The 243,793-nt window shown below is 39.0% G+C and overlaps 9 protein-coding genes and 1 long non-coding RNA gene across 11 annotated transcripts; 8 read left to right on the plus strand and 2 right to left on the minus strand.

Annotated features, from left to right (window-relative positions):
- Positions 1–28,977: 28,977 nt before the first annotated feature.
- LOC122994303 lies at positions 28,978–30,419 on the minus strand. Its single transcript, XR_006406564.1, has 2 exons — positions 29,615–30,419; positions 28,978–29,278 (listed from the first exon to the last, which is right to left on the minus strand). It is a non-coding gene; the product is annotated as an uncharacterized LOC122994303 (long non-coding RNA).
- A 6,591-nt stretch (positions 30,420–37,010) lies between these two features.
- LOC122993430 lies at positions 37,011–43,982 on the plus strand. Its single transcript, XM_044367581.1, has 2 exons — positions 37,011–38,789; positions 41,709–43,982. The coding sequence occupies exons 1-2, from the start codon at positions 37,119–37,121 to the stop codon at positions 43,449–43,451; spliced, it is 3,414 nt and encodes a 1,137-aa protein (XP_044223516.1). The 5' UTR covers positions 37,011–37,118; the 3' UTR covers positions 43,452–43,982.
- Positions 43,983–46,262: 2,280 nt separating this feature from the next.
- Positions 46,263–48,160, plus strand: LOC122994657 (tripartite motif-containing protein 16-like). The gene has a single exon (XM_044369471.1). It carries the CDS (start codon positions 46,416–46,418, stop codon positions 48,090–48,092), a length of 1,677 nt encoding a protein of 558 aa, XP_044225406.1. The 5' UTR covers positions 46,263–46,415; the 3' UTR covers positions 48,093–48,160.
- Positions 48,161–57,666: 9,506 nt separating this feature from the next.
- On the plus strand, positions 57,667–59,715 carry LOC122994655 (tripartite motif-containing protein 16-like). The gene has a single exon (XM_044369468.1). The coding sequence runs from the start codon at positions 57,819–57,821 to the stop codon at positions 59,499–59,501; it is 1,683 nt and encodes a 560-aa protein (XP_044225403.1). The 5' UTR covers positions 57,667–57,818; the 3' UTR covers positions 59,502–59,715.
- A 2,501-nt stretch (positions 59,716–62,216) lies between these two features.
- On the plus strand, positions 62,217–64,797 carry LOC122994658 (tripartite motif-containing protein 16-like). The gene has a single exon (XM_044369472.1). The coding sequence runs from the start codon at positions 62,461–62,463 to the stop codon at positions 64,135–64,137; it is 1,677 nt and encodes a 558-aa protein (XP_044225407.1). The 5' UTR covers positions 62,217–62,460; the 3' UTR covers positions 64,138–64,797.
- A 5,111-nt stretch (positions 64,798–69,908) lies between these two features.
- On the plus strand, positions 69,909–72,181 carry LOC122994652 (tripartite motif-containing protein 16-like). Its single transcript, XM_044369466.1, has one exon. It carries the CDS (start codon positions 70,025–70,027, stop codon positions 71,708–71,710), a length of 1,686 nt encoding a protein of 561 aa, XP_044225401.1. The 5' UTR covers positions 69,909–70,024; the 3' UTR covers positions 71,711–72,181.
- A 5,054-nt stretch (positions 72,182–77,235) lies between these two features.
- LOC122994654 (tripartite motif-containing protein 16-like) lies at positions 77,236–79,449 on the plus strand. The gene has a single exon (XM_044369467.1). It carries the CDS (start codon positions 77,388–77,390, stop codon positions 79,068–79,070), a length of 1,683 nt encoding a protein of 560 aa, XP_044225402.1. The 5' UTR covers positions 77,236–77,387; the 3' UTR covers positions 79,071–79,449.
- A 4,848-nt stretch (positions 79,450–84,297) lies between these two features.
- Positions 84,298–91,614, plus strand: LOC122993431. The gene is made up of 2 exons (XM_044367582.1): positions 84,298–86,452; positions 89,386–91,614. The coding sequence occupies exons 1-2, from the start codon at positions 84,779–84,781 to the stop codon at positions 91,081–91,083; spliced, it is 3,372 nt and encodes a 1,123-aa protein (XP_044223517.1). The 5' UTR covers positions 84,298–84,778; the 3' UTR covers positions 91,084–91,614.
- Positions 91,615–96,830: 5,216 nt separating this feature from the next.
- On the plus strand, positions 96,831–98,964 carry LOC122994656 (tripartite motif-containing protein 16-like). Its single transcript, XM_044369469.1, has one exon. The coding sequence runs from the start codon at positions 96,983–96,985 to the stop codon at positions 98,657–98,659; it is 1,677 nt and encodes a 558-aa protein (XP_044225404.1). The 5' UTR covers positions 96,831–96,982; the 3' UTR covers positions 98,660–98,964.
- A 21,037-nt stretch (positions 98,965–120,001) lies between these two features.
- Positions 120,002–239,925, minus strand: adcy8 (adenylate cyclase 8 (brain)). Of its 2 annotated transcripts, XM_044368095.1 has the most exons (18): positions 237,230–239,925; positions 195,327–195,476; positions 184,461–184,591; positions 182,158–182,269; positions 180,153–180,280; positions 173,747–173,905; positions 170,848–171,118; positions 153,600–153,797; positions 148,972–149,072; positions 146,820–147,021; positions 144,468–144,557; positions 141,552–141,724; positions 139,357–139,435; positions 128,994–129,152; positions 123,651–123,797; positions 121,884–121,976; positions 121,049–121,163; positions 120,002–120,882 (listed from the first exon to the last, which is right to left on the minus strand). In XM_044368095.1, the coding sequence occupies exons 1-18, from the start codon at positions 238,136–238,138 to the stop codon at positions 120,383–120,385; spliced, it is 3,717 nt and encodes a 1,238-aa protein (XP_044224030.1). In that variant the 5' UTR covers positions 238,139–239,925; the 3' UTR covers positions 120,002–120,382. The 2 variants fall into 2 exon arrangements, with proteins under 2 accessions (XP_044224030.1, XP_044224031.1); XM_044368096.1 differs by lacking the exon at positions 153,600–153,797.
- Positions 239,926–243,793: the final 3,868 nt, after the last annotated feature.

Consider the following 243,793-nt stretch of genomic DNA (forward strand, 5'->3'; position numbering starts at 1 on the left):
TTGGTTTCTGAAGAGCGGTTTTGGAGCTCAAAGCGAGCCATTCCAGCCGTCGCCATCTTGGCAGTGCCTGATGCTGTCTAACTCCCAGCCAATCAAAAATGGGCGAAGAGGTGGGCCGAATGGCTGAAACAAGCCACCTAGCGGCTGGCGGACCTGTCACTCAAAGCAGCCATGTCCTTCATTATGCATAACTTTACGGCTTAATAAAATTTAAACGGGTGAGTTATATAAAAACTCACCCCCCCGTACAGTTGTCATAAACGAGGAAATTAGCTTTAGAGACCAAAACCGTTGTTTGTACCAGGCTGTAAACATGTTTATTTCTGCTGTAAAGTTGGGCATTTTAACATGGGGGTCTATGGGGATTGACTCGCTTTTGGTGCCTCAAGTGGCCATTCAAGGAACTGCAGTTTTTTCCGCATTGGCTTCATTTTACAGCCCCGGCTCCTCTTACTAAGACATGAGCTCCTATGATGACATGATTTGTGAAATTTTGGGAGGATCTCTAAAATATTGACAATATGCAATTTTTTTCCATGCATTTCTATTTTTTTTCTTTATCTTCATCATCATGGATCATCCACTCAGTCTGCGCATTACTCCAAATCAACATCACCCATTTCTCTGTTTTGTAGTCAGCATACGGATGTGTCAAAAAGAAAACAAGGAAGCTTACTTGCAAATTTACCCAAAAATCCCCCCTCCATTCTAAAAAAAGTGAGCTCTCCCCTGAAGGCCATGGCATAGTTCACACACTGTCTACATGCGCCCTTTAGCACAACAATATGTTGTGTTTTGATTTTGTCCCTGTAAATGTAAATTAATCTCAGCAGGTGGTGAGAGATGGAATGGAAATAGAGCTATTGTCATGCCTTGATAGAAACTTTTATGACTTTACTGAATGATAGTTTTTATTGGATTCATTTCACTTGAGTTAAATGTCAAACAACTGTTGTTTTTATAGTTTTAAAAGGAGATATATTGTGCACATTTATTCTGCGGTTGCAATAAAATATCTTTGCATGATTTACAGTCAAACAAAACTCTTTATTTATACTTATACTGAGCCTTTATGCAGCCTCTCAAAGAGTCAGTACAAGTATGAAATATAGACATGGAAATGTGAGGATTAGCAGCTCTTCTCTATTTTATAACTGTAATAGAATAGTTTTAGAATAGACTTTTTCACTGTATTTGGGCATTTTATAAGCTAAATCATCAACTGATTAAATGAAAAAACAATCAATAATGACAATAATACAACATATACATTCAAAAAAGAATAGCAGCTGTTTCTTTTTTTCCTGGTCATGGCCACACATACATGATGCTGTGAGTTAGCATCTGATACATGATGCGTTACTCTACAGGTCGACATACTGTATGTGTCAGAATCACCGGGTTCGAACAGATAACACACACGGAGCACCAAAGACCTCTGAAGTCTTGGCGTTCCAGCTGAGCAATAATTTCACTCCTCCTTATCGCATAAAGAAGAATAATATTTACGGGGGACACCAGAAAGAAGACAAATATAAAAAGGAACGAAGCCTTACCAAGAGGTAATGATTGATGTCTTTATCTCTCCTTCTTTTTCCTCGCCCTCCCTCTCTCACAGGGAGGGAAGTGAGGGGACAGTGAATCATAGACTTAATCTCACCGCTGTGATTTACACCTGTTCAAACGCCGTTTCTCACCCGCTAATACCTTCCCCCCCGTGCTTTTACTCAGACCACAACAAGGCTAGATAAGTTGTGAGGCTGTGACTTGTTGAAACAGTTCAGGAGGTCGACTCGTGAATTTGATTATTTTACGGCAGGTCTGAAAAGAGCACTGGAATATTTTTACTGAACCAAAGATACTGGTAGAGTGCTTTACTGCCAATGTAATTATGTAAAAGTATCAATTACTTGTGGAAAAAAATAAAAGTGGCCCTTTTTTCTCTCTTACTCAGTTTTTTTTTTTATATGTTTGATGGGGATTTAGTCAGATTTAGGTCTGCAGTTAGTTTCCTAGCTCTAATAAAAAAAGTAAAATTACTGGGTTTTAAGTGTGCAAAACTGCCTTCATTACGGTAAAGAGACTTTAATTGATTGGTTGCTTTCCCTCCCTGTTTATAAGTGCAGTGGAAACCGAGAGAAAAGCATGACAAACAATACAGGTATGCAGGATTTCTACATTAAAACACACACACACACACACACACACACACACACAGTGGCTCTATCTGCAGTGTGGTGGCACCAGTGATGCATCCTGACATTTCTATTTTTGTTTATGTTTGAGGACACTTGCAAGGCGAAGTTTGTCTGTCTGTCAGAAATATTAAAAATGCTCAGAAGCAGAAGCTCTGACCTTTTAGTACGTGAAGCGAATCTGAAGCTTCCCCAACACACACACACACACACTCCCGATAGCATTACAGGCTGCAGGGCTTCACATCAGCAGGCTTCATGCAGAGACAGAAAAAAAAAAAACTGAAGACAGATGGTGAACAATGAAGGAAAAATAAGACTTTTGTCATGGCTGCTATTTTTCTCTCAGAATCCAATCCATCAATCCCTGTCAAAGATAACGTCTGAGATAAAAAGAGTCAAGACATGCAGTAATTACAGATATACAATGCTGTCAGACTGAGGGCTTATCATTTTATGTCAGAATGACTGTAAAGTGTCAGATAGTGACTGTGCGATGAGATGAATGCAGCAGGTGTTTGAGTAGAGTAGCGTCAAACATCTCAACTCAACTTATTGTTGAGTTTTATGTATTTTAAAGGGGCCGCTCTAGGGATGATGCTTGCAAATTAGTTTAAATGATATGGCTGGTGATTTTCCAAAGCAATATTAAAAAAACATATCAATGAGCCACACAGCTGCACTCGGTGACATGTTCCTTCATCATGAAATCACGTTAGTGACTAATAACAGTGATCATGTTTTCAGTCTCCGGAGAGTAGTTCTGTGTAACGCAGACACCACTGAGCATGTGCAGGAATGTAGCTCTGTTCGTAGTGATTCACGATTCTGCTCTTATTGGACCACTTAGTATAAATGAAGGTTTTGTCACAAAGGTGGGTGAATGGAGCAGGTAGACCCAAACGCAGAGACGGCAGGCAGGTTGGATACCATGCTGAATATTTAATGAAAGAACTCAAAAATCACATGAGACACTGGGAACAGGAACAAAGGCCATAAACGCAAGAAAGCAAGAAAAAAACAACTCAGTGCATACACAGTGCGAAGGCAGAACAAAAGCAGATAACTCGACAACTGAAAACTGGACTATAAATACACAGGGAGTGATTGCAAATGAAACACAGGTGAGGGAAACGAGACACAGGTGAGACACATGAAATAATCAAACACAGGAAGTAAAGTTGACCAGACACAAGGAGGTATTATTTCAAAATAAAACAGGAACTAAAGTAAACACACACAGGAAGAACACACAAGGGAGCATAGAAAACCAAAACCAGGAAACAAATGCAACACAGATGAAAGAGCCCCTCAAAAAGTCCAACTAAAAACAGAAAAAGTCTGAAGGCATCAGAAGGATAACAAAAACCAAGGAAGTCCTATAATATGATGTTCTAGCTTATTGCTGCCGAATGAGACGTGGATTCTGACAAAATATCCTAAAACGGATCTCAGTCAAAGGTTTAAAACATGACAATCATAATGTGTGTGTGTCTCAGTTTAGTGAAGATGAAGGCCAGAGAAACCTGTTTTTAATGGGACATGATCTGACACCAGCAGTCTACAGCAGCTGTAAATCTCCCATCAGGCCTAACCGGAGGTCACAGTACGTGAGGAAGCTGCAGATATTTCTGCTTTCATACCAAGAGGCTCTTCATTTGTCCCTTTCCGTTGCTCACCTGGCTCTCCCCCCTTTTTATTTTTTTTTCCTTTCTCTCCGATGCGACAGTCCTTTGAAGACAGTGTGAGGAACTGTATGAGCACTGGTTTCAAAGCATCCGTGTCATTTAGCTTGCTGACTGTGAGCAGGTCCTTACCCAGCCTCCATGTCTTTCCATTTTCAAAGCCAGGCGATGTGGGGGAGGATCAGAGAGATAGAGAGAGAGAGAGAGAGAGAGAGAGAGAGAGAGAGAGAGTTAGACGGAGGCGAGGCTTTGTGGAAGATCAGTCAGATCCTTCTGACGCGTGGTTACTCTCGATTGAGGGGGGGGGGGGGCCTTCGGGCCAAATGTGCAGAATCTGCCGGCATCTCTGCTCGGCTGCTGTCATGGACGATCTGTTAGGATGTTTGTCAGCAGACATTCGTGTGATGGTAATCAGACATGTTTCAGGCTCAGGGGACTGAGAAGGGGGATCTAATGTAACACTTTAGAAATGAGAACTTGATGTATTTCAGCGGTGTTGCTTTTAGGTTGCACATGGAGGGCTCTGGTGTATTACAGGTCCTAAGGTACAGTACGTAATGTGACAAAATCTAAACAGATGTAAAGAAAACCTCAGAGACAGCTTCTGGTTCACTGGAATATTTTTAAATATTATATATAATAGTATAAAACACTCAGTAAATTGTAAATTAGGGGGGAAAAGTCAGGATATCGTTCAAAAATACATTATGATTCTGTTTTAGACTCTAAATACTTCAATACATTTCAGTATATTTCTTGAATAATTGTGAAAAAACAAACAAACCCCATAACAGGAAACAGAGGGACACAATACTGACCTTAAAATAGCTGTCATGTCATATCTGAGTTTCTGTAATTAGGAGTTTCCCATTTGTAAATAGCATTCATGTCAACCTACAAGTCGTAATTATGACTGGGATTTTTTTTTTTTTTTAAAGCTCTGATATCTGACTTGACTATCTGACTGAAAACCAAACAAACATGGACGCCCGTTCAATCTAATTAAACCCAAATTTAATGGATATAATGTAATTTTGCAGTGTTATAAACCCTCATACGACCAACTCAGTTATCATACAACTTTACTGAATTGTGAACGTTCGCACGACCTTATCATGGTCATCTTTCCGACAATTCCTATCTATCCAACATGACATGAATGCAGCAAGCATTGTGTGTGTGTGTATGCAAAGCTTGATTCATCTTATTCCTCTGTGCCGTAGACCTTTGTTTTTGTACGACAACTATTAAAAACGCATCAGTGAGAGAGTTTGGACACGTTAATTTGTTTAGAAATGGCCCCAAAGACTTATAACAATGACCACCTTTTCAGTCTCAGGAGAGCAGTTTTGTTTACAGATTGGTTAGTTTGTTGTGCAGGGATCCCCGGGCGTGCCCCCTCGAGCCTTCATTATAAAATATTGCTAGAATGTTAAACAAATGTGCCCAAAAAAATGAAAAATATTGAAGAAATACATTAAAATTACCTCATTTAAATAAAGGCTTGTTTTATACAGTATTCTTTTGTTCATAGAATTATCCAGTTTATCCTTAAGGCCGCCCAATCAAAGCACAGATTTCTGGATTTAAAGTTATATTATTATATATTATTATTATTAAGAGCGGCAGCCTCATGGCTCCCTCTCTGCTGTGAGGGTAGGAGGCAAAGTTGACATTGTGTGTACACTGAAAAAAATACAGGCAACACATTGCCACCTGTTGGTGTGCAGGCACTTTTAAGAGCATGATACATATTTTCTGTTTTTGTATTCTCAGGACAAGGTTTGCTGAGGCTTATTGCAGAGGATCACAGCCATCGTTCTGAAAGGAAGTGGGTGGCTTTCAATCTGCCAGATGAACTTGAGACTTTTTTTAGCATGCAGATTCACATCTGTATGTTAATACTGATCATATATTAGCTTATTTGTTTGTTTCTGGAAGGTAGATTTTCCATTTGGCGAGTAAATATACCAAAGTAGTCATGTGTTGCAGACAGACACTCAGGCGGTAGTATAACTTATACTATATTTTTGCTGCTGTTAAAACCCACTAGCTTTGTGCTAACTACTGCAACTGGAGGAAGTTCCTCTTCTTCTACTACTTCTGCTTCAAAACTCTCACCTTACTCAAAGGCACAACCGGGTCATACAACATTCACACACATTAATACTGCATAAAATACAAAATTATGAACCCTAGATCCTGGAAAACATGTTAGATCAGATTATTTATTTTTGTTCAGATATTCTTTAGTTTTATGTTGACATTCCAAATTGTAGTTGATTAAATACCCCCCCCCCCCCCCAACAAAAAACAAGGTATGAACCGAACCATGGATTTGGATTCATACATCAATGGGAAATGTATGTAGATGTATTGGCTAGTTGCTTTTAAATACTATCAAATAATGTTTATATAAAGTAAACCCCATACATTTATGGAAAAAGCCTGTAAATATATTGGAGAGTTGCTCATAATTACTGTCAAATAATGTTTATATAAAGTAATAATTATTAAAATTATGTTTTTGTAAACTATTATCATATGATCTTATTTTTTGTATAGTATAAAACCAACATTTACCAGGGATCTACTGTAAATAGATTGGATAATCACATAAAATAAAAGCTTAAAGCTCTCAAGATACCATTAATGGGTGTTAAAGGAGGGTAATTTGAATGTAATTTTACATAATTTTTCTGTGTTTTACATCCAGAAATCTGTACTTTGATGGGGAGTTCTTGTGGATGGATTGAATAATCCTATGAATTTACCAAAGATTACTGTATGAAAACCAGAGTCTTCATTTAAATTAGATAATTTTAAGGTAGTTCTGCAATCTTTTCCATTTTTTGTGCAGATTTATACATTTGCTTAATATTCTAGCAATGTTTTGTAATGAGGTTTTCTTTTTATTCTACAATGGTTTACTGTAAAAATGCAGACAATGTCCAAAGTAAATATCTGTATTTTTAAAATGAATCTCTGTAGAATAACTAAAGGTTTAAAGGTTATTTGACGGTAAGTGTTTGGCAACTTTTGCTGCCAGACTTTTTACTGGTTTTTCTACAATTTTTTTTTTTACAGTGTTCATTGTTGGTTTGGCTCTGCACATGAGATTTGTTCACAATTAGAAAAATATAGGAAATTGTCAGCCATATCCTTTAACTACTCTAAGCTGCCTTACAGTATGTGCCTTTAATTTATATTTCTTTAATACCTGCTGTCACTTTTCCCAGTGGTAGCCGTCTCATTTTAGTACAAAGCCATTACACCCAAACTTTATTTTATATGATTGAATGTCTCCGATTTTTAGTGCTACTTTTTTTTTCTTTTTTTTTTGGAAAAGTAAACAGTTAAATTCTAAATTTAATACCTCTGAAAATAAAAGTATTCATGCTGTAAAGTGTTCTCATTTTACAAACCACAGATTTAAGCTTCCAACTGTTTAGTCCTTTTATAAAGTGCTGTAATTAGATTTACTTCCATGCTGTCAGTCATTCTGCAATAGTCGATGTCACTATATGGTGGCAATCTCATTTTAGACTGAAGCTCTTCATCTCTCATTAATGCGCACTCTTTCCTTACAGCTAAAGGGCACTTTATGAAATTAAAGAGTTCATTTCCATAATGTTATGTATCCATTTTAGGAATGACTCCTGCAGGTAATGGCTCAGTAGCTTTAAAATATATGTGATCCAAGCTGTAAAGTGCTGTCATTTTGTCTTAAATACAGGTACCTGCTGTCTTTTAAAGTCATTTTATTCTGCCTTCCAGTCACCAGTAACAGCTGGCAACAATGTATAAAGTGATTGCAATCACATTTCAGCACAAATGATCGTATATTCAATACGCATTTACCACAGTTTGAATATTTCAACCAGATGAGGCTTTATGCAACTTCAGAGTTCCACACCACCATTGACAACACTGAACACTGTAAACATCTTTATTTCTGTTGTAAAGTTGGGCATTTTAACATGGGGGTCTGTGGGGATTGACTTGCTTTTGGAGCCTCAAGTGGCCATTCAAGGAACTGCAGTTTTTGGCACTTCTGCATTGGCTTCATTTTTCAGCCCCGCAGGTTGCAGCTTGGGCTTTATGTAACTTCAGAGTTGGGCTCGGTCACACCACCAGTGACAACATTGAGATTTCTGTCTGAAATTAATTCATTTCAGTGCAATCAGTCGATTCCCTTGTTTAAGTGAAGAGGTTTAGTTTTAAAGTTCAACTTTGCTAAACTTTGACATGCATGTTTACATGTTTGTTACATGAAAATCATTTGCATCTTCCAAGATTTATAGCAACTGTTTTGTGGAATAAGTATTAGCATAGTCCAACACAATCTTCCCCTCACAAACTTTAAATTTACAGCATATTTGGCGAGACAAACTAAACTTTGTGATGTTGTGGCCTTCTTTTAATCTCTTAGTATGTTTTCTTGCAGTTGCATAATATGCTTTGCTTATTAGTAACTGGCATATGTATGTATGTATCCTGTGTTTATTTTATTGTTTGTGCATATAATTAGATACTGTATCTTTATCATATATATACTGTATGCAAACATTGCTTTTCTGAAGTTTTACTGCTGGACACAAGATGTCTCTTACTTCACTGTAAAGTTCTCACACAAACACCGGTAGATTACTTTGGAACAGTGTAATTCTGCTGTTTTACTTAATCATTAAGACAGAGGACAAAATGAGTGTCACCATCATAACTTTTCTTTTTTTTTCTAACACAGTGCTGTTTTCAGTGCTGTTAAGAAGAGTAAGTGAAAACATTGTTGAGGAAATGTGCATTTTGCAATAATTTTTAGCCACTTCTTGGAACAAGCGAAGCATGAGGGCATTCTTAAAATATTCAGCGTTTCCCATGATCTCCCTCATGTTTCCCCGGTCTCCCTCGTTCTTGCGTAATCTTACATAATGTGTTGAATATTTAAAGCGGTTTTAGCTCAAGCGCTTGTTTGCCGCTGAAGGAACGAGGACAAGCGTCAGGGTGAACGCGAGAGGAAACAAGCAGCGATGTGGGGGGGAAAAAATACAAGGAGAGATGGCTGTTGGAAATAATTAAAGGATGTGTTCGCCTGTCTGTGAGGAAGCACTGACACCAGAAACACAAACACTCAGAAAACCTTCCTGGTGTTGAAATATAATTGATGTGCACAACCTGCTACAGCTGTAAACATGTTCACATTTAAGAGTGTTCCACCCTCACATCCTTTTTACACAAAAACTGTTAGATCTGTGTTGTTCAACTTACTCCAGCAGTTCTTTTGTGATGGAGTGTTTTATATGTATTTTTAATTGTATATAAGTTTTTTTCTATATTTCCTAGAATCCCTTTTAAAAAGCCTCTGGACTTCCTGTTTGTTTCAAATGTAAGTGGAGATAGAAATGTTAAGAGCAAAAAAGAGTTACTGTGAAAGAAAACTGACATGATTCATCTTTAGATTACATTAGATTGAACTTTACCGCCATTGTGTCGGCTGCTACAGTTAACATTTAACCAGAAGTGCAAAAATAGCACCGTTCACAGATAAGTGCAGCAGAAAATATAAGTTAAATATACAGTGGATTTCAGATAACTGACGGTATATAAACATTAGTGATGAACTGAGCAATAGCATGGTACATATATGTATAATGTGCAAAAACATATTACTGTGCATGAGCCTCCTTTGTGTGAGAGATGAGACAATTTTTCAATTGTGTTGCGATCAATTAGCAAAAAAAAAGCAAAAAAAAACCAAAAACACGTTATGCTTTTGTGATTTTCTGTTATTTATATACTGTTATGATGTTGGAAGTTAAACATGTCACGCTTCGTTTCTTTCTACCTCGCTGAGCAGCTGACGTCGGCTCGTCCATAGCTTTGGTTGCTAAGGTTGTTGCTAAGGTTTTTCCCCAAGTGGTGTTTGTCCACTCTCATGTTTCAGATCAGATTTCAGCTCATATATATACAGATGTATTTGAGAAGCTGACATCTTGAGTAAAGAACGAGAAAAAGTAGTGAAATCCTACGACTATAGTTTGTTTCATGGTTTGTTGTCATAGCAGCAGAGTGTTGGCCCTATAGCAACAGGAGGTAAAACAGCCTGTTTCAGACAGAGGCTGAACTGAGGATCTGCATAAAGGGCCAGTATAAGAAACATTTTTTTCACTGTAAATCATGCAAACATGCTCCTGTAAAGCCTCAGAATATAAATCTGGACCTGGAAATGTGCATATGTCTCCTTTAAATGTGATTATTTGCGGGTTTTCCTATTATTATATGACAGTAATCTAAATATTTCAGGGCTTTGACTGTTGCTTGGACAAAATAAGCTATTTGAATATGTGAAATTTTGTTAACTGTCAGATGCCAGAGCTCAGAGATTAATCTGCAGATTAAAAAGAGAAAAAATATAATCATTAGTTGCAGCCCTGTGACATTTATCTTCTGTGGGTGCAGAATCTGGTCATTTTGCCATATTACATATGGCTAAACACATTTCTTCCAGTATGATTGTTCAATTGTTGGAAAAAATAAAAGATAAACAAGTTATTGTGTGCTTCGCTATGATCTGTGAGTCTCTTTATCTTAAATACATATCATATATTATTTAATCCCTTAAATATTCAAGGGAATTATTAAGGGAGGAAGAGAAAACATTAGTTTTATAGTCTTATCAAAACCACCTTTAACACCCCTCGGTGTTTGACTTTCTAATGCATGGAGATAGATTCTTTTTTTTTTCAATCCAATTTATTTATATAGCGCTAAATCATTATAGAAGTTATCTGAAGGCACTTTTCACATAGAGCAGGTCTAAACCGTACACTTTAATTTACAGAGACCCAACAATTCCCCCTGTGAGCAACACTTGGAGACAGCGACAAGGAAAAACTCCCCTTTAATGGGAAGAAACCTCAAGATAGAAGATGATGTAATCATAGAAAACATGCCATTAAAATCTATTTTATTTCTTACTTTATGGGTATAATAAGAGGTCAATGGTCCATGCCAAATGAAGTACTTTTAATTTAACAACTCTGGCTTACCTCACAAGAATTAATTGACTTTTAATTTTCACATTAATAAGGTTGTAAAAGATGCGAAAAAATGCATCAAAAGAATACATTTGTAAAGCTTCCACGTATGAACCCATTAACATCTTCCTTTAAAAAAAAAACATGTGATGCTAACCTTTACTTTTAAGCTTTGACTTTTAAAATCAATAATTAATTTTCACTTAATGGAAAAATTTAAAACATTTATCGGAAAAAAAATAATGTGTTTTTACTTGAAGCTGGACGGAGGTCAGAGTTTACGTTCCTTTTTAATTGAACCAAATCAGACACACAGATACACAGAAAACTGACACTTTTTTCAGGATGTGCCAAACAGGAAGATGACAAGAGCAATGTCTAGAATTAACGATCACTTTAATTACTCCCAAGAAGCTTCCTTGTGACGAGGCGTCACCGTTAACAGCCTACGACAAAAGAACCCAATGACACCGCTACTAAAACAAAAACCAAGGGGGCTGAAAATAACTCCAGATACCTGCTTTGATGTCCGACATATAACAACCCCATTGAGAAATCAGTCGAAAAAACCCCATGAAGAACCTGAGCGTCGGCCCACCACCTCGCCGAGCCGCCTCATTGGTCCGGGAGCTTCCTGCATCATCATGATTGGCTGTGTAGGCGGCCACAGTGCCGACTCTCGCCTAGCAACAGGCACAAGTGCAGCCACTGCAGAGCACCCCAACTCCCCCCCTCCAAACCCCCCCCCCCTCCACTCCTGCCTCGTGTGGGGGAGCAGCTGATAGATGGAGCATGTGAGAGAGAGAGAGAGAGAGAGAGAGAGAGGGAGGAACATAGGACGGCATATGTACATGAACACACAAACACATAATCACAAGGCTGAAGATGCATGCAGTGTGAAGCCACTCTTCCATGTGCACACACACACACACACACACACACACACACACATACAGTAAGTACATCTTGTACTGTCTTGTTTAACCCCTTACATAACCAAGCAAACATAGGATGCTTCAGCCTAGAGGAGCAGCTGAACACTAATCACGGGTCACATTTCACCCAAAGCCTTGTCTCCTGAAAATTGCCCTCATATATATATATATATATATATATATATACATCTAATCTGATGCAGCAATTATGCTTTGAAACATAATGTTGCTCTGATTTTAGCAAAATAAAAAAATTGAGTGCATTTCCATCCAGCAGTTTTTATGCAAAATTTCAATTTGTGCATAAATGAATGCTAGAAATTCAGAAAAATAGTTGGGATATTGCAAAAACGTTTTTAAACCTGACTGAGGTGATAATGCGACAAAGTGTAAATGGAAAAAAAAGATGATGAAAACATCACATCTGTGTGTAGCCATGAGGAGACTGTGAGGTTACTCAAATGAATACATGAAACTAACTAGAAATGTCATATTTCCATCACATTTTCCATCGTTTGAGCTTTGCGCTCTTTTAATGACTCATTGCGTCCTCTTCTTCTGCGATGGTTTAATGGCACCGACTGGAGGATTAGCGCCACCTGCTGTTTATCTCCTAATATTCACATAACAGTAGTGGATGGAAACATGCAATGATTTGTATTTTCGTCTGCATTTTTTTCTGGAAATTCTGCTAAAATTCGTGCAGGTGTAAATGAAAATGTTTACCCACTAATCTATTAGTGGCTTTTTCTTCCTTCTCACGTTATTAAAGCAAGGCGCTCTTTAAATGTAGTTTCGGTGAGTTCACTTAAAAGTCAGACACACATTTTCTTGAATAAATGAAGCTTGAAGTGCTAAAGAACAAAAGGCCATTAAACACTAAATTTTCAGGGGGAAAAAAAAAAAAAAGCTGTGTGGATGAAGGAGCAGTCTGATCTCTGTTAATTTGGTGTTACAGCATGTGCATTTTCTTTTATTCATCAAGGTGAAGAGAGAAGAGATTTTTAAAGCCGCTCATCAAATGGTGATGAGGAACACGCTGCGAGTATAGTCTAACGGTCCCTTTAAGCTGTCATTTTTCAAAGCCAATGAACTCGTTGTCCTCTCGCTGTTTTCCAAATTTAGATATCACAAGTTTGGCAGACGATTACAAAGACTGACAGGTCTGAAAGAGCATTAGCCGTCATGCAATGCAGGTCTGAAGAAGAGGGAGTCAGTCTTAACGTCAAGGTAAAAACAGTTTCATGGCTTTTAATATGATTTCACCACTGACTGCTCACTCTCTCAATACTCAGTGTTTATTGTCATATCCTACTCAGACTCTGCAGTACGCCAATGCTATTATTTTGCTGTATTGGAGATACTTACATTAGTCTTGTGCTCTATTTTCTCTATTTTTTTTTATCACAAATTCAGTCATTCTTTAGGTCTACAAACACTTCTCTGAGACTAAAATATTCTTTTTGGCAGGCTCAAGTTGACAGAAGCTATTTTCAGGAGATATTGGATGTTTTTAGGAAGATTTGTGCTACTCCAGCAAGCTTAATTTCCACCACAATTTAATGAGAATACAACATTTAAAAACCCTTTCAGGCGTGGATGTGCATTCTTGACTATAGGGAGCTTTGAACCGCATCTCATTCAGCCTGGTGGCCCATAATAAAGGGGGAGATGGTGACTCCTGTCTCTGTTCAAGACAGGTGTTTAGGTCTAGGTCTGATGTCGACAAAGCGGCCTCTCTATAAGGAGGTGAATAGGGGTTTGTGGCAAGTCCTGACTATCGTAAGATGTTCCTGTGAGCTCAGTCACGTTAAGATTAAGCGCTCCATTGTTTCAAATGGACTCCGAGCAGTCCATTTTCTGCCAGATCAGTTGTCATCCAGTCTGAGGGAGGTCATGAAGTCTGATTAATTGCCTGAACCATCAACGATCTAGCTGTCAGCTGATCGGTTGGTTTTCTGGCATGTCAGAATTTTTTGGTCAGCCGTCTGCGGTTTGAGCAGTTCCACAGTCCAGATTCCCCAACATGGCTGCTGTCAAAAATCAAAACTGTATTGAGCTTATTTCAATGTTATTGGGGCATATTTTACAAGTTGTAGCTGAAAGTGCCGAAATAAAACTGCAGAACTGACAAAACACGCTACAAAAACTTCTCCTGCTCCATATTTACTTACTTTCTGGTCATATTATTGAGCTGCACAAAGCTTTTTGTGAACATTGTTAAAGATGCAGGCGTCTTGTTTGACCACTGAAACGTGTAGTGTCAGTTAACACAACATACAAGGTAAATAGGGTCTGCAAAGCTTTAGTGAGTCCCACTGGGATATCTGTTTTTGCTTCCAGTTGTGTTGGTATTGTCTGTAATGGTCTTAAGATTTTACTCCATGTACCAGATTCGACTCCTCGCACCAGACGTTCTGCACCTTCCACTTTCTATGCTCCCCACTGATAAGACATCCTGCCCTGGGTAATAGGTTCCTCACCACTGGTCTCTTATGTTGCTACTAGGGATGTGCAGAGAGCCCAGTATTTGTATTTGTATCTGTATTTGTTGAGGCAGCAAAATTATTTGTATTTGTAATTTTGAACCCGTTTCTCCTTAAATGAAAATTATGGGGAATATAAAACAGATCAAATGGACCACAAGGAACACATTTCTGATTTTTTTTTTTTTTAAATTCTACCTTCAGTGTCAAAGATCTGTAATGTAACATATATGTCACAACGATATTTCCCTAACTTGTTTTATATCAATTTGTTCAATAAATGTGGTCAGAACAGGTTAAATGTAATACAGGACGTCTTATTAAAGCAAACCTACCTTTAGTAACAAAAAAACAAGCTTTTTAAAATTAGCTAGTTCTGTCACATTTGCTGACCAGGTACGCCGCCATTTTGGAAGTGATGTCATGGGTACACAGTAGGGATGTGCAGAGGGTCCAGTATTTGTATCTGTATTTGTTGAGGCAGCAAAATTATTTGTATTTGTATTCGAATAAAAGTGTAAAGAGGCTTAAAAATCCTGTTTTTGTTTTTATTACGCTTTTAATTTTAGAAAATTAAAGTGTTACAATAAGTGTTCATGAAGCTTGTGTCAGTAGTTCAGCTTTATCTCTGAGGAACACCCCCAACTCCGAGAGTGATGTCCAAATAAGGAAATGTGCGTCATGTAGCAGGTGGATGTGACTCCCCTGGTTGAGACCTGCTGATAGACGTCACAGCGGAGCAGAGGAGAGACACTGAGATAGCGATGTAACTGACCTGCACGCTGGTATTTGACATGGTTTATTTTTCTTCTTGAAAACAAATAATTTGTATGAAACAAATATTTGTATAAAACTCACTATTTGTGCTTTGCCGAATAATGTATTTGTATTTGGGCACACCCCTAGTTGCTAGGTAGGTAGGTATGTTATTAAGGTATTTATCTGTATGAATTTGTTACTTGCACACAATGGTCTTTATACTCATTATCACCCAGCAATCAGCCATTTTGATGTTTAAAAGCACAGAGGACACTTTTAGCCGGTGCGACAGAAATGGTTCCAACTAGTCGGCTCCATATTCAGACTTTCTCCGCAGAATAATTAAAATCACTTCATTCGCCAAGTACAACAAATGATGTGCAGGAATTTGTTATGTTGGCACAGCTGCAAGTAAAGTCAATAAATAAAAAAAATAAAAAAAAGCTAACACAGCATTGATACATGCGGTACAACAGGAAGAAATTCAAGAGAGTAATTTATTCATATCGGTTTATACACATCATGTGATTTAGCTGCACTTGCTGTCTCGGTATAACACTGTTGTACCTGCTTAGAAAAATAATGTGTGCCTTCTAAATGATGTTGCCTGTGTTCCTCGGGCTGACTGTAAATGATGGTGATAATATTGTTCCTGTATTAAATCTCATACATCAGTGCCATTTGCACTTGGATGCTCTTCAAGTGCACAGTCTTCACCTCCTTAACAGTTCAGCCGACTCATTTCTCTCTGTGCTAAACGACTCAAGTACACCAGCAGCTTTCAGCTCAGCGGACTGCAGCACACATGAAGATTCATGACAGTGTGATGAGTAAAATTCTACTCTTCATTCTTTATCGTTAATTTAAAAGGGTAGGTTCATAATAATTTGAGTGTGTCTTAAAACAACAGTATGAACAGTGAAAGAGGTTTTCCTCGCTGTAATCATTCCTCCTCTTCATACTGGTTGTTAAAAGATCCTTCAAATGTGCTTTCAATGTAAGTGATGGAGGCCAAAATCCACATTCGTTTTGTGCAAAAATGCATTTAAAAGTCATATCAAGTGGATATCTGACACATTTACAGTCTTTTTAGCATCAAATTCTCTCTTTGTGTTTCCTCGGACAGTGTTTCCCTGTTGAGCTGCAGGTGGAAGTATAGTAACAAAAAGAGGAACTTTGGCACTAAAAAGACTGTAACGTTGAAAGATATCTACTTGATATCTACTTGAGTTTGAGTTAAAGATATCTACTTGAGTTTATCTGAAGCTTCATATTAGCTTCAGATCAACTTTTAAATACATTTTTGCACAGAAGGAGGACTGTGGATTTTGTCCCCCATCACTTCCATTGTAAGGTCATTATGAAGGGATCTTCTAATGGTCAGTATGAACAGGAGGAGAATCTTCCTTTAATGCCTTTAGGTTACATTTAAATTCAAAACAGGAAACTGGATGTCTTACAAAATATGTTTATATACAACTAATTTGCTTTGGAGGAAATGTCCGTCTAATGTTATGTACTGTATTTGGTAAAAAAAAAAAAAGTGTTATTTCATTTTCATTTTTAAATCCAATGACAAATGAGCAAAAAATATGTTTTTTTTGTTTCAATAGTCAAGATAAGATATAGCTTAAAATTTAATTTGATTTTCTAAACTATAAGAACTCCAAAACTAAAAAAAACAGGCGTTTTTTTTTTTTTTGTTCTCTGAAACTAGCAGTACTTCTTCTTCCATTTGTAGCGACATGCATATGCAAAATTGACGTTACCACACTCAAACTGGCAGCAAACCACAGACCAGTACGTCGATAATAAACAAGCAGGGTTGAAAAATATGAAGGTAGTAAAGACAAACAAACACCACATTCATGCAGAAACATCAGTACTAATGTTCTGTTTGTATGTAGGAAAAATAAATAAAGGACGTTTTCCAATTTGGTTTTCTTGCAGGTGTTCTTATTAGATGTACAAATGGGAAAAGAAAATTACTATTACTTTTTTATTTAAAAGAAAGGCACTTTTTTGTCTTCTCTGTGAAAGACAAAATATATCCATTTACTCTGAAGAGGGAAAAGAATTTTTTCTCCGTCATCATTCAGTAACCAACTGGTCCAACAAGTGCTCCTGCAGTTAATGTGCATTTTATCAAACTGCAGGACAAATTCAACACAACAGCAGGAATGCTTTGACACGTTCACTCTGTCAGAGATGCTCATCAGCTGATCCTCCTCCTCCAGCTCTCTCTGTCTTTTTTTATCCACTTCTCCGTCCTGCTCGGCAGGAGGTCCGTGCATCCGTCAGGCGCTGTGTGGGAAACAGTGGGACTGAAGCTTTGTGATTGTTATAATTTTCATCTCACCCCCCCCCCCCCACCCCCCCCCCCACCCCCCCTTCAAGTCTCTCTTCCGTGGCCACCTGCCTTTTTTCTTTTTTTTTCAGCTGCTGATGCCGCTCGCCTCTCAGGGGAGTCAATGGGTTTCATTGGCTCGCCGGATTGTCATGGCAACCGTATACTTGGCAATTTGCTGTACTCCAATGAGACTCACTTTTGTGAAGACACAAGTGTGAGTCATATTTGTCAGAGGTATATATGTGTGTGTATGTGTGTGTATGTATGTGTATATATATATATATATGTTTACATGATGAATGTGCTGTGGCACCTTGGTGATGCTGCTGCAGAGACAAACTGAAACTGAAAATATGAAAACAACATGATCACATTTGTTGCCTTAGGCCAGAGTACCAGCATGTGTTTATAACCAGTAATGTAGTCAATGAAAAAGGAGGGTAAAGAATCTTTTAATGTAAAAATGAATTAAGTTTTTACATTAAACAGGTGACTAATGTAAATAAATCAACTTGGGGGGAAAAAAAGGAAAATTGTGTGAGTGAGAGAAATTTAAAATATTGGTTTTCTAAACAAGTAATTTAACTCTTGTGCGCTCATTATGCACAACGCTAATGTGTAGGTGTGCAGTTGTGTAGCAAGAGAAACACTTCCAATAAAGGCTGAAGACAGGAGATAGTCTTTAGAGGGAATGCAACTGGAAAATTGTGAAAACGGTACATAAAGTGCACCAAATTCACCAATAGTGGATCAGAAAAAGACTGAGGATTAACTAAAGGCATTGTTAAAATGAATTAGTACTGTAAAAAGATGACAGGATTACATTGGACTGCCAGTTTAATTACATTTATCCTCATGCCAGCATCGCCGGTAATGAATCTAGCAAACATAAAGTGAAGGATAAAAGGTAAAGTAAAAGTAAAAGGAGTAAAAGTAGCCTACATAACTTCAGCAGTTAGCACAACGCTAATTTAACAGCAACTTAGAATATTGTATTAGCAACAAATTTAGCCACGGGCAGCTAGCGCAGTGGCTAGGTTAGCAATTAAGTGATCACAAAAAAACTCAATTAAAATGATAATAAATAGCTGTGTACCTAACACATGAACAAAAGCATTTGTTAGTGAGTGGACTAAGCTAACGAGCTAACGAGCTAACTAGTTTGCTAAATAACATTAAAAAGTTCATCTACTTACATTCCTATTGAATGAAATGGTGTACAACTAAATGCCAGTGAGTGTTAAATAGAACAATAGAGAGAAAATAAAGAGAAGTACATGCTGTGTATACTGTTTAGACTGCTTGTTACTTAATTGGTACTTTTCAGTACTGCACAGGTTCTGCTGCTGCATTGCACATCTGAGTTATTGTACTACTTTCTACTGCTGGTGACTGTTCATACTGTTCATCACTTTATGGCCTCTTCATTGCCATTTTATCTCATTTGTTGTACTATTTTTACCTTATTTATTTTATGAAAGCATATGGAAGTTGCAAACTTAATCTTGTTGTACAGTGACAATAAAGATATTCTATTCTATTTTCAAAATAAATTCAAAATGGCTGACTTCCTGTTGGACTTAGGGTATGGCTCCAAGGGGCTTTGAAATTTTCCAGGGGGCGCCCTCGAGCCATTTTGCCACACCCAAGCCCAAGACCCATATCAGATATTTTGCCTCCTCGGATGCATATGCAAATAAAAAATGCTAAAAGTAATTAGGGGGCGCTATAGAGCCCAATTGCAGTATCTGATTGGAATATTTACTAGTTGAAACATAGGAGCAAAGTTTTGTGAGTTTTTGCACATCCTAAAGGCCTCAAACGTGTTTGTTAAAATGAAAATTGACACATGTATGTATATGTATTCTGTCCAGAATGATGAGAGCAATAATCCCACCAAATTTCATGAACATCCATGCAAATTTTATCCCAACATGGCCTTATGTTTGGGGTCACTATGGAGCCCACTGGCCACCCCCGAGCCCAGTCACTACAGATCTTTGCAATTTTCGCCAGTTCTGACATCTGTGCCAATTTTCGTGAGTTTTCGAGCATCCCAAGCCCCTCAATGTAATAATAATCAATAGATTCCTCACACTAATGGTCCCTGGCTCTTTCATGCCCAGACCTAATGAGTTTTTAACTGTAAATCATACAAAGATTGAGCCCCAGATTATAAATATAGACCTGCAAATGTGCATGATACGTCCCCTTTAAGTTTCAAAAACTGCTTGTCCACTGATTTATATTTCACAGTTTGTTAGAAGAAGGAAGAATTACACACAATTTGTGGCACTGTGACAGTTTCACATCAGTCGATTAAACTGTGTTCTGTGTGTGGATGAAGTTTTCACATCCAACTAAAGAAGCCTTGTATCAGTCTCCATCGCTGACTTAAATATGGCTCCATTAGGGTTTATGGTTCTGTTTATGTGAATGTGTTTACTCACATACACATGCCAGAGTTTACAGATGAACATTTAAGACGCAGTAAATGCAACTGCTTTTCTGCTCTGGTGGCTTTAGCTGGCACACAGTACAGTCTCCCCGCTGAGGACGCCCATCACAACATTTTTAGAACAAGCAAAAGAGAGAGAGAGAGAGAGAGAGAGAGAGAGAAAGCATTCATTTTTGGCTTGTTCGGCTCAACAAGCTTCAATTTGTCTCCCACTTAGAGACCAATCGACTCACTCAGCCCTTCGCCCTTGAGACCTGCGAGCAGTTTGGATTAGAAAATGGAGCTCTGCTAAACAGTACTCAGCAGTGTGTGTGAGGTCCTCGGCTGGACGTCCACTACAGTTACACAACGCAGAGACGAGGATGATGGCGCACAAACACCCAGACAGGCTTGAAACCCCAAATTACCGACCTGAAAATTGCTGTGGTCAGTAATGTTAATTCGTGTAGGGAGGTTAATGTTCTTCTGTACCTGATATAGATCATTCAAGTATGAAAAATGACTGTTTACTCAAAACTAAATCATCATCATCATCATTGCACATTATCATTTCATACACAGTTATTAAAAAAATATTGATTATAGGCAGAGGTTTTCCTCGCTGTAATCATTCCTGATGTTCATACTGGCTGTTAAAAGATCCCCTTCAATGTAAGCAATGGGGGCCTGAGTTAGTCATATCAAGTGGATATCTGACACATTTACAGTCTTTTTAGCATCAAATTCCCTCTTTGTGTTTCCCTGTTGAGCTGCAGGTGGAAGTATAGTAACAAAAAGAGGAACTTTGGCACTAAAAAGACTGTAACGTTAAAAGATATCTACTTGATTTGACTCATTTTTATATTAGCTTCAGATAAACTTTTAAGACTAGAACCTCCATGGGGTAAAATTTACCCATGATGGGTTTTCAACTGTATGTTATGTTTTAATAAAATATTCATGTCCCCCAGACTTTTCTTAAAATAACGTTGTAAAACACCCCCTATTGATAAAAATAGTGAAGCTAAATCCAGATGAACATTTATACTTATAACTACCACCAGATAAAATTTACCTGTATATGAAATGCATTTATTTCCCTGCTGTTTATGTTTAATCCTTCTAAGTAGGCAACGGCATTCACCGGAGTGTCTGATCTGACAACTATGTCAAGTCATAACTAAATTATAAAAAGAGCAGAAGAGATCGACCTGCAATAAAACCTTCACCGAGTGCCTGAAGTGCAGGAAAGCTGTCTGTAGAAAATGCACAGTGACGGTGTTGAATGTTTGCTCAAAGTGTGTTTGAGGGACACGTCGTGTTCAAATGACAAAGATTTATTCTACTGACAAATGTTCATTGTGTGTAAAACTTATTTTTAGTTCATTGATTATTCATTCATTTTTGTTTTGCCATGTTACCGTTTATTGTTTATAGGTTTTTTCATGAATGACACATCAAAAGAGAAATATAGGCCTATTTGTGTTATGAAAACAGCTTCAACGGTTACCTCAACTTTCTTGGTGATGTTCTCTTACCCACGTTGCAACGTCAAGTGCGAACGTTGTTTATTGTTATTATTATGGCTCATTATTGTCCATTTTAGGATATTTAGGCTAATTTGGTCATTTTAAATAACACGGGTTATCGCATTATGTGATGAATGTTGCTTTATAATAATATCACACCACTCAAATATGCAAATATTTCCTTCTAACAGCTGAAATACAACAAGCACGGATGCGATGCGTCACATAGGCGGGGTGGAGCGGGGTTTTCTAACTGCTACGCAGACGCCGTCTCCGTCACTGCCTCCATATTGAGTTTTGCCATATTGAGATAATCCAGTTGATTATGCAGAGTTTGGAAGCCTATGCTATAATAACTGATACTGAATTAATTAACTAGATCGTTTTAACTATACACATTGACTTGATTTATTTTAATGTGAAATGTAAAAAAAACTCACATGATTGCACTGCTTTGTCGCATTGTCTCTGGTACAATTTATTTTAATCATTTTTAAACAGTTTGCCCTCATTTTTCACACAGTTCTATATAGTTTTTATGTGTTGGAGGGCTGCATAGCTGCATGTAGAGAAAAAAAAAAATAGACCAGCTGCATAAAAATAGAGATGAGCGGCGTGATGCCCACATGTCTTCTGTGGTCAGTGTAGCAGCTTCAGCTGATTATAATGTATGCACTCTGCTGCGGCCATGCTGCGCCCTGAGTCCGTGACTGGCGTATTTTGGCCGTGATACCCATTCTCAGTGTCATTTAAGACTGATTTATACTGACCAAGATTTAAACTGACAGCCATGCAAAGCGATTAGGGCTCTTAAAGATACTGAGATTATAAAACAACAGGACCAAAACACAAGTGATGATTAAACAAACTGATTGTGTGACTTTAGACATTCCTTAGTGAAGACAATGAATTAATACAATGATAGAGAACATTGTTTAGTATTAGAAACATGGTAGCCAGGAGTGGGTTAATTTCATCCCCTGGCAGTCTTAGGTATATAGCGACCCCTGGCGGTTGCAGTGTTAAATACATTTTTGCACTGTGGATTTTTGCCCCCATCACTTACATTAGAAGTGCATTATGAAGGGATCCTCTAATAGCCAGTATGAACAGGAGGAATGATTACAGCAAGAAAAACTTATTTCAGTGTTCATTTGTGCACCTGATTGTTCTTTTAAGACAGACTTGAAAAATTGTGAACCCGTCCTTTAAGTCAAGGAATTAATCCAATATTCAATGTGAGTAAAGTGTCAGGGGTTCAGCTTATTCCAAGACTGACATTGATCCACTCCTGTATGGACATAAAATACTAATGAAAATATTGAAGTAAAGCGTTTTTTTTTTATGTGAATCAGCAAAAACCAAACCATGAACCTTCTGTGAGAAAATACAAGGTCTGACTGGGATTTAAGGAACAGAGGCCAGCTGGGAAAAGGTGCAGAGTTGCAGCTATCTATTGTCACCCCCCAGAGCTACGTTGCTAGTGTGGCTAAAAACATAGACGAATACTGAGACATTCTCTGTTCGGGGCAGCGTTCAGAGGCAGGCTTGTCACATTCAGTTAAGTGTGTATGAGACAGCGGCTGCGTGTGTGTGTGTGTGTGTGTGTGTGTGTGTGTGTGTGTGTGTGTGTGTGTGTGTGTGTGTGTTTGTGTGTGTGTAGGGGGTGACATTTGAGACTGTTCCTTGGATGTGGGTTGAGCCCCGATAAGCCAAACACCATCACCCCCTCCTCCAGCCAGTCTAGCAGCTTGTCCTTCCCCAGGGCCCCGTGTCTGCCATGTCAATCCAAGTCTGGGTACACATTGGATCATCCCCCCCCCCCCACCCACACACATATACACACACACACACACACACACACACACACACATACACCCCAACAGTATATAGAGCCGTTCAGACAAGCACTCAGTGGATACTACAAGATTTTACTAATAAGAACTTAATCAGAAACAACACCAAAATGTTTCATCTCCATCAGAGTCGACCGGCCTCGTTCATAGAAGTGGGTTAAACTTTCATAAGCAGTTCAATGGATGATGTGTCATGTAAACACTTTGTGATTACTTTCTATTTTTGAGAATATCTATCCTCATCCAGCACATGCTCGTCCGCTTGAGTTAAGACAAAATCGCAGCTGCAGTTCCGCTGCAAAATCAAAGATGACTGTGCACGTTCAAAATGAAGATATCCAGTGCTGAACATGCAGGAAGAATCAGACCGAACCTGAGGTAAGTGGGAAAATATTAACCATGAAACCAGAACATTGCTCTTATTTTTCTTCAGTTCTTCTTGTAATGACAAGCTTGCAAAGTATTTGTGCTAATACGCTCGGAAAAAATGATGAAAATCATAGAAAAACAGAAATGTAAAAACAGTAAGCTGCTGTTTTACTAGGAGTTATATGTTGGATCTATATCTTCAGTTTAGTGTTTCTGGCTACAGCTGAAGTTACCACAGATGGTGGATGAGCACAGGTTTTGATCTCTGTAGTTAGTTTGACTGAAATATCACAATTAAAATATATAAATAATATTTCACTCACTACTTACAAGCGCAGTGACTTCAAACCTGGCAACCTCACTTTGATGACAGGACTTAGATTCAAGAAACAACAAATCGCTTTTTACATTTCTATGTACAAACTGACCAAATAACATACACATGTGTTAATTAGTGAGCTTTAGAGGTGTCAGTAGGTGTGTTTTTCACTTTGGACGGAGCTAAGCTAGGTGTTTTCCTCTGCTTCCAGTCTTTATGCTAAGCTAGGCTAACCACATCCTGACTCCTGCTCTTTACTAAAAAGGAAACAACCACTAATTACAATTTGGATTTTATTTTTGCAGTTCTGTCAATAATGAAAACACTGAACTCATCAGAGTCACTGAGATTCCTGAACGAAGTGACTGACTGACTGGCTGAAAACAGGTTCAACATGTCACTGAACAGGCAACATGATGAGACTGATATATATCTACTCATATCAAGCTTACAAAGAATTCATTTATATTTACAGATGAGAAACTATTCCTTTAAAATGACCTACTTAAAAATGATGAGCACATTTGAGCACCACTGAAAGCATTGTGATGTACTAGTGCACAAGTTGAAAAAGCCTGCTTTAGTAGTTTTAGTTCAGTAGCTGCTTGGAAATTTAAGAAAGTAATCCTCACCTCTGCTAGTTTAGCAATACCGGTATTCATATTGTATATACAGCTGTGTTTAATAGCTAATTGTCAACATTTAATTGCTCTACAAAGCCATGATGAACCCACACAGGTGTTCTCTCTGACATGATTAGACTTCACAGCACCGTGTTGTCCTGTATAGACTACGCTTGATTGACATCCACACAACCTTCCTATTGACTCGTTGCACCTGTTACACCTGGAGGACCTCATGTAATATCCAGGAATCTGTTCCAGAAAGCAGGTTTAAGCTCCACTGAGATGAGAATTAAAATATTCAGCAAGCCGAAAGAGAAAAAGCCAAAAGTCTCCCCAGGAGGATGCTGGGGAGTTGAAGGTGATGCAAAGATACTGCGTGAGCTGAATCTGATTCAAAAATCCTCCTCGGAGTCATAACTCAGTCAAACCTGAACACACAGACATGAGACACATATTGATATCATTCAGTGTGACTTACACTTCCCGAGGATATCATTATCTCTGATGTACATCACCAGTAAACCTCCATAAATCCACTTAGAAACCAGAGAGAAAAGAAGCTGCAGAACTTACCTGAGAATCATCAGATTTTTAAGTTCTTTTCAGTATCCAAGTAATTGTCGTCTGTCCAGTGATAGTCATCTGTACGTCCATGACTACACTGCAAACAGGAGCTGCTAACAGCTAATTTAGCATACTTTTAATGGGGCTAATTTGTAAACAAAATATAGGCTAAAATGGGGCTGAAAGAGAACAGCAGTACCTACCTGTAGCATCACAACAACCCGTTTGATGAGCTTTTATGCTCTCCTGATGCTTTTAATTTTTTTTTTCTTTTGTCATATTGGTTCCCAAATAGGCCGATATGTTGGTGCTAGCATGTTTCCATCTGTCAGATCAGCAGAAACCTTTTTTTTTATAGTAGAAGGAAAAGCAGCTCAAAACTTAGAGATCCACTTTAAAATACAAGGACTCATAGTTTGTTTCCTGCTTTCTGTAACAGGCCCCACAGTTGCTTCCAATTATAATTCCAGTATGATAAATGTGGATTTTTCTAACCGAGATGCTCACCTGACTCTCTGAACATTGTTGGTTGTTAAAAAGTGTTGAGGGATTCATTCCAAAACCTTAACTTGTGGATTGAGTCAGTAAAATAAGAGTTATTTTCAATCGCCCCTTGTTGCAGTAGGCAGAAAGATTACAGCGTCCTCTCGCTTTTGTTCATTATATTTTCATGGGTGTAATGGTTGCTTAGCAACAACAGCAGTATTTCTGTGTCTGAGGAACACAGAGAGAAACTACAGACACGCTGAGTGGGTTTTGATTAGAAAAGAATAAATCTTTGATCTACTCTGCTCTACTGCTTAAAAAAAAACAAAAAAAACATAGGACCCTTAGTTTGCAATGTGAAATTTGTTTTTATTAGCAGACGTGAACTTCCTGCTTCATACAAGTTAAACTAATAATAGAGGCGGCTCATATCACCATGTTGGAAGAGTGACAGCAAAACTAACAGACTGGCTGACTGAGCTTTTATTCTGTTTCATGATACTTTCTAGTTTTGGCGTAATGTTTTGCCTGTAGAGATGTGTGTTGGTCACTTTACAGAGTGAAAGAGACAGTTGAACTGGTTTGTTTGTTAATTGTGTTTTTTCTTAAGTTGCAGTGTGTTGAGTTTTCTTTACATGCATCATACACTAATACAGAAATCTTAGCAAATCATGTAGGACAAAGACAAAAAAGCTAAGGATTATTATAAAGATTATTACAGTATGTACAGGTATTAAAATATAGTTTTATACAGAATATTATGAATAATTTCAGGTTTGTAAATAATGTTAAGCATGTGCAGGCCTGGATGTTAAAGTTTAAAGTAGAAAAAGAGATTTAACTCTAGGGGAGAAGAAATTCAATGTGAGTGGAGTAAAGAGTTGTTAGAGACAAACAATGGGAAGAAGGAATATCTGTAGAAAACTTTATTTAATTTCAGCGGTCAACAATTAGGTTCAATTCAATAGAATCGAATAGAAAAGAATGTGTGGGTGGCTAATAGCTAACAGCAGCTCATGTTAAAAAGATAATTCTAGTGATTTTCTATATTTTCTTCTTGTCAACAAATCTCATGTTTGGATCCAAACCAACAATGAACTGATCTACTTACAAGTATTGTGTGTGTATCTAAAAGCCTGATATATCTTATTCCTCTGTGCCGTAGACCTCCTTTGTTGTCCAAAAACTATTAAAAACAGATCATTGAGCCACACCGCTGAATTGGGTTGCATCGTCCCCGAAAACAGCGGCTACTGTAGTTTAGAAATGTAAAAACATCGATAAGATAGTAACCCTAAGGAGTGAGGTTCCTAGAACGGCAGACACCAATGTGCATGCGTGTAAACGTGGCTCCAGAGCTTTGCTAGCTTGCTGTGCTACATAATACGACCTTTTGACTTTGTACTACACACTACACTACTTACAGAAGTTCAGTGTGCAGTGGCGTCATCCTGTGGGTGAATATCTTATCGCTGGTTTTACTCTTTGGAGCCGTTTTTTAAACAAACTACAGTAACCACCATCTTCAGGGTGAAGGAACATGTCACTCACTGCAGCGGTGCGGCTCATTGAGTTTTTTTTAATAGTTTTTGGACAACAACAGAGGTCTACGGCACAGAGGAATAAGATATATCTGACTTTGGATACATACACAATACTTGTAAGTAGACCAAGTCATTGGTTTGGCTCCAAACATGAGATTTGATGACAGTAAAAAAAATATAGAAAATCACCAGACATATCCTTTAATACTCATCTGGTATAAAATGACTCATAAACATGAACATGTGTTACACTACAAGAATAGAAATAGTAATTCATGACTTATCCACACAACAGTAGAACGCTTCATGACTTCAAAGTGCTGTAATTGACACAAATTTGTTCTGCTGAAATCAGCCAAGTTATTCATCTGGTAAATATATAAGAGGTTATGAGGTCATATCCATTGGGATTTATGCGAGCCTTGTGTTTACATCATTATCTACTGTAGATTTATGAAGAGTCATCGAAAAGATATGATGTCATCTATGAGGGGGAAACATTTTTGTTTTTTGTTGGTAGGCCAGATTTGGTCCATGGGCCACTATTTGCCTACCACTGCCTTTGACAACATGTTGGCTTGAGCTGACAAACTATTATTTGTCCTAGAATGGCTGCTGTAAAGAGGACTTTTTTTTCCTTCAAGTGGTAATACTATAAGAATAGAATTTTTCATCCAACACTTTTGATTTTCTGGTGTTCATTGAGCATCAGTGTCGCTAGCATAACTGTAGACTTTTGGTCTACAGCTACGCCTCCATTTGATTGCAATCTTATTTATATCCTTTGCTTCATGTCTGCTGCACTGACCCATTTTCTCCTCAGGGATCAATAAAGTTCATTTTATTGTATCTTATCTTAGATCAGAGAGAGTATCAGCGGTGCTGTGAGTGCTGTGTATTTAAGGAGGGTGGATCGATGTCGGGCTAAGTGGCGTCTGATTTGTGTCGTAAAAGACATGTTGGACAGATCAGACAAGCAGAACCTGTTTCCTCAGATGCCAGACTGTTAGAAGATTCGGGGCTTGGATCGCTGTCTTTAAATGAAAGCTGACCAAAGTAGTTTTCTGACTCTTTTTATCTGTGAACCTGAAGAGGATTTAATCTTTTCAATGTCACAGCTGCAGTAAGTTGCTGTGAAGCATTACCTGAATGCCAGGATGAACATACGTCTTATCTGTCATATGTAAACTCAACCAGCTGTGCAGCAACAGACTGTTGTATAAGCTGATACTGTGATCTAGCTGCTCACAATAAATGCATTTTTAAATTGAAAAACCAAATGGTAACAACATGAAGGAGCAGAGGTCACTGTAATTAATGGAATAAATATTTCTGTGATGCTGCAATGATGGACAATGGAGAAGTGCTGGGTTGAAAATGTTTGCCACTGTGAAGCATTTTTCAAACAAAAATGTCTCATTTACATTAACACCATGCAAAAGATTCAGAAAGAAGCTGTAACGCAACAATAATAGAAACATTATCCAGTTTATAAAAGCTCTTCTATCAGCTGCTTTAAACGCTCGCTGTCCGTTGGCTCCTTCCTGCCACACAGAAAGTGACTTTTTTGGGAGACACAAACGTGTGACATGTAACATTTACAGTAACACTTTATAATACTGTATAAGGGTAAATAACATATACTTTAGTAATGCTAATGCGTGACTCATGACAATTTAGTGCAGGATGTTCCTTGTGCTCACCATTAACAAATGATCAAGTCACTATGACGTAATGGATTCATGGATGTTGTTACAAGTTGGCTCCTGCTTGCAACAAAAGAGGAAACTCACACAGTCATCAACTGGGAGGTTTTTATTTGGCCAAACTATAAATTAACATAACCATCAAGCAAACATGGAAATCAGTTATATCAGTGGTGCCGGGAGTGTGTGGATGAGTGTATCATGTGGTATGTGTAAAGTAAGAATCAAAAAATAAAGGAAAAATGGCGTGCTGGAGTGTCCCCAGGGTGAAGCATGGGGATAGAGAGGGAACCAGAGCAGGTCTGGCAGCCATCTTAGATAGAGGTAAGCCAGGCTGTACAAGGTGTGCCCCATCTCCTCTGACGATCCTGCCCTTCACTCCACCTCCAAGCAACCTGTAACACAAGCCAACATAAGTAACAGACACAGACCAAACAGAGGGTAACCTCAGGGTCGTCGGATCCCCCCCCCCGCATCAGCCATTACATTTTCAGAACCTTTAAGGTGCCGAATATCCAGATGGAACGGCTGTAAGAACAGGCACCATCTCATCAAATGCTGATTTGGGTTCTGTAAGGAATGTAGAAATGTAAGAGGATTGTGATCTGTGTACACCACTAAAGGCCTACACCCACTACCTATGTATACCTCAAAGTGCTGCAATGCCCAAATTGATGCAAGTGCCTCCTTCTCTACAATTGAATAGTTCAACTGGTAGGAGTTAAACTTACGAGAGAAGTAACTGACTGGCCTCTCAATACCAGATGCATCCTGTTGCAGCAGCACAGCATCGGCACCTGTATTGCTGGCATCCACCTTGAGCTAAAATGGCTCCTCCAGATGTGGGACAGCAAGCACTGGAGCACATGTCAGAAGAGCTTTAACATCATCAAAAGCTTTCTGGCAACGGTCGGACCAATGGAACTTTACCTCTGGGCTCACCAGATCGGTCAAAGGAGCAACTACTGTTGAGAAATTTTCACAAAATGCTCGGTAATAACCCACCATTCCAAGAAATCGGGTGAGCTCCGTCTTTGTAGAGGGAGGAGGAAACTTCTCAATAGCCTCTACTTTTGCCCTTACTGGATGCACTGTTCCCTGCCCAACCACCTTGCCCAGGTATGTCACAGTGGCCTTAGCAAACTCACACTTAACAAGTTCACCGTTAAGTTCGCCCAGGCTAGACGATCAAACAGGGCCTGAATGCGTTGCAAATGTTCTATCCATGTGTCACTATAGACCACTACATCGTCTAAATACATAGCACACCCTAGCAGCCCAGAAACCACCCTATTCATTAGGTGCTGGAAAGTGGTAGGCGCGTTCCTCAAGCCAAATGGCATGACCGTGTACGAGTACAACCCTGAAGGTGTAATAAAGGATGCAATGTCTCTAGCCCGTGGTGTCAGGAGTACCTGCCAGTAACCTTTAAGGAGATCAAATTTACTTACAAACTTTGCAGAACCAACCTGATCCACGCAATCCTCCATACAAGGAAGGGGATACCTGTCTGGCTTGGTTATGGCATTCACTTTGCGAAAGTCAGTACAAGGTCTAAATGTACTATCTGGCTTTGCAACTAACAAACACGGGGAGGCCCAGCTAGAATGTGAAGGTTCTGCAATACCATTTTGTAACAGGTACTTAACCTCTACCTCTAACTGCTCGCGTTTTCCAGGTGAAGTTCTATAGAAACGCTGCCTTATAGGCGCAGCATCCCCCACATCAATATCATGTTCCACCAGATGTGTCCGTGTGGGAACATCTGAAAAGAGGATGGGTGGGTACGACCTGATCAAAAAACACAACTCAACTAATTTAAACTGCGGCAAATGTCCCAGCAACAGTTCAAGTTTATCCAAAGACTGAATTTCAACCGACCCTGTGTCATAACGTCAGTGACCTCAAGTTCATAAACTTTGGTTTACACTAGGGACTGGACCGTTCCCTCTGCCACAGCCGCCGGTTTAACCCCTTCTCCAATTCCTGAAGGAGAAGCACGAGAAAAATAAGGCTTTAACAGGTTTATATGATACAACTGGGTAGACTTCCTCCTATCAGGGGTAGAGATTACAAACTGCCACCAATGGCAATGGGGCTAACACTTGATCACCAGGGCTAAAAATGCATGATTCTGTTCACCTGTCATATAACCTTTTCATTTTTTTTTGATTAGCCTCCAAGTTTTTCCTGGCCACACTCACAGCTTCAAAAAGTCACCTCTTAAAACCATTAACATGATCCAGCAAGTTGGTTGGGGGGTCTGGTAACTCCCAGTCCTCCTGTAGTACTGCCAGCAGGCCTCTGACATGGTGTCCAAAAACCAAATCATTTGGACTGAAACCTGTACTAGACTGGACCACTTCCCTGGCAGCCAACAACCAGGATGACCTTTCTTCCCAGTCATGACTCAACTCAATACAGTATGACCATAATAGGGATTTGAGGGTTTGATGGAACCTCTCAAGAGCCCCCTGGCTTTGTGGATGGTAAGCGCTAGAGGTGGCATGTTTCACATGGAGTTGCTTAAGAATCTCCCCAAATATCTGTGAGGTAAAAATTTATACCACGGTCAGTTTGAATGACCTTAGAAATACCAAAGATGGAAATAAACTGACTCAAAGCCTTCTCCACAGATTTAGCTGTGATGTTCCGCAGAGGATATGCGGCAGGATACCGTGTTGACTGACACATCACTGTCAGCAGATGAGAGCTTCCAGCCTCGGACTTGAGCAACGGGCCGACACAGTCGATCAGCAAATGCTCAAAAGGGGAGGACACTGTAAGAATAGGAGACAAAGGAACAGGTTTAATGGTTTGATTAGGTTGACCCGTTAACTGACATGTGTGACAAGTTTTAAGTTTCAACCGAGGCCAGTAAAAATACCGCAGTACTCAGTTGTAAGTCTTCTGCACTCCCACGTGACCTGCAACACCATCACGGGCTGTTTGCAACACTTTCTCTAAGCTTGGCTGGTATCACAATTTGAAATATTGCTTCTCCAGCAAAGTTTTCACCTTGAGGCAACCATTTTCTTACCAACACCCCTTCTTGTAGGAAATACCCATGGGCTGCACTGGTCATTTCACAGGCAGGATGAACCTGAGAGAGGAGTTCCCACGAGGCAGGATCTTCTTGCTGCTGCTGCTTCGCCAAGTCACTACGAGAGACAGACAAGGGAAAAGCAGACAGCGAAATCGCTACATCCCCCAAATTAACTTCAGCCTCCTGTAAAACTGGGGCTCTAAAGGTCTGGGCAAAACCTGGGCTCTAAAGTTCTGGGCACGTGTTACAGAACAGGCTGGAAATACCTCTGTTAAATTCTGCTCTAGGTCAGCAAGGTTCTTCACTAATTGTTTAGAGGAAACCACTGGTAAGGGAGGCACATCAGGCCATACTTTGGCCCCGGCTAGATCGTTCCCCAAAATAACTGCCACTCCTGGGACAGGCAGCGAAGGCCGCACTCCCATGGCCACCACCCCCTGCACCAAGTCAGAAAAAAAAAACAGCCGATGCAAAGGAGCAGACAACAGTTGCATGCCCATTCCCCTAAACAGCACACACTTCCCGGTGTCAGTTACTGAAGAAAAGGGAAGAGCAGACTCAACAATGTAAGACTCTAAAGCACCTGTGTCTCTCAGAATCTAAACAGAGACTTTCTTGTCACTTCCTGGTAAAGGCACACAACCCTCACGTATGTAAGGTAAGTAACCTGGATCACATTCTTCTGAACCCAAAGAAGGCTATGGCTGCAACTCTGGCTGATCTGGACTTAAACCAGGAAATGCAGCAGCAACTGGTTTTGGGTTAGTATGGAATTTGACAGCAGCTATAACCTCATCTCTACCAACCTGATGGGCAGGAGCAGCTAGAGTGGTAGACTCAGGTCTTGTTTTTTGCTTTAAGTACTGGACATTCATTTTTCCATTGACCTCTACCCAGACAAAAGTTACAAGTTCAGTTCAAATCACCTCCACCCCTCTAGCCATTTGAGGGCCCTGGCACTGGATGCTGCACCTCACCTCCCACTTTCTCAGGCCGGCCAATAAAGTTTTCCCTGTGCCCCCTGTCATTCCTTGCCCCTGCATATACCTTATGAGTCAAGGTGTACTCATCAGCTAACACCGCAGACTCTGTCACCCTCTTAACCTGCTGCTCATTCAGGTATGTGGTAACACATTCAGGAAGGATATCTTTGAATTGCTCTAACAAAACCAATTCCTTCAGATCATCCATACTCGCTACATCAGAAGCTGTAACCCATCCATTGAACTGTGAGGTCATCTCACGAACAAGTTATACATATGTCTGCCCATCTGCCTTCCTTAACTTCCTGAACTGCTGACGATAAGCCTCAGGCACTCGTTCATAAGCTTTTAACACTGCAGACTTAATCTTCATATAGTCCTCATCGTCAGCTATGCTTAGTGCAGAGAAGGCTTCTTGAGCCCTACCCATAAGCACACACTATAAGAGCAGTGTCTTCTCTAAATCAGACCACTGTCGCTTGGCTAAACTGCTCAAAGAGCCCAAAAAAAGTATCCACATCCCTCTCATTAAATTTTGGTAACAACTTCAAATTGTAAGCTACGTCAAATTTTGCTGGGGAAACCTCAGGAGAAAGGGGGGTCAACTTACCCTCTCTAATCAGATCCAATCTGTAACGCTCCTGTTGCAATTTAGCTTCAAGCAACTTTGCAGTTACCTTGAGCCTCTCAATCTCCAATTCCTGCTCCTGGACACAAGCAGGCTCCTCGTGAGCATGTGTTCGTTCCTCCCGTTCACTCTCTTGTTGATATTGCAGCAGCAGGATTTCTTTTTTCTGCTCAAATGTTACCTCACCCAAGTCAGACAAAGGAACATTTAGCCTCCCCTGCAACAGGGGACCAGTAGCTGCCTCTTCAGTGTCCAACACATCACCTTTTGAACAAACAGGGACTGCTAAGGCTGGCAAAACTTCAAGCTTTACTAAGTGGGCCCTTAACATGGTTTGCAAAGCCTCCTTACGACCCTGCTTAGGAAGGTCTACTTCATAATATTCTGCAATCTTAAACAACTGTTCTTTAGTACACTCTTTAGTACTAAATCTAGTACCAAAATGACCACACTACAAACCTGCTGTTCAACCCAAACAGACCCAATATGGTATGCAGCCATCAACAGCCACTCAGTCACCATAAATAAGTCCTTTAACCTCTGGAGTACCTCTCCCCTAGTTATCTGCCTACCCAACATTACCTTCCCTTTCTCAACCCTGGTCTTCATGCATGCCACGACAGGTGTTTTAAACACAAAACCCGATGACCCGGTAAAGCCACAGCTATGCTGTTACTCACCCAGACGGCCATGGACGTGTACCCAAGACAAAATGTCAAATCATGTTATGCACAAAAATAACAAACTAAAATAATAAACCAACAAGCCCCCATGGGGACAATGTTACTTATTCCCAAGGTAACTCCCAAGGTATCAGCCCTCTATGCCCTATACCAGGCTCAATGGTTTACTTAACCCAGCTTCCACAGATTTCCACACATCCCTGGCTTGTACACCCCAAGGCACTACAATTCTTTACCAACCAACACCCAATTGTTTTGTGGAATTTCCTCTTGGTAGTGCCTAATTAACTAGTCCAATTACAACAACTAACAGCCAATGCCCCTACTAGAGATATGATTACAGAAAATACCCCTTTAAACCACACACACACAGCCATCTTAAAAGGGGTAGGGGCAGGTAGGCACCAAAACCAACACTAACTAGTCCAGGAATACCATACTTACTCCAAGAAGAAGAGAGCAAAAAATAACCCTCCCCAAATCCTGGACGAGCCCCCATTTGTTACAAGTTGGCTCCTGCTTGCAACAAAAGAGGAAACTCACACAAACATCAACTGGGAGGTTTTTATTTGGCCAAACTATAAATTAACATAACTGTCAAGCAAACATGGAAACCAGTTATATCAGTGGTGCCAGGAGTGTGTTGATGAATGTATCATGTGGTATTTGTAAAGTAAGAATCAAAAAATAAAGGAAAAATGGCGAGCTGGAGTATCCCCAGGGTGAAGCATGGGGATAGAGAGAGAACCAGAGGAGGTCTGGCAGCCATCTTAGATAGAGGTAAGTTGTACAAGGTGTGCCCCGTCTCCTCTGATGATCCTGCCCTTCACTCCACCTCCAAGTAACCTGTAACACAAGCCAACATAAGTAACAGACACAGACCAAACAGAGGGTAACCCCAGGGTCGTCACAATGTTAATTCACAGTTGCCACATATGTTAACTGATATACCACCAAATCAGCTGGATTCCAGTTTCATACTAAAAGGCATTTCAGACCCATTAATTTGATCTTTATAGGTGTGTTTCCATCCACCTGTTTTATTCGCATTTTCAATTTGCACTTGAAAAAAAAAACCTGATTGGAAATGCAGAAAATAAAAATAAAATCTCACCATATTGTTGAAAAAGTTTTCATGCTGAGGTGGAAATGTTGGTGTATCAATAAAAGAAAAATGTGACAAAGTGCAATAGAAACAGACTTCTGACGCAGAAAAATAACAACATACATGAAGCATGTGACTTAAATGTCCACAAAAACATCAGATCTGTGTGGAGCGATGAGGAAACTATAATGCTTTTTAAATAATTACATAAAATAAACATAAACATGGGAAGACTAAAAAGGCACTATAGTAGCGATGTGCAGAGAGCCCAGTATTTGTATTTAAATCTGTATTTGTTGAGGCAGCAAAATTATTTGTATTTGTATTTGTATTTAAATAAAAGTGGAAAGAAGCTTAAAAATCCTATTTTTGTTTTTATTACACTTTTAATTTTAGAAAATTAAAGTGTTACAATAAGTGTTTGTGAATCAACTACTTTACAAAGGAGGTCCCCACACTGGGCCTCGAACTGGAGTCTCCCAGATCATAGACGACTGCGCTGACCTGTGTGCTGGTATTTGACATGTTTTGTTTTTTTTTTCTTCCCAAAAACAAATACTTTTTAAAATATTTGTATGAAACAAATATTTGTAAAAAAAAAAAACACTATTTGTGCTTTGCCAAATAATGTATTTGTGTTCAGGCACACCCCTACACTACATAGATGCAGCCCATTAATAACATCCAGCCATCTTCATCCATCAGGGCTTCCTGAAGCCACTTCAGTATCTCAAACACTCGGTGGAAGTATCTGGTGGGTCTCAGCTCACTCCAGAGCTCCAGTGTTCCGATTTATTTTACACTAATTTTTGTTTGTTCTACCAGCTACTGCAATTCAGTTTACCATGGTGTGTTTGTGTTGTTTTCATGAGAAAGTTTCTCTTTGCGAAGATGCTTTTGTGTGAAAAATTGTCTTGACACTGATCAATAAAAGATCCTTTACTGATGTGATAAGAAGTCATTACAGTCTCCAGTTTAATTGCAGAACCAAATAATCTGATGAATTCATGTCCTATGGGATTCAGAGCTGCAACAACATTATTTACTTTTCATATTTTTTGTAAATCTAACATTAGAATATAGCTTCTGGTTAATTCTTTAAAGAGTTCATAATTTAAAATACTATAAAGACTTATGCTGAACATTATTTGATTACATTTTGGAAAACAGCAATATTTTACAACATTGTTGTGTTCATTCTTTATCTCCTGTTTTTGAAATGTTGTATTTAAGAAAAAGTTGAACTGAGCCAGATTTTATAATACATGAAAAAAGCAGCAACACACATGCGAGAGAAAACTATCACGTTATGTCAGAACAACAATATTATACAGTTAAGGGGCTTGATGGAAAAACTCAGCTGGATTTTAGGAGAATACAAGAATTCAGAGAAACAGGGAGTCATCTGTAGATCTCTCCTAAATTCCCAAGATTACTTTGACACCAGAAAGCAGGTGATCAGTGTTTTCAAATGAGACGTGAGCTTCATTGCATAAAAAAGGGTTAAACACACAGTATCTCTCTCAAACTGCTCCTCTTGCTGGAATGAATCATAGCTTGATAACTCCTCCCTCTTCTTCCTGCTCTCAAACACAACAAGCTCCAGTCTGTCCACATATTTCCTTGTTCCCTCCCCTTCAGATCTACAGTTTGAAGATGGGTGTAACCAACATGTAAAAGCGCTGCAGCCTCCATTCACTGCAGAAACACATGCTGTTTAGATCAGAGCTCAAACTAGTTCAACTTCTCAGAGAGTGAAACTCGGACAGTCGTTGCCACTGAGAGGTGAAATGGCGCAGCAAGGAGCTCAGCTGGACGGAGCAAAATTCTGCTGTTCGATCTGTCTGGATCTACTGAAGGATCCGGTGACTATTCCCTGTGGACACAGCTACTGCATGAGCTGTATTAAAGGTTTCTGGAATGAAGAGGATGAGAAGAAAATCTGCAGCTGCCCTCAGTGCAGACAGGCCTTCACACCGAGGCCTGTCCTGGTGAAAAACACCATGTTAGCAGATATAGTGGAGGAGCTGAAGAAGACTGGACTCCAAGCTGCTCCTGCTGATCACTGCTATGCTGGACCTGAAGATGTGGCCTGTGATGTCTGCACTGGGAGGAAGCTGAAAGCTCTCAAGTCCTGTCTGGTGTGTCTCGCCTCTTATTGTGAGAAACACCTTCAGCGTCACTATGATGTAGCTCCATTAAAGAAACACAAGCTGGTCGACCCCTCCAAGAAGCTCCAGGAGAACATCTGCTCTCGTCATGATGAGGTGATGAAGATGTTCTGCCGGACTGATCAGCAGAGTATCTGTTATCTCTGCTCTGTGGATGAACATAAAGGCCATGACACAGTCTCAGCTGCAGCAGAAAGGACTGAGAGGCAGACAGAGCTCGAGGTGAGTCGACAAAACATCCAGCAGAGCATCCAGGACAGAGAGAAAGATGTGAAGCTGCTTCAACAGGAGGTGGAGGCCGTCAGTCGCTCTGCTGATAAAGCAGTGGAGGACAGTGAGAAGATCTTCACTGAGCTGATCCGTCTCATCCAGAAAAGAAGCTCTGATGTGAAGCAGCAGATCAGATCCCAGCAGGAAACTGAAGTGAGTCGAGTCAAAGATCTTCAGGAGAAGCTGGAGCAGGAGATCACTGAGCTGAAGAGGAAAGACGCTGAACTGAAGCAGCTCTCACACACAGAGGATCACAACCAGTTTCTACACAACTACCCCTCACTCAGTGAACCTACAGACTCATCCAGCATCAATATCCGTCCTCTGAGCTACTTTGAGGATGTGACAGCAGCTGTGTCAGAGCTCAGAGATCAACTACAGGACATCCTGAGGGAGAAATGGACAAACATCTCACTGACAGTGACTGAAGTGGACGTTTTACTGTCAGAACCAGAACCCAAGACCAGAGCTGAGTTCTTAAAATATTCACGTGAAATCACACTGGATCCAAACACAGCAAATACACGTCTGTTATTATCTGAGGGGAACAGAAAAGCAACATTAAAGAAAGAAGAACAGTATTATTCTAGTCATCCAGAAAGATTCACTGGATGGAGTCAGGTCCTGAGTAGAGAGAGTCTGACTGAACGTTGTTACTGGGAGGTGGAGTGGAGAGGAATAGGAGTTTATGTAGCAGTCGCATACAAGAATATCAGCAGAGCAGAAGACTCGAAGGAATGTGGATTTGGACACAATGACAAATCTTGGGCTTTAATATGTAACACTAACAGTTATACATTTTTGTTCAATGATGTCAAATCTCCCGTCTCAGGTCCTGGTTCCTCCAGAGTAGGAGTGTACCTGGATCACAGAGCAGGTATTCTGTCCTTCTACAGCGTCTCTGAAACCATGACTCTCCTCCACAGAGTCCAGACCACATTCACTCAGCCTCTCTATGCTGGTCTACGTTTTTATTCTTTATTCTCTTTCGGGAACACTGCTGAGTTCTGCAAACTCAAATAGACAGAAGTCATTTAAGGGACAGTCGGTTAAATTCTGAGTTAATTCTTAAAATGATTTTGTCTCTGTCATTGTTGCTGAGAGCTCGTTGCTGCAGTGTTTCTGCACAGAGATCAGCTGTCAATCAAACATTATGGTCAACTTTGACATCTTCTCATCTGTTGTTATGTAAATATTTGAGTTTCTTTAGTTGCTGCTCTTTCTTGTGTCTGTTTCACCATGGAGGCTTTCACTGATCATGATGATTTTGTTTTATACACAAACTTGCATTTCTCAACTCTGCTCTTGTTTCTCTTCCACTTCATCAGTCTGAACAGAGAAAGAACCACAACTTCCTTTATCAATAGATATTTTACTCTCACCACTTTGTAAATCTGTCAAGAAATTTACATTCAAATTGATGCATTTGGTCATGTACAAATCAGGTATTATAAAGTATTATAATACGTGAATTATTGTGATAATAATCAATAAGGAGATCATTTATTATGTTGTTGTACATAGCTGACATTCTGGGTTAAACTAACTGATTGTGTGGATGAAGTGAATCTGAACATGAAATCATTGAACAAGAGTCATTTAACAGACTTTACTGATTGGATGTGTGAACAATCTGAAGCTTTATATCATCAATAAAGTTGTTTTATTTCAAGATTGAACAAAGTATTTTCTTCTGTCTTCATCTCAGGATCTCATTCAAAGCTTCTGGAGAAAATGTGAAACTAATATGAGAGTTTATTTGAGGCAGTTTTCCTCCTGAAACACCACAAAGTACAGAGTTCATGTTCAGAGCAGAAGAACGTTTGTCAGTCAGTCTCTGTACTTTCAGCTTTCTTCACTAAAACAGCTTCATCACAGAGAAATGAGCAGAGTTTTCTATCACTTGTTGCTTTTAACAAACTGAGATTTTATTTGTGCATTTAGTCAATAAAGAGGATTTGTTACACAGGCCTAAAAAAAAACTGGAAAAAATAGTTTTAAAAATCAATTTGGTCAAATTTGGGTGTGAAGATGTTTTGTTGAGTCGTGACGAACATAAAACAACATCTATGTGTAATTGTGAACTTGAGGTCATTTCATTAATGTTGAAGTTGATTTTCATGTAGATGAAAGTTCAGAATGAGGCTGTCATGTTGGTTCAGTGTTTAGCTCTGTCACCTCACAGTCAGACGCTTCTGGGTTGTAAAGTTTGAATCCAGACTTGATTCAAACTTCTTGTGACTCATTTTGTTCGGGGTTTAATCTCTCAATCCACAAAACTGCCTGCTGTGCTGAAGACTTTCTGTTATTGATGCTTAACTGACAACAAAGAAATGCATCTAAAACTGTCATGATTAGTGTTTCTGACAACTGTGATTGATTTATTGCACCATCACAGGTAAAGTTACTCCACCTTTTCTAGTCCAGAAGTAATTTAGGAATCATTTCATCATAATGATAATTACATTAAAAACTGCTTTTAATCTCATCAGAATCAACATCAAGAGAACTTGATTCTCTTCATGTTCATTCTAGTTTTAAGCCGTTAAGAGTTCAGAAAAGCGAATATTTGAACAACAGCAGATGAAACATGTTTAAACTCTATCAGGTCCAGTCATGAAATAATTAAATCATAAAATAAATAAATCATTCTTTACATCTGGTTTCAAGTTTTTCCATGTCAGTCAATCAGATTTCATGAAGTCTAAAGTCTCAAATCTCAAAGTTTTATTTACAACCTGAAGACTCATGTGAACAATATTTGTAAACTGGAAAATCTTCCGTCTACATTTGGATGTTCTCACAGAACAGATGTTATATAGAAGCTTTTTTTAAAAATGATATCAAACTTGTAGTCAGATGCAAACATCAGCATGTTAACATATAACTCGTCTTCATGCTACATTTACAAGCTGGCAACACCAGACGAATGTATAACACATGATCACGTTGCATCATACATTCATTTTATACCCACAGTAACTGAGTTTAAATTCAATTCTGTAAATAGATTTTAAATTGTTCATTTAATTTTAGTCCTACTTTGTTTATTTCATTATTATTATAATAACCTTACTCTTGTTATATTTTTATAACATTATAACATTTTTATAACTTCTGTGTTGCGTTTGTGGGAGCAACAATCTTTGTATTTTTACATTCTTGGCTAATAAACAGATTCTGATTCTGATTTATATTCTTTCATATTTGCTGGTAAATCAGTTCATGTATGAAGTAACTGTGATTTAACAGTTATCATTAATAGATGATCCTTTAAGTATTAACTAATCACATAAAGCCATAGAGACTCATAGAAATACTTCAATCATCATGAGTTGTGTATTAGTTAAACAATACTTAAGTATGTGATTTGTTCCCTAAAGTACATAAATATTAGAAAAAATAAAGTGTCACCACATTTACTCTTGTAGCTGCACTCATGAGTGAAACTTTTTTTTTTTTGCAGTGATCAGTGGAAAACGAGAGGAAGCAGCAACACACATGCGAGAGAAAACTATCACGTTATGTCAAAACAACAATATTATACAGTTAAGGGGCTTGATGGAAAAACTCAGCTGGATTTTAGGAGAATACAAGAATTCAGAGAAACAGGGAGTCATCTGTAGATCTCTCCTAAATTCCCAAGATTACTTTGACACCAGAAAGCAGGTGACCAGTGTTTTCAAATGAGACGTGAGCTTCATTGTAAGAAAAAAAAGGGTTAGACACACAGTATCTCTCTCAAACTGCTCCTCTTGCTGGAATGAATCATAGCTTGATAACTCCTCCCTCTTCTTCCTGCTCTCAAACACAACAAGCTCCAGTCTGTCCACATATTTCCTTGTTCCCTCCCCTTCAGATCTACAGTTTGAAGATGGGTGTAACCAACATGTAAAAGAGCTGCAGCCTCCATTCACTGCAGAAACACATGCTGTTTAGATCAGAGCGCAAACTAGTTTCACTTCTCAGAAAGTGAAACTCAGACAGTCGTTGTCACTGAGAGGTGAAATGGCGCAGCAAGGAGCTCAGCTGGACGGAGCAAAATTCTGCTGTTCAATCTGTCTGGATCTACTGAAGGATCCGGTTACTATTCCCTGTGGACACAGCTACTGCATGAGCTGTATTAAAGGTTTCTGGAATGAAGAGGATGAGAAGAAAATCTACAGCTGCCCTCAGTGCAGACAGACCTTCACACCGAGGCCTGTCCTGGTGAAAAGCACCATGTTTGCAGACTTAATGGAGGAGTTGAAGAAGACTGGACTCCAAGCTGCTCCTGCTGATCACTGCTATGCTGGACCTGAAGATGTGGCCTGTGATTTCTGCACTGGGAGGAAGATGAAAGCTCTTAAGTCCTGTCTGGTGTGTCTGATCTCTTACTGTGAAAAACACCTTCAGCTTCATTATGAATCCGCTGCATTTGAGAAACACAAGCTGGTCGACCCCTCCAAGAAGCTCCAGGAGAACATCTGCTCTCGTCATGATGAGGTGATGAAGATGTTCTGCCGTACTGATCAGCAGAATATCTGTTATCTCTGCTCTGTGGATGAACATAAAGGCCACGACACAGTCTCAGCTGCAGCAGAAAGGACTGAGAGGCAGAGAGAGCTCGAGGTGAGTCGACAAAACATCCAGCAGAGAATCCAGGACAGAGAGAAAGATATGAAGCTGCTTCAACAGGAGGTGGAGGCCGTCAATCGCTCTGCTGATAAAGCAGTGGAGGACAGTGAGAAGATCTTCACTGAGCTGATCTGTCTCATCCAGAAAAGAAGCTCTGATGTGAAGCAGCAGATCAGATCCCAGCAGGAAACTGAAGTGAGTCGAGTCAAAGAGCTTCAGGAGAAGCTGGAGCAGGAGATCACTGAGCTGAAGAGGAAAGATGCTGAACTGAAGAAGCTCTCACAAACAGAGGATCACAACCAGTTTCTACACAACTACCCCTCACTGTCACAACTCAGTGAACCTACAGACTCATCCAGCATCAATATCCGTCCTCTGAGATACTTTGAGGATGTGACAGCAGCTGTGTCAGAGCTCATAGATCAACTACAGGACATCCTGAGGGAGAAATGGACAAACATCTCACTGACAGTGACTGAAGTGGACGTTTTACTGTCAGAACCAGAACCCAAGACCAGAGCTGAGTTCTTAAAATATTCACGTGAAATCACACTGGATCCAAACACAGCAAACACACGTCTGTTATTATCTGAGGAGAACAGAAAAGCAACATTAAAGGAAGAAAAACAGTCTTATCCTCGTCACCCAGACAGATTCACTGATTATTGGCAGGTCCTGAGTAGAGAGAGTCTGACTGGACGTTGTTACTGGGAGGTGGAGTGGAGAGGAGGAGTTTGTGTAGCAGTCGCATACAAGAATATCAGCAGAGCAGGAGACTCAAATGAATGTATATTTGGACGCAATGACAAATCTTGGTCTTTAAATTGTGACACTAACAGTTGTACATTTTGGTTCAAGAATGTCTCAACTCCCGTCTCAGGTCCTGGTTCCTCCAGAGTAGGAGTGTACCTGGATCACAGAGCAGGTATTCTGTCCTTCTACAGCGTCTCTGAAACCATGACTCTCCTCCACAGAGTCCAGACCACATTCACTCAGCCTCTCTATGCTGGACTTTGGCTTTACTACTCTTTCGGGGTCACAGCTGAGTTCTGCAAACTCAAATAGACAGAAGTCATTTAAGGGACAGTCGGTTAAATTCTGTGTTAATTCTTAAAATGATTTTGTCTCTGTCATTGTTGCTGAGAGCTCGCTGCTGCAGTGTTTCTACACAGAGATCAGCTGTCAATCAAACATTATGGTCAACTTTGACATCTTCTCATCTGTTGTTATGTAAATATTTGAGTTTCTTTAGTTGCTGCTCTTTCTTGTGTCTGTTTCACCATGGAGGCTTTCACTGATCATGATGATTTTGTTTTATACACAAACTTGCATTTCTCAACTCTGCTCTTGTTTCTCTTCCACTTCATCAGTCTGAACAGAGAAAGAACCACAACTTCCTTTATCAATAGATATTTTACTCTCACCACTTTGTAAATCTGTCAAGAAATTTACATTCAAATTGATGCATTTGGTCATGTACAAATCAGGTATTATAAAGTATTATAATACGTGAATTATTGTGATAATAATCAATAAGGAGATCATTTATTATGTTGTTGTACATAGCTGACATTCTGGGTTAAACTAACTGATTGTGTGGATGAAGTGAATCTGAACATGAAATCATTGAACAAGAGTCATTTAACAGACTTTACTGATTGGATGTGTGAACAATCTGAAGCTTTATATCATCAATAAAGTTGTTTTATTTCAAGATTGAACAAAGTATTTTCTTTTGTCTTCATCTCAGGATCTCATTCAAAGCTTGTGGAGAAAATGTGAAACTAATATGAGAGTTTATTTGAGGCAGTTTTCCTCCTGAAACACCACAAAGTACAGAGTTCATGTTCAGAGCAGAAGAACGTTTGTCAGTCAGTCTCTGTACTTTCAGCTTTCTTCACTAAAACAGCTTCATCACAGAGAAATGAGCAGAGTTTTCTATCACTTGTTGCTTTTAACAAACTGAGATTTTATTTGTGCATTTAGTCAATAAAGAGGATTTGTTACACAGGCCTAAAAAAAAACTGGAAAAAATAGTTTTAAAAAATCAATTTGGTCAAATTTGGGTGTGAAGATGTTTTGTTGAGTCATGACGAACATAAAACAACATCTATGTGTAATTGTGAACTTGAGGTCATTTCATTAATGTTGAAGTTGATTTTCATGAAGATGAAAGTTCAGAATGAGGCTGTCATGTTGGTTCAGTGTTTAGCTCTGTCACCTCACAGTCAGACGCTTCTGGGTTGTAAAGTTTGAATCCAGACTTGATTCAAACTTCTTGTGACTCATTTTGTTCGGGGTTTAATCTCTCAATCCACAAAACTGCCTGCTGTGCTGAAGACTTTCTGTTATTGATGCTTAACTGACAACAAAGAAATGCATCTAAAACTGTCATGATTAGTGTTTCTGACAACTGTGATTGATTTATTGCACCATCACAGGTAAAGTTACTCCACCTTTTCTAGTCCAGAAGTCATTTAGGAATCATTTCATCATAATGATAATTACATTAAAAACTGCTTTCAATCTCATCAGAATCAACATCAAGAGAACTTGACATGTTCATTCTAGTTTTAAGCCGTTAAGAGTTCAGAAAAGCGAATATTTGAACAACAGCAGATGAAACATGTTTAAACTCTATCAGGTCCAGTCATGAAATAATTAAATCATAAAATAAATAAATCATTCTTTACATCTGGTTTCAAGTTTTTCCATGTTGGTCAATCAGATTTCATGAAGTCTAAAGTCTCAAATCTCAAAGTTTTATTTACAACCTGAAGACGCATGTGAACAATATTTGTAAACTGGAAAATCTTCCGTCTACATTTGGATGTTCTCACAGAACAGATGTTATATAGAAGCTTTTTTTAAAAATGATATCAAACTTGTAGTCAGATGCAAACATCAGCATGTTAACATATAACTCGTCTTCATGCTACATTTACAAGCTGGCAACACCAGACGAATGTATAACACATGATCACGTTGCATCATACGTTCATTTTATACCCACAGTAACTGAGTTTAAATTCAATTCTGTTAACAGAATTTAAATTGTTCATTTAATTTTAGTACTACTTTGTTTATTTCATTATTGTTATTATAACCTTACTCTTGTTATATTTTTATTCTTCTGTGTTGCGTTTGTGGGAGCAACAATCTTTGTATTTTTACATTCTTGGTCAATAAACAGATTCTTATTCTGATTTATATTCTTTCATATTTGCTGGTAAATCAGTTCATGTATGAAGTAACTGTGATTTAACAGTTATCATTAATAGATGATCCTTTAAGTGTTAACTAATCACATAAAGCCATAGAGACTCATAGAAATACTTCAATCATCATGAGTTGTGTATTAGTTAAACAATACTTAAGTATGTGATTTGTTCCCTAAAGTACATAAATATTAGAAAAAATAAAGTGTCACCACATTTACTCTTGTAGCTGCACTCATGACTGAAACATTTTTTTTTTTGCAGTGATCAGTGGAAAACGAGAGGAAGCAGCAACACACATGCGAGAGAAAACTATCACGTTATGTCAAAACAACAATATTATACAGTTAAGGGGCTTGATGGAAAAACTCAGCTGGATTTTAGGAGAATACAAGAATTCAGAGAAACAGGGAGTCATCTGTAGATCTCTCCTAAATTCCCAAGATTACTTTGACACCAGAAAGCAGGTGACCAGTGTTTTCAAATGAGACGTGAGCTTCGTTGTAAGAAAAAAAAAAAAAGGGTTAAACACACAGTATCTATCTCAAACTGCTCCTCCTCCTGGAATGAATCATAGCTTGATAACTCCTCCCTCTTCTTCCTGCTCTCAAACACAACAAGCTCCAGTCTGTCCACATATTTCCTTGTTCCCTCCCCTTCAGATCTACAGTTTGAAGATGGGTGTAACCAACATGTAAAAGAGCTGCAGCCTCCATTCACTGCAGAAACACATGCTGTTTAGATCAGAGCTCAAACTAGTTTCACTTCTCAGAAAGTGAAACTCAGACAGTCGTTGTCACTGAGAGGTGAAATGGCGCAGCAAGGAGCTCAGCTGGACGGAGCAAAATTCTGCTGTTCGATCTGTTTGGATCTACTGAAGGATCCGGTGACTATTCCCTGTGGACACAGCTACTGCATGAGCTGTATTAAAGGTTTCTGGGATGAAGAGGATGAGAAGAAAATCTACAGCTGCCCTCAGTGCAGACAGACCTTCACACCGAAGCCTGTCCTGGTGAAAAACACCATGTTAGCAGATTTAGTGGAGGAGCTGAAGAAGACTGGACTCCAAGCTGCTCCTGCTGATCACTGCTATGCTGGACCTGAAGATGTGGCCTGTGATTTCTGCACTGGGAGGAAGATGAAAGCTCTCAAGTCCTGTCTGGTGTGTCTCGCCTCTTATTGTGAAAAACACCTTCAGCCTCACTATGAAGTTGCTCCATTAAAGAAACACAAGCTGGTCGACCCCTCCAAGAAGCTCCAGGAGAACATCTGCTCTCGTCATGATGAGGTGATGAAGATGTTCTGTCGTACTGATCAGCAGAGTATCTGTTATCTCTGCTCTGTGGATGAACATAAAGGCCACGACACAGTCTCAGCTGCAGCAGAAAGGACTGAGAGGCAGACAGAGCTCGAGGTGAGTCGACAAAACATCCAGCAGAGCATCCAGGACAGAGAGAAAGATGTGAAGCTGCTTCAACAAGAGGTGGAGGCCGTCAGTCGCTCTGCTGATAAAGCAGTGGAGGACAGTGAGAAGATCTTCACTGAGCTGATCCGTCTCATCCAGAAAAGAAGCTCTGATGTGAAGCAGCAGATCAGATCCCAGCAGGAAACTGAAGTGAGTCGAGTCAAAGAGCTTCAGGAGAAGCTGGAGCAGGAGATCACTGAGCTGAAGAGGAAAGACGCTGAACTGAAGCAGCTCTCACACACAGAGGATCACAACCAGTTTCTACACAACTACCCCTCACTGTCACAACTCAGTGAACCTACAGACTCATCCAGCATCAATATCCGTCCTCTGAGATACTTTGAGGCTGTGACAGCAGCTGTGTCAGAGCTCAGAGATCAACTACAGGACATCCTGAGGGAGAAATGGACAAACATCTCACTGACAGTGACTGAAGTGGACGTTTTACTGTCAGAACCAGATCCCAAGACCAGAGCTGAGTTCTTAAAATATTCACGTGAAATCACACTGGATCCAAACACAGCAAACACATGGCTGTTATTATCTGAGGGGAACAGAAAAGCAACATTCAAGAAAGAAAAACAGTCTTATTCTAGTCACCCAGACAGATTCACTGGATATCGTCAGGTCCTGAGTAGAGAGAGTCTGACTGGACGTTGTTACTGGGAGGTGGAGTGGAGAGGAGGAGGAGTTTATGTAGCAGTCGCATACAAGAATATCAGCAGAGCAGGAAACTCAAATGAATGTATATTTGGATACAATGACAAATCTTGGGCTTTAGATTGTATCACTAACAGTTATAAATTTTGGTTCAACGATGTCTCAACTCCCGTCTCAGGTCCTGGTTCCTCCAGAGTAGGAGTGTACCTGGATCACAGAGCAGGTATTCTGTCCTTCTACAGCGTCTCTGAAACCATGACTCTCCTCCACAGAGTCCAGACCACATTCACTCAGCCTCTCTATGCTGGACTTTTGCTTTACTACTCTTTCGGGGACACTGCTGAGTTCTGCAAACTCAAATAGACAGAAGTCATTTAAGGGACAGTCGGTTAAATTCTGAGTTAATTCTTAAAATGATTTTGTCTCTGTCATTGTTGCCGAGAGCTCGTTGCTGCAGTGTTTCTGCACAGAGATCAGCTGTCAATCAAACATTATGGTCAACTTTGACATCTTCTCATCTGTTGTTATGTAAATATTTGAGTTTCTTTAGTTGCTGCTCTTTCTTGTGTCTGTTTCACCATGGAGGCTTTCACTGATCATGATGATTTTGTTTTAACTTGAATTATTGTGATAATAATCAATAAGGAGATCATTTATTATGTTGTTGTACATAGCTGACATTCTGGGTTAAACTAACTGATTGTGTGGATGAAGTGAATCTGAACATGAAATCATTGAACAAGAGTCATTTAACAGACTTTACTGATTGGATGTGTGAACAATCTGAAGCTTTATATCATCAATAAAGTTGTTTTATTTCAAGATTGAACAAAGTATTTTCTTCTGTCTTCATCTCAGGATCTCATTCAAAGCTTCTGGAGAAAATGTGAAACTAATATGAGAGTTTATTTGAGGCAGTTTTCCTCCTGAAACACCACAAAGTACAGAGTTCATGTTCAGAGCAGAAGAACGTTTGTCAGTCAGTCTCTGTACTTTCAGCTTTCTTCACTAAAACAGCTTCATCACAGAGAAATGAGCAGAGTTTTCTATCACTTGTTGCTTTAAACAAACTGAGATTTTATTTGTGCATTTAGTCAATAAAGAGGATTTGTTACACAGGCCTAAAAAAACTGGAAAAAATAGTTTTAAAAAATCAATTTGGTCAAATTTGGGTGTGAAGATGTTTTGTTGAGTCGTGATGAACATAAAACAACATCTATGTGTAATTGTGAACTTGAGGTCATTTCATTAATGTTGAAGTTGATTTTCATGAAGATGAAAGTTCAGAATGAGGCTGTCATGTTGGTTCAGTGTTTAGCTCTGTCACCTCACAGTCAGACGCTTCTGGGTTGTAAAGTTTGAATCCAGACTTGATTCAAACTTCTTGTGACTCATTTTGTTCGGGGTTTAATCTCTCAATCCACAAAACTGCCTGCTGTGCTGAAGACTTTCTGTTATTGATGCTTAACTGACAACAAAGAAATGCATCTAAAACTGTCATGATTAGTGTTTCTGACAACTGTGATTGATTTATTGCACCATCACAGGTAAAGTTACTCCACCTTTTCTAGTCCAGAAGTCATTTAGGAATCATTTCATCATAATGATAATTACATTAAAAACTGCTTTCAATCTCATCAGAATCAACATCAAGAGAACTTGACATGTTCATTCTAGTTTTAAGCCGTTAAGAGTTCAGAAAAGCGAATATTTGAACAACAGCAGATGAAACATGTTTAAACTCTATCTAATTATGAAATAATTAAATCATAAAATAAATAAATCATTCTTTACATCTGGTTTCAAGTTTTTCCATGTTGGTCAATCGGATTTCATAAAGTCTAAAGTCTCAAATCTCAAAGTTTTATTTACAACCTGAAGACTCATGTGAACAATATTCGTAAACTGGAAAATCTTCCGTCTACATTTGGATGTTCTCACAGAACAGATGTTATATAGAAACTTTTTTAAAAAATGATATCAAACTTGTAGTCAGATGCAAACATCAGCATGTTAACATATAACTCGTCTTCATGCTACATTTACAAGCTGGCAACACCAGACGAATGTATAACACATGATCACGTTGCATCATACGTTCATTTTATACCCACAGTAACTGAGTTTAAATTCAATTCTGTAAATAGATTTTAAATCGTTCATTTAATTTTAGTACTACTTTGTTTTAGGGATGCACGATATTATCGGCACGTCATCGGCATCGGCCGATAAAAGCTCTAAAAATAAATATCGGCATCGGCGAATTCTGCCGATTATGAGAGGCCGATATGTCACCATCTCCTCCGCCGCCTGACTGTGCTTCCCTTGATGGACTGTGTCACACTGACGGTCCCGGCGCTTCCTCTGCAGGCTCCACTTCACTCACGCTGCCCGTCAGACCAGCTGCTTCTGCCCACTTTAACCAGAATAACAAACCGGGGCTCGGTGCTCCACATTTCTTGCCATACTTGTCATTTGTTTGTTTAGCCAGTCACATCGCTGTCATTTATGCTTCAATCAAGGCAGAAAAGTATTGAAGTTCATTATTTATTGTTTCTGGAGTTATAGATTAACTTAGGTTGTAACCTACCATACTCACCCACCATGCGGCCAGGAGACAAAATGGAGGCACTGAACCACTTCCTGATTTTAAGATCTTGCTGACATCACCAGTGATGTCATGGGTTAGACCAAGTGTGAGGGGGCATTTATTTTATTAAGTTAAATGTTTGGTTTTGTATTTATGTTATTTGTACTTATTTTGGTTTACGATAAGGAACAATGCTGTTGTTGATGTTTGTGTAAACAATGTTAACTGATACAAGTGACATTGTCATTCACCAGTTGTTGGTCTAAGGGAAAGGACACCCCTGATAGAAATATGGTTCTGCCTAGACAGATTTCCGGGCCAATTTAAAGGGAGAGAGGTTAGTTTGGGAGAGAGCAGAAACCAAAGAGGATGTCAGTGTAGCTGTGTGAAGGTAAGTTTGATTTTGCTTGTTTTCATTTGGTCGTCTCTGAGTCTGTCCCTTATCACCGTCCTTGACACTCTGGCAAAGCTTCCTCACAGGTAAAACTTTATTTCACAGTAAAACAGCAAATAATTGTACAAAACTGAGAGACAGACAGTGATCAGTAGATGCTGAGTAAAAGGGAACAGGCAGCTTTACATTACGGTGCTGTAATATCTCTTAACTTCTGGGGTTGTACTAAACAGTCCTTTCATCCTCATGTCCAAACTGTGTGAGTGTCAGCATGTGTGTATGTAATACTGTAGGTCAAGGCTGATAATTAGTGTGATTACTGCAAGCGATCACACTATTGTAGCAGCAGCCGGCAGCAGCTCTCATTAGAGTTGGCACATGTGCACCTGGACAGCGGCGTATGACTTTTATTTATTTATTTTCTCACCCATCTTCATCCAGCAAATCACCAGGTGAGTTCCTTTTTGCTTTGCTTGGTACCATTGTCAAAATACATTACATTTCCAGTCAGTTTGAATTGTGCTATATGCCCTTACTTTTGTCATGATAACGATTTGGTACCGTGTCATCCAATCACAACATCAAACAAAAAGCTATTTTACTGGTATATATTTTTTTTCATTAAGCCTGTGATCTATTCTTTGAGATTCTTTCCGACTTACTGACCAATCTTGACGATTTGGAGTTTTTGCTCAAATTGTTTTCCTGAAGTGAATTTAATTCCGTTGAAATGTAAAAGGCATAGGACTGAAGATGCAGGAGTTAAGTTTTGAAATCAGTCTTGCTAACTACTACATCTGTACTGTTGCTAAAATGTCTTGTTTCAGCAGCAAGTCAACATTTCTGAGAGCGGAGCTGGACTTGTGATTCTGATGCTCCAAATTACACAGTGAGTTTCATTTTACTTTGTTTTATATGACAACATGCCCAAATAACTTCATTTTTTTAAGTGAAGATAATGTCCCATTACTGTCTGTGTAGTGTTGTGTACTTGAAGATTTATTACTCTAGTGGCCTATATGAAACACATCAGCAATTTGCAGCAATATCCCAGTCCTTCAGTGTTGCATTCCTGGATGGATGCAACACTGAAGTGTGCATTTATACTACTACTACAGTTTATGATACACACTGTTTTTGTTTTTCAGGTGGTTCACAGAGATAAACACTGAGAGGCACCCCGTCCTTTCACTGAAGATGGAGAAAGATGACATCAGTCAACCCTTGTGTGTTCAGTCTCCTAAAGAAACTAACGGACTCTTGAATGGGACAGCGAACCCTCTCACCCACCCATACAATCAGTCTGTTAGCCACACTTTTCAGTTACTCACTGAGTTAGCCTTGGTTACTCATAGTGACTCAGTCACTTTCTCAGTCAGTCATTCGCTCATTACAAACTTTTATAAACACACACTTGGACAGTCTGGTTACAACTTGCATTAGAGGGACATTAATTAGGGGTTTTTAATGGGAAATACCAATTTTAAAAAACAAACAGGCACTGATATTAGATGCAGTTATTTGGTTACAATAATGTGGTGAGCATTAGTACATGGTAACAATTACAGATGTACTGCACCAAACCATCAGATTCTTAGGCTACAGACATACACCCACTAAAGCTGTCCCATTGATCTTTAACCATATCATTTTTCCAGTTCAGTCTTCTTAGCATTTTTTGACATGCAACAGTTAGAGGAGCATGTTGATATATTTTGTCTTTGTGTACAATGTTCAGACAGACTACACTACTTGTTTGAATATTTACATTTTAAATGACTTTTGAATGTTTAGCTACCTGAATAAACTCCATGCTTTGTTCTATTACTTTATAATTGTGTACAAATGTTTAGCATCATTCATTTATAATGTTAATAAAGTGAGACATGGTTTGAAAGAAACACTTTGAAGTTGTATAATTTGTCTTAACATTTGAAGTCACAATTCAAATGGCTGTTTATTCACTGTTGTAAATACTGTCTGAGTAATTATGTCAAGTAACAAGGTTTGTGGAAAAAATATTGAAAATTTGAACTCACTGTTAGCAGTCAGTTAGATAAACACAGTGGTCCCAACTGACGTTTCTGCTGCGCTTATTTTATTGCTCTACTAGTGTCTTTGACAAACCAAATCTACTCAACAGTGACATGTTCCATCTTTGGTTAAAGCATGTCTCAGGTTAAATGAATATATTCCTGCACTACCTTTGTATCCAGGCAGGCACGTGGCAGAATTGCTTGATTAGCTATCTAACCAACCCCAACTTAACATTCACCTCCCTCCTACCTTAATACTTAACCCTAATATTTACCTTAATAATTTAGTTAGTTTGGGACCTGCCTTAACCTACAGTAATACCTACCTCACTTACCTTATTCTAAGACTTACCGCTATGCAAATACTTACCTCCAATACTGACCTTAATAGCTACCCTATTTACCATTATCCTAATGCTTACCTCAATATTTACCGCGATAGAAATACCTACCTAAAAGATACCTACTTACCTTAAATACTTACTGTAGGAACAATTAGCACCTCAACAACTAATACCTATCTTCATAATACCTAACTTAAATACCGACCGATCTTAGCAACTCCTTATACTTACCTGGACCTACTTACCGGAAGAACTACGGTTACAACTCCAATCAATTGGCTACGGGACACACTCCGGGGGCTCGACCAACCTCGGCAGGGCCTCCCTCGGTTGACGATGTCTAGCGATAATGGCCGAAACTTCCGGTGACCCTGAGGTCCACTGCTGAAGATGTGTCCTAAAAAAATAAACAGAAAATAAATACAAAAGAATAAATACTATCAGTTACAAGATCGATCTGAAACCGGAATCCAAATAGTACTTAAACACTTGATATAAAACTAGATCAACTAATTACAAAGTAACCAAATCCGCCCAGATCTTAAACCATTAATAACTAAGATTCTTACCAGGGAGATTCTAAGTCAGACCTTTTACAAAGTCCTGATAGGAAGAAAATAGTGTTATTCTCCTTTTACAGAAAAATACTGCTGAAAGCAGTTAGCAGCCAAGCTCCTCACTAACACAGGTACCACACAAACATTTGTTTCTGCCAGTAGACTGTAGACTTACATGCAAGTGATTTGACTTTAGAGAGTATTCAGTAGTTGTTAATTGAAACTCACTGTAGTCCTCACTGTTAGTAGTCAGTTACACAATTGTGTGTTGAGTTGTACATTTTGCTCTTTATGGTACAAATCTGTAAGTATGTCACTTGTGAAAAGTTCACATTAACAGTAATACACAAGTTACTGTTCATTTACACTGCTTTTAGCAGAACTTTCACAAGTGGCATATTTACAGATTTTTATTGTAAAATGCAAAATGGATGACATACTACTCAACACTACTACTGACTACTAACAGTGAGGACTACAGTGAGTTTCAATTAACAGCTATTGAATACCCTTGAAAGTCAAATCACTTGCATGTAAGTCTACAGACGGCCGAAGAAATGACGACGACGACGACAACGCAGGGCAACCCTGTGCAGGTCCACCGGCCGTGGCCCCTTCGAGCCTTTCGCTATAAAATATTGCTAGAATGTTAAAGAAATGTGTAAATCTGCACAAACAAATTAAAAACATTGAAGAAATACTTTAAAATTATCTCATTTAATTCTGCAGTTGCTGTGAGGGTCGGAGGCAAAGTTGCCGTTGTGTGTACATTGAAAAAAGTACAGGCAACAACGTTGACACCTGTTGGTGTGCAGGTACTTTTAAGAGCATGATACATATTTTCTGCTTGTGTATTCTCAGGACAAGGCTTGCTGAGGCTCATTGCAGAGGATCACAGCCATCGTTAGAGTTCTGAAAGGAAGTGAGTGACTTTCAATCTGTCCTATGAACTTGAGGCTTTTTTTAGCATGCAGATTCACTTATTTCCATGGCCAAGGACAGTCAAGTCACATGACTTGACGCGAGTTGCAATTTTGAGGACTCGCGACTTGGTTGACTAACACTTATAAGACTCGACTTGACTTTGACTTGAGGCAGATGACTCGAAAAGACTTGACAGTTTTTATTTAGCTGAATCGCCTGTTTGCATTATTGTAGATATTGAGTATGAACAGTTAATGTTTTGAGACATGAAAGGGTGTCTTCTAGTGAAGTGTGTGCAACCCAGGCTTTGAAGACAGTGTCTAGCAAGACCTAGAAAACAATGCAAGACAGGATTGAGCTCAATTTCAGTGTTCTAAATTAATGGATGTATTAGTCTACACAATCCACAGCAGAAAAAAGTAATCATCAGATAGAATACTATGTTTTGTTTTGCAAGAGCCAAATGTGGGTAGATTTTCCATTTGGTGAGTAAATATACCAAAGTAGTCATGTGTTGCAGACAGAGACTCAGGCTGTAGTATAACTTGCAGTTACTTTTATCTGCACACTTTACAACCACAACAAAGCAGAATGTGTAGCTTACAGTCCGTCAGCATATTTTTGCTGCCGTTAAAACCCACTAGCTTTGTGCTAACTCCTGCAACTGGAGGAAGTTCCTCTTCTTCTACTACTTCTGCTTCAAAACTCTCACCTTATTCAAAGGCACAACCGGGTGGCAGAATGGCAGAAGTCATACAACATATCCACACACATTAATACTGCATAAAATACAAAATTATGAACCCTAGATCCTGGAAAACATGTTAGATCAGATTATTTATTTTTGTTCAAATAGTTAATTAATTAATCAAAACACCAACAACAACAAAACAAGGTATGAACCAAAACCATAAATAGTTGTATTTATGAATCCTAACCATAGCCATCCCTAGTTGTAGAGACTAACTAACATGTGCAGTTTTCTCATGACACGGCTCGCCATTGTACCCTTTTCTCTCGTGTTTTACGTGCTTCTTTCATGGTGACTGACTTGTGACTTTTCTTGCTTGACGTTTAGCATTGACTTGACTTGGCTTACTTGAGTCTAAGTCACAGTGAGAGTCACAGTGATTTAAGACTTGCTTGAGCCTTTAAGGTTAAGACTTGAGACTTGCTTGTGACTTGCACATGTGTAACTTACTCCCACTTCTGATATTTGTGAACATGAACTACTTTCTCCCAAAGACACAAACCAGAGACTTAAGACTCAAATTTGTGATGCCGTCCAGAGTAAAGTCTGGAGCTGCTTCATATACAATGAATGTGAAACTAATTTTGTAGTAATTTTTTAATACCCAAATAAGCTTTATTCTATAGTAAACTTTCATATCTGAAATATAAAATGTACCTGTATACTAGGCTTGGGCAATGTCTACAGAATTACTTTGTAAAGCGAGCAGTAAAAGGTAATTTTATGACATATTCTGGTTATTAAACACCTTGAAATCTCATACATCTCAAATGGGGATCTGTATTGAATGGATTGCACAATATTGTAAAATGTCAGTAGAAAAATGTGTATATTTATTCAGTGTCAAAGTTGATATAAAGGTATTTTTACATAGACCTTCTGGTTTTTGTACATTCAGAACTCCATATATTAATGTGAAATGTCTGTAGATATTTTGGGGAGTTGCTTGCAATTACTGTCACATAATGTTTATATAAAGTAAACCCTATACATTAATGGGAAAAACTTGAAAATATATTGGAGAGCTGCTTGTAATTACTGTTAAATAATGTTTATATAAAGTTAACCTCATACATTAATGGGGAAATGTATGTAGATATATTTGATAGTTGATTTTAAATACTATCAAATAATGTTAGTAAACTGATGATTATTAAAATTATGTTTTTGTAAACTATTATCACATGATGTTATTTTTTTGTACATTATAAAACCAACATTTACCAGGGATCTACTGTAAATAGATTGGATAATCACATAAAATAAAAGCTTAAAGCTCTCAAGATACCATTAATGGGTGTTAAAGGAGGGTAATTTGAATGTAATTTTACATAATTTTTCTGTGTTTTACATCCAGAAATCTGTACTTTGATGGGGAGTTCTTGTGGATGGATTGAATAATCCTATGAATTTACCAAAGATTACTGTATGAAAACCAGAGTCTTCGTTTAAATTAGATAATTTTAAGTTAGTTCTGCAATCTTTTTAATTTTTTGTGCAGATTTATACATTTGTTTTAGCAATGTTTTATGACAATTTTTATAATATAATAACATTTTCTTTTTATTTTATAATGGTTGGACTGTAAAAATGTAGACAATGTCCAAAATAAATATCCGTATTATTAAAATGAATCTCTGTAGAATAACTAAAGGTTTTTTACTGTTATTTGACGGTAAGTGTTTGGCAACTTTTGCTGCCAGACTTTTTACCATTTTTTTACACTGTGTGATTTAACAGTTATCATTAATAGATGATCCTTTAAGTGTTAACTAATCACATAAAGCCATAGAGACTCATAGAAATACTTCAATCATCATGAGTTGTGTATTAGTTAAACAATACTTAAGTATGTGATTTGTTCCCTAAACTACATAAATATTAGAAAAAATAAAGTGTCACCACATTTACTCTTGTACATGCACTCATGAGTGAAACATTTTTTTTGCAGTGATCAGTGGAAAACGAGAGGAAGCAGCAACACACATGCGAGAGAAAACTATCATGTTATGTCAGAACAACAATATTATACAGTTAAGGGGCTTGATGGAAAAATTCAGCTGGATTTTAGGAGAATACAAGAATTCAGAGAAACAGGGAGTCATCTGTAGATCTCTCCTAAATTCCCAAGATTACTTTGACACCAGAAAGCAGGTGACCAGTGTTTTCAAATGAGACGTGAGCTTCGTTGTAAGAAAAAAAAGGGTTAAACACACAGTATCTCTCTCAAACTGCTCCTCCTCCTGGAATGAATCATAGCTTGATAACTCCTCCCTCTTCTTCCTGCTCTCAAACACAACAAGCTCCAGTCTGTCCACATATTTCCTTGTTCCCTCCCCTTCAGATCTACAGTTTGAAGATGGGTGTAACCAACATGTAAAAGAGCTGCAGCCTCCATTCACTGCAGAAACACATGCTGTTTAGATCAGAGCGCAAACTAGTTTCACTTCTCAGAAAGTGAAACTCAGACAGTCGTTGTCACTGAGAGGTGAAATGGCGCAGCAAGGAGCTCAGCTGGACGGAGCAAAATTCTGCTGTTCGATCTGTTTGGATCTACTGAAGGATCCGGTGGCTATTCCCTGTGGACACAGCTACTGCATGAACTGTATTAAAGGTTTCTGGGATGAAGAGGATGAGAAGAAAATCTACAGCTGCCCTCAGTGCAGACAGACCTTCGCACCGAGGCCTGTCCTGGTGAAAAACACCATGTTAGCAGATTTAATGGAGGAGCTGAAGAAGACTGGACTCCAAGATGCTCCTGTTGATCACTGTTATGCTGGACCTGAAGATGCGGCCTGTGATGTCTGCACTGGGAGGAAGATGAAAGCCATCAAGTCCTGTCTGGTGTGTCTGGCTTCTTACTGTGAAAAACACCTCCAACCTCACTATGAATCACCTACATTCAAAAAACACAAGCTAGTGGACCCCTCCAAGAAGCTCCAGGAGAACATCTGCTCTCGTCATGATGAGGTGATGAAGATGTTCTGCCGTACTGATCAGCAGAGTATCTGTTATCTCTGCTCTGTGGATGAACATAAAGGCCACGACACAGTCTCAGCTGCAGCAGAAAGGACTGAGAGGCAGAGAGAGCTCGAGGTGAGTCGACAAAACATCCAGCAGAGCATCCAGGACAGAGAGAAAGATGTGAAGCTGCTTCAACAGGAGGTGGAGGCCGTCAGTCGCTCTGCTGATAAAGCAGTGGAGTACAGTGAGAAGATCTTCACTGAGCTGATCCGTCTCATCCAGAAAAGAAGCTCTGATGTGAAGCAGCAGATCAGATCCCAGCAGGAAACTGAAGTGAGTCGAGTCAAAGAGCTTCAGGAGAAGCTGGAGCAGGAGATCACTGAGCTGAAGAGGAAAGACGCTGAACTGAAGCAGCTCTCACACACAGAGGATCACAACCAGTTTCTACACAACTACCCCTCACTGTCACAACTCAGTGAACCTACAGACTCATCCAGCATCGATATCCGTCCTCTGAGATACTTTGAGGATGTGACAGCAGCTGTGTCAGGGCTCAGAGATCAACTACAGGACATCCTGAGGGAGAAATGGACAAACATCTCACTGACAGGGACTGATGTGGACATTTTACTGTCAGAACCAGAACCCAAGACCAGAGCTGAGTTCTTAAAATATTCACGTGAAATCACACTGGATCCAAACACAGCAAACACACAGCTGTTATTATCTGAGGGGAACAGAAAAGCAACACACAAGAAAGAAAAACAGTCTTATTCTAGTCATCCAGACAGATTCACTGGATGGAGTCAGGTCCTGAGTAGAGAGAGTCTGACTGGACGTTGTTACTGGGAGGTGGAGTGGACAGGGAGAGGAGTTTCTGTAGCAGTCGCATACAAGAATATCAGCAGAGCAGGAAACTCAGATGAATGTGTATTTGGATTCAATGACAAATCTTGGGCTTTAGATTGTGACACTAACAGTTATAAATTTTGGTTCAACAAAGTCTCAACTCCCGTCTCAGGTCCTGGTTCCTCCAGAGTAGGAGTGTACCTGGATCACAGAGCAGGTATTCTGTCCTTCTACAGCGTCTCTGAAACCATGACTCTCCTCCACAGAGTCCAGACCACATTCACTCAGCCTCTCTATGCTGGACTACATTTTTATTATTTATTCTCTTTCGGGGTCACTGCTGAGTTCTGCAAACTCAAATAGACAGAAGTCATTTAAGGGACAGTCGGTTAAATTCTGAGTTAATTCTTAAAATGATTTTGTCTCTGTCATTGTTACTGAGAGCTCGTTGCTGCAGTGTTTCTGCACAGAGATCAGCTGTCAATCAAACATTATGGTCAACTTTGACATCTTCTCATCTGTTGTTATGTAAATATTTCAGTTTCTTTAGTTGCTGCTCTTTCTTGTGTCTGTTTCATCATGGAGGCTTTCACTGATCATGATGATTTGGTTTTATACACAAACTTGCATTTCTCAACTCTGCTCTTGTTTCTCTTCTACTTCATCAGTCTGAACAGAGAAAGAACCAGAACTTCCTTTATCAATAGATATTTTACTCTCACCACTTTGTAAATCTGTCAAGAAATTTACATTCACATTGATGCATTTGGTCATGTACAAATCAGGTATTATAAAGTCTTATAAAACATGAATTATTGTGATAATAATCAATAAGGAGATCATTTATTATGTTGTTGTACATAGCTGACATTCTGGGTTAAACTAACTGATTGTGTGGATGAAGTGAATCTGAACATGAAATCATTGAACAAGAGTCATTTAACAGACTTTACTGATTGGATGTGTGAACAATCTGAAGCTTTATATCATCAATAAAGTTGTTTTATTTCAAGATTGAACAAAGTATTTTCTTCTGTCTTCATCTCAGGATCTCATTCAAAGCTTCTGGAGAAAATGTGAAACTAATATGAGAGTTTATTTGAGGCAGTTTTCCTCCTGAAACACCACAAAGTACAGAGTTCATGTTCAGAGCAGAAGAACGTTTGTCAGTCAGTCTCTGTACTTTCAGCTTTCTTCACTAAAACAGCTTCATCACAGAGAAATGAGCAGAGTTTTCTATCACTTGTTGCTTTAAACAAACTGAGATTTTATTTGTGCATTTAGTCAATAAAGAGGATTTGTTACACAGGCCTAAAAAAAACTGGAAAAAAATAGTTTAAAAAAATGAATTTGGTCAAATTTGGGTGTGAAGATGTTTTGTTGAGTCGTGACGAACATAAAACAACATCTATGTGTAATTGTGAACTTGAGGTCATTTCATTAATGTTGAAGTTGATTTTCATGAAGATGAAAGTTCAGAATGAGGCTGTCATGTTGGTTCAGTGTTTAGCTCTGTCACCTCACAGTCAGACGCTTCTGGGTTGTAAAGTTTGAATCCAGACTTGATTCAAACTTCTTGTGACTCATTTTGTTCGGGGTTTAATCTCTCAATCCACAAAACTGCCTGCTGTGCTGAAGACTTTCTGTTATTGATGCTTAACTGACAACAAAGAAATGCATCTAAAACTGTCATGATTAGTGTTTCTGACAACTGTGATTGATTTATTGCACCATCACAGGTAAAGTTACTCCACCTTTTCTAGTCCAGAAGTCATTTAGGAATCATTTCATCATAATGATAATTACATTAAAAACTGCTTTCAATCTCATCAGAATCAACATCAAGAGAACTTGACATGTTCATTCTAGTTTTAAGCCATTAAGAGTTCAGAAAAGCGAATATTTGAACAACAGCAGATGAAACATGTTTAAACTCTATCAGGTCCAGTCATGAAATAATTAAATCATAAAATACATAAATCATTCTTTACATCTGGTTTCAAGTTTTTCCATGTTGGTCAATCAGATTTCATGAAGTCTAAAGTCTCAAATCTCAAAGTTTTATTTACAACCTGAAGACTCATGTGAACAATATTTGTAAACTGGAAAATCTTCCGTCTACATTTGGATGTTCTCACAGAACAGATGTTATATAGAAGCTTTTTTAAAAAATGATATCAAACTTGTAGTCAGATGCAAACATCAGCATGTTAACATATAACTCGTCTTCATGCTACATTTACAAGCTGGCAACACCAGACGAATGTATAACACATGATCACGTTGCATCATACGTTCATTTTATACCCACAGTAACTGAGTTTAAATTCAATTCTGTAAATAGATTTTAAATTGTTCGTTTAATTTTAGTCCTACTTTGTTTATTTCATTATTGTTATTATAACCTTACTCTTGTTATATTTTTATTCTTCTGTGTTGTGTTTGTGGGAGCAACAATCTTTGTATTTTTACATTCTTGGCTAATAAACAGATTCTGATTCTGATTTATATTCTTTCATATTTGCTGGTAAATCAGTTCATGTATGAAGTAACTGTGATTTAACAGTTATCATTAATAGATGATCCTTTAAGTGTTAACTAATCACATAAAGCCATAGAGACTCATAGAAATACTTCAATCATCATGAGTTGTGTATTAGTTAAACAATACTTAAGTATGTGATTTGTTCCCTAAAGTACATAAATATTAGAAAAAATAAAGTGTCACCACATTTACTCTTGTAGCTGCACTCATGAGTGAAACCTTTTTTTTTTTGCAGTGATCAGTGGAAAACAAGAGGAAGCAGCAACACACATGCGAGAGAAAACTATCACGTTATGTCAAAACAACAATATTATACAGTTAAGGGGCTTGATGGAAAAACTCAGCTGGATTTTAGGAGAATACAAGAATTCAGAGAAACAGGGAGTCATCTGTAGATCTCTCCTAAATTCCCAAGATTACTTTGACACCAGAAAGCAGGTGACCAGTGTTTTCAAATGAGACGTGAGCTTCATTGTAAGAAAAAAAGGGGTTGAACACACAGTATCTCTCTCAAACTGCTCGTCTTCCTGGAATGAATCATAGCTTGATAACTCCTCCCTCTTCTTCCTGCTCTCAAACACAACAAGCTCCAGTCTGTCCACGTATTTCCTTGTTCCCTCCCCTTCAGATCTACAGTTTGAAGATGGGTGTAACCAACCTGTAAAAGAGCTGCAGCCTCCATTCACTGCAGAAACACATGCTGTTTAGATCAGAGCGCAAACTAGTTTCACTTCTCAGAAAGTGAAACTCAGACAGTCGTTGTCACTGAGAGGTGAAATGGCGCAGCAAGGAGCTCAGCTGGACGGAGCAAAATTCTGCTGTTCGATCTGTCTGGATCTACTGAAGGATCCGGTGGCTATTCCCTGTGGACACAGCTACTGCATGAGCTGTATTAAAGGTTTCTGGGATGAAGAGGATGAGAAGAAAATCTACAGCTGCCCTCAGTGCAGACAGACCTTCACACCGAGGCCTGTCCTGGTGAAAAACACCATGTTAGCAGATTTAGTGGAGGAGCTGAAGAAGACTGGACTCCAAGCTGCTCCTGCTGATCACTGCTATGCTGGACCTGAAGATGTGGCCTGTGATGTCTGCACTGGGAGGAAGCTGAAAGCTCTCAAGTCCTGTCTGGTGTGTCTCGCCTCTTATTGTGAAAAACACCTCCAGCCTCATTATGCATCACCTACATTCAAAAAACACAAGCTGGTCGACCCCTCCAAGAAGCTCCAGGAGAACATCTGCTCTCGTCATGATGAGGTGATGAAGATATTCTGCCGTACTGATCAGCAGAGTATCTGTTATCTCTGCTCTCTGGATAAACATAAAGGTCACGACACAGTCTCAGCTGCAGCAGAAAGGACTGAGAGGCAGAGAGAGCTCGAGGTGAGTCGACAAAACATCCAGCAGAGCATCCAGGACAGAGAGAAAGATGTGAAGCTGCTTCAACAGGAGGTGGAGGCCGTCAGTCGCTCTGCTGATAAAGCAGTGGAGGACAGTGAGAAGATCTTCACTGAGCTGATCCGTCTCATCCAGAAAAGAAGCTCTGATGTGAAGCAGCAGATCAGATCCCAGCAGGAAACTGAAGTGAGTCGAGTCAAAGAGCTTCAGGAGAAGCTGGAGCAGGAGATCACTGAGCTGAAGAGGAAAGACGCTGAACTGAAGCAGCTCTCACACACAGAGGATCACAACCAGTTTCTACACAACTACCCCTCACTGTCACAACTCAGTGAACCTACAGACTCATCCAGCATCAATATCCGTCCTCTGAGCTACTTTGAGGATGTGACAGCAGCTGTGTCAGAGCTCAGAGATCAACTACAGGACATCCTGAGGGAGAAATGGACAAACATCTCACTGACAGTGGCTGAAGTGGACGTTTTACTGTCAGAACCAGAACCCAAGACCAGAGCTGAGTTCTTAAAATATTCACGTGAAATCACACTGGATCCAAACACAGCAAACACACAGCTGTTATTATCTGATGGGAACAGAAAAGCAACATTAGAGGAAGAAAAACAGTCTTATTCTAGTCACCCAGACAGATTCTTTGAAAGATTTCAGGTCCTGAGTAGAGAGAGTCTGACTGGACGTTGTTACTGGGAGGTGGAGTGGAGAGGAGGAGGAGTTGAAGTAGCAGTCGCATACAAGAATATCAGCACAGAAGGAAACTCAAAGGAAAGTGTATTTGGACTCAATGACAAATCTTGGTCTTTAGATTGTTACACTGACAGTTATACATTTTGGTTCAACAAAGTCTCAACTCCCGTCTCAGGTCCTGGTTCCTCCAGAGTAGGAGTGTACCTGGATTACAGAGCAGGTATTCTGTCCTTCTACAACGTCTCTGAAACCATGACTCTCCTCCACAGAGTCCAGACCACATTCACTCAGCCTCTCTATGCTGGACTTAGTCTTTACAACTCTTTCGGGGACACTGCTGAGTTCTGCAAACTCAAATAGACAGAAGTCATTTAAGGGACAGTCGGTTAAATTCTGAGTTAATTCTTAAAATGATTTTGTCTCTGTCATTGTTACTGAGAGCTCGTTGCTGCAGTGTTTCTGCACAGAGATCAGCTGTCAATCAAACATGATGGTCAACTTTGACATCTTCTCATCTGTTGTTATGTAAATATTTGAGTTTCTTTAGTTGCTGCTCTTTCTTGTGTCTGTTTCACCATGGAGGCTTTCACTGATCATGATGATTTTGTTTTATACACAAACTTGCATTTCTCAACTCTGCTCTTGTTTCTCTTCCACTTCATCAGTCTGAACAGAGAAAGAACCACAACTTCCTTTATCAATAGATATTTTACTCTCACGACTTTGGAAATCTGTCAAGAAATTTACATTCACATTGATGCATTTGGTCATGTACAAATCAGGTATTATAAAGTATTATAATACTTGAATTATTGTGATAATAATCAATAAGGAGATCATTTATGATGTTGTTGTACATAGCTGACATTCTGGGTTAAACTAACTGATTGTGTGGATGAAGTGAATCTGAACATGAAATCATTGAACAAGAGTCATTTAACAGACTTTACTGATTGGATGTGTGAACAATCTGAAGCTTTATATCATCAATAAAGTTGTTTTATTTCAAGATTGAACAAAGTATTTTCTTCTGTCTTCATCTCAGGATCTCATTCAAAGCTTCTGGAGAAAATGTGAAACTAATATGAGAGTTTATTTGAGGCAGTTTTCCTCCTGAAACACCACAAAGTACAGAGTTCATGTTCAGAGCAGAAGAACGTTTGTCAGTCAGTCTCTGTACTTTCAGCTTTCTTCACTAAAACAGCTTCATCACAGAGAAATGAGCAGAGTTTTCTATCACTTGTTGCTTTTAACAAACTGAGATTTTATTTGTGCATTTAGTCAATAAAGAGGATTTGTTGCACAGGCCTAAAAAAAACTCGAAAAAAATAGTTTTAAAAAATCAATTTGGTCAAATTTGGGTGTGAAGATGTTTTGTTGAGTCGTGACGAACATAAAACAACATCTATGTGTAATTGTGAACTTGAGGTCATTTCATTAATGTTGACGTTGATTTTCATAAAGATGAAAGTTCAGAATGAGGCTGTCATGTTGGTTCAGTGTTTAGCTCTGTCACCTCACAGTCAGACGCTTCTGGGTTGTAAAGTTTGAATCCAGACTTGATTCAAACTTCTTGTGACTCATTTTGTTCGGGGTTTAATCTCTCAATCCACAAAACTGCCTGCTGTGCTGAAGACTTTCTGTTATTGATGCTTAACTGACAACAAAGAAATGCATCTAAAACTGTCATGATTAGTGTTTCTGACAACTGTGATTGATTAATTGCACCATCACAGGTAAAGTTACTCCACCTTTTCTAGTCCAGAAGTCATTTAGGAATCATTTCATCATAATGATAATTACATTAAAAACTGCTTTCAATCTCATCAGAATCAACATCAAGAGAACTTGACATGTTCATTCTAGTTTTAAGCCATTAAGAGTTCAGAAAAGCGAATATTTGAACAACAGCAGATGAAACATGTTTAAACTCTATCAGGTCCAGTCATGAAATAATTAAATCATAAAATAAATAAATCATTCTTTACATCTGGTTTCAAGTTTTTCCATGTTGGTCAATCAGATTTCATGAAGTCTAAAGTCTCAAATCTCAAAGTTTTATTTACAACCTGAAGACTCATGTGAACAATATTTGTAAACTGGAAAATCTTCCGTCTACATTTGGATGTTCTCACAGAACAGATGTTATATAGAAGCTTTTTTTAAAAATGATATCAAACTTGTAGTCAGATGCAAACATCAGCATGTTAACATATAACTCGTCTTCATGCTACATTTACAAGCTGGCAACACCAGACGAATGTATAACACATGATCACGTTGCATCATACGTTCATTTTATACCCACAGTAACTGAGTTTAAATTCAATTCTGTAAATAGATTTTAAATTGTTCGTTTAATTTTAGTCCTACTTTGTTTTAGGGATGCACGATATTATCGGCACGTCATCGGTATCGGCCGATAAAAGCTCTAAAAATAAATATCGGCATCGGCGAATTCTGCCGATTATGAGAGGCCGATATGTCACCATCTCCTCCGCCGCCTGACTGTGCTTCCCTTGATGGACTGTGTCACACTGACGGTCCCGGTGCTTCCTCTGCAGGCTCCACTTCACTCAAGCTGCCCGTCAGACCAGCTGCTTCTGCCCACTTTAACCAGAATAACAAACCGGGGCTCGGTGCTCCACATTTCCTGCCATACTTGTCATTTGTTTGTTTAGCCGGTGACATCGCTGACATTTATGGTTCAATCAAGACAGAAAAGTATTGAAGTTCATTATTTATTGTTTCTGGAGTTATAGATTAACTTAAGTTGTAACCTACCATACTCACCCACCATGCAGCCAGGAGACAAAATGGAGGCACTGAACCACTTCCTGATTTTAAGATCTTGCTGACATCACCAGTGATGTCATGGGTTACACCAAGTGTGAGGGAATTTATTTTATTAAGTTAAATGTTTGGTTTTGTAATTATGTTATTTGTACTTAATTTGGTTTACGATAAGGAACAATGCTGTTGTTGATGTTTGTGTAAACAATGTTAACTGATACAAGTGACATTGTCATTCACCAGTTGTTGGTCTAAGGGAAAGGACACCCCTGATAGAAATATGGTTCTGCCTACACAGATTTCAGGGCCTATTTAAAGGGAGAGATGTTAGTTTAGAAGAGAGCAGAAACCAAAGAGGATGTCAGTGTAGCTGTGTGAAGGTAAGTTTGATTTTGATTGTTTTCATTTGGTCGTCTCTGAGTCTGTCCCTTATCACCTTCCTTGACACTCTGGCAAAGCTTCCTCACAGGTAAAACTTTATTTCACAGTAAAACAGCAAATAATTGTACAAAATTGAGAGACAGACAGTGATCAGTAGATGCTGAGTAAAAGGGAACAGGCAGCTTTACATTACGGTGCTGTAATATCTCTTAACTTTTGGAGTTGTACTAAACAGTCCTTTCATCCTCATGTCCAAACTGTGTGAGTGTCAGCATGTGTGTATGTAATACTGTAGGTCAAGGCTGATAATTAGTGTGATTACTGCAAGCGATCACACTATTGTAGCAGCAGCCGGCAGCAGCTCTCAGTAGAGTTGGCACATGTGCACCTGGACAGCGGCGTATGACTTTTATTTATTTATTTTCTCACCCATCTTCATCCAGCAAATCACCAGGTGAGTTCCTTTTTGCTTTGCTTGGTAGCATTGTCTAAATACATTACATTTCCAGTCAGTTTGAATTGTGCTATATGCCCTTGCTTTTGTCATGATAACGATTTGGTACCGTGTCATCTGATCACAACATCAAACAAAAAGCTATTTTACTGGTATATATTTTTTTCCTTAAGCCTGTGATCTATTCTTTGAGATTCTTTCCGACTTACTGACCAATCTTGACGATTTGGAGTTTTTGCTCAAATTGTTTTCCTGAAGTGAATTTAATTCCGTTGAAATGTAAAAGGCATAGGACTGAAGATGCAGGAGTTAAGTTTTGAAATCAGTCTTGCTAACTACTACATCTGTACTGTTGCTAAAATAATGTCTTGTTTCAGCAGCAAGTCAACATTTCTGAGAGCGGAGCTGGACTTGTGATTCTGATGCTCCAAATTACACAGTGAGTTTCATTTTACTTTGTTTTATATGACAACATGCCCAAATAACTTCATTTTTTTAAGTGAAGATAATGTCCCATTGCTGTCTGTGTAGTGTTGTGTACTTGAAGATTTATTACTCTAGTGGCCTATATGAAACACATCAGCAATTTGCAGCAATATCCCAGTCCTTCAGTGTTGCATTCCTGGATGGATGCAACACTGAAGTATGAGTATGGAATCCACACAAGTCTGGAGCTGCTTCATATACAATGAATGTGAAACTAATTTTGTTGTAATTTTTTAATACCCAAATAAGCTTCATTCTATAGTAAACTTTCATATCTGAAACATAAAATGTACCTGTATACTAGGCTTGGGCAATGTCTACAGAATTACTTTGTAAAGCGAGCAGTAAAAGGTAATTTTATGACATATTCTGGTTATTAAACACCTTGAAATCTCATACATCTCAAATGGGGATCTGTATTGAATGGATTGCACAATATTGTAAAATGTCAGTAGAAAAATGTATATATTTATTCAGTGTCAAAGTTGATATAAAGGTATTTTTACATAGACCTTCTGGTTTTTGTACATTCAGAACTCCATATATTAATGTGAAATGTCTGTAGATATTTTGGGGAGTTGCTTGCAAGTACTGTCACATAATGTTTATATAAAGTAAACCCTATACATTAATGGGAAAGGCCTGTAAATATATTGGAGAGCTGCTTGTAATTACTGTTAAATAATGTTTATATAAAGTTAACCTCATACATTAATGGGGAAATGTATGTAGATATATTTGATAATTGATTTTAAATACTATCGAATAATGTTAGTAAAGTAATGATTATTAAAATTATGTTTTTCTAAACTATTATCACATGATCTTATTTTTTTGTACGGTATAAAACCAACATTTACCAGGGATCTACTGTAAATAGATTGGATAATCACATAAAATAAAAGCTTAAAGCTCTCAAGATACCATTAATGGGTGTTAAAGGAGGGTAATTTGAATGTAATTTTACATAATTTTTCTGTATTTTACATCCAGAAATCTGTACTTTGATGGGGAGTTCTTGTGGATGGATTGAATAATCCTATGAATTTACCAGAGATTACTGTATGAAAACCAGAGTCTTCATTTAAATTAGATAATTTTAAGGTAGTTTTGCAATCTTTTCCATTTTTTGTGCAGATTTATACATTTGTTCTAGCAATGTTTTATGACAATTTTTATAATATAATAACATTTTCTTTTTATTTTATAATGGTTGGACTGTAAAAATGTAGACAATGTCCAAAGTAAATATCCATATTTTTAAAATAAATCTCTGTAGAATAACTAAAGGTTTTTTACTGTTATTTGACGGTAAGTGTTTGGCAACTTTTGCTGCCAGACTTTTTACCATTTTTTTACAGTGTGTGATTTAACAGTTATCATTAATAGATGATCCTATAAGTGTTAACTAATCACATAAAGCCATAGAGACTCATAGAAATACTTCAATCATCATGAGTTGTGTATTAGTTAAACAATACTTAAGTATGTGATTTGTTCCCTAAAGTACATAAATATTAGAAAAAATAAAGTGTCACCACATTTACTCTTGTAGCTGCACTCATGAGTGAAATTTTTTTTTTTTTTGCAGTGATCAGTGGAAAACGAGAGGAAGCAGCAACACACATGCGAGAGAAAACTATCACGTTATGTCAAAACAAAAATATTATACAGTTAAGGGGCTTGATGGAAAAACTCAGCTGGATTTTAGGAGAATACAAGAATTCAGAGAAACAGGGAGTCATCTGTAGATCTCTCCTAAATTCCCAAGATTACTTTGACACCAGAAAGCAGGTGACCAGTGTTTTCAAATGAGACGTGAGCTTCGTTGTAAGAAAAAAAAGGGTTAAACACACAGTATCTCTCTCAAACTGCTCCTCCTCCTGGAATGAATCATAGCTTGATAACTCCTCCCTCTTCTTCCTGCTCTCAAACACAACAAGCTCCAGTCTGTCCACGTATTTCCTTGTTCCCTCCCCTTCAGATCTACAGTTTGAAGATGGGTGTAACCAACATGTAAAAGCGCTGCAGCCTCCATTCACTGCAGAAACACATGCTGTTTAGATCAGAGCGCAAACTAGTTTCACTTCTCAGAAAGTGAAACTCAGACAGTCGTTGTCACTGAGAGGTGAAATGGCGCAGCAAGGAGCTCAGCTGGACGGAGCAAAATTCTGCTGTTCGATCTGTTTGGATCTACTGAAGGATCCGGTGACTATTCCCTGTGGACACAGCTACTGCATGAGCTGTATTAAAGGTTTCTGGGATGAAGAGGATGAGAAGAAAATCTACAGCTGCCCTCAGTGCAGACAGACCTTCACACCGAGGCCTGTCCTGGTGAAAAACACCATGTTAGCAGATTTAATGGAGGAGCTGAAGAAGACTGGACTCCAAGCTTCTCCTGCTGATCACTGCTATGCTGGACCTGAAGATGTGGCCTGTGATGTCTGCACTGGGAGGAAGATGAAAGCCCTCAAGTCCTGTCTGGTGTGTCTCGCCTCTTATTGTGAGAAACACCTTCAGCCTCACTATGATGTAGCTCCACTAAAGAAACACAAGCTGGTCGACCCCTCCAAGAAGCTCCAGGAGAACATCTGCTCTCGTCATGATGAGGTGATGAAGATGTTCTGCCGTACTGATCAGCAGAGTATCTGTTATCTCTGCCCTGTGGATGAACATAAAGGCCACGACACAGTCTCAGCTGCAGCAGAAAGGACTGAGAGGCAGAGAGAGCTCGAGGTGAGTCGACAAAACATCCAGCAGAGAATCCAGGACAGAGAGAAAGATGTGAAGCTGCTTCAACAGGAGGTGGAGGCCGTCAGTCACTCTGCTGATAAAGCAGTGGAGGACAGTGAGAAGATCTTCACTGAGCTGATCCGTCTCATCCAGAAAAGAAGCTCTGATGTGAAGCAGCAGATCAGATCCCAGCAGGAAACTGAAGTGAGTCGAGTCAAAGAGCTTCAGGAGAAGCTGGAGCAGGAGATCACTGAGCTGAAGAGGAAAGACGCTGAACTGAAGAAGCTCTCACACACAGAGGATCACAACCAGTTTCTACACAACTACCCCTCACTGTCACAACTCAGTGAACCTACAGACTCATCCAGCATCAATATCCGTCCTCTGAGATACTTTGAGGATGTGACAGCAGCTGTGTCAGAGCTCAGAGATCAACTACAGGACATCCTGAGGGAGAAATGGACAAACATCTCACTGACAGTGACTGAAGTGGACGTTTTACTGTCAGAACCAGAACCCAAGACCAGAGCTGAGTTCTTAAAATATTCATGTGAAATCACACTGGATCCAAACACAGCAAACACACATCTGTTATTATCTGAGGGGAACAGAAAAGCAACACTAACGACCCAACAACAGTCTTATTCTAGTCACCCAGACAGATTCACTGATTATTGGTATCAGGTCCTGAGTAGAGAGAGTCTGACTGGACGTTGTTACTGGGAGGTGGAGTGGAGAGGGGGAGGAGTTGATGTAGCAGTCGCATACAAGAATATCAGCAGAGCAGGAAACTCAAATGAATGTGGATTTGGACGCAATGACAAATCTTGGGCTTTAGATTGTTACACTAACAGTTATACATTTTGGTTCAACAATGTCAAAACTCCCGTCTCAGGTCCTGGTTCCTCCAGAATAGGAGTGTACCTGGATCACAGAGCAGGTATTCTGTCCTTCTACAGCGTCTCTGAAACCATGACGCTCCTCCACAGAGTCCAGACCACATTCACTCAGCCTCTCTATGCTGGACTATGTTTTTATTCTTTATTCTCTTATTGGGACACTGCTGAGTTCTGCAAACTCAAATAGACAGAAGTCATTTAAGGGACAGTCGGTTAAATTCTGAGTTAATTCTTAAAATGATTTTGTCTCTGTCATTGTTGCTGAGAGCTCGTTGCTGCAGTGTTTCTGCACAGAGATCAGCTGTCAATCAAACATGATGGTCAACTTTGACATCTTCTCATCTGTTGTTATGTAAATATTTGAGTTTCTTTAGTTGCTGCTCTTTCTTGTGTCTGTTTCACCATGGAGGCTTTCACTGATCATGATGATTTTTGTTTTAACTTGAATTATTGTGATAATAATCAATAAGGAGATCATTTATGATGTTGTTGTACATAGCTGACATTCTGGGTTAAACTAACTGATTGTGTGGATGAAGTGAATCTGAACATGAAATCATTGAACAAGAGTCATTTAACAGACTTTACTGATTGGATGTGTGAACAATCTGAAGCTTTATATCATCAATAAAGTTGTTTTATTTCAAGATTGAACAAAGTATTTTCTTCTGTCTTCATCTCAGGATCTCATTCAAAGCTTCTGGAGAAAATGTGAAACTAATATGAGAGTTTATTTGAGGCAGTTTTCCTCCTGAAACACCACAAAGTACAGAGTTCATGTTCAGAGCAGAAGAACGTTTGTCAGTCAGTCTCTGTACTCTCAGCTTTCTTCACTAAAACAGCTTCATCACAGAGAAATGAGCAGAGTTTTCTATCACTTGTTGCTTTAAACAAACTGAGATTTTATTTGTGCATTTAGTCAATAAAGAGGATTTGTTACACAGGCCTAAAAAAAACTGGAAAAAAATAGTTTTAAAAAATCAATTTGGTCAAATTTGGGTGTGAAGATGTTTTGTTGAGTCGTGACGAACATAAAACAACATCTATGTGTAATTGTGAACTTGAGGTCATTTCATTAATGTTGAAGTTGATTTTCATGAAGATGAAAGTTCAGAATGAGGCTGTCATGTTGGTTCAGTGTTTAGCTCTGTCACCTCACAGTCAGACGCTTCTGGGTTGTAAAGTTTGAATCCAGACTTGATTCAAACTTCTTGTGACTCATTTTGTTCGGGGTTTAATCTCTCAATCCACAAAACTGCCTGCTGTGCTGAAGACTTTCTGTTATTGATGCTTAACTGACAACAAAGAAATGCGTCTAAAACTGTCATGATTAGTGTTTCTGACAACTGTGATTGATTTATTGCACCATCACAGGTAAAGTTACTCCACCTTTTCTAGTCCAGAAGTCATTTAGGAATCATTTCATCATAATGATAATTACATTAAAAACTGCTTTCAATCTCATCAGAATCAACATCAAGAGAACTTGACATGTTCATTCTAGTTTTAAGCCGTTAAGAGTTCAGAAAAGCGAATATTTGAACAACAGCAGATGAAACATGTTTAAACTCTATCTAATTATGAAATAATTAAATCATAAAATAAATAAATCATTCTTTACATCTGGTTTCAAGTTTTTCCATGTTGGTCAATCGGATTTCATAAAGTCTAAAGTCTCAAATCTCAAAGTTTTATTTACAACCTGAAGACTCATGTGAACAATATTTGTAAACTGGAAAATCTTCCGTCTACATTTGGATGTTCTCACAGAACAGATGTTATATAGAAACTTTTTTAAAAAATGATATCAAACTTGTAGTCAGATGCAAACATCAGCATGTTAACATATAACTCGTCTTCATGCTACATTTACAAGCTGGCAACACCAGACGAATGTATAACACATGATCACGTTGCATCATACGTTCATTTTATACCCACAGTAACTGAGTTTAAATTCAATTCTGTAAATAGATTTTAAATCGTTCATTTAATTTTAGTACTACTTTGTTTTAGGGATGCACGATATTATCGGCACGTCATCGGTATCGGCCGATAAAAGCTCTAAAAATAAATATCGGCATCGGCGAATTCTGCCGATTATGAGAGGCCGATATGTCACCATCTCCTCCGCCGCCTGACTGTGCTTCCCTTGATGGACTGTGTCACACTGACGGTCCCGGCGCTTCCTCTGCAGGCTCCACTTCACTCAAGCTGCCCGTCAGACCAGCTGCTTCTGCCCACTTTAACCAGAATAACAAACCGGGGCTCGGTGCTCCACATTTCTTGCCATACTTGTCATTTGTTTGTTTAGCCAGTCACATCGCTGTCATTTATGGTTCAATCAAGACAGAAAAGTATTGAAGTTTATTATTTATTGTTTCTGGAGTTATAGATTAACTTAGGTTGTAACCTACCATACTCACCCACCATGCGGCCAGGAGACAAAATGGAGGCACTGAACCACTTCCTGATTTTAAGATCTTGCTGACATCACCAGTGATGTCATGGGTTAGACCAAGTGTGAGGGGCATTTATTTTACTAAGTTAAATGTTTGGTTTTGTATTTATGTTATTTGTACTTAATTTGGTTTACGATAAGGAACAATGCTGTTGTTGATGTTTGTGTAAACAATGTTAACTGATACAAGTGACATTGTCATTCACCAGTTGTTGGTCTAAGGGAAAGGACACCCCTGATAGAAATATGGTTCTGCCTACACAGATTTCAGGGCCTATTTAAAGGGAGAGATGTTAGTTTGATAGAGAGCAGAAACCAAAGAGGATGTCAGTGTAGCTGTGTGAAGGTAAGTTTGATTTTGCTTGTTTTCATTTGGTCGTCTCTGAGTCTGTCCCTTATCACCTTCCTTGACACTCTGGCAAAGCTTCCTCACAGGTAAAACTTTATTTCACAGTAAAACAGCAAATAATTGTACAAAATTGAGAGACAGACAGTGATCAGTAGATGCTGAGTAAAAGGGAACAGGCAGCTTTACATTACGGTGCTGTAATATCTCTTAACTTCTGGGGTTGTACTAAACAGTCCTTTCATCCTCATGTCCAAACTGTGTGAGTGTCAGCATGTGTGTATGTAATACTGTAGGTCAAGGCTGATAATTAGTGTGATTACTGCAAGCGATCACACTATTGTAGCAGCAGCCGGCAGCAGCTCTCAGTAGAGTTGGCACATGTGCACCTGGACAGCAGCGTATGACTTTTATTTATTTATTTTTTCACCCATCTTCATCCAGCAAATCACCAGGTGAGTTCCTTTTTGCTTTGCTTGGTAACATTGTCAAAATACATTACATTTCCAATCAGTTTTGGAATTGTGCTATATGCCCTTGCTTTTGTCATGATTTGGTACCGTGTCATCCGATCACAACATCAAACAAAAAGATATTTTACTGATATATATTTTTTTTTCCTTAAGCCTGTGATCTATTCTTTGAGATTCTTTCCGACTTACTGACCAATCTTTACGATTTGGAGTTTTTGCTCAAATTGTTTTCCTGAAGTGAATAGGACTGAAGATGCAGGAGTTAAGTTTTGAAATCAGTCTTGCTAACTACTACATCTGTACTGTTGCTAAAATAATGTCTTGTTTCAGCAGCAAGTCAACATTTCTGAGAGCGGAGCTGGACTTGTGATTCTGATGCTCTAAATTACACAGTGAGTTTCATTTTACTTTGTTTTATATGACAACATGCCCAAATAACTTCATTTTTTTAAGTGAAGATAATGTCCCATTGCTGTCTGTGTAGTGTTGTGTACTTGAAGATTTATTATTCTAGTGGCCTATATGAAACACATCAGCAATTTGCAGCAATATCCCAGTCCTTCAGTGTTGCATTCCTGGATGGATGCAACACTGAAGTATGAGTATGGAATCCACACAAGTCTGGAGCTGCTTCATATACAATGAATGTGAAACTAATTTTGTTGTAATTTTTTAATACCCAAATAAGCTTCATTCTATAGTAAACTTTCATATCTGAAACATAAAATGTACCTGTATACTAGGCTTGGGCAATGTCTACAGAATTACTTTGTAAAGCGAGCAGTAAAAGGTAATTTTATGACATATTCTGGTTATTAAACACCTTGAAATCCCATACATCTCAAATGGGGATCTGTATTGAATGGATTGCACAATATTGTAAAATGTCAGTAGAAAAATGTATATATTTATTCAGTGTCAAAGTTGATATAAAGGTATTTTTACATAGACCTTCTGGTTTTTGTACATTCAGAACTCCATATATTAATGTGAATTAATGTGTGTGTCTGTAGATATATTGGGGAGTTGCTTGCAAGTACTGTCACATAATGTTTATATAAAGTAAACCCTATACATTAATGGGAAAGGCCTGTAAATATATTGGAGAGCTGCTTGTAATTACTGTTAAATAATGTTTATATAAAGTTAACCTCATACATTAATGGGGAAATGTATGTAGATATATTTGATAGTTGATTTTAAATACTATCGAATAATGTTAGTAAAGTAATGATTATTAAAATTATGTTTTTCTAAACTATTATCACATGATCTTATTTTTTTGTACGGTATAAAACCAACATTTACCAGGAATCTACTGTAAATAGATTGGATAATCACATAAAATAAAAGCTTAAAGCTCTCAAGATACCATTAATGGGTGTTAAAGGAGGGTAATTTGAATGTAATTTTACATAATTTTTCTGTATTTTACATCCAGAAATCTGTACTTTGATGGGGAGTTCTTGTGGATGGATTGAATAATCCTATGAATTTACCAGAGATTACTATATGAAAACCAGAGTCTTCATTTAAATTAGATAATTTTAAGGTAGTTTTGCAATCTTTTCCATTTTTTGTGCAGATTTATACATTTGTTCTAGCAATGTTTTATGACAATTTTTATAATATAATAACATTTTCTTTTTATTTTATAATGGTTGGACTGTAAAAATGTAGACAATGTCCAAAGTAAATATCCATATTTTTAAAATAAATCTCTGTAGAATAACTAAAGGTTTTTTACTGTTATTTGACGGTAAGTGTTTGACAACTTTTGCTGCCAGACTTTTTACCATTTTTTTACAGTGTGTGATTTAACAGTTATCATTAATAGATGATCCTATAAGTGTTAACTAATCACATAAAGCCATAGAGACTCATAGAAATACTTCAATCATCATGAGTTGTGTATTAGTTAAACAATACTTAAGTATGTGATTTGATCCCTAAAGTACATAAATATTAGAAAAAAATAAAGTGTCACCACATTTACTCTTGTAGCTGCACTTATGAGTGAAACTTTTTTTTTTGCAGTGATCAGTGGAAAACGAGAGGAAGCAGCAACACACATGCGAGAGAAAACTATCACGTTATGTCAAAACAACAATATTATACAGTTAAGGGGCTTGATGGAAAAACTCATCTGGATTTTAGGAGAATACAAGAATTCAGAGAAACAGGGAGTCATCTGTAGATCTCTCCTAAATTCCCAAGATTACTTTGACACCAGAAAGCAGGTGACCAGTGTTTTCAAATGAGACGTGAGCTTCGTTGTAAGAAAAAAAAAAAAAGGGTTAAACACACAGTATCTCTCTCAAACTGCTCCTCCTCCTGGAATGAATCATAGCTTGATAACTCCTCCCTCTTCTTCCTGCTCTCAAACACAACAAGCTCCAGTCTGTCCACATATTTCCTTGTTCCCTCCCCTTCAGATCTACAGTTTGAAGATGGGTGTAACCAACATGTAAAAGAGCTGCAGCCTCCATTCACTGCAGAAACACATGCTGTTTAGATCAGAGCGCAAACTAGTTTCACTTCTCAGAGAGTGAAACTCGGACAGTCGTTGTCACTGCGAGGTGAAATGTCGCAGCAAGGAGCTCAGCTGGACGGAGCAAAATTCTGCTGTTCGATCTGTCTGCATCTACTGAAGGATCCGGTTACTATTCCCTGTGGACACAGCTACTGCATGAGCTGTATTAAAGGTTTCTGGGATGAAGAGGATGAGAAGAAAATCTACAGCTGCCCTCAGTGCAGACAGACCTTCACACCGAGGCCTGTCCTGGTGAAAAACACCATGTTTGCAGACTTAATGGAGGAGCTGAAGAAGACTGGACTCCAAGCTGCTCCTGCTGATCACTGCTATGCTGGACCTGAAGATGTGGCCTGTGATGTCTGCACTGGGAGGAAGCTGAAAGCTCTCAAGTCCTGTCTGATATGTCTCGTCTCTTATTGTGAGAAACACCTTCAGCCTCACTATGATGTTGCTCCATTAAAGAAACACAAGCTGGTCGACCCCTCCAAGAAGCTCCAGGAGAACATCTGCTCTCGTCATGATGAGGTGATGAAGATGTTCTGCCGCACTGATCAGCAGAGTATCTGTTATCTCTGCTCTGTGGATGAACATAAAGGCCACGACACAGTCTCAGCTGCAGCAGAAAGGACTGAGAGGCAGAGAGAGCTCGAGGTGAGTCGACAACAAATCCAGCAGAGAATCCAGGACAGAGAGAAAGATGTGAAGCTGCTTCAACAGGAGGTGGAGGCCGTCAGTCGCTCTGCTGATAAAGCAGTGGAGGACAGTGAGAAGATCTTCACTGAGCTGATCCGTCTCATCCAGAAAAGAAGCTCTGATGTGAAGCAGCAGATCAGATCCCAGCAGGAAACTGAAGTGAGTCGAGTCAAAGAGCTTCAGGAGAAGCTGGAGCAGGAGATCACTGAGCTGAAGAGGAAAGACGCTGAACTGAAGCAGCTCTCACACACAGAGGATCACAACCAGTTTCTACACAACTACCCCTCACTGTCACAACTCAGTGAACCTACAGACTCATCCAGCATCAATATCCGTCCTCTGAGATACTTTGAGGATGTGACAGCAGCTGTGTCAGAGCTCAGAGATCAACTACAGGACATCCTGAGGGAGAAATGGACAAACATCTCACTGACAGTGATGGAAGTGGACGTTTTACTGTCAGAACCAGAACCCAAGACCAGAGCTGAGTTCTTAAAATATTCACGTGAAATCACACTGGATCCAAACACAGCAAACACACATCTGTTATTATCTGATGGGAACAGAAAAGCAACATTAAAGAAAGAAGAACAGTCTTATTCTAGTCACCCAGACAGATTCAATGGATATCGTCAGGTCCTGAGTAGAGAGAGTCTGACTGGACGTTGTTACTGGGAGGTGGAGTGGAGAGGAGGAGGAGGAGGAGTTGATGTAGCAGTCGCATACAAGAATATCAGCAGAGCAGGAAACTCAAATGAATTTGTATTTGGATACAATAACAAATCTTGGGCTTTATTTTGTTCCACTAACAGTTATACATTTTGGTTCAACAATGTCTCAACTCACGTCTCAGGTCCTGGTTCCTCCAGAGTAGGAGTGTACCTGGATCACAGAGCAGGTATTCTGTCCTTCTACAGCGTCTCTGAAACCATGACTCTCCTCCACAGAGTCCAGACCACATTCACTCAGCCTCTCTATGCTGGACTACGTCTTTGCTACTCTTACGGGGTCACTGCTGAGTTCTGCAAACTCAAATAGACAGAAGTCATTTAAGGGACAGTCGGTTAAATTCTGAGTTAATTCTTAAAATGATTTTGTCTCTGTCATTGTTGCTGAGAGCTCGTTGCTGCAGTGTTTCTGCACAGAGATCAGCTGTCAATCAAACATTATGGTCAACTTTGACATCTTCTCATCTGTTGTTATGTAAATATTTGAGTTTCTTTAGTTGCTGCTCTTTCTTGTGTCTGTTTCACCATGGAGGCTTTCACTGATCATGATGATTTTGTTTTAACTTGAATTATTGTGATAATAATCAATAAGGAGATCATTTATGATGTTGTTGTACATAGCTGACATTCTGGGTTAAACTAACTGATTGTGTGGATGAAGTGAATCTGAACATGAAATCATTGAACAAGAGTCATTTAACAGACTTTACTGATTGGATGTGTGAACAATCTGAAGCTTTATATCATCAATAAAGTTGTTTTATTTCAAGAATGAACAAAATATTTTCTTCTGTCTTCATCTCAGGATCTCATTCAAAGCTTCTGGAGAAAATGTGAAACTAATATGAGAGTTTATTTGAGGCAGTTTTCCTCCTGAAACACCACAAAGTACAGAGTTCATGTTCAGAGCAGAAGAACGTTTGTCAGTCAGTCTCTGTACTTTCAGCTTTCTTCACTAAAACAGCTTCATCACAGAGAAATGAGCAGAGTTTTCTATCACTTGTTGCTTTTAACAAACTGAGATTTTATTTGTGCATTTAGTCAATAAAGAGGATTTGTTACACAGGCCTAAAAAAAACTGGAAAAAATAGTTTTAAAAAATCAATTTGGTCAAATCTGGGTGTGAAGATGTTTTGTTGAGTCGTGACGAACATAAAACAACATCTATGTGTAATTGTGAACTTGAGGTCATTTCATTAATGTTGAAGTTGATTTTCATGAAGATGAAAGTTCAGAATGAGGCTGTCATGTTGGTTCAGTGTTTAGCTCTGTCACCTCACAGTCAGACGCTTCTGGGTTGTAAAGTTTGAATCCAGACTTGATTCAAACTTCTTGTGACTCATTTTGTTCGGGGTTTAATCTCTCAATCCACAAAACTGCCTGCTGTGCTGAAGACTTTCTGTTATTGATGCTTAACTGACAACAAAGAAATGCGTCTAAAACTGTCATGATTAGTGTTTCTGACAACTGTGATTGATTTATTGCACCATCACAGGTAAAGTTACTCCACCTTTTCTAGTCCAGAAGTCATTTAGGAATCATTTCATCATAATGATAATTACATTAAAAACTGCTTTCAATCTCATCAGAATCAACATCAAGAGAACTTGACATGTTCATTCTAGTTTTAAGCCGTTAAGAGTTCAGAAAAGCGAATATTTGAACAACAGCAGATGAAACATGTTTAAACTCTATCAGGTCCAGTCATGAAATAATTAAATCATAAAATAAATAAATCATTCTTTACATCTGGTTTCAAGTTTTTCCATGTTGGTCAATCAGATTTCATGAAGTCTAAAGTCTCAAATCTCAAAGTTTTATTTACAACCTGAAGACTCATGTGAACAATATTTGTAAACTGGAAAATCTTCCATCTACATTTGGATGTTCTCACAGAACAGATGTTATATAGAAGCTTTTTTTTAAAAATGATATCAAACTTGTAGTCAGATGCAAACATCAGCATGTTAACATATAACTCGTCTTCATGCTACATTTACAAGCTGGCAACACCAGACGAATGTATAACACATGATCACGTTGCATCATACATTCATTTTATACCCACAGTAACTGAGTTTAAATTCAATTCTGTAAATAGATTTTAAATTGTTCATTTAATTTTAGTACTACTTTGTTTTAGGGATGCACGATATTATCGGCACGTCATCGGTATCGGCCTATAAAAGCTCTAAAAATAAATATCGGCATCGGCGAATTCTGCCGTTTATGAGAGGTCAATATGTCACCATCTCCTCCGCCGCCTGACTGTGCTTCCCTTGATGGACTGTGTCACACTGACGGTCCCGGTGCTTCCTCTGCAGGCTCCACTTCACTCAAGCTGCCCGTCAGACCAGCTGCTTCTGCCCACTTTAACCAGAATAACAAACCGGGGCTCGGTGCTCCACATTTCCTGCCATACTTGTCATTTGTTTGTTTAGCCAGTCACATCGCTGTCATTTATGGTTCAATCAAGACAGAAAAGTATTGAAGTTTATTATTTATTGTTTCTGGAGTTATAGATTAACTTAGGTTGTAACCTACCATACTCACCCACCATGCGGCCAGGAGACAAAATGGAGGCACTGAACCACTTCCTGATTTTAAGATCTTGCTGACATCAAGAGTGATGTCATGGGTTAGACCAAGTGTGAGGGAATTTATTTTATTTAGTTAAATGTTTGGTTTTGTAGTTATGTTATTTGTACTTAATTTGGTTTACGATAAGGAACAATGCTGTTGTTGATGTGTGTGTAAACAATGTTAACTGATACAAGTGACATTGTCATTCACCAGTTGTTGGTCTAAGGGAAAGGACACCCCTGATAGAAATATGGTTCTGCCTAGACAGATTTCAGGGCCTATTTAAAGGGAGAGATGTTAGTTTGGGAGAGAGCAGAAACCAAAGAGTATGTCAGTGTAGCTGTGTGAAGGTAAGTTTGATTTTGCTTGTTTTCATTTGGTCGTCTCTGAGTCTGTCCCTTATCACCTTCCTTGACACTCTGGCAAAGCTTCCTCACAGGTAAAACTTTATTTCACAGTAAAACAGCAAATAATTGTACAAAATTGAGAGACAGACAGTGATCAGTAGATGCTGAGTAAAAGGGAACAGGCAGCTTTACATTACGGTGCTGTAATATCTCTTAACTTCTGGGGTTGTACTAAACAGTCCTTTCATCCTCATGTCCAAACTGTGTGAGTGTCAGCATGTGTGTATGTAATACTGTAGGTCAAGGATGATAATTAGTGTGATTACTGCAAGCGATCACACTATTGTAGCAGCAGCCGGCAGCAGCTCTCAGTAGAGTTGGCACATGTGCACCTGGACAGCGGCGTATGACTTTTATTTATTTATTTTCTCACCCATCTTCATCCAGCAAATAACCAGGTGAGTTCCTTTTTGCTTTGCTTGGCAGCATTGTCAAAATACATTACATTTCCAGTCAGTTTGAATTGTGTTATATGCCCTTGCTTTTGTCATGATAACGATTTGGTACCGTGTCATCCGATCACAACATCGAACAAAAAGCTATTTTACTGGTATATATTTTTTTCCTTAAGCCTGTGATCTATTCTTTGAGATTTTTTCCGACTTACTGACCAATCTTTCCGATTTGGAGTTTTTGCTCAAATTGTTTTCCTGAAGTGAATTTAATTCCGTTGAAATGTAAAAGGCATAGGACTGAAGATGCAGGAGTTAAGTTTTGAAGTCAGTCTTGCTAACTACTACATCTGTACTGTTGCTAAAATAATGTCTTGTTTCAGCAGCAAGTCAACATTTCTGAGAGCGGAGCTGGACTTGTGATTCTGATGCTCCAAATTACACAGTGAGTTTCATTTTACTTTGTTTTATATGACAACATGCCCAAATAACTTCATTTTTTAAAGTGAAGATAATGTCCCATTGCTGTCTGTGTAGTGTTGTGTACTTGAAGATTTATTACTCTAGTGGCCTATATGAAACACATCAGCAATTTGCAGCAATATCCCAGTCCTTCAGTGTTGCATTCCTGGATGGATGCAACACTGAAGTATGAGTATGGAATCCACACAAGTCTGGAGCTGCTTCATATACAATGAATGTGAAACTAATTTTGTAGTAATTTTTTAATACCCAAATAAGCTTTATTCTATAGTAAACTTTCATATCTGAAACATAAAATGTACCTGTATACTAGGCTTGGGCAATGTCTACAGAATTACTTTGTAAAGCGAGCAGTAAAAGGTAATTTTATGACATATTCTGGTTATTAAACACCTTGAAATCTCATACATCTCAAATGAGGATCTGTATTGAATGGATTGCACAATATTGTAAAATGTCAGTAGAAAAATGTGTATATTTATTCAGTGTCAAAGTTGATATAAAGGTATTTTTACATAGACCTTCTGGTTTTTGTACATTCAGAACTCCATATATTAATGTGAAATGTCTGTAGATATTTTGGGGAGTTGCTTGCAATTACTGTCACATAATGTTTATATAAAGTAAACCCTATACATTAATGGGAAAGGCCTGTAAATATATTGGAGAGCTGCTTGTAATTACTGTTAAATAATGTTTATATAAAGTTAACCTCATACATTAATGGGGAAATGTATGTAGACATATTTGATAGTTGATTTTAAATACTATCAAATAATGTTAGTAAAGTAATGATTATTAAAATTATATTTTTGTAAACTATTATCACATGATCTTATTTTTTTGTACAGTATAAAACCAACATATACCAGGGATCTACTGTAAATAGATTGGATAATCACATAAAATAAAAGCTTAAAGCTCTCAAGATACCATTAATGGGTGTTAAAGGAGGGTAATTTGAATGTAATTTTACATAATTTTTCTGTATTTTACATCCAGAAATCTGTATTTTGATGGGGAGTTCTTGTGGATGGATTGAATAATCCTATGAATTTACCAGAGATTACTGTATGAAAACCAGAGTCTTCATTTAAATTAGGTAATTTTAAGGTAGTTTTGCAATCTTTTCCATTTTTTGTGCAGATTTATACATTTATTCCAGCAATGTTTTATGACAATTTTTATATTATAATAATATTTTCTTTTTATTTTATAATGGTTGGACTGTAAAAATGTAGACAATGTCCAAAGTAAATATCCGTATTTTTAAAATAAATCTCTGTAGAATAACTAAAGGTTTTTTTACTGTTATTTGACGGTAAGTGTTTGGCAACTTTTGCTGCCAGACTTTTTACCATTTTTTTATTATTATTTTTTTTACAATGTGATTTAACAGTTATCATTAATAGATGATCCTTTCAGTGTTAACTAATCACATAAAGCCATAGAGACTCATAGAAATACTTCAATCATCATGAGTTGTGTATTAGTTAAACAATACTTAAGTATGTGATTTGTTCCCTAAAGTACATAAATATTAGAAAAAATAAAGTGTCACCACATTTACTCTTGTAGCTGCACTCATGACTGAAACTTTTTTTTTTGCAGTGATCAGTGGAAAACGAGAGGAAGCAGCAACACACATACGAGAGAAAACTATCACGTTATGTCAAAACAACAATATTATACAGTTAAGGGGCTTGATGGAAAAACTCAGCTGGATTTTAGGAGAATACAAGAATTCAGAGAAACAGGGAGTCATCTGTAGATCTCTCCTAAATTCCCAAGATTACTTTGACACCAGAAAGCAGGTGACCAGTGTTTTCAAATGAGACGTGAGCTTCGTTGTAAGAAAAAAAAGGGTTAAACACACAGTATCTCTCTCAAACTGCTCCTCCTCCTGGAATGAATCATAGCTTGATAACTCCTCCCTCTTCTTCCTGCTCTCAAACACAACAAGCTCCAGTCTGTCCACGTATTTCCTTGTTCCCTCCCCTTCAGATCTACAGTTTGAAGATGGGTGTAACCAACCTGTAAAAGAGCTGCAGCCTCCATTCACTGCAGAAACACATGCTGTTTAGATCAGAGCACAAACTAGTTTCACTTCTCAGAAAGTGAAACTCAGACAGTCGTTGTCACTGAGAGGTGAAATGGCGCAGCAAGGAGCTCAGCTGGACGGAGCAAAATTCTGCTGTTCGATCTGTTTGGATCTACTGAAGGATCCGGTGACTATTCCCTGTGGACACAGCTACTGCATGAGCTGTATTAAAGGTTTCTGGGATGAAGAGGATGAGAAGAAAATCTGCAGCTGCCCTCAGTGCAGACAGACCTTCACACCGAGGCCTGTCCTGGTGAAAAGCACCATGTTAGCAGATATAGTGGAGGAGCTGAAGAAGACTGGACTCCAAGCTGCTCCTGCTGATCACTGCTATGCTGGACCTGAAGATGTGGCCTGTGATGTCTGCACTGGGAGGAAGATGAAAGCTCGCAAGTCCTGTCTGGTATGTCTCGCCTCTTACTGTGAGAAACACCTTCAGCGTCACTATGATGTTGCTCCACTAAAGAAACACAAGCTGGTCGACCCCTCCAAGAAGCTCCAGGAGAACATCTGCTCTCGTCATGATGAGGTGATGAAGATGTTCTGCCGTACTGATCAGCAGAGTATCTGTTATCTCTGCTCTGTGGATGAACATAAAGGCCACGACACAGTCTCAGCTGCAGCAGAAAGGACTGAGAGGCAGAGAGAGCTCGAGGTGAGTCGACAAAACATCCAGCAGAGAATCCAGGACAGAGAGAAAGATGTGAAGCTGCTTCAACAGGAGGTGGAGGCCGTCAGTCGCTCTGCTGATAAAGCAGTGGAGGACAGTGAGAAGATCTTCACTGAGCTGATCCGTCTCATCCAGAAAAGAAGCTCTGATGTGAAGCAGCAGATCAGATCCCAGCAGGAAACTGAAGTGAGTCGAGTCAAAGAGCTTCAGGAGAAGCTGGAGCAGGAGATCACTGAGCTGAAGAGGAAAGACGCTGAACTGAAGCAGCTCTCACACACAGAGGATCACAACCAGTTTCTACACAACTACCCCTCACTGTCACAACTCAGTGAACCTACAGACTCATCCAGCATCAATATCCGTCCTCTGAGATACTTTGAGGATGTGACAGCAGCTGTGTCAGAGCTCAGAGATCAACTACAGGACATCCTGAGGGAGAAATGGACAAACATCTCACTGACAGGGACTGAAGTGGACGTTTTACTGTCAGAACCAGAACCCAAGACCAGAGCTGAGTTCTTAAAATATTCACGTGAAATCACACTGGATCCAAACACAGCAAACACATGGCTGTTATTATCTGAGGGGAACAGAAAAGCAACATTCATGAGTCAACAACAGTCTTATTCTAGTCACCCAGACAGATTCACTGTATATTGTCAGGTCCTGAGTAGAGAGAGTCTGACTGGACGTTGTTATTGGGAGGTGGAGTGGAGAGGAGGAGGAGTTGATGTAGCAGTCACATACAAGAATATCAGCAGAGCAGGAAACTCAAATGAATGTGTATTTGGATACAATAACAAATCTTGGGCTTTAAATTGTTACACTAACAGTTATACATTTTTGTTCAACAAAGTCTCAACTCCCGTCTCAGGTCCTGGTTCCTCCAGAGTAGGAGTGTACCTGGATCACAGAGCAGGTATTCTGTCCTTCTACAGCATCTCTGAAACCATGACTCTCCTCCACAGAGTCCAGACCACATTCACTCAGCCTCTCTATGCTGGACTACGTTTTTACTACTCTGTCAGGAACACTGCTGAGTTCTGCAAACTCAAATAGACAGAAGTCATTTAAAGGACAGTCGGTTAAATTCTGAGTTAATTCTTAAAATGATTTTGTCTCTGTCATTGTTGCTGAGAGCTCGTTGCTGCGGTGTTTCTGCACAGAGATCAGCTGTCAATCAAACATTATGGTCAACTTTGACATCTTCTCATCTGTTGTTATGTAAATATTTCAGTTTCTTTAGTTGCTGCTCTTTCTTGTGTCTGTTTCACCATGGAGGCTTTCACTGATCATGATGATTTTTTTTTTATACACAAACTTGCATTTCTCAACTCTGCTCTTGTTTCTCTTCCACTTCATCAGTCTGAACAGAGAAAGAACCACAACTTCCTTTATCAATAGATATTTTACTCTCACGACTTTGTAAATCTGTCAAGAAATTTACATTCACATTGATACATTTGGTCATGTACAAATCAGGTATTATAAAGTATTATAATACTTGAATTATTGTGATAATAATCAATAAGGAGATCATTTATGATGTTGTTGTACATAGCTGACATTCTGGGTTAAACTAACTGATTGTGTGGATGAAGTGAATCTGAACATGAAATCATTAAACAAGAGTCATTTAACAGACTTTACTGATTGGATGTGTGAACAATCTGAAGCTTTATATCATCAATAAAGTTGTTTTATTTCAAGATTGAACAAAGTATTTTCTTCTGTCTTCATCTCAGGATCTCGTTCAAAGCTTCTGGAGAAAATGTGAAACTAATATGAGAGTTTATTTGAGGCAGTTTTCCTCCTGAAACACCACAAAGTACAGAGTTCATGTTCAGAGCAGAAGAACGTTTGTCAGTCAGTCTCTGTACTTTCAGCTTTCTTCACTAAAACAGCTTCATCACAGAGAAATGAGCAGAGTTTTCTATCACTTGTTGCTTTAAACAAACTGAGATTTTATTTGTGCATTTAGTCAATAAAGAGGATTTGTTACACAGGCCTAAAAAAAAAAAATAGTTTTAAAAAATTAATTTGGTCAAATTTGTGTGTGAAGATGTTTTGTTGAGTCGTGACGAACATAAAACAACATCTATGTGTAATTGTGAACTTGAGGTCATTTCATTAATGTTGAAGTTGATTTTCATGAAGATGAAAGTTCAGAATGAGGCTGTCATGTTGGTTCAGTGTTTAGCTCTGTCACCTCACAGTCAGACACTTCTGGGTTGTAAAGTTTGAATCCAGACTTGATTCAAACTTCTTGTGACTCATTTTGTTCGGGGTTTAATCTCTCAATCCACAAAACTGCCTGCTGTGCTGAAGACTTTCTGTTATTGATGCTTAACTGACAACAAAGAAATGCATCTAAAACTGTCATGATTAGTGTTTCTGACAACTGTGATTGATTTATTGCACCATCACAGGTAAAGTTACTCCACCTTTTCTAGTCCAGAAGTCATTTAGGAATCATTTCATCATAATGATAATTACATTAAAAACTGCTTTCAATCTCATCAGAATCAACATCAAGAGAACTTGACATGTTCATTCTAGTTTTAAGCCATTAAGAGTTCAGAAAAGCGAATATTTGAACAACAGCAGATGAAACATGTTTAAACTCTATCAGGTCCAGTCATGAAATAATTAAATCATAAAATAAATAAATCATTCTTTACATCTGGTTTCAAGTTTTTCCATGTTGGTCAATCAGATTTCATGAAGTCTAAAGTCTCAAATCTCAAAGTTTTATTTACAACCTGAAGACTCATGTGAACAATATTTGTAAACTGGAAAATCTTCCGTCTACATTTGGATGTTCTCACAGAACAGATGTTATATAGAAGCTTTTTTTAAAAATGATATCAAACTTGTAGTCAGATGCAAACATCAGCATGTTAACATATAACTCGTCTTCATGCTACATTTACAAGCTGGCAACACCAGACGAATGTATAACACATGATCACGTTGCATCATACGTTCATTTTATACCCACAGTAACTGAGTTTAAATTCAATTCTGTCAATAGATTTTAAATTGTTCATTTAATTTTAGTCCTACTTTGTTTATTTCATTATTATTATTATAACCTTACTCTTGTTATATTTTTATTCTTCTGTGTTGCGTTTGTGGGAGCAACAATCTTTGTATTTTTACATTCTTGGCTAATAAACAGATTCTGATTCTGATTTATATTCTTTTATATTTGCTGGTAAATCAGTTCATGTATGAAGTAACTGTGATTTAACAGTTATCATTAATAGATGATCCTTTAAGTGTTAACTAATCACATAAAGCCATAGAGACTCATAGAAATACTTCAATCATCATGAGTTGTGTATTAGTTAAACAATACTTAAGTATGTGATTTGTTCCCTAAAGTACATAAATATTAGAAAAAATAAAATGTCACCACATTTACTCTTGTAGCTGCACTCATGAATGAAACTTTTTTTTTTGCAGTGATCAGTGGAAAACGAGAGGAAGCAGCAACACACATGCGAGAGAAAACTATCACGTTATGTCAAAACAACAATATTATACAGTTAAGGGGCTTGATGGAAAAACTCAGCTGGATTTTAGGAGAATACAAGAATTCAGAGAAACAGGGAGTCATCTGTAGATCTCTCCTAAATTCCCAAGATTACTTTGACACCAGAAAGCAGGTGACCAGTGTTTTCAAATGACACGTGAGCTTCGTTGTAAGAAAAAAAAGGGTTAAACACACAGTAACTCTCTCAAACTGCTCCTCCTCCTGGAATGAATCATAGCTTGATAACTCCTCCCTCTTCTTCCTGCTCTCAAACACAACAAGCTCCAGTCTGTCCACGTATTTCCTTGTTCCCTCCCCTTCAGATCTACAGTTTGAAGATGGGTGTAACCAACCTGTAAAAGAGCTGCAGCCTGCATTCACTGTAGAAACACATGCTGTTTAGATCAGAGCTCAAACTAGTTTCACTTCTCAGAAAGTGAAACTCTGACAGTCGTTGTCACTGAGAGGTGAAATGGCGCAGCAAGGAGCTCAGCTGGACGGAGCAAAATTCTGCTGTTCGATCTGTCTGGATCTACTGAAGGATCCGGTGACTATTCCCTGTGGACACAGCTACTGCATGAGCTGTATTAAAGGTTTCTGGGATGAAGAGGATGAGAAGAAAATCTACAGCTGCCCTCAGTGCAGACAGACCTTCACACCGAGGCCTGTCCTGGTGAAAAGCACCACGTTAGCAGATTTAGTGGAGGAGCTGAAGAAGACTGGACTCCAAGCTGCTCCTGCTGATCACTGCTATGCTGGACCTGAAGATGTGGCCTGTGATGTCTGCACTGGGAGGAAGATGAAAGCTCTCAAGTCCTGTCTGGTGTGTCTCGTCTCTTACTGTGAGAAACACCTCCAACCTCACTACAATGTCGGTCAATTCAAAAAACACAAGCTGGTCGACCCCTCCAAGAAGCTCCAGGAGAACATCTGCTCTCGTCATGATGAGGTGATGAAGATGTTCTGCCGTACTGATCAGCAGAGTATCTGTTATCTCTGCTCTCTGGATGAACATAAAGGCCACGACACAGTCTCAGCTGCAGCAGAAAGGACTGAGAGGCAGAGAGAGCTCGAGGTGAGTCGACAAAACATCCAGCAGAGAATCCAGGACAGAGAGAAAGATGTGAAGCTGCTTCAACAGGAGGTGAAGGCCGTCAGTCGCTCTGCTGATAAAGCAGTGGAGGACAGTGAGAAGATCTTCACTGAGCTGATCCGTCTCATCCAGAAAAGAAGCTCTGATGTGAAGCAGCAGATCAGATCCCAGCAGGAAACTGAAGTGAGTCGAGTCAAAGAGCTTCAGGAGAAGCTGGAGCAGGAGATAACTGAGCTGAAGAGGAAAGACGCTGAACTGAAGCAGCTCTCACACACAGAGGATCACAACCAGTTTCTACACAACTACCCCTCACTGTCACAACTCAGCGAACCTACAGACTCATCCAGCATCAATATCCGTCCTCTGAGATACTTTGAGGATGTGACAGCAGCTGTGTCAGAGCTCAGAGATCAACTACAGGACATCCTGAGGGAGAAATGGACAAACATCTCACTGACAGTGACTGAAGTGGACGTTTTACTGCCACAACCAGAACCCAAGACCAGAGCTGAGTTCTTAAAATATTCACGTGAAATCACACTGGATCCAAACACAGCACACACACATCTGTTATTATCTGATGGGAACAGAAAAGCAACATTCAAGAAAGAAAAACAGTCTTATTCTAGTCACCCAGACAGATTCACTGGATGGTGTCAGGTCCTTAGTAGAGAGAGTCTGACTGAACGTTGTTACTGGGAGGTGGAGTGGAGAGGAGGAGGAGTTTGTGTAGCAGTCGCATACAAGAATATCAGCAGAGCAGGAAACTCAAATGAATGTTTATTTGGACGCAATAACAAATCTTGGGCTTTAGATTGTAACACTAACAGTTATAGATTTTTGTTCAACAGTGTCTCAACTCCCGTCTCAGGTCCTGGTTCCTCCAGAGTAGGAGTGTACCTGGATCACAGAGCAGGTATTCTGTCCTTCTACAGCATCTCTAAAACCATGACTCTCCTCCACAGAGTCCAGACCACATTCACTCAGCCTCTCTATGCTGGATTTTGGCTTTACTACTCTTTCGGGGTCACAGCTGAGTTCTGCAAACTCAAATAGACAGAAGTCATTTAAGGGACAGTCGGTTAAATTCTGTGTTAATTCTTAAAATGATTTTGTCTCTGTCATTGTTGCTGAGAGCTCGCTGCTGCAGTGTTTCTACACAGAGATCAGCTGTCAATCAAACATTATGGTCAACTTTGACATCTTCTCATCTGTTGTTATGTAAATATTTGAGTTTCTTTAGTTGCTGCTCTTTCTTGTGTCTGTTTCACCATGGAGGCTTTCACTGATCATGATGATTTTGTTTTATACACAAACTTGCATTTCTCAACTCTGCTCTTGTTTCTCTTCCACTTCATCAGTCTGAACAGAGAAAGAACCACAACTTCCTTTATCAATAGATATTTTACTCTCACCACTTTGTAAATCTGTCAAGAAATTTACATTCAAATTGATGCATTTGGTCATGTACAAATCAGGTATTATAAAGTATTATAATACGTGAATTATTGTGATAATAATCAATAAGGAGATCATTTATTATGTTGTTGTACATAGCTGACATTCTGGGTTAAACTAACTGATTGTGTGGATGAAGTGAATCTGAACATGAAATCATTGAACAAGAGTCATTTAACAGACTTTACTGATTGGATGTGTGAACAATCTGAAGCTTTATATCATCAATAAAGTTGTTTTATTTCAAGATTGAACAAAGTATTTTCTTTTGTCTTCATCTCAGGATCTCATTCAAAGCTTGTGGAGAAAATGTGAAACTAATATGAGAGTTTATTTGAGGCAGTTTTCCTCCTGAAACACCACAAAGTACAGAGTTCATGTTCAGAGCAGAAGAACGTTTGTCAGTCAGTCTCTGTACTTTCAGCTTTCTTCACTAAAACAGCTTCATCACAGAGAAATGAGCAGAGTTTTCTATCACTTGTTGCTTTTAACAAACTGAGATTTTATTTGTGCATTTAGTCAATAAAGAGGATTTGTTACACAGGCCTAAAAAAAACTGGAAAAAATAGTTTTAAAAAATTAATTTGGTCAAATTTGGGTGTGAAGATGTTTTGTTGAGTCGTGACGAACATAAAACAACATCTATGTGTAATTGTGAACTTGAGGTCATTTCATTAATGTTGAAGTTGATTTTCATGAAGATGAAAGTTCAGAATGAGGCTGTCATGTTGGTTCAGTGTTTAGCTCTGTCACCTCACAGTCAGACGCTTCTGGGTTGTAAAGTTTGAATCCAGACTTGATTCAAACTTCTTGTGACTCATTTTGTTCGGGGTTTAATCTCTCAATCCACAAAACTGCCTGCTGTGCTGAAGACTTTCTGTTATTGATGCTTAACTGACAACAAAGAAATGCATCTAAAACTGTCATGATTAGTGTTTCTGACAACTGTGATTGATTTATTGCACCATCACAGGTAAAGTTACTCCACCTTTTCTAGTCCAGAAGTCATTTAGGAATCATTTCATCATAATGATAATTACATTAAAAACTGCTTTCAATCTCATCAGAATCAACATCAAGAGAACTTGACATGTTCATTCTAGTTTTAAGCCATTAAGAGTTCAGAAAACCGAATATTTGAACAACAGCAGATGAAACATGTTTAAACTCTATCAGGTCCAGTCATGAAATAATTAAATCATAAAATAAATAAATCATTCTTTACATCTGGTTTCAAGTTTTTCCATGTCGGTCAATCAGATTTCATGAAGTCTAAAGTCTCAAATCTCAAAGTTTTATTTACAACCTGAAGACTCATGTGAACAATATTTGTAAACTGGAAAATCTTCCGTCTACATTTGGATGTTCTCACAGAACAGATGTTATATAGAAGCTTTTTTAAAAAATGATATCAAACTTGTAGTCAGATGCAAACATCAGCATGTTAACATATAACTCGTCTTCATGCTACATTTACAAGCTGGCAACACCAGACGAATGTATAACACATGATCAAGTTGCATCATACGTTCATTTTATACCCACAGTAACTGAGTTTAAATTCAATTCTGTAAATACATTTTAAATTGTTCATTTAATTTTAGTCCTACGTTGTTTTAGGGATGCACGATATTATCGGCACGTCATCGGTATCGGCCGATAGAAGCTCTAAAAATAAATATCGGCATCGGCGAATTCTGACGATTATGAGAGGCCGATATGTCACCATCTCCTCCGCCGCCTGACTGTGCTTCCCTTGATGGACTGTGTCACACTGACGGTCCCGGTGCTTCCTCTGCAGGCTCCACTTCACTCAAGCTGCCCGTCAGACCAGCTGCTTCTGCCCACTTTAACCTGAATAACAAACCGGGGCTCGGTGCTCCACATTTCCTGCCATACTTGTCATTTGTTTGTTTAGCCAGTCACATCGCTGTCATTTATGGTTCAATCAAGACAGAAAAGTATTGAAGTTCATCATTTATTGTTTCTGGAGTTATAGATTAACTTGGGTTGTAACCTACCATACTCACCCACCATGCGGCCAGGAGACAAAATGGAGGCACTGAACCACTTCCTGATTTTAAGATCTTGCTGACATTACCAGTGATGTCATGGGTTGCACCAAGTGTGAGGGGCATTTATTTTATTAAGTTAAATGTTTGGTTTTGTATTTATGTTATTTGTACTTAATTTGGTTTACGATAAGGAACAATGCTGTTGTTGATGTTTGTGTAAACAATGTTAACTGATACAAGTGACATTGTCATTCACCAGTTGTTGGTCTAAGGGAAAGGACACCCCTGATAGAAATATGGTTCTGCCTAGACAGATTTCAGGGCCTATTTAAAGGGAGAGATGTTAGTTTGATAGAGAGCAGAAACCAAAGAGGATGTCAGTGTAGCTGTGTGAAGGTAAGTTTGATTTTGCTTGTTTTCATTTGGTCGTCTCTGAGTCTGTCCCTTATCACCTTCCTTGACACTCTGGCAAAGCTTCCTCATTGGTAAAACTTTATTTCACAGTAAAACAGCAAATAATTGTACAAAATTGAGAGACAGACAGTGATCAGTAGATGCTGAGTAAAAGGGAACAGGCAGCTTTACATTACGGTGCTGTAATATCTCTTAACTTTTGGGGTTGTACTAAACAGTCCTTTCATCCCCATGTCCAAACTGTGTGAGTGTCAGCATGTGTGTATGTAATACTGTAGGTCAAGGCTGATAATTAGTGTGATTACTGCAAGCGATCACACTATTGTAGCAGCAGCCGGCAGCAGCTCTCAGTAGAGTTGGCACATGTGCACCTGGACAGCGGCGTATGACTTTTATTTATTTATTTTCTCACCCATCTTCATCCAGCAAATCACCAGGTGAGTTCCTTTTTGCTTTGCTTGGTACCATTGTCAAAATACATTACATTTCCAGTCAGTTTGAATTGTGCTATATGCCCTTGCTTTTGTCATGATAATGATTTGGTACCGTGTCATCCGATCACAACATTAAACAAAAAGCTATTTTACTGGTATATATTTTTTTCCTTAAGCCTGTGATCTATTCTTTGAGATTCTTTCCGACTTACTGACCAATCTTGACGATTTGGAGTTTTTGCTCAAATTGTTTTCCTGAAGTGAATTTAATTCCGTTGAAATGTAAAAGGCATAGGACTGAAGATGCAGGAGTTAAGTTTTGAAATCAGTCTTGCTAACTACTACATCTGTACTGTTGCTAAAATAATGTCTTGTTTCAGCAGCAAGTCAACATTTCTGAGAGCGGAGCTGGACTTGTGATTCTGATGCTCCAAATTACACAGTGAGCTTCATTTTACTTTGTTTTATATGACAACATGCCCAAATAACTTCATTTTTTTAAGTGAAGATAATGTCCCATTGCTGTCTGTGTAGTGTTGTGTACTTGAAGATTTATTATTCTAGTGGCCTATATGAAACCCATCAGCAATTTGCAGCAATATCCCAGTCCTTCAGTGTTGCATTCCTGGATGGATGCAACACTGAAGTATGAGTATGGAATCCACACAAGTCTGGAGCTGCTTCATATACAATGAATGTGAAACTAATTTTGTAGTAATTTTTTAATACCCAAATAAGCTTTATTCTATAGTAAACTTTCATATCTGAAATATAAAATGTACCTGTATACTAGGCTTGGGCAATGTCTACAGAATTACTTTGTAAAGCGAGCAGTAAAAGGTAATTTTATGACATATTCTGGTTATTAAACACCTTGAAATCTCATATATCTCAAATGAGGATCTGTATTGAATGGATTGCACAATATTGTAAAATGTCAGTAGAAAAATGTATATATTTATTCAGTGTCAAAGTTGATATAAAGGTATTTTTACATAGACCTTCTGGTTTTTGTACATTCAGAACTCCATATATTAATGTGAAATGTCTGTAGATATATTGGGGAGTTGCTTGCAATTACTGTCACATAATGTTTATATAAAGTAAACCCTATACATTAATGGGAAAGGCCTGTAAATATATTGGAGAGCTGCTTGTAATTACTGTTAAATAATGTTTATATAAAGTTAACCTCATACATTAATGGGGAAATGTATGTAGATATATTTGATAGTTGCTTTTAAATACAATCAAATAATGTTAGTAAAGTAATGATTATTAAAATTATGTTTTTGTAAACTATTATCACATGATCTTATTTTTTTGTACAGTATAAAACCAACATTTACCAGGGATCTACTGTAAATAGATTGGATAATCACATAAAATAAAAGCTTAAAGCTCTCAAGATACTATTAATGGGTGTTAAAGGAGGGTAATTTGAATGTAATTTTACATCATTTTTCTGTGTTTTACATCCAGAAATCTGTACTTTGATGGGGAGTTCTTGTGGATGGATTGAATAATCCTATGAATTTACCAAAGATTACTGTATGAAAACCAGAGTCTTCATTTAAATTAGATAATTTTAAGGTAGTTCTGCAATCTTTTCCATTTTTTGTGCAGATTTATACATTTGTTCTAGCAATGTTTTATAACACTTTTTATAATATAATAATATTTTATTTTTATTTTATAATGGTTGGACTGTAAAAATGTAGACAATGTCCAAAGTAAATATCCGTATTTTTAAAATGAATCTCTGTAGAATAACTAAAGGTTTTTTACTGTTATTTGACGGTAAGTGTTTGGCAACTTTTGCTGCCAGACTTTTTACCATTTTTTTATGATTTTTTTTTTACAATGTGTGATTTAACAGTTATCATTAATAGATGATCCTTTAAGTGTTAACTAATCACATAAAGCCATAGAGACTCATAGAAATACTTCAATCATCATGAGTTGTGTATTAGTTAAACAATACTTAAGTATGTGATTTGTTCCCTAAAGTACATAAATATTAGAAAAAATAAAGTGTCACCACATTTACTCTTGTAGCTGCACTCATGAGTGAAACTTCTTTTTTTTTTTTCAGTGATCAGTGGAAAACGAGAGGAAGCAGCAACACACATGCGAGAGAAAACTATCACGTTATGTCAAAACAACAATATTATACAGTTAAGGGGCTTGATGGAAAAACTCAGCTGGATTTTAGGAGAATACAAGAATTCAGAGAAACAGGGAGTCATCTGTAGATCTCTCCTAAATTCCCAAGATTACTTTGACACCAGAAAGCAGGTGACCAGTGTTTTCAAATGAGACGTGAGCTTCATTGCATAAAAAAGGGTTAAACACACAGTACCTCTCTCAAACTGCTCCTCCTCCTGGAATGAATCATAGCTTGATAACTCCTCCCTCTTCTTCCTGCTCTCAAACACAACAAGCTCCAGTCTGTCCACATATTTCCTTGTTCCCTCCCCTTCAGATCTACAGTTTGAAGATGGGTGTAACCAACATGTAAAAGAGCTGCAGCCTCCATTCACTGCAGAAACACATGCTGTTTAGATCAGAGCGCAAACTAGTTTCACTTCTCAGAAAGTGAAACTCAGACAGTCGTTGTCACTGAGAGGTGAAATGGCGCAGCAAGGAGGTCAGCTGGACGGAGCAAAATTCTGCTGTTCGATCTGTCTGGATCTACTGAAGGATCCGGTGACTATTCCCTGTGGACACAGCTACTGCATGAGCTGTATTAAAGGTTTCTGGGATGAAGAGGATGAGAAGAAAATCTACAGCTGCCCTCAGTGCAGACAGACCTTCACACCGAGGCCTGTCCTGGTGAAAAACACCATGTTAGCAGATTTAGTGGAGGAGCTGAAGAAGACTGGACTCCAAGCTGCTCCTGCTGATCACTGCTATGCTGGACCTGAAGATGTGGCCTGTGATGTCTGCACTGGGAGGAAGATGAAAGCTCTTAAGTCCTGTTTGACTTGTCCGGCTTCTTACTGTGAGAAACACCTTCAGCCTCACTATGATGCAGCTCCATTAAAGAAACACAAGCTGGTCGACCCCTCCAAGAAGCTCCAGGAGAACATCTGCTCTCGTCATGATGAGGTGATGAAGATGTTCTGTCGTACTGATCAGCAGAGTATCTGTTATCTCTGCCCTGTGGATGAACATAAAGGCCACGACACAGTCTCAGCTGCAGTAGAAAGGACTGAGAGGCAGAGAGAGCTCGAGGTGAGTCGACAAAACATCCAGCAGAGAATCCAGGACAGAGAGAAAGATGTGAAGCTGCTTCAACAGGAGGTGGAGGCCGTCAGTCGCTCTGCTGATAAAGCAGTGGAGGACAGTGAGAAGATCTTCACTGAGCTGATCCGTCTCATCCAGAAAAGAAGCTCTGATGTGAAGCAGCAGATCAGATCCCAGCAGGAAACTGAAGTGAGTCGAGTCAAAGAGCTTCAGGAGAAGCTGGAGCAGGAGATCACTGAGCTGAAGAGGAAAGACGCTGAACTGAAGAAGCTCTCACACACAGAGGATCACAACCAGTTTCTACACAACTACCCCTCACTGTCACAACTCAGTGAACCTACAGACTCATCCAGCATCAATATCCGTCCTCTGAGATATTTTGAGGATGTGACAGCAGCTGTGTCAGAGCTCAGAGATCAACTACAGGACATCCTGAGGGAGAAATGGACAAACATCTCACTGACAGTGACTGAAGTGGACGTTTTACTATCAGAACCAGAACCCAAGACCAGAGCTGAGTTCTTAAAATATTCACGTGAAATCACACTGGATCCAAACACAGCACACATACGGCTGTTATTATCTGAGGGGAACAGAAAAGCAACATTAAAGAAAGAAAAACAGTCTTATTCTAGTCACCCAGACAGATTCTTTGAAAGATTTCAGGTCCTGAGTAGAGAGAGTCTGACTGGACGTTGTTACTGGGAGGTGGAGTGGAGAGGGAGAGGAGTTGATGTAGCAGTCATATACAAGAACAACAGCAGAGCAGGAAACTCAAATGAATGTGTATTTGGATTCAATGACAAATCTTGGGCTTTAGATTGTTCCACTAACAGTTGTAAATTTTGGTTCAACAATGTCTCAACTCCCGTCTCAGATCCTGGTTCCTCCAGAGTAGGAGTGTACCTGGATCACAGAGCAGGTATTCTGTCCTTCTACAGCGTCTCTGAAACCATGACTCTCCTCCACAGAGTCCAGACCACATTCACTCAGCCTCTCTATGCTGGACTACGTCTTTATTGCTTTTACGGGGGCACTGCTGAGTTCTGCAAACTCAAATAGACAGAAGTCATTTAAGGGACAGTCGGTTAAATTCTGAGTTAATTCTTAAAATGATTTTGTCTCTGTCATTGTTGCTGAGAGCTCGTTGCTGCAGTGTTTCTGCACAGAGATCAGCTGTCAATCAAACATTATGGTCAACTTTGACATCTTCTCATCTGTTGTTATGTAAATATTTCAGTTTCTTTAGTTGCTGCTCTTTCTTGTGTCTGTTTCACCATGGAGGCTTTCACTGATCATGATGATTTTGTTTTATACACAAACTTGCATTTCTCAACTCTGCTCTTGTTTCTCTTCCACTTCATCAGTCTGAAGCTTTATATCATCAATAAAGTTGTTTTTTTTCAAGATTGAACAAAGTATTTTCTTCTGTCTTCATCTCAGGATCTCATTCAAAGCTTGTGGAGAAAATGTGAAACTAATATGAGAGTTTATTTGAGGCAGTTTTCCTCCTGAAACACCACAAAGTACAGAGTTCATGTTCAGAGCAGAAGAACGTTTGTCAGTCAGTCTCTGTACTTTCAGCTTTCTTCACTAAAACAGCTTCATCACAGAGAAATGAGCAGAGTTTTCTATCACTTGTTGCTTTTAACAAACTGAGATTTTATTTGTGCATTTAGTCAATAAAGAGGATTTGTTACACAGGCCTAAAAAAAACTGGAAAAAATAGTTTTAAAAAATCAATTTGGTCAAATTTGGGTGTGAAGATGTTTTGTTGAGTCGTGAGGAACATAAAACAACATCTATGTGTAATTGTGAACTTGAGGTCATTTCATTCATGTTGAAGTTGATTTTCATGAAGATGAAAGTTCAGAATGAGGCTGTCATGTTGGTTCAGTGTTTAGCTCTGTCACCTCACAGTCAGACGCTTCTGGGTTGTAAAGTTTGAATCCAGACTTGATTCAAACTTCTTGTGACTCATTTTGTTCGGGGTTTAATCTCTCAATCCACAAAACTGCCTGCTGTGCTGAAGACTTTCTGTTATTGATGCTTAACTGACAACAAAGAAATGCATCTAAAACTGTCATGATTAGTGTTTCTGACAACTGTGATTGATTTATTGCACCATCACAGGTAAAGTTACTCCACCTTTTCTAGTCCAGAAGTCATTTAGGAATCATTTCATCATAATGATAATTACATTCAAAACTGCTTTCAATCTCATCAGAATCAACATCAAGAGAACTTGACATGTTCATTCTAGTTTTAAGCCGTTAAGAGTTCAGAAAACAGAATATTTGAACAACAGCAGATGAAACATGTTTAAACTCTATCAGGTCCAGTCATGAAATAATTAAATCATAAAATAAATAAATCATTCTTTACATCTGGTTTCAAGTTTTTCCATGTCGGTCAATCAGATTTCATGAAGTCTAAAGTCTCAAATCTCAAAGTTTTATTTACAACCTGAAGACTCATGTGAACAATATTTGTAAACTGGAAAATCTTCCGTCTACATTTGGATGTGCTCACAGAACAGATGTTATATAGAAGCTTTTTTTAAAAATGATATCAAACTTGTAGTCAGATGCAAACATCAGCATGTTAACATATAACTCGTCTTCATGCTACATTTACAAGCTGGCAACACCAGACGAATGTATAACACATGATCACGTTGCATCATACGTTCATTTTATACCCACAGTAACTGAGTTTAAATTCAATTCTGTAAATAGATTTTAAGTTGTTCATTTAATTTTAGTCCTACTTTGTTTATTTCATTATTATTATTATAACCTTACTCTTGTTATATTTTTATTCTTCTGTGTTGCGTTTGTGGGAGCAACAATCTTTGTATTTTTACATTCTTGGCTAATAAACAGATTCTGATTCTTCTTTCATATTTGCTGGTAAATCAGTTCATGTATGAAGTAACTGTGATTTAACAGTTATCATTAATAGATGATCCTTTAAGTGTTAACTAATCACATAAAGCCATAGAGACTCATAGAAATACTTCAATCATCATGAGTTGTGTATTAGTTAAACAATACTTAAGTATGTGATTTGTTCCCTAAAGTACATAAATATTAGAAAAAATAAAGTGTCACCACATTTACTCTTGTAGCTGCACTCATGAGTGAAACTTTTTTTTTTTTGCAGTGATCAGATAGAAACTCTTCATCATCATTTATATGAATGTCAAACTGTCTCTATATTCTGGACTGAACTCGAATGAAGTGACTTCTTTATATATATATACTTCATTGCAGGAGTGAAAAAGTTATACATATGATATTGTTCATTCCTACAACATTTATATGTTTTTTAGTGTGAAAATATTAATAATTAAGAAAGAAATGGGGGGGAATAAAATAAAATAAATAACTCAATAATACATACATAAAAAAGAAAAAGAAAAAGAAGGACATTAACTCTTCTAACTCTTCATGAATGGAGTGACTTTTATATAAAAAGTGTTTATTCAGACATGAGGCCAACATGTTAAATTGCCACAACATTCACATAACAAGCTGCATGTCTAAAACCGGCCACAGGTCATATCAAGCGTTGGAACAAACAGCAGATTATATTATATTTCTGGTCAGAAAATAGTTGAAAAAGCCTTTAATTCTCAGCCTATTTACTAATCAATTAATATGACTAATCATTCAGTTGGAAGGTCTCTAACAATGGCTGTTATGACTGTCAACAGTCCCTGAGCTGTTCCACAATGTCGCACCGTTTCCTCCTGGATCTAATGCTCTGTTGTCTTACACTGTGTTCAGATGCTGAAGGTCCCCACTGAGCGGGACTGACGCGTCTGATAAATTATTTCCTGCTTTAAAAAAAAAAGTTTGTCTGTCTTTTGAATCATCGGTGTCCTCACTCTCCTGAATTATACATAGTTAAGCTCAGTGATTACAGCAGATTTCTGTACAAATTGCCTGCGTCAGTCAAGCGGAGCGCTATCGACTGTCCTAGATTCACACATTCTCCCTCGAGTGTCTCTCCTGGGACGGAGGGTTCTTCTCGTCTCCGACTTGCTTCTGTTTAAGAGGTTTATAGGCTGAGAAATGACAGGAATTCATAGAGAGTGACACTATTTTCGTCGCATTTTCAAGTCAATGTGATTGATGTGTTGTGGTGGGAGGTGTGGTGGGTCATGAAATCTTAAGTGGACGTTATTTTTGGTAGGAAATTAACGAGGTTGCTGTGATGTTTTTCCGTGCGTCTGACAGAGACGGAGAGAGAGACGCGGGAGAAGAGAAAGGAAGTCGTTTCAGGTAAACTTCTTACGGTAAAAGTTTCAAATCTCTCTCAAACACCGGATGACATCTAATAACCGCGGAGGAACTGAAATCTGCAGAACAGACGTCGGCTGTGTTCACAGTGCGGATCACACTGTAGGATTTTTAAGATGGTTTCTAATTAGTGTGAACAGGAGACAACGATTGCAGTTATTCATGTTTGATGTGAAACAAATAGATTACAGCTTCACAATTTTATCTTTCTGCATCTTATCATCTTATGCACCTTAAACCTGGGGCCTGGGTTTACTCCATATCATTTGGGTTTGATTCATTTTTTATCAAACTGCACACAGAAAGCTTAGGGAAAGGTAGTATTATTCCATCATACTACAGTACTATAAGCCTCCAACCAACAATTACTTTCATTATCAATTATCAATACATTATTTTCTTTAATAATCGATTGATTAAAATGTCAGAAAATAGTGACAAATGCTGATTATTATTCTCTGAAGCCCAAGTTAACATTTTCTGATGACTTGTTTTGACTGACAGATGGTAAAAATCACAAAGATGTTGACTTTACTATCATGGAGAAACTGGGAAACTAGCAAATATTCACATTTGAGAAGCTGCTACTGGAAAAATTCTGTGTTTTAAAAAAAACTAGCATGTTTAGTGGGAGTTAACAGGGGCCCAATGACAAAATTTTGTTCTGTGGCCCCATAGATGGTTAATTTAAAAAAAAAGAAGTGGCTGTTTGTGCTGATTCCTCTGTATAAATAGTCTATTGTTGGTACAGAATTATTAGGCATGCGCATTGTTATTGATTGCATAAGATCACGTGATCACATGGAGGAACGTTTTTGATGGCAGGTGATGCGCCAATCCTTCCCATGGTTTGAGTTACAATTGTTAGGTTTAGGCACAAAAACCACTTGGTTAGTAAAAGATCATGATTTGGCTGAAACAATAAAATGCGGTAAAAAAAAAAAAAAAAAAGTCCCATTTAATGGCACTAAAATGCCTGATGTTACAGTAAAAAATGTCCGGTTAGTGGTCTACAAGAAACCATTCCATAAACATACAACTAACTAGGATCCGCACCGAAAACCAGTCTGGACCAACAGCCTGTGGACTCCTGGCACAGGATCTCATCATTCCCTGTCAGGAATTATGGCACCGGTTCCATAACTGTAGCCGGTGCCATTTAAAAATGGTCATCATGTTTATCTGATGAAGGTCGGACAGGCCAAAACAGCATAAAATCACACACACACACACAAAAACAAATATGTAGAAATGAAAGAAATCTGATACTAATGTTAATTTTGGTGCCTTATTTTAGTTCAGCTAAAGTCTTACTGAAGTTTTGTCAGTGGGGTTAAGTGTAATTTGTGCATTTTGTACATCTTTGTGAGGCTACAGCTGTTTACAGGTGTTGTTCTCATGGCAACAGTTAGAAGAAAAGGCTTTACTTACCTGTTTATACCTGACTGTAATTTTTCACACGTCACTCTGCTCTCAGTAGTAAATTACAGTTGTCATTCCCAAACTCTGACAGTGACTTGGCATCTCTGAAGCTACCTGTTCTCTTCACTGCAGAGCAATTTACTCACCGGTTTACTAAAATATTGTTCACAGAACTGGACTTTAGCTTTGGACGAGCAGCTAAAACGTCACATAACATTAATGCAAAACAGTTCCTTTAGTGAACATCCATCTGATCTCTTTCATTCCTAACAATGGCCTATAACTAAAGCAAACTGAAAGTAATAACTTCACATTCCCACAGCGTGTGATAATTCATTCATGTTAGCTACCTTTTTACTAACGTTAGCATGCTAGCCTGCATGTTTTTGTGGGTTGTCCCGGGCTGTTTTTGTCGCTTTGGTTGTGTTTAATTTTCATCGGGTTATAGATGAATCCATAAATCTATAACTCTGTCCCAGCAACCTTAGCTAACATTTCTGTCAGAGACATGACGTTACTGTAATGCAAGATGCTCATTTATTTGTGCATCAGGTCAAGCAGCTACTGTTCAGCTTCAGGATCACATGATGTTTATGGTTTCATGCAGGTCTCATTTAATTTTATCTTTGTCAACAAAAACTTAGATTTTGTCATAATTTTTGTTTTTATTTATTTTTTGCTTGTTCAGTTTTAGTTTCTGTCTTGTTTTCATTGTGGAGAAAAGCTCAGAAATAAATACTTAAAAGACAGTGAATTAAAAAAAACAAATTTTCCGTTTCTAATCCTGTGTCCCTTAATTGCTCAGTTATCTCTTGTTATAAGACAATTAAAATAATTTTTGACAATTTCTGTCTTTTCCTGTAAAATGTTTTCAAATGTTTGATGATTCATGTTGAACTCGGGGGGGGGGGGGGGGGGGGGGGGGGGGGGGGGGGGGCAAAGTCAAATGTGACTTTGGGCGACTAGCAAACCGCACCCATAAACCATAAAACCACACTTAACCACTTGTGAGACAGCATCAGCGTGGTGTGAAGTGTGTTTTATATCATTGAGCAAAAACGCCTCCAGGTCTAACAACACAGATCAACCGCTAACAACAACTGCTGCTCCGTATCGCACTGTATTCACGTCCAATCAGATGTAAAGGATTTATACATCAGAGTACAGAAGCTATCATATTTTTCAATTTGAAAGATTAACACTGTTTGAGGGCACAGCTCTAACTAACTAACTATAGCACTAAAAATGATCCCATAAGACATAAAACCACATAATCATAATTATCCTTCAGCTCAAATGAATCACTATCCAACAAAATGAATAATACAAGTTTATGAATGATTGATTTGCTACCTGCCAGCTACTCGTAAATACTAATATCGCTTTTTTTTTACTTGCTGTATCATAAATTACCGACACTAGAAACCTGTAAAAGCGGAAACAGTGAAAAAAAGCAGCAGAGTTTCAGTTAAAACCACTTTGTGTTGTTTTTCTACGACACACAACATTCATCCTTCCTCCTCCCGCCGCTAATCTCAGCGAGTCGGGACTGACTGTACTGTTCGCGTTTCAAAGGGAGTATATCATGAGAGAGAGAGCAATGCATGGATAGTGAATTGTAAAATGTAGAATCAAACATTGATGAGGGAGTTTTTAATAATTCAGAGGCGTTATAGAGATCTGTTGATGAGCACCAACCGACATGAGGGTTTATTAAGACAGGAAGCGCTGATGAAACCTGTTTCTGTTAACGTCAATTCAATATTATATTTATTTACAATCAAACTGAAATTTTAATCATAGATATATAAACAGCTGCTGCATGTGTTATGGATGGTCCGAGCATTAACTGAACTACAATAAAAAACTCAAACAGCAGAGTTGTTCATGCGAGGGTTAAAAACAATGTACACGATGATGCGAGTTATAACTGTTTCGGTGTTATCAAGCTGCCAAAACAGATCATTAACAGCTGATTAATCCTTAAAAATGCTGCTCTGACGGTATTTTCCCGAATCCTCAAAGACTCTCTTCTTCAACTCAGCATTTATTGCAGAATTTGCAGTTTATACAACGTTGTACATGTACAGAATAATTGACTTTGCAGGCTGATTACTGAATATTCATGTGAACTCCAGATGCTCTCAGTCTGTGAGGCATGCAGGACATAAACCTCGAAAATGTTCAAAGTCAAACCTCATCATCCGTCTGCACTGAAAGGACATCATCGCCCAGAGTTCATCCTGGCAATTTACCTAAAAAAAAAAAAAAAAAAAAAAAACTTCTCAGATAGACTGTGATAGTCTGTCATTTTATCAGCGAGGGATTTACAGGCAGAAATAAAAGGTGTCTGTGATAAAATGTGGTCGCTTTAAAATGACTATTATCAACAGGTGAGACTATCAAACGTATCCCTGTAGAGCCCAGATTAAAATATAGACCTATAAATGTGCTTATGTCCCCTTTTAAGTGCAATACTTGAGTAAATTTCACCTCTATTTATTTCAGACAAAGACAAAAGCAGGTTTATCATCGACTAAAATACTGATGTCTCCAGTTAACTTGTATGAATTTCAATAAACTGCAAAATATGCTTTTCTTATGCAGGTATACATGACATAATGCTAACTCACTCTTCCTCTCTGCTTCTCCCTCATTCACAAACCTCATTATGCAGTTCAGACATGCGCAGTCCCACAGTCGTGATTTAATATGTGTGTGTGTGTGGTTTTCTTTTTTCTTTTTTTATTCATTTGTCCAGTTTGTCTCTTATATCTTTTTGTCCTCACTGACCCATTTGAGCACTTCCAGGTACAGCAGCGACCCAGCGAGACTCGCCGATGGGGGCTCCGGGGCTTGTTGCCTAGCAACAGGCAGCAAGCCGGCTTGTGTGGCGGTGGCGGCGGCGGCGGTGGTTTTTATGTAACAGTGGGCTTGATGGTTGAATGTAGGGCGCTCGGTCTCCGGGGGTGAGGGGGGGGGAGTGTAGGGATGTGTGTGTGTGTGTGTTTGTGTCAGCGACCATGACCCCCCCCCCCCCCCCCCCCTCCCCACACACACACACACACACACACACACACCCTCCCCACTATCTCCATGCATGAAGTGGATGGACAGTAAACAGAAAAGGGCACCCAGCGTGAATAACTGACAACAGACTCCATCTCTCTCTGGATATGAGACTGAGTGGAGGGTTTGATGATCTTCACATCATAACAATAAAAAAAAGCCCCCTATTCTGTACGTGCAGTATTTTTATTATAAATCATAACATACTGTAATGTGATTGAATCTTTTCAGTAAACAGTGTTAATATTAGAAATTCAGTAATTAAATTGTGCTGCAGTCGCTATTCCCAGTAACGTCACCTTGCTGCTGAACAACATCACGTTGGTTAAACTGATATATATTGAGCAGCAGACACATCTATATGGTTATTTAAAACCTGAGACGAATTATAAAGACACTGATCTTCTGTCAGAAGCACCAGTTGTAAAGAATTCTTCATACAGTCGTCGTTTCAGTCGTACCACTTGTTGCACCTCCCAACTTTTGACCTGTCTTCTTCTATCCTTAGTCTCATTGAGATTAAAATCTCCTTTTTAAGAGAGACGTGGCCAAGACAGCAGCTTACAACAATAAATACAAACAAACAAAATATCCAGTTAAGATGCCTGAACAGGTGGGATTTAAAAAAAACAAAAAAAAAAACTATTTCAAATAAAGTAAGAATGAAAAATTAAAAAGCAACCACACTGAACAAAGGTATTATTTTTCTAAGAGTTATCAGCTCTGCGAGTTTCAAGTCTGTTGTTAGAGGAAGCAGCAGCATATTTAAAAGCTTTATTGCAAAGCAGATAAGGAGAAACCAGCCCAAGGAGAGATTTATATATAAAACGAAACCACTGAGAAAGTCTGCAGACACACAATAATGGCCACTTAGCAGCAGCACACAAAGTAAAGTGGTGTATAAGATTTCCACTGCCAGTAATAAACCATAAAGCACAACAGTATCCAGCATCTTTAGGCTCTGCAGGTGCATTTATTAAACAGTTCCCTATGTGTGTCAGAACTGAAACTAAAAAAAGGCAAGTCAGTGCAAGAAAAGTGGAGATTTATCACAAAACTATAGTTTTATTGTTGTAAGTTTTGCCTTTGAGTTCATTTTTCAGATCATTTTTATTCCTGTTCAATTCATTTTCATTTTTTCTTTTAAAAAGCAGCTAAAAAACCATCTGTTCAGAGAGGCGTTTGGGTCGTATGCTGTATTTTATATTTTAATTTGTCTGTTTTATCTGCTCTACTTATATATTTTTATTTATTTTAATTGTATTTGATTTGATTTTCTTTGACTGACTGATATAACTTTGCTTGCTTACATTTTGTTGTTGATTCTCGGCAGATTTTGTTCGATTATTATGAAACAAATGTATTTACAGATTGTGTTTTTTTATTCCTCCATGTTGGTTTGTGTGTGTGACATAAATAAAATGCTTTTACTGCATGCATGTGGTGTGTGTTTGTGTCTAGTTAGACATGTTCTTGTGAGCGTTGTGTATTGTTCTCCGCGTGCGTCTCTCCCTCCTCTCTCCTCCTGTCAGCCCAGATGGCGGTCGACTCTCTGTGGTCAACTAAGGAGCATCACCGGCGGGAAGGAGGCGGTTGCCATGGTGAAAGTGACGTCTAATTCATATTCAAACAGCTTTAAAAAAAAAAAAAAAAAAAAACTGAGTTTGACTTGAGGGCTTTTATGTGGATTCATATGCAGAAAGCAGCTCTGATCTTACCTGAACTGTTTGTGTTGTTTATATATTGATATGTTTGTTTCAATAACCTGTGAGGTGAAAACAGGAAGGTCTTGTTTATTTATTATTTCCTGTCGGTGTTAAAGTGAAGAGGCAGTGGCAGAGGGGGAGAGTTTTATTAGCTGTGAATAAATGCTCGTCTCTGGACTTTTTAACTCAGCTGCTTCATCGGGATCCAGACGACGTGCTCTGGAGCTCTGTGTAATAATCTGAGCTCAGCTGTGATGCTACGGGCCACGACAGAGAGGAGAAAACAGGGAATGTGTGCTGGTGAAACAATGTTTTACATTACAAGTCTGTGCTAGCAGCTTGATGAGGCTGTAATACTTCTTATACACCAGAAAACTTTAGCACTAGTGGAGTAAAAATGTGAAGGTTTTTTGGTGAGGGTGGCGCCAAAGGAAAAGGCCATGTTGTTTAAACTGAGAGAGTTCATCCTCTCAGTGTATCTTAGACTTGTCAGGTTCAGCGCTACGACGGCTGAATCCAAATGTGCAAATGTCTTCTTCTCCAGTCTTGCAGACTTTACCAGGAACATGTCTGTTTTTTTTGTATATTAGGTAAAAACATCTAATTAGCCTGAAGTGAGTGGTAGGGTACATACAGTGAAAAAAACCAACGGCGGGCCTGTCAATAACCAATTTATATATTTTTTCAACTTGTGTTAAAATGTAATAATGTGATAATTATCATGACATTGAGCAAAGAGCCGCTTCTAGGACACTTCTAAAACTGGTGGGATCACAGGCATTGACTAGAGTGGCCAGAACGCAACACAGATAGTAGAATCAAGCCATAAGCATGTAATAGTATTTATTACCAAAGTCCCCGGGGGTCAGTCTGCAAGTCTCAGATGGGCAAATCTTGGCTCATCCTTCATTTGGTAGGAAGCCTTTAACGATAGGATACCAATTGACTTAAAAAGTCAAACAGTCAGGTGCCAATATATATGAGCACTGAAACATGTTTTTCTAGCTGTAATCATTCCTCCTGTTCATACTGGCCATTAAAGGATCCCCTCCTAATGCATTTTCATTTTCAATTTGAGTCAAATCAAGTAGATATCTTTCAACGTTACAGTCTTTTTAGTGCCAAAGTCCCTCTTTTTGTTACTATACTTCCACCGCAGCTCAACAGGGAAACACATGAAGGGAATTTAATACTTAGGTCTTGAAAAATTCTGAACTTGTGCTTTAACTTGATTTTAACAATGCATGAGTGTAGCTAAGCAACATACTTTGTGTTTACCTGGAGAGTAAATGTTTGTCCACTCGGGGGCTGTCCACTCCTTTAGAACTTCTTAATATTGCAAAGTGTAGATGGCGTGTTTCTCATCAAAACTTTCCCCTCTTGTTGTCGACCTACTACACATCTCAGTATACTGCCCCCTCTGTTAACTGCATCTTGCAGACACATAGCACCAATTTTAGAAGACATGTACCAAGCAACCAGTGATGGAAGAAGTATTCAGATCCTTTACTTAAGTAAAAGTACCAATACAACAATGTAAAAATACATGCATGAAAAAACCTACTTAAGTAAAATACACCTATTAAAGAAGAGCTAAAACTTTGATTATTCTGCATGACTCATATCGTAAAATATTTGTCAAATTTATTAAATTCTTGCTGAGGTATGACAATAATGACAAGAATGAAAAATCAAAGAATCAAATCTTCATTACGAGTATTTTCAGTCACTTTCAAGTATGAAACCGCTGCATCTTCAGAAACCTTGATGCGGTTTGTGTTTGCTGTAGCGCAGGTTGTTCAGATATACTGAGCGTCTTCTGGGGATTGTAAGCAGCCAGCATTGAAAAGCCATCAGAAAAAAAATGGATTTGGCAGCATTGTGTTTGTGGTCAGTCGGGCCAGGGACCTCTGGGAGCAGAAATGAGCCGGAAAACACGAGGCGCTTGGCCTTGACTTCGACCTTTAACCCCCTGAGCCCAAAAGCTGCCTGGATAATAAAATCCATTAAAGCCTGTCTAGTTGTTGCGGTCGGCTCCCGCTCGCCTCGTGTTACCAGAGCTGCTGGTTCATTACAGACTGAATATAAAATATACATGTTTACTGAAGAACACTGACTCTTGATAACGCTCAGGGATGTTGAGCATCGAACTGAAAATACAATTCCCAGGTTTCATCGGTGGATATTTTTCTCAAAGTGGTTGCTGGAGGTCAAAGTTTACTCTCCTCCAGATGAATGTCAAGTGATTTTATACTGTTATGTTTTTCAATCCTTTTCATATTTCTCAATTGCTTGTTTTGTGTGTTTTTTAGACATATTTTATAATAAATTCATTAATAAATGTTACTAGGCAATAGGGATGTGCAGAGCGCCCAGTATTTGTATTTGTATCTATATTTGTTGAGGCAGCAAAATTATTTGTATTTGTATTTGAATAAAAGTGGAAAGAGGCTTAAAAATCCTGTTTTTGTTTTTATTACGCTTTTAATTTTAAAATTAAAGTGTTACAATAAGTGTTCATGAAGCTTATTCATGAAGCTTGTGTCAGTAGTTCAGCTTTATCTCTGGGGAACACCCCCAACTCCAGGAGTGATGCCCATATTAGGAAATGTGCGTCATGTAGCAGGTGGATGTGACTCCCCTCGTTGAGACCTGCTGATAGACGTAACAGCGGAGCAGAGGAGAGACACTGAGATAGCGATGTAACTGACCTGCGTGCTGGTATATGACATGTTTGTTTTTTTTCTTTCCGAAGACAAATAAAAAAAAAAAACACTATTTGTGCTTTGCCGAATAACATATTTGTATTCGAGCACACCCCTACTAGGCAATAAACTGTAAACAAATGTTTTGCTCTCTTTCTGCTGCACTGTAATTCACAATAAGATGTTGTCAACCTAATAAAGATGACAAATAAAAATAAAGATTAAATTAAAAAAAGTTTATTTACCTCACTGCTGCTTTTTAGCTACAATAACAGTATGGCTGAAGCGATGGAGGCGTCAGTCGATCTACTATGAGATGGATTTTTATGAAATCTGGTACAAAATATATGTTTCCCTTAAGATGGACTGTATTAAGTTTAGTTATTCTCTGATTTCATCTTGTCCCTTCATCAGGTCAAAATTTCAATCTGTGCAAAACATTCCTGCAAAACTAATTCCCATCATAGTAAATGTAAGCATGCTAACATGCTAAGCTAACGGTGCCTTTAGACTGCAACAACAACAATCTTGTTAGTTTATTTCATTGTGCAAGATGTGTCTAATAAAATCTTGGATGCAATCTGTCTCATGATGTGTTCAGACAGAACGTGAAGCAAATTTTTGCATGTGGTGTGATTGCATACAAAGTCAATGGGAAGATGTGAGACTGGAGGGAAATAACAGAAAGAACCAGAGTTGTGAGTTCAGTCAGAGGCTGAAGTGAACACAAACACACAGAAACTCTCCCACAGACAACGGTCGGTGCCTTCCCCTCTCTGGCTAGGGTAATGTACAGCAATGTATTCTGGCTGTTTGAAACGAATAAACACAAATGGTGCAGCTGTCAAACTCGCAGCACAGCTTTAGACGGCACAATATCAGTTCAAGAGGCTGTCAGATTGTGAGATGAATGTGTGGTGAATCGTAGCGCTGTGATGTCAATCAATGTGCATTTCATTCTAACATCCATTTGGCTTACAGCCGGAGAAATACACATACACACACACACACACACACACACACACTGCACCCCCAACATGCCGATGGTCGCCATGGCAACTCCATTCTCCACATCTCTGCCTCTCTCCCGTCGCTTCCTCCTCCTCTTCCTCCTCCTCCTCCTTCACGTCTAACAGAAAATCCATATGAGGGAGGGAAAGCAGAGAAACACAATCAATTTGTCCTGAACAACACAGCGTTTGTGTTTGTCGCTGTCGTGGTGACCGGACGCTCCGAGTCATTCAAGTTGGATTTGATGATTTATTCATCAGTGATGTCTTCATCTAAGGATGTTTGAGGCATAAAGAAGAGTGGGAGGGAGGGAATTTGAAGCTGCAATATGCAACTTTTTCACATTAAAGTGATTAAAAAAATCTAATATATGAGTTATTACTAGTCTGTGTATAAAGGTTGAAATCCTATATAATTGTTGTACACTATTTTCTGTGGGTGTGACCAGCAGTGATGCACAGTTTAAGAATAAATCTAAAAGAAAAATGAATATGAGGAGTGTTTAGCTCATTATTTTTGGTTTGCTGGTTAGCATGGTTGAGACCTGACGGCTCTCATCGACGCCAATAATCATATAAAGCAACGTGTGTTCGTGCAAAAATGGACCCAAAGTAAACGAGTGGCTGGTGAAAGGTCAAACATCTGCCACATTTATATATATATAGCTTATGGAGTGGATGTTGTTGCCTTTCACACTCTGGACTGATTGATTAATAATTGATGTGTTTATTTGAGTGTCCTGTTCCTTTTATGGTGCCCAGCACATATTGGCTTACAAGACTAGGTAATAACCAGGATGTCCACATGACACATCATAATATACAGCTCCATAAATTCAAGAGGAGTGAATTTCAAAACATTCAGTTGACGTGACAGAAATGTCCAGTTATGATGGATGCAGTGTTCTCTGTCTCAGCTGCCATGAAGTTGACGTCTCCATATTAAAAAGCCGACTCAACATATCATTTCAGACAACAAATCAGGTTTCTTCGATTAACTGAGCCCACGGGGACCTTTGCTTTCTCTGTAAATTTAATGTTATATATGGTTTTGTGTAGCAATCGTCTTTGATTTTAACCTAATTTCTAAGCTTTGTCTTCTTCTATTATTCCTTATAGAGCTTTAATAGTTTTTGTTTGACTGTATTTATTTATGCACCCCAAGAAACCTGCACCCCGCAGTCCTGCAGCATGAACACGCCTTGCTACCTCAGACTGAAGCTAACGCTAGCTTACTGGGACCACCGCGCGCTGCACACTTGGGCTAATGTTAGCTACTTTAGCTAAATTGTGCTAACAGGGCAGGTATCGTAATCAAGTAACATTAAACTCAGTGAAATACTGCGTGACGGCATCCTGTGAGGGTCTTGTTAGTGTAACTCCTGGACCACAAACAATCTATTTATTCTTTAAAGCTCAGAAAGTCCGACTCAGTGTGAGTCCCATTGCCAAGGAGAACAGCAGGTGAGCCAACTGTCAATCACAGCTGTCAATCAACGCACACAGCAGACAGATCAAAGCTACTATAAGTCTTAAAATCCTATTTACTCATCAAGACTGCATGTATATCCCTTTAAGACCGTTTGTGTGCTTCTCCCTTTAGAACCAGATTCAACGTGAGTACGTTTTAGATGATGTCATCATTTTCAAGACACGTGACCGATGAAATGCCTTGTGATTCGCTGAAATACATGTGGGGAAGGCAAAATGCATTATGGGATGCATTTTTCGTTTTCTTCAGCGCTCTTTTAGGAGGTTGTTTGTTAGGTTTTAGAATGTTTTCTTCTGATGGCGCCTTAGGTCATAATGGGTTAAAGAGGACATATTCAGCTTTTTGTGGTTTTCTGTTATTTATAAATTGTTACGATGTTGGATGTTAAAGATGGTCAGAGTTCCAAAACTTGAGGTGAACGTATGTAAAACGCTTTGTTTGCGACAGTTTTTTCTACCTTGCCAATGAGCTGATAGCCCATAAACGGTCGTCCGTTCTGTAGCCTTGGTTGCTAAGGTTGTTGCTAAGGTTTTCCCACATGTTGTTCATGTTGCCCACTCTCATATTTCTGATCAGATTTAGGCCCGAACATGTACGGATGGATTTGAGAAGTTGATACTTCGAGTAAAGAACAAGAAATGTAGTGAAATCCTGCTACTATAGTTTGTTTGATGGTTTGTTGGCGTTGCCTCTGGAGCAGCTGGAAGTCGGCCGTGAGGCAGATTCCTGAAGCTGACCAATCAGAACAGAGTGGGCTCATCGGGAGGCGGGCCTTAAAGAGACAGGAGCTAAAACAGCCTGTTTCAGACAGAGGCTGAGCTGAGGGGCTGCATAAAGGACCAGTAGAAGATAAATGAAGATATTCCAGTAGAGCCCCAGAGTATAAATATAGAGCTGGAAATGTGCAGAATACGTCCTCTTTCATAGAGCAATAATTTCCACCATTGACCATGACCACCAACACATTTATTAAAGGGTCCACATTTAGCGACTGAGATCATAGTGATTCATTGAAAAAAATGAGCGATTGATTGAACACAGCAGTCGTACTCGGATGTGGACCAAAACAACCACACAGAGACTCTTTTAGAGGAAGTGGTCTCGGTCTGGTCGCAAAGGAATTCTGGAGCAGTTTGATTGAACGTGAGAACGTGATCCGACCTCCATCTGACCGACTACAAAGCTGCGAGTTTGTAGCCAGACGTGCTTCGCATGATGGGATGTGGATGAATGAAATCAACAGTTGCTAGCAGCTAGCAGGAGAACGAATCGAGTCCCGACAGCCAAGTATGTTTCCCTCTTGATATTTGGGCAGATACATTTCTAACTAAAGCTCAGTCTGAAACACTCACACATTTATCTATTTATTCTTTAATTTATAACACTTCTGATGTGAGATCTTGCTGCTTCTATGGTTTAATTTCTGTTTGTTTTACCATGACGTGCTATTTAGTTTTGCCCATATTCACAGATAGATAGAAAAACAAGTTTTCTTATAATTAATGTAATGAGCCAAATATCATATCTGATGCAAATTTAATAAACTTCTGTTTTCATTTAAAGCAACTTAAACTTTATGTAAAAACTATTGAACCCTCTCTTAACAAACATACTATAAAAACTGTGTGTAATAGTTTTAATTTGTCCAAATCAATTGATTGATTATTCTTTTTGTCTGATTTACTGTTTACTGGAATATTAACCTTTTATTTATTTTTTGTCTTTTTTCTCTGGTTTGTTGTTTTCCTCTGTGTATCCTTGAATTCATTGAAACTGTGAAATTAAAAAAAAAACAAAGATATTTGTGCAGACAGGACCTTCCTCCTGTGTTTATGTTCTCACTTCTGTCCCGCCAGGAGAGAACACTGTCACCTGACTTTGTGAAGTGATGCGTTTTGGTTCGTTTGTATTTTCCTGTGTGTGAAAAGAAACCGAACTAACAGGTTTACCGACTCACCCACTGATTCAGACCAGAACAAACCAACTATAGGTTTTAAAAAAACACCTTAAATAGGTGTTAATGTATCGGTGGATTTGCCATCAGCTCATAGAAACGTCTTCTTTACTTCAATTTTATTATCTTTATTCCCTGATTTGAATGCTGGGTTTTAAAACACCTGTGCGTTACCTGTGATGTTTGACTGACAGTCATTAAACTAATTAGTGTTGACTGAAGGTGAGGCTTCTGTGTCGTGTTGCAACAGGTGAAACTTGCACAGCAGGCTTAAAACCCTCAAGAAATGTATTCAAAATGACAGAAAATGATTTATGTGCAGCACAAATTTCAGCACAACTGGGGGGAAAAAAACTGAGCTGGTAAACAGTTTATTTATATCTGAGTTGAGGAACAGGTGAGTTTTTTCCCAGATGAACAGTGAATTGGCAGCGATAGTCTGTTTGTTCCCTGTCTTTATTTACTGATACAGCTGGAGGTGATGTTCAGTCAGTGCTCAGGACAAATTGAACTTTGCATTTGGTTTCTTGTTTGGTTGATCGTGGTGAAGCTGCTCTTTGGTATTTTTGAGATCTAATTGTTAAAGATGCACTTTACCAAAACTTCTGCTTGACGCCTGACAAACATGTTCAATGCATTCCTTTCCTCATAAAACATTAGCATGTACAATAACCAGCAGTGTTCCTGCAGCCACAGAGGGATCAGCATCATTTATCTGCTTTTCCAGGCTGACTGCAGGACACTGGCTGGTTGTCTGCTCCCATCTAGTGGAGATTCTAACTGTTGCAGAAGGTTTGTGAGTCCTCCTTGTCTGATGTTCCCCTCTCTACTTGTGTCTGCATGAAGACAAGAAAACTTGCCCGGTTAGATTTTTATTTAGCCAGAAAAGTTCATGATTTGACACCAAACTTTAGGGGAGACAAACTGGGAACTGCTTTGGTTTGATTCTACCAAACCTGTTAATGTTTTCTGAGCTACCTCAGCTTTCATCAGTGGTGGAAGATCCTTTACTGCAGTAAAAGTACATAAGTATTGTGAGCTTGATGTAGTTAAAGTATTGCAGTAAAAGTACATAAGTATTATGAGCTTGATGTAGTTAAAGTATTGCAGTAAAAGTACATAAGTATTATGAGCATGATGTAGTTAAAGTATTGCAGTAAAAGTAGTGGTTTGGTCCCTCTGACTGATATATTATTATATATGACATCATTAGATTATTAATAGTGAAGCATCAGTGTTAGAGCAGCATGTTACTGTTGTAGCTGCTGGAGGTGGAGCTAGTTTACACTACTTTATATACAGTTAGCTAGTTTAGTCCAGTGGTTCCCAACCTAGGGGTCGGGGCCCCTCCAAAGGGTCAGCAGATAAATCTGAGGGGTGGTGAGATGATTAATGGGAGAGGAAAGAAGAAAAAACAAAGTTCTGATACACAAATCTGTTTTCAGTTTTTGGACTTTTTCTCTAATCTTTGATTTTTGCTGAAATATTGGATCATTTGAACATTTATTGAAATGAAAGCATGTGAGAAGTTTAGAGGGAAAAATCACTATTTGGTGGAGCTGTTAACAACTCATAGACATGTGAAATGTGACCCCGACTACACACTGCTTTTTGTAAGACGTCAAAAGCCAAAAAGGTTGGAAACTTTTTCTCTAATCTTTGATTTTTGCTGAAATATTGGATCATTTGAACATTTATTGAAATGAAAGCATGTGAGAAGTTTAGAGGGAAAAATCACTATTTGGTGGAGCTGTTAACAACTCATAGACATGTGAAATGTGACCCCGACTACACACTGCTTTTTGTAAGACGTCAAAAGCCAAAAAGGTTGGAAACCACTGGTTTCATCTTTAACAATGTGTTGTATTTTAAAAGCTTGTTATGTAAACTTAAATGTAGTGGAGTAGAAGAATAAAGTAGCATCACATGGAAATACTCAAGTAAGGTACAAGTACCTCAAAACTGTACTTTCCACCACTCATTTTCATGTGAGAAATGTTCATAATTATCAGTTCATGTTCAGTATATTTGTGTTGAATCTTCAGCGGGAGCAGGAAAGCTGTCGTGTTTGCAGATGAACAGTACAGACGATCGCGTTTGATACAAATGATCATCCATCAGCTCCGTCGGTCAGAGTCCAGATGGTTTGGAATCATCCAACAGGTGTCTGGTTTTTGTTTCCAGCTCCTCCTCTTCACACTCGCTCTGTGATTCATCAAAAACCTTCATCAACAACATTTTCAAAAACATGATGTTCTTCTTGTTCCTTCAGTTTCTCTGAGCTCACCTGAAATTTCAGTTTAACACATGTAGCTATGAGCGTGATTTGTGACATCACAACTAGTTTGGAGCCAGTCGTGATCCAGTATTCAACTTACACAAGTGTGATGTGGAAACTTGAAGCCTCCAGTTCACAAACACTGATACTTTACATTGAAGGAGGAAACATCTGGTGTCCAGAAGGAAAACTTTGTACTGAAAAATATTCAGAGATTCTGGATTTCTACATGAGGGAGAATGAAGACATGTAATTTGTATAATTTCTAACTAGATCTAATCAAACTTTTATGTATTTTTACATGTTTGAAACATTGAGTGATAGAGGATATATTCAGGTAAACAGGTTCCTGCTAAAACCTTTGCTTCTTTAATGCAGTCATGTGGACGTCCTGCTCACATTTTAAGGGTATAATTATATATATAATGTCCTTACAGTGTGTGAAATTAGAGCTCCGTTTAGAGATGACGAAAGTCTAATTTCCTCAGTGAAAATCATTTCAGTACACAACTTTTAGAATTGCATAAAACTTAAGACGATGTTAAAATATATTTTAAATTAGAAGCATAACTTAGGATGAAAAAAATGTGAAAAACCTCTTCCGAACAGTAAAGTTTCTTACTGACTCTGATAAATATATATTTTCTAGCATGTGTCCAGTTGTTGAGTGTGTGACCCTTGATTGACTTTCTGATCAATAGCGACAACTTTAATTACTGATGAGTCAGAGTTGATGTTATTGGTGATTAGATTAGAGATACGTCTAATCTTTGCTTCTCTGACACTCAGCAGCTTCCTCGGCAATCACTGATGTATTATTTTCTAACATCATTATTTTTCAGTTCCAGACTGAACAAAACGTTTGGTCCGGTGTGACTGATATCGTGGCAGCAGAGATTCAGCTGAATCTGAGCTGTGACTCATAATCTTTGTAACTGTGCTTCACAGATTCACTTCGTTGAAGAAGAAAACTTGTTCAAAGGCAAATGATCTTCCTCAATTACTGCTTACAAGTCCTCTTCTTTTAAGTTTCTGGTGCTGAATGTGACCTACCTGAACTCTGAACTCACCACATATGACTGATTTCATAACCGCCATATTGTGATTATTAAACTTACTACATCAGTGCCTCTATTTAGCATTTATAATCAGTATATTAACAGTTAATAAATGGTTTATAACACACTATGAGCAGATATAAGTGTTTATTAATTTATTTATAATATAATGAATGATTCCCTTAATTTTATACCTTAAAATTTAATTAATTTACCCATTAATGATGGAATTAAGGTATTTATTAATAGATAATTTATTAATTTTTAAAGTGATGATTAATTGATTAAATTCAGGTATTTTTACTGGATTATTTGCACAGTTTAAGTGTTTTCTAAGGGTTAAAACCAGTCCTTAGTGCTTTCATTTTCTAATTAAGGGGAAAATTAAGGAGTGGTTTTCATGGATTTTGGTCCATTTAAAGTTTTTTTTTTACCCTTGGTATGTTTTCAGGTCTAAATTAAGGAGTAATTAATATTATTTTAAGGCATACTTGTTTCATAGTGATTTATATATATAACTAGAGGCTGCCGTATAAACAGATAATGATACTATAGTAAAACACAGTTGTAATAATATAAAATATGTCTTCATAGGAGACGTTATAATAACATTGAACAACAACAAACATTGTAGATAATGTCAATAATATTTAAGACTTAGTTATACTATTCAGAAAGTTAAAAGTTCTTCAGATGTTTCTTACCGATACAAAAATGTGACCAAAAAAGGCAACTGGACACACAGCTTATATAAAAAATTAGACCCCTTTTATTGTGTTCTCATATATAAAAGAAATACAAAAAAGAAACATCGACACCAGGCGAGGGTCAGAGCGGGACGGGGTTTCTGGGTTTTCGGGCGGGGATGGGTCGGTGGCCGGGCGACATAAAAAGGGGAAGTGGAAACGACAGGAGCAACGTCAGACAGTCCGAGGGGATCAGTCGAACAGACATCGAACAGATGAGGGCGGATGAAAACAGAACGCAGCGGTCCCGTCCACTCCCTCCCTTCCTCCCTCCCTCCCCCACCTCCTCCTCCTCCTCCTCCTCCTCCTCCTCCTTCAGGAACAAAGTGGAGTTTCAGTTCTACAAACATTCATCGAAAGCAGAGCGGCTTCTGCAGGCAGGAAGAATCTCATCGGTTGAGTTAAACCTCAGTGGGAGGAGCCAAACCTTAAAACAGCTTTAAGTAATATTTTTCATAATAATTATATATGAGCTGTCAGTGTGTAGCGTGTTGATCGTAGCTCGTAGTGATGAACCTACAGAGAATTATCAGCGATTCTTCAGCTTTACGGAGCTTTATAGCAAGTTTTAGCTCATTGTCTATCTGTCCGGCTGCAATTTTACAGTTTTGGTTCACTCTCAACGCTCTCATGGCGTTGTTTTCAGAGAAAAAGCTTTAAAAAGCCACTGTACACTACCTGCTCAGCCCCAAACAGCAAACAGACACAGTTAGGCCGTATTCAGACCAAAGCAGGCCTTGTGGAACACCTCCTCAGGGTTGGGCGCAGGTATGTGGGGTTGTGAGCATGTTTATTTGTAACCGCTGTGAAACAATCAGAAAATAACATTTCAATGGCTTTCTTGCTATCACCGCTCGCTCTCTTCATTCACTTTCTAGCTTTCTGCTCTCTCTCTGGCACCTTTGTTACTTGTGCCAGAACGCTGTTGTTCTTTAGCAGCTCCCGCTGAGCTTTAACTCAACCACTGGAAGTATTTTTGCCTGAAGAGCGACTCTGCCTCTGAGAAATCTGTGTGGAACTAAAACTCCAGTCCGCTCTTCAGGACAGCTCAGTCTTATCAGCTACTTCGGCGTGATGCCCACCTCCCACCTCGGAGCCACCGGGCGCTAACAACGTCCTCCTGTTGTAGTGGTGGTGGCCCTTCATGATGCCCGAGTTGTTGTTCTCGTTGAGGATCTGCTTTTGCTTCTGCCGGTTGAGCGACTGCACCAGGCCGAGCACCACGGCCGCCAGCGAGTACTGGCCGGTGATTTTGCGCGGCTGCATGATGAGCGGGTTGGGCTGCACGCGGCCCAGCAAGAAGTGCGTTCGGATCTTGCCCTCCTGCTCGCTGATGCCTTTCACGTAGATCTCGCCGCGGTACTCGAAGGCGAAGCCGCGCTCCTTCAGAATAAGGTAGGTCTCCTCGGGCACCTGGATCTTGCCGCTCACGCCCGTGCTGTCCATCCGGCTGGCCAGGTTCACCGTCTTCCCCCAGATGTCATACTGCGGCTTCTTGGCACCGATTACGCCCGCCACCACCGAGCCGTGGGCCATACCTGCATATAACACATGTGAGTAGTTGTCACTTTCATCATGGGATTAATAAATGATAAAAGGAGTACATTTTAAAAATAGAGAAAACGTGATGAGCTTTACAAAGAGGAAGACAACCAACATTGAGGAAGAATAAAAAGAGAGGAAACAGAAGCAAGAAGCTCTTACCGATCCTCAGCTCGAAGTTGTTGAACGAGTGCTTGTTGATCTCCTGGATGCTCTCGTTGAGGGCGATGGCGAAGTCGGCCAACGCACACAGGTGACCCCATTTATCTTCACATTGCTGTGGGAGGCAGAGAAGAAGAAGAAGAGGAAGAAGAAGAGTCTGAGTCAGATGAACAGGACGAGCTGGAGGGCAACATGTAACTGTGTGTTTACTACTAACACTACTACCACTCATACTGCTACTAGAGTATTTTTCAAGTATTTTATTCATGTAAATTGGTGCAGTCATCTCTTCTCTACACCAGGGGAAGGTTTAGGACTGCATATCCAACCTTAAAACCTTTTTAAGTACCAAATTAAAACATCATTGGCACTGAGTATCAAAAACTACCAACAGTGGGCTTTCAATGTCAGATTCTTTATCTTCTTTATTTAAATTTAAATGAGTTTTGCTAATTTTAGACTGTATTTTTTTTGAGGAAACTTCCTGTACAGCTGCTTTGCGTTAAGACAAAATAAACACCGACATATTTGAGAGGTTTGTCCAATTTTTTAAGTAAAAAAAAAAAAAGATTTTGTGGGAAAAAATATTCCTCAAAATAAGAGATTGAAAATGATTGTCCTGGTGTTGGTACTGAAGCTTAACTTCTTGGCTCCAGAATTTAAAAAATCTAATAAACATGTTTACTTTGGGTTTATATGAAACATAAAATTTACACAGAGCAGAAAAACATCAGCTGAAATTCCCTCCGTGATGCTCACAGCATGCAGGTTCAAAACAAACAGCACGTCACCAGCAGCAGTAAATCAAGACTAAAAGGCACCTGGAGGATCTCACCTGTTTCTCTGGCGACAGACCGGAGACGGCCATGTAGGTGCTGCCGATCGTCTTGATCTTCTCAATGTCCTGGAAACGATCTTCACCCAGCAGCTGAGAGAAATGACACACACAGAGAGAGACACTTTGAACATCAGTAAGCATCAAAAAACCTGCTGTGACATTAACTGTTTCAACAAGCTGGAACTATTCTGAGCACCAGAACTCAATGAGGAATTATTATAAAAACCTTCAGTTTCAAGTGATTAACTGCTTTGCTAATTGTCTAATAAAAACAACAATTAAAACACTGAGCTCCTGCGCCGCTCTGATCTCTAACATCATGAGCCGCTCTGCTGTCTCTGAAGGCGAGTTCCCCAACGGAGAAAAGACAAGTCTGTTCATGTTTGAGAGACAAGTGTTTGAAAGTGAGACGCGTGGCCCCCGAGGCAGCAGCGAGCTCAGCTGGTGTCTGTCTGTCTCTGCTCTTATTAGAGGACTTTTGACATTTTTCTGTCAAAATCTCAGTTCAGTTCGGGAGGCTCCATCAGGAACACAAGCTCCTCTAGACTTCAATCTGTCCACAGGGAACCAAGAAGTGCCAGAGAAAGTTTCAGGGAAAGAACGATCCGTCATACTGAACCTGAAGTGACAAGCGTTTCATCTACTTTATTTCTATATTCCAAAAAAAAACATTTTCAGATATATAAGTTTATAAATGTGCAAAATTTCACTTTTAGCAATTTGATGAAAAAGTTAAAAGACATTAAAAAAATCCTCAGTTTGGAATAATAAATTGTGTCTGACATGATTTTGCCACAGAAAATGTTCAGTTAATTCGTTTAAAAAATCGTAAAATGACATCTACTCCTTCCACCTCATTAAAAATCCAGGATCTATCTATCTGAATATGCAAATATTGTTAATTTCAAAAGTTTAACTGCTGGACACCAGAGGTCTCCTACTTCACTGTAAAGTCTCAGTGTTTGTGCTCTGGAGGCTTCAAGTTTCCACATCACACTTGTGTAAGTTGAATACTGGACCCCGATTGGCTCCGAACTAGTTGTGATGTCACAAATCCTGCTCGTAGTTACACGTGTTAAACTCTGATTCTTGGTGAGCACAGAGAAACTTTTCCACTTTCAGCAGATAAACATGAAAACAGCTTTCAAGTGTCTGAGAACGAAACACGTTTTTGAGTGGAGGGAGGGTTTAAACTTTAAGTCTGACTTAAATTAGCCAGATGTGTCAAATTCAGACTTTGCCCAGATCAACAAAAGCTGAGTTAAATTTTGCGATGGTTTGTGGCAACATATGGAGGTCATAATCAGTCAGAAAACAGGAGACAAGATCCCATAAACTGGCTTTTTCCAGAGCTTTAAACCACATCATTTCACAGTCTTCATCAGCAGAAGGATTTTGCATTGAAATAAGTAATGGAATGAGTAGGTTTACAGCTGAGGAATATCAGTTCTCTGGTGTTATTCACACCTTCTGTAACTTATAATCTGCATTAAGTGAAATCAATACAGGCTGAAAAAAACAGAAGATGTCCCTAATATTTTGTACACTGGGTGTTTATTCTCTTCAGGAATCTTTTCTGTGTGATATAAATGTCTTCTGATCAGCTTGTGTCACTTCTGCCTTTGCGTTAATCAGTTCTGAATTGTTCTGGGGAACAAGACGGAAGTTTTAATCAAAAACGGGAGACGTCGACGACCGGACTGACGATCCATCCTGCACGTTGAAGTACACGTGGGGGCTACTTCGAAAAGCCTGCGGTCTCACCTCGTCAAAGTCAGCGATAATTTCGTTGAGGAGCCTCAGGCACTCGACTCCCTGGTTGTTCATCTCAGTCTGGGAGTAGAAGTCGGCGAAGCCCGGGATGGAGGCGAACATCACACCCACGGCATCGTAGGACTGCGAGTACAGCTCCTGTGGGGGACAGACACATCACAGACTCAACGCTTGTTGCTTGTTGTGTTTCCTAAATTATTTCAGTCGTTTCTCATTCGTCTTCCATCAACATGTTTTTTAGTCAAGGTGCCAGTCGTTTCAGTTTTTCTATAGTAAAACATTTGATGATGTCAAATAAGATCAAATTAATAGTGACATCTGATATTAAGCTAATGATGATTTTTCCAAGAGTAATTTATCACTAAATGCACATTTTATTTGTTCTTTGCGATGGCAGATTGTTGCCTTTTTTTAGACTTTACTCCAGATCATAAAAATTCTGTTAAAATTCTCCGACATACATTATAAAGACACAAATAGACTCGTTATCTTGGAGAGTTTGGAGATGTAATTAACAAAGAGATCAAGATCATGGGACAGAGAGTTGTAGTAGTTTACAGTCTGGGTTTAAATGCATTGTTTTCAATATGTGAAAACAGGGACGTTCAAGCTTAAACAGGCTGTTAAAGTGCTCTTTAAGTTCTCTTTAACATCAATTGTTATAAATTATTACAAAGCACTGAGCAATAATTTACACAAATTCAATAAATAGCCTCAATATTTGCAATATTATTGTTTTACATGATTGAGATAATGAATAAAAGTGCAGGTACATTAGAACAACACATTTCTTTGACATTCAATTTGACGGACAAATTCAAGAACGTTTCAGTGCAAAAGTTCACTTTTGTTCATCTTTGATCTGTAAAATTAGAAACATTGATACACTGATCACCCTGTTTTCTACAAGATCAGTCTATGATCGCTCTGCTCCATATTTATTTATTTATTTACAATTGGACATTGGAACTGGTTCATCAGAGCTATGTTGGGGCTGTGTGTGGGGTAATGTCATTTTGATTTAACTTATATTATTTGGGCTCCTGCACACTTTCCACTATTATTTATTATTTATTATTTTGATATAAGCAATATTCTTTCATTTTTTTAACTTGTGCAAATAAAAAAAGCTTAAACTCAATGTTAAATATTTGAAATCCATGTAGCATCAGAGTGTTTGCTGCTGTGTTATTGCAGCATCACTGTACTGTCTCCCGCCACTAGGGGGCAATGTTGACTCATGACAGCAGCAGCGCAGCAGCAGCAGCAGCTTGCCCTGCTGACATGAAAACACAGCATGTCCTCACATACTAATGCAACATGGAGTAATTCATCATGTCATTATGGGAATATTTTAACGATCGGCTGGTAAACACGCTGTCCAGTCATAGTTCAACATATCAAGTTAATAATTCAGGGGAAGTGGAGCTTCTCTCTCTCTCTCTCTCTGGATTCAACTGACTTTTTTCAGTGTAATTACACACTTGTGAAAATAAGCTCCTGTCTTTATTGTGACATCCTCACTGACATTATACATGTTTAATGAGCTCAGACAAATCGCAAAGCTTCAAAGTAGAAGTTCATAAAAGTCGAGCTAATTTAATTTCTTGGTCTTTCCCCGCGTCTCTTTAGGATCACGTCAGTCAGCGTAATGAGGTTTATTTCAACCTGCGAGTGAAGCCTTTTTAACAGACTTTATTAGAAGTTTTTCAACAGTAGATAGAGGGATAGAGATAGTGACAAATTAAAGTAATATCCAACATAATGTGTCAGTGGGTCTTCTCATCAATTCAACAATAGATGAAACCATTTTTCCAAAAGATATTCCCTCATTTGTTGTTCTCGTGTGGTCTGACAGTTGTTTATAAAATGGACATGATTCTGTTTAAGGCTGGAGCGTCTCAAGACTGAGTGTAGTTGAGTGTACAGTTCAACTTTTACATATTTATTTCTTCTTGGTCAACACGACGCATTGTTGAGATCTGGGAATTGTGAGCATATCTGAAAGTTGAAAGTGTAAAGGAAAGAAAGAAACAGGTGTATGACACGTAACAAATTACCCTAAAACAACGATAACTGTGTTAACCAGTAATGTATTTCAATATAAAGGCAATAATAACCCTTTACTGTGAAACCAATTGTTGATTTCTGACATTCATGATGAGCTAAAAGTGCCAAACACTGTCTTGTACTAATTTTTCTAAAACTATTAGACTACATTCATTTTTCTGCACTTTTTTGCGGGGCATCATTTTGAAACTTTGCATGGATTTAGCAACTGAGGGTTTCTACTTGTTGGTAAGAGTCATACAAGCAGCTTACAAATATCAAATATGTGTATGACTTTAAAGTATATGTAGGTGCATATGTACAGTATATGTATGTGTATGTGTGTATACATGTATAACTACTAAATTGCTTCAAACTATCTATCTTCAAACTATTTATCTAAGTTATTATGAATTCTATCAGAATGAGAAAAAAAAGGGAAAAAGGTTAATTGGTGTCAGACTGGATCAGTATCAGTAAAGATGTGTTTAAAGCCTGCAGCAACAAGTATAACTCAACATGACCCTCATTTTCCTGCTTTTAAGCCGCTTTCTGATGCGAATCTAAAAAAAACACCACAGACTCATCACACAACACTGGGCGAAACAGGAAGCTGTAACAGAAAGATCACAAGATCTAAACCACCAGCAGCTGAAAGCACTGCTGAAGTGTCCTTGAGTTTGGCTCTGAAGCCCTGCAGCTCGCTGTGAATAAAAGTGAATAAAAAAAAGCCTAAAAATGAAAATGCTGATATAAATGACACTCAGCTGTCTGTCAATTGATTAATTCTAAAGATCATAAACACCTCTTCAGGGTTGTAGGAGCCTATAAATAACCCAGCGCTTCAGTATCTAAATCACGGAACAATAAACAGCCTGATTTATAATGTAACAAGTGATTAGGACCCAACCTATCCTAACGGATGCATTTTTAATCATGTCCTTTTTAATTAGGAACAGGCACGGGAGCAGAATGATATCAGCTCTCCCCTCCTGACATTCATAATTCATCGGCCGCTCGCCTTTTGTTCAGGAGGCTACGGAAGATCGGAGGAGTCAATAATGAAGAAGCCGGACCAGGACAATACAGCCATTTGACTCCAGCGTGTGATAACCGTCCTCTTTTGCCGACCAACACAATCAGTCATTATCGTGCTCATAAATGAGACGAACGAAGCAGGACGGACTACAAAAGACACAAAGAAGCGGTTTTCTTGTCACTTTTTTTTTCCAGATTAAAAAAAAAAAAGCTTAAATATTTGACTTTACTGTTTTCTGTTAACTCATATCAAACCCTGCTGATGGATATTCGAAGAGATTCATCCCGAAGTCATCTTCATCTTTCATCTTAATTGCTGGCAGCTCATTACAGAGAAACACAAAAGTTATCAGCCGGCGTTTGATTATAGCGGTTTCACATTTTAAGGTGTAATTAATCTTGTAGATCTAATTAAAACGGAACGATTTTTAAGTCTGAGCAACAGAGAGAGCCCAAAGTCCTGACGTCACTTCCTGTCTAGCAGCTGCTCCACTAGCTTCTGTGACTCAACACGATGTCGTCATTCAGCGTTTCCCTCATCTGTCTTTCAGAAAACATGAAGCAGAGTTTATTTTCCATATTCTAAGACGACTCGCTTTGAGAGGTTACACAACAGTTTCTTTGTGGGTTTATCATCTTTGTAGCAACTTTTTGGGCAGATCTTAAACTGCTGTCCATTGAAGGCAGTTGCCAATATTTCTCATTGATTGAGCGCTAATGTTGCTGTGGTGACTGTTTGGTGCATAGGATGTTCAAGTTGACAAATCATCAGACAGATAGAAACGTGAAGCTGTGAATATGTTTACCTTATGACCGGATTTAGATGCAAATACAGTACTGTGCAAATGTTTTAGGCATTTTTGATGTTTAGATGCAACATCATCAGGGACAACAAGCCCAAACATCCAGCCAGAGTCATAAAGAACGATCTTCATCAGCAAGAAGAAGAACGAGGAGTCCTGCAACAGATGGTCTCTGATCTCAACATCATGGAGTCAGTCTGGGATTAACATGAAGAGACAGAAACAGCAGAAGAAGATCTGTGGCAACTTCTCCGAGATGCAGGAACAACCGACCTGCCGACTACCTGAAACACCGAGGAGGACTGCTGCTGTTTTAAAGGCAAAGCTGCTCACAGAAAATACTGATTTACTTTAAGTTTCTTCTGTTTACTGAACTCTGTATGAAGTTCATTGATAAATAGAGACTCATTTTGCTTTTAGTGCCTAAAACTTTTGCACAGATGAAATGATAAAGCAGCTGGAAAACTAATAGCTAATTATATCACTATTTAGAGTCAGTTAAGTTTAGTTTGACCTCACTGTCAACACCCTGAACTCCTTATTTGGAAGCTTCAAACAGAAAAGATGATGCCGACCATAAACTGCAACTCTGGGCTCCAAACTGGCTCCAATTAAAACCACCTCACTACATCCAATCTACGCCTCAACCTCATCCAACACCTTCAGGATGAACTGGAATCCAGACCTTATCGCCCAACGTCAGTGTTGGACCTCAGTGATGCTCCTGTGGCTGAATGATTAACACCTGTGGTTTTGGCATGACATGAAGTATCACATTGTTCAAGTCTCTGCAATCATTTTCATACTAATGAAAACCAGTGGCTGCAGTAAACACACACCAGCTTTACAGAAGACACACAAGCCATTTTAGGCTTTTAACAAGTGCGGAACTGCTCTATTAAGAGGAAATTAAAAGTACAAAAGGAGAAGGGCAGCGGAGATAAGGTGAACACAATGAGGAACTTTGTAAAGTTTGACTCTGTAGGGATGAAGCAGCTGAGTCACTGCAGCAGCGACGCAGAGAGACAAATCAACATGTTGTCTGCCGCTGACTGACAACATGTTATTAAACTCAAATCAAATGCAAGCGACCGAAAAAAAAAAAAAAAAAAAAAGAGCTCCCCGGCTCTACAAAGATTTGAATGAACTGCCCAACCGATTCTCTCCCTCTCTCTTCGTCTCTCTTCGTCTCCCTGTACAGTTGTTTGAAAAGCAATTACAGAGCCTTTTCTTTTCTTCGGAGGCTGGAACATCGAGACTCGGGGAACGAATTGTAATGAACGCAGGGGGATTAATTTAGGAGCAGGTCTGAAGTGGAAAAAAAACTGAGGTGAAGCATGCAGAAGATGTGTGGTGCTGCTGAGATCTGGTGATGTATGTAATGTAAATATTCATCGGTTCAGTGACGGTCAAAGTGACAGAACGTGCGTGAGTTTGTGCAGACCTCGTTGTCCCGGTCCTTCTCCAGGAAGTGTCGGGCCACGTGGCTGGGCAGGATGTTCCGCAGCATGTTCTCGTTGTGTTCTCGCAGCTCCTTCATCTCGTTGATCTCCTCTTTGGCCTGAACGCGCCACAGGAAGTCCAGCCGGGCCGTGTACTCCAACTAGAGACAGAAGAAACGGATGCTAGTAAAGTATTCCTCTATGTGTAGAATTTGAACATCAGCAAAAAATGGAAACTTATATTCTAATTTACTTTTTTCCAATTTAAAGCATCTCGTTGGCGATTTGAAACTTTTAAGAAAAGAAAATAAGAACAATAATAATAAGAAAATTAAATAAATGCCATTCAAAAGCTACATACAAGCTCAAGTGTTTGCATTATGTGGTTTGACTCCACTTATGTGAAAGTACCAACATTCAATTTTTTAAGTTTATCTCTATAGGATGATTACATTAAGTGGACTATTTGGAAGACTTATTATATGTTTCAACAAAGTGTCATCTGTCATTGCGTTGTGACTTCCCTAGAATAAACACTCCATCTGTGAAGGAATCCTCCAATGACAGGATTAAATAAAAAGGTAACGTGCACATTTACCAACTCTGACACTTTAAATCTACCTCAGGAAGAATGTCTGATTATAAACGCTGACATATTTAAAACAGGACCTCGAGCCAAAACAGAGAGGCAGAGTCAAATGTACGTCAAATAACTTGAATAGAAAATTCTACACTCATTCATCTTCAAGAAAAAGAAAGTTTAATGTGAAAAAAAAAAACGAGACAAGTCCAAACAAGAGGAACAACAGCAGCAGTTATTTGTCCTGACAAGTGATCTGTTGGTAGCTTTTTCAGAAGTAAAAGCTAAAATAGTGACCTTGTTATAGTGCTGACAAACCAGATTTAGCATCACACACCTGTAACATTTTGGACCAAAAAATGACTTTTATTTTTTTAAAGAATCAAAATGCAGCAGAACCACAGGAATCGTCCTTTATCCTCATCAAAATTTAGTACCTATATTACCCACTATGCCAAACCTGACCCACTCCTACTGACATTGGTTGACTTTTAATCATAACTACAATCTTTTCCCAACCATTGATGTGGAATATCAGAAAATCTTACATCTAATTGTGACAGGCAATGTCAGATAGTGTTGTTTAGTTATGAGGACAAACATTTCATCTTAAATGACTAAAAATATCTATGGAATCACAAAATATATAGAAAAAAGCTGGATAACAGGTAGAAATAAAAGATTTGTGCCATGTGATGAGCTCATGGAGCTAATTTATACGCAGCTCCCACTGTAAAATTTTAATCTGTGAAGGAAAAAAAAGGTTGGATTACATTTAGAGACGAGGGAGGAATAACCTGCTAATGCTACCTGATACACTAACTATCTATTATTCTTTACATTAACCAATAACCAGGACAATTCAATATTATTTTCCATTTTCTCCAAACATTTCGTGCTTCTTCTCAAACCTCTGCTCCTCTTTCCTTTTGATACTCAGACTTTCCAGACAGACACTTCTTAATCGTTTCAAATGAAAAATTTAAGCTGAAACGAGGAGAAAGTCTGTTGTTTATATCATTTAGATGATGGAAAAGCCAAGCTGGTGCTTCTGGAATGAACGGCTAAATGGAAAAAAAATCTGTTAAAGGTTGGATCAATTATGGAGCACAAGAGAGCGCGAGCAAAAGGATTCTAATAGGCGACACAAATTGCTTTTCTGAATGGACAATTAATACAAAGTCATTTGAATACATTAGAGCCAAACAAAAGTCAGTACCATTTAGTTTGTACATGTGGGGGAGAGGAGAGAAAAAAATCCCTGATATTGAAAATTAATTTCGGGGGGTGGGGGGGGCAATAAGCAGATAAGCCTGTGAGGATTTAAACATCTCTCTCTCTCTCTGGCGATTGGCTGAAACAGTTTTGTGATTAATCTTAGTATCAATTAGTCTCTTAATCATATGAGTGAGTACAAAACTTCAATCTCATTTTCTGTTTTTCTAATTAAGAACGCAAAGCCCGCAGGGCCGGTTTGGTTTGGCGGCGACAGGAATAATGAGATGGCGGCCGGTGAAATAACGGGTCGCTCGGTCGGTAACCAACATGACCTCCGCAGTTCAAGTCTGGGTGATATTTCATTTAAAAAAGAAGTTTTATTAACACTCACAAAAAAAAATACACTCAGTTGTTCAGTCCTGATAAACATTTTACTCTACTGTCATCTCACACGTTGTTATTTGGTAATGTGCATCTATACAGTCATATGTCAACCCCTGACTGTCTCCTAGAAATTACGTTCATATACAACTAAACTGCAACAACAAACACATCGTGCAGGAAACATGATGCTGGCTAAATTATGTTCCTCCCAACATAATGAGGAAATAATGCACACATGTGCCAAGTTGCAAAAATGTTGATACTGAACATATGAGTGAAATGTTCACAGACAACAAACTTTCAATCTTGCGGCACAATATTATTAAACTTTTAACCATCAAGGTTACGTTTGGCAGCACTTGTTTAAGGTTAGAGATCATGGTTTCTGTTTAAAACTGAAAAAGTCTGCAGTGACTTGAATATTTAAGCCACACCACCATGTTTCACTAACCTTTTGACCCCGTTTATACTTGGTTTTTAAATGCGTCTTGAGTGGTCAGATCACAAGTGGACAGCGCTAAATACAAGTATCACTCAAACCACTTAACGAGGTGGTCTGGGACACATTTGGCCGCATATCTTTTGTGGCGTAAATGCTAATGTGTCCTGATGCGTCGCCGACAAGGATGTAACAGGAAAATAGGTCATCAATGCAGGTTTTGGTGGCAACGCGCCAACACCAGATGACTTTGACTGCCAGTCTCAACAGTTGGAATAGCCTGAACATGTATATTAGTTCTTGAAGCATTTTTGTTTTCTTAGCTAGCCCGTGTGAAACAAATTGATGTAATAACTGTGTGTGGGGCTCTTTGACCTTCTAGCAGAAGTGTTTGTATAGCCCAGTATTTGTATTTGTATTTGTTGAGGCAGCAAAATTATTTGCATTTGTATTGAAATAAAAGTGGAAAGAGGCTTAAAAATCCTGTTTTTGTATTTATTACACTTTTAATTTTAGAAAATCTAAGTGTTACAATAAGTGTTCGTGAATAAACTACCTTACGAAGTAGGTCCCCACATCGGGTCTTGAACTGGAGTCTCCCAGCTCATAGACGACTGCGCTGACTACTGAACTAAAACTTTACTTATCGACTCATTGCAGACAGACCTCTACCTATTTATGCACCCATAACACACAGACAGCATGCCATGTAACATGTAGAAGAACTTCACAGGTGATTCTTGCTTTGGACTTTTCATTTATTGCCTATTTTTTTACAACCTAACTTTGTGGAAAGGAGAAGGGGAACAACAGGTTATGGAGAGTCTCTTGGGACTTTACCCCTGATAGATGTAACAGTGGAGCAGAGGAGAGAGACTGAGATAACAACGTAACCGACCTGCAAACTGGTATTTGACATGGGTTTTTTTTTCCTTCCAAAAACAAATAATTCTTAAAATATTTGTATAAAACAAATATTCCTATAAAACCCATTATTTGTGTTTTTCCGAATAATGTATTTGTATTCGGGCACACTGCTAGTAGGCAGTAATGAAATCTGAACCCAAGTGGTCAGCTGACACCTTTGAGACCCCTGATAGACGCAGGTGTGAACGGTGATGTGTCTCGCTTGTGTTCAGATCACCAAAACGCATTTTAAATCCAAGTGTAAACAGCCTCTCAGTCGCTGAAACCTGCCGAAACACTCATATGAGCTGGTTTTTGTAATGTACGAGTTGTTTTGGAGTCTGAAAAATGACCTATTTACATTCACACTGTGGTGTTAATACTCTTCAATCACCGGCACCATTAGATAACGACCACGACTATTGATCTTAAGATGCTTTAACAGTAAAGTGGGGGGGCGTCACAGAGGGAGAAATCCTAATCATTTCAAAATCAGAGCCTTGTCTGCAGCTTTATAATAAAGTGCTTCATGTAGACTGTGCTTGATAATGTAATTACAGCTCTGACAGGAAGCAGCGTTCATGAAGAACAACCTAATCTGGTTTCTGTGTTCTGCCGCTGTTCGTTTATTATGTAAAAGTACTTTGGGCTTGGTTTCCTCCGCACCCTAAAACATATGAAAGTGTCAAAATTACTAATCTTTAAATGCACAATAATAGAGTTAAAGAGAGGAGTTTCCCCTCCCTGTGAGCTGAAATTGAAATGTAAAAAGGAAAAAACGTGTGCAAATGTTTTTTCTGGGTTATTGTGAGGAGATTATACATAACAGTCACATTGAACGAGCTCTGAATGAGATTCATGTGATGAAAGCGGCCGTGAAGAAGAATAAAAGAGTGAAAGACTTGTCCTCCATCTTTCTGCTCTAATAGGCTCTTCTTCACAACACAATAAAATCACTTAAAGGTCTCGTCTGAATGAACCGCTAACTAATGTATTTACACCCTCTGTGTTCACACGTTTTCTCAACAATGCTGTGAGTTTCAGCTATAAAGCCTTGAAAAACAAGGACTCGCTCTCCAGTTTCCAGAGAGAAAACGATGAAGCTGCTTCATTATCGCAGTGTTAAGTAGGGTGATATATTGCTCCTGTTATACTTCATCATTTCATGTCTCTGTTGGATCTCTGCTGCCTTTCCAAAAAATGGGAGATTTGTGAGTCGATTACAGGAAGCTATAGTTCACCGCGTAATGAAGAGTGGCTGTGGCTGATGTTTTTGTTCTATGCTGGTCTGACAGATCAATGCTTCATCAATGCCCCGCTGTCAGCTTGTCATTTCAGAGCAATCATCGCGACCCTCCTCCACCCCATCCACCTCCTCAGCGTCTCCTCTTCATCCCCAATAACCATCTCGCCTTCTCCATGATGTACTTCAGAAGCAGCAACCTACACCACCGAGATCCACGCCATTTATCACCACCACCACCACCACCAGTGTCCAAGCTCCATCCTTCCCCTTTCATATCCGGCGAAATCATGATGGGATGGAGTTTATTCGCTGTAAGACTTTTCCACTTCATCTCTCATGCTGTTCAAATAAACATCATTTTCTTCATAGAATTGAGTCTCTCCTGATTGAAATAGTTACATTTGTGTGACAGATGCCTTCTAGCGGCCATAGTAACAGTGAGGCGGAGCAGTGGTGCAGTTCAGATGACATCAGATATATATATGTGGACAGTTTTCCTCATTCAGAAGAGCTTTAACCCAACAGTGGACTCCTTTTCCTTGTTCCAACCACGAAACGGGACAGTTTTTTATAACCCTAACCCTAACCCTAACTATGATCCCTAACCCTAACCCTAACCTCTAACCCTAACCATGATCCCTAACCCTAACCCATGATCCCTAACCCTAACCATGATCTCTAACCCTAACCATGATCCCTAACCCTAACCATGATCCCTAACCCTAACCCTAACCATGATCCCTAACCCCTAACCCTAACCATAACCCTAACCCTGATCCCTAATCCTAAGCATGATCCATAACCCTAATCCTAACCATGATCCCTAACCCTAACCCAAACCATGATCCCTAACCCTAACCCTAACCATGATCCCTAACGCTAACCATGATCCATAACCCTAATCCAAACCATGATCCCTAACCCTAACCCTAACCCTAACCATGATCCCTAACCCTAACCATGATCCCTAACCCTAACCATGATCCATAACCCTAACCATGATCCATAACCCTAATCCAAACCATGATCCCTAAACCTAACCCTAACCATGATGCCTAACCCTTACCATGATCCCTAACCCTAACCCAAACCATGATCCCTAACCCTAACCCTAACCATGATTCCTAACCCTAACCATGATCCATAACCCTAATCCAAACCATGATCCCTAACCCTAACCCTAACCATGATCCCTAACCCTAACCTTAACCATGATCCCTAGCCCTAACCATGATCCCTAACCCAAACCATGATCCCTAACCCTAACCCATGATCCCTAACCCTAACCATGATCCATAACCCTAATCCTAACCATGATCCCTAACCCTAACCCAAACCATGATCCCTAACCCTAACCCTAACCATGATCCCTAACCCTAACCATGACCCATAACCCTAATCCAAACCATGATCCCTAACCCTAACCCTAACCATGATCCCTGACCCTAACCATGATCCATAACCCTAATCCTAACCATGATCCCTAACCCTAACCCTAACCATGATCCCTAACCCTAACCCTAACCATGATCCCTAACCCTAACCATGATGCCTAACCATGATCCCTAACACTAACCCTAACCCCTAACCCTTACCCTAACCCAAACCATGATCCCTAATCCTAACCATGATCCCTAACCCTAACCCATGATCCATAACCCTAACCCTAACCATGATCCATAACCCTAATCCAAACCATGATCCCATAACCCTAACCCTAACCATGATCCATAACCCTAACCCTAACCATGATCCCTAACCCTAACCATGATCCCTAACCCTAACCCTAACCCTAACCAGACTTTAACCACAGCGTTATCACATCATGAAACATCATTATTTTTTAACAGTGATGTGTAAATTTTGCAAAGCACAGATTAGAAAATGCTCCTGTTTGACGTTTTGGAGTCACAAGGTCAAACCACGTATTTGCTTGTTTAATTTGGACGACTTGTTGGCTAAACAATGAGCAGAAAATCGTTGTAAAGCCCCGTAAATCCGAGCAGAGCCGCAGAGTCTCATTATTATTATGAAAAATATCAATTATAGCAGCTTTAATTTCTATAATAAACCTTCTGTGAGCCTGAGCATGAAAAATAACCAGAATAAAAATACAAAAGGTTTTTTTCTTGCATCCGTCACCAGTCCAGTTTAACCGATAGATGGATCGCATTTTAAACACTGACCCTCCTGCTTAGAATAAACAGTCTCTTTTATATGATCTCTTTTCTCTTGGCTTGATGCATCTCGCACACAAACAGCTTTTTCAGTGAGTGTGAGTGTTACACGCCTGCCTCGCTGCGAGCTGTCATTGTCTCTGCTCTCTGCCAAACAAGTGGTAGGATTGACCCGGTGGAAAATCAATATGCCACTGGATGACTTCAAATGCGGCTGCTTTCTACTTTCACAGGGCTACAAAGGACCTTCAATTACAGCCGTCTCCCCTCCATCTCTGACCGACGCCAAGCCGCTGAACTACATGATCAAAGGTTGCCATAGCGAGAGCTTTGAAAGCAACGCGGTGATACCAGTTTCCTCCGGGCTGCTGACTCTGACTGCATCTTTATAAAAAATGGCTTTTTTATAATGTATCGTGTAAATGAAGAGGTTTTGTTTCTGTGTGTCTTTGTTTATCACACAATAACACCTGAGTGTTGCTTTTTCCCGTGGTATTATGGATGCAATGCTCCTGATAGGAATTAAAGGGCTGGTTCACCCAAATTAGTCACCCAGAGAGTGCTTTTATTTTCTCTTAGCTTTCATTTGAATATATTTTAGAGGCAAGTGGAGGTAAAATTATCCAGTGTCTCACAAGAAAAATGCATGTATTAGAAACAAAAATCTTCCTTTTACATGTCGTGACACTTCACATTTATTGTTCAATCCCTTGAGGGGCCCAATCCCCATGCTGGGAACCAATATCCATGTTATATAGCCATGATAGTTTTTGGTTTTATTGGTCCAGATTTTGAGATATCTGTCTCTGATATTTGCCTGCACCCCAATACAATTAAAATGAACAGAACTTAAAAATTATATTTACATTTTTCACAGAAACTGTTTCCCATCACTCTGGATTATCCAGAGAATTCATTGTTGACAGTTTTAATTGGAACTATTTCTACAGTAGAAAATAGGCATTTTTAGCTGCACTAACTAAATGTCCATTGGTCTGTTCATTCCTCAAGTACAGACTTAAATATATCCACAAACACTGGATGAATTCACACCAAATTTTGTACATATATTCATGTTCCTCAGAGGATGACTCCCTCTGACTTTTCCTCTGACACCAGCATGACGTTGACATTTACAGTTTTGAGGGAAATGTCTCAACAACTATCGGATGGATTGCCGTGAATTTTGGATCATACGTTTAATTTAATTGTAATAATTTTGGAGATCCGATAAAGTCCTCAAGTCACATAATTGAAACGTCACTGGTTTGATTCTTGCTGTGGAAACTGTGAGGTTTCTGTCTGTATCAACTGTTTGCTATCAATAAAGGTTAAAAAGCCAAAATGGTAACTAAAATTAAATGACTCACTTGTATGTTACAGTAAAACTATTTTCTACTATATTCTATTTGATGTTAATTGTTATGTAACGTAACTTTCAGCCACATTTTTCTTGTTTTCATCAGTGTCCCATGTTGTGAATTACTGTCCATCCGAAACAGGGAAAAATACAGCAGCAGCAAGATGAATGATAAGCATTTTTCCAGTGAGTGATGGTAATTTTTATAGAGCTGGAATCATCATCACCATCATCATTGTCTGGTTTCAGCAGCATCAGGACTACAGCTGTTTGTCTGTCTCGTCTGTTTATCTTCTTCTCTTGTTATTTTTACTTCAGGTTAGCTGCTAACACTAATTAGACGGCTGCGTAGCAACAAGAATGATGCAGCGTTCATGGTTGCGCTGCTGCGCTGTTGTTCTCTTGTTATTCCCTTTTAAAAGAAACATTCTACATTTTCACACCAACAGAGAAAACTAACTACTGCGTTCTTTTGGCCATCAAAAACAAAAATATCAAAACAAACGGCACCATGTTGGACTTGTTTTAAAGACAGTGATGAGCTGCAGCAGAACAGTTACATGTAGGTCCTCCAAACAAACAACACCGGTGAGGCTGAGCTCTATATGATTAGAAATGATGGGAAATAGCTTTATATAGCAGTGAATCTTCTATAGTTTAACCTCTGCAGTGTCTTTGTCACATTTTAATTGCGCTTTATTTTATCTAATTTATCTTTTTCTGAAATGTCTTTTTATATATTTTTTTAGCCACATGTGTTTGTGGTGTTGTCTTTGTAGTTGTAGGTTCTATCTGAATATAAACTGTCTGTAAGGTGCGGTCATTTGATGTTTCCATTCAGCTAATATTTGTTTTCCATTCACTTCTATTGAAGCTCTTCTGACGGACAAATCAAAGCCAATAGAAACACTGCTGAACTGTGTTTGGAAATATTATTTTAGTGTGTTTCATCAGCATTTTTAGCATGTTATCGCTGATATTTATTTACTGCCAGCATCAGAAACATGTCCTTTTTCAGAAGCGTTTCAGAGTGTAGAAGGAAAAACAACATGTAACTGCACCTTGAGGGCTGTAGCTGTATATAAAGTCATGATGTCACTTCCTTATTTCCAACTATCTGTAACTCAATGCAATGTCTCATTCAGCGATTCTTTCATCTGTCTTTGAAAACATGTTCAAGGAGATTACTTTCTATATTCTAAGATAAATCAGCTCCACTACAGCACTTGCCATCAGAAATTGAAACCTTTGTGACTTTACTAAAGAAACTGTTTTTAACATAGAAAAAACATCATTGTAACTTGGTTTCCTCCATATCCATAAAACTCACAAACACAAACTTCTGATTTAATTATTAGCTGAAATCTCTGCTGTCTAAAAACTCCCACACCTTTCTGTCCTCTCCGTCCCGCTGTTATTACAGACATGTCTGAACTAACAACAACCCCTCGACTTGCCCAAGGTCTCAGCGCATCTGTCACATCTGTGGCTTATGGGAAATGCTGTTGGTTAAAGGTCACAAATAAACAAAGGCCGGTATTGCAACTCTGCTATGTATGAAGCGCTTTATGCACTTGTCGCTTTCTTGTTGCACCTGTAGGATTGTAAATTAGCTGTTGAAATATCCCTGAGACATTGACACTGATGTTGCTGACATGTTAGTGTTGATTAATGTGCATCTTCACCTACAGATGAACAAATATCAGTAGGATTTCAAATGATGTTTTCTTACTTCTGGAGCAGAAAACGGATGATCTGGTTTTATGTGAGCTCACTGTACTACAGAGGGATTATGAGAGAGATGTTGCCCTCTTTGTCTTTTCTCTTTTGCATGTTGGTTAATTATATTTGTGATGTCTAGATTGGACGGGGACATTTAAAGTCAGTTGTGATGGGAAGTAGAATAACATGGAGAAAAAAAATGCAGGAAAGAGGGAATATCCTTTAAAGAAGTGGTTTTAATGTACTTTTTTTTTTTTTAAAGGAAAATGTGTTGCAAAAATGAACTCATATCACACCTCTATAATGAAACCCTGCCACCTGCTGTGGTCTCACCTGCTGGCCGTGGTAGAACACAGCGAGGAGGAACATGGCCATTAGGAGCAAAGACGTCTCTTTGGTTCCCAGGAAGTTTCTGTCAGAACGGAAAATAAAGAGAAGATGCAGCTGAAACAGACAAAATCATCATTTAATGCTCATTAATGTGCATCACTGTCTGAAAATAAACTAAACACTCAGTGGCAGTAAGCAGTGATCTATATTTTATGTCTTAATTATGAAGCAAAAAACTGAAAAAATGATTCACAAGATAATGAAGAGAAAGTTTTTAGATGTGTTTTTTAAAAGTAGACTTCTTGACTAATCTTCTCAGTTCATTCTAGAGCAGCGGGATCCAAATTAAAGTTTTAAAAAAAACACAAAAAAAAAAAACTCCATCAGCCTTCGTTTTCAGTTCAAACTGTGAAAAAAAAAACCCTGCAGGATCTCGAGCTCACGGAGGATTAATGGCTCAGTGAGAGATGCAGAGATGCTGCTTCAGGCATTTTATGGAGGGTTAAGAGCTGCAGCCCCCCAAAAAAACAAGTGAAAAAATCAGAGATAATTTGTTTTCAGTGTAGAGGATCAGAGCTTCTGACAGTGAGTTGCGTCTTATAATGCTGACAATAGAAAACGCTCCTGGTAATGGAAAATACAGAAAAAAAAATTGTGAGAAAACAAGACGGAGCTGCTGTTTAAACGCCAGGAAAGAACAAGAAATGATCAGACTACACTGTTCTTTTGGGGGCTGTTTAAAATCTGATTTTACCCTCATTTTTGTATATTTTTTTACTGATTTTTATGTTTTTTTATATTAAAATAGAAATAGTTTGGAGTTTTTTTACAATAAAATGTACTGAGACCAATTTATCCCACAGGGGTGATTTGGGAAATTTCACGGAGGCACATTTTGTGCAGGCACCACACTAGTACTTTTAATTCTTTTCTACTTTTCATTATGCATAACGAACATGACATGAATTCAAACTGGCCACATGAATTAAACTAAACATTTTTCACAGCTTTCTTTTAAGCCTTCATGTGTTGAGTGTTTGATACTTGGAGAGCCACTCTCAGATCACCGTCTTTGATGTTTTAATGAGTTAAACACACGAATTCACCATCCGTCCTGCAGCAGCTTTATCTGAATCCTCCTCAGACAGTGAACATATGTTTTTACCTTAAAAAAACATCTTTCAATGCACATGTTTTGAAGGTTTTGTTAAGATTAGATCATGCTGTCAGTGTCGAATTTATGTTGTTTTACAACTGAAGTAACAGCAATTAATTAGCTTTCATCAATTTGTACAAAAAGAAAAAGAAAAACTAGGCTAAACGACTCCGATCTGAAACTTTTTGCAGTGGAAATGAAACAAATCATTGTTGTTTTTCTCTTGAGGTCTTTCGATCGTGACCTTTTCTCTCATTTCCCAGAAGGCCTTCAAGAAATGAATCTGACTCCCATCAGTTCCCTATGGAGCTCGTATGGAAACCTCTTCTTCCAGTCTTTCACAGTTATATGCTCAGGATGCCTTCGTACATTGTCACTGTAAAGGTCACTGTACTGTCACTGAGAACGCCCACAAGATGAGTTTTCTCACATTTGCAACATTTATATCCAGAAAAAAAAAAGGTCAACATGGCTCCCTGATGTGTTTTTGAAGAGACGGAGGTGAGGAAATGAAGAGCAATAATCTCTTCCTTTAACACGTCCTTTAGTAAAATGAACTAAAAGCTAAAAAAAGGTTTTATATATCGGAATCAGTAATTCCTTCTTATTTGTGACGTCTGTAGCTGCAGTCAACATCCAGGTGCTTGAGACTAATGCAGGGGATTCTTTCCCGCTTAAACTTCTCATATTTACATAAAAGATCTCTAACGTTGTGTTTTGCACAACGTGTGTTTCAGCAAAGTATCTCTCACTCCCAGTCAGTCAGCCAACGCCTTTTAGCAAAGCACACACTGATCTGATATGTGTGAGTCACATGAAAACCTTATTTTTTTTAAGTCTTGCGGATGTTAAAACATATTTGGATGAAGGAAACATGAGCAGCACAGATATGGTCACAGCAGTGCCAAAAGATGACAAAGCTTTAAATAATTCAACTAGCAAGAAAGCTAGCAGAAATGGATGATTTCCCTCTGGTTGTCATGAAATGTGTCTGTAGATATTTGTGTGGTTTTTTTGTGTGTGTTAGCATCATCACACTCACTCTGTGTTGTGGTGGACGGTGTCGTAGCGGACAAACAGCGAGGTGTAGAAAGCTTCGGTAAGCAGCGAGTAGATGGCGATCATCACCAGCAGCACAGCCAGCTTCAACACCGAGTTCAACCGTAGAAACACGGCGCATGTCACCATTGCCAACACCCCCGTAAACACGAAATACTGGAGAACAAAAAGAAAGATGTGGTTAGTTTCATTAGGACCATCTTTTATATAAACAGGTTTGTGATACAGTGGATAAATCAACACCATTGTCCTGTGTGCACTTTGATATAATCTTTACTTTTCTTGAGTTAAATGTTGAGTTTCTTTGTTCTATGTACTTATAAAACTCACCATCCTCTCTAAGGAGTTAAAAGGTGGTGGCAATCACTTCCTGTTGTTGCTGACATCATCAATAACGTCATGGGGGATTTGTTGTTTTGAGTTAGTATTTGTTTTGGGTTTTTTGTGCTTAACTTCTTGGCATATGGTGAGGGATAATAATAATAATAACAATAATAATAATATAAACTTTATTTATATAGCACCTTTCATAACATAAAATGCAGCTCAAAGTGCTTTGCAGAAAGAGGTACAGACAAACAAACAGATATTTAAATATATTAAAAGAAAGGAGAAAAAAGAAATACAATAAACAATAAAAAATACAGTGATTAAAAGACGTAAGAAGATAAAAAGAGATAAAATCGTGAGATAAAGATAAAACAGGTAGTAAAAAACAGTGGGATAACAGTAAAAGGCAAATGAAAGGTTGAGTTAATTAAAAGCGAGACCATAAAAATAAGCTTTGAGCTGCTTCTTGAAAATATCAACAGAGGATGCTTGTCTAATATGTGGTGGGAGTTTGTTCCAGATTTTTGGTGCCTCACCATAACTTTTTGCATTTTGTTTGTGGCACATTTAACAAGCCAGCATTAAGCGACCTGAGCGAACGGTTTGGAACATATTTTGACAAGCGATCTGAGAGATATGAAGGTGCTCGAGACCTTTTTGGGCTTTAAAAACAAGTAAAAGAACTTTAAAATCTATCCTCAACGTTACAGGTAGCCAGTGCAATGATGCTAATACTGGTGTAAAATGTTCCCTTTTCCTAGTTTTGGTTAAAATTCTTGCTGCTGAGTTTTGAATGAGTTGCGGCCGATCAATGGTTTTATTTGGTAAATCAGTATAAAGTGCATTACAATAATCTAAGCGTGAAAAAACAAAGCCATGAGTGAGTTTCTTTGCATCTTCCAAAGTAAGGTAGGGTCTGACTCTTGCGATGTTTCTTAAATGATAAAAAGCAATCTTTTTAACGTTGTAGACATGACTTTTAAAATTCAATTCAGAGTCAAGGATAACGCCCAAGTTTTTTACTTCTGGTTTAATCTTTAGAGTCAGATTTCCAAGTCTGCATGAAAGTTCTTTTCTCTGTAGAACCTCTGTTTTATCTTTATTTAATTTAAGGAGGTTACCACTCATCCACTGTGTAACGCTAGCGAGGCAATCAATCAAGGGAATCAGGGCATCTTTATCGTCTGGTGCTACAGATAAATATAACTGGGTGTCATCTGCGTAACAACGAATATCTACACCATGGTTGCGGACAATTTCTCCAATCGGAAGCATATACGGGGAGAACGCTGTGTGAGGCGAGACTTCCCTCTGGGTGTGAGCATGTTGACGGATATAAGTTACATTTTCAGTGACCTGTTGTATGTATGCGAAACTAAGACACCCCGAGAGAAATAGTTCTTGGAAGAGTTCTTGGTTGTTAACGGAGGAAAAGACGGAACACAGAAAGATGACCTAGGGGATTAATTGTCACTTTTACCTCGGTTACAATTAATCAGACAATATCTTATGAAATATACCTGTGCACAAGATTCTCCGTCCTTGCAGTGGAATTCTTTTAGAGTGACATTATTTCTAATAAACACTTGTTTAACAGCCTGCTGCATCTGAAACAAGCTGCTGCTTCGAGACTGTCATTATACTCAGCTGCTGGTAAAACTTTGCTCGGTTGTCGAAGAGCTGGTTCATTTATTTCCTGACAAACTGAAGCTTATATTGAAGATTCTCTGTTATATTTACAGTTTATTGCTGCTGACGTCCAGCTCACCTGCCTGCCTGCAGCCTCACTACGTCTCTTTCTATCAGGCACACTTTATCTAACATATCGATACGACTAAAATTAGGTCGGTTGGACAATCATAATGTTTACTTTTCGATTAATTTCCCAGCCATGATGGGATGACCGTGTTGCTGTGTGGTTTGTTCTATGTTGAGTTTTCCTGATTTAAGCCTTTTTCAGTCATCCAACAAGTCTTTGAGTCTGCCTCTTATCACCTCCCTCGACACTCTGCTCCCAAAACATTACTCAGCTTTACAGAATATAAAGTGGAATGAGATTTTTATGAGATTTGGTCTAGACATGTTTGAAAATGGAGAGGCTTGAGGCTAGTTGCTCCAGGCTACATAGTTTGTGTGTCTAATCTAATATCCATTCATCAGTGTGGTTTTGTCCAAACTAAAACAAGTCAATAACCGTTCTTTACGGACCTAAAAACAACTCTTATTTGCACAAATACGAGCTTTACTGACCCTCAAGAGGAAGTTTGAGATGTATAAATGCAACGATACGTGACTCTAGCAAAGCCTGGAGCTATAAAAATCGTACTCCCTTATTGAGTCCATCAGTCAGCCGCGTATTGTGTGAGCAAAATAACATAACGGATATTTTCCCTGTGACGTTCTGATGGCTCCATCAGTCGCCGCTGTCTGAGGCGAGACCTCCCTCTGGGTGTGAGCAGATGTCGAGGATGTTTAATTCATCATTTTGCCGCTGTTGCAGAAGTGGAGAAAAAAAAAACACAACAGATGGACCTGACTGCAAAATTCAGACACCTCATTTAGTTGGTACCTCTGGGTAGAAGCAGATGTCTGGGATGGGGGCCGACTCGTTGTACGTCTGGTTCCTGAAGGTGCTGGACTTGTCGAAGTCACACCACAGCTATGAGAGACCAACGGGGAGGGGGGGTTATTGTTGTGGTACAGTATTAAAAAAAATGCAGGATCAGTGTAAAAATAGCCAGAATCCCTCCTCATACATTTTTTTCATCAAGCCTTTAATCTTTCAAGATGTTTGTGTCAGAAATTCACAGCTGATTGTGGGTAAACAGATTCAGCGCTCTGAGCAGGAAGCTGCACATTTGCACACTGTGACCTCATATTAAAGGAGTCATCAGCATCAACACTTCCAGAGAAATAAACATATGAATTAACGCATCTAATGCTGCAGCCAATATCCAGTTTACATGTAAGTTTTTTTTGCATTTAATGTCTTGCTACTCACTGTATTGTTCCCACAAAAATATAGATAGTTCTTTAAAAAATGACAGTGTGCAAGAGTTCAACACTTTTTAGATTAGATACTACTCTCAGGTCTGGTTTGGTGAAATCAAAGGATTTAATTGGAATGTTTTGCATGTGTGTTTCACCACAGATCTTAAAGGATGACAAGAAATCCCATGAAAAGATCGAGCAATTGATCCTACTAACAAGTATTTTCTGTGTATCTAAATATATCTTATTCTTCTACCATAAAGCTTAATTATTGTCAAAAATACACCATAATGAGCCACACTCTTGGACTGGGTGACACGTTTCTTCTTTACCATGAACACACCCACTGTAGTTTATTTTGACTGAGTCCCACACACACCGTCTCGCTGCCAGAAAAACTCACTAGAGCAGAAAATGTTTATTAATTCACTGCTGAAAATAGTCACCGACAAATTTCATCCTGTTTGGGTTAAGTTTCAGTGGACATCTGTTTTAGGAAATTATGAAAACTTTATATTCATCTTTAGTAGGAACCAATGACACAAACAGGGTTGGGAAGGGAAGTTGTGCTGGGAAATGTACTAACTTTTCAACTTTTCATTTGTTGACCAGTTAACCATTAAGAAATCTTGGTGAAGCTCTTCACTCCTGCATTTCTATATCAGCACAATTTCTTAATCAAAGTGGATTTTTCATTATTATTTGATTTTATTATTTGATTTAGTTTATATACCAAGACAACATGGTGAGACAAAAATATAATATATGCATTATATTATATATATGTGTTATATATGTATATATATATAATGCAGCATAATGAAATGCAACATATGCAAGGCGACAATATAATGAAACACAACATAATGCAGTGTTGCGTGATGTAATGCAATATGATGTAATGCAGCATAACATAATGCGACATAACACAATGCAGCATAATGTAATGCAATGTAACATAATACAATGCAACACAATGCAATACAATGTAATGCAATGCAGTATAACACAATGCAGTGTAACATAATGCGACATAACACAATGCAGCATAATGTAATGCAATGTAATATAATGCAATGCAACAAATTGCGATACAATGTAATGCAATGCAGTATAACACAATGCAGCGTGACACAATGCAGCATAACACAATGCAGCGTAACACAATGCAATGTAACATAATGCAATACAATGCAATGCAAAGCAGCATAACACAATGCAGCATAATGTAATGCGATGTAACATAATACAATGCAACACAATGCAATATAAAGTAATGCAATGCAGTATAACACAATGCAGCAAACATAATGCAGCATAATGTAATGCAACATGACATAATGCAATGTAACACAATGCAGTGTAACATAATGCAGCATAACGTAATGCAGTGTAATGCAATGCAACATAACACAATGCAGCATAATGTAATGCGATGTGACATAATACAATGCAACACAATGCAATACACTGTAATGCAATACAGTATAACACAATGCAGCAAACATAATGCAGCATAATGTAATGCAACATGACATGATGCAATGTAACACAATGCAGCGTAACACAATGCAGCGCAACGTAATGCAGTGTAACGCAATGTGGCGTAGCATAACATCATATAACACACATTGTTTGGTATTTAATAAAGAGCACATCATTTCTTCTCTTTCTGGTACTAAAAGTTCCAGCTCTGATCTCTGCAAAGTGCAAAAACTTTCCTAAGTGCAAAAGTACAATTTTTATTTGCATTGTCAGAAGATCAACTATGTGGGAGATCTAGTATTTGGAAAACAGAAACAAAGTCATGTCAGAAAACCTGATTACATCACCCTCAATCTCTGCTGGGTGTATCAGTTTGGGGAGTGATGAGGTCTGCATGTAAACATCAATTCAGTGCATTTAGTTTCTAACTGGATATTTAACTCACTATATTGATCATGGCAGCCAGGAAGTTGATGAGAATTGAGACGAAGATGATGACGTTTCGGGCCGCGTAGGTCTCGTTAATCCAGCAGCAGGCTTTCCTCAGGACCAGAGGCAGACACTTATAGTCCTCCGCCGTTGTAACGAGGACTAGGCAGGAATGGAGGACGATGAGGACAGAGAACTGGATCACCATGGTTACCATCCTGCAGAAACACAATGAATGACAAAATAATAACATCAGCTATGGGCTGAGGATACTGTGTGTGAGGACTGGTCTTCCCAACACATTAAATCCTCATATATTTACATATGTAAATAATAAACATGTATACATCTTTATTGTATATTTGCACATACAATAACTAAGAGATGCTAATTTTTGAGAGATGGATCTCATAATTACAATCTCCCACAATTCAAACAAAGCTCTGTTCCACTAACCTCGGCCATACAATGTGTTTTTCTTTCATAAGTCTTCCTAAAAATGAAAAATGTCTCCAGGTTTTTAATCCCATATTCTAAAATGAGCTACCACTGCTAACATCTGAACATCTTGTCATTTTACAAAGAAGAAAATTATTATTATCATTAGCATTCAACAAGAACGTCTACCATGAGACATAAAGTGTGTGTATAAATATTTTAATAATGCAATACCAGATAGATGTGAGATTTGAGATATTTAATGTAGACAGTGACCCATCTGTAAACAAAATTTTTTTATTTTTCAAATTCTTCATTTAATTCTGTGCTGGGCATAAATATACTGCTGCAGTCTGGGACATTGGCTGCTCCGTTATTTATTAGAAAAAGTACAACAACAAATTCCATGTACATCCCACACATGGAATTTATTAAGGCAAAAATGCTGCAAAACTGTGACAAACCAGTAGTTTGCCCTGTCTTGACAGAGGAAACCTCAGTTGTGTCACCAGCATTCAAATCTCCCACCAACTGTCTCTTAATACAATATCCTCATTGAGAGTCTCTCCTAGAACCATAGTCGCCCTGAACTGTCAAGGTGCGGACCTTACGGTTCGGTGCATGCAGTCATGCAAAGAATACACTATGACCTAAACAATAACTGTCAAAACATTTTAATAATCCACTTACTCCGACATGTGGAACAATAACTCTAGAGCACGAGTTCCACCTGGAATGTTTTGGCAGCGCACCATTTAGCTGTAGCATGCATGCTAGAACCCGAAAAATTGATAAATTCTCCATAGCAAGACAAGAACTAACTCCACACAAACAAATAACTCATGGCATTTTAGGACAATATTCTTAAGTTAGATTAGTTAGCCAGTTAACGTTAGCTAACGTTAGCTAACATAGCCATGGATGTATAAAGAGAACTGGATACAGCATCGGAGGCAGGGCCCCGTTCATTCCTATGAAAGTTGCTCAGTGGCACTTGAAGCAAAAAGAAATCGACTTCGGGTAGGAAAGTACCCGGATCTTCTGCATTGTGTGGCCCATAGAGCATGCGCACTAGTGACTTTCGCTGGCCGAGTCGGCTACTTCCGGTTTAGCCCTCCAGCTAAAACAATTCAATCATGCGGTTCTTCTACGCTCTTCCTGTATCCAGTTCTCTTTATACATCCATGAACATAGCTAACGTTAGCTACACAAGACCACAAGGAAGTACATCATCACTACTCTTCACTGCCAATTTGGTACCTACAGTGGCAAAGTTGCATCCACGTAAATGTTTGAAATTAAATAAAACATTTAAGCTCATCACAAGACATTATGAATGTTTAAAGATAAGAAGAAAAGGAGTGAAACTTGAGGAAAACAATAGAAAGAACTGAAGTATGTAGCTAGTTAGCTACAGCTAATGTTTTCACAATTGGTATATTGACTGTTTGCAAATACTGTCAGTCTGAGCACACCTTTAGACATTTGTAGGGCGCTTAACACTCATGAGCTGAACAAAATAACCATTCTTTTATCTGGTAAAGAATAGAAAATGTTTCAACTGAAAATATTTCAGAAATGCAGATGAAAGAAACTTGCTTTAAGACACCACTTTGAGAGCTGTGAGTGAGGGGAACAGAAGCTAACCTGGGGCAAGGCTTTGGTTGTTTATTTATGTAAATATATTCCAGTTATCTATTTGTACATTAGAGCTGTTTTTTCTCTTTTACCTGGCGGAGGGAAGCAGGCTTTGGATAGTGGTGATGAAGATAAGCACAATGAAGGCGCACACCAGGTTGGACTTGAACACCTCGTCCCTCATCTGGGAGTACTGCACCATGAAGGGAAGAAGAAGAAGAAGAGAAAGAAAGAGGAAGAGAAGGTGAGGGGAAGATGGAGAAACAAATTTTCAGACAAACAGAGAACACAATAAACTGCATCTCAAACACACCAAGACATTTTCCACAGATGCATGCAACGATTCAACCACAAGCGTTAGAGAGAGACAGGAGCCGGTGGGTTAGCTTTGGGGTCGGTGGGGTCCTGGGGAAGGTGCAAAGCTGACAAGCACAACGCTAGCTGTTAGCTGTTAGCTGTTAGCTGAGTCAGAGACACAAACGAAGCTGCAAAGCTGAAATTTGAATTCTCTTGATTTGAAAAATATTTGAAAATAAACTTTATTTTCCTCCAAAAGGTTTTATCGACACACCAGCGCTAACAACTCAACCATATTAAAATGTCAGAAAAGCAGTGGCGGGAAATAGCCTACGTATTTCCAGTAAATTCCATTTTGATACTTTTGGTAGACTTTCTTTTTTTTACACAACAACATCTCAGAGATAAATATTACTAGTACTAGTATAGTACTTTAACGCTGCTATATTCATCTAACAGCTGAAGTTACTGATTACTTTAAGTTTCAGATTTACACTCAGTTTGACATAAAAATGGATCCTGTCTGGTAAAAATCTCTAAAATGTCAGTTTATCAGGTACTCTTAGTTTTAGAAAAGTCATTGTAATCCTAACAGAAATGAAAAATATAGAGATTGTTCACCAAATGTACAAAAAGCTGCATATTTACAAATTTGGGAATTTTCATCATTGATAATCAGTACATTTCATTTTGATGGTTTAGAAACATGAGAGTATTGACCCACTGTAGTGATTCAACTAGTACTATTATCAGTTTATTTGTAAGAGACCATGCTAATCAATCAATCAGATAAAAGGGAAACTGTAAATGAGCTACAGTTAGCCTAGAATGCTAATTTTCATTTGTTGACCCAGGCCAGATGTTAAAGAAATTTAACATTTTTGGAAATTACGCTTATTTGCTTTCTTACTGAGAGAGATGAGAAAATTGATACATCTCTCATGTCTCTTGTGAACATACAGAGCTGGTGGTGGGAGGCGACTGGCTTAGCTTAGCATAAAGACTAGAAGCAGAGGAAAACAGCTAGCTTAGCTCTAACCAAAAGCTTGAAAATTCAACTACTAATGCCTCAGAAACTCACTAATTAACAGGCTATATCTTGTTTATTTTGGGGGGGATTATGTACTGTAACAACAACACTACAGGAAGTAAAAGTGACAGCAAATAACAAGATACTTGGTAGGCTTATTTCTGCAGTGTGGAGAAAACCCTAGCTGTTTTCCCCCTGCTAAGCTAAGCTAATTGTCTCCCAGCTCCAGGTCTCAAAAATGCACTAATGTCTATAAAATGTCTATGAGTTGTAACAGTTTCACCAAATAGTGATTTTTCCCTGTAAACTTCTCATGTTGTTTCATTTCAATAAATGTTCAAATGATCCTAGAGAAAAAGTCCAAAAACTGAAAACAGATTTGTGTATCAGAACTTTGTTTTTTCTTCTTTCCTCTCCCATTAATCATCTCACGACCCCTCAGATTTATCTGCAGACCCTTTGGAGGGGCCCCGACCCCTAGGTTGGGAACCACTGGACTAAACTAGCTAACTGTATATAAAGTAGTGTAAACTAGCTCCACCTCCAGCAGCTACAACAGTAACATGCTGCTCTAACACTGATGCTTCACTATTAATAATCTAATGATGTCATATATAATAATATATCAGTCAGAGGGACCAAACCACTACTTTTACTGCAATACTTTAACTACATCAAGCTCATAATACTTATGTACTTTTACTGCAATACTTTAACTACATCAAGCTCATAATACTTATGTACTTTTACTGCAATACTTTAACTACATCAAGCTCATAATACTTATGTACTTTAATTTAATTAAGTAGGATTTTAATTAAGTAGGATTTTTTATGCAGGACTTTTACTTGTAATGGAGTATTTTACATTGCTATATTGGTACTCTTATTGGTACCTTAAATAAAGGATTACTTCTTCCACCACTGCATAAAAGTGAGTTTTTGTTGAACTACAGAGAGTTATTTTCATGATCTCATTGCAGTTTTATTGACGTAAAAGGAGGAAACTGTCTGGTGGTTTAGATCGAGGGCATTAACATTTCCTGAAGAACTCCTTCATCTGATGTAAGGCTCTAAACTGATGAGTCACCCGTCTGGACCAACAGCCTGACTCATCACAGTCTGAGACTTTTACACCCCTGTGACCCCCGCTGCCCCGCCCTCGCTCTGTCTCTTTCTCAAAGGGTGCTGGGAAATTAGCAAGAGGATATACTTCACGTTTCGTCACAACTTTGGCAAAAAAAAAAAAAAATGAGGAAGGCCAACAGCAAATCACTGCACATTTACTGAAGAGGTTAAGAGGTCAACCAAAAAAAAAAGAGGGGGGGGGGTCTTGAAAAGTTCTGATAAGATGGCGGTGGGAAACACAAAAGTGGAGTGGGAAAAGGGGCCGATATGAAGGTCAACTCAAAGGTCAAAGGCTTATTCATAAAATTAAATATATGGGGAGGAGGGCACAAAAAGCCACAGGAGCACATTGCATTCACCAAAAGAAAAAGAACATTCAAAGACATTTTCTGCTTATTATGACTTCCATATCTCATAGTTATGACTCTTCATGTCATAATGATGGAGAATTATCTCAGCTCATTTTTTGCTGCACCATTCCATCAAATTGAAATATTCTTTTTATTTTGTACAGTATTTTGGACACATTTCCCCAAAAATTCAGACTGATATATTTCTATTTCTTACCTACCTCCTTGAATATCCTTATCTTGTTTTCTTTTAAAATTGATGTAACTTGACTGAAACAACACAATTTCCAACAGGAATTATTTAAATTACTCTGGTAATATACGGTGTCTGTCTAAAAATGATGATTAAAAGGTAAATATCTGATCATTACAAGATGCTAAAATAAAATTATGGGATAAGGAAGTCATAAATTTGAGAAAATAGCTCAGATATATATAATATATATATATATATATATATGTATATATTCTTTTAGTGAATGCAATGTAAAAGGAAAAAAAAAAGTTGAACGAGTCAACTTTTTCTACAAGAGTGTAAAAACAGGTCCATTGCGTGGACTTTTGGTCATGAGTAAACTGAAGGAGGTTCTGCCAAAGATCAATGTTTCGCTCCGCTGAATATTTCACAGTGTTCGACACTAAAATCAGAACCGACTGTCTAAATTTGCAGGATTAAACATGAGTCAGGGTTAAGTTGGTTTAATGTTTGAGCACAATACTGGCAGTAAATCACCAAAAACATGTTAGAACACGACCTATCTACTGTTATAAATTTGGCTTATCGTGTTTATTCATGCAGCGAATTACAGTGAACTAGTATGGAGTCCAAAATGTGCCACCAGGAAAAATGGACTCTTACAGGTTTTTTAATAATCAAACAATGCATTTAATGAATTATAAATATGGAATATCTAGTAGTTTGACCAAGTGATCTTAACTTTTCATCTGTCTAAACCTCAAATAATCTTAACTTTTTTCAGAGCTTTCAACTGCATCTCATGGTCATCCTCAGCGGATGAACTTGAGATGAAACTGAAAGCTCTGGGAAAAATATAATAAACAGACCTAGAAGAAGAATAATTTTGTCAAACTACTATAAATTGCTTGATTAAATATTAGTTTAAATGTTGATTTAATTAATAAAAAATAAATATGGTAAAGATAATTAGATATTCAAATTAAAAATTCAATTAATTTCTCTTTAAATGAGGAACTGATATTAAAAATTTTAATTATTACAAAATCTATTTTTAAAAAAAACTCTTACATTTTGCTTAAATAAAATGACAAAATGGAAACTATAAGAAACAAATGAAATGTGAGATGGAGTATGATAGTCAGACAAATGAGTGAGTTGAATTAAAAAAAAAAAAAAAAAAACAATTTCAAAGCCTTTTTAAAATTCATTTTGTAATTCTTTTTTAAAAAATTAAATTAAGAATTTATAATTTAAAGACAAAATAAAGTTTTTTGCATTCTTGAAATGCAAGTTCAATTTATAATAAACTTTTCTAATATTTCAATTAATTATTTGACTATTCATAAAAAGTGTGAAAGTCTATAATTATTCTGGTGACACACTTGAGACTCCGTACACTGGAAAGACAAATGGAAGAAATTCATTGAAAAAAGAAAGAAATAAGTTATTATTTTCCCATAGATTATCCAACGTCCCCCAGTTATACCATTAAGTTTTGTCTGGTGTTAAAGTGACTCATGTAAATACAGTGAATAATACCACGCTTCTTTCTCTGCGATACCAACAGTATCTCAATTGCCTTTAGCTTACTCATGATAGAAAAAAAAAAAAAAAACTTGATTGTTACTGTTTTCCTTCTGAAAATCTTCATCTAAGAATAGATATGAGGAGGGAGAGAGAAAGAAGAAAACAGTTATCTGTCTAAAACCCCAGCTACCTTCTCTTCCAGGCTGGAGTCTTTAAACATCAGTGAGAAAGGCTTGATATGCTCTCTTCTCAACTTATCGCCACTCCGTAAGTCGATGGCGCTCTCTATTCGCTTGTTAATTTCCTCAGGACCAGAGTGGACATGCAAAGCTTGTGCGAGATGGTTTGGAAGCAGATTTATCGAATTTCTCGTTAGGGCAGCCAGAGTCTAGGGGGAAAGCACATGCACATAGAATGAACCTGCTTGTCCCCCTTTTTTTTTGTTTCATTCAAGTTACAAATGAAAGAGAACAGACACACAGTTACGTTCATTACATACACAAAAGAAAAAGAAGATAAAGGAAAATAAAAAAAAGGTAGAAAAGGGAAGACCAAAATGCAACAACTGTATCAGACCAAAAACAGCTCAGGGCAAGTCATGCATCTCTCATTCAATCGCAGCACATTCACTTTTCACTGATGGTGGTGGTGACAAAGCATATAATTATGCACACATTATAACAAAGCTGTAATTTCTGTCCGCTGCTGTGATCGGAAGTGGAAAGATTGGCAATGAAAACACACAAAAACAGATGACAATTTGAAATTATGAGGCATGAAATGGAGGACAGAAAGCACATTTAGCTGCAAAATGTCATGAATGATGTACAACAAATTCACAAAATTGAAACATTTTACAAACATTTATTTTATTCTATTTTAAATCTTTAAAGGTCTCAGGTTGAAAACATAACAGATTTTCAACCAACAAAAATGTTTGAGCATTTTCAAACTGAACTCTCTTAAATACATTTTTTCCTCAACCAGGACATGCTTGCAAGATGTTAATATGCAATATTATAAAATCTAATTGAGTGATACAAGAGTCTCCTCAGCTTTTAATTTTCCGCTTCATCACTTCTCATCTTGCTTGGTCTTCCTTCTCTCTCTGTAACAAAAAATATCCTCAAAGTTGTTTGTTACCTTCTGAAATTCTCTTTTTAAAACCCTTTAAACACACAATATGTAATTTCAGCCTCTAGGGGTCTCAATCAAAACAATAACAAAAGACGGAGTGTGATGACGGTGTGAAGTAGCAAGGGATCATGGGAGTTGTTGTCTTCGTTGTTAAATAACCAGCTTCACCGGGTTAGGATTACTCCAGTGTTCATCATTCAGGATGTTTTTACCCGCAGAGGTCTCCTCCTCTCCAGAACAAACGGACCCGGAGATTACAGGTAAAAACACTGAATAAAGCTGTTTCACCTAAAAAAATCAATAATTCTCCGACGATGTACGGTGACCACCGGACGTCCGGTATGGGCTGTTAGCCGAGCTGCTGCTAACACTTGTTCGGTTTATTTCTCTTATAACTTTAGATCCAGACGTTTCTCCCGGGAGCTGAATTACCCGCAGAGGTCTCCTCCTCTCCAAAAACAAACGTACACGCAGATTAAAATTGTTAAAATACTAATTAAAGCTGTAAAAGCTGCCAACTTCTGTCTTCACCTTTTATTAGAAGTGTGTTTATCTCGCGGTTTAGCTGTGCAACTACACACACAGTAAGAACAACAGACTCTTTTTTAAGTAATTCTTTGTGGTATCAATTTATTTTCCTCACTTATATCTTTCTTTATATACTTTGTTATTTAATTCTTTTGCCAGTTATTCTAAAATACCCTTGTAAGACAACAGACTGTTTAAAGGACAGTCCTCCTTCTGTGCAAAAATGTATTTAAAAGTTGATCTGAAGCTAATATGAAGCTCCAAAAGAGTCAAATCAAGTAGATATCTTTCAATGTTACAGTCTTTTTAGTGCCAAAGTTCCCCTTTTTGTTACTATACTTCCACCTGCAGCTCAACAGGGAAACACTGTCCAAGGAAACACAAAGAGGAGAATTTGATGCTAAAAAAAAGACTGTAATCAGTCTGGTAATCAAAGTCTAAAACCTGATGGTAAAAAAACCATTTTTTAAAAAACACTGGTTGGATCGTGGTGTTGTACTCATCTCCGCCCATGTCGGAGGAAACGACACATTCATTCAAGAGAAGCACTTGAAGTTAAAGTGATAAAGGTCATACACGAGGATCAAACTCATTTTCTCAGAGCCGTTGACATTAGCTCTCCACCATTAGCTGTGAGTTAAAGCCGCCGCACGGCAACTTTGGACAAATTACCCTTTGGAGTGTCTGAGGCCTATAGAGCCAGCGAGCCATTAAAGTGATTAAGGGAAAAATGTGTGATGATGGGAATGTGTGTGTGTGTGTGTGTGTGTGTGACATTCAGTACGTCTCTGACCAATCAGATGTCTCTCCTCGTCTCACTTAACGCAACACATTCACAAATTAAGTCCATCACACTGAGATTATTAAAAGTTCATTTTCAGACTTGAAATGAATTGATGCTCTCGATTATCTTTCTTTTTCTTTCTTTTTTTTTTAAACCTTTCAGGGCTTTACCATAAATGAATCATCTTCTGTTGAATAAAACATCAGAAAACACTGAAGAATGACTGAAGACACCGAATGTCTTGTTTTGTCTGAGCAACAGCGACAATATTTAATTTACTATAATGGAAGGAAAAGCAGACAATTCTTCAAATGACTTAAACGATTCATCAAAATAGTTTTAAGATAAGTTTTCTGGCGATCGACTACTGGTTGCAGCTCTAAATCAGAGTTACCTGCAGATTTAAAATGACTGCAGTTTGGAGGTTTATTGGTCAAGAAACTCGTATTTATTAATGTCAGCAAAAAATATTCAGATATTTTTAAACAGCTCATATATTCAAATGTAAGACATGCAAGCCGCGGACCGTCAAAGGACTTATTGAGTCCTTCCAGCAGTACACAACATTTGTTTTGAACTAACTTTTATGATAGCGGAAAGCATATGTGTAAATGTAACCCTGAATTCTTGGTAGTTAGCGTCCTGCAGTCACTCTGGGCTGTGGAGAATAAGCGGACTACAGTTTCTGTCACTGTTACACTCACAAATGTCCCTCTAAAACAAAGGCACATAGGAACCAAAGTTACACCTCGGTAAAAGGAACATGAACAGGCAATTTAAATGTTACACATAAAATAATAAAGTGCTGTGAATCGTATAAAATAATAAATGTAATTCTGCAAAAGTCCAAATTAATGTAGTGAAAATATTCCTGCAGAAATATACTGTAACATATCTAATATTGTAAAGCTTAATAGGAAACATAAATGAGCACACTTAAGTAAACTTAAGTAATTAAAATGTAGCATGTACAGTAACTATATTTACAGTTATATAAGCAATGTCAAAGACTGCTGAAGAAATAGATCAATCTTAAATAAACGATCCAGTCTATAGAAATAGGGGAAAAACATACTTGGTGTTAATTCTTCCAAAGATCCACGATTGTCAGATTAATTCATAATATGAGGAAATTAACAAGTATTAACAAAGAATTTACCAAATATTGAACCAGGAAGAGTCAGTCTACCTATATAATACTCAGGTCTTCCCCTCATATCTTGTCCTCTGCCAGAACAAAGTATAAACCGAATATAAACTGCACACTTTTGCTCTCAACACACAATAAACGTAAGCGAGAAAGAGCTGCACTGAAGTTGAACTCATACTCAAAACAAAACCTCCGTTGCATATGAATGAAAAGGCGTAACCTGCGTGTCAAAATGATTTACATATATGGAGCCGCCACAGAAAGCACACAAGCTTTTCATTATAATGAAGACAATCGGACGGCATTTTGTGGAATCAGAAGAGCATCAAACACTTCAATTGTGTGTGTTTCTAGGGCCTCCTCATGGCGGTGACATGTTGACCTCATTATCAGTTTATTTTTGAATGATCTCAGCTCACTTATGTGCAGAATAAACTAACATAATGAACATGCGTGAATGCAGCATGGGTTGTATAAGCTGTATACGGTGGTGGAAGAAGTTTTGAGATGATTTACCTGAGCGTAAGTGACAATACTACAGTATAAAAATACTCCTTTACAGGTTTACAGTCAAAATCTCGCTTTAGTAAAATCACAGAAGTATTACTTGCGAAATTTACTCAGTTTACAAAAAGTAAAAGCACTCATGATGCACTCAGTTATATTTACGTAAGGGTCAATGGCCCTCTTTACACCTGGTATTAACATCTGTCTCGGGTGATCCGATCACATGTGGAAAGCTCTAAATACAGGTGTAAACGCACCCAAGACGCATTGAGGACGCATTGAGATCCGATCACTCTGATCACATTCGGAGGTGGTCTTGGCCGCATGCATGGATGTATTATAAGAGCTGGATAGGGCGCCACCGCTCAGCCTTGCAGCCAATTTTTCCCAGTGGCCACTCGCGGTATTGCAGCAAAAAATCTGAGCCTGTGGCCCAAAAAGGATTTTCTCCACAGACCACCATTGTAAAAGAGACTCCTATAAAACTGTTGACAGGACGCCTCGAACTGCAAATAACTGACTCTTTCTATTATTAACTTTTGATCCATGGAGGTTTTATATTTGTAAAATTTCCTCAAGCCGAGAAAAGTGATTTAAAAATACTTGACATCATCACAATGTAAAGTCTATGGGCCAAGTGGGAGCTCGCGGGCGGGGGCAGCGGGGTGAAACACTACTGCGCATATTCAGTGGGCCATGCAACGCGGAAACTTTTTTTGGCGTATGAAGCGAGCAATTCCTATCAGACTGAATGGGTGCCATTTTTAGTCCGGTATCCAGCTCTTATAATACATCCATGGGCGCATGTGGCCACATTCTTTTAGTAGTGTAAACGCAATGCATCCTGGGCCACATTGAAAGACCGCCTACTCAGCTGACGTCCTCTATTTTCCGGCAAACCCTCCATCCAAAGCTGTTCAACTTGTTTGATGACAAGATAAACAAATTATTTTGTTTTTCATGTGAATTTAAACGTAATCCACCTCCCGTTTTTTGCTGTTTTTTTTCGTTTCTCTAACCGGTTTCCATCTTCAAATCCACAATTAGAATAGAAATTAAACTCATTTTTTGCTTGTCTGTCGTTGCTTTAGTTTTGCTGCGCTGCTCGACATGATGGAGCTCAGGATCTATCAGGAGCATGACTGCTTTACTTTGAATAGTTTCACTGTATGAACCTGGACTGCATGTGTGCAACATCTGACCTACTGGATGTGTAGAAGAACACAGAACATTGCTGTCAGCGTGTCGGAGATTTAAATAATCAATGAAGTTATGCTCTTGTATCTTATGTTTAAATGCACACAGTGTCTCTGAATGGAGAGACGCAGCTGCTCTCTCTCTCCCGACGTGGAATATTTATATATATCCTGAATATTTATTCTGTTATCAAACAAGTTGAATACAGCTTTATACGAATAACAAACGAAATTTGGTCTTTGAAAACAGAAATGATGTGAGATCCGATCACATGTGGTCACTCAGGACGCATGTTAATACCAAGTTTAAACAGGGACGATGTGCTCTGCTCTAAATTAATTTCATTAAACATTAATACTAAATATCAGTGTCAATAAGATAATTACACTGATTGTAATACATACTGATAATCTGTCATTGTGTTACTCTTGAATCTCCACTTCCACATTAAAAACTCCACATGCTTCAGTAACGACAGACCCGTCAGAGGGTGAGAGGGTGTTTTTAATTCTTCATTGGCCTTTCTATAACATCGATAAGATATTCAGCCGTCCACTTATGACACAAGGGCTCAAAGGGGACAGTTGCCAGTATTATGAACCAAGCCGCCATGATTGTTTCTGGCGTGCACGTCCCTACAGAAGCAAACAGCCTGAAGGCCTTCGATCTCTGACATTTCTTTTCTTTATACTGGGTCAGTGTGATGTTGCCTGGAGCAGCGGCCGGGTGTATGGGGGGCAGCGGTATGGGGTTATGTGTATGATACATATGAAAAACAGAGTATGTTTTGCAGTTTGAAAATGCCAACATAGGACGCCAGGAAAAGGGCAAGTAGAGGTGGTGGTGAAGAGGGGAGGGGGGGTGACGGAAAGATCAAACCATATGAACACATACAGCGATGTCAGAGGGGTTTTTTTTTTATGTGCTGGATGTCTCACATGTCTGGTAGTGTGACAGATTATCTGATACTTTACAGCCAGAAATGATCATTTTCTGCAGCATGTCTTGTTTGGAACCGATGCTCCTCCAAAAGGATTGCAAACGCGCAGTTATGTAAACCACAAACATGACTTCAGGGCAAATGAAGGATGTGAAATATCTCAACATCTACAGCATGGATCAGCACAATATTTTTTTTTGCACATACATCCCCAGACGATGAATCTTAATGACTTCCCAACCTTTCATCTAGTGATGTTAGCATGCTCATGTTACACCAGCCAGGCTGCAATGACAACAGCAATGTAAGACATGGAGCAGACTGGTTGTTATCAGCTGCTTCATCATCAGCTGTTCGGCTAACAGCTAACTTGTAATTACAGCCTTACAGATACTGGATATTTGGGAGCTGATTGTTTTAAAGTCCCCCTTCCCCCTAAAAATGTGTTCTTCTTCTTATTCCTACAGTTGGATGTTTGAGCTTCACTGTGCAGAGTTTGACACTAGAAGGCTGTTTTCACATTTATCTGCTCAAAGTGGAAAGTTTCTCTGAGCTCATTGAGTATCAGATTTTTAGGGGCCCGCATGAGCAGGATTTGTGACATCACGACTAGTTTTGAAGCCAATCGTGGTCCAGTATTCAAGCCTCCAGCGCACAAACACTGAGAATAGACTTTACAGTGCAGTTAAACTTCTGAAATGAAATATATTTACATATTTATAGATGCGGAAAGACTATATGTAATTTAAAGGATTTTAACATGGTAGTTATACTTTACACATTATTATTATCATTATTATGCCAAGCAGAGTATTTTTGTATGTCTTCAGACATGTCTGGGAGGGAGGATCTTTAAAAAACAAATTATTTTTTCTTAAAGTCCAAAGTCCACCTCCACTCAAAAACCCTTTTTTTTATTTCTTGTTCCTTCAGCTGGATGTTGTTGTTTTCTCTCTGCAGAATGATGTATGTGCAGTTTCAGCTTAAATCTCAGTTTAACACCTACGAGCAGGATTTGTCACATCGCAACTGGTTTTGCTGCAAAATCGTGGTCCAGTATGCAGCTTACACACAAGTGTGATGTGGAAACTTGAAGTCTCCAGTGCAGAAACACTGAGAATGGACATTACAGTGAAGTGGGAGACATCTTGAAATGTATAATATTCATAAATTCTGGGTTTTTTAATAAAGGGGAAGGAGTAGTTGTATTTTTTAGGAGATTTTAAGAAGGTAATTTAACTTTTTTTGTGGAAAAACCATATTAAACACAAGGGTTTTTATCATTTTCCAGCTATAAATTGATGTAATATCTTGTGAACAGGTATATGGAGGTGGAATGAGTTCGGGTGACTGACACCAAAAAAAGAAATCGGAAAGTGAACCCATTTCTTTTTGGGGGCCTGGATTTCAAAGAGCAGACACCGAGTGACTGGGTCCTCTAAGGAAAACATACAACCTCCTTTGAGGTGAAAGTACTGTGACAGTGCCTGTGCATCATGGGAGCCAGCAGGCATACAGTGAGGCATGAAAGAGGTAAAGACAGAGCCACTCAGCCGGTAGGGGAGTCTGATTTCAGGGCTGGAGCTCATCATCAAGGACTCACACGTTCCTTCTGAGGATGAATCTTCTGGGTCTGATGACAACAGTCAAGCCCGGATGGACGATAGTTCCCGTAATTACAGTGACGAACAGGATGTGATGACATTTATTTGATGGCTATCAGCAAAAAAATAGGATGTTTGGAAGATAATGGTTGGCCACGGATACCAAATAGTGTTTTTCATGGTTATCGGCTAGAAAGCAGAAAGACACAGCTGCTGCTCTCTTATTACTCTTTACTGCATCTTCAACCAGCTGTTTGTAATTAATGGAAGTTTATATTGTAAATGTCAGCATGTAAACTGTAATAATCTCCATATAACATACATACAATCATTTTTTATTTACCTTCACTGTCCTATTTATTGTCCTGAATTCTAATCCTCCTCGTAGCACATCAGATCAGTACATTAATATACTTCAAACCTCATCTGATCACATACTGATCCACCCTGTATCTCTTCCTAGATGAGATTTTCTCAAACGAGACCACCTTCCCTATTTGAGTAATCCATTCATGACGATGATGACGCTTCCCCCTGGTGTCTTCCAGCCCCTGAACATAATCTGTCTCCCCGTTATTATTATACGAGTCAGGCTGAAATCTGAAGCTTGACAATCTGACACAGTTAGAAATTATTGTTTGAAAAAACACAAATACATTTATGGATTTTCATCTACTAGTTCTATACCAGAGAGAACATTCAACAAAGCATCAATGTCCCTTCAGATCTTTCACATTTCCAACAATCTGCATTGTCTCTGAGCTTGAGTGGAAACATCTGATAAAAAAAACAGGCCACAACCTAACTGTGACGTAGCAAATAACGCTCGTAGGTACATGAGTCAAACTGAGATTTAAGGCAACATCCAACTGAAGGAACAAGAAGAAAAACACATGTTTGAGTGGAGGGAGACTTCAAAATGTGTGACTGAGATATAAACTATGTAAATTATATTACAATGTCTTGTGTCACTTATATTGTTTTCACCATTGGAGTAAGAGCACTATGACACCATAGACTGTATAAAAATATGGACGCAGTTACCGTGACGTTGGTTTCTGAAGAGCGGTTTTGAGGCCCAACTCCCAGCCAATCAAAAATGGGCAGAGAGGCGGGTCCAACGGCTGAAACAAGCCACCTAGCGGCTGGCGGACCTGTCACTCAAAGCAGCCATGTCCTTCATTATGCATAACTTTACAGCTTAATAAAATTTAAACGGTTGAGTTTAAAAAGAATTCCACCCCCGTACAGTTGTCATGAAAGGAGAAATTAGCTACAGAGACCAAAACCGTTTTTTGTTTGTTTATTGTTGTATGTTTATTTCTGCTGTAAAGTTGGACATTTTAACATGGGGGTCTATGGGGACTGACTTGCTTTTGGAGCCTCAAGTGGCCATTCAAGGAACTGCCGTTTTTGGCACTTCCACATTGGCTTCATTTTTCAGACCCGGAGGTTGCCGCTTGGTTAAATCATACAATCTTCCTCAGCAGGTGGAGTTTGCAGAGTTGTCATGGAATTAGATGTTCAAATTTCCATTTTTTTCTGAAGACTTTAAACTTTACTTCCTGTTAATTTTCACTTCAAAATTTAGTTTGAATTCAGTCAAACAATTTAACCACAACCTGAGTCGCTGCAGATAGTAAGGTTGTTGTGGAAGTGTTGATGAAGTAAAATGTCTTGTTTCAAAACTATCCGATACAAAAAAGAAAGGTTGGCAGTGAAAAATAAGCATTTAAGGATGACTGGACTGAGAAATATGTGTTCATTTTGCCCAAGGAAAGACCATTATGACAAGGTCATCAAACAATATGTACACCAATAACAGCATTCAACAAAAATGGATTTCTGAAATAAAGAGGAACGGAAACAAGTGTGCAGAGAAAAGAAAAAAGAAAAACAATAAATTCTAAATATTGGAGGGAATTTGCATGGAAGTTATATTCAAGATTTTTTATGTGGGGAGAAAAGTCAATGTGCAGTAAAATAAATGCAAAATATAATAAATCTTGTCATAATCTGAGAGAAATAAGCTCTGTAGTAAATGTTTCTGTATGTTTACATCTGTAAAAATGCCTTTTATTATATTGTATTTAATATTATTGTTTATATTTACATATTATTGTGTAATTATTAATCATCTGTCAATGTTTATAATTTTCTGTACTGCTTTGGAAATGTGGATTTCTGATATGTCATGCCAATAAAGCTTATTTGAATTTGATTTTTTATTACTCCAAATGAACATTTTATTTTTTTAACACATCAGTGAAATCAGACTGCTGGAGAAAATGTGGTGAGATAAAGACAAACCACCGCATTCAGTCACAGCAAGTATCATGAGTATTCTCAATAAGAAAAATACAATTAACCCGATATATATTATTCTTGGAAAATCACCACCAGAGATAATGCAGGAAACAGACCATTACTTATATAGAATACTCAGAATCGCAGCCCTGAAGCAAAATAATTGGCTGCAATCATCAAGTCCATCAGTTCAAAGATGGAAAGAAACGAAACAGGAAATCTCAGAAATGGAGAGAATAACATATAGCATAAGAAATGAAGAGATGCTGGTTTAAGTGGATGAGATATGAGGCCTCCAAATAACTTATGAAATTAATAAACTCAGCCTAACAGAAGAATTTACAAAAGGACAAGCAGATAAACATATAGACACACTCGGTGCACACAGGAGGAGTAGACACACACTGTATGCATGTATTAAAAGTATGTATGCACATATAAATATACAGTATGCATATATGGATGAAATTATTATGATTATCTCTCTCTTTTATTTCTTTTTCTTCTGTTTATATCACCAGGTGTATAAAATATGAAAAATAATTGCAAGGACGTGTAAATATTAGGGATGTGCAGAGGACCCAGTATTTGTATTTGTATCTGTATTTGTTGAGGCAGCAAAATTATTTGTATTTGAATAAAAGTGGAAAGAGGCTTAAAAATCCTGTTTTTGTTTTTATTATGGCTTTAAATTTTAAAATTAAAGTGTTACAGTAAGTGTTAATGAAGCTTGTGTCAGTAGTTCAGCTTTATCTCTGGAGAACACCCCCAACTTCGAGGGTGATGTCCAAATTAGGAAATATGCGTCATGTAGCAGGTGGATGTGACTCCCCTCGTTGAGACCTGCTGATAGACGTAACAGCGGAGCAGAGGAGAGACACTGAGATAGCGATGTAACTGACCTGTGTGCTGGTATTTAACATGTTTTTTTTTTTCTTTCTGAAAAAAAATAATGTTTAAAATATTTGTATGAAACAAATATTTGTAAAAAAAAAAAAAAAAAAGACCCACTATTTGTGCTTTGCATTTGTATTGCTTGCTATTTGTATTCAGGCACACCCCTAGTAAATATACCAGACTTTTTGTGGGTGTACTGAATTATGAATTAATTGCAATAACAGTTTGAAAAGAAGGAACGACCATCATGCTTGATTTACAGTGAAACAGCAGCCATAGTGAAGAATGGGAACGCAAAACGCCGCTACGACACCAAACATTCCTGTTTTGAACAAAACTATCAGAAAAACATGGAGTTAAGAGCCACAAAACTGAACCAGCTGAAGGTCTGCAGTCAAGACTCCAGCAGAATAAATGTACAATCAAACATTTTCAACACTGAACACAGTGAAGATCTGACTAATGAACACTTACACCAGTGTCTCCACCTGACCATCGCACCTGTTTTTAAGATTACACTGTGTATGTGTGTTACTATTCTACACAAATCATGATGAATTGTTCCTGTCTTGGACTGCAACTCTGCAACATCAGCAGACTCATCAGCTAAGGTTAAAGGAAGTTCAGTGTTATATTTGTAAAAAAGACAGATAGAGAACATAAATTGTTGGAGACAGGGCGAGACATGACATCTAGGGGTCAGTTTTGCAGGTTAGCTCCTCAACAGGAGAACTGAAAACAGTCATGATGTTATCTATAAAGTCTATACTTAATAGATTAGGGGAAGAACTGAAACGCCCACTTATATTGTATAAAACCCTGTTGTAAGTGCTCCATTAGGAGCCTTTTTCTTTGTAACCTCATCTTGTGTGTTGCACTGTGAAACGCTCCTTCTTGCACAAGAAAATAAATTCTGTTAAACTTTGATACTTCGGCTCCGGTCTCTATTGTTTTAAAGGTTATTACGAAGAAATTCTTTTGACAGCACCTTTCTATGCTCAAGTTTAAGGACTTGTGCTGTGTCTCAAATCACATACTTCTGTATTTACACTTAACATTTTGAGTGCATAAGTGCGTTCACACTGAGAAGTATGGGAAAATGCAGTGCACTGTGAGTACCCCGATGGTGCACTGAAAATGGTCAAAAAGTTGAGTGTGGAACTATGGACACTTCTCGCCCTCAATGGTCGCCATCTTGGCTACGTAGCAGAAGGGGAGGGACCACTTTTCAAACTGGAAATGGCACATTATACAAATGTGAGTTATACATGTGTTTTTTAGCACCAAGCACCACTATACTGTTGTCGGATATAAGCCATCAGTATGTTTTTTGGGTTAATTTAGCAGTCTGTAATGATTTGGTAGCGCGAACAATAACGCAAATGCTAATGCTAGCTAATGCTAATTTGCAATCGTCATTTCCGATAAGTGCACAATGGCTGTGTTTGATTTGAGACAACGCTACCCTGTCAAAATTCACTCATTACGCCAGTAATACATAGTGTACACAGTGTACCACATGAAAGTGTACTAACAGAAGTATGTGATTTGAGACACAACGGAGTCACTTCTCACATTAATACAGAAATGCTGTTCATGCTCTATAGTTTTTGTACTGAAATATCATGAAGTAATGCATCCTTACTGGAGCTTGATGTGGTGGAAATGTATAAGTGGGCCTCTAAGACTTGTATTTGAGTAACCTTGATATACGCCAACAACAACATATCTATGAAGAGATACTTATTACTGTACTGTACACCATGAAGTCACAGTTTAATATCAAATTGTACTATTTGGACGCCTCAGTGAGCATAACATTTTTTCTCACACGCCTCAATTTTTCTCTCTTTCCTCTCTGTCTGATTGTCACATACACACACACCTTGCCCCCTATCTAGTGATGCTGAAAACTGAATCAGACCAACAGGAAGGGAGGATGACGAGGACCCGGCGGACAACAAAGCCACCGGATAGAAAGACGTTCAGCTCAGAGCAGCGACAACAAAGACAAAGACACTTCAAAACTCCTCCGAGGAGCCTTTGATATGCAAAGAGCCACTCTTTGAAATGACTGGCCTGACAGGCTTTCATTGTGCCAGAGACAAAGAAGTGGCACTTTTCAGAAATAACATTCCTCTGAATCCAAACATGCCGCGGTCACATCGAACGCTATAAGCTCCTGACAGAAGCTGCACACGTCCTCGTACGTACACGAGAGGTAACGCAGAGTTCACTGTGAGCTCAGGCTGCAGGACATTCAAATAAACTGTGGCTTTGCACATTTTTTCACAAGGAGAGAAAGTCAAGACAAAAATTATGAGCATAAAGGCTTGAAAATATGAATTTATCATCTTTCAGTGGAACCATATTATAATGATATGTATATATATTAATAATATAATTAGTGTTGAAAGGATTGATTAAAGAGAGCATCAACTGCTCAGATTTCTCTGTTTAATTATGGAAATTATGTTAATTTTTCATTGAGTAAACAGTAATTTAACCATCCATTGTCAGTGGATGAGTACATTTACTAAAGTATCGTACTTAAGTACAGTTTTGAGGTATTTATACTTCCACTCCACTACATTTCAGAGGGAAATATTGTACTTTCTACTCCACTACATTTATTTGACAGCTTTAGTTACTTTTCAGATGAAGATTTGACACAATGGATAATATAACAAGCTTTTAAAATACAACACATTGTTAAAGATGAAACCAGTGGTTTCCAACCTTTTTGTCTTTTGACGTCTTACAAAAAGCAGTGTGTAGTCGGGGTCACATTTCACATGTCTATGAGTTGTTAACAGCTCCACCAAATAGTGATTTTTCCCTCTAAACTTCTCACATGCTTTCATTTCAATAAATGTTCAAATGATCCAATATTTCAGCAAAAATCAAAGATTGTGAACTGAAAACAGATTTGTGTATCAGAACTTTGTTTTTTCTTCTTTCCTCTCCCATTAATCATCTCACCACCCCTCAGATTTATCTACTGACCCTTTGGAGGGGCCCCGACCCCTAGGTTGGGAACCACTGGACTAAACTAGCTAACTGTATATAAAGTAGTGTAAACTAGCTCCACCTCCAGCAGCTACAACAGTAACATGCTGCTCTAACACTGATGCTTCACTATTAATAATCTAATGATGTCATATATAATAATATATCAGTCAGAGGGACCAAACCACTACTTTTACTGCAATACTTTAACTACATCAAGCTCATAATACTTATGTACTTTTACTGCAATACTTTAACTACATCAAGCTCATAATACTTATGTACTTTTACTGCAATACTTTAACTACATCAAGCTCATAATACTTATGTACTTTTACTGTAGTAGGATTTCTCATGCAGGACTTTTACTTGTAGTGGAGTATTTTTACATTGCTGTGTTGGTACTTTTACTTAAAGGATCTGAGTACTTCTTCCACCAATGTCATTTGTTCTGCCTGCGGTATGCCACCACTATGGACTGCTGCTAATGTACACACATATTAGCTTGTAATATGTATTGATAGATTAGACTCTTTGCATCCATTTTAGTGATTAAAAAATCCTGTAATTCCACCAATGACTGAAGCCTTAAAACTATGGTGTAAAATAAAGGTTCTGGCCGTCCAACAAAGAAAAAAATCCTTGGAAAATTTACATTCAAACTCATTGCAAGAGTCTAACGATCAAAAACCATTTACATTTAGTCTGAACATCACCAAAAGAAGGGTTAAAGGATTAATCAAGAAAAAAAAGATTCAAATTAATCAAGAATTTGAAATGTGATGCAAAGTTCTGATGTTCAAAATTCACAATAACCTTAATTATCATAATTATATATTTTAATTATAAATATTCATAATTAAAACAACAGAAATGATGCATGAAACTTCACGTTGTATATCTGTAACCTCACACCTTCTTCTCTGACTACTGATTTCCCAGATAACAATAATATAATAGTGTGAAAATATGATTATAACACTATAATCTGAATTGATGAATAACTGTGTACAAAGTCACAAAGTTAAAACCAGGAAGAAAATGCTTTCCAACCTCAAAGTGGCCACAGGCTGCTTCTCTGAGTCTTTGAACATACAGCACCGTGCGCCACATCTAAATTAACATCTCCAGTATCTCCATCCAGGTCTTTGAGACAATCTGCCAACATATCTGATATGACATGAAATATGAAGCTAATTGACCTCCCTCCCCGTTCTGAAATGTTTCCAGATGAGACCTGATGAAGCTAAACAGGCTGGAGGAGCGGCGGCAGCAGGTTGACAGAAGCTGCCGGTTAGTTCTGGTGGAGGAACACTGAGTCCCGGCCAGACGGCGTCGTTGTGGCGCTGGGTGTCGGCCAGCAGCGCAGGGCGCAGCAGCTCGTCCCCTCGAACCAATCTGGGGATGCAAATGTGGCCTGAATATGAAGCTTCATGGCTGGCGGGCTGGTGAACAACACTTCTCTGGAAGGAATCCCAGGAAAGTGAATAAATAAAGCTGCACACACTCAACTCTGTCAGCAATAACACGCAAAGTGTCATTTTTTATGCAGCTATTGCCTCTATTTTGATAATCCTTTAAATATTTAGCATTTATAAGCAGTTTATAGGCACGCATGAGACATTTTAACATTTTAAGTGTAGGGTTGCAACTAACGATTATTTTCTCTATTAATCAATTAGTTGTTTAGTTCATATATGTCAGGAAATGGTGAAACATGTTCATCACTGTTTCCAAAAGCCCAAAATGACGTCTGTAAATGTCTTGTTTTGTCCACAACCCAAAGATATTCAGTTTACTGTCATAGAGGACTAAAGAAACCAGAAACTATTCACATTTCAGAAGCTGGAATCAGAGAATTTGGACTCTTTTCTTTAAAAAAAAAAGACTCCAAACAATTAATCAATAATCAAAATAGTTGGCAATTAATCTAATAGCTGTCAACTAATCAATCAGCTCTATTTAAGTGTTTATTAATGTACAGTATTTATCAGCATTTGTAACTTCTCCTATGAAGAAGTGTTATTGTCATTATATTGTCATTTATTATCTGTTCATACTGCAGCCTCCACTTATGGGTGCAAATACATTAATAAACACATATCTGCTTATGACTACATTATAGTGTGTTATAAACTATCAATTAACTGTTTATATACTGATTATAAATGATAAATAAGGTGGGTGGGGGAAAAAAAACCAAAAAGTCTCCCGTCTGTGTTCAGGTTTACACAACAAAAGCACTTTGCTTCAGGTTAGTGAAAGATGGCGGTTTCACTTAAATGGCATTAAAATATCAAGATATTGTACTGCAAGATTGGATATTTTGGTGGAAAACAAATTATACTACTATACCACGTTGTCTGTGCGGAGTTTGCATGTTCTCCCCGTGCCTGCAGCTTCCTCCCACAGACCAAATACATGCAAGTTAGCTTAGTAAGTTACGTTAGCCCTGTGACTGACTGGCGACCTGTTTGCACCCCGACTCTCGTCCAATGTGAGATTAGCTCCAGCTCTCCCTAGAGGATAAGAGGTAAAGAAAATGGATGGACGGATGTCGGGGAACTATTTACTCATACGTTCAATATCAACATTTTTGCGACTTGCAAGATACACTAATTAACATTTCCTCATTATGTTGACAGAAAATGTAATCTGGATGTCATCACAGTTCCTACAAAACTTGTGCAACTAACTGCGTGTGTGTAAAATCAGTATAAATATAAAAGAATACACTTTGTGCTTCAATAAAAACAAACATCGCACTGCTTTTTTTTCAAAATCAACCATCTGAGACAAAAAAAAAAAACAAAAACCCAAAAATGCCACCATGGGGGCTGATTTGTTGAAGACAAGAGAACAACAGACAGATGAAGGAAGGATGAAGAGGATGTTTAAATGGGCCACACAATCAGAAGCTCGTCATCCTCACAAACAGGCAGGCTGACGCATTGCCACGGTAAGACAATCTCTCCGCAGAAAGCTTCATTCACAGGATAACAAAGGACAAAACAACCAACAAACAGGCGATACAACTGAGAGCTCATGCACTGCAAAAAATAAATTTTAAAAAAACGCCCGTCTTAACCACCTCATCCTGCAGCGAGGAGGCTTTAATTTGAACAAATGTCTGCAGGAAATCTGCCTACAGGCTGAGATTATTCACATGTTTTAGGACACTGAAAGTTTGTAAGTTGCTTTCAGCATCATAGTTTCCCCTTTAAAACTTTTTTTAAACATGCAAAGCTGCTTTCTTCTCTCATTATTTGATGTTTTTAACCCCCAAATTCAGTTCAAGTTTGTTGTTAAGATGGACGTCCTTCACAGTGTGGTAAAGTGCACGACCTGACATGACATTCAAGCAGCGGCGGGACTTACGTTCTGCTTCCCCACGATGTTGTCAAAGGGAAGCTCGGGGCTCCAGGATGCCTCGTTGAAGGTGGTGCTGCTGGCCCGGCGGTCCGCCGAGCTGGCCGCCTCCTTCATGATGTCCTCCGGCAGGGTGAGCAGACTCTCCTCCGGCTGCTTGATCAGGTACGTCTCGATGTTGTGGCGGCGGAGGAAGTCGTTGCGGTCCTTCCCGTGGCCCTCCTCCACCTCGTAGTCGCCGTTCAAACAGTCCAACGCGGCTTTGGAGATGTGGATCCGCCTGGAAGTGGGACAAGGAACAAATGAATAACAGATTTGATTTCTGGCCACTAGAGGGCAGAAAACACTCCACTGATAAGCTGACGAGCTGTAGATCAAATATTCACTTTCTTTTTAGCTCTGGTTTGGTCTCCACCCACTCCTGAGAGAAATATGTGACTCTTTAGCTGCTAGATGTTCCAATCTATGAAAACAGCTGATTACTGCTGCTGGAAACAAGGTTGTTGAGACTAAAACAAAATAGCAAACGCTGTAAAACCAAAACTAAGAGCTAAAAGAAGCTAAAAAGCTCAGTAGAGCTGCAGAGTTGATGAAAATACTCTGTGGGTTTATCACTATGAGCAATTCTTTTCACATTAAACAGAGTCATTTGATTCATCGTTAATCTAAAAATATTGAGCTTTAATGAACAAAGAAACTAAGAAAGAAAAAAGAAAAAAAAGATTTTCTTAATATGATTCCACAGCACGGTGAAAATCCATATCTAAATATCTTTACACGTTATGTATTTATCTATATCTGATGTCACAGGTCATTACACAGATTTAAACTGTGCTGCGTGACGTCTTATCACATGTATTTAAAAAGCCACGATATGGAACAAGAGCTCTTTTTTATGTTTGTGCGTCTGCTGGTGTTTCACTCCTTTAAGTTTTATGGATCCGCACAGTCAGCTGACTCAGCAGCAGCTACAGAAGAAGAAGAAGCGTGTTACGTCACCAAGAATAAATAAATAAATTACATGAAACATTGTAAACTGTACGTGCAGCCACAGGTTACTGATAAAGAGCCACTATAGCGTGGAGGAGTTTATTCAGTTCTATTTACTAGATGATTTTCCACATTTCAATGATAACGATGATGATGATGATTGTTGTGGATATTCTGAGCGATGGTCAGCAGTGGAGAAAGGCGCACACGAGACTTTTGATGTCTTAATGCTGAAAATGTTTATTGAAAGCACTCGGCCAAGAGGAGAACCGAAAACATTTAACACCAGAGTGTTCTGCTCCGATGAAGGTCCGAGTCCTAGTCTTCATCAGCCTACAATATGAAAAATTAGTCTGATGGGTTCACTAGTTTCTAAACAAGGGACTGCACTTTACCCGCGACAGTTTAAGTCACGTTGCATGTAATTTAAGAAGTTTTGGTTTGAGCATCTGACCGTGTCGTCCACCCATCTGTGTTGTTTAGGGAAGTCACCTCTGACCTCGGTAACCATGGAAATGCTGATACACCCTTTATCAGAGAGGTTTCTGCTTTCACCAGAACATCACAGACAACTGACGTCTCGAGGAGAGATTAAGAATTACAGCGTGACCTCAAGGCTTCGTCTTGACCCGATGTCACTCCAACCTGTAAGCCCTAAAGATGATGCTGATGATGATGATGATGATGATGATGCTACACTGCCTCTCAGTTCAATGAAACAATATTTTGGTCATGAACCTTCTGTATTGTCTTTTGATTTGTCCCTTTTTATTTGTGCATGTTTATTAATAATGTTTTATTAATATAGCTGTCTGTTGCTATATGTAAATACAGTATGAGAGTAAAAAATAATACAAAGCATCTCCTCTATTTCCTGTATGCAGTTACACAGAACATAAAGATTTTCATTTAAATAAATGAATGAGAATTGCATTTGCACTATTATGAGTATTATGAACTGGAAAAATCACAAGCGGTGCACAGTTAGTGACACGTCTTCCATCACCCAGCAGTGGTTGGTCCACCACAGAGGGTAGGCGGAGCTAACGCAACAGACTTCACTCTTCAACTCACTTGTGTGTGAAGCGGCGTACTGTTTTTTTCCAGTCTGACATCACACAGGTGACACTGTTTAGATCTCTGGGACGATTACCGCTCATCATCATTGGTGCCACCAAAGAGAACGAAACGGAGATCTTTGAGATTTTTACTTTACACAATACCTACTCAAAACCTGCTTAGAATTTGCAGAGAGGAGAAACCAATCAGCGAAATGTGCAGGTGTGAATGAAATCTTGCACACTGGGAGGTCAAGTCCAGTACGGCAGCTCGATATGAAGTGTTGGATGAGATGAAACTGTACTCTACGTCCTCAGACATTCAGAGACCTTCGGCCTGCATGTGTCTCAGAAAAAAACCACGTTATGCAACTGAGTTCAGGAAAGACTACGGGTCAGAGTTACATCCAGCGTCGCTCATCAACAGAGGCTGGCAGGATATTTAAAACCAGCTGTTTCAGAAGTAATCCCACCCTCTTGCCTCTCAAGGCACAAAAAGGGACATGAGAGGAAAAAACATAGAAATAATTTGACAAAAACACACTTTAAACATCTGGTTACTGTTTTTATGTCCACGCCCATCTCAAACTCCTATTTCGGAGAAATTATCTCATTAAACATGATAATACTGAAGTTTATTGGTTCTTGTTTGGACTGCAGAGACAAATGATATATTAAAAGATTCAGATATGATTTAAACTCACAACAAACTAAAAAGCAGTAGGAGGAGTGTTGGTCTAATGGTCTAAGACACATAACCACAGTCACAACATAACTGGTTTGTTTCATAATGTTTCCTATCTGTCGATACCAAACATCTAATAAAGGCAAAAAGTCTTCAATCTTTTCAGTTTACTCACCCCGGGATCCCGCCGGACTCCAGCTTGTTTGCGATGTCCACGTCCCAGGACCAGACGTCGAACTGCCACTTCCTGAGTCCCAACACGCCACACAGCACCGAGCCCGAGTGGATCCCGATACGCATGTCGATGTCGTGTTTCGTACGTGATCTCACGTATCTGCAAGAAAGAAAGAAAGAAAGAAGAGGAAAAGATAAAGCCAAGTCAGGAATACACTAAGATAAAAAAAAAAAAGGATCTCTCCCACCTGACCTCTAGCTTCATTATGATTGGTTGCTCATAATAAGTTAGTAGTAGAAAGTTTAACATATGCAAAAACACAGGATAATAATCTGTAATTAAAATTAATCTTTAAATTGATAAAGGTAATAATGGATGACGGTGAAAATAAATATTTAATTAACCACATTTATCTATTAAAAATGTAATATATATTTAGTTATGTGCTCTTGACTTGAAGGTCAAATGTTCGGCGTTTTTTTGTCTGAAATATTGCAGAGGGTCACAGTGTCTGTGAGCATTAATTCAGCAGATTAATATACATGAAATTGACCTTTTTGTGAAACAGAACAGAGATAACGCTGACAAACATTATTCATAAATCCACCAGGAAATGAAGAAAATACATTTCACACATATCAGCGCGCCCACGAACACGAGTAGAAAAAAAAAACAAAACATTTTTCAGACAGCATCAGACTTTTCACACTACATAATAAATCTGTTTCTCATTTCATACTTTATTATCCCTGAACACAATAAAAAGCAGGACAAACTGAGACAGATGAAAGTCTGTGAAGAGCGGACAGGAATGTCACGTCCGTCCCTGCCTCCCGGACTCATTTCATGCTTCATAACGGCACTGATGAATGTGAGGTGAAAGGCATCCTGGGAGTTTGTGACAGGTGCTTAAAGTCAGTCGGCTGCTGTAGTAACGGCCAGGGGGCTGGAAACTAACTGCAGTTAGTCATGATGATGATGATGATGATGGTGTGATACTTTATTGACTCTGCAGGGAAGTTTCTCAGTTCCCCGTAGAGGTCAGAGGTCAACACCAAACTCTGATGATGACTTTTTAACTGTTATACTTTGACGAAACAGTTTATCTTCATTTCTTTGGGAATTCGTTCCCTTTTCTGTTGATATCAATTCTCCTGTTGAAGCTCAGTCAGCCACCGTACAAGCAAAGACTACAATGTCATGATAGCATATATGAGCATTTTCAGCATTCAGAATTAAAGATTCTGCATATTTCCAGTAGGCGTGTGCCCGAATACAAATACACTATTCGGCAAAGCACAAATAGTGGGTTTTTTTTACGAATATTTGTTTCATATAAATATTTCAACAATGATTTGTTTTCAGGAAGAAAAATAAACCATGTCAAATACCAGAGTGCAGGTCAGTTACATCACTATCTCAGTCTCTCTCCTCTGCTCTGCTGTGACGTCTATCAGCAGGTCTCAACGAGGGGATTCACATCCACCTGCTACATGACGCACATTTCCTTATTTGGACATCACTCCTGGAGTTGGGGGTGTTCCTCAGAGATAAAGCTGAGCTACTGACACATGCTTCATGAACACTTATTGTAACACTATAATTTTCTAAAATTAAAAGCGTAATAAAAACAAAAACAGGATTTTTAAGCCTCTGTCCACTTTTAATACAAATACAAATAATTTAGCTGCCTCAACAAATACAGATACAAATACAAATACTGGGCTCTCTGCACTCAGCTTTGTTTTTATTACGCTTTTAATTTTAGAAAACGCTGGTATTTGACTTGTTTTTTTTTGTTTTTTTTTTTCAGAAAACAATTTATTTTTAAAATATTTGTATGAAACAAATATTCTTAAAATCCTCACTATTTCTGCTTTGCCGAATAACATATTTGTATTCAGGCACACCCCTACTGTCTATACTTATACTATAGTAGTAGGATTTTATTACTTTTTCTTGTTCTTTACCTGAAATGTCAGCTTCTCAAATACATCCATACAAGCTGAAATCTGATCCGAAATATGAGAGTGGACAAACAACACATGGGAAAATATGTTTTTCTGCTCGCCTGACGATCAGAAGCAACTTGGAGTTCATGTCTTGCCCAGGGACACTTCCACATGTGGACAACAGGAGCTTAGATCAGTGGATTATCTGCTTTACCACCCGAGCCTCAGTCGCCCCGCTGATGTGTCAGCTGTGTTAATAATCGAGGCACTACACTGAAGAAAGCTGCGCTTAATAGGTTTTTATGCACAGACGTAATTATCTCTCCTCCTGCAAACACAACTATTATCATCAAAGGAATAAAAATGAGGTACACAAGAGTAAAAAATACATCTACAGTTATAAATGCGGGTTATTAAATCTGCACAAAGACACCAAGTAGCCTGAATGTATAAACAAAAATAAGTGTTACGCAAGAGTAAAAATAATATCATGTAATAATAAGATGTCTGTGTCACACGTCTGTGATCTTTGAACTAACATGACACATTACATTAACACAACTTGTTGTATTATTATTATTATTTCATGTACTGTTTACTCCTGGTCAATATTTTGTACATTTCATCTCATTTTCTTCCATTTAAAACTTAAACCTGCAGCAGCTCTTTTCACTTAGAATGTATTTTACATAATTTTTCTAATAGTAAATTATTTCTTTCTTTTTTATATTATTTAAAGCTTCTTTTTGACTACTATGCACCACAACACCGAGGCAAATACTTACTTGGAAATATGAAATATTCACAGCTACTGACCTTTAATTTCAGCAACAACACAATCTTGAGACAGGAAACTCTCCTGTCAGCACACAAGCTGCACAGAAAAATCCAGTTTTAACCCTCAACTCACAGATCTGATTTTGTTTCTGAGATCCAAACAGAATAAGTCTGTAAGCCTGATCAATTCAATGCAGGTGAAGTTTGATTGAATCTGACAACACAGAGAAACCCCGCCTCCTCTTATTACAACCTTTCTTCCTCTCTGTCTCACTATCCTGACGCTAACAAGCTCTAATCTAAAAACTCCTTCCGCTTTCTCAGTTAAATTAAGAAATTCCTGGTGTGATTTATTGCCACCGTCTCACACAGCTGGTACTGCTGCAGTTTCTTCAAAGTAAGACCACATTTCTCATTATTCCATTTCACTCCCTCCACCATCTGCCACAGTGTTTCCCCTTGGCTGACTGCTTACTGTTAGGGAGGGAGGGGGGGGTGGCGATTGAGATTGTCACTACAATGACAACAGCTGGTCCACCTTAAAGGTCAGTCCACCTTAAGTGAGCCTGGTCAGGCTAGGCTAACCCATTGTCGCTAACTTCTGGGCTAACCCCCTTTACCTTGATCAGCAGGTGCAAGCAGGACACAGGACCCACACCCACTCTCTCTCTCTCTCTCTCTCTCTCTCTCTCTCTCTCTCTCTATCTCTCTCTCGACCGCAGACCCGCTCCATTCCGCCTTAATGGAAGACAAATACTCGCTATTTCAGCCTTAATTTCAGACATTTGGGGTCGTCGACTCGTCTGGCTATCTTTGCACAGATTACATTAATAAATTACTCTTGCTGGCTTTTTACTCACAAAGCTTTTCACTTACGGTAACATGTGCACATAAATTAGGTAAATAACATGAATAAACATATTTTGTTTCTTTCAGAAGGGGAGGGGGGTCCCGTTGGAGGGGCGGGCCGACAATCCAAGGTTTTGAACTGTAAAGCATCCAGCAGATTTCCTTTCTAATCTGATAATCACAGTAAAACAGTTTTGTCATTGATGACAAAAAACATTTGTTATATTCTTGTAGTCCAGCCGTATATATACAGCAACATACAGAATACTGTACAACTGATGTCAACAGCAGCAGGTTTTGGCACAACTGTACGTGGAAACTCTCTAACATTATATTTTGAAATACCATCCCCTTTATTTATTATATTTTATCTTATACTGACCCTTCATGCAGCCCCTCGGTTCAGCCTCTGTCTGAAACAGTTTTAGCTCCTGTCTCTTTAAGGCCCCGCCCCCTGATGAGCCCACTCTGTTCTGATTGGTCAGCTTCAGGAAGCTTCCCCTCAGCAGACCATGAAACAAACTGTAGTAGCAGGATTTCACTACTTTTTCTCGTTTTTTTACTCGAATTGTCAACTTCTCAAATACATCCGTACATGTTTGAGCCGGAATCCGAAATATGAGAGTGGACAATGTGAACAACACATGGAAAAACCTTAGCAACGACCTTAGCAACCAAGCTGATGTCAGCTCGTCCACAAGGTGGAAAAAATTGCCACAAATGAAGTGTTTACAGCAGGTTGAAGCCCTGACTTTTGACTTGCAGGGAGTATTTCCATATATCATCCAACATCATACGAGAATATAAATAACAAAAAGCGTAATATGTCCCCTTTAAGCGTGTTAACATTCTCACATGCTAATTAGCATTAAACTTGCAGGTATGTGGTCATAAACTGAAGTATCGAACAAACTGAATTTTAGACCTGATGATGTTTCTAGATGAAAAGTCAGGACTGTGTTGCAGCAGCTGTTCATAAATCCATCACTACTTTCCTAAATTCTTAATAATTACTAATCAGGTTGCACCATTAAAACTTCAGAAATGTCTCTTCTGTAGTGCCGTCCAATCAGAAGCAACCAAATATGTAAACAGAGAATCATTATCAACAGCATGTGGAACAACACCTCTGCAACCAGCAGCCCTACAGCCCTTCTGATATAAAACAAGTGATGATTGAATCTATCGTTCTATTGTCCAGGTCTTTTAGCTGATAGCAGCTGTTTCTAGTAGAGGTCTCCTCCTGTGTTATCACTTCTTTCTCATATTCTGTTGAGTACATACAGGTAAACTGCAGGTAAAAACTGTTGCTGGCAAAAAAAAAAAGGACAATTCTTGAGCTTATCAGATATTTTCTTTAGCTTACAGGAGTGGCAGTGCAGCAGTGGTTGTCTGTACGCAGCTCGCCATATTGACTTAATAATATACAGCACAAATCTCACAGCTTATCCATCACTAATCCCTCTTTTTCCTCTAAAAATCAGTCCTCTCCTCCCTCGCTGTCACGCTGAAAGTAATGCTACGGGGCCAAAACGCTGCAGCGACAAAGAAGATAATCGAAATGAAAAAACGCCCCTGGCATTAAAAAAAAAGCACAAACTGCAGAGTCTGTGAGCCATTTCATGACTATCTGCAGATTGACTGCGCACTGTGGAGACTTTATTTCTGCCCGATACCTCCTTTCTAACACGAGCCGAAGATCACACGAGTCAGTTATGTGCAATGAATTATGGGCTTACACTGTTGTATGATTTTAAAAATATGATACCATCACTAACATTTTTTTTTTTTCTCCCTCCCAGTGATGCATGGATGTGTGATATGGTTGAACACTGTAATTGCATGCGTTATTTGTTACTGATATTCTGAGGAGCCACCAGGCAGATTCTTAACAAATGCAAATATTGCAGAGAAGCTGCTTTCAGATCACAGAGCGGCTGTACCGAGCGCTGCGAGAGAACGAGATAAAAGACATTTAGAGATTACAGCACTGTCATCCAATACCTCAAGGTAAAAAACACAAACTAAATAATAACTACATTTAAAAAAATGAATTCTTGGTATCGCATACAAGCCAAAAAAGCAAAGCAAATAACCTGAATCACGCTTCCTGACAAAAACTTTAATACTCAAGTAAAATACAAATGCCTCAAAACTTTACTTACAGCTCCAGTACTGTGCAAAAGTTTTAGGCACTTTAGATGTTTAGATTCTTTTCCATATTTGTGGTCATAAACTAAAGTATCGGACAAACCTGATGATGTTTCTAGATGAAAAGTCAGGACTGTGTTGCAGCAGCTGTTCATAAATCCATCAGGTTGCACCATTAAAACCTCAGAAATGTCTCTTCTGTAGTGCCGTCCAATGAAAAGCAACCAAGGAGTCTGATTATATAAGGTGTCAGAGTCAGGTTTGTTATATATATATAGATAGATATAGATATAGATATAGATATAGAGAGAGACAGTGCTGAATAGCTATAATAGTGTGGTTGAAACAGTTTGCTTAAAAAAGTTATTTAAATACATTAAATTAAAAATCTTCAGCAGCAAGAAGAACAAGGAGTCCTGCAATAGATGCTCTCTGATCTCAACATCATGGAGTCAGTCTGGGATTAACATGAAGAGACAGAAGCACAAAAGGCAACTGCTCCAAGATGGCGGCCCAGAGAATAATCAACAGATTAATAGATAATAAAAAATAATAAGTTAGTTGCAGCCCTATAAAAGTGACCAGAGTGCTTTATTCAGACATGAGACGCACATGTTAAATTACAATCAGATTGACGTAAAGGGGGGCAGGTGGTCTCTTGTGTAAGAGGACTGTACCTGATGGTTTTGATCATGCTGAGGCCCATCTCCACACAGCAGTGAGCGTGGTCCTGTCTGGGCTCAGGTAGACCAGACACGCAGTAGTAACAGTCTCCCAGGATCTTTATTCGTAGACAATGGTGCTCCTGCAAAAACACACCAGTCAGACCAGTAAAACGAGTGACGCCACTGAGCGGCTAACAGCAGCAACAAAGACATTCATTTATTCAACTTTACAAAGGAGGAAAATTATCTAAAATTGGAGTGCAAAGAAAAATAATTGGCAAATAAAATCCTGGCGCTGCATTAACACACTGTGAAATCCTGACTGGCCGAGCGTGACTGTCTGAGATGCTCTTCAATCTAATATCAGATAAACATTCAGTCTAAGAGCGAATATTGAATCAGATATTCACTCTGTTTTGATTCTACTTCAAAAAGCATCTCACTTAGACACCACAGTTTGATTTCTTTTAAGGAAAGAGATCTTAAACCTTCATTAAATGACTTTTTTTATCTACTAGTTTTCAGCAGAAACAAGTAGTGAATGTGATAGCAACATTATCATTCATTTGGAGTCGTGTTTCTGTCCACCTGGTGAATGTAAGTCTAATATTCACTCTCTTTTAGCTCTGTTTTTGTTCTCTTCTCGCTGAGCAGGTAGTGTACAGCAGCTTTTTAGAGCTTTTTTCTACTGTCTTCCTAACACACTCACTCGCTCTATGTTAGAACCTGAAAAAAGAGCATCAAAAATGTCCGGATATTCTACGAGCAATGTTGCAGCGCTGAGTCTGAGTGTGTGAGATGTTTAGAAATGCACCGAAACAGAGCGGACAGACAGACAGCTGCTGAGTGCTGAGAGCTCTGGAGCAGAAACCCGGGAGTAGAGCCGGAGCTTCAGGATGAATAACACAAGTGAGTCTCACCGGATTCTGTTCTGATCCTGGCGGGAGGAGAGCTCAGAGTTTATCTTTCAAACTTTGAGCAGCAGTAACAGTGACTGCTCCGTCTGTGTGTGTCTGTTAGCACGTTTAGCAGAGCAGCAGCAACAGTGACTGCTCCGTCTGTGTGTGCGTCTGTTAGCACGTTTAGCAGAGCAACAGCAACAGCGACTGCTCCGTCTGTGTGTGTCTGTTCACATGTTTAGCAGAGCAGCAGCAACAGCGACTGCTCCGTCTGTGTGTGTCTGTTAGCACGTTTAGCAGAGCAGCAGCAACAGCGACTGCTCCGTCTGTGTGTGTCTGTTAGCACGTTTAGCAGAGCAGCAGCTACAGTGACTGCTCCGTCTGTGTGTGTCTGTTAGCACGTTTAGCAGAGCAGCAGCAACAGTGACTGCTCCGTCTGTGTGTGCGTCTGTTAGCACGTTTAGCAGAGCAACAGCAACAGCGACTGCTCCGTCTGTGTGTGTCTGTTCACATGTTTAGCAGAGCAGCAGCAACAGCGACTGCTCCGTCTGTGTGTGTCTGTTAGCACGTTTAGCAGAGCAGCAGCAACAGTGACTGCTCCGTCTGTGTGTGTCTGTTTGCACGTTTAGCAGAGCAGCAGCAACAGTGTCTGCTCTGTCTGTGTGTCTGTTAGCATGTTCAGCAGAGCAGCAGCAACAGTGTCTGCTCTGTCTGTGTGTGTCTGTTAGCACGTTTAGCAGAGCAGCAGCAACAGTGAGAGCTCAGTCCGTCTCTGTGGACACTGGCTAGCCGGGCTGGGGGGTTTATATCAGTTTATATGCAGGAACGTCCTCATGCAGAAACATATGTCAGGTCACGTGGGAAAAAGTTTTTAGAAGGGCTTGGAAAAATGACATTTTAACGCTAAAACATACGTAATTTGATCAAAATTTGAATTTACAGATTTGAATACATATAGAGCACTAATGTGAAGCTATAGAATGATATAAAAGGCCTGAGTGAGTGTTTGATGCTGCAAACTTACATTTTGGATGAAAAATTACTTGAAAATTGAGCATTACAGGCTGAAAAAAATTATTTTTAAAAAAACATCTGGGATGAAAAGTGAAGTCACTTACGTGTGCGAGACGGTCGAAGCGTGCAAAGAGTTCATTCAACATTCGCACCAGCTCCTGTGCCGACAGCGTCGTGGAGAGGTTTGTGAAGCCTTTAACATCTGCGAAAAGAATGCTGAATAAAATACGGAAATGTCACTTTGATATCCAGGTCAGTTCTTTAAAACCATCCAATCAACTACCAAGAAAAATAAAAACATGGAAAAAAACACTGAATGAGCATTTAAACTTAAGTGTAATTATATAAGTGCTGTTTGTTTCTGTACAACCTGACATTAAGATCTGTGAACATTTACTTTCCAAAGAGTCTTAATCGGTTTGTGACGACACAAACTCTGATTTATTCCAATATATTTAAGTGACTCTCAGAGATCAACGATTACAAACATATCTGCAGCTCTCAGAAAGATTTCCTGACACATAATGAGACTCACAGTACAGCAGCATCAGACCTGATGTATATCAAGTTCTACAGTGACTGAAATTGAATCTCAAACATTAACAATACCCAGATTAGATTTCCTAGAAACCAGGCTTGGATGTTAAAGGGGAGGCTAAATTTTATTGGGTGTTATTGGACACCGAATGGCCGACATGGTCTCATAACATAAACTCTGAAATGTAGATTGTATCTCGCCACAAATTTTGTGATTATTATTATCTTTATTATTACGTTAGGTTTTGGTGAGAAGGAAATAAAGATTAGATTTAGGGCTAGAATTAGGATTTAGTTGGAGTTTACATATGCAAATTTTGTTAAGGGTAATGAAAACACTTGCACAGCTGTATGGGAAACATTGAAATATGCAGAAATATATTCCTAAACCCTCTCACAATGGATGTTTATTGCTCGTCTTCACACAGGTGTTTCTCTTATACAGGCTGATCTGATTAGACCTCTGCACATGTTATTCACAGACTTTATTGTGGTCATATAGTGATGTATTGTCACAATCCAAAAGGTGGGACACAAGAGAGAAAACCCAAATACAGCACAATAAAAGTGATCATTTGAAATTCACCTTCATTTCTAAACTGCAACAACAAAAGAAGCAGGAAATAAACTGGTCAGATTTTCCAAACCAGCAATGAACTGATCTACTAACAAGCATTGTGTGTGTATCAATAATAATAATAATAATAATAATAATAATAATAAACTTTATTCGTATAGCACCTTTAATACAAAATGCAGCTCAAAGTGCTTCACATTGAAAAGATAAAAAACAAATGATAAAAGAGAAAAAAATAACAACAATAATAATAATAACAATAATAATTCAGAACATTAAACAGGAATACATGCATAGAATAAAAGGAGGCAAACAAGAAAAATGAGAGATAGTGCATCACATTAAAAGAGAGGAAACACAGCTAAAAATCTTAAGTAAAAGTCATAATCATTCATGAAAATGAATAAAAAATGCCTTAAAATGGATTCAAATGTTTTAGTATATGATATGGTGTGAAAGTCATGTTTTTAAGTGTCGTTTAAAGCTTTCCACAGAGACTGCTTCTCTAACGTCTTTAGGTAAGGAGAGTTTAATTGAGGAAAGCTGCATCTCCAATTTTCTTTAGGGTAGCCTTATGGATCTCAAGCAAGCCTGCAGAGGAAGATCTGAGAGCTCGTGAGGGAACGTAAGGTAACAGGGATTCTTTGATGTAGCTCAGGCCTGATCCATTGAGTGCTTTATAAACAAGTAAGAGGACTTTGAAATCGATAGCCATACATAGCCTGATATATCTTATTCCTCTGTGCCGTCGACCTCGGATGTTGTTCAAAAACTACTGAAAAAACACGTCAATGAGCCACACCTCTGCACTGGGTGACATGTTCCTTCATTAAGAAGAGTTTGGTCAAGTCAGTTTGTTTAGAAACGGCTCCAAAGACTAATAACAGCATCATGTTTTCAGTCTCAGGAGAGTAGTTCTGTGTAATGCTGATGCTACTGAGCATGTGCAGGAACACAGTTACTATTAACAGCTTCGCTAGCTTGTTGTGCTACATATAAACAACCTCTGGACTTTGTACTGAAGCTCTTTACAATGTACGATGAAGTACAATGTTTTTAATAGTTTGTGTACAACAACAGAGGTCTACGGCACAGAGGAATAAGATATATCAGACTTTGATACACACACAATACTTGCTAGTAGATCAGTTGATGGCTGGTTTGACTGGGAAAATAAGATTTGTTGACAAAAAGACAAAAATTGAAAACCAGCTTATCCTTTAAGTAACTGCAGAGTGAGACACTTCACACCGAAGCTTAAATTGAAATTTACGACCAAAGCTGCAGCCTCACCTGACATTCTCGTAGCGGTGGATGTAGATTCTGTGAAACTGATGCTGGAGGTGTTCGTCCTCTACATTTGTCATGTCGTTGATCATTTCCAAAACTACAAAACGTGGTAGGACTGATAATACCAGTCTCTCCTGTGGGACAGAAAAAATGAAACATATAAGAACTCAGAAACGACAACAAAGACAAATAATATTCAGATATTTGCACAGCAAAAATCCCAAATCTTATCCAGTCATTTTTGTCAGTTATTGACTCCTGAAAGTCATATTTTCTCTGTTTGCTAGTTCTTGATGCAGTGTCTTCTGTCTTCTTTCAGGAGACTGACCCTCGACAAATTCTTGAAACAAGCTGATTTGTAGTAAAAAAAGGTTGAAATCATGTTAATGTATTGAGATTTTTACACTTATTTTACAAAATCAAGAAACTTGAGGGTCAAAAACAGACAAATTACATCACAGGATGAAGGTTTATTGTAGATTAGAGTGGAAATTTGAGATAATAAATTGAAAAAACTTCATGATTTTAGGAGTCAGATGTTCTACGGTGGAAAAGAAAACATCAAGATTAAGACCAAAGAGGAATTAAATAGAGACTCGGGTCAAAAACTGAGTATTAAACAGTACAAGCACAACTGCAAAAGCTTGTAAAAACAAATTACATAAAGGCCTGTCTGGAAGAAATGATTTAAAAGATGGCACTGACTCTGCGGGTCTAAGCTCCCGGAGCAGGATCCTCACAAACACAAACAGCTGAACATGTCTTGTGGTTTTCTGCACTGACGCAGCGCCACTTGGCAAAAGCAGAGACAGATTTGGAGTGAGAGCGATCCAGCGTCCCTCAGTATTTTTTTTTTTTTTTTTTTTCTTGGACTCGGGAATCTGCACCGACGCCAAGCTACTGCCTCCTTTATATGCTGAATACTTTCAAAACAAGTTTCACTACCCAGAAATCATGTAAGATGAAGTCGCCACAGCGTGTTTTGGAAGTCCAGCTGGTCTCTGGTGGTTTATATGAAGAGGACGACAGAAGGAGGGAAAATCATTTGAATCTGATACTTGTGAGTCACCAGTTACCAAAACATATTTAATGTATTTATTTGAATGAAATGTCATCAAGATTTTGAACAAAGTGAACAAAATGTGATATTTTCATACAGACTCTGCTGCTGATGTTGTAAACTCGACTCTAAAACTTCAACGTTCTTGTTCTCCTTTTTCACATATTGTCGTATAGATTGAATACTAATATTTTTAAGGTTTTTAATCTTAAAACTGTAAAAGTTGTAAGAAATGTTTCCACTTCCACCTGCTTTGGAAGTTTCACTACACGTCCTTATTTATTCATCATTAATTCTGCAACAATTAATCAATCGACAGAGTCAATCAGCAACTATTCTGATAATCGAGCAATCTTTTTAGTCATTTTTTTCAAGCAAAAATGATAAACATTTGCTGGTTTCAGCTTCTCAAATCATAAACTGAATTTCTTTGGAACAAAACAAGACATTTGAAGACATCACCTTGGATGTAAAGAAGTTGTAACGAGCATTTTCATTATCAGTTCCATGTGTCGATTATTTTAACAATCAATAGATTAGTTGTTTCATCTATAAAATGTCCGAAAATTGTGAATGTCAATCACTATCTCCCAAAGATCAGGGGAACGTCCTCAAATGTCTCAACAGTCCACAAAGACATCAGAAAATATTCACATTTCAGAAACTGGAAGTAATTTGGGCGTCAAATAAAAAATGACTCAAAACAATGAATCGATTGTTTTATCAATCAATTAAGCATTTAATTGACAAATCGTTGCAGCCCTAATAGCAGACATTTTTCACTATTTTCTGACATTTTATAGACAATTAATCAAGAAAATGATTGTCAAATTAACTTATAACTCTCAATTAATTGACTAATAATCGAAGCTCTGAGTTTGTGAATGTGGGGAATCGCGGTAAAGAGTTAACTGTCTTTCTGTTTGGACTGTAAGATGTTTTCATTTGTTGTCCTTCTGCTCCACACTGACTGTCTTTTGACTGGAATAAAGAAAAAAACTAAAATAAGTACCAATAAAAATGTGATGTGAGCCAATAGCGGACACCAAATAGTCCCCAGTGACGCAAAGCCCTTGTAGAAGAGGAGATTCATACACAGGTTGTGAGTAACGCAGTGGTTTGTGCTGTGTTTGGATCGTGTACAGTTTTCCAGTAACCTCCCGTGAACTCAGTGAAGCTGCATGACGCTGTCTGAGAGCTCTGGAGAGGCTCTTCAAACCTCCAGCACAAGTGGAGAGAGAGGAGGAGGAGGGGGGGGGGGGGGGGGAGGGCAGGGGACGAAAACACACATCTATCTTCATTCATCATCATCACCCTGAATGAAAAACAGTCGAGTGACGCTGTGACATCACTGCCTTCAGTCTCTCTGTCGGCACACAGACACAACACAGGAAGCAGCTCTGGACTCCTGCTGGTTCATAAAAAAAAGTCTGGATAGAAAAAAATACTGCTGCTCTGAAGCTTTGAGACAAAATTTAAAGATTTTTTTTTTTGTCCACCAGCTTTTAAGTTGATATGTTGAACTTGTTAGCAAACAGTTGCTTATTTCCACATCCAGCAGTAACGGAGCAACATTATCATTCATTTGGAGGCGTGTTTCTGTCCACCTGGTGAATGTAAGTCCAATATTCACTCTCTTTTAGCTCTGTTTTTACTCTCCACCAACTCCTGAGGGAAATATCTGGCTCTTTAGTTGCTAAATGCTCCACTATGTTCACCAGCTAGTCTACAGCTAACTGTGTCAGGTAATGTACAAAAACTGCTGCCTGCTGCGGCCTGAAACGACGCTATGAGAGCGCTGAGAGTGAACCAAAACAGTAAAGTTGCAGCCGGACAAATAAACAACGAGCTGAAACTCACTATAAAGCTCCGTAAAGCCGAGAGGAGCTGCAGAGTCACTGATAATTTGGCTTAAGAGGTAGAGCAGGTCGTCCACTAATCATAAGGACGGTGGTTCAATCCCTGGCTCCTCCACTCCACATGTCGAAGTGTCCTTGGCCAAGATACTGAACCCCAAATTGCTCCTGATGACTGCGCCATCGGTGTGTGAGTGTGTGTGTGGGTGAGTTAGCATTAGAAACATCGTAAAGCGCTTTAGATAAAAAAGTGCTGTATCACTCCTGAGTGGCATGGCAGCCATGGTTCACACACCCAACACTGTCAGGTCAGATATTGTTACTGTAAAAACATAAATTACAGACACTTCCATTTCCAAAGTCATCTCAAGGGTCCAACAAACAAAAATAGTGAATTAATTGACTTGTCAGTTCAACATATCGGCTGTTTTTGTGTTTTCATCTCCAACATGTTCACTTTTCAACAACAAAGAGCTCCGTGTTCAGCTGCATGACGAGACGTTTAAAAAGTGTTTCATGACCCAAACAGGTCAAACTTTTCTCAATATGAGTACCTAAAACGATCTGACAAAACAGCAGCTGATATTTGCCATCAACATGAATCAGTTTTCTGTGTTCAAGCAACATCTATTCAATCACAGGGGAACGTTTGAGATACGCTGCCGCCTCAGTGAAAGACTGAAGGAATAAATAAAATATATATAAAAGTATCTCATTATCCAGTATTCATCTTATTATCAAACCCACCTGGATACAGTTGAAATAATTGTTTATAATTACTATTAATAGTGTAATAGTGGCTACCCAGAGATCTCCTCCAGACATGTACGGAGTTATATAAAATATACAATACTCTGCTACTGATGTTATCAGCCTGCAGCTTTATAATAGTAGTGATAACAACTGATAACAACCATTTAATGGGCTGATAACATTCGAAACAGGTGCTGGAACAATAATGTGTGTCTGATATGGTTTTTCCACAAAAAAAAAAGTATAATTACCATGTAAAAAACATTGTTCAAATGGCATCTTCTTCTTCTCCCTCATTAAAAACTACAGAATGGACACAAGATGTCTCCTACTTCACTGTAAAGTCCATTCTCAGTGTTTGTGAATGGACTTTGAAGGAAAAGGACTAAATAAAATATATAAAATATATAAATGATAATCATTTACAACATCTCTGTTGGTCCAACAATGAAAATATTCAGTTCCAGTCTGATATCTGGGGAATTTGTGCTGACTTCTATTTAATTATCAATTTATATGACTGTTTACTCCACTGTTACTCCACCACAGGTATTTGTTGCAGGTATCAGTGTTGTAGCACTATGTGACACTGTGAATAGAAGACTTGAAGCTGCTGTCATGAAGCTGTAACCGTCAGTCGTGAGTGTTAAACGCCCTCTTGCTCTCTGCTCTGCTGCATTGTGTTGTGTTGACCTGGTATCTGTGCTGGAAAGCGGAACAGTGCATCCTCAAATTAAGGTCTAGACAGACAAACATTTCAGTGGAGCATTGCTAATGCTTCGGCTGCTGCGTCGCAACCAAACGCTGCGGGGTTCAGCGGTGGAGATTCACTGCAAGAAATGTTGATCCCAGCCAGTCGTCTTGAATTGAAAGTGTGAGTCTCTGAGGAGCTCGGTTTCCTTTTTTTTTCCCCCTCCCAGTTTCAAAGCCTCAGAGTCTCAGTGCTGTGAGTCACCTGTCAATCAAACAGCAGCTGTGTTTACATGGAAACTTCCTCTTGCTTCATGGCTGCCTTTTAGAATCATGTGAAAAATTATATTCTTCTGTCTTAATAACATTTTGTTTTTGAATATCAAACCTCCAAATTGTAATAAAACATCTCTGCACACCTGATTTTGTGACAGGTACATCGGAGGAAAGTAACTTAAAAACAATGAAAAGGCCCCTGCACACTGTTTATTACGTAATATAACATTATAATATAAAGTTTTCTGTCTGTCCGATATTCATCAGGTGTTCAGGAAGCATCACAACACTTCCATTTAAGTGGCCTCAATCATCGAATTTATCATAAATCTCTACAGTAACATCCATATAATCTAGATTGTATAAAAAATATTAGAATAGGCTAGAAATGAAAGAGTGCAAAGGACCATTACTCTTTAATCCATGCATATATCACACTGCAAAGAATAAGAAAAGCAGTGATTATAGTCATATTAATGAAGAAGAAGCCAGAATAAGGAGGTCCAGTTGTGGGGTGGATGTGAGTGGCATTCAGCTGCAGGACACAGAGGTGGAGATGGCTCATGAGAGCAGTGCCAGGTGATTGATTGGCACAGCTGGTGCTCGTTGGGTAATTATACTCTCCCTTTAAATGCAGTAGCGTGCTGGAAACTTAGATGATCGCTGCACGCCACAGACAGACGGCACGCCAACCGTCAAATATTAGTTTGGCGGAGCCTGTAAATATCGAGTGACTAGAGCGACCGGACCAGAGCCGCACAGTGGATTTATGTTAAAGTATTTATGTTAAAGTGTGTGAACGCAGTTGTGAATAACAGGACGTTCTCTGTGATTGATCTGTGGTGTCTGTGTTGTGTGCTGAGAGACTTGGCTACATTAAGTTTTTATTTTTTTGTCCAGCTCCAGAATACTGGGACGGGTATTCATCTAATCAATATACTGTAACCTTCCACATACATGAGTAGGACTTTAGAAAAATAAGACTAAGATTACATGAAGTAAAAGCTCATCGTTCAGTCTTTTGGGAGACGGGGCCTGTTAATCATTTCTATGTGTTTATACAGTATGTGGAAGAGTTGTGATGCTGCCTGATGAAGGTCGGCAGACAGAAACGTTATGAACTAATAAATATTCCAGCAGTAAGCGAGACAGTGTGCAGGAGCTTTTCCTCAGTGGTGGAAAGTATCTAAATATATTAACTCAGGTACAATTTTGAGGTACTTGTACTTTACATGAGTATTTCCATGTGATGCTACTTTATACTTCCACTCCACTACATTTCAGAGGGAAATATTGTTCTTTCTACTCCACCACATTTATTTGACAGCTTTAGTTACTTTTCAGATGAAGATTTGACACAATGGATAATATAACAAGCTTTTAAAATACAACACATTGTTAAAGATGAAACCAGTGGTTTCCAACCTTTTTTGGCTTTTGGCGTCTTACAAAAAGCAGTGTGTAGTCGGGGTCACATTTCACATGTCTATGAGTTGTTAACAGCTCCACCAAATAGTGATTTTTCCCTCTAAACTTCTCACATGCTTTCATTTCAATAAATGTTCAAATGATCCAATATTTCAGCAAAAATCAAAGATTAGAGAAAAAGTCCAAAAACTGAAAACAGATTTGTGTATCAGAACTTTGTTTTTTCTTCTTTCCTCTCCCATTAATCATCTCACCACCCCTCAGATTTATCTGGTTCCAGCACTGTTTTTCTCAGTGTTTTGTACAGTATTTTTTATTGATACCACAATCTTTTATTTACCAGCTTTCCTTCTAATGAAAACATACAGAAGAAGAGTCAAAATGATGCCAAAATACAAAGATATGGCACTTTTGGACCCAAATCCTTCCAGTAAATGGAGGCTAAAATGAACAGTTTACCAGATGATGTGAGAAACAGGTTAAATGGTTGAATGTATTTGAGTGAAAATGTACGGCTTGTATAATGAGTATCGACTGTATATAAATCTGCATGTCACAACTTTCAGTCAATAATGTGACAGAGGAGCAGCAGCCCTTGTTGTTGTCATGATTTGTTGCAGTTCAGGGTCCATTATGGAAATAACTTTTTAGTGTTTTAGTGTTCTTATCCTTCAGTTTTATACATACTACTTTTTAATGTGCTGTTTACAGTTTTGCTACAGTTCAGTTTATTTTAAGTTCATGCTTTGAATCTTTGTGCTTTTGTTAGTTTTCCTGGTGAATGTGTGGAAAAGTGTGACATCTATAGGTTGTTTTATGACAGAATAAAACTAAACCAAGTCCAAATTTGATAAATTTATGTCCTTTTATATTCAATATTTCAGATATTAAGTATCTCTTGAAGACTCTGCAGCTGTTTGGAGTAGAAAATGCAGTCTTATTGTTGGAAACAATGACAATGAAGCTTTGTTGAACGCTGTAACTTCAGTGTTTATGAGATATTTTGAAGAATCAACTGCATCACATCATCAATCAATGACATTATTTATTAATATTTGCTAATACAAAAAAACGAGAAAATAGACATTTTCAAGAAATAACAATTTAAAAAAATGTTGGTTTGGCTTATTTACAATGTTTGTTTTTTTAAAATAACTGTAAGCAATCTTTTTTTATTATTATTATTAGACATGACTTGTTCAGCTGGACATTTTTTGCAGTGTGGGCAGTGAACGGGGGCAGCACCGTGTTTGCTCCACTGGACATGCTCTCTGGTTTGGACAGCGGAGAGCCAGCGGACTCAGTGTCACATTTGCTTTGGAAGTCATTAGCGCAGCTTGATTCTAGCCGAGAGCAGAAACCCTCCAGCAGCTCACTGACAACCTCGATCTTCATATTCAGATTCTGTTGGGAAGTTAAAGGTTCACTTCAAAACAGCTTGTTTCCTTTGTCCTGCTTTTATTGTTGCTGGTGGTGTTTTTTTCACTTTAAAGTCAGTAATAAAAGAGTTTTTAAATCCAATTTAATGTCAGCGTCTAAAGTTGGTTCATATTCGTGATTATCTGTGTTTCTGCACTGAACCATGAAGATCTGTTTCTTTAAAGTCTTGTAAGATGTATCATTGCTCCCAAGAATGACTGTTTTATATTCATATTTTGGGCATTTAGATGATATCACATTGCTGCTGTCAGGTGAAACACTTTAACTCCACTGTTTCCAGATGTTCTCAGTGTTTAAAAGTAGTAAAAAAGTCTTTTATGTCTCCAGACGGAGCTGCTGTGTGAACTGACTCAAGTGACGTCAATTTGCCACTAAAAACATAAATATTGAATAAACAACGACGTTAGATGGTTTTTCAGAAATCTCCCGTCTTTGTCTTAACATATGAAACCACTCGACATACTGTTGAGAAAAGGTTCTTATTGGCATAGTTACAAATATTTAATGAGGTTTTCATGTTTGACTTGTTTGACTTCTGCTTTCTATGAAAACTTAATGTTATGTAACTAATTTGAAGTCGATACGTTTGTGAATCCAGTATCCTTGTTACTGACTGACACTGACTTATTTTACAGTAACTCTCATTGTTTTCTGATTTGTAATCACCGTCATTGAGTTTATTGTTTAATAGTGTTTCCGCAGTTTTATGTTTGCTTCCAGTAAAAACATCACAGTCATCAGCTGTCTGATCACTTTACTGGAAGTGTGTTTATCTCACTGCAGCTACACACATAGGGAGGGTAGAAGAAGATGTTTGCTTAACATATTAATACTTATTGAAAAGAAGTATCTTTCTCTGTTGATCAGTGTCAGAAAAGTCACAGCACATCTCCTTTGATTCAATGTGGTATAAACTTAGGGCTGCAGCTAATGATTATATTCTGCTGACTTGTTTCTCAAATATACTATTAATCATTTGGTCTATAAATCATAAGAAAACTGTGAAAAATGCTCATTACAACAAGCTAGAGCACAAGTTGATGTCATCAAATGTCTTGTTTTCTCTGACCGAAAGTCCAAAAGCCAAAAATATTCAATTTACTACAATGTAAGCAAATTCTTACTATCATCAATTTTTGCTTGAATTCCTGCTCTTTTGATGAACTAATCGTTGCAGCTCTACATAAAACAATAAACCATAAAAACCTCCCAGATCAGTAAATACTTTTTATAAACACTGTATTTATTCAGACTCTGTCTTCATATCACAGTCACTCTTTAAAGAAACACGCCAGGATAAAGAGAAGACACACACACACAGAGAGAGAGCAAAGAAGTCTATCTCATCTTGCTCTGTGGCTCTGTGTTCTCACAGCATGTTGACAGAAACGCCGGGCTCTGATTGGTTAACATTAAGGCGGTCTGCTTGGGGCGGGGCCCCCACCTCGCTCCATTACAATCATCCTAGAGCTTATCAGAGCCCGAACCCTTCCAGGAAACATGATGCCGTAAAAGCTTTCTGTGGCTTCTCAGAGCCTGAGTGACCACTGCACTGCGTAAACAAAGCTCACTATCTGTCATCGTGAGTGTGTGTGTGTGTGTGTGTGTGTGTGTGTGTGTGTGTGTGTGTGTGTGTGTGTCAGCTGATACTCTAATAGCTCCATCGCTGTATGTTTGTGTGTATACTTCTGTGCTTGTCTGACTTGCACTCTGTGTATTGTTTCTATTTAAGTGTGTGTGTGTGTGTGTGTGTGTGTGTGTGACAGCAGAGGATCGATGCAGCGTCCATGTTATTCTCCTCTCGACGGGCTCATTAGCCGATCTGCTAACATTCAGTCCTGTCAACTGAAATCCATCAATCGTTTTGCTTCCTTCATCAAACTCTGCTCACGCTGAGCATCAGCACTAAACAACAGGAAGTAAAAACATGTAATTGTGTTGTGTGTGTTCGTTTTGCAGCAGTGGTTGCTGAAGGTCACCTAGAGGTCACTGTTCACTAAAGAGTACACGCTAGATTTCTGCAGCCCCTTTTCAATCCAATTACATCAAAAGTCTCTCTCTCTTTGCAGCAGTAAGTTATCAGACCATCCATCATGATGAAGTAACCAGTTAATTGACTGTAGATATTAAGACAGATACATTAGCAGCTAATGAAGCTCCCAGAAAGTTAGTCAGCCATCACACACACAGAAAAAGAGTCTTTAAAGGGGACATATCATGCTTTTTTGTGTGTTTTTCTGTCATTTATATCCTGTTATGATAATAAAAGTTCCAAAATATGAGGTGAATGTATGTAAAAATGCTCCCTGCAGGTTTCAGCTGCCCTAGACGCTTCGTTTACAATGTCGTACTTTTACTTTCCCGACGAGATGACGTCGGTTCGTCGCACACGTCCATAAATGTGCGTCCATCCTGTAACCTTTGTTGCTGAGGTTGCTCTAACATGTACGGATGGATTTGAATCTGAGAAGTTTATATTTCAAGTAAAAAACGAGAAAAAGAAGTGAAATCTTTCTACTAATGTTTGTTTACGTTGCTTCAGGTGCCAAAGCTGACCAATCAGAACAGAGTGGGCTCATCAGGAGGCGGGGTCTTAAAGAGACAGGAGCTAAAACGGCCTGCCTGAGGGGCTGCATAAAGAGCCAGTAGAAGATAAATAGGGAAGTTTTTAACTATAAATCATGCAAATATATTCCAGTAGAGCCCCAGAATATATAAATATAGACCTGGAAATGTGCTCGATACGTCCCCTTTAAACCTCTTGCATTAAAAAACACTCTCAAGGCACTTTCAGTTGTCGCTGCTGCCTCCACAGCTTCAAGTGGAAACACAGCAGCCACTCAGGTGAACACACACAGGTATTTATTATCCCTACTTCCTTTAACTCTTTGAACTCTTTTGGGTGTTTTTGCTCATTTATAATGTTTATGTGTCACCCACATGTGCCATTTTTTTTGTATTCAGAACAAGTTCAACTATTCAGAAATGCACTTATTTTGCATGTGAGTAGTACTACACATGTTCTAGGAGACGTTTAATTGTTTTGTCTTTTTAGGCAGATGTTTTCAATCCAGCACAAATTATTAGTTTATGAATGGATAGAGGAGATTATCATGGAACCATGTTAACTGGGACATTTTCAGCCTAAGTAGTGTCAAAAACTGTATTGATAGTGAACATAATACAGAAACTCTGTTTTCATTTAGTTATTTCATCACTCATAAAATATTAATACTACTTGATGTGAGCTACACAATCTGGAAACTGTTAAAAGTTCTCCTTCTTATACTTCTGGTCATACTTAATAAACATTTCTAAATATGTGACACAAAGACACATTTGTGTAAAAACGGTAAACGGACTCACCTGTCTCTGGTTTTCTGTCTCGAGCCGCAGCCGAGCCTCGATGCAGCGCCGCGTCTCCAGGAAGGCCTGACGCTGAGCTCGGTCAGACAGGTAACTGATGAATATCCCAGCGGTGTTCATACACATGAACAACACAGCCTGAGCCGCTACCTGAAACACACACAGAGAGAGAGACACACAGTCAGATCACACCGATTACTGTTCAACCAGAGAGGAAAAGCTGACGTTTACGTATGTTTTAAACCTTCATCTTCATCAGGAACTAGAGGTCATGGATGCTGTGTCCTGCTCTGTTTTAATGAATGTTGTCGACAGCAAAAGTTGCCATACGGTTATGTTTGTTTTTTAGACTTGTAGGTTACTTATAACCATAAACTGGCTGATATCAGGTGAAATTCTTCTTTTCTTTCTGCTGCAGCACACAAACTAAATGCACATGTAACGCTTGAATTATTTTAAGACGTCTGTAGCACCAAATACATATTTTAAAGTTCCCCTCTGGCTAAAAACATGTTTTTCTTCTTCTTCCTTCAGTTGGACGTTGTTCTCTTCTCTGTGCAGTTTTCACTGCTTCCCTTAAATCTGAGTTTTAAGTAAAACACGTGAAGCTATGAGCGTGATTTGTGACCTGACAGCTGAATCAAAGCAGATTATTTTCATATGGTTTACAACACGTCTGGAGGGATCTTTAAGACAAAACATGAACAAAGGTTTCAGTTGGCTTCTTCCCACATTTGAAAATGTGTTTATCTTAACAATAAACAAGTGTAGTAAAAAAAATATGAAAAATAGTTATTTTGTTTGCTCCTGTTCATCTGAGGCTGTATGTATGTCTGCTGGTTGTAAGTCTACACATTTCACTGCATGCAGAACTTCACTTGTAACCCTGCAAAAAACTCTGGAGCGTTTGTAAAGTATTTCACTTTTTAAGCTTTTTTGGCAAGAAATATGTCCAGCAGATCCTGTAGAAGCAGTTATATGTTGAATGTTTAGTCATTATAATGAAGATTATAATCTACTAAACCTTTCAACACAGTTTATTCCGGTTTTATCAGGCGGCTAAACGTCTTTTCTGTCCCGTTATAAGCTGCTCCAACAACAAACTGACACTTTGGAAAAAACACAAAATAAAAGCCACAAGCTTCTGCTCCACGAACTACATTTTACTTTCATAAATTTCCATTAAATCCTCATGTTTCAATCACATTCTGACCGACATCGAACCGCTAAAGACGGAGCAATCTGCCCACACAGGGCCGATGAGCTCTGTTAGCTTGATGCTAACGTTTCCTGGCTGAAATTCCACTTTTACAGCATCCTGTGTTTCACATTGATGAGAAATGTTGCATTTCTTCTAATTACAATGACAGAAATCAGGCAGCATTTTCACATCCAGACTGTGCAGGTCAAACAGAAGCTACAGTCATGTTGGGCTTTTTTTTTCACAAAGTCTGCGTCACAACCAATTTCCCTTCTCGTGTTTAGAGACTGAATAACTTCCACATTCCCACAGACCTTCATCTGTCCACATAAACATGCTTCACTTCCACTCTGGAACCACAGGAATGAGTCTTTTCTTAAGACTCTGACCGTCTTGAACAGAAACCTTTGGCTCTTTGTCTGCGCTGTGCTGTAATTGAAGTCGATTAGCATTTCGAGGGAGACCAGCACGGAAACCACCGTGACTGATTATTGTGTGAACAGGACCCTCTATCCTTCCATCTCATGACCCCACGCTTCATTACGTGAAGATGTAAAGACTTGTTTAAATAAAATATAACATTCAGAGGCAACAAGAAAGGGTCGTGTGTTCTCTGTTTTACGGTGTGTCTTATCTGATCGGTCATCGTGCTGCTGCAACACATTTATGTTTGTGATCGTATAATGCAAGTGTCAGACAGTATAGCCTACCATCTGATTTTTACACGTTAACTGCATAAAGAGTCCTCTGTCTGATGAACAGCTTCATTTATCCACAGATCATACAGTCACATATTGTACGTTCAACACATCCAGTAATGACCAGGGATGTGCAGAGAGCCCAGTATTTGTATTTGTATTTGTATTTGATGAGGCAGCAAAATTATTTGTATTTGTATTTGAATAAAAGTGGAAAAAGGCTTTTAAATCCTGTTTTTGTTTTTATTACGCTTTTAATTTTAAAATTAAAGTGTTACAATAAGCTTGTGTCAGTAGTTCAGCTTTATCTCTGGAGAACACCCCCAACTCCAGGAGTGATGCCCAAATAAGGAAATGTGCGTCATGTAGCAGGTGGATGTGACTCCCCTCGTTGAGACCTGCTGACAGACGTAACAGCGGAGCAGAGGAGAGACACTGAGATAGTGATGTAACCGACCTGCTCGCTGGTATTTGACTTGGTTTTTTTTTCTCTCCGAAAACAAATAAAATATTTGTATGAAACAAATATTTGTAAAAAACCAACTATTTGTGCTATTTGTATTCGGGCACACCCCTAGTACAGACAGTGAGCTGGTTTGACTGGATGGCTGGCTGTCATCCAGGTAAAGTCATGAATGACGGCTTAAGTCCTAATTTACTGTTATTTCAACAAAACACATCAGTGGAGCTGCAACAATTAATCGATTAATAGTCGATAGAAAGAAAAATGATGAAAAAACACTGAAATTCTCTTGTTCCTGCTTCTTAAATGTGGATATTTTCTTGTTTCTTTTGTCTTCTATGATAATAAACTCAATATCTTTAAGTTGTGAGACATGTGAGGATGTCAGTGATGGATTGTTTCACCTTTTTCTGACATCTTATCGAACGACTGATCGATTAATCAAAGATAATGATCAACAGATGAAGTGATAATGAAGATAACCTTTTATAATGTTTTAAAATCCAAGGTGACTTCATCAAATATCTTGTTTTGTCTGATCACCTGAGAGACAGTAATCAACATTTATCACCATTTACTGACATTTTATAGACCAAACGAATAACTGAGAAATTAACGGAGGATTAACTGATAATGATGATAATCGTTAGTCGCAGCCCAACATATCTGATGTGAACATGAAATGAAAAGTTGCAGGTGTTCAGATTTCATTTTTCCAGCTCACATCCTGTTTTAGTTTGTAACATCTTCAGCTGAGATATTCAGAACAAAGTCAACTAACGAGCGCCGGAGTTCATAACGAGTCTCAAAGCTTCAGATTGTGCAGCACGGTGGCTTTTCTGTGGTGAATCGATAGAGTGAGTTTAGTGCTGCTGACGGAAAAGCAAAAGAACAGAACAGAAGCTTTGTTTTCTCATGAAGCCACGTGCTTCTGAAAATAGTAATTTGTCGATTTTCATGGATCCAAGAGTTCAAGAACCGGATTCTTTGGTACATTTGGTTTGGGACTCACTCAGAACCACACTCACTGCCTCCTCACACACATCTGACCAATGAGAGGACTAAACATCCTCTTTGTGTGTGTGTGAAACCAAACCACCAAGTTCATGAACTCATCCGCTGATTCAGAACAAACAAGAACAAATAGAACCTGCAGTCATGCGGTTTTTACTTCAGCTTCAAATAAGTGATTAAAAATGAATGTGGGATTAAAGTCAACGAGCCAAGACATCCACTGACAAGAGACGAGGACATCTGACACCAGAGTGGACTGAAGATCAGAGCCGAAACAATAAACCAGGTCACGGATCGTCCAACAGTACGTTTACTCCTTTTACCACCAACACCAGCAGTATGAACATCTTCCCCAGTATTCAACAGTGGTCACACAGTCTTTTATAAATTCATCTCAGAGGTCCAACAAAGTTTTGTGTTTTCATCTCCAGCATATTCACTTTCCAACGACGAGACGTTTAAAAAGTGTTTTATGAGCCGAACAAGTCAAACTTTTCTCAACACGAGTAACTAAAACCGATCTGACGAAACAGCAGCTGATATTTACCACCAGCATGAATCAGTTTTCTATGTTTAAGCAAACATCTGTTCAATCAGAGAGGAACGTTTGAGATACGCTGCTGCATGAAATAAAGAATAACAGAAGGAATAAATAAAATATGCAATAATATAACATGAAGATCAATGGGACAAAAAGTGTCATATTATCCAGTATTCATCTTATTATCAACCCCATCTGGATAAAAGTTTAAATAAATGTTAATACTTACTACTAATGCTTCAATTTAAGGATTTGCTACCAGATAAATATGAATATTTCACGTGTATCTCCTCTCTGGTGACCTTCATGTTGTCACATAAACTGAAATTAATATTTGTATAGTCAGTTATGTAAAATATTCCCCTCAAATTAATCATTCATACCCTCAAATTATAAAATTTTCTCATTGAAAGTGTTCAGTTATGAGCTTCATTTCCTCTGTTGCATCCAAACTGTCACATTGGGCCGCATTGGTTTAAGAAGCTTATTTTAATCTTGAGCTGTGATTCGTTAATAGATTAGTTTTTTTTCTTCATTAGAGAGCAGAATGATGTGACTAATTACTCATATGAGGGAACAAAATACGTATTTTGGGCACACAAATTAGTCATTTGTGGTGTGATTTGTCATCCGGAGGAACAAAGTTAATTTATCAGCCTTTAACCGTCTTCAGTAGCGGTTAGTGATATTTCACAGAGAGACCAGGAAGCAGCTCAAACAAAACACCGCAGTGACTCAGAAAAACACAGCTGTCCTCTTTAATTCTTTGAAAGATGACTGTTTAAAGACCGAAGGCTTTCATCAGCCGCGATCCTGTAATGTGAGAGGCGGCTCGGCCCTGTTAAACCATCAGAAGGCAGAGCTGCATGATGTAACGCTGTGCAACAACAACGTCCTCCTCAGCCTCAGCTGCACGGGGGATTTCACCACCACCACCACCACCACCTCCTCCGCCTCCGCCTCCGCCTCCGCCTCCACCACCACCACCGCCGCCGCCGCCCGGCCAGCCAGCTTCCCTCCTGCCTGCTGGAGCTTTACATGATGCAAGTGTTTAAACAGGTTGGCTGAGAATTCAACACGGAGGAAAACCCTCGACTGTTTCTACCTCACTGCCTCTCACACACACACACACACACACACACACGCACACACACACACACAGACACTCAACCTGTCCTTCAAACCAGCAGAAGTTGTTGAACTGAACTGTTTTTGAGCTAAAAAAAAGTCAATAACTGCTAACTAGTTTCAAACTTAATCACCATTAAAACTGAAGAAATGTCTCAGCCAGTAAACACACTTGTAAACGTGGTTGCTAGGAAACATCTGTAACGCTGCTATATACACAGGAAGTGACTGTAGCCTCACAAGCTGTAATATAACTTCCAAAAAAATCACAGTTTTAGGAGCCAAAAGATTGAGTTTTAATCTTTGTGAATGTAGGTGTGACTGCTTGCTGTGTATTTGAAGTATTCATGCAGTTTACAGCGAGAGGGAAATATCTGATGACGTGAAGGTAACCGAAGTTATCTGGTCGTTCAGTCGACCATCAGTGGCGTCGTCGTGGTCGTCTCTACCTAACAACCAGTTTGCAACCGGTTTTAATTTAGCAAACACTGATGTTATAACAAGGCTAAATTTGAACTTACAAACAGCTGCTGCAACCGGCTCCCGGGGTGAAGCGTGTGTGTGTGTGTGTGTGTGTGTGTGTGTGTGTGTGTGTGTGTGTGTGTTCGTGTGTGTGTGTGTGTGGTGAGTAATTACAGTCACAGACAAGTCTGGACAGGTCCTGAGCATCTGCTAACATCTACAGTATCTCTCTTGTCTCTTTCCAAAAGGTCACCGATGATGGTTTTATTGCCCCACGAAAAGCACAAAATGAGCAAACTGGACGGCATCTGCAGGAGTCTGATAAGGTTGTCGATCAATAAGTCATGATTAGTCTCCCCGAGTGAGAGGACTTCTGGATTTTCAAGCCTGGATTACCAACCTGGACTCCAGAACTCCAGGATCTGGGTTTCTGTGTGGGAATATGCAACACTAAAGCACAAAATCAGATGATATGACGAGGGCTTTAAAGGACGAGTTCACAGTTTTTCAAGTGTGTCTTAAACCAACAGTCAGGAGCCCAAATGAACATTGATTTTTCTTGCTGTAATCATTCCACCTGTTCATACTGACCATTAGAAGATCCCTTCATAATGACCTTACAATGGAAGGACAAAATCCACAGTCCTCTTTCTGTGGAAAAATGTATTTAAAAGTTTATCTGAAGCTAATATGAAGCTTCAGCGTCCAAATGAGTCAAATCAAGTAGATATCTTTCAACGTTACAGTCTTTTTAGTGCCAAAGTTCCTCTTTTTGTTACTATACTTCCACCTGCAGCTCAACAGGGAAACACAAAGAGGGAATTTGATGCTAAAAAGACTGTAAATGTGTCAGATATCTACTTTATTTGAATGATGTTCAGTATGAACAGGAAGAAGAAGAAGGTGGAGGAGGGTCCCCGTGTCGAAACATCATTTTAAGACCCTCATAATGTCAGTTTTATGCTTACATGTTGCATTAAAGCAAAGCTGGAGTCAGCTATCCTAGAAAAACTGTCCACACTGCACCTCTCCAGGGGCCTCCGTATGACCAGAGCAGAAACATTTACACAACTTAACAGAAACTGACGGAGTAATACATAAATAAGTTATTATCACTCCTGCAGTTCTCAAAACATGAAGACAAATCGTATCTTTTCATAGTGAGCAGCACAGCAGCACTTCATTTGTATTTGTGCTGAGAAAGGTCGTCAGTCACTCAAAACATTTCACATGTCTCCTCTTGTCGAACCTCTCAAGACATTGACAAACCATGATGATGATGATGATGATGATGATGATATGGTTACTGTTTGTTGTTTCTGTAACATACAGTATTATTGCTGCATTAGATGTAACTTGTCAGACTGGTGTTTAAATGCATTTCAGCTTCAAAAGCTCATAAAAAAAGTATAAAACATAAAGGTGAAGACTGGTTTGTTATTCCAGCACAACACAAGCACAGAAACATATCTCGAAATACATCTCTTGTTACTTATTCTGCAGTTATTTACAGTGTGTGTAAATCTGAGAATCTGAGTGATGATTCAACAACTACAAACCCAGTTTCATTGCTCCCTTTCTACTCTTTTTCTTCTTAATATTTTTTTTTAGGTGGAGAAAAACGCTTCTGCTCGTAGAGAGGCCTCACACTGGAGGCAGAGTTGTGTCACAGCCGATAAAAAAAAAACCTCAGACAGTTCGGTGTCTTCTGTCGCTGAGAGAAAAGCTCTGAAGTGCTCTGCCGCTATTTCCTCTGCAGTGAAATTGCTGCACTAAGAGCACATTTCAAGAGGGGGGAAAAAATAGAGCGTGAAGGGGGGGGGGGGGGGGGGGGGGGGGGGGGGTTATGACTTGTGGTACTCTCGATGGCTTTGTGGAAGAGGGGCTTTCCCCGACCGCCTGTAGGCCTCTCCGCCGCTCTGGATGTGTCGGCGTGAACGGAGGAGAGAGTCGGATGGTCGGGTTGTTTTTTGTTGAGGATGTGTTTAATTCTTCAAGTCGTGGCAGATTGATTTACTTTATCAGTGACAGACGTTTAGTGAGCACTTCCCCTCTTTGAATAATTTACCAAAAAGCAAACATATGGTGTCTAAACTGATGAATCACTGCCAGATCAGCAGCCAATCAACAACTCTGCCTGAATAAATTAATGTCTGACAAAAGCAAATTTATCTAGAAATGAAGCTCAGCGTAAATTCAGACAGGAAGACTGTCGTCTCTCTCTGCGCTCCTCCCGCTTTCACATCAGCGTCGTGTTAGTTGCGTCACTTCCAGTTAACAAATCAGATCCCACCACGATCCCTAAACAGCCAATCACAGCCTAGCTGTCAAAATTTTAAAACCGTTTCCCCCTCTCTGTCGCTGTCAGCTGTCATCATCGCATCCACCCGGATCATCATTCGTCTTCCCAATCTCACGTTACGGCAAGGTCCCGATCGTTCCACGCCTCTCCCACCACCGCCACCAGTGTCTAGACTCGGGGGGGGGTTTATCCTATTCCTGCACATCACGATGGAGTCTCCTGATTGAAATACTAGAGGTCTTCACAGGTCTAAAAGTTTGGATCTGATCAGACACAGACCCAAACAGCCATGATGGAAAAGAGAAGCAACACGAGCCCTGAGAATGAATCTAAAGCCGACACCAGACTAACACCGTGTCTACACAGGAGGGGAGCAGAGAGAGCAGCGACTGCTCCGTCTGTGTTTACGTGTGTAGGCCAGCGCATGCTAGCAGCTCTGTACTTACAATGATAACGCTGGCATGTTAATGTTTAGCATGTATAGAAGGTCATTTATTGAGGACTTGCAGCCCTCTTATTAGGCGCTGAACAGCAGAATAAAAGCAGCATAACTGAAAATTGCATTTCTGGCCTCATGTTATATCTATTTTAATGTGTTCCTGTTTAGAGGAGCAAGAAATTGATACAAATATCTGCTGCACCTGCACCAGACTGACTACTGGACTGGAAATGTAATGTCTGGGGAAAGCAGGTGTAAAATCTGCTTTTATCACTGTTTCACGTCATGATAGTTTTATAGAAACGGCTCCAAAGACTAATAACACTGATCAGGTTTTCAGTCTGTCGAGAGTAGTTCTGTGTCAGGCAGACATGACTGAGCAGAGGCTCTGGGAGGATCTCGGAGGTTTAGTCCAGCACAGAAAGCTTTAGCTTTTCAACCAATAAACTGCACCATTTTCCAAGTTATTTCAGAGTGAAATGAATATGAGATGTAAGGTTCCTGTCAGGTACCTGGGTCGTCTTTCACGACATGATATCAAAATAAACAAAACTAATGTGAGTTCTCGTTCAACTTCATTATTGTTTTTATATTCAGCAGCAGGAGTAAAACCCTGAGAAAACAGAAAAGCTTTGACGTTGATGAAGCAGTTATAAGCATGTTTGTATGTTTCCAATGTTTTGTTCCATTCTGAAAACTGACCGATGCTGGTCTCATAACTTCTGCTTCTACTGTGTAACAACGTCTCCTCATAAACTCTGTAAACTGTCTTTCTGTCTGTCTGAGGCTCTGCTCTTCTTCACCTCTCCTCTCTTCTTCTCTTTCCTCTCCTGCTCATAAAAAGGATACAATCAGCATCAACCAACCAACATCTAACCAAATCTCTCATCTTTTTATGTGATGATTAGATCATAAACACATATTATTTATCAATCTATATTATACATTGACTGAACCAATTATTTGAACTCTACAACCAACAACACCAAGTCAAAGTGAGGTCATCCTACGTTCTGTCTATGCTTGGCTCCACATTAATATCACAGCTAACTAGACCAGCGGTTCTCAAACTGTGTGCCATCACACACTGCTGTGCTATAATCATACGTAAAGGTGTGCTTTGGAAATACTTGTGTTCATAAACGGTGTGCCTTGTGACATAAAGGTTTGAGAACCACTGAGCCAGACTAGCTAGCTAGCTACAGAGATAGTAGATGAGGCAGTGGCGCTCTCACGTCCCGACTCATCTGCTGCACCTCTGCACCTCCCGTAGCCTACGGGCCGTCGCCTTGGACACCGGGGCATAACAACGCCACTGTGACTGAGCATGTGCAGAAAACATGATCGCTATAACAACAGAGGTCTACAGCACAGAGGAATAAGATATTATATTTATTGTTGGTTTGGTTCTGCACACGAGGTGTGTCGACAGTCAGAAAAATATAGAAAATCACCAGCCTTGTCCTTTAAGCAATTGTAACTGTATTAATTTCTTGTGATGTTAGAGGAGCCGGTCATTAATTCAGTGTAGGCGGCTCGACTCTGCTAAAAAAAAAACAACAAAAAAAACTGCTGCAGGAAACTCTGCATGTCACCCAAAAGAAAAAAAAAAAAACCTCCTGGAGTGGATTTCACATTCAAAACTGAATGTGTGTAGGAGTATCAGAGGATTTTTCCTTTAAGCTACACACACACACACACACACACACACACACACACACAGAGCCATCTTTCTCACAGTCTTGTCCCCGGAGGCTCTTCGGCTGTATCTCACAGAGCCGAGGAGCCTCCCAGTGCATTACGGTGTGTTACTGTGTGTTATTGTGAATCTCTCCCAGGACGCCATCAGCACTGATTCAATTTCTTAGTTGCCCCCCTGAAGGCCTCTGCTCCTCCCACGGAGACGAAAATTAAAACCCCATAAGCTGTGGCAGCTGTGGCAGCTTCGGCGGCGTCCATGTTGTTTTGGAAAAGAGCAGCAGCAGCAGCAGCAGCAGCAGCAGCAGCAGCAGCAGCGCCGGCTCGCCATAAAGGGCATCAGCATGGAGACCGCCGGTGCACTCGTTAAAGGGAAATGCCAGTGATGTGGATGTTTTTAACGAGGCCTCATTAAGAGCAGCGGGGCCAGGAAGCGGTACAGCTTACAAACAGCTACGTGCAAAATAATCAGGCAGGGTTAATAATAGGAATAATTATCATAATGTTTTCAATTTGACTCAAAAGTGAGTTGTGGTGACAGCGTGACATGAAAAACAAACACACATCTGTAGTCTGGCCTCCATATTTAATAACAGATAGAATAAATCACAGATCTATTTATATATTCATCTTAAAAACAGCTTCATTCGTTCTAGTCTGCTGTATAATACTATACTACACTCTATATAATAATATTTATTAAGGGTTTTAATACATTTTGCTTAATACTGTATGTTATTATTCTCCTAAGAAGCCAAAAAAGGAAACGTTCTCAGCTATCAGGAGGTGAAACATGCACACCTCCTACTACTGATAATAAAAAAGAACAAAGATAAATAAAAACTAGATATAAGAAGGAAAAAAATACAATAAATAAGACAATAAAAGAGAATTTCAAAACCCTATGCAGGAGTTAAACTGCAACTTTGGAAACCTAAAAACAATTTCAGTACAAAAAATGTACAAAACAGGGAACAAAAATGTATTTCAAAGACTTTATTACTCTCAGATGATTCAATAATGAAAAAAATAATTATTAGTTGCGGAGCTGGTTTCAACTTTGACTTTGTCGGGGACTTTTCAGAGTAAAACCAATGAGATGAAAGCAAATAAACTGATGGACAAAAGCTAAATTCACACCACAATCTTCAAAGGAAACAACTCCCAGTGACTGAAATACACATTTTCCTGCTTTCTGGTGCATGTTGGTGATACAAACCGTCGAGTTCTACATCACTACTTTCCTAAAAGAACAAGAAACGTGTGCGAAAAAGCGAGAAAAGAAGACGAATATGAGAATCTCTTCTCCTGAACTTCAGTCCTGAACTCCACTCCAACGTCACACTCGGAGGAAGCGAGCGAGGTGAAGATGAGCGCGGGAACTTTCTCGACTCGCAGCATCAGCGGCGTAATTAGCCGGCGTCACCTTTTAACACGACGAAATGATTCAGAGAGAGAGAGAGCGGGCAGGCGGCAAAGATCTGCCACCAGCATCAATATTTCAGCGCTATCAGTTACTTTCCTGCACAATGACTGTACTTACTGTGTTACATTCCTGGAGGAGCCTCTACAGAATTACATATGTACTCCAGATGAAGGAGTCACGGCGGGCCACCTCAGTTTAACCCGCTGTCGGTATCTGATGATGACAGACGTATGAAAACATGTGAGAGCAGCAGAGCTAAACCCCCCCAACCCCCCCCCCCCCCATCCACTGCTGCAGAAAAAAAACATTCCTCCACCAAGTGACGGGCTTTACTCGGCAGCGAATGATTAACTCCGCTCAGATATCTGCTGACTACTAGATGAAAACGTTCCACAGTCAACACCAGGCCGTCCACAGATATTACATTTTAAAATCTGACATGACACAGATGATCCTTGATTAATAATTCATAACTGAGTGTAATATCGCTGATGTTTGCAGATAGATTTTGTAGAAAAACAAATTCTGAAGCGATGTGTGTGTGAGAGAGTCTCTCTGCGGACAGACGGTCTGCATATTTTTCACCAGTCTAAACGACTGTCAGTGTTTCTGTTTGCTTTAAACTATGATAAAGTTTCCTGGAAGGAGCCTGACAATGTTTACAATGACTTAGATCATAAATATAACCATAATATTATATATATATATAATATTATATATATATAATATTATATAACAATAATAACAACTTTACCCAAAGTGCTTTACGAAAAAGTGTTAAAAACGATGTCAGGCTAAAAAACAGAAGTTAGAAAAACAAGTAAAACATTCATCAATTAAGTAATACCAGTCAAACCAATAACACCATTTTAATTTGCTGAAAACGGCTGCGACTGTTGGAAATGACGCTGACGAGAGAGATCGCATGAAAACAGTGAAATTGCAGGTTGTAGAACTAAAACGACTGGTAGCTTTCTGTCCAAATGTAGCGCAAAGTTTAACCCAAAGACATTTCCATCAACTCCTGTTCTGTGAATATCAGGAGATAAACAGTCGGTGCCGTTAAACTGCTGCAGAAGAAGAAGACGCAAGGAGATGATGGATGGAAACCCATGTGGACCTTGTTCTTTGGTATTATTGGATAGAGGATGGCGAAGTAGCAGACAGGAAACAAGAGGAGAGAGATGAATACGAGATGCAACGCAGGTGCTGGAATCGAACCAGTGGCATGTAGCATATCGTAGTAAACGTTCAGCTACCAGGAAATACGACGTTTCTGTTTGTTTCATGTTTTCATCACTTCAGTGAGTCACATGATTCATACACATCATCATTTATTCACTAAGTTTGTTTACATTTACTCTTTATTGATAATCTAAACTAAGCATAAATACTTTTTTTTGCAATATTTAGACTATTTTTCGACTTTCCAGTGTTTCCACACACATTTTTTTTTATGTGTAAATTGATGGCAATCTGTTGGATGAACTTAATGATGATAAAACTCTCTGTAGAGTTCAGTAGAGCTCCAGAGTCTCTGTGGGTTTGTCACAACACTTTTCACATTACAGATAGTCTTTTGATCCTTTGTTAATATAAAAATATTAAATATAAGGCTCACTTTAGGCTCAGTGCGCTCTAATGAAGCTGTATTACACAGGAAAACACTGTAATGCAACATAATACAACAGTCCTGCAATAAATCCAACTTTTAGTGAAACATCTGCTTTTTGTTGTTTGAACCGAGTCAGAGAGACGCTGATTCAAGTCTGAGGCTGAAGTCTGTAAACCAGTTGGACGCAGTATTAGAAACTGCACTACTGGGAGAAACTCCTGAACACTGAACCCGTGTTCACTCGACATTTTGTGAAGAGGACAATAAAAGCTGTCAACTGTCAGGATGATGTAAGGTCTCTGTTGCCGCGGCAGCTGAAAATGTCATGACTCATGTTTTTTCTGTCCTTCCTGTAACACAGATCTGATGTTTTATTTTCTGTGTCAACATCAGAAAAAAAAAGCTGCACGTTTTCTGTCAATCCTGTTCTAGACCACACGGATCTGAGCTCCAAATTTAAATCCCCCCCTCCCCGCCGCCCCCCAACATGTGACCTACATATGACTCGTTACCATGACGATATGTGAATCAGCAGAGACAATAAATCGTCACGGTTTTGAAGCCTCCGCAGCTCGTCTGAAGGCGTTTTGCAGACCTGCTACTTTTCAGTCCGGTTCAGTCGGACTCCTTCATGCAGGTCTGAACACAGGAGTCGTGTTCAGGTTCAAAACACCCAAACTGAGACCGTTTAGAGGACGTGGTCTCTAAACGGTCTTTTCTTTGAGAAAAGAAACCGAACCAACGGGAGAACGCACCAAGTTTAACAACCAATGGTTTGAAAACACCTTTAGACAAACAACCCATAATGCATCACTCTCTGAAGGAGCCACTGTTAGGCGAAGTTACTCCAATTCATCTGAACGGGAGTCGTGCATTTCGGCTGTGGGCGTTTTGGCTGCAGTGGCGTCACAATGGAAAGTTGAGGTAGAGTCAACTCTTGGAGAAATGCAACCCGACGTCACTGCGGCTGAAGACTGCAGCGACCAATCAATCACAGCCGTAGATCAGACTGATCAGAGCTGTAAACTCTGACATGAAGGAGAATGAAGACGTTACTGGGAAGAAGGGAGGATGTTTCTCTTCATTTGATTCTCAACTCATTCATAGTCTGGCCTCCATATTTAATACAGATAAATAACAATAGAATAAATCACAGATCTATTTATATATTCATCTTAAAAACAGCTTCATTACTCTGGTCTGCTGTATAATACTATACTACACACTATATAATAATATTTATTAAGGGTTTTAATACATTTTGCTTAATACTGTATATAATTATTCTTCTAAAAAGCCAAAAAAGGAAATGTTCTCAGCTATATGGAGGTGAAACATGCACACCTCCTACTACTGATAATAAAAAAGAGCAAAGACAAATAAAAACTAGATATCAGAAGGAAAAAAATACAAAAAAAGACAATAAAAGAGAATTTCAAAACCCTATGCAGGAGTCAAACTGCAACTTTGGAAACCTAAAAACAATTTCAGTACAAAACAGGGAACAAAAATCTATTTCCAAGACTTTATTACTCTCAGATGAATCAATAACAAAAAAATAATCAGTAGTTGTGGAGCTGGTTTCAACTTTGACAAAAGCTTTTCGTCTCAGAGTCACAGAACTTAAATTCACACCACGATCTTCAAAGGAAACAACTCCCAGTGACTGAAATACACATTTTCAAACCGTCTTTGCTCGTTTTTCAAATTTAGATGCACTTTCCTGCTTTCTGGTGCATGTTGGTGATACAAACCGTTGTTTTCCACATCACTACTCTCCTAAAAGAACAAGAAACTGTGCAAAAAAGCGAGAAAACAAGACGAATATGAGAATCTCTTCTCCTGAACTTCAGTCCTGAACTCCACTCCAACGTGACACTCGGAGGAAGCGAGCGAGGTGAAGATGAGCGCGGGAACTTTCTCGGCTTTTAAAAAAGATGAGAGAAAGAGAGAGAGAGAGCAGCTGTGGTCGGGCGAGCTAGAGAGTAGCGAGAAAGCCGGTGAATCAGACCAATAAAACGTTATTTTCTGATTGTTTCACAGCGGTTACGTTCTAGAGCACAAATAAACACACCCACACCCCCCCGCTCGACCCTGCAGCTGTACTCTCTCTATTCAGAAAGGACACCTAACTGTCTAGTCCTCTAATATAAAACAATCCCACTTTATTAATTGTAAGAAAGAGTGATCATCTCATATTCCAGCCAATACGGTAATCTGGCTACAAGCCTCACATCCAGGTGTGTTACAACATATTAGTGTTAAAACGATCTACTAAACGGTTTGAAAAGGGACAGTTTGAGGTTTTAAACAGTATTAATTTGATCATAAACTCTTCTCCGTCTCAGTCTTACAGCAGCAGCTCCTCTCGGCGCCTCACAGCCTCACAGCCTCACAGCCCGGCTGTTTTCTCAGGCTGCTGAACGTGTAAATTGGACCAACAACTGAGACGACAACCGAACGTCAGCAGGAGGATGTGTGTGTGTGTGTGTGTGTGTGTGTGTGTGTGTGTGTGTGTGTGTGTGTGTGTTACAGCTGCTCATTTCAGAAAGGCAGCGATGAAAACTGAGATGTTCGTCAATATGTTCTGAAGCAGCCTGATAACGAAGCTCTGGATTAGCTGTGAACATCGCGTAGGACGCTGTATGTGGCTGCAGATGTAGAAGAGGCTGCTGAGGCTGATAGATCAGCAGGGAGAAGCTTCATCAGCCTCTAACGCTGTAAAACATCACGTGTCAAAACACATTCACTCCAAACTTTTTCTTTAACTAAATATCAGATTTTTTCATACAAAACACACAATTTATAGAATATATCAGGCCTGAAAATTAGCTTTAATCTCCTGATATATATGAAGAACAGCAACATCTGGGAGTTAAATGTGAATGTAATCAATTTGTCTGTAAACTGCAACTGAAAATTCTGGATTCTGATTGGTTGGAAGGTTGATTAACTCTAAATGAACGAGCCGATATTAAACTGTAGCTGTTAATGACAGAAACTCTGAGCCTCAGATAAAGAGCCTGGAGTTATAGATGTGTATCTACCAACAACTGAAAAATAGAATAAACACACAAATTTAATTTTACATTACTTTGATGTTTGTCTGTATCTTAAAGTCTAAATCAGCTAACAGCAGGAAGGAGGACGTAAAATAATGTTAGCTGTAGTGTAAAAGAAAGAGAAAAAAGAAACAAGAACAAATAGAAAACAAATAATAGTAGAACACTGGGTCAAAGGTCAAAGGCCTGAGTGAACAAGTGAGTCTTTAGTTTGGCCTTAAAAGTAATTAATTCCAAAAGGTAAACTGCAGCTACAGCAAACACACGATCACCCTTAACCCTCAGCCGCGATGGAGGGACAGCGAGCAACAGTTGGCCAGAGGATCTAAGAGATCTGGTGTTGTGAAGGGGGGCAGATGATGAGCTCTGAGAGGACATGTAGAGCCTTAAAAACAAATAAAAGGACCTTAAACTCTACTTGACTGGTAACCAATGCATAACGCCTGTTATAATATCTTATATCCCATGGTGACGTCTTCAAATGTCTTGTTTTGTCTGATCAACAGTCTAAAATCCAAAGATACAGAGTTTAATATCATGTTTGACACATAAAAGCTTTAAATCATCTCGTTTAAGAAGCTGAAACCAGCAAATAAGATGATTATTCGATTATCAAAACAGTTTCTGATTAATTGTCTGTTGATCAACCGGCTCTGGTCACATGTACGCGTCTCTAAACGAGACACACGGAGGTGAATTTAGAGGAAGACTCCTTCCTTCAGTGCAGTGGTTTCATAACAGCGACCTCTGACCTCTGACAAACCTGCTCTACATCCGACAGCAGATCTAACGTTCCTCCTGTCGTGGCCTTTTGGGGGCGAGGCTTCTCCTGAAGCATGTGATCCTGACATTTCCCCCCCCCGTCCCCCCAGTCCCCCCAGTCCCCTCCCCACCGGCAGCTCAGCAACATGTTCGTCTCTTTAATGTCACTGTATGGATGTAACATCTTGTTCTTCCCCCTCTGAGCGGCGAGAAAAGCGGCGACGAGACGCAGAAAGCGGCCGTCACGGTGAGCTCCATCAGCTCTCTTGATTTCTGACTGACGCGTACGGTCGACTGTGTGTCTTCTTCTTCTGTTTCCTCTCGCCACATCATGATATCTCTCGAGGATCCTCAGACGACCATGTTTGCACAAATCAGCATCTTAAAATCTCCTCAAATCTGGGAAATCTGTGTATTTTTTTTTAAGAAAACAACAATCACTGTGCATCAGTTTCATTCTTTATGCATGACGAAGGAAGATTTCAAGATTAAACTGCTCACTTAAAGAACGGCGGCGTTCAGATCAGCATTTCAGAAAAGGAAAAGCGACGGCTGAAGTATCCGACGAGCATCTAAACATCACAATACAGTTAAGTCCTTATCAGGGTTAAAAGAAACCAACTGATGGAGCTGCAACTGATGATTACTTTCCCGATTAAACGGTTAGTCGTTTGGTCTTTAAAATGTCAGAAAACGGTGAAAAATTAAAGTTCAAAGCCCGAGACGACGTCCTCGAATGTCTTGTTTTGTCTCGACCAGCAGTTCAAAACCCAAAGATGTTCAGTTTACTGTCACAGAGGACGAAAGAAACCAGGAAATGTTCAGAGGATTTGAACATTTTCTCTTAAAAATGACTCAAAATGATAGTTGATAATTAATTTAGCTTAAAAACATTTGTTTACAGTAATAATAAATGATAAATAAAACGACAACATCATAGACGAGGTCAACTGCAGTCAGTTGAACCGTTAATGAGGTTAGAAAATAATTGATTGTGTTTGCAAACCACATAAAGACCCAGAAGCAAAAAACAATAACTGTATGTTTTTATGTTAAGTGTGAATAACAAATTACAGCATTACAACTTCACAACAGTGTTATAAAATATATAAAACAACCTCCTAGAAATGATGTTTGTATACTTCTAAAATACATTTTGAAGAACATTCGGCTGCTTTGATAACTGAGTCGTCTTTTCAATCACAGTTTAAGCAAAGATGCAGAATATCTGCTGCTTTCAGGTTCACAAATGTGATGATTTAATGCTTTTCTTTGTCACGTGATAATATTCTGATTATCTTTAGTTTTGGATTGTTGGTTGGATAAAACACAACATTTAAAGAGACTTTTTATTATTTTCTTACATCTTAAACTCAAAAATGATGATTCAAGAAAATAATCATTAGATTAATCGATAATAAAAATAATCGCAGCCCTTGTTTTAACCTTTTAACGTCCACCGGCGACCCGTTTAAGCCAGCTGTAAGCAGCAGCATCACACAGTAATGAGTCAAAGCAATCAGCACAATTTGGCCAATTGGAGATAACTGGAGAGGTTCAGGGACACCAGTGCTCCCATTAGGTTAGACCTAGAGGTCTGGACAAGATGTAGAAGGTTCATGATGTTCTGCATTATTCAATTATTATTGTTATTCAAATATGACTCATCATAGACGAGGACCAAACACACTTTTCTGAGTCTTATTTGAACTGATGTAGTTTAGTTTGTGTTTTAGCCGCATGCTAAACAAACACATGTCCAGAAACTAGAAGACGTCACTTGTCAAATGAAGCCTGATACATGCAGCATGACCTTACAGCTCTCCTGTTAGAAGCTAAAATTCTATAAAAAGTGTGGATGTTAAGTCTTCAGTCAATGTATTAACAAGCCACAAAAATGTCGATACTGAACATACGAGTGAAATATTAAACGTATTTCTTTAGTTTTCTGCCAAAACATCTGATCTTGTGATATAATAAGACAATACAGCAATATTATATTATATGAAACTGGTTATAGGAATGTTTAGACACTGGCAGCACTGGGTTGAGGTTAAAGAAAGATCATGTTCTTGGTTTAATACAGAAAAAAAGTCTGCAGCGACTCGAAGCACAAAGCTAAACCTGAACACACACCCAGACCTCCTCCATAAGACTTCATTCATTTAAAACAGCGCCTGTGAGGACGATCCAGGCAGCGATTATGTTTGCAAACACAACATAACGGGGACAACAGTTTAGTTGTGTATATAAACATCCTTTCTAGGACGCAGCGTCGCCTTAAGGTCCTCCAGCAAAACTGAATCACATGTTTACAATGAAAAATCATCAGAATAAGCTTCAACATCAAAGACTGAGCGAGGTAACACCATCAGACGACTATTCTGCTCTTCATGCGTTTAAACCTAATAAACCGACATTAACGTTTCACTGAGGCTTTGCAGGAAAATCATGGATTTACATTAAAGCTTAAAGTAGCAACACGACTTTGTCTTTAAATTCAGCCGCAGACACAGAAAAGCAAAAATAAATATTCACAACTTTTAAAGGGAAGTTAAGGTTGATGATTTTTGTGGTCGTGTTTTGTTCCCGTTTCCCTGAACTGATCCCTGAGGGCAGGTAGCAGCTTCAGCACAACAGCCTGAGGAAGAGGAGAAATAAAGACGCTGAAGACCGACCGGCCCTCACAGGAGACGTCGAGCACACACACACACACACACACACACACACCAGACGACAAGCTGTTACAAGCCTGCAGAGCATGTGCTGTACGGGGTCCAGGTTTGTCCTGTGTCAGCGCTCGAATAGAAACGCAGAAGAAGACAGACAGGCAGGGCTCGTTAAGACCAAAACATCTTAACGAGCGGCGGTAACTCCGCAGCAGCACGACGCCTTTTAACCTCTTTAAACCAGTAGTTCAGTTCAGTCTCACTTCCTTTACAAGTATATAAGAAGAACAGCTGCTTCCTGTTTGATTGAACTCCTTTATGCTCAGAAGAAGAAGGAAACAGTATCTTCTGTGTACAAAACACACTATATGTGAAATAAAATGACAAGAGACACAGAAAGAGTGAAATGTTCAGATATTAATGAGCAGATATGAATGAATTCTTAAACAAACATCAGCAAAGTGTAGAAAAAGATTCAACTTAATAATGATGATGATGATAATAATAATAACAATAAAATAATAATAACAACAACAATAATAATAATAATAATAATAACAATATAATGATGATAATAATAATAACAATAATAATAATAATAATAATAATGATATAATAAAATAATAATAATAATAATAATAATGATAATGATAATGATTAAAAATAATATAATAATAAAATAATAATAATAATAATAATAATGATAATGATAATAATAATAAAATAATATAACAATAATAATAATAACAATAATAATAATAATAATAATAATAACAAACGTTATTTATAAAGCACTTTTCATAACAGAACAAAGTGTTTTACATGGAAAAATCAAGATAAAAAGTAAGTAAATCAAACTTTAGTGAGTTAATGTGCTGTTAAAGATTATAAGGATTAACTTATATTTGAGCAGGAAGAAGTTAAAAATTACTGGATAATATGTTTTTTTATTTCTATATTTATTTTATTTATGCATTTTGAAGGCAGAGTGAGTTTAAGCACATATAAGTCAAAAAAACGCCTTTTTCAACTTTAAGTTATAAACCAACTTTTTTTAAAATCATTTTTTTGCCGTTTGTGAATCGACTCTGAACTCTGAAAGGATAAGAAACATGATTCTTATATGAGTGGATTTTTTCATCCGTCCCTTGACAAACATTATGACGAAGGCCGAAGAGCAAAACCTCCCATCTGAAAAATGCACTTTTTTTTGAGAAAACTAAAAAAAAAAACTTGTTTTCTTGCAGAATGCTATTTGTTAAGGATACCCGATACATAATACACTGTTTTTGGACTATATTATTATATTATGTGTTGACAACATCAACTAGATATTACTGCCACACAAAGTGCAGATAGGAGGTTTTGTTGTGTAACAGCAGAACGACACATAGCAGCGTTTTCTAATCTGTCTCCTCTATAATGATGTTTCATGATGTGACAACACTGTGGTTAAGACCTAGATAGCTGCTTTCAGTCTATATGTCGTTTTTAGGTGACTGACATTATGACTTTAATCAACACAGTAGGAATAAATGTTCAGGCAACGATATTAAAATCCCAAATTACACACGTCTATAACAGCCCACGATGATCAATAAAGCCGTTTCTCAGTCTCTCTCTCTCTCTCTCTGCGTGCTGATGAAATGTTTGGCCGTGATGATGCCAGCGTTTCCACGGACTCTGACACTTTCTGAAAGCTAATGGTTTTTCCCGCCGCCGGGATCTTATCAGACGTGACAGATAGTCGTTGCTGTGTAATAGCAGGGTGTCAACCTGCACAACAGCCCCGAGGAAAAAAAAAACTCATCCTGAGCTCCACCGTTTCATTGGCAAGTGTCAGACTGCTCTGTTCGGATTCAACGTCTCTCCTCCTCAGAAAGCAGCTCTGACTTTCAAAATAAAACCAAAGTGATGTTTAAATCATGAGAAGCTAACATTTAACGTGCTTTCTCATGAAAAGTATCATAAAAAATCAGCTAAAATCTCTGTAGTTTCATCCATAACAATATGTTGCTTTGTTTTTTTCAAGTCATTAATCACTTAAAACCACTAAAATATATATTTTTTATAATAAAAATGTATATTTATGCATATTTATCTTCATTGTCTTACAAAACAAACAGCATATAAACACAAAAACATGAAACATAAACACAATAAAGACACAATTAGACATTTTTTCTCTTCTTGTTGCTGTTTTTCTTGCTTTTATTATACATGTTATTTTATTTTGAAGGTCTGCAGAGTAGCAGCACCTGTCAGTATCTTCAGCTGCCTTATTGTGGTTTTGTTTCATGTTCATTTGTGTGTTTTTTTTGCTGCTTTGTCTTGTGGGACAATAAAGATCTGAACATACTTTGTTATTATAAAAAAGTTAAATACACTTTATTTATCTGGCACCTTCATACTAATTAGTGCAATAATAAGACAGTAAAGATGCAGTAAAACAATTTGAGACTAATGCATAGGAGAGATAAAATTATGAAAATGTAATAAAACCAATAAAACTTTTAAATAAAATGAAATAAGAGCTCAGTTCTAATATATAAGAGAGAAAGATAACAAATAAAATATACAGGAGGGAATAAAACATGGTTTAGTACTAGAGGCTATATGTGAATATGAGATACGAGTAAAATAAATGTTTCAAATTAAAAGTTTTCAGTCGTATCTCGGAGAGAACGTAAAGTTTTGTGTCCAGAGGAGCTTCAGAGGAACTCTGATCCAGGTTCAGACTGATGGATAAATCAATACGAGGCGCCGCCACACCGGCAGCAAACCGTTAGAGAACAACATTTTTAAAAAGCTTCAATTAAAGTCTCCGATCGTTACTTGTTTACAAAGTTTGTCCCAGAGGAGCCACCGTACTGTACAACTAAGAGAACAAAGCAGAGAAGGTTTCTGTAATAACTGTTTATTTCATTGATTAATTGATTGTTTGTCTATAAAATGTCAGAGAAAAGTGAAAAAAAGCTTGTTATAACTTCTTAAAGCTCACTGTGACGCCTTCAAATGTTTGATATTCAGTTTGACAGAAAAGCTTCAAATCCTCACGTCTGAGAAGCTGCAAACAGCAATTTGTTGACATTTCTGCTTCAAAAACCGTCTAAACAGATTATTGGATTATCAGAACAGTTGCTGATAATTGATTAATCGACTAATTGCTGCAGCTGTAATAACTCAAAAGGAAGAAGACGACACACGTTGGTTAGTTTTTTTTCCCAGAGTACCTGCTGTTTTTCCACATTTCAAACAGATAACAGTAATCCAGCGGTAATCTCATTAAACACTGACCCCAGAGGAGAGCGGCCGGCGCTGCTGACTGGCGCCCCCCGTGCTATGAATAGATTACCGCTGGGAGGTAATCCTGTCTGAAATCATCCTTAATGTGAAGAATAAGCCGAAAATCACCCTCACTTTAAGCCTAACCCCCCCCCCCCCCCCCTTCACCCCCCCTTCACTCAGTATGTTCTCAGACTCAAACAGGACAAACGTTGTTGTAGCAGCGTATCAGACCCTCGTTAATCTGCAGCGTCCATACGCAGGAAGACTGAGGGTCAGAATATTTTAAAGTGTGTCTTAAACCAACATTCAGGAGCCCAGATGAACATTAAAACCTGTTTTTCTTGCTGTAATCATTCCTCCTGTTCATACTGACCATTAGAAGATCCCTTCATAATGACCTTACAATGGAAGTGATGGAGGACAAAATCCACAGTCCAAAAGTTTATCTGAAGCTAATATGAAGCTTCAGCGTCCAAATGAGTCAAATCAAGTAGATATCTTTCAACGTTACAGTCTTTTTAGTGCCAAAGTTCCTCTTTTTGTTACTATACTTCCACCTGCAGCTCAACAGGGAAACACTGTCCGAGGAAACACAAAGAGGGAATTTGATGCTAAAAAGACTGTAAATGTGTCAGATATCCACTTGATATGAATAACTCAGACTGCTGAAGCTGAATATAAACTTCAGATTGACTTTTAAATGCATCACTCACATTGAAAGCACGTTTGGAGATCTTCTAATAGTCAGTATGAACAGGAGGAATAATTACCTGTTGACTGGCACCTGACTGTTGTTTTAAGACAGACTGAAAAACTGTGAACTTGTCCTTTAAATCCCCTATTTAGCATTTGTATAATCAGTATATAAATGATTAATTAATAAAAGGTTTATAACACACTATAAGCAGATATACAGTAAGTGTTTTTACTATATTATATAGGAGGAGTTATAGTTGTTGACTAGAGCTGCATCGATTAGTCAATTAATCAATTAGTTAACTGGCAGAAAATAAATCAGCAACTGTTTTGATAATCTCATTATTTCTTTTAAAGTAAAGTATTTTCTGACATTTTATAGACCAAAAAATAATTGAAAAAATAATCCGCAGGTTTATTGATAATGAAAATCCATCAGTTCCATTGAAAGCACAGTTGAAGGTGATGTTTTAATATCCAGTATGAACAGGAGGAATGATTACAGCCAGGAAAACCTCTTTCACTGTTACCATGGAAACCTCAAGATACACTTGAAAAAACTGTGAACACGTCCTTTAACTCACATCTTCAGGATATGAACATAAAGTCACTGACGTCTGGACAAAAATCATTTCAAACGTCTCACTCAGTGATTAAAGATGCAGTTGAGAGTCGAGAGCCAAAACAAATCCAATAAAGGAAATTTCAGGGTAATAAAACTAAATTTTCATACTCTAATTAATTCCTGTTGTTTCTTCTTAATTATATTCAAAACTCAACACTTCCTGATGTGTTTCTGGCTAAATAAACGAAGAGAAGCCTGCAAGACTTTAAAAGTGAAAAGTCTGGAGAAACATTAAGTTTAAATCATCGTTTACATCGTTGTTTGGAGGGAAAAAAGCAAAGTGGAACAACTGAAATGACTCTTGTTGTACTGGTTAGAGTTAGATCTGTGGACGTTATACTGGGACGACTGGTCAACATGGAGACAGTTCTGAGTCGTGTGTTAACTGGGAAAAGAAGAGAAGAGAAATAAAGACCTGGTTCTATCTGCTGCTGAGGTAAATCAAGTTTCTTTCAACATAAACTTCTTTAAAAGTCGTGTTTTAGTTGATCTTTAAACGTCTATTAGTTGGAAACTGTTGTGTTTTGGTTATGTTTTTATTGAATGTGTACATATATACATATATATATATAGCTCTGTGTCTTGTACTATGTTTACAGTTGCAACAATGACCTTGGCTGTATTAATTGTTTGGTCTATAAAATGTCAGAAAAGAGAGAAAATGCTCGTTGACGTGTATTTAAATGTCTTATTTTATTCAACTAATATTAATATCAAACATGAGAAAGAAAAATCCTCATATTTGAGATGTTGGAACTTGTTTTTTGTGCTTGAAAAGTAAATGAAAATGATTAATGAATAAATAGAATAATGATATAATGATTCATTCTGAGCAGCTGCAGCTCGTCCGAATGTTAAAAAATAATCAGAGATCCCATTAAAACCACTTAGCTGCGATGTCGGTGCGCCATCTTTCCATCCATCTCCTCCACAGAAACTGACTCACACTTTGTATGTTATTAAATATTTATCCTCTTAGAGGAGGAAACCATCCAAGAAGCTTCCAGACGACTGAAACCGTGTGTGTGTGTGCGTGCGTGTGTGTGTGTGTGTGTGTGTGTGTGTGTGTGTGTGTGTGTGTGTGTTACATAAAAACACTGAACTTAATGAAGACGGATGAGTCGACATGCAGCCGATCATGTGTCATCACCTGTTTTTTTCTGATTGATCGTTACTCCTCTGCTCGTTGCGTGTTTGACCTCGGTGGACCTCGCGGGGGGAAAAAGGCCTCGGGGGGGACGGAGAGACGAGGGGGGGGGGGGGGGGGGGGGGGGGGACTTCTCACCGCTGCGCTGTTCATTAAGACAGAGCTGATGTGTGTCCTATAATCAATACGCCTCATCGTTTGACCTCCTGACCCGGCCTGAAGCCACAGTGATGGTTAATTAATACAGTGACAGGAGAGAGGGGAGCTAATAACTCTCTGCTTTGGCTTCCAGAGTTTTATATTAGCTTTAAGATGCTGTTAATTAGATTTAAATACCTCATGGTTTGCCAAGTCCTGCGTATTAGATTCTGAAAATCAATTTTCTGCACTAAAATGACTCCGATCGGATGACGAAAGGCTTGTAAAACGTCTCTCGTCTGGCCAAAAAGAACAAAGCGAGGTCGTGTTTTTACTATTTCAGCCTCATTCAGATAAAAAAAACAAACATTTTCCTTCTTATGTTTATTTGTAAAGAAAGACTTTCTATCTGCTGTTACTGAATGAGAGCAGAATCAATAGCAGCTCTCTTCTTTCTCCCAAATTTAAAATCAATATATCTGGCTGTGAGGAACATATTGGGATATTTTTTTTATTTACAGATGTGCAGATCAAGTTTTTTTTGGCCTTGATCCATCTCCAAGTCCTCTCTGCTGACACCATACTGATCAATACTTATTAAATCTAAATGTTGATGATCTGAAACATTGAAATGATGCAGCTGTAGACTATTAAACCTGACAACAGCAGCAAACACAGAAAAGACTCACATTTCACCTCATAATCCGACTTCCTGCACGAACAAAACCTGCGACTTTCACACTCACGGTTTGTCCAATAAAGTTTATTCAAACAAGACAACGTTAACAAAGAGAGAGAGAGGCAGCGTTATTTTGTGCGATTCTACTAAGAAAGTAATAAAAACGTGGATCCACAGATGTTTGGAAGATGCAACAATCTGATGTCAACAACAGTTTAACCCCAACACGTCAAATATCCTCCAATCGGATTCAAGCGAGCTCACTGGAGTTTATAACAGCAGCCATGTTGGAAATCTGATCTCAGAGCAGCTCAAACCGCTGACAGACGACCGACATTGATAAACCTGATCGTCTGACGGTCAGATTCATGTGATAAAGACACGTTTCACAAGTGATTGTTAGTACGAGGATCTACATGATTAGTTAAACATTTTAAAATTAATAGAAGAAGAAACTATCTTAAAATCACACCTTATCTGCCTTTAAATGTTGAAAAGATAAACATTTCTTGGTTTTTTCAGTATTTAAACAAGGCTAATAATCTCTAAACAGTGTAATAGTGAATAGTGAACAGTAGATGTGAGTGAATATTGCAGGAAAACAAATTAAATATGTTGACAGTGAACATTTAGTGACTTACACACAGTGGTTACCAGCTGGTGGGTCGCAGCATTTAGACCAACTTAGTCAAAAAAAAAAAAAAAAATTACTTTAATTTTTTAAATTAAATGTAGCAAATTTCCTGAACAACGTTTTCATTTCCTGTTTCGTGGTCCGTATCGACGCTACGACATCCAGCTTCACAGTGAAGTTTGTGGGTCACGTTTGCTCCAACAACAAGCTGAACTAAAGTGATATTCAGCTCGGTTTCACTGACACAAAATATAAAGAAGAAGAAGAAGAAAACGTTTTATGCAGCTGTTTCTGTGCATCAGACCTGTTTACATGTTGTTTTTGAGCCCTAACGTCTCTCTTTATTGCAACGCTTCTAATTTATTGAGCTTCCAGCCTCAGTTGTATTAAGTTATTTGAGTTTTTATTTAGTGAGGAGGCCGTTTGAATCCACTGGATGCACAGAAATCTACTGAATAGATGCTGAGTCGCTCGATGTTTGGACCGTGACCTGAAAAGACAAGTTATAGGTGGTATTATGTGTCTTAAAAAACACATTTGCTGCTAAATATTTGTAGTAAATAAACATATTTTCAGGGTTTTAATAAGTTTTCTCTCTCTGTGCTAACATGCAGCACTTAAAGAACCATTTCTGGCTGTTTTATGTTCTCATAACCTGCTAGATAAAGTCTTGTTTACTCCAGATGTGATGTTTTATTTGTACAGTTGAATCAGAGCAGCTCTTCTTTCCACCGTGCAGCAGAAATGCGTCACGACGACGCTGACGAAGCGACATTTTGCTGACGCGCTGCACCGCACCGCACGCATGATGTCAACGGTCTGTCGAATATAAACCCCCGAGAGGTCGTATCGGAGCGTTTCAGTCTTTTTTTTTTTTTTATACTCACCAGCAGCCAAAATACAATAACCAGTAATAAGGTTTGTCAGCAGTTCAGTGAAAGGGACACAGAGAGACGCTTTCATTGAGATGAATGGTCTGGCTGATAATAGAGGAGGAGGAGGAGGAGGAGGAGGAGGAGGAGGAGGAGTGCTGAGTCAGCGTTTGGCAAGAAAAACTGAATGACTTGCAGGTAACTTTAGAGGTCGGTCGCTGCCGTCGCCGCCGCTGCTGACGACACTGGCGTTTATTCAGAGACAGCAGAGGAATAAACTTTGGCTAAAAGACAAAAAAAAAAAAGAAATATCAAGTGGAAAATAGCTTCGATATGTCATGAAAGTAGTTTTTCAGTGTAATGAAAGTACACTAGGTGTGATTTATCAGGTTGTTAGGATACTCTACTGGCATTAAAACTCCACAAAAAGGTTTAACAGCCCAGAGTGGCGAGGAGAGAGAGGAGAGAGGAGAGAGAGGAGAGAGAGGAGAGAGAGAGAGAGAGAGAGAGAGGAGAGAGAGAGGAGAGAGAGAGGAGAGAGAGAGAGAGGAGAGAGAGAGAGAGGAGAGAGAGGAGAGAGAGAGAGAGAGGAGAGAGGAGGAAATGAGCCGCTACCAGGCAGAGGCAGCTTTTTTCTATTTTATGGTTTTAGAGACAACAGACTCCGAGGCTGTATTTCTCCCAGACAGACCGTTTCATTTGGTCTCGGCGTTTGGAGGACGAGGTCGGAGGAATAAACGCGGTGACGAACGTCGGCCGAGGCCAAACGGCTCCTCTGTGGAGTTTGTGATGGCGCTGAGCCGGATATTAAATCACACTTTTTTTTAAAACAGACCTGAGAGACTTAAAAAAAACGCCGGCGCCGTGTGTCGTCGATCGATACGCAGCGACATAAAAACACTGCCAGACGCTGAGGCCTCTCAAACTTTAAAACTGTCCAACTGTGTCCCAACAAATGCATTAAACTCAGAGCTTCAACAGATAGAAGAAGTATTGAATGAATCACCAAATATTTTGATGATCGAGCAATCGTTTGGGGTCAATTTTTAAGAAAAAAATGTCCAAATCCTCTGATTGCAGCTTCTCACATGTGAGTTTTTTCTGTTTCTTTAGTCTCTATGATAATAAACTGAATATATTTGGGTTGTTTGGGACAAAACAAGACATTTGAGGACTGACGCACCAAACAACTAACTGATTAATCCAGAAAATAAAAATCAGATTAATTGATAATGATCATTTGTTGCAGCCCTGATTAAATTGAAAGATCCGTTAAAGATAGTGAAGCGTCCTCCCATGAAAAACAACACAATGCGAGACATTTTTTTCTAATTTTATATTGTAGTTTTTAAATCTGGCCCGTGGTATCAGTTCTCAGTTAAAAGACTCTTCACATCTGCCACAGTTAAATCCACAGGTGGAAGTTAATGACAGTGTTTCATAGTGTTTACTCGAAGCTGCAGCATCGTTTGTCAATGTTGTGAAATTAAACCACTATTAAAACATCTCAATACAGCAGACAGACTAACTAACAGTCGACCATTAAGATTAACAACAAGCAGGACGGTCTGGTGTATAATATATATATAATATAATATAATATAATATAATATAATATAATATAATATAATATAATAATATATAATATAATATAATATAATATATATAATATACTATAATATAATATAATATAATATATATAATATACTATAATATAATATAATATAATATATATAATATAATATAATATAATATAATATAATATATATAATATACTATAATATAATATAATATAATATAATATAATATAATATGGCATCGTCAATGGTAACAAGTGAACTCTGATTGGCTGGTTGGTTCATTTATCAGGCAACTGAAACAAATAAATATGTATTAAACAGTTAATAGTCTATGAAATCATATTTAGATATCTCTCCTCCTCTCCTCTCCTCCTCCTCTCCTCCCCTCTCCTCCTCTCCTCTCCTCCTCTCCCCTCTCTCCCCTCCCCTCTCTTCCTCTCCTCTCCTCTCCTCCTCTTTCCTCTCCTCCTCTCCTCTCCTTTCCTCTCCTCCTCCTCTCTCCTCTCTTCTCCTCCTCTTTCCTCTCCTCTCCTCCTCTTTCCTCTCCTCCTCTTTCCTCCACTCTCCTCCTCTCCTCTCCTCCTCTCCTCTCCTCCTCCTCTCCTCCTATCCTCTCCTCTCTTCTCCTCCTCTCCTCTCCTCCTCTCCTCTCCTCCTCTCCTCTCCTCTCCTCTCCTCTCCTCCTCTCCTCTCCACCTCCTCTTTCCTCTCCTCTCCTCTCTCTCCTCCTCTCCTCTCCTCTCCTCTCCTCTCTCTCCTCCTCTCCTCTCTCCTCCTCTCCTCCTCTCCTCCTGTGTCAGCAGCAGTATTCAGGCTCTGAGGGCTTTTGGGGGAGACGAGCTTTCAGTCGCCAACAGAGCAATTAACTGCCGGCTCAATTAAAGCCCCCCCCCCCCTCCATTCACACCTCCTCCCCTCTTCCTCCCCCTTCACACCCTGCACTTAAATCACACTCTGCCAGCCGTCTTTACGGTGGTATGACTCCCTCTTCCTCATCCTCCTCTTCCCATCCCGTCTCAGTTTCCTCTCTGGTCCATCTGAAGCAGGACGAGAGTCTGAATTTATAGATGAACAGAACTCAAAACTGATGAACTTTTTAGATTTAGATCAAGTTCAGGTTGATTTTATTCTTTAAAAAATGGAGGATTTGTTCTGATGAGATGCAGATGTGTCCTTCTGGAGTCACATGAACGACACATCCAGGTATCTGCTCATCTCATCTGCAGGGATGTGCCAGTATCACGTTTTCTCGCTACAATTATCGTAGATAAAATCTCACAGTATTATCACCATAATCACCAGAGTCTCCTGATATCCTGCTATTAGTGTTTGGTTGTTACTCATTAAATAGTCTGTTGCAGGTTTGTTGGACTCTGCATGAAGAAAATAACAGTTTATTCTCTGCAAACAGAAGCAGATTGTTCAAAGTTTAAGACAACAGACTAGAAATCACTTTAAATGCAGCTCAGTGTCTCTTAGATCCTTCGTTCATATTTAGACAATTAATCATTCTTTCCTTCAGTGAAATAAGAATTCTTTGGATGATTAAATTATAATGAAAAGTGTTTATTTCCTGCTCTGAGTTCGAGGTTCATTCACGACAGAAAAGGAATAAGAATGAAGGACGGTAAAAGCCTTTTTTTTTTTTGCGACAGGCAATTTTAAGAAACGCCTGAGAGGTCACGGAGCGAAAAATGTCACTGGAAAACTCTGCCATTAGACGCTCAGAAAGCTGCGACTGATGGCCCTGATCCTTCATTAAATATTAAAAGCGGCTGAGTGCAGTGTCTGGTAACAGCAAGATTGTCCGAGATCAACCGCATGAAACCGGCGAGATGGAGGAGCAGCAGGAGGAGGAGGAGGAGCAGGAGGAGGAGGAGGGAGGGGGGGGTGAAAGAGAGGTGAGGGAGGAGATAAAGGATAGAGTCACTGATTCGTCCCTCCGCGTCGTCATCCTCCCTCAGAAATGATTTTTTTTTTCTCCGTGGAGCTGAGTCAGTCCAGAGGAGGAAACGTCTGCAGAGAGACGACAGCGAGTCGAGCCGTCGTCTGAATGACAACAAGACTCTTTAAAGGTCACGATGACTTCAGATAACAGAAACTGTGTCAGCACCCAAAAATAGCAGCCAATCAGAAGCCCCCCACTTTTTTAAACAGAGATCCCCCATAAACAAGACTCATTACGACGGTTTTTACACTGAAACAAACAAATCAGGAAGTGGAGACGCGTCGTCCGTCTTTATATACGGTGTATAATCTGTACAGTTGAGTGAATCGAGTCAAGTTGCATTGTGGGTAATGAAGGCAGCGGGTTTGGACGAAGAAGGATAATATGTGGAATAAAAAAAGACGATATCTCTGCCTCATTTTTTTAAAAACTATCCATCGTGAGTGTGACGGTGTTACAGGACTGAGATGATGAAGCACAGATGTTGTAATTAAATGAAGCCGACGTTGACTGTTGAGAGGATGCAAACTGTGTTTTATGCTTCACATCTGTCATATCAACTCTCTGAACAAATGACACATGAAGACATTTTTTGTCTTAAGTGATCCTTCAACCCAGTCGCCAGAACAAAACGTTGACATTGAACGTTTCTGTGGTTTGATTATATACGTTTCAACATGTGAAATATGTATCATATCAACATTTCTACCTGTTGAATAATGATGTTTTATGATGTGACGACGCTGTGGTTCAGGTCTGGTTAGGGGAAAGATCACAGTTTGGGTTAAAATAAAAATAAAATAGAAACAGCCGATGTCTCACTAAAAAAAAGCCGGATTCTCACTAGAAAAACAGCTGCAAATGTCCTGACGTCTCGCTAAAAACACCTGCTTTTGTCGGTTGAAACAGGAAGTGGACATTGGTTTCGAGGTGGTCTCGAACCGTGTTCTCTGCTGCCAAGAAACTTACCAACCATCCTCCTGCTCCTCCTCCTCCTCATATATAGGAAAGATCAGCTCATATAGATCACTATAGTGAACTACGTCACTTTCCAGATGTTTCTGTGGTTTGCAGAAACGTTCAACGCCAGCGTTTTATTCTGGCGACCAGTCTGCGTCCTTCACATGAGATAAAAAACCACCTCAATCATCGAGCCAACACACACACACACACACACACACATGAAACATGCGCTCACTGCGTGTGAGAATTATCCCAGAAACATCTGCGGTGCGCTTTAATGTGGCGCACTGTTTCGGTTTTTTTTTTTGGTTACAAATTTGAGAAAATTTGATCATTTTAAGCAGCGAAACGTGTCGTGATCAGCCGACGGCTCTGCTTTTAAAGAATCAGTCACAGAGAAGCTGATCTGACATAAAATGTAAATGAAAGCTGAAAGCTGTGAAAAGATATTAAAAAAAACAGAAACAGTGTTTTAAAAATTCGTTTTAACGTTTTCCGGAGGTTCGCTAAAGGCAAGAGATTGAAAAACACTCACATGTCTCTTTATGAAACACACACTTGCCCTTCTTTTCTTCCTCTCTCCTCCCCCCCCCCACCCACCTCTCCTCCTCCTCCTCTATCTCCTCGGTGCAGCCGGCGCTCCAGGTAAGCCGAGTTTGACCTTGAAAGAGGAAGCAGCGGCGAGATTGGAGAACGGCTAATCGGCGGGTACGAAGCTCTCGCTGTGTGTGTGTGTGTGTGTGTGTGTGAACGGAGGGAGGGAATACAGCGGGAAGATGCTATTGACTGTTTTTTATTTATAATGCTTTCAGCTTCATGGGAACGTTCCCGTAACACCAAAACACACACATTATCACACACACACACACACACACTCGTCCTCTTCCCAGAACAACCTAATCTGCTATTTACTGATGCTTCTGTTCATCTAACAGAGAGTAAAAAGACTAAATGACTTCTGCAGAAAGACGTCAAGACCATCAATACAGCAGCAGCCGTCACTGGACGACCAGAATCAGGAGTCTTTTCAGGAGGAGGGGAGAAAAAAAAAAAAAAAAAAAAAGACAGGCGCCGGGTCAATATGAGCTTATTGTTTAGAGAGCGAGAAGACGGGGTGTGATCGTATTGGTGTGAAGGTTTTAAAGGAAATGCGACGGTCAATACCGAAGCCTTCAGCGGAGAGAGCCGGAGACAAAGGATGATGTGGGGCCAACAGGAGCCCAGAGGAGGCTCTAAAGAGACGGAGCCGGGATCGATGGAGGCTATTCTGAGTCTGACAGGAAGAATCAGGCTCAGAGGCCTGGGAGGCGAGGGAGGCGAGGGAGGGAGAGGGAGGGAGGCGAGGGAGGCGAGGGAGGGAGAGGGAGGGAGGCGAGGGAGGGAGGGAGGGAGAGGAGTCTGGAAACAGGTCTTAAATGATACAACACAGGGGCATTTAGGGGGTTGTGTAACATTAGAAGAGGGCAGTATTTACAGCCTGTATTGACAGCAAAAGGTTGGAAAAGAATCATCTCTGGAGGAAAAAACTGTTTCACAATGTAGTCAATGAAAGGTATGAAAGGAAGTGGAATAAATAAGAAATAACTGTGTCTGAGTAGCTGAAAGGAGACAGACTGCTCCTTTAAATAAGACAGAACGCAGCCTTGTTTAATGTCTTTTTCATGCTCGATGCTTCTTATGTGTGGAAGAGTTTTAGCACTTTTCCTGTCCTGTAAATGGGTTTCCATCCACTTGTTTTTATGTGCATTTTCAGTTTGTGCATAAAAAAAAAAGAAACCTGAGTGAGAAAATGTGAAATATAATCTCAATATTGCATTAAGTTTTAACGCTCGGCTGAGGCGCAGAAGTTTGTGTGTCTGAGGATAAAAATAAAATGTTTCAAACTGAGATGGAAGCAGACGTTACAGGAGGAGGAGAGGACGGACTTTCACCCAGAACAACCTGATCTGCTGTTTGTCTTCTGCAGAGAGACGTCCATCAATACAGCAGCTACTGGAAAACCAGAATCAGGTCTATCTGGAGTCAAACAAGACCTCCCCGGGGGGGGGGGGGGGGGTAAATGTAACTTACCCTCGTGGTCCTATCAGACCTTTACTGTACAGATGTTAACTTGTTCCCACGAGATAATCTAATCAGGTTTCAAACCAAACATTATCAGAGTTCAGTCCAGTCCTGCTTCCTCCAAATCAGAACCGTCTCCAGAATTAAGCCGATGCTCCGCCTTTCCGACCTTGAAAAAAATCATCCACGCTTTCATTTTCTCTAGACTAGATTACTGCAGCTCCCTCCTTTCCAGTATAACACAAAAATCCATCCAACTGGTCCAGAACAGCAGCAGCAGCAGCTCAGCTTCTTACTGGTTTTAACAGACATCATCACATCACCCTGATCCTGGCTTCTCTCCATTGGCTCCCTGTTCGTTTTTTAGAATTGATTTTTTAACATTTTACTGATCACTTTTAAAGCACGTCTGGGTCTGAAGCTCCACGCTACATAACAGATATGCTGACCCCCGTACGAGCCAGGTGGGGCCCTTCTGGCTGCTCCAAAGTCGACCGTGCAGGAACGACCTGCCTGAGGAAATAAGGCTCCGCAGAATCAGTGACTTCTTTTAAATCACTTCTTAAAACCCATTTTTACAGACTTGCTTTTATGTAAACGTTGTCTTTCTATCATCTCTTCATTGTTTTTTCTTTGTCTTCAGCCGCCGTCTTCTTAAGGTCGGATCTGTTATTGTTTTCTGTATCATGTCTGTCAAAGCTAGGTGCTATATAAATAAAGATATTATCATTATTATTATTATAAACTGGAGCTATAAGCTATAAAACAGCCTGTTTCAGATAGAGTACTGGACTGAGGGGCTGCATAAAGGGTCAGTTTTTTTTATTCCAGTTGTATATGTGCATGTTATGTCCTCTTTAACTACCTGAGCAATTAGGACTCTCTGAGCTACGTCAGCTCATTTTGCCTGAGTAACCGTTTCTAAACACATTTTAAATTGCTGTTAAGTATAAGAGACTTTTTTTTAATCACCTTTTGGGACTTTAGGGGCTCCGGAGGCTGCAGAACCTGCCTGAGAAGAAGTTTTCTTCAGTATCAAAGTCATCCAGTGATAGTTGTCTATACATCCATGATTACACTGCTAACAGGAGCTGCTAACAGCTGATTCAGCAGACTTTTAATGGTGTAAACATATCAAATGTAAACACAGGAGAATACCAGTACAGCTAACTGTTATGGAGCCTTGATTTCCTGATGTTTTTTCTTTTTTCTGTCATCATATCGGCTCCCAAACAGGCCGATATGTCGACATTAGCATGTTTCCATCTGTCAAATTAGCAAAACTTTCTTTGTAGTAGAAGGAAAAACCTCAAGGATCCACTTTAAAATACAAGAACATCACTCTGGACTGGATTTAAATGACTGAAAAACAGTCTCTCAGTGCAGCTGTAATTATTACTGGACCTCATACTGGATTAAAACCACAGACCAGCAGGTGATGTTGTAATCACCACACCTCCTCTACACATATAAATCCAGCCTGAAAGGGGCTCCGAGTGAATAAATGAAGCACTTGAACATCACTCAGGCTTCCACTGAAGAGCTGAAAACATCAGATCTGTGTGGAGTGATGATGATGATGATGACGGTTACTTCCCATCAGTCTCTCCGTCTCCTCTCTGTATGTATATATATATATATATATATATATATATATATATGTTCACCACATCCTTTAGCAAACACAGTTAATAAGAGCAGATTAGCACCGCTTGAGTCCAGGACGTTTAATTTCACAGTGAGCCAGGAGTGCCGCCCCTAATCCTCCCTCCACCACCGCCGCCGCCACCACCACCACATCCATCCAGCTGCAACGCATCCGCCCACGACGCCGCTCGCATGTCATTGCAGCAGCAGAATTAAGACAGAACATGTAAAGCGCTGATCTTCTCGTTTTCAGGTCGTCTAATACTAACACGCTAAAGCTAAAATAATCCCTCCCACCCACAGAGTTTCACACACAGCTTAGACGTATAATAATAATAATAATGATGACACGAGCTGAGACTTATCACACGACGCCCGGCGCCGCTGGAAGCTAATTAATGGACTCAAGCGGTTCCAATCAAAAAACACAAGATCCCTCTCAAATAAGTCTTTCATGTGTCGTGAATTTATTCTGTTGGACTGCTTTCATACGTTAATGAAGGAGATTCATCACTGGCCGAGGCCATCGGGGGCGCGGAGGAGGTCTAGCAGTCGTCTTCATGGAGAAACATGAACGCTCTCCAACTTCCTGAGGTGGTTCTTCCTCTTTTGAGTATCTCAGCGTTTAGTCACACCCCTGTAAAACCCCTTTACTCTGTGTTTTAGTCTGTAGACCACCGAACCAGATCCAGCTTCTTTACAAGAGTTCTCCTGATTGACAGGATTCTGCTTTTAGTTGATGTTAACATCCATGAACTCTGCACCACCAACACATTATTTGAATCATTTGGTAAATAAAATAAACTTTATTTATAAAGCGCCTTTCAAAACCAGAGTTACAAGGTGCTTTATGATGCAAATAAAACCAGAGAGAGATAAAAATAGAATAAAATAAAAATAAAATAAATTTTTTAAAAAAGCCCCTGATTCGACGAGTCACCATGGCAACGCTGCTGCGTTTTTCGGCCCACTAGAACTAGAAATCTTAACGCGCTCATACGGCGAGTTTGAACACGATGTCAGAAAGAAGTGCAACACGGCTGCAGCTGCAAAAGAGAGGGAGACGGCGAGGGAGAACATCGCTGCTCGGGTCAATACGTAAGTTTAAATGTCGTCCTTTGTAATCACAATAATATTACAGGAGTCTATTAATTTATTTCATTTAGGTCCAATCACGCGGGGGAGAAGCGCACTTGGCAGCAGTTTAGGATGAAATATAAAAACATTGATTAATCTCATGGGGGAACCTCATTTTGATCATGTTTTACATTGTGAAGTAAATATTAAGTGGCTGTTTGACTGAGCCCAACATAATGCTGGTTTCACACACATAAATGTCTTCTCATCTACATCACGTTCTGTTAAATAATTAATCCTATTTAAATTAACACAGACTTCTACTCAGCCAGCAGCACCGTCACCTCTAACGGAGGCAGAGCAGCTGATTATTGTCTGGAAATGTGCTGAAAGAGAGAAACTTGAGGTTCATTGAGAAAAACCCGGTCCTGACCAGGTTAGGTTGTTAGAGTCTGTTACTACGGTAACTGACCGAGAGCTTAAGTTACCTCTCTCTCTGAAACAGGCTCGAGTTATCCCTCTTTCTCTGGTTTGACTTACCTCCCTGTTTGAAATGGAAAACTCAGAGTTTCCTTCATTTCAGGGTTAACAGACTCTGAGTTTTCACTGAACCTGCTTTGTGAGACGGACCCGGTATCTAGTCTCATATCAGGATATTGATATAATATTGACATATTGCTCAGCTCTGGGTTTTCTTTACAATCAACCATCACAAAGCAGAGTGTCAGACTCCTCAGTCCAGCTAACAGCAGCCTGTTTAAAAGCGCTCGACCTTTCCTCTCAGAGGCTCGCCGGGTCGCCGGCGCTGCGAGCGGAGCGTCACAGCTGAACCACACGAGGGGGGAAGCTGGGAAATCCCCCCTGAGCTACACAACAAGAGCCGACGCAGCGCAGCGTTACAGTCAGCCGCATCACATCTTACAGTCATCTATACGGGGCCACGCGGAGGGTCAGCCGCGTCAGCCAGAGACTTCAGAGTGGAAGAGCGTGATGTGATTCGGCGTGACGCCGACAGAAGGACAAGAGACTCAGATGAGAGCGGGATGAGTCGCACCGAGCACGCTCACGGTGTCTTTTCACAGCTTGTAGGCTGCAGCATGGGAATATTTTTGGGGAGTTTCTTGCATGTCTGAGCTTGCATGACTCGGAGTTGTGTCAACAAACACACTGGAAATATGTCATGACTCAAATATTCTGTGTGAGCAGCCTCGCACGCCGTGAGATTCAGTCTGTTTAAAATGTTGCTCGATAAAATAAAATGTGAACATCTTTAAATATGTAGACTGTGAGGCTGCAACTAACCATTATCGATTTATCTGATGATTATTTTCCTGATTGTTTGTCTATAAAATGCCAGAAAATAGTGAAAAATGCAGTTTAGAGCCCAAACAAACAATAAAAAATCTCTTTACCGTCATGTATGAAGCATAAAAGTATTAAATAATCACGTCTAAGGAGCTGCAACCAGCAAATGTTTAGTATTTTTACCTAAAAAATGACGAAAATCATTATTCACTTGTCAAAATAATCGCTGATTAGTTTTCTGTCGACTAATCAATGAATCATTGACTTGTTGCAGCTCCAGCATACTGAACATACGAGACTCATTAGTCTCAGAACAATCAACGATGTGGCAAATAACAGTTATTTTCATTATTGATTAATCGTTTGTCCATTTAAAGTGTTTCCTAAAGGGGTCGTTCCACTAAATACTATGTGCTTACAACTTATATTATCGTTGTGCTGTAATGTTTTAATGAGTTTTTCCTGCTGTCCAGGGTCCCGTTGGTTTAATTAATCAATTAATTAATTAGTTACAATAGTGATCTGTGAATCCTTCCTGGTGGTGCGTTCATGTGCTTTACGTTGTGCAGAAAGAAAACAAGGATCTCATCTGGAAACGTGCTGACTGACAACACTAATCATTATTAATCAATCTGACAATCTTTTTCTTAATTAATTGATTAATTGTCTGGTCTTTATTTGAAATAATAGTGAATAAATGTCATGCACTATTTCCCCGCATCCACGGCGATGCCTTCAATGTGCTTGTTTTGTCCGACCAGAACCAGAACCTAAAGATGTTTGATTGACTGTTTTATTATGTTGAAGAAAAACTACAAATCTTCACATTTCAGAAGTTTGAACCAGAGAATATTTTGGTATTTTGGCACTAAATCATTTTATTAAAAGTGAGCGTCAAAGTTTCCATGAGGAAGGATTTGTTGCATGTGACTCATGTTGGGTTTTTGTTGAGTTTATATAAAGTTTTTCCAGTTTATATTTCATTGTTTTCACTGTGTTATACATTGTCCTGTAAACACATCACCTTCTTTAACACTACGACACAAACCTGCATATAAAGTATCATCAGGATGAAGAAGATTTATAATCCTTTTCGAAACATTATCTTGATTCACTCGAGAGAAAAATGGAAAAAAAATATCCAGAAACAAACAAACTGACGGAGGATGTTTCAGCCGTAACCGCTGACGTGAAGAGTTTGATTCTGACGCTGCTCTTGAGAACATTCGACTCTCATCTTGAGAAAGTAAAAAGCTGAATAAAAAGCAAAAGTGAGTCTCTCTCTCTCGCTGAGGTTTTTATCTCTCACTCACCAGAGATAAACATCAAATAATGAGCGATCCACTTCAGGTTCACATCAGAATCACAACGTCTCTGCTGCGCTTTTTTAAAAAAAATTTTCTCTTAAAACTGCTTTGACATGTTAAACTGCGATTTCTCACCTGCTGATAACAAACATGTAAAGTGTGAATGACGACTTTCAAGCCTGCAGGTCAACAACGTCTCTCTCTGTGTGTGTGTGTGTGTGTGTGTGTGTGTGTGTCAACATTCAGATCATCAGCTTCCATTAAAACCAACAGAGGAAAACTATGAATCAGCCTTTGACTGGTAGATAATTATGATGTTAACCTGGAGGTTCTGTGATCTTCTCAAAAAGCTTTTTAGTCATAACAATTAGGAGACACTATTAGTTCAAAGTTAAAACTGACGGAGTTCAACAGACCATCAGAAAACTGAAGAATCTTTTAATCGAGTACTTTAAATGATTTGTGGCTGTGAGAGAATCATGTGATCGACTTCTTCTTCTTCTCACAGCTTCACTTCCACCGCTACAAACTACAGAACCCTCGTTGAACGAACAGTAAAACAAAACTCTCTGTGTCCATAAAAACTCCTGAATACAAGTTCAAAAGTTCTCCTTCTGCCTCCGTAAATCAACCAGACTAGTAAATCTTTTCTTGTAAAAGGCTGCAGACTACAGACTGACTTCCCTCTAAAGCAAATATTCCAGGAAAGGAATGCCTGGAAAATCAGGAATAGTTCAGTTTCATTATTGTTTCCCTCCATAAAGCAGCTATAATCTATATTTTTATCATAATAATGAACTGACAGCAGGGCTGGGTATCAGTACTCGATACTTTTAAAAGGTATTGATTTAAATAACCAAGTAGTACTGAAACTTCTCCAGTCACATGATACCTACATTTGATCCTTCTTGTATGCAGATCTAGATAAATATGACTATTTGTATGGTTTTGCTCGCAGCCAATCACCACAAGCGTTCTTCGGTTTAATGTAACGTCTGATTGGCTCACTATCATAGCAGCTACAACCTGAACAGTCTGCAGTGATGATACTTCAAAAAGGTATTGAATGAAGTACTCTATTGGTATATACTGGTATTGGTACTGGTATTTAAACTATACCCAGCCCTAACTGTCAGTGTGTAATGTGTTGGTCGTGGCTCGTATTGATGAACCTACAGAGAATCATCAGTGACTCTGCAGCTCCTCTCGGCTTTACGGAGCTTTATAGTGAGTTTCAGCTCATTGTTTATCTGTCCGGCTGCAACTTAACTGTTCTGGTTCACTCTCAGTGTCTCTCATAGTGTCGTTTTGAGAAACAGAGCAATAACAGAATAAGGGCTGCAATACAGTGTCTATATATATATATATATATATACAGGTAAAACTATCTTTGTGAATTAACTGTGAAGGTTTATAGATGTAGAACAACTGACAACAACTAATGTTACTGTCTACAGCAGGAAAGACACAATATTTGACCTTTGACCTTAAACATGAAATTTAAGACTTTTTAAGACCCTTTAAAGCCTTTTTAGAGGGAACAGAATTGAAAGAGAGACAGAAAGACAGAAAGAGTTTATTTAGAATAATATTCACCAGTAGGGGGTGCTGATCCTATATGGAGCTGCAGCGCATTTCAGGACTTCCTTGTGTGTGTGTGTGTGTGTGTGTGTGTGTGTGTGTGTGTGTGTGTGTGTGTGTGTGTGTGTGTGTGTGGACAGCTCCTGGTGCTGAAACCACTCAGCAGTCAGACCGGTCTGGTGTCACACACACACAGAAACCGCAGTGTTTCATTATAAAAATAAATCCAACTCTTAACAAACAAGAAGCAACAAACTGCTCAGGTAGATCAACAGATTAACACCTGTTCAGACCGGTTTAGTTTCTATGATCAGAATCAAAAACACAAATATCAAACAAAGTCTAACAGAAATATAAAAGCAGCGATTCTTCTCTCTTTCTCTCTGCTGACAGTTTGCTGAATGAATCTAATACTTTATGACAGTTAATATCTGATCAGGCATCAATAATCTCTGCAGACGTTTATAAACAAGCCTGGAAGTTTCTGGAGAGATGAACTGATGAACAGAAAGGGATGAGGGAGGTGGAGAGAGGAGAGAGGAGAGAGGAGAGGAAGATAAGGATGATGGAGCAGGAGGTCGATAAAGGAGGAGAAGGGGAGGGATAGAAGGAGGTGGGGAGGAGAGGAAAGGATACAGAAAAGGAAAGGAATAAAGGAGAAGAGGAGGGAGGGGAGTGGTGGAAGACGGAGGAGGAGGAAAACAAGAGGAGAGGAGGATGGGGGGGGGGGGTGTATGGAGGAAAAACGCGGGATTGAGGGTCCAGAAAATGTCAATAAAAACGGGACAAAAAAAGGGAGGAAAAGAGAGAAAGAAGAGTGTGGGATGAGAGAAAAAAAACGAGAGGCGGCATGAGGAGGACAGGTGTGAGCTCACCTGGTTGGTGGACAGCTGTGCATTCTGGGAGATGAGCAGCTGCACCAGGATGTGGAGCCCCGAGGTGAACAGGCCGGCCAGGATGGCCCAGGTGAGCGGCAGCGGCAGCATGCTGTAGGTGGCGAACAGCGTGAAGAGCACGTATCCCACCCCGTCACCCAGCAGCCCGTAGCCCAGCCCGGCCGCCAGGATCTGCGTGGCCATGGCCACCCAGGTGACCACGCCGCTGTACTGCAGGTAACTGTGCGACGTGGTGTCCTTCCGCACCACCACTAAGGCACAAATGACGACTTCGATGCCCGTGAAGAAGCCCAGGAGCGTCCCTTTGATCGGGTCCATGGGTGAGGAAGCGAGGGTGAGGTGCAGCACCAGCAGGGTGAGCTTGGTCACCACGTCCAGGATGTTCATCACCACCACCGACTTGCGCCTCTGGCCCAGAAAGTAGCGCTGGTACAGCCGCTCCAGGTCGCGGGACTTGAAGGCGTTCCGCAGCGTGGGGAAGATGACGCCCCGGTACGTGTAGCCCCAGTTCAGGAAGAAGTCGGAGTTGCTCGGCGCGCAGTCGATCTGCAGGAAGCCCAGGTCGCTGCTGGCGCGCTCCGGGAACACTTTAGTCCCGCCGTTGTTGTGCCGGTCTCCCACCGACGTCCGCCCCGCAGACTGCTTCCGCGCGCCCTGGCTCGGGTCGTAGGGCTCGTCCGGCCCGATGCCCTTCACCCCTCCTCCGCCTCCCCCGCCCTGCTCGTGGATGAACCGCTGCTCGGTGATGTGCCGCACCGCGTTCTGCCACAGCAGCCGTTTGGGTCGCGCGCTGCCGCTGCTGTTGCTGTTGTTGCTGCTGCTCGGGGTCTTGTTGATGGTGTACAGCTCCTCGCTCGCGCTGGAGCAGCGGACCTCGGACAGCTCCATCACCGCTGCTGCCGCGTGCTGCTGCTGTTATTGTTTCTGCTCCTATCGGTTGTGTCGGTTAATGGTAATCCCTCCCGTTCCCGGTGGTGAGTTAGCTCAACGATTTTGGGGAGACGACGTCCTCTCGTGCGCATCGAACCGGGGGCGCGTGCTTCTCTCTCGGGTTGCGGCGAGCACGGCACGGGGTAAAGCGCGGTTGGAGGTCATTGTCACGCGAACGATCCCACTGAAGAAACAGCACGTAAATCCGACTCGAGTGGAAAAGCATCTCCCGGATTACCCGCGTACCATCATCATCATCATCATCATCATCACCACCACCACCACCATGCACCGTGTCTCCGCGCTGAAAGGTTGAAAATCACCGGGCGGTGTGTCCAGGCAGCAGCTCGAGCCACCGTGCGCCGACCGTCCGCACCATCAGGGTGCCGCGGCGTCACGGAGAGCCGGGGGTCCGCGGAAAAACAAGGCGGAGGTCCCGGGTTCAAGCGGTGTCGGGCAGCAGCTGTTGGAGACGGTAGAAAATGTGATCTGTCAAATTAAACCCAATATTTGCCTCGTGCGTCGTTGGCACCGCTGGATCCGTTTAGTTTGCCATTCTCTTCCGATTTGCGCGTGCCGTTGCAGAGCAGAAAATCCCGAATTTGCACATTAATCCCCTTTATTTTATTTTATTTTTTGTAAGATTGATTAAAGATGCCACAAAAAGACAAATCCCTTCAGGTCACCAGCCGACAGAAAAGGCCAAGAAATTAAAAAAAAAACAATCATCCGTTAATAGAATCCACTTCTTCTCTCGAGACAGAGAAAATTGAAAATAGTGAACTTGTTGACGGTCGCGAGGCTCCGCAGACAGGATCAATGTCGAGTGCGCGAGCTCCTTAAACGCGGATCAACCCTCCTTTCTCGTGCCTCTCCATCGACACGAGGGGGGCTCGCGCTTGGACGCAACACCTGGCAGGAGGGAAACGGCGGCGGTGGAGCGATGTCAGCACTCAGCAACCGTCACAGTCCTACTCGGTTGTCAGTTTGAGGAGAAAGCAGCCGGAAAGTGTCCACAAAAAATAAAATAAAAAATAATAACGTCCTATATGTCCCGGTGCTGCGCGCGAGGAGAGGATGAGAGCGGAGCCTCCTTCCTTCCTCCTCCACCTCCTTCTGCGTCTCTGCGCGTTTTTAGTCCTCCCGGTTTTCTCCCCCCCTCTTGTATTCTTCTTCGTCTCCTTCTGCTCCTCCTCGGTGTTTAAAAGGGCGTGCAGCAGCAGCAGCAGCAGCCGCGTGGAGCAGATTTGCAGAGAGCGCAAGGATGGTCAGCGAGAGGCACGGCGGAGCGAGCGAGTCAGCTGGGCTCCGGTTTGACGTCACAGTCACCTCTGTATGTGTGTGCTTGCGTGTGTGTGTGTGTGTGTCGTCTTGCTGGCTTTCTCATCCCACGCGCTTCTTCCCTTCTCCCACATCTTTCTTTCTCCCTTCATCCCTCCTTCTATTCCCAAATATTTCCCTTTTTTTCCATCCATCTCTCTTTGATTCATCCATTTCTTTCTCTCAGTTCAGTTCTATAAAGTAATTATATGAAGTAAAGCACAAAATTAAGTAAATAATGACAACAAATAGGCTGATAGACATGAGATGAAACCATTGCAACAATAGATGAAGTATTAAAAGCACTACAGTACAATTCTGTAGTATGTGTGTATATTTGATGCCCGAAAATCAGCAGAAGGACTTTGTTTGGATGGTTTGACCTTTATAAAATAATTCAGTCTTCTAAAAGACGGGTTCCACAGTCCTCCTTCTGTGCAACAATGTCTTTAAAAGTTTATCTGAAGCTAATATGAAGCTTCATCAGTCGTCCAGATGAGTCCAATCAAGTAGATATCTTTCAACATTACAGTCTTTTTAGTGTTAAAGTTCCTCTTCTTGTTACTATACCTCCACCTGCAGCTCAACAGGGAAACACAAAGAGGGAATTTGATGCCTCATATAAGCTTCACATCAACATTTAAATAAAGTTTTGCACAGACAGAGAACTGTGGATTTTGTCCTCCATCACTTAACATTGTTGTTTTAAGACCAGTTGAAAAACTGCGAACTCGTCCTTTAAATGTTTCGGTTAAGTTCAGGCAATCAGCGTTAAGGGAAGTGATCGCGGTGGCTTCAAGCAGCAAATCGAGGTTTTGCGGCGTTAACAGAGAACCAAAGTGAAACTGGAACTTCCAGGTTCTGCTCCAGACGTAAGAAAACCTCATTAAAATCACATTAACATTTGTAACTACGCTAATAAATGCTAATAAGTAAAAATCCAGATGTTAATATTGTCGTTTGTTTGATATTTATGTTTTATGACCTTTAACAAACCATTTCCTATAAGCCCTCTTAGAGTTCAGACACGTCTATAATGTCAGTCGCCCAGAAGCTGCGTATAGTTACGTTTGAGTGACAGACGCCATCTAGTGGTCGTAGTAACTGTGTTCAGATGACGTTTATATATATATGGACATGTTTCCTCAGGAGGAGGAGGAGGAGGAGGAGGCTTTAACCCGACAGTGGACTCTGTTTCCTGTTTCCAACCGTGAGTCGGGACAGTCATCACCCTTAACCTTAACCCCCGTGGTTATTATTGTAGCCATGACGACAAAGGTGACCTAAATTTAACCCGCACCACATGTTTCTCTAAACTTTAACAAAGTGATCATTTTAACCCAAACCACGATCTTTCCCCCTAAACATAAACCCCGTGTGGGTTTTTATGACTAAACCTAACCAGACTTTAACCACGGCGTCATCACATCATAAAACATCATTGATGTTTAACGGTGACGGTTTTGAAACGCTCCTGGAGTCACACGGGTCACATATCTGGTCGTTTAAGTTGGAGGACAAAGAGTGAAAAATGCAACATTTCCTTCTGAAATGAAGCAGAGTGGAAGAATAAAGTAGCATAAAATGAAAATATTACAAGCAAACTTGTATGTCACTTCATGTCCAGTCTGCAATGCTCCATCAGCTGTTTCACTGCTGCACTACATGCTGTGTGATGTAAGTCATCTTTAATTCAGTGTAAATCACTCAACTCACCAACTGAAATGTAAATAACATTGTCGTCGATATAAGTTGAGTGTAATCTGAGGCTGGCAGGCCTTCACATGTTAATCACAAACAGTAAACTTCAAATTAATCATGAAAGGGAAGAACTTTCCCCAGAGATGTTTTTACAATCATCCTCCACAGATCTTCCCTCCTCTCGCCGTCTTGCCGGGAGGGGGGGGGGGGGGGATCTGGTTAAAACGAGATTAATTCAGAGTGTCATCCAAAATGCCCAAAAATGAAGACAGAAAATTGGAGAAGCCCCCCCCCCTACTGTCCCCCCCGCTGTGCACGAGTCCCACTTTCCCCTTATCCGAGAGAAGCAGGGCCAAGGCCTGTCAGAGCTTCGCCGGACTCGGGATTAGATCGGTTCAAATTATTTCCCTCCTAAAACCTTGAGGAGCTGCGAGAGGTCCTTCCGAGGAGGAGAAGCAACCCCCACTTTGACTCACACACGGCTCCAGGCGAGAGGAAAGTTGCCTCATTGCTATTCAGTCTATTTTTACCCTCCTTTCCTTTCGTCTGCCGAGTCTCTACTGTAGATTTTTTTTTTCCTCTTTTTCTGCTGATTCCCGAGAAAGAAGAATTACTGAAATCCTTCCCCAAACTGAACGCCATCAAGCACCAGTAACAGCAGCCTATTATTCAACATGCCCTTTATTTGTCCTTATAAGTAGGTCGTCGTAACTGATATGGGGGTGGAGGGAGGGGGGGAAATTTTTTTTGAAAATATAAAAGCTGCAGTTCTCACATCGGCGGAGTCTGAGCTTCAGAGGGAAGCTGCTCCAGAAAAGACGAGGTGCAGCATACAAATGAAGCTGCACGTCAGAGAAACTCAGCAAATACCAGAACATCACATATCTCCAGTTTCTGTCTGATGTTGAACAAGAAAATAACTGCACGGAGAAAGAATATTTACTGCCAGGATGACGTAAGATCACGTCCAAAATGTTAATTACTGAGTCATATGTAATGATCTGTAACATTCGTTCTGGAGTCATTAAATATACAGAATAAGGTCTAATCTCTATTTATCATTTATAATCAGTATATAAACAGTTAATATATGTTTAGAACTCACTATAATGTAGTTGTTAGTAGCTATAAGTGTTTGTCAACAATAAGACTGAAATTAATGATTATTTTCATTATTAATAAACCAGCTGATTATTTTTTCAATTATTTTTTGGTCTATAAAATGTCAAAAAATAGTGAAAAAGTTAGTGTTTATAGTGTCTTAGAGTCCTTGTTGACGTCTTCAAATGTTTTATTTTGTCTGATCAACAAACTAAAATCCAAAGAAATTCAGTTTCTCATCATGTTCGACACATAAAAGTTTCAAATCATCACTTTTGAGAAGCTGCAACCAGCAAACGTTTGACATTTTTACTTAAAGAAATGATGAGATTATCAAAACAGTTGTTGATTTATTTTCTGCCAGTCGACTAATTGATTAATTGACTAATCGATGCAGCTCTAGTCAACAACTATAACTCCTCCTGCTGTTTCAACAGATGATAAATATAATATAGTAAAGAAGAAAACACTTACTGTATATCTGCTTATAACTACATCATAGTGTGTTATAAACCTTTTATTAATGAATCAGCAGTCTGAGTTAATCATATCAAGTGGATATCTGACACATTTACAGTCTTTTTAGCATCAAATTCCCTCTTTGTGTTTCCTCGGACAGTGTTTCCCTGTTGAGCTGCAGGTGGAAGTATAGTAACAAAAAGAGGAACTTTGGCACTAAAAAGACTGTAACGTTGAAAGATATCTACTTGATTTGACTCATTTGGACACTGAAGCTTCATATTAGCTTCAGATAAACTTTTAAATACATTTTTTAGCACAGAAGGAGGACTGTGGATTTTGTCCTCCATCACTTCCATTGTAAGGTCATTATGAAGGGATCTTCTAATGGTCAGTATGAACAGGAGGAATGATTACAGCAAGAAAAACATGGTTCAATATTCATCTGGGCTCCTGACTGTTGATTTAAGACACACTTGAAAAATTGTGAATCTATCCTTTAAAGTAACGTGTTTCTTACTGTATCTGAATCCTTTTGAATCCGTTATGATGTTTAACATTTGCAGCAGTTAAAATAACTACAACCCCTCTAATGTCTAATCTGCTTTTGTTGTCTGAGAAGCAGAGCTGCTGCAGTAACAAACTCATGGAGGTTCATACTCCCTATCAGGGTTAAAACTGAACTCACAGACATGATTAACATATGTTTAGGATATTTATTATTTCTGATGTCCACCATGAATAAACGTCCATAAATCATTCCTTATAGATCCAGAACTTGCCTGAGAATCATCAAGTTTTTAAGTTTTCTTCAGTGTCACAGTGATCCAGTGACAGTTGTCTGTACATCCATGAGATTACTGCAAGAGGGAAACAGCTAACAGCTAGTTTGGTGTACTTTCAAAGAAAAGCATGTAAATTGTCGGAAGTGTCAGGCTCTAAAAGCCCTGATCTACAGGATCAGATGTAATCTTTATTCATGTATTGAACAATAAACATCATGTGACATTTATCATCACCTACAAGAAATGC

This window comes from Thunnus albacares, chromosome 12 (assembly GCF_914725855.1).
Source record: "Thunnus albacares chromosome 12, fThuAlb1.1, whole genome shotgun sequence".
NCBI lineage: Eukaryota > Metazoa > Chordata > Actinopteri > Scombriformes > Scombridae > Thunnus > Thunnus albacares.

Bases quoted from the DNA above. Each gene is read 5' to 3' on its own strand.
- LOC122993431 (XM_044367582.1), top strand. From the start codon at position 84,779: ATGGCGCAGCAAGGAGCTCAGCTGGACGGAGCAAAATTCTGCTGTTCG. The intron at 86,453-89,385 runs TAGACAGAAGTC...AAACTCTGACAG, and splicing joins CTGAGTTCTGCAAACTCAAA to TCGTTGTCACTGAGAGGTGA.
- adcy8 (XM_044368095.1), bottom strand. From the start codon at position 238,138: ATGGAGCTGTCCGAGGTCCGCTGCTCCAGCGCGAGCGAGGAGCTGTAC. The intron at 171,119-173,746 runs GTGAGTAAACTG...TCCCACTTCCAG, and splicing joins GAGTCCGGCGGGATCCCGGG to GCGGATCCACATCTCCAAAG. The intron at 141,725-144,467 runs GTACCAACTAAA...TTTGTTCTCCAG, and splicing joins ACATCTGCTTCTACCCAGAG to TATTTCGTGTTTACGGGGGT.
- LOC122994654 (XM_044369467.1), top strand. From the start codon at position 77,388: ATGTCGCAGCAAGGAGCTCAGCTGGACGGAGCAAAATTCTGCTGTTCG.
- LOC122994656 (XM_044369469.1), top strand. From the start codon at position 96,983: ATGGCGCAGCAAGGAGGTCAGCTGGACGGAGCAAAATTCTGCTGTTCG.
- LOC122994657 (XM_044369471.1), top strand. From the start codon at position 46,416: ATGGCGCAGCAAGGAGCTCAGCTGGACGGAGCAAAATTCTGCTGTTCG.
- LOC122994655 (XM_044369468.1), top strand. From the start codon at position 57,819: ATGGCGCAGCAAGGAGCTCAGCTGGACGGAGCAAAATTCTGCTGTTCG.
- LOC122994652 (XM_044369466.1), top strand. From the start codon at position 70,025: ATGGCGCAGCAAGGAGCTCAGCTGGACGGAGCAAAATTCTGCTGTTCG.
- LOC122994658 (XM_044369472.1), top strand. From the start codon at position 62,461: ATGGCGCAGCAAGGAGCTCAGCTGGACGGAGCAAAATTCTGCTGTTCG.
- LOC122993430 (XM_044367581.1), top strand. From the start codon at position 37,119: ATGGCGCAGCAAGGAGCTCAGCTGGACGGAGCAAAATTCTGCTGTTCG. The intron at 38,790-41,708 runs TAGACAGAAGTC...CATGCTGTTTAG, and splicing joins CTGAGTTCTGCAAACTCAAA to ATCAGAGCGCAAACTAGTTT.